The sequence below is a fragment of the Mixophyes fleayi genome, chromosome 2, assembly GCF_038048845.1.
Source record: "Mixophyes fleayi isolate aMixFle1 chromosome 2, aMixFle1.hap1, whole genome shotgun sequence".
Classification (NCBI taxonomy): domain Eukaryota; kingdom Metazoa; phylum Chordata; class Amphibia; order Anura; family Limnodynastidae; genus Mixophyes; species Mixophyes fleayi.
Genome location: NC_134403.1, coordinates 269,271,579 through 269,559,936, shown reverse-complemented (window position 1 = coordinate 269,559,936; position 288,358 = coordinate 269,271,579). Strand labels below are relative to the sequence as shown.

Here is a 288,358-nt window from a genome sequence, read left to right as displayed (position 1 = left end):
ATTCATTTCATCATTCATCATTCATCATTCATTTCATCATTCATCATGCATCATTCATTTCCTCATTCTTTATTCATTTCACCATTCCTAATTCCTAATTCCTAATTCATCATTCATCATTCCTCACTCATCATTCATTTCATCATTCATCATTCATTCATCATTCATTTCATCATTCATCATGCATCATTTATTTCCTCATTTATTATTCATTTCACTATATATAAATCCTAATTCATAATTCCTAATTCATCATTCATCATTCATTTCATCATTCATCATTCATTTCATCATTCATCATTCTTTGTATCATTCATCAATCATTCCATCATTCATCATTCATCAATCCTTTCATCATTCATCATTCATTGTATCATTCATCATTCATCTCATCATTCCTCATTCATCATTCATTTTGTAATTCATCATTCATCATTCATATCATCATTCATCATTCATTTCATCATTTATCAATCATCATTCATTTCAATATTCTGCATTTTTATTTATTTCATCATTCATTTCATTATTCATCTTTCATTTCATGATTCATCACTCTTCATCCATTTCATCATTCATCATTCATTTCATCATTCAGCTTTCATCATTCATTTCATCATTTATCATTCATTTCATCATTCATCATTCAATTCATCATTAATCATTCATCATTCATTTCATCATTCATCATTCATCATTCATTTCAACATTCATCATTCATTTAATCATTCATCATTCATTTCATTATTCATCATTCATTTCATCATTCATCATTCGTCATTCATTTCATCATTCATCATTCAATTCATCATTAATCATTCATCATTCATTTCATCATTCATCATTCATCATTCATTTCAACATTCATCATTCATTTAATCATTCATCATTAATTTCATTATTCATCATTCATTTCATCATTCATCATTCGTCATTCATTTCATCATTCATCATTACATGCATCATTCATTTCATCATTCGTCATTCATTTCATCATTCATCATTCATTTCATCATTCATCATTCATCACTCATCATTCATTTTATCATTCATCACTCGTCATTCACATCATCATTTATCATATCATTCATCATTCATTTCATCATTCATCATTCATGTCATCATTCATCATTCATTTCATCATTCATCTCTCTTTCATCATTAATCATTCATCATTCATTTCATCATTCATTTTATTATTCATAATTCATTTCATCATTCATCATTCATCATTCATCTTATCATTCTTCAATCATCATTCATTTCATTATTCATCATTCATTTCATCATTCATCATTCATTTCATCATTCATCATTCATCTTATCTTTCATCATATCATTCATTTTATAATTCATCATTCATTTCATCATTCATCATTCATCTTATCATTCTTCAATCATCATTCATTTCATCATTCATTTCATTATTCATCATTCATTTCATCATTCATCATTCGTCATTCATTTCATCATTCATCATATCATTCATTTCATCATTCATCATTCATTTCATCATTCATCTTATCTTTCATCATATCATTCATTTCATCATTCATCATTCATCTTATCATTCATAAATCATCATTCATTTCATCATTCATCATTCATTTTATCATTCATTTCATTATTCATCATTCATTTCATCATTCATCATTCATCACTCATCATTCATTTTATCATTCATCATTCATTCATCTCTCTTTCATCATTAATCATTAATCATTCATTTTATCATTCATCATTCATTTCATCATTCATTTTATCATTCATCATTCATTTCATCATTCATCATTCATCTTATCTTTCATCATATCATTCATTTTATCATTCATCATTCATTTCATTATTCATCATTCATTTCATCATTCATCATTCATTTCATCATTCATCATTCATCTTATCTTTCATCATATCATTCATTTTATCATTCATCATTCATTTCATCATTCATCATTCATCTTATCATTCTTCAATCATCATTCATTTCATTATTCATCATTCATTTCATCATTCATCATTCGTCATTCATTTCATCATTCATCATATCATTCATTTCATCATTCATCATTCATTTCATCATTCATCTTATCTTTCATCATATCATTCATTTCATCATTCATCATTCATCTTATCATTCATAAATCATCATTCATTTCATCATTCATCATTCATTTTATCATTCATTTCATTATTCATCATTCATTTCATCATTCATCATTCATCACTCATCATTCATTTTATCATTCATCATTCATTCATCTCTCTTTCATCATTAATCATACATCATTCATCTTATCATTCATCAATCATCATTCATTTCATCATTCATCATTCATCATTCCTTTCATCATTCATCATTCCTTTCATCATTCATCATTCATTTCATCATTTATCATTCATCATTCATTCATCATTCATTTCATCATTCATCATTCATTTCATCATTCTTCAATCATCAATCATCATTCATCATTTATTTCATCATTCATCATTCATCACTCATCATTCATTTCATCATTTATCATATCATTTATCATCCATCATTCATCATTTATCATTCATTATTCATTTCATCATTCATTTCATCATTCATCATTCCTTTCATCATTCATCATTCATTTCATCATTCATCATTCATTTCATCATTCATTTCATCATTCATCATTCATTTCATCATTCATCATTCATTACTCATCATTCATTTCATCATTCATTTCATCATTCTTCAAACATCAATCATCATTCATCATTCATTTCATCATTTATCATTCATTTCATCATTCATCAATCATCACTCATCATTAATTTCATCATTAATTTCATCATTCATCACCCATTATTCATTTCATCATTCATCATTTGTCATTCATTTCATCAATCCTCATATCATTCATTATTCATCATTCATTTCATCATCCATTTCATCATTCATCATTCATTTCATCATTCATCACTCATCATTCATTTCATCATTCATCATTCGTCATTCATTTCATCATTCATCATATCATTTATCATTCATCATTCATTTCATCATTCATTTTATAATTCATCATTCATTTCATCATTCATCATTCATCTTATTATTCATCAATCATCATTCATTTCATCAGTCATCATTTATTTCATTATTCATCTTTCATTTCATCATTCTTCACTCATCATTCATTTTATCATTCATCACTCGTCATTCATTTCATCATTCATCATACTATTCATTATTCATCATTCATTTCATCATTCATCATTCATTTCATCATTCATCACTCTTTCATCATTAATCATCCATCATTTATTTAATCATTCATTTTATCATTCATCATTCATTTCATCATTCATCATTCATCTTATAATTCATTAATCATTCATTTCATCATTCATCATTAATTTCATTATTCGTCATTCATTTCATCATTCATCATTTGTCATTCATTTCATCATTCATCATATCATTCATCATTCATCATTCATTTCATCATTCATCATTCGTCATTCATTTCATCATTCATTTCATCATTCATCATTCATTTCATCATTCATCACTCATCATTCATTTTATCATTCATCACTCGTCATTCATTTCATCATTCATCATATCATGCATCATTCATCATTCATTTCATCATTCATCATTCATTTCATCATTCATCTCTCTTTCATCATTAATCATTCATCATTCATTTCATCATTCATTTTATCATTCATCATTCATTTCAACATTCATCATTCATCATTCATCTTATTATTCTTCAATCATCATTCATTTCATCATTCATCATTTATTTCATCATTCATTATTCATTTCATCATTCATCACTCATCATTTATTTCATCATTCATTATTCGTCATTCATTTCATCATTCATCATACCATTCATCATTCATTTCATCATTCATTTTATCATTCATCATTCATTTTATCATTCATCATTCATCTTATCATTCATAAATCATCATTCATTTCATCATTCATCATTCATTTCATTATTCATCATTTATTTCATCATTCATCACTCATCATTCATTTTATCATTCATCACTCATCATTCACATCATCATTTATCATATCATTCATCATTCATAATTCATTTCATCATTCATCATTCATTTCATCATTCATCATTCATTTCATTATTCATCATTCATTTCATCATTCATTTCATCATTAATCATTCATCATTCATTTTATCATTCATTTTATCATTCATCATTCATTTCATCATTCATCATTCATCATTCATCTTATTCTTCAATCATCATTCATTTCATCATTCATCATTCATTTCATCATTCATCATTCATTTCATCATTCATCATATCATTCATCATTAATCATTTATCATTCATCATTCATTTCATCATTCATCTCTCTTTCATCATTAATCATTCATCATTCATTTCATCATTCATTTTATCATTCATCATTCATCTTATCATTCATCAATCATCATTCATTTCATCATTCATCATTCATTTCATTATTCATCATTCATTTCATCATACATCATTCATCATTCATTTCATTATTCATCATTCATCATTCATTTCATCATTCATCATTCATTCATCATTCATCATATCATTCATCATCCATCATTTATCATTCATCATTCATTATTCATTTCATCATTCATTTCATCATTCATCATTCATTATTCATCATTCATTTCATCATTTATCATTCATCATTCATCATTCATCATTCATTTCATCAATCATTTCATCATTCTTCAATCATCAATCATCATTCATCATTCATTTCATCATTCATTTCATCATTCATCATATAATTCATCATCCATCATTCATCATTCATCATTCATTATTCATTTCATCATTCATCATTCATTTCATCATTCATCATTCATCATTCCTTTCATCATTCATCATTCATTTCATCATTCATCATTCATTTCATCATTCATTTCATCATTCATCATTCATCACTCATCATTCATTTCATCATTCATCATTCATTTCATCATTCATTTTATAATTCATCATTCATTTCATCATTCATCATTCATCTTATTATTCATCAATCATCATTCATTTCATCAGTCATCATTTATTTCATTATTCATCTTTCATTTCATCATTCTTCACTCATCATTCATTTTATCATTCATCACTCGTCATTCATTTCATCATTCATCATACTATTCATTATTCATCATTCATTTCATCATTCATCATTCATTTCATCATTCATCACTCATTCATCATTAATCATCCATCATTTATTTAATCATTCATTTTATCATTCATCATTCATTTCATCATTCATCATTCATCATTCATCTTATAATTCATTAATCATTCATTTCATCATTCATCATTAATTTCATTATTCGTCATTCATTTCATCATTCATCATTTGTCATTCATTTCATCATTCATCATATCATTCATCATTCATCATTCATTTCATCATTCATCATTCGTCATTCATTTCATCATTCATTTCATCATTCATCATTCATTTCATCATTCATCACTCATCATTCATTTTATCATTCATCACTCGTCATTCATTTCATCATTCATCATATCATGCATCATTCATCATTCATTTCATCATTCATCATTCATTTCATCATTCATCTCTCTTTCATCATTAATCATTCATCATTCATTTCATCATTCATTTTATCATTCATCATTCATTTCAACATTCATCATTCATCATTCATCTTATTATTCTTCAATCATCATTCATTTCATCATTCATCATTTATTTCATCATTCATTATTCATTTCATCATTCATCACTCATCATTTATTTCATCATTCATTATTCGTCATTCATTTCATCATTCATCATACCATTCATCATTCATTTCATCATTCATTTTATCATTCATCATTCATTTCATCATTCATCATTCATCTTATCATTCATAAATCATCATTCATTTCATCATTCATCATTCATTTCATTATTCATCATTTATTTCATCATTCATCACTCATCATTCATTTTATCATTCATCACTCATCATTCACATCATCATTTATCATATCATTCATCATTCATAATTCATTTCATCATTCATCATTCATTTCATCATTCATCATTCATTTCATTATTCATCATTCATTTCATCATTCATTTCATCATTAATCATTCATCATTCATTTTATCATTCATTTTATCATTCATCATTCATTTCATCATTCATCATTCATCATTCATCTTATTCTTCAATCATCATTCATTTCATCATTCATCATTCATTTCATCATTCATCATTCATTTCATCATTCATCATATCATTCATCATCCATCATTTATCATTCATCATTCATTTCATCATTCATCTCTCTTTCATCATTAATCATTCATCATTCATTTCATCATTCATTTTATCATTCATCATTCATCTTATCATTCATCAATCATCATTCATTTCATCATTCATCATTCATTTCATTATTCATCATTCATTTCATCATACATCATTCATCATTCATTTCATTATTCATCATTCATCATTCATTTCATCATTCATCATTCATTTCATCATTCATCATATCATTCATCATCCATCATTTATCATTCATCATTCATTATTCATTTCATCATTCATTTCATCATTCATCATTCATTATTCATCATTCATTTCATCATTTATCATTCATCATTCATCATTCATCATTCATTTCATCAATCATTTCATCATTCTTCAATCATCAATCATCATTCATCATTCATTTCATCATTCATTTCATCATTCATCATATAATTCATCATCCATCATTCATCATTCATCATTCATTATTCATTTCATCATTCATCATTCATTTCATCATTCATCATTCATCATTCATTTCATCATTCATCATTCATTTCATCATTCATTTCATCATTCATCATTCATCACTCATCATTCATTTCATCATTCATCATTCATTTCATCATTCTTCAATCATCAATCATCATTCATCATTCATTTCATCATTCATCATTCATTTCATCATTCATCAATCATCACTCATCATTAATTTCATCATTCATTTCATCATTCATCACTCATCATTCATTTCATCATTCATTATTCGTCATTCATTTCATCATTCATCATATCATTCATCATTCATTTCATCATTCATTTCATCATTCACCATTCATTTCATCATTCATCATTCATTTCATCATTCATCATTCATTTTATCATTCATCACTCGTCATTTATTTCATCATTCATCATATTATTCATCATTCATCATTGATTTCATCATTCATCATTCATTTCATCATTAATCATTCATCATTCATTTCATCATTCATTTTATCATTCATCATTCATTTCATCATTCATCATATCATTCATCATCCATCATTTATCATTCATCATTCATTATTCATTTCATCATTCATTTCATCATTCAGCATTCATTTCATCATTCATCATTCATCATTCCTTTCATCATTCATCATTCATCATTCATTTCATCATTTATCATTCATCATTCAGCATTCATTTCATCATTCATCAATCATTTAATCATTCTTCAATCATCAATCATCATTCATCATTCATTTCATCATTCATCATTCATTTCATCATTCATCATATCATTCATCATCCATCATTCATTTCATCATTCATTTCATCATTCATCATTTATCATTCCTTTCATCATTCATCATTCATTTCATCATTCATCATTCATTTCATCATTCATCATTCATCACTCATCATTCATTTCATCATTCATCATTCATTTCATCATTCTTCAATCATCAATCATCATTCATCATTCATTTCATCATTCATCATTCATTTCATCATTCATCAATCATCACTCATCATTAATTTCATAATTCATTTCATCATTCATCACTCATCATTAATTTCATCATTCATTATTCGTCATTCATTTCATCATTCATCATATCATTCATCATTCATTTCATCATTCATTTCATCATTCACCATTCATTTCATCATTCATCATTCATTTCATCATTCATCATTCATTTTATCATTCATCACTCGTCATTTATTTCATCATTCATCATATTATTCATCATTCATCATTGATTTCATCATTCATCATTCATTTCATCATTAATCATTCATCATTCATTTCATCATTCATTTTATCATTCATAATTCATTTCATCATTCATCATTCATCTTATCATTCATGAATCATCATTCATTTCATCATTCATCATTCATTTCATTATTCATCATTCATTTCATCATTCATCATTCGTCATTCATTTTATCATTTATCATATCATTCATCATTCATCCTTCATTTCATCATTCATCATTCATCACTTATCATTCATTTTATCATTCATCACTCGACATTCATTTCATCATTCATCATATCATGCATCATTCATCATTCATTTCATCATTCATCATTCATTTCATCATTCATTTCTCTTTCATCATTAATCATTCATCATTCATTTCATCATTCATTTTATCATTCATCATTCATCATTCATCTTATCATTCTTCAATCATCATTCATCATTCATTTCATTATTCATCATTCATTTCTTCATTCATCACTCATCATTAATTTCATCATTCATCATTCATCATTCATTTCATCATTCATCATACCATTCATCATTCATCATTCATTTCATCATTCATTTTATCATTTATCATTCATTTCATCATTCATCATTCATCATTCATCTTATCATTCATAAATCATCATTCATTTCATCATTCATCATTCATTTCATTATTCATCATTCATTTCATCATTCATCATTCATCACTCATCATTCATTTTATCATTCATCACTTGTCATTCACATCATCATTTATCATATCATTCATCATTCATCATTCATTTCATCATTCATCATTCATTTCATCATTCATCATTTATTTCATCATTCATCATTCATTTCATCATTCATCTCTCTTTCATCATTAATCATTCATCATTCATTTTATCATTCATTTTATCATTCATCATTCATTTCATTATTCATCTTTTATTTCATCATTCATCATTTGTCATTCATTTCATCATTCATCATATCATTCATCATTCATCGTTAATTTCATTATTCATCATTTATTTCATTATTCATCATTCATCACTCATCATTCTTTTCATCATTCATCATTCGTCATTCATTTCAGCGTTCATCATTCTTTTTATCATTCATTTTATCTTACATCATTCATTTCATCATTCATAAATCTTCATTCATCTTATCATTCATAAATCATCATTCATTTCATCATTCATTCCATTATTCATCATTCATCACTCATCATTCATTTTATCATTCATCACTCGTCATTCACATCATCATTTATTATATCATTCATCATTCATAATTCATTTCATCATTCATTATTCATTTCATCATTCATCTCTCTTTCATCATTATTCATTCATCATTCATTTCATCATTCATTTTATCATTCATTTTATCATTCATCATTCATCATTCATCTTATCATTCATCAATCATCATTTATTTCATCATTTATCATTCATTTCATTATTCATCATTCATTTCATCATACATCATTCATCATTCATTTCATTATTCATCATTCATCATTCATCATTCATTTCCTCATTTATCATATCATTCATCATCCATCATTCATTATTCATTATTCATTTCATCATTCATTTCATCATTCATCATTCATTTCATCATTCATCATTCATCATTCCTTTCATCATTCATCATTCATTTAATCATTCATCATTCATTTCATCATTTATCATTCATCACTCATCATTCATTTCATCATTCATCATTCATTTCATCATTCTTCAATCATCAATCATCATTCATCATTCATTTCATCATTCATTTTATCATTCATCATTCATTTCATCATTCATCATTCATCTTATCATTCATCAATCATCATTCATTTCATCATTCATCATTCATTTCATTATTCATTTCATCATACATCATTCATCACTCATCATTCATTTCATCATTCATCATTCATCATTCATTTCATCATTCATCATTCATCATTCATTTCATCATTCATCATATCATTCATCATCCATCATTCATTATCCATCATTCATTATTCATCATTCATTTCATCATTCATCATTCCTTTCATCATTCATCATTCCTTTCATCATTCATCATTCATTTCATCATTCATCATTCATCATTCATTCATCATTCATCAATCATCATTCATTTCATCATTCATCATTCATTTCATCATTCTTCAAACATCATTCATCATTTATTTCATCATTCATCATTCATTTCATCATTCTTCAATCATCATTCATCATTTATCATCCATCATTCATCATTTATCATTCATTATTCATTTCATCATTCATTTCATCATTCATCATTCATCGTTCATTTCATCATTCATCATTCATTTCATCATTCATCATTCATTACTCATCATTCATTTCATCATTCATTTCATCATTCTTCAATCATCAATCATCAATCATCATTCATTTTATCATTCATCATTCATTTCATCATTCATCAATCATCACTTATCATTAATTTCATCATTAATTTCATCATTCATCACCCATCATTCATTTCATCATTCATCATTCGTCATTCACTTCATCATTCGTCATATCATTCATTATTCATCATTCATTTCATCATCCATTTCATCATTCATCATTCATTTCATCATTCATCATTCATCACTCATCATTTATTTCATCATTCATCATTCGTCATTCATTTCATCATTCATCATATCATTCATCATTCATTTAATCATTCATTTTATCATTCATCATTCATTTCATCATTCATCATTCATCTTATCATTCATCAATCATCATTCATTTCATCATTCATCATTTATTTCATTATTCATCTTTCATTTCATCATTCATCATTCATCACTCATCATTCATTTTATCATTCATCACTCGTCATTCACATCATCATTTATTATATCATTCATCATTCATAATTCATTTCATCATTCCTTATTCATCTCTCTTTCATCATTATTCATTCATGATTCATTTCATCATTCATTTTATCATTCATTTTATCATTCATTTTATCATTCATCATTCATCATTCATCTTATCATTCATCAATCATCATTTATTTTATCATTCATTTCATTATTTATCATTCATTTCATCATACATCATTCATCATTCATTTCATTATTCATCATTCATCATTCATCATTCATTTCCTCATTTATCATATCATTCATCATCCATCATTCATCATTCATTATTCATTTCATCATTCATTTCATCATTCATCATTCATTTCATCATTCATCATTCATCATTCCTTTCATCATTCATCATTCATTTAATCATTCATCATTCATTTCATCATTTATCATTCATTTCATCATTCATCATTCATTTCATCATTCATCATTCATTTCATCATTCATCATTCATCATTCATTTCATCATTCATCATACATTTCATCATTCATCATTCATTCCATCATTCATCATTCATCACTCATCATTCATTTCATCATTCATTATTCATTTCATCATTCTTCAATCATCAATCATCATTCATCATTCATTTCATCATTCATTTCATCATTCATCATTTATTTCATTATTCATTTCATCATACATCATTCATCACTCATCATTCATTTCATCATTCATCATTCATTTCATCATTCATCATTCATTTCATCATTCATCATTCATTTCATCATCCATCATTCATTATCCATCATTCATTATTCATCATTCATTTCATCATTCATCATTCCTTTCATCATTCATCATTCCTTTCATCATTCATCATTCATTTCATCATTCATCATTCATCATTCATTCATCATTCATCAATCATCATTCATTTCATCATTCATCATTCATTTCATCATTCTTCAATCATCATTCATCATTTATTTCATCATTCATCATTCATCACTCATCATTCATTTCATCATTTATCATTTCATTTATCATCCATCATTCATCATTTATCATTCATTATTCATTTCATCATTCATTTCATCATTCATCATTCATTTCATCATTCATCATTCATTTCATCATTCATTTCATCATTCATCATTCATTACTCATCATTCATTTCATCATTCATTTCATCATTCTTCAATCATCAATCATCATTCATCATTCATTTCATCATTCATCATTCATTTCATCATTCATCAATCATCACTTATCATTAATTTCATCATTCATTTCATCATTCATCACCCATCATTCATTTCATCATTCATCATTCGTCATTCATTTCATCATTCATCATATCATTCATTATTCATCATTCATTTCATCATCCATTTCATCATTCATCATTCATTTCATCATTCATCATTCATCACTCATCATTTATTTCATCATTCATCATTCGTCATTCATTTCATCATTCATCATATCATTCATCATTCATCATTCATTTAATCATTCATTTTATCATTCATCATTCATTTCATCACTCATCATTCATCTTATCATTCATCAATCATCATTCATTTCATCATTCATCATTTATTTCATTATTTATCTTTCATTTCATCATTCATCACTCATCATTCATTTTATCATTCATCACTCTTCATTCATTTCATCATTCATCATACTATTCATTATTCATCATTCATTTCATCATTCATCATTCATTTCATCATTCATCTCTCTTTCATCATTAATCATTCATCATTTATTTCATCATTCATTTTATTATTCATCATTCATTTCATCATTCATCATTCATCTTATCATTCATCAATCATTCATTTCATCATTCATCATTCATTTCATTATTCATCATTCATTTCATCATTCATCATTCGTCATTCATTTCATCATTCATCATATCATTCATCATTCATCATTCATTTCATCATTTATTTTATCATTCATCACTCGTCATTCATTTTATCATTCATCATATCATTCATCATTCATCATTCATTTCATCATTCATCATTTGTCATTCATTTCATCATTTATCATATCATTCATCATTCATCATTCATTTCATCATTCATTTCATCATTCATCATTCATTTCATCATTCATCATTCATCACTCATCATTCATTCATCATTCATCACTCATCATTCATTCATCATTCATCACTCATCATTCATTTCCTCATTCATCATTCATTTCATCATTCTTCAATCATCAATCATCATTCATTTCATCATTCATCATTCTTCACTCATTTCATCATTTATCATATCATTTATCATCCATCATTCATCATTTATGATTCATTATTCATTTCATCATTCATTTCATCATTCATCATTCCTTTCATCATTCATCATTCATTTCATCATTCATCATTCATTTCATCATTCATTTCATCATTCATCATTCATTACTCATCATTCATTTCATCATTCATTTCATCATTCTTCAATCATCAATCATCATTCATTTCATCATTCATCATTTATTTCATCATTCATCAATTATCACTCATCATTCATTTCATCATTTATCATATCATTTATCATCCATCATTCACCATTTATCATTCATTATTCATTTCATCATTCATTTCATCATTCATCATTCATCATTCATTTCATCATTCATCATTCATTTCATCATTTATTTTTCGTCATTCATTTCATCATTCATCATATCATTCATTATTCATCATTCATTTCATCATCCATTTCATCATTCATCATTCATTTCATCATTCATCATTCATCACTCATCATTCATTTCATCATTCATCATTCGTCATTCATTTCATCATTCATCATATCATTCATCATTCATCATTCATTTAATCATTCATTTTATCATTCATCATTTATTTCATCATTCATTATTCATCATTCATCTTATCATTCATCAATCATCATTCATTTCATCATTCATCATTTATTTCATTATTCATCTTTCATTTCATCATTCATCATTCATTTCATCATTCATCTCTCAATCATCATTAATCATTCATCATTTATTTCATCATTCATTTTATCATTCATCATTCATTTCATCATTCATCATTCATCTTATCATTCATCAATCATCATTCATTTCATCATTCATCATTTATTTCATTATTCATCTTTCATTTCATCATTCATCATTCATTTCATCATTCATCTCTCAATCATCATTAATCATTCATCATTTATTTCATCATTCATTTCATCATTCATCATTCATTTCATTATTCATCATTCATTTCATCATTCATCATATCATTCATCATTCATTTCATCATTCATCATTTATTTTATCATTCATCACTCGTCATTCATTTTATCATTCATCATATCATTCATCATTCATTTCATCATTCATCATTTGTCATTCATTTCATCATTTATCATATCATTCATCATTCATCATTCATTTCATCATTCATTTCATCATTCATCATTCATTTCATCATTCATCATTCATCACTCATCATTCATTTTATCATTCATCACTCGTCATTCATTTCATCATTCATCATATCATGCATCATTCATTTCATCATTCATCATTCATTTCATCATTCATCTCTCTTTCATCATTACTTATTCATCATTCATTTCATCATTCATTTTATCATTCATCATTCATTTCATCATTCATCTTATCATTCTTCAATCATCATTCATTTCATCATTCATCATTTATTTTATTATTCATCATTCATTCATCATTCATTTCATCATTCATCATTCATTTCATCATTCATCATTCATTTCATCATTCATTTCTCTTTCATCATTAATCATTCATCATTCATTTCATCATTCATCATTCATTTCATCATTCATCTCTCTTTCATCATTAATCATTCATCATTCATTTCATCATTCATTTTATCATTCATCATTCATTTCATCATTCATCATTCATCTTATCATTCATAAATCATCATTCATTTCATCATTCATCTTTCTTTTCATTATTCATCATTCATTTCATCATTCATCACTCATCATTCATTTTAACATTCATCACTCGTCATTCACATCATCATTTATCATATCATTCATCATTCATAATTCATTTCATCATTCATTTCATCATTCATCATTCATTTCATCATTCATTTCATCATTAATCATTCATCATTCATTTTATCATTCATTTTATCATTCATCATTCATTTCAAAATTCATCATTCATCATATCATTCTTCAATCATCATTCATTTAATCATTAATTATGCATTTCAATATTCATCATTCATCACTCATCATTCTTTTCATCATTCAGCATATCATTCATCATTCATCATTAATTTCATCATTCATCATTCATTTCATTATTCATCATTCATCACTCATCATTCTTTTCATCATTCAGCATTCGTCATTCATTTCATCATTCGTCATATCATTCATCATTCATCATTCTTTTTATAATTCATTTTATCATTCATCATTCATTTCATCATTCATCATTCATCTTATAATTCATAAATCATCATTCATTTCATCATTCATCATTCATTTCATTATTCATCATTCATTTCATCATTCATCATTCATCACTCATCATTCATTTTATCATTCATCACTCGTCATTCACATCATCATTTATTATATCTTTCATCGTTCATAATTTATTTCATCATTCATCATTCATTTTATCATTCATCTCTCTTTCATCATTAATCATTCATCATTCATTTCATCATTCATCATTCATTTCATTATTCATCATTCATTTCATCATTCATCATTCATCATTCATTTCATTATTCATCATTCATCATTCATTTCATCATTCATCATTCATTTCATCATTCATCATATCATTCATCATTCATCATTTATCATTCATCATTCATTATTCATTTCATCATTCATTCATCATTCATCATTCATTTCATCATTCATCATTCATCATTCCTTTCATCATTCATCATTCATTTCATCATTCATTTCATCATTTATCATTCATCACTCATCATTCATTTCATCATTCATCATTCATTTCATCATTCTTCAATCATCAATCATCATTCATCATTCATTTCATCATTCATCATTCATTTCATCATTCATCATATCATTCATCATCCATCATTCATTATTCATTTCATCATTCATCATTCATTTCATCATTCATCATTCATCATTCCTTTCATCATTTATCATTCATTTCATCATTCATCATTCATTTCATCATTCATCATTCATTTCATCATTCATCATTCATCACTCATCATTCATTTCATCATTCATCATTCATTTCATCATTCTTCAATCATCAATCATCATTCATCATTCATTTCATCATTCAACATTCATTTCATCATTCATCAATCATCACTCATCATTAATTTCATCATTCATTTCATCATTCATCACTCATCATTCATTTCATCATTCATCATTCGTCATTCATTTCATCATTCATCATATCATTCATCATTCATCATTCATTTCATCATTCATTTCATCATTCATTTCATCATTCATCATTCATTTCATCGTTCATCATTCATTTTATCATTAATCATTCATCATTCATTTCATCATTCATTTTATCATTCATCACTCGTCATTCATTTCATCATTCATCATATCATGCATCATTCATCATTCATTTCATCATTCATCATTCATTTCATCATTCATTTCTCTTTCATCATTAATCATTCATCATTCATTTCATCATTCATTTTATCATTCATCATTCATTTCATCATTCATCATTCATCTTATCATTCTTCAAACATCATTCATTTCATCATTCATCTTATCATTCTTCAATCATCATTCATTTCATCATTCATCATTTATTTTATTATTCATCATTCATTTCATCATTCATTTCATCATTCATCATACCATTCATCATTCATCATTCATTTCATCATTCATTTCATCATTCATCATTCATTTTATCATTCATCATTCATCTTATCATTCATAAATCATTATTCATTTCATCATTCATCATTCATTTTATTATTCATCATTCATTTCATCATTCATCACTCATCATTCATTTTATCATTCATCACTCGTCATTCACATCATCATTTATCATATCATTCATCATTCATAATTCATTTCATCATTCATCATTCATTTCCTCATTCATCATTCATTTCCTCATTCATCATTCATTTCATCATTCATTTCATCATTCATCATTCGTCATTCATTTCATCATTTATCATATCATTCATCATTCATCATTGATTTCATCATTCATTTCATCATTCATTTCATCATTCATCACTCATCATTCATTTTATCATTCATCACTCGTCATTCATTTCATCATTCATCATATCATGCATCATTCATCATTCATTTCATCATTCATCATTCATTTCATCATTCATTTCTCTTTCATCATTAATCATTCATCATTCATTTCATCATTCATCATTCATTTCATCATTCATCTCTCTTTCATCATTAATCATTCATCATTCATTTCATCATTCATTTTATCATTCATCATTCATTTCATCATTCATCATTCATCTTATCATTCATAAATCATCATTCATTTCATCATTCATCTTTCTTTTCATTATTCATCATTCATTTCATCATTCATCACTCATCATTCATTTTAACATTCATCACTCGTCATTCACATCATCATTTATCATATCATTCATCATTCATAATTCATTTCATCATTCATTTCATCATTCATCATTCATTTCATCATTCATTTCATCATTAATCATTCTTCATTCATTTTATCATTCATTTTATCATTCATCATTCATTTCATAATTCATCATTCATCATTCATCTTATCATTCTTCAATCATCATTCATTTAATCATTAATTATGCATTTCAATATTCATCATTCATCACTCATCATTCTTTTCATCATTCAGCATATCATTCATCATTCATCATTAATTTCATCATTCATCATTCATTTCATTATTCATCATTCATCACTCATCATTCTTTTCATCATTCAGCATTCGTCATTCATTTCATCATTCGTCATATCATTCATCATTCATCATTCTTTTTATCATTCATTTTATCATTCATCATTCATTTCATCATTCATCATTCATCTTATCATTCATAAATCATCATTCATTTCATCATTCATCATTCATTTCATTATTCATCATTCATTTCATCATTCATCATTCATCACTCATCATTCATTTTATCATTCATCACTCGTCATTCACATCATCATTTATTATATCTTTCATCGTTCATAATTTATTTCATCATTCATCATTCATTTTATCATTCATCTCTCTTTCATCATTAATCATTCATCATTCATTTCATCATTCATCATTCATTTCATTATTCATCATTCATTTCATCATACATCATTCATCATTCATTTCATTATTCATCATTCATCATTCATTTCATCATTCATCATTCATTTCATCATTCATCATATCATTCATCATCCATCATTTATCATTCATCATTCATTATTCATTTCATCATTCATTTCATCATTCATCATTCATTTCATCATTCATCATTCATCATTCCTTTCATCATTCATCATTCATTTCATCATTCATTTCATCATTTATCATTCATCACTCATCATTCATTTCATCATTCATCATTCATTTCATCATTCTTCAATCATCAATCATCATTCATCATTCATTTCATCATTCATCATTCATTTCATCATTCATCATATCATTCATCATCCATCATTCATTATTCATTTCATCATTCATCATTTATTTCATCATTCATCATTCCTTTCATCATTTATCATTCATTTCATCATTCATCATTCATTTCATCATTCATCATTCATTTCATCATTCATCATTCATCACTCATCATTCATTTCATCATTCATCATTCATTTCATCATTCTTCAATCATCAATCATCATTCATCATTCATTTCATCATTCAACATTCATTTCATCATTCATCAATCATCACTCATCATTAATTTCATCATTCATTTCATCATTCATCACTCATCATTCATTTCATCATTCATCATTCGTCATTCATTTCATCATTCATCATATCATTCATCATTCATCATTCATTTCATCATTCATTTCATCATTCATCATTCATTTCATCATTCATCATTCATTTCATCGTTCATCATTCATTTTATTATTAATCATTCATCATTCATTTCATCATTCATTTTATCATTCATCACTCGTCATTCATTTCATCATTCATCATATCATGCATCATTCATCATTCATTTCATCATTCATCATTCATTTCATCATTCATTTCTCTTTCATCATTAATCATTCATCATTCATTTATCATTCATCATTCATTTCATCATTCATCATTCATCTTATCATTCTTCAATCATCATTCATTTCATCATTCATCATTCATTTCATCATTCATCATTCATTTCATTATTCATCATTCATTTCATCATTCATCACTCATCATTCATTTCATCATTCATCATTCGTCATTCATTTCATCATTAATCATTCATCATTCATTTCATCATTCATTTTATCATTCATCATTCATTTCATCATTCATCATTCATCTTATCATTCTTCAATCATCATTCATTTCATCATTCATCATTCATTTCATCATTCATCATTCATTTCATTATTCATCATTCATTTCATCATTCATCACTCATCATTCATTTCATCATTCATCATTCATCATTCATTTCATCATTAATCATTCATCATTCATTTCATCATTCATTTTATCATTCATCATTCATTTCATCATTCATCATTCATCTTATCATTCATCAATCATCATTCATTTCATCATTCATTTCATTATTCATTATTCATTTCATCATTCATCATTCGTCATTCATTTCATCATTTATCATATCATTCATCATTCATTTCATCATTCATTTCATCATTCATCATTCATTTCATCATTCATCATTCATCACTCATCATTCATTTTATCATTCATCACTCGTCATTCATTTCATCATTCATCATATCATGCATCATTCATCATTCATTTCATCATTCATCATTCATCTCATCATTCATTTCTCTTTCATCATTAATCATTCATCATTCATTTCATCATTCATTTTATCATTCATCATTCATTTCATCATTCATCATTCATCTTATCATTCTTCAATCATCATTCATTTCATCATTCATCATTCATTTCATCATTCATCATTCATTTCATTTTTCATCATTCATTTCATCATTCATCACTCATCATTCATTTCATCATTCATCATTCGTCATTCATTTCATCATTCATCATACCATTCATCATTCATCATTCATTTCATCATTCATTTTATCATTCATCATTCATTTCATCATTCATCATTCATCTTATCATTCATAAATCATCATTCATATAATCATTCATCATTCATTTCATTATTTATCATTCATTTCATCATTCATCATTCATCACTCATCATTCATCACTCGTCATTCACATCATCATCATTTATCATATCATTCATCATTCATAATTCATTTCATCATTCATCTCTCTTTCATCATTAATCATTCATCATTCATTTTATCATTCATTTTATCACTCATCATTCATTTCATCATTCATCATTCATTTCATCATTCATCATTCATCTTATCATTCTTCAGTCATCATTCATTTCATCATTCATCATTCATTTCATTATTCATCTTTTATTTCATCATTCATCATTTGTCATTCATTTCATCATTCATCATATCATTCATCATTCATCATTAATTTCATCATTCATCATTCATTTCATTATTCATTATTCATCACTCATCATTCTTTTCATCATTCATCATTCATTTCAGCATTCATCATATTTTTCATCATTCTTTTTATCATTCATTTTATCATTCATCATTCATTTCATCATTCATCATTCATCATTCATAAATCATCATTCATTTCATCATTCATTTCATTATTCATCATTCATTTCATCATTCATCATTCATCACTCATCATTCATTTTATCATTCATCACTCGTCATTCACATCATCATTTATTATATCATTCATCATTCATAATTCATTTCATCATTCATTTTATTATTCATTTTATCATTCATTTTATCATTCATCATTCATCTTATCATTCATCAATCATCATTCATTTCATCATTTATCATTCATTTCATTATTCATCATTCATTTCATCATACATCATTCATCATTCATTTCATTATTCATCATTCATCATTCATTTCATCATACATCATTCAGTTCATCAATTATCATATCATTCATCATCCATCATTCATCATTCATCATTCATTATTCATTTCATCATTCATTTCATCATTCATCATTCATTTCATCATTTATCATTCCTTTCATCATTCATCATTCATTTCATCATTCATTATTCATTTCATCATTTATCATTCATCACTCATCATTGATCATTCATCATTCATTTCATCATTCATCATATTATTCATCATCCATCATTCATTATTCATTTAATCATTCATCATTCATTTCATCATTCATCATTCATCAATCCTTTCATCATTCATAATTCATATCATCATTCATCATTCATTTCATCATTCATCATTCATCACTCATCATTCATTTCATCATTCATCATTCTTCAATCATCGATCATCATTCATCATTCATTTCATCATTCATCATTCATTTCATCATTCATCAATCATCACTCATCATTCATTTCATCATTCATCAATCATCACTCATCATTAATTTCATCATTCATTTCATCATTCATCACTCATCATTCATTTCATCATTCATCATTCGTCATTCATTTCATCATTCATCATATCATTCATCATTCATCATTCATTTCATCATTCATTTCATCATTCATCATTCATTTCATCATTCATCACTCATCATTCATTTCATCATTCATCATTCGTCATTCATTTCATCATTCATCATATCATTCATCATTCATCATTCATTTCATCATTCATTTTATCATTCATCATTCATTTCATCATTCATCATTCATCATTCATCTTATCATTCATCAATCATCATTCATTTCATCATTCATCATTTATTTCATTATTCATCTTTCATTTCATTATTCATCATTCATCACTCATCATTCATTTTATCATTCATCACTCGTCATTCATTTCATCATTCATCATATCATTCATTATTCATCATTCATTTCATCATTCATCATTCATTTCATCATTTTCTCTCTTCATCATTAATCATTCATCATTCATTTCATCATTCATTTTATTATTTATCATTCATTTCATCATTCATCATCCATCATTCATCTTATCATTCATCAATCATTCATTTCATCATTCATCATTCATTTCATTATTCATCATTCATTTCATCATTCATCATTCGTCATTCATTTCATCATTCATCATTTATCACTCATCTTATCATTAATCAATCATTCCTTTCATCATTCATCATTCATTTCATCATTCATCATTCATCATTCATTTCATCATTCATCATTCATCACTCATCATTCATTTTATCATTCATCACTCTTCATTCATTTCATCATTCATCATATCATTCATCATTCATCATTCATTTCATCATTCATCATTCATTTCATCATTATTCTTTCATCATTTATTTCATCATTCATTTTATCATTCATCATTCATTTCATGATTCATCATTCATCATTCATCTTATCATTCATCAATCATCATTCATTTCATCATTTATCATTCATTTCATTATTCATCATTCATTTCATCATACATTATTCATCATTCATTTCATTATTCATCATTCATCATTCATCTCATCATTCATCATTCATTTCATCATTTATCATATCATTCATCATCCATCATTCATCATTCATCATTCATTATTCATTTCATCATTCATTTCATCATTCATCATTCATTTCATCATTCATCATTCCTTTCATCATTCATCATTCATTGCATCATTCATTATTCATTTCATCATTTATCATTCATCACTCATCATTTATTTCATCATTCATCATTCATTTCATCATTCTTCAATCATCAATCATCATTCATCATTCATCATTCATCATATTATTCATCATCCATCATTCATTATTCATTTCATCATTCATCATTCATTTCATCATTCATCATTCATCATTCCTTTCATCATTCATCATTCATTTCATCATTCATCATTCATTTCATCATTCATCATTCATTTCATCATTCATCATTCATCACTCATCATTCATTTCATCATTCATCATTAATTTCATCATTCTTCAATCATCAATCATCATTCATCATTCATTTCATCATTCATCATTCATTTCATCATTCATCAATCATCACTCATCATTAATTTCATCATTCATTTCATCATTCATCACTCATCATTCATTTTATCATTCATCACTCGTCATTCATTTCATCATTCATCATATCATTCATTATTGATCATTCATTTCATCATTCATCATTCATTTCATCATTTATCTCTCTTTCATCATTAATCATTCATCATTCATTTCATCATTCATTTTATTATTTATCATTCATTTCATCATTCATCAATCATCACTCATCATTCATTTCATCATTCATCATTAATTTCATCATTCTTCAATCATCAATCATCATTCATCATTCATTTCATCATTCATCATTCATTTCATCATTCATCAATCATCACTCATCATTAATTTCATCATTCATTTCATCATACATCATTCATCATTCATTTCATTATTCATCATCATTCATCATTCATTTCATTATTCATCATTCATCATTCATTTCATCATTCATCATTCATTTCATCATTCATCATTCCTTTCATCATTCATCATTCATTGCATCATTCATTATTCATTTCATCATTTATCATTCATCACTCATCATTTATTTCATCATTCATCATTCATTTCATCATTCTTCAATCATCAATCATCATTCATCATATTATTCATCATCCATCATTCATTATTCATTTCATCATTCATCATTCATTTCATCATTCATCATTCCTTTCATCATTCATCATTCCTTTCATCATTCATCATTCATTTCATCATTCATCATTCATTTCATCATTCATCATTCATTTCATCATTCTTCAATCATCAATCATCATTCATCATTCATCATTCATCATATTATTCATCATCCATCATTCATTATTCACTTCATCATTCATCATTAATTTCATCATTCATCACTCATCATTCATCATTCATCATTCATCATTCTTCATTCATCATTCATCATTCATCTTCATTCATCATCAATCATCAATTCATCATTCATTTCATCATTCATTCATCATCATCACTCATCATTCATTTTATCATTCATCACTCGTCATTCATTTCATCATTCATCATATCATTCATTATTGATCATTCATTTCATCATTCATCATTCATTTCATCATTTATCTCTCTTTCATCATTAATCATTCATCATTCATTTCATCATTCATTTTATTATTTATCATTCATTTCATCATTCATCATCCATCATTCATCTTATCATTCATCAATCATTCATTTCATCATTCATCATTCATTTCATCATTCATCATTCATTTCATCATGCATCATTCGTCATTCATTTCATCATTCATCATTCATCACTCATCTTATCATTAATCAATCATTTGTTTTATCATTCATCATTCATTTCATCATTCATCATATCATTCATCATTCATCATTCATTTCATCATTCATCATTCATTTCATCATTCATTTTATCATTCATCATTCATTTCATGATTCATCATTCATCATTCATCTTATCATTCATCAATCATCATTCATTTCATCATTTATCATTCATTTCATTATTCATCATTCATTTCATCATACATCATTCATCATTCATTTCATTATTCATCATTCATCATTCATTTCATCATTCATCATTCATTTCATCATTTATCATATCATTCATCATCCATCATTCATCATTCATCATTCATTATTCATTTCATCATTCATTTCATCAATCATTTCATCATTCATCATTCCTTTCATCATTCATCATTCATTTCATCATTCATTATTCATTTTATCATTTATCATTCATCACTCATCATTTATTTCATCATTCATCATTCATTTCATCATTCTTCAATCATCAATCATCATTTCATTATTCATCATTCATCATTCATTTCATCATTCATCATTCATTTCATCATTTATCATATCATTCATCATCCATCATTCATCATTCATCATTCATTATTCATTTCATCATTCATTTCATCATTCATTTCATCATTCATCATTCCTTTCATCATTCATCATTCATTTCATCATTCATCATTCATTTCATCATTTATCATTCCTTTCATCATTCATCATTCATTTCATCATTCATTATTCATTTCATCATTTATCATTCATCACTCATCATTCATCATTCATCATTCATTTCATCATTCATCATATTATTCATCATCCATCATTCATTATTCATTTAATCATTCATCATTCATTTCATCATTCATCATTCATCAATCCTTTCATCATTCATAATTCATTTCATCATTCATTTCATCATTCATCATTCATCACTCATCATTCATTTCATCATTCATCATTCATTTCATCATTCTTCAATCATCGATCATCATTCATCATTCATTTCATCATTCATCATTCATTTCATCATTCATCAATCATCACTCATCATTCATTTCATCATTCATCAATCATCACTCATCATTAATTTCATCATTAATTTCATCATTCATCACTCATCATTCATTTCATCATTCATCATTCGTCATTCATTTCATCATTCATCATATCATTCATTTCATTATTCATCATTCATCATTCATTTCATCATTCATCATTCATTTCATCAATTATCATATCATTCATCATCCATCATTCATCATTCATCATTCATTATTCATTTCATCATTCATTTCATCATTCATCATTCATTTCATCATTTATCATTCCTTTCATCATTCATCATTCATTTCATCATTCATTATTCATTTCATCATTTTTCATTCATCACTCATCATTCATCATTCATCATTCATTTCATCATTCATCATATTATTCATCATCCATCATTCATTATTCATTTAATCATTCATCATTCATTTCATCATTCATCATTCATCAATCCTTTCATCATTCATAATTCATTTCATCATTCATCATTCATTTCATCATTCATCATTCATCACTCATCATTCATTTCATCATTCATCATTCATTTCATCATTCTTCAATCATCGATCATCATTCATCATTCATTTATCATTCATTTCATTATTCATCATTCATTTCATCATACATCATTCATCATTCATTTCATTATTCATCATTCATCATTCATTTCATCATTCATCATTCATTTCATCAATTATCATATCATTCATCATCCATCATTCATTATTCATTTCATCATTCATTTCATCATTCATCATTCATTTCATCATTTATCATTCCTTTCATCATTCATCATTCATTTCATCATTCATCATTCATTTCATCAATTATCATATCATTCATCATCCATCATTCATCATTCATCATTCATTATTCATTTCATCATTCATTTCATCATTCATCATCCATCATTCATCATTCATCATTCATTATTCATTTCATCATTCATTTCATCATTCATCATTCATTTCATCATTTATCATTCCTTTCATCATTCATCATTCATTTCATCATTCATTATTCATTTCATCATTTATCATTCCTTTCATCATTCATCATTCATTTCATCATTCATTATTCATTTCATCATTTATCATTCATCACTCATCATTCATCATTCATTTCATCATTCATCATATTATTCATCATCCATCATTCATTATTCATTTAATTCATTTTTATCATTCATCATTCATTTCATCATTCTTCAATCATCAATCATCATTCATCATTCATCATTCATCATATTAATCATCATCCATCATTCATTATTCATTTTATCATTCATCATTCATTTCATCATTCATCATTCATCATTCCTTTCATCATTCATCATTCATTTAATCATTCATCATTCATTTCATCATTCATCATTCATTTCATCATTCATCATTCATCACTCATCATTCATTTCATCATTCATCATTAATTTCATCAATCTTCAATCATCAATCATCATTCATCATTCATTTCATCATTCATCATTCATTTCATCATTCATCAATCATCACTCATCATTAATTTCATCATTCATTTCATCATTCATCACTCATCATTCATTTCATCATTCATCATTCGTCATTCATTTCATCATTCATCATATCATTCATCATTCATCATTCATTTCATAATTCATCATTCATTTCATCATTCATCACTCATCATTCATTTCATCATTCATCATTCGTCATTCATTTCATCATTCATCATATCATTCATCATTCATTTCATCATTCATTTTATCATTCATCATTCATTTCATCATTCATCATTCATCATTTATCTTATCATTCATCAATCATCATTCATTTCATCATTCATCATTTATTTCATTATTCATCTTTCATTTCATCATTCATCACTCATCATTCAATTTATCATTCATCACTCGTCATTCATTTCATCATTCATCATATCATTCATTATTCATCATTCATTTCATCATTTATCATTCCTTTCATCATTCATCATTCATTTCATCATTCATTATTCATTTCATCATTTATCATTCATCACTCATCATTCATCATTCATCATTCATTTCATCATTCATCATATTATTCATCATCCATCATTCATTATTCATTTAATCATTCATCATTCATTTCATCATTCATCATTCATCAATCCTTTCATCATTCATAATTCATTTCATCATTCATCATTCATTTCATCATTCATCATTCATCACTCATCATTCATTTCATCATTCATCATTCATTTCATCATTCTTCAATCATCGATCATCATTCATCATTCATTTCATCATTCATCATTCATTTCATCATTCATCAATCATCACTCATCATTCATTTCATCATTCATCAATCATCACTCATCATTAATTTCATCATTAATTTCATCATTCATCACTCATCATTCATTTCATCATTCATCATTCGTCATTCATTTCATCATTCATCATATCATTCATTTCATTATTCATCATTCATCATTCATTTCATCATTCATCATTCATTTCATCAATTATCATATCATTCATCATCCATCATTCATCATTCATCATTCATTATTCATTTCATCATTCATTTCATCATTCATCATTCATTTCATCATTTATCATTCCTTTCATCATTCATCATTCATTTCATCATTCATTATTCATTTCATCATTTTTCATTCATCACTCATCATTCATCATTCATCATTCATTTCATCATTCATCATATTATTCATCATCCATCATTCATTATTCATTTAATCATTCATCATTCATTTCATCATTCATCATTCATCAATCCTTTCATCATTCATAATTCATTTCATCATTCATCATTCATTTCATCACTCATCATTCATCACTCATCATTCATTTCATCATTCATCATTCATTTCATCATTCTTCAATCATCGATCATCATTCATCATTCATTTATCATTCATTTCATTATTCATCATTCATTTCATCATACATCATTCGTCATTCATTTCATTATTCATCATTCATTTCATCATTCATCATTCATTTCATCAATTATCATATCATTCATCATCCATCATTCATCATTCATTATTCATTTCATCATTCATTTCATCATTCATCATTCATTTCATCATTTATCATTCCTTTCATCATTCATCATTCATTTCATCATTCATCATTCATTTCATCAATTATCATATCATTCATCATCCATCATTCATCATTCATCATTCATTATTCATTTCATCATTCATTTCATCATTCATCATCCATCATTCATCATTCATCATTCATTATTCATTTCATCATTCATTTCATCATTCATTTCATCATTTATCATTCCTTTCATCATTCATCATTCATTTCATCATTCATTATTCATTTCATCATTTATCTTTCCCTTCATCATTCATCATTCATTTCATCATTCATTATTCATTTCATCATTTATCATTCATCACTCATCATTCATCATTCATTTCATGATTCATCATATTATTCATCATCCATCATTCATTATTCATTTAATTCATTTCATCATTCATCATTCATTTCATCATTCTTCAATCATCAATCATCATTCATCATTCATCATTCATCATATTATTCATCATCCATCATTCATTATTCATTTTATCATTCATCATTCATTTCATCATTCATCATTCATCATTCCTTTCATCATTCATCATTCATTTAATCATTCATCATTCATTTCATCATTCATCATTCATTTCATCATTCATCATTCATCACTCATCATTCATTTCATCATTCATCATTAATTTCATCAATCTTCAATCATCAATCATCATTCATCATTCATTTCATCATTCATCATTCATTTCATCATTCATCAATCATCACTCATCATTAATTTCATCATTCATTTCATCATTCATCACTCATCATTCATTTCATCATTCATCATTCGTCATTCATTTCATCATTCATCATATCATTCATCATTCATCATTCATTTCAGAATTCATCATTCATTTCATCATTCATCACTCATCATTCATTTCATCATTCATCATTCGTCATTCATTTCATCATTCATCATATCATTCATCATTCATCATTCATTTCATCATTCATTTTATCATTCATCATTCATTTCATCATTCATCATTCATCATTCATCTTATCATTCATCAATCATCATTCATTTCATCATTCATCATTTATTTCATTATTCATCTTTCATTTCATCATTCATCACTCATCATTCAATTTATCATTCATCACTCGTCATTCATTTCATCATTCATCATATCATTCATTATTCGTCATTCATTTCATCATTCATCATTCATTTCATCATTTATCTCTCTTTCATCATTAATCATTCATCATTCATTTCATCATTCATTTTATTATTTATCATTCATTTCATCATTCATTTCATCATTCATCATTCATTTCATCATTCATCATTCATCACTCATCATTCATTTTATCATTCATCACTCGTCATTCATTTCATCATTCATCACTCGTCATTCATTTCATCATTCATCATATCATTCATCATTCATCATTCATTTCATCATTCATCATTCATTTCATCATTCATCATTCATTTCATCATTATTCATTCATCATTCATTTCATCATTCATTTTATCATTCATCATTCATTTCATGATTCATCATTCATCATATCATTCATCAATCATCATTCATTTCATCATTCATCATTCATTTCATTATTCATCATTCATTTCATCATTCATCATATCATTCATCATTCATCATTCATTTCATCATTCATTATTCATTTCATCATTTATCATTCATCACTCATCATTCATTTTATCATTCATCACTCGTCATTCATTTCATCATTCATCATATCATTCATCATTCATCATTCATTTCATCATTCATCATTCATTTCATCATTCATCATATCATTCATCATTCATCATTCATTTCATCATTCATCATTCATTTCATCATTCATCTCTCTTTCATCATTAATCATTCATCATTCATTTCATCATTCATTTTATCATTCATCATTCATTTCATCATTCATCATTCATCTTATCATTCTTAAATCATCATTCATTTCATCATTCATCATTCATTTCATTATTCATCATTCATTTCATCATTCATCATTCGTCATTCATTTCATCATTCATCATATTATGCATCATTCATTTCATCATTCATCATTCATTTCATCATTCATCATCCGTCATTCATTTCGTCATTCATTTCATCATTCATTTTATCATTCATCATTCATTTCATCATTCATCATTCATTTTATCATTCATCAATTATTTCATCATTCATCATTCATCTTATCATTCATAAATCATCATTCATTTCATCATTCATCATTCATTTTATTATTCATCATTCATTTCATCAATCATCATTCATCACTTATCATTCATTTTATCATTCATCACTCGTCATTCACATCATCATTTATCATATCATTCATCATTCATAATTAATTTCATCATTAATCATTCATTTCATCATTCATCATTCTTTTCATCATTCATCTCTCTTTCATCATTAATCATTCATCATTCATTTCATTATTCATTTTATCATTCATCATTCATTTCATCATTCATCATTCATCATTCATCTTATCATTCATCAATCATCATTCATTTCATCATTCATCATTCATTTCATTATTCATCATTAATTTCATCATTCATCATTCGTCATTCATTTCATCATTTATCATATCATTCATCATTCATCATTCATTTCATCATTCATCAATCATCATGCATTTCATCATTCATCATTTGTCATTCATTTCATCATTCATCAGATTATTCATTTTATCATTCATCATTCATTTCATCATTCATCATTCATCATTCATCTTATCATTCATAAATCATCATTCATTTCATCATTCATCATTCATTTCATTATTCATCATTCATTTCATCATTCATCACTCATCATTCATTTTATCATTCATCACTCGTCATTCACATCATCATTTATTATATCATTCATCATTCATAATTCATTTCATCATTTATCATTCATTTCATCATTCATCTCTCTTTCATCATTAATCATTCATCATTCATTTCATCATTCATTTTATCATTCATTTCATCATTCATTTTATCATTCATCATTCATCTTATCATTCATCAATCATCATTCATTTTATCATTTATCATTCATTTTATTATTCATCATTCATTTCATCATACATCATTCATCATTCATTTCATTATTCATCATTCATCATTCATTTCATCATTCATCATTCATTTCATCATTTATCATATCATTCATCATCCATCATTCATCATTCATCATTCATTATTCATTTCATCATTCATTTCATCATTCATCATTCATTTCATCATTCATCATTCCTTTCATCATTCATCATTCCTTTCATCATTCATCATTCATTTCATCATTCATCATTCATTTCATCATTTATCATTCATCACTCATCATTCATTTCATCATTCATCATTCATTTCTTCATTCTTCAATCATCAATCATCATTCATCCTTCATCATTCATTTCATCATTCATCATATCATTCATCATCCATCATTCATTATTCATTTCATCATTCATCATTCATCATTCATCATTCCTTTCATCATTCATCATTCATTTCATCATTCATCATTCATTTCATCATTCATTTCATCATTCATCATTCATCACTAATCATTCATTTCATCATTCATCATTCATTTCATCATTCTTCAATCATCAATCATCATTCATCATTCATTTCATCATTCATCATTCATTTCTTCATTCATCAATCATCACTCATCATTAATTTCATCATTCATTTCATCATTCATCACTCATCATTCATTTCATCATTCATCATTCGTCATTCATTTCATCATTCATCATATCATTCATCATTCATTTCATCATTCATTTTATCATTCATCATTCATTTCATCATTCATCATTCTTCATTCATCTTATCATTCATCAATCATCATTGATTTCATCATTCATCATTTATTTCATTATTCATCTTTCATTTCATCATTCATCATTCATCACTCATCATTCATTTTATCATTCATCACTCCTCATTCATTTCATCATTCATCATATCATTCATTTCATCATTCATCATTCATTTCATCATTCATTTTATTATTTATCATTCATTTCATCATTCATCATCCATCATTCATCTTATCATTCATCAATCATTCATTTCATCATTCATCATTCATTTCTTTATTCATCATTCATTTCATCATTCATCATTCGTCATTCATTTCATCATTCATCATTCATCACTCATCTTATCATTAATCAATCATTCATTTCATCATTCATCATTCATTTCATCATTCATCATTCATTTCATCATTCATTTCATCATTCATCATATCATTCATCATTCATCATTCATTTCATTATTCATTATTGATTTCATCATTCATCATTCATCACTCATCATTCATTTTATCATTCATCACTCGTCATTCATTTCATCATTCATCATATCATTCATCATTCATCATTCATTTCATCATTCATTATTCATTCATTATTCATTTCATCATTCATCTCTCTTTCATCATTAATCATTCATCATTTATTTCATCATTCATTTCATCATTAATCATTCATTTCATCATTCATCATTCTTTTCATCATTCATCTCTCTTTCATCATTAATCATTCATCATTTATTTCATTATTCATTTTATCATTCATCATTCATTTCATCATTCATCATTCATCATTCATCTTATCATTCATCAATCATCATTCATTTCATCATTCATCATGCATTTCATTATTCATCATTCATTTCATCATTCATCATTCGTCATTCATTTCATCATTTATCATATCATTCATCATTCATCATTCATTTCATCATTCATCAATCATCATGCATTTCATCATTCATCATTTGTCATTCATTTCATCATTCATCATATTATTCATTTTATCATTCATCATTCATTTCATCATTCATCATTCATCTTATCATTCATAAATCATCATTCATTTCATCATTCATCATTCATTTCATTATTCATCATTCATTTCATCATTCATCACTCATCATTCATTTTATCATTCATCACTCGTCATTCACATCATCATTTATTATATCATTCATCATTCATAATTCATTTCATCATTCATCATTCATTTCATCATTCATCTCTCTTTCATCATTAATCATTCATCATTCATTTCATCATTCATTTTATCATTCATTTCATCATTCATTTTATCATTCATCATTCATCCTTCATCTTATCATTCATCAATCATCATTCATTTTATCATTTATCATTCATTTTATTATTCATCATTCATTTCATCATACATCATTCATCATTCATTTCATTATTCATCATTCATCATTCATTTCATCATTCATCATTCATTTCATCATTTATCATATCATTCATCATCCATCATTCATCATTCATCATTCATTATTCATTTCATCATTCATTTCATCATTCATCATTCCTTTCATCATTCATCATTCATTTCATCATTTATCATTCATCACTCATCATTCATTTCATCATTCATCATTCATTTCTTCATTCTTCAATCATCAATCATCATTCATCCTTCATCATTCATTTCATCATTCATCATATCATTCATCATCCATCATTCATTATTCATTTCATCATTCATCATTCCTTTCATCATTCATCATTCATTTCATCATTCATCATTCATTTCATCATTCATCATTCATCACTCATCATTCATTTCATCATTCATCATTCATTTCATCATTCTTCAATCATCAATCATCATTCATTTCATCATTCATCATTCATTTCATCATTCATCAATCATCACTCATCATTAATTTCATCATTCATTTCATCATTCATCACTCATCATTCATTTCATCATTCATCATTCGTCATTCATGATATCATTCATCATTCATTTCATCATTCATTTCATCATTCATCATTCATTTCATCATTCATTTCATCTTTCATTTCATCATTCATCATTCGTCATTCATTTCATCATTCATCATATCATTCATCATTCATTTCATCATTCATTTTATCATTCATCATTCATTTCATCATTCATCATTCTTCATTCATCTTATCATTCATCAATCATCATTAATTTCATCATTCATCATTTATTTCATTATTCATCTTTCATTTCATCATTCATCATTCATCACTCATCATTCATTTTATCATTCATCACTCGTCATTCATTTCATCATTCATCATATCATTCATTATTCATCATTCATTTCATCATTCATCATTCATTTCATCATTCATTTAATTATTTATCATTCATTTCATCATTCATCATCCATCATTCATCTTATCATTCATCAATCATTCATTTCATCATTCATCATTCATTTCATTATTCATCATTCATTTCATCATTCGTCATTCATTTCATCATTCATCATTCATCACTCATCTTATCATTAATCAATCATTCATTTCATCATTCATCATTCATTTCATCATTCATCATTCATTTCATCATTCATTTCATCATTCATCATATCATTCATCATTCATCATTCATTTCATTATTCATTATTGATTTCATCATTCATCATTCATCACTCATCATTCATTTTATCATTCATCACTCGTCATTCATTTCATCATTCATCATATCATTCATCATTCATCTCATCATTCATTATTCATTTCATCATTCATCTCTCTTTCATCATTAATCATTCATCATTTATTTCTTCATTCATTTTATCATTCATCATTCATTTAATCATTCATCATTCATCTTATCATTCTTAAATCATCATTCATTTCATCATTCGTCATTCATTTCATCATTCATCATATCATGCATCATTAATTTCATCATTCATCATTCATTTCATCATTCATCATTCATTTCATCATTCATTTTATCATTCATCATTCATTTTATCATTCATCATTCATTTCATCAATCATCATTCATTTTATCATTCATCATTCATCCTTCATCTTATCATTCATCAATCATCATTCATTTTATCATTTATCATTCATTTTATTATTCATCATTCATTTCATCATACATCATTCATCATTCATTTCATTATTCATCATTCATCATTCATTTCATCATTCATCATTCATTTCATCATTTATCATATCATTCATCATCCATCATTCATCATTCATCATTCATTATTCATTTCATCATTCATTTCATCATTCATCATTCCTTTCATCATTCATCATTCATTTCATCATTCATCATTCATTTCATCATTTATCATTCATCACTCATCATTCATTTCATCATTCATCATTCATTTCTTCAATCATCAATCATCATTCATCCTTCATCATTCATTTCATCATTCATCATATCATTCATCATCCATCATTCATTATTCATTTCATCATTCATCATTCATCATTCCTTTCATCATTCATCATTCATTTCATCATTCATCATTCATTTCATCATTCATTTCATCATTCATCATTCATCACTCATCATTCATTTCATCATTCACCATTCATTTCATCATTCTTCAATCATCAATCATCATTCATCATTCATTTCATCATTCATCATTCATTTCATCATTCATCAATCATCACTCATCATTAATTTCATCATTCATTTCATCATTCATCACTCATCATTCATTTCATCATTCATCATTCGTCATTCATGATATCATTCATCATTCATTTCATCATTCATCATTCATTTCATCATTCATTTCATCTTTCATTTCATCATTCATCATTCGTCATTCATTTCATCATTCATCATATCATTCATCATTCATTTCATCATTCATTTTATCATTCATCATTCATTTCATTATTCATCATTCTTCATTCATCTTATCATTCATCAATCATCATTAATTTCATCATTCATCATTTATTTCATTATTCATCTTTCATTTCATCATTCATCATTCATCACTCATCATTCATTTTATCATTCATCACTCGTCATTCATTTCATCATTCATCATATCATTCATTATTCATCATTCATTTCATCATTCATCATTCATTTCATCATTCATTTTATTATTTATCATTCATTTCATCATTCATCATCCATCATTCATCTTATCATTCATCAATCATTCATTTCATCATTCATCATTCATTTCATTATTCATCATTCATTTCATCATTCATCATTCGTCATTCATTTCATCATTCATCATTCATCACTCATCTTATCATTAATCAATCATTCATTTCATCATTCATCATTCATTTCATCATTCATCATTCATTTCATCATTCATCATATCATTCATCATTCATCATTCATTTCATTATTCATTATTGATTTCATCATTCATCATTCATTACTCATCATTCATTTTATCATTCATCACTCGTCATTCATTTCATCATTCATCATATCATTCATCATTCATCATTCATTTCATCATTCATTATTCATTTCATCATTCATCTCTCTTTCATCATTAATCATTCATCATTTATTTCATCATTCATTTTATCATTCATCATTCATTTAATCATTCATCATTCATCTTATCATTCTTAAATCATCATTCATTTCATCATTCGTCATTCATTTCATCATTCATCATATCATGCATCATTAATTTCATCATTCATCATTCATTTCATCATTCATCATTCATCATTCATTTCATCATTCATTTTATCATTCATCATTCATTTCATCATTCATCATTCATTTTATCATTCATCATTCATTTCATCATTCATCATTCATCTTATTATTCATAAATCATCATTCATTTCATCATTCATCATTCATTTTATTATTCATCATTCATTTCATTATTCAGCACTCATCATTCATTTTATCATTTATCATATCATTCATCATTCATCATTCATTTCATAATTCATCAATCATCATTCATTTCATCATTCATCATTCATTTTATCATTCATCATTCATTTCATCATTCATCTCTCTTTCATCATTAATCATTCATTTCATCATTCATTTTATCATTCATCATTCATTTCATCATTCATCATTCATCCTATCATTCATCAATCATCATTCATTTCATCATTCATCATTTATTTCATTATTCATCATTCATTTCATCATTCATCATTTGTCATTCATTTCATCATTTATCATATCATTCATCATTCATCATTCATTTCATAATTCATCAATCATCATTCATTTCATCATTCATCATTTGTCATTCATTTCATCATTCATCATATCATTCATCATATCATTCATTTTATCATTCATTTCATCATTCATCATTCATCTTATCATTCATAAATCATCATTCATTTCATCATTCATCATTCATTTCATTATTCATCATTCATTTCATCATTCATCATTCATCACTCATCATTCATTTTATCATTCATCACTCGTCATTCACATCATCACATATTATATCATTCATCATTCATAATTCATTTCATCATTCATCATTCATAATTCATTCATCTCTCTTTCATCATTAATCATTCATCATTCATTTCATCCTTCATTTTATCATTCATCATTCATTTCATCATTCATCAATCATCTTATCATTCATCAATCATCATTCATTTCATCATTCATCATTCATTTTATTATTCATCATTCATTTCATCATTCATCATTCATCATTCATTTCAATATTCATCATTCATCATTCATTTCATCATTCATCATTCATTTCATCATTCATCATTCATCTTATCATTCTTAAATCATCATTCATTTCATCAATCGTCATTCATTTCATCATTCATCATATCATGCATCATTAATTTCATCATTCATCATTCATTTCATCATTCATCATTCATCATTCATTTCATCATTCATTTTATCATTCATCATTCATTTCATCATTCATCATTCATTTTATCATTCATCATTCATTTCATCATTCATCATTCATCTTATTATTCATAAATCATCATTCATTTCATCATTCATCATTCATTTTATTATTCATCATTCATTTCATTATTCAGCACTCATCATTCATTTTATCATTCATCACTCGTCATTCACATCATCATTTATCATATCATTCATCATTCATAATTCATTTCATCATTCATCATTCATTTTATCATTCATCATTCATTTCATCATTCATCTCTCTTTCATCATTAATCATTCATTTCATCATTCATTTTATCATTCATCATTCATTTCATCATTCATCATTCATCCTATCATTCATCAATCATCATTCATTTCATCATTCATCATTTATTTCATTATTCATCATTCATTTCATCATTCATCATTTGTCATTCATTTCATCATTTATCATATCATTCATCATTCATCATTCATTTCATAATTCATCAATCATCATTCATTTCATCATTCATCATTTGTCATTCATTTCATCATTCATCATTCATCTTATCATTCATAAATCATCATTCATTTCATCATTCATCATTCATTTCATTATTCATCATTCATTTCATCATTCATCATTCATCACTCATCATTCATTTTATCATTCATCACTCGTCATTCACATCATCACATATTATATCATTCATCATTCATAATTCATTTCATCATTCATCATTCATAATTCATTCATCTCTCTTTCATCATTAATCATTCATCATTCATTTCATCATTCATTTTATCATTCATCATTCATTTCATCATTCATCAATCATCTTATCATTCATCAATCATCATTCATTTCATCATTCATCATTCATTTTATTATTCATCATTCATTTCATCATTCATCATTCATCATTCATTTCAATATTCATCATTCATCATTCATTTCATCATTCATCATTCATTTCATCATTCATCATCCATCATTCATTATTTATTTCATCATTCATCATTCATTTCATCATTCATTATTCATCATTCCTTTCATCATTCATCATTCATTTCATCATTCATCATTTATTTCATCATTCATCATTCATTTCATCATTCATCATTCATTTCATCATTCATCACTCATCATTCATTTCATCTTTCATCATTTATTTCATCATTCTTCAATCATCAATCATCATTTATCATTCATTTCATCATTCATCATTCATTTCATCATTCATCAATCATCAATCATCATTCATTTCATCATTCATCATATCATTCATCATTCATTTCATCATTCATCATTCATTTCATCATTCATCATTCATCACATTATCATTCATTTCATCATTTATCATTCGTCATTCATTTCATCATTCATCATATCATTCATCATATCATTCATCATTCATCATTCATTTCATTATTCATTTTATCATTCATCATTCATTTCATCATTCATCTTGCCATTCATCAATCATCCTTCATTTCATCATTCATCATTTATTTCATTATTCATCTTTCATTTCATCATTCATCACTCATCATTCATTTTATCATTCATCAGTCGTCATTCATTTTATCATTCATCATATCATTCATTATTCATTTCATCATTCATTTCATCATTCATCTCTCTTTCATCATTAATCATTCATCATTCATTTCATCATTCATTTTATCATTCATCATTCATTTCATCATTCACCATTCATCTTATCATTCAACAATCATTCTTTTCATCATTCATCATTCATTTCATTATCCATCAATCATTTCATCATTTATCATTTGTCATTCATTTCATCATTTATCATATCATTCATCATCCATCATTCATTTCATCATTAATTTCATCATTCATCATTCATTTCATCATTCATCATTCATTTTATCATTCATCACTTGTCATTCATTTCATCATTCATCATATCATTCATCATTCATCATTCATTTCATCATTCATCATTCATTTCATCATTCATTTCTCTTTAATCATTAATCATTCATCATTCATTTCATCATTCATTTTATCATTCATCATTCATTTCATCATTCATCAATCATCATTCATTTCATCATTCATCATTCATTTCATTATTCATCATTCATTTCATTATTCATCATTCATTTCATCATTCATCATTCGTCATTCATTTCATCATTCATCATATCATTCATCATTCATTTCATCATTCATCATTCATTTCATCATTCATCATTCATTTCATCATTCATCATTCATCACTCATCATTCTTTTTATCATTCATCATTCGTCATTCATTTCATCATTCATCATATCATTCATCATTCATCATTCATTTCATCATTCATTTTATCATTCATCATTCATCATTCATCTTATCATTCATAAATCATCATTCATTTCATCATTCATTTCATTATTCGTCATTCATTTCATCATTCATCACTCATCATTCATTTTATCATTCATCACTCATCATTCACATCATCATTTATCATATCATTCATCATTCATAATTCATTTCATCATTCATCATTCATTTCATCATTCATCTCTTTTTCATCATTAATCATTCATCATTGATTTCATCATTCATTTTATCATTCAACATTCATTTCATCATTCATCATTCATCTTATCATTCATCAATCATCATTCATTTCATCATTCATCATTCATTTCATTATTCATCATTCATTTCATCATTCATCTTATCATTCATCATTCATCATTCATTTCATCATTTATTATTCATTTCATCATTTATCATTCATCACTCATCATTCATTTTATCATTCATCACTCGTCATTCATTTCATCATTCATCATATCATTCATCATTCATCATTCATTTCATCATTCATTTCATCATTCATCATATCATTCATCATTCATTTCATCATTCATCTCTCTTTCATCATTAATCATTCATCATTCATTTCATCATTCATTTTATCATTCATCATTCATTTCATCATTCATCATTCATCTTATCATTCTTAAATCATCATTCATTTCATCATTCATCATTCATTTCATTATTCATCATTCATTTCATCATTCATCATTCGTCATTCATTTCATCATTCAACATATTATGCATCATTCATTTCATCATTCATCATTCATTTCATCATTCATCATCCGTCATTCATTTCGTCATTCATTTCATCATTCATTTTATCATTCATCATTCATTTCATCATTCATCATTCATTTTATCATTCATCAATTATTTCATCATTCATCATTCATCTTATCATTCATAAATCATCATTCATTTCATCATTCATCATTCATTTTATTATTCATCATTCATTTCATCAATCATCATTCATCACTTATCATTCATTTTATCATTCATCACTCGTCATTCACATCATCATTTATCATATCATTCATCATTCATAATTCATTTCATCATTAATCATTCATTTCATCATTCATCATTCTTTTCATCATTCATCTCTCTTTCATCATTAATCATTCATCATTCATTTCATTATTCATTTTATCATTCATCATTCATTTCATCATTCATCATTCATCATTCATCTTATCATTCATCAATCATCATTCATTTCATCATTCATCATTCATTTCATTATTCATCATTCATTTCATCATTCATCATTCGTCATTCATTTCATCATTTATCATATCATTCATCATTCATTTCATCATTCATCATTCATTTCATCATTCATCATTCATCACTCATCATTCTCTTTATCATTCATCATTCGTCATTCATTTCATCATTCATCATATCATTCATCATTCATCATTCATTTCATCATTCATTTTATCATTCATCATTCATCATTCATCTTATCATTCATAAATCATCATTCATTTCATTATTCGTCATTCATTTCATCATTCATCATTCATCACTCATCATTCATTTTATCATTCATCACTCATCATTCACATCATCATTTATCATATCATTCATCATTCATAATTCATTTCATCATTCATCATTCATTTCATCATTCATCTCTTTTTCATCATTAATCATTCATCATTGATTTCATCATTCATTTTATCATTCAACATTCATTTCATCATTCATCATTCATCATTCATCTTATCATTCATCAATCATCATTCATTTCATCATTCATCATTCATTTCATTATTCATCATTCATTTCATCATACATCATTCATCACTCATTATTCATTTCATTATTCATCAATTATTTCATTATTTATCATTCATCATTCATTTCATCATTCATCATTCATCACTCTTCATTCATTTCATCATTCATCATATCATTCATCATCCATCATTCATTTCATCATTTATCATTCATTTCATCATTCATCATTCATCATTCCTTTCATCATTCATCATTTATTTCATCATTCATCATTCATTTTATCATTCATCATTCATTTCATCATTCATCATTCATCATTCATTTCATCATTCATCATTTATCATTCATCATTCTGTCAGGCGCCGCTCAGCGGCCGCCTGTTCTTCCGCACAAGCAACCAGACGCGTCACTTCCGCCTTCGTTCGGCCGCCCGGCTACAGGTTAGAAAGCATTCCCGTTGCAAGTAGGTAGCGCTATGGCGCTAATGTATGACAAGCGCTACGGCGCTAGGACTATGACAGCACTACAGGCACTGAGGCTCATTGGCTAGCAGCACTATTTAAGCCTCTCTGGATCCCCCCTTCTGCGCCAGAGTTTCAGGTCCTTTCCTGTCCTCCAGCGTACCAGTGTTCCTGTGATTGTTGTCTCCCGACCTTTTGCCTGTCTCCAGATTATTTGCCGTTTTGCCTGCGACCCTTGTGACCCGGATTGCCTTGACTACCCTTTTGTATTTCCCTTCTGTACTACGCTACCAGATCGCTACTGACCCGGCTTGCATCACTACCCCCTTGGATTCTCCTCGTTTACCTGCCTTGCCCGCACCGTTGCCAAACCGGCCTGTATGACAACTCCTCTCGTGCCTCGCTATCTGACTCGTGGAAGGTCCGCGACCTGCGTGTTCCTGCAGCTAAGTCCATACCTCCTTGCGGGGGTCCCTGGTGAACACCAGGGGCACATTTTACTCCGCGCCTTTCTTCGGGTAGTGCCAACGATAGCAGGTACGCTATACTCAGTCGTGACACATTCATTTCATCATTTATCATTCATTTCATCATTCGTCATTCATCATCATCATCATCATCATTTATTAATATAGTGCCAACATATTCTGTAGCGCTTTACAATTGGGGACAAACATAGTAAACTAATAAACAAACTGGGTAAAACAGACAAAGAGGTGAGAAGGCTCTGCTCGCAAGCTTTCAATCTATTGGACAATGGTAGTTTGACACATGAGGTTAGGTCTACAATTGCAGTCGGCCCAGCCGGACTGCAAAGGTAAAAGTGACTCATAAGCTAAATGATCCTGTCACACAACAATGTTGGTCAAGGGGTAGTTGTATAACAGGTGGTAATAGGTAATGTAGTGAGGTTAAGAGGGGTGTTGAGGAATATTATAAGCTAGTCTGAAGAGGTGGGTTTTCAGAGAACACTTGAAAGCTTGTAGACTAGAGGAGAATCTTATTGTGCAAGGGAGATAATTCCAGATTGGGTGCTGCCCGGAAAAAGTCCTGTAATCGGGAATGGGAGGATGTAATGAGTGTGGATGAGAGACGCATATCTTGTGCAGAACTGAGTTTGCCGAGTTGGGAGATATTTTGTGACAAGAGAGGAGATGTATATTGGTGCAGCTTTGTTGATGGCCTTGTAGGTTAGTAAGAGTATTTTATAATGGATTTGTTAGAAAACAGGCAACCAGTATAGAGACATACAGAGTGATTCAACAGAAGAATACCGATTTGCAAGGAAAATCAATCTTGCTGCAGCGTGCAAAATAGATTGTAGGGGTTTGAATCTGTTCTTGGGAAGGCCAGTAAGGAGGGAATTGCAATAGTCAATGCGGGAGATGATAAGTGCATGAATTAAGGTTTTTGCAGCGTCTTGCGTGAGATATATGTGAGTATAATGTTTGTAAGCCACACTTATAAATCCCCTGAGCACAGTGCTATGAGAGCAATGGCCTCATATTCTTAGGGAAGACGCACGCTGCCCAATGTAGTCACCAACACTGCAGTTTTGCACTGAGGGGTGGAGAAGACGGCATTTGTTGGGAGGCAGAACCTGTATCAACTTCTATAATTTAGTTAGGTGTGTCATTTAAATAAACCCTGCATTAGCTGCTTAATGTTATCTACATATATCAGCCTTACATTATCAGGCCCCGTAGAACAATATGGAAAGAAGTGCCTGACAATACAGTATGTCTGCTTGCGGTCCCTGCTCTGCTCTTTTGAGCATTAATGGGGGTATGTTTCAGCCCTGTACTTTGTTTTAACAGGTCTATATAGTCTATAGGCTGCCATTTATGTTATTAAAGTGGCACACAAAGTCCCCTCAACTGTGAGTCAGTGTCAGGTACAAGACGCCAGTAAAGAAATAAATAAGGTCCTCAATATTTAATGGCTTATGTCCATATTTTTCTTTTTACTTACAATCCACTAAAAAAAGGATGCCAATTGTATCTTAAAGAGGGCACCATCCACCAAACAAACAGTTATCCATGCATCTCATGTAGTTATTATGCATAAATACCAAGTATTAAAGTAATATTGCATATTTTTTTTCAATTAAAAAATTAATTCCTGTGATAACTGACATTAGTTTGAAGCAGGCTCCACTATGTTGTTATTTAGGAAAAGCTGTAGTGAACGTAGGTTCCAATAATGGAAGTTAATTTGCAGATGACAGGTTCAAAGATGGTCTCTTCAGACGTATCACACGACTGGTCCCTGGCTTTTTGGGAGCTGAAGCTCTAGCATTACATTGGCTTTCATTTTTACTATTGTTCAGGTCTGCTTTGCGGGCTGCAAGAGATTTTTCCATCTGAGGGTCAGAAGTCAAGAGTTTACATTCAGTTTTTTCTGATAAAAGCTCACTGACACTTGACCTCTTTAGTGTGGTAGTTTTTGCAGCCTTTGGTTTGGAGTGGTTAGCACTTCTGCCCTTCAGCACTGGGGTCATGAGTTCAATTCCCAACCATGACCTTATCTGTGTGGAGTTTGTATGTTCTCACCGTGTTTGCGTGGCTTTCCTACGGGTGCTCCGGTTTCCTCCCACACTCCAAAAACATACTAATAGGTTAATTGGCTGCTATCTAAATTGACCCTAGTCTGTGTGTGTGTCTATTAGGGAATTTAGACTGTAAGCTCCAATGGGGCAGGGACTGATTTGAGCGAGTTCTCTGTACAGCGCTGCGGAATTAGTGGCGCTATATAAATAAATGGTGATGATGATGGTGATGATATATATGTATGTAGATAGATGGATAGATAGATAGATAGAAAGATAGATAGACATACAGACAGACAGACAGACAGACAGATAGATATAAAAATACCTCTTCAGCACAAATTGGCCTGCATAATCTCCAAATATTCCAAACACTAGCAGAACTTTCGAATACACAGGGGGGCTGGGTATATATAGGTCATGCACTGCATACTAATGTGAATGGTTTAAATTGTAATTGCAGTAAAATGTATGCTCATACATTTATACTATAGCAATCTACCACATTTTCAATGCTTCTCTGTAATAAAATGTTATGTACCTGTTGAATAGTTTATCTCCTGCTTGGGTACATTGGCATTGCTTTTTTTGGTGCATATCTAGCCAAGGCTTGCCTACATATTCTACTATTGTATACCAATATATTAACATGCATACTGTTCCCGGATGGAAACTGTGAGTTCGTGGGTACAAAGGATCAGTAACACGTGATACTCAAGTTGTCTAACAGGTATATAGTTTATTTAATGCAAAGAATTAATATAAAATAGTAAATATAATACCAAAAGAAGATTAAATTAGTACAAAAAGTAAATATAAGAAAATACTTATCTGTTGAAAATAGATTGTTCAGTAGATATGTTTAATCACATATTTTTATAGTACCCCGCCTTTCTCCATACAGCAAATGGCACGTAAACTCGAAATCTAGGAATAACAACTGGTAATAACAGGTGCTTGACAATTCTGCAGCATTCCAAGCAGAAGTAATGCTATGTCGCAGCATCTTTGCTTTTATTGACGAGGACCCTAAAATCATTTGCGTATAATTTATAAACATGATCTTGGACTTTCTATTGGTTTGTTACTGATAAGAAAGCTTGAGCATGTGCAAGAGGCCCAAAGCCACTTCCCTAAGAAAATATGTGTAGAACGTTCTAGAAAGGCCTTGGTTATATAAGCCTTAAAGTAAAACACACATGAAAATATAAACAACAAAATGGGGTTTCAGCAGGCATTTTGTCACACCTGTCATACATAAACATTATTTTTTGTTTCTTTTTAACAAATGTTTTAAAAAAAAGTTTTATGTGAACATTTGAGGTACTGTTTTTTTGTATTTTTTCCAACCCAGATATATAATGACCCTGGCTATGCCACTAGTAGGTCTAAGTATGTTTTAACTCTTTAATGTACACGCAGACTACAAAGGTTGTATTTATATGCACCCTTTATCTATCTTTCTCACATATAGCCACTCATGGACATGGAAAAGGTGCTAGAAGAGGAGGGCAACAGACGTCAACCCTCCAAAACAAGCAACCGGGTCCACCGTCGCTGACCCAGGGAGCGTGTCAACCTCTTTGAGATGTCAGATGCTGAGGTAGTCCTTTGCTATTGGCTTCTGCCTCATGTCATCATGGACAACCCTGCGCATTGTGGGCAGCAGAGAGTGATGGTGTGAGAGACAATGTAGGTGCTGAAATGGCTGGGGGGTGTGCTGAAGGGGCTTGGGAGAAAGATGTGGCTGCGGGAAGGAAGTGGGAGCTGGGGTGTATACAGAAGTGGCTGGGGGGAAGGCAGATATTGCTGGGAGGTAGGAAGAGGGGACTGGGGAGTAGGCAGATGTGGCTGGGGGGGTAGGCAGAAGTGTCTGGGGTTAAAAAGAAGTTGCTGGGGGTAGGCAGAGAATCTGAGGGTAAGCAGAAGGGGCTAGGTGGTAGGCAGCAGGGGGTTGGAAGAATTACTTGCCTGGGGTTTAGGCAGAGGGTGGTGGGTAATAGGCTGAGGGGGCTCTGGTGTGGGCTGACATGGTTTGAAAATAAAAGGCTGGTAGTGCGAAATTATGTTTTTGCAAAAATGGGATTTGGGTTGTACAGGGCATTGGGTCAGCATTGCAAAAGTGGGTATTATAACCAGGGGAAAATAGTACTCAATGATGTGGCAGAGATTCTTGTGTGGGTAAGTTAGGACGATGGATAGGAGTGAGGTATTGTGCTAATGGGGAAGGTGAGGCAACATGTGTCATTTGGCTAGGAAGGTTGGAAGTTACATATTGGAAACCAAGGTCAGTGAGACAGGAACAGATATTCCGGATGTCTGTGAAAGTGGAATTCATTGTGGTGAGGAAAGTGTCCAACTTTTGCTCATTATGGGTGAGGGTAGTGCCCATCTCCTGGTTAGTGTTTTGAAGTTTTGCATTTGATTGGTGAAGGTCGTGATAGAATTGAACGAGGGCCTTCTGCCAAATGACCCCTGCTTTTTCCTCCATCGGAGCTTTCTCCACATTACGGGCCTCCTCCACCAGTTCCTCCTCAATGTCCTCATCACCCTTTTCACATGTAAAAAGAGACAAAAGACAAATTTATGGTTATTCACAAACACGTTCCCCAATCTGCTGTGTACCAAGGGTCAAATATTACCTTCAAGTTTGGGGTTACAAAAGTAAACATCACTGTATCAAACAGCATATATGATGGGCGGACTATTAACTATGCATCATTTGGAGCTTGATATATGATTTGGACAGAATGTATTCCTTCATCTTAAACACTGTGGTTTGATTGTACACTAGGATAACTATGTTGTAGGAGAAGTGGCAAGGATTTGTTATTTGTATGTAGCATCCCCTTTCCTGTAGATGAGCTGGGTGTTTATGTAAAGTGCTTTGTCATATGTGGTGTTTCCTTTACTTGTATTCTCAGTTAGCGCAGTGCCTCCACCTTGGTCTGAGTGCAGTAGGCTCTTCGTTGGGTAGTGTTCTTGACAAGCAACTCCGGATGGAGACCAAGAAACCCCTACCCCCTTCTAACAAAACAATAGGCACACACAGAAAGAGACAACAGAAGGCAAATTAGTCTTTGAAAGCCACTCCGGCACTTTTATTGATTAGGCCTGTGCTCTCAATGGATTTTCATGTCTAATTAGACTTTATATATACCAACATAGAATATCTCCTATATAAACTGTATTTTAAAAGTATCCTTTTAAAATATAGTGAATGTACAATACAATGCAATAACTTAACCTTTCTTACCCTAGCCAAGAGGTACCTCTACCTTAAATGCTTACTTGCAATTCTTCTCCAACTGTAATAATGTCTAGAAAAAGTACATTTTAAACTCAACATATTTTCACTAACTTAACATGTTATACATCAATATATGCATATTTAGCAATAAAATGCAGTTCAGTGGTTTTATGAGGAAATTAATGACAAGCAAATGTCTTTCCACTTCTCTACCCCAGAAACAGTAGACTATGGTAGAGGCTCCAGATTAAAGTCACTAGTGTCAGTTTTCCTTAGCTTTGTCACCATTAAAAGAGATTTATGTTTGACAAACTGTAGTATCCCTCACTTTTCTAATAAGCATAATCTCTAGTCTGTCTATATGCTGGCGGAGAATGACTTGAAGAAATTAGCCGTGTGCACCCTTTCCTCCTTGTCTCGTCCTATTACCCTGTACCGGTCCTGCAGTGAGCTATCTCTCCCCTGTACTTCATTGTAACAAATGTCAGTTGTCTGAGGTAAATTTTGTTGTTTAGTGCAGATTTTCACATGTTTTAAAAACACTATTAACGGGGGCATGGCTTGGACTCCATGCTGGCAAGCCGTGCCTCGCATAAGCTCCGCTGCTGTATTCCCTAAAACTCAGGTAGCTAGTGTAATTTCAGCCAGCTTTTAAAGCCAACTGGGCTGGTGGCACCCTGAGAACCTCCAGCTCCAGAGAATCTAGACCCGGGCACGTCAGCTGGTCTTACGACCGAGACCCCGGAGTGAGGCTAACTCCCCGTGGCAGGCCAGCGGCTTGGCCGCCTCTATAACATTTAAAATTTGGGGCCGATAACCGACAACTGCCGCTTATTAAAGTTCCCCACAAGGCACTTCTAAACACTCACCTCGTGGAGCCAGACCGTCTTGGGCAGACCGTTCCACAGGAGACTGTGACAGGCAAAGGCTCGGCAGCGTGCTAAGGCCCTCTGCTGGGTGGGTAGCGCCCTGCAGACATCTATGGCTTGTAAAGCTAAGCCAGGCCGCAGGAGTTGGACTGGAGACCGCAAGTCCGGAAAGTGACCTGACATCTTGCTGTGAGTTGCCCGCACGGTCACATCTACAATAACTCCGGTCCCGTCAGCCACTGCCTACTGAAGCACCGCAGGGCATTTTGGATCGCAGTACCCTCTGAGCTGGTTCGATATAATCGGACCACCAGACAAAAGTCCATAACTAACTCCGTTGCTGGTCCAGGCTCAACCGTGAGTAACAGTTGTGCTGGGTCCCCACCACTATAAGAACCCACGGATTTAACCCCTTTTTGCCCTCCCTGGCAACACATTTATCAGGCCTGAAGTGAAGGAAGTATAGTGGGCTGCACAATTTCCACCACAAACGCGGCATTGCAGCGACGAAACTAACAAGCCAACCTACCAAATTCACCTGGCTAGGTGCCTCTAAGCTCCCACCCAGACGCCTCATTGGCACGGGTTGCTCTCCAAAGGCCGGCTCTGGCATCAGCGTTTTCACCACCAGATCTGAACCAGCTTCTTGACTGAGGGATATCGTTGATTTTTTACAGCCACCAGCTTCTCTCCCTAGATTTGTGGATAACCACTCTGGTTTACTCCATTGATTCACGACCGGGGAACCTAAACTCCATTCTTCAAAACTGCAAGTATGTTATACCCACACACAATTGTATACAGGAGTACCTGGAGCTACATAAGAGTCATCAGAGTTCCCAGAGAGGAAACCTGTTGCTGGACACTAGAGTAGTTATTGTCCTTTTCTGCCTTTCTACTTAACTTTCCCTCAACTAATTATGGCTACCTAACCCATGTGGGTTTGTCCCCCATCTGTCTGCTCCATACTCAAACACCAGCAAACGGCTCCCCAGAGAGCCTGCCCCCAACATGAATAAACCCGCAGGAAAACGTCGTAGGGGCGCGACTGGAGAAATTACAGCATTTCTCCCGTCAAGGCAAAGCATCCACTTCTTCTCCTCCTCGCTCGCCTCAGGGGGCTCACAGCAATAAAGACCCTCCAATTACTACAACCGTGGAGCTTACTAATGCTTTCTCCGTTGATGTTCAGAAGGCTATAGGAGATTTTAAATCAGAAATGGTCATAATCTCCAAAAGAACCTCGGTTCTGGAAAACAAGATGGAGTCATTACTCACATTTCAAAATGAAGCTTCAAAGGACTTGGATGTCCTATTAAAAGAAAATGACTTCCTGAGAGATAAGCTAGGGGACGTGGAGACAGGGAACCTGGTAACAGTCTTAGACTACGTAACATCCCTGAATCAGTTGAACCTAAAGATCTAAAAGAATATGTGAGCAAATTCTTCTCCTCACTGGACTCCACATTATCCAACCACCTGATACAGATTGAACGGATACATAGGGCCCTGAAACCTCACCCAAAGGACACCGAACCTCCTCATGATGTGATTTTGCATCTACTATCCTTCAATATATAGAAATGCCCTAAGTCCCTTTACTCTTTGGGGCAAGTTTTAAAAAGATGTTATCATCATCATTTTTAGCTTCATCCTCACCCTCATCAGTGTGTACGTCATCATCACAGACTATCAATTCATCGCCACTTGAATCCGCCATTAGAGAACTGTCAGTGCTTGGATGTCTTTGATGGTGAAGGCCCTCCTCGTGGAAGATGTAGTTCATTTTTATAAACATCATTTTCTCCACATTTTTGGGAAGTAACCTTCTACGGCGATCACTGACTAAGTTCCTGGATGTACTGAAAACTTGTTCAGAGTACACACTGGAGGGTGGGCAGCTTAGGTATTGCAAAGCAAGTTTGAACATGGGTTTCCAAATGGCCTGCTTTTCTCCCCAGTAAGGAAAGGGACTGTCTGACATTTCAGACAGAAAAATTATTGTTTCACACTGGGGAATATGGGATACCCCAAAGCACTTGTAGTGCAAAAAATTGTATAGATACTGCTGATAAATATCACTTTTGGCAGCCAGAAAAATTATTGTTTCACACTGGGGAATATGGGACACCCCAAAGCACTTGTAGTTCAAAATATTGTATAAATACTGCTGCTAAATATGACTTTTGACAGCCAGAAAAATTATTGTTTCACACTGGGGAGTATGGCACACCCCAAAGCAATTGTAGTGCAAAAAATTGTATAGATACTGTTGATAAATAAGACTTTTGACAGCCAGAAAAATTAGTGTTTCACACTGGGGAATATGGGACACCCCAAAGCACTTGTGGTGCAAAATATTGAAGAAAAAGCCTCCTCTATCCTCCTCTCTTCCTGCTCTAACAATTGCTAATAGAAATTTATAATAATAGAATTGAATAGATTAGAATTGAAATAATAGTACAAAGAATAAGGTGTACAATTATTGCTTTGTCCCTGCTCTAATACAGCCTGTGACCTAACCCTGCTGTCACGGGCACTAGGAGTCTTTACCCAGGGATCACCAGGTGATAGGCTTACCAGAGCAGTATAGGTGGTAATATGGTACTCTGGTAGCAGGGTGATCACGGAACAGGAAATAGCAGATGATGAGATGCTCAGGAAAGTCTATGACTAGCAGCACTGGCAATATGGAGGTAGTAATACACGAGGAACTGTATGGACAAAGGACACGTGAAGGTAGTCAGTGGTCTGCGGTAGCAAGTTGTACCACTGCTATAGTGAGGAGGAATGTCCAACAGAAACGAGGGGGTGATGAGAGTCAGCGGTCTGCGGATAGCAAGTTGTACCGCTGTCTGAGTGAAGGAATAGAATCCAAGTGGAGGTATCCGGGGAGTCAGTGGTCTGCGTTAGCAAGTTGTACCACTGCTATGTGAGAGGATACTGGAACAGATGAAACTGGAAACAGGGGTCAGTGGTCTGCCACCAGCAAGTTGTACCACTGAATATATATGTGAGGAGGTGCACGGGGAGAGACTGCAACACAAGATATACACGGGCACCTTGACTTTGATCCACAGTAATATGCACAATATAAATGTATAGATGACTGAACAACACTGCCAATATAGAAAGTCTCTTGAAGTAGTCCAGCACGAGATAACACAGTCAATGATGGCAATAGACTCAGCGGATAGCACACTCCAGAGGAGAACCAACACAGTCCAGCAAGGTATGCAATACACAGCAAAGTCAATGAGAAGTATGCATACCGTGGTTCAGGAGAAGGCAGTCAGACAGGAGTACAGAGATACCTGAACGGCAGGAGGCCGGCAGGATGCGAAGTCCCTGGATGGGTGAAGCGGTGGTCTAGTAGGTGCAGCGCACAGGTAGGTAGACCAGCAGGGAACACAGGAAAGCGTGGAGAGCGGATCGGCAGTAGATGGATGAGTAGCGCTGAGGAGTAGCAGCAGCGGGTCTCTGCGGGAACACGGAGGTAGCCAATAGCAACCAGCAGGTGCAGTAACGATGGGACACGGGAGAGCAGAGTTGAACTGGAACTGTTGATCACGGAGAATAGCGGGTAGCAATAGTGGCAGCAGACTCAAGGAAACACGGGAGAGTTGACAAGGACTGAAGACTGAAGCGCACAGAGGCAGCGGATAGGAATCAGCCAAACAGTCACGATGAAACACAGACGGGTTGCAGGTTGAAGACTGTAGTGCACGGAGGCAGCGGATAGGAATCAGCTAACAGTCACGATGATGAAACACAGACGAGTTGCAGGTTGAAGACTGTAGTGCACGGAGGCAGCGGATAGGAATCAGCTAGCAGTCACGATGATGAAACACAGACGAGTTGCAGGTTGAAGACTGTAGTGCACGGAGGCAGCGGATAGGAATCAGCTAGCAGTCACGATGATGAAACACAGACGAGTTGCAGGTTGAAGACTGTAGTGCACGGAGGCAGCGGATAGGAATCAGCTGGCAGTCACAATCATGAACAGGTGAGTGGAAGTGAATGAAAGACTGTAGTGCACGGAGGCAGCGGATAGGCATCAGCTAACAGTCCCAATAATACATGGTAGAGTTGAAGTGGTTAGAAGACTGTAGTGCACGGAGGCAGCGGATAGGAATCAGCTCACAGTCACGATGATACAGTAGATGGTAGAAGTGGTATGGGAACCACAGTAGTAGAAGTGGTTAGGAAACCACAGAGGTAGAAGTGGTTTGGAAACCACAGGAATCAGCTGGGCTGAATAAACGAGGAAACACAGGAACACCTTCAGAGACTCATGGGGAATGAGACTCCAAGATCAGGCAACGTGGTGTTGACCACAGGTGCTTAATATAGGGAGGTTGCCTGATCTGCCAATTAAGTTAAAGGAACATACACTGAAGGTTTAGAAAGGGCTGCGCATGCGCAGTCCCTCAGGATGGAGGACGACCACGGTTCCTAAATGTCCGGGAAGAAGCACTCACAGTCCGGTGAGTGACAGTACCCCCCCTTTTAAAGGTGGGCACAGAACGCCTGGAACCGGGCTTGTCCGGATTTTTGGAATAAAACTTCTTCAGAAGGGCAGGAGCATTAAGATCTTCAGCTTTGATCCATGAACGCTCTTCAGGACCAAAGCCCTTCCAATGAACGAGGAAACGGAGGACTCCTCGCGAAATTTTTGCATCCAATACCTCAGTAATCTCGAAATCCTCCTCCTGATGAACTTGAACTGGCTGCGGTGCTGAGGGAGGAGTCGAGAAACGGTTGATGATGAGAGGTTTGAGCAAGGACACATGGAAGGCATTGGAAATCCGAAGATTCTTAGGAAGAAGAAGTTTAACACATACTGGATTGATAACTTGAATGATCCTATATGGACCAATAAAACGAGGGGCGAATTTCATAGATGGAACCTTCAAACGAATATTTTTGGTAGATAACCAGACACGATCTCCAATTTTTAGTGGTGGAATAGCCCGCCTCTTCTTATCTGCGAAAGACTTATATTTGTTAGATGTCTTCTTTAAACAGGTTTTGACCTGAGACCAGATGTTTTTGAAGGTCTGACAAGCAGTCTCCACAGCAGGAACTTGGGTGGGCGGGAGGGCAGGAAATTCCGGAAAAGACGGATGGTGACCGTAGACCACAAAGAATGGAGTTTTGGATGATGACTCATGGTACATGTTGTTATGGGCGAATTCAGCCCAAGGGAGCAATTCTACCAAGTTGTCTTGGTTGGCTGAAGAGAACATCCTAATAAAAGTCTCAAGATCTTGATTGACTCGTTCCGTTTGTCCGTTAGATTGCGGATGGTAAGACGATGAGAGTGCTAATCGTATGCCCAAGGTTTTACAAAGGGCCCGCCAGAATCTGGAAACGAATTGTACTCCTCTATCTGACACAATCTCAGACGGACATCCATGGATGCGGAAGATTTCTTTAATGAAATGTTCAGCCAGAGTAGACGAGGAAGGTAAACCGGACAGAGGGACGAAATGAGCCATCTTCGAAAATCTGTCTACCACTACCCAAATAGTATTGTGATTCTTACTTGGTGGAAAATCAGTAACGAAATCCATACTAATATGGGTCCAAGGCTTGGACGGAATGGGTAGTGGTCGCAGCAACCCTGCTGGAGTTCTGCGGGAGGATTTGAACTGAGAACATAAATCACAGGAAGCAATAAACTCTTTGACGTCTCTCCTCATTGAAGGCCACCAGTAACTTCGAGAGAGAATCTCAAAGGTCTTGTGTTCACCGGCGTGTCCAGAAAAACGAGAGGCATGGAACCACGAAAGGATTTTCCTCCTCAGAGTAGGAGGCACGAGGGTCTTCCCAAATGGTAGCATTTTGGTGGATGAAGCAGCCAGAGAAATACATTTGGGGTCTAGAATAGCATGGTTGGGAACCTCTTCTACATCAGAGGACGTCACAAAAGCTCGAGATAAAGCGTCAGCTTTCTTGTTCTTAGCGGCTGGTTTGAAGGTTATAATTAATTCAAAACGGGAAAAGAAAAGAGACCATCTTGCTTGACGAGGGTTCAAGCATTGAGCAGATTGCAAATATGACAAGTTCTTATGATCCGTGAAGATCGTCACCGGAACGGATTCTAATTAAATTGTAGGCACCACGAAGATCCAACTTAGTAAATATCCGGGCTCCCTTGATGCGATCAAATAGCTCAGTGATCAGCGGAATGGGATACCGATTCTTGATAGTAATGGCGTTGAGTCCACGAAAATCTATACAAGGGCGTAATGATCCATCCTTCTTTTTGACGAAGAAGAACCCAGCTCCAGCGGGAGAGGTGGAAGGTCGAATGAACCCACGCTGGAGATTCTCCTGTATGTACTCAGATGTGGCTTGAGTTTCAGGTAACGAGAGAGGATAGACCCGACCCCTGGGAGGAGTCTTGCCAGGTAGAAGGTCGATCGGACAATCCCAAGAACGATGAGGAGGAAGACGTTCAGACTGAGCTTTATCAAACACATCGGCAAATGAAGCATACTGAGGAGGGAGTCCCGGGGAGGAAGATGAGATGGAAGATTGCTGTACTTTAAGAGGAATAACTTGAGAAAGACAACGATGGTGACATTCAGACCCCCAAGACGTAACTTGAGGGGTGCGCCAGTCAATCTGGGGAGAGTGACACTGAAGCCATGGAAGGCCTAAGACAATCGGACTTGTCGTAACTGGAAGAATTAAAAACGAAATTTCTTCATGGTGTAGTACACCAATCTGAAGGGTTACTGGAGACGTACTCTGGGTGATGAGACCATTGATGAGACGTGATCCATCTATAGCCGTCACAGTAATGGGTGTTTTTAAAGTGATCACTGGTAGGGACCATTGATTCACTAGTGATTTAGAAATGAAATTTCCTGCTGCTCCGGAATCAATCAATGCCTGTGACTCAAAGGATTTGGTAGCAAAGGAGATCGTAACATCAAAAGCGCAGACTTTAGATTTCATAGACAATGGAGAGGACTCCAGGGACCCTAACTTCACCTCTCCAGAACTAGTTAGGGCCTGGCATTTCCCGATCTCTTAGGGCAAGAGCTGAGCATATGCGTGGAATCAGCACAATAGATACAGAGTCTATTCTTTACTCTTCGTTTCCTCTCCTCTGAAGATAATTTGGAACGTCCTATCTCCATGGGAATCACAGAGGATGGAGCTGGACGAAATTGAGGGTTTGAACGAAGAGGTGCTTTGACAGCCGTTGTTTTCTCAGACTCTCTTTCACGAAATCTCATATCCACACGATGGCAAAGAGAGATCAAATCTTCTAGTGACGAAGGAAGCTCTTGGGTAGTCAGTGCATCTTTAATTTTATCGGAGAGCCCCTGCCAGAAGGCGGCAACTAATGCTTCAGTGTTCCACTGAAGTTCAGAGGCTAAGATCCTAAATTGAATGACATACTGTCCTACTGTATGGGAGCCTTGTCGCAAACGAAGAATGCTGGAAGCAGCGGAGGTCACACGACCTGGTTCATCGAACACACTTCGGAACGTGGAAATGAATTTGGCACTATCTTGTAGAATTGGATCGTTTCTTTCCCACAGAGGGGAGGCCCAAGCCAGGGCTTGTCCAGAAAACAATGAGATAAGATAGGCCACTCTGGAACGATGGGTAGAAAAATTTTGAGGTTGGAGTTCAAAATGGACTGAACATTGGTTAAGGAAACCTCTACAAGTTTTGGGGTCCCCGTCATATTTTGACGGAGTAGGCAGGTGAAGCGTAGGAGCTGTAGACACCTGGGATGGCACTGGGGAAACGGAGGAAAGCACAGGAGCTTCAATATAAGCTGTAACAGTCTGTCCAGATGTTCCTTGGGAGGTTAACAATTGGTAACATTGAAGTAACAGCTGTTGGCGAGCATCCTGTTGCTCCACACGGCTGACCAGATGCTGCAGCATCTCTTTAGCGGTAGGTTCCGTATCTGGGTCTGTCATGGCCTGATCTTACTGTCACGGGCACTAGGAGTCTTTACCCAGGGATCACCAGGTGATAGGCTTACCAGAGCAGTATAGGTGGTAATATGGTACTCTGGTAGCAGGGTGATCACGGAACAGGAAATAGCAGATGATGAGATGCTCAGGAAAGTCTATGACTAGCAGCACTGGCAATATGGAGGTAGTAATACACGAGGAACTGTATGGACAAAGGACACGTGAAGGTAGTCAGTGGTCTGCGGTAGCAAGTTGTACCACTGCTATAGTGAGGAGGAATGTCCAACAGAAACGAGGGGGTGATGAGAGTCAGCGGTCTGCGGATAGCAAGTTGTACCGCTGTCTGAGTGAAGGAATAGAATCCAAGTGGAGGTATCCGGGGAGTCAGTGGTCTGCGTTAGCAAGTTGTACCACTGCTATGTGAAAGGATACTGGAACAGATGAAACTGGAAACAGGGGTCAGTGGTCTGCCACCAGCAAGTTGTACCACTGAATATATATGTGAGGAGGTGCACGGGGAGAGACTGCAACACAAGATATACACGGGCACCTTGACTTTGATCCACAGTAATATGCACAATATAAATGTATAGATGACTGAACAACACTGCCAATATAGAAAGTCTCTTGAAGTAGTCCAGCACAAGATAACACAGTCAATGATGGCAATAGACTCAGCGGATAGCACACTCCAGAGGAGAACCAACACAGTCCAGCAAGGTATGCAATACACAGCAAAGTCAATGAGAAGTATGCATACCGTGGTTCAGGAGAAGGCAGTCAGACAGGAGTACAGAGATACCTGAACGGCAGGAGGCCGGCAGGATGCGAAGTCCCTGGATGGGTGAAGCAGTGGTCTAGTAGGTGCAGCGCACAGGTAGGTAGACCAGCAGGGAACACAGGAAAGCGTGGAGAGCGGATCGGCAGTAGATGGATGAGTAGCGCTGAGGAGTAGCAGCAGCGGGTCTCTGCGGGAACACGGAGGTAGCCAATAGCAACCAGCAGGTGCAGTAACGATGGGACACGGGAGAGCAGAGTTGAACTGGAACTGTTGATCACGGAGAATAGCGGGTAGCAATAGTGGCAGCAGACTCAAGGAAACACGGGAGAGTTGACAAGGACTGAAGACTGAAGCGCACAGAGGCAGCGGATAGGAATCAGCCAAACAGTCACGATGAAACACAGACGGGTTGCAGGTTGAAGACTGTAGTGCACGGAGGCAGCGGATAGGAATCAGCTAACAGTCACGATGATGAAACACAGACGAGTTGCAGGTTGAAGACTGTAGTGCACGGAGGCAGCGGATAGGAATCAGCTAGCAGTCACGATGATGAAACACAGACGAGTTGCAGGTTGAAGACTGTAGTGCACGGAGGCAGCGGATAGGAATCAGCTAGCAGTCACGATGATGAAACACAGACGAGTTGCAGGTTGAAGACTGTAGTGCACGGAGGCAGCGGATAGGAATCAGCTGGCAGTCACAATCATGAACAGGTGAGTGGAAGTGAATGAAAGACTGTAGTGCACGGAGGCAGCGGATAGGCATCAGCTAACAGTCCCAATAATACATGGTAGAGTTGAAGTGGTTAGAAGACTGTAGTGCACGGAGGCAGCGGATAGGAATCAGCTCACAGTCACGATGATACAGTAGATGGTAGAAGTGGTATGGGAACCACAGTAGTAGAAGTGGTTTGGAAACCACAGAGGTAGAAGTGGTTTGGAAACCACAGGAATCAGCTGGGCTGAATAAACGAGGAAACACAGGAACACCTTCAGAGACTCATGGGGAATGAGACTCCAAGATCAGGCAACGTGGTGTTGACCACAGGTGCTTAATATAGGGAGGTTGCCTGATCTGCCAATTAAGTTAAAGGAACATACACTGAAGGTTTAGAAAGGGCTGCGCATGCGCAGTCCCTCAGGATGGAGGACGACCACGGTTCCTAAATGTCCGGGAAGAAGCACTCACAGTCCGGTGAGTGACACCTGCTCTCTCCCTCTGTCAAATGGCGATGGATTGCTGTGTAGGCGGGTATTTATGCTTTTCAAATATCGCGAGAACCGAGCTCCGACTACACCATGATGATATTTTGCCTTGATTTAGATTCCGAACGGACGGGAGAGTACCAAGCCTGCTAGGCTCGGTACTCGGCTAGGCGAAGTTCCGGTGGGTTCGGTTCTGGGGGAACCGAGCCCGCCCATCTCTAGTTTCTAGGCACTGATCTATATTGGGTTTTCCTCTTTAGAATACTGATCATGTCTATCACAACACTCGCCCTTAATGTTAAAGGGCTAAACGCTCCTCAAAAACCTTCTATGTTATTTCACACTTTACATAAACTTAATGGTGATATAATTTTTTTGCAGGAGACTCACTTCAGAGCTGGCTGTCATCATTCCTTGTCCTCAAGAAGATACTCCAATGTCTATTACTCCTCTCACTCTACGAAGAAAAATGGAGTTGCCATTCTTCTTCGCAACTCAGTTCCTTTTGTCTTGTCAGCAGTTAAGGACAACCCCAAAGGCCGGTTTCTCATCCTGACGGGAAAGATTGGTCATCTTGACATAACCTTCGCCAATATCTATGCTCCTAATACAGGTCAGATGGCTTTTTTCACACACTTTTTCTCAGAATTACACCAATCCCGTAAGGTCCCTAGGGTGTGACTTCAATACCGTTATGTCCTCTCATTTAGACAGATCAGCCTCTAGACATTCCTACCCCCCATCTGAGGCTGACTTATCTGATATATGGCGAGCTTTGTACCCCACATCTAGAGACTATATGTTTTATTCTTTTCCCCATAAATCTTACTCTCGGATAGATATGTTCATGGTTTGCGCAAATATCTTCCAACACATAAAAAAGGCAGATATTGTCTCTAATACTTGGTCAGACCATTCCATGCTATCAATCTCGGTTGACCTTCTTCAGAACCCCCGGGGCAGAACCTCTTGTTAATTGAATGAGACTCTCCTTAAACTCCCTGGGTTTAAAGATCTTATAGCCGACTATCACAAAGTATTTTGAAATTAACTCAAACTCAGAGTTACAGACCTCCACAATTTGGGAAGCTCATAAGGCAGTTATCCGGGGGAATATCATTTAGTTCGCCTCCCATTGAAAAAAAGAACGTAACGAAGCTCTTAATAAACTAACACTCCAACTTAAGAGTTTAGAAACATTGCATAAGGAGTCTAACTCCCACTCATTAATGCAAAAGATACAAAAGACTAGAGGCGAAAGCCAATCGATCCTTGCAGAAAAAAACGAACGCCAGCTTAGATGGCTTAACCAAACTTTCTTTGAGAGTGGTAACAAGGCCGATACACTCTTTGCCAGGAGATTAAGAGTCAAGCGGGCCTCTCAAATAATCAATACAATCAGAAACAAAAAAGGGGACTTGTCCTATGATCCTAGAATCATAAATGAAACTTCTCATAGCTACTATGAAAGCTTGTATAACCTCCATAAAGACCAAACCTCCCCAAAAGCGTCCCCCCAAGCTATCAACACCTACCTAGATAAATGCTCATTACCCACAATATATCCCCATCAGGCTTCTACCCTTAACAAAGCCATCTCCGGCGAAGAAGTAATATTGGCGTTAAAATCACAAATGAACTCTAAGGCCACTGGCCCCGATGGCTTTATGATGTTATACTATAAAACATTCTCCAAAGAGCTGGTGCCTCATCCGACCCAGTTGTTTAATTATATTTTGATGGGGGGTAAATTTCATGCTGATTACACTCGTTCTACTATAGTGGTGATCCCTAAACCAAACAAGGACCCAACATGCTGTTCCAGCTACCGCCCTATCTCACTAATTAATGCCGACATTAAACTTTTTGCTAAAATATTGGCAAATCGTTTAAACGCTTATATGCGAACTCTAGTTTTTCCTGACCAGGTGGGATGTGTCCCCTCTAGGCAGGCCCTAGATAATGAGAAAAGGGTTATATACCACCACACTAAGTGTTTTTGTTTACATATCCAGACTGATATTTTATTACATCAATCATATATCATATAGCTGGATTGCTGCACCTCTGCATGTAAAGTATTCAATTAAGAGACACGGGTGAAAGAGAGGAGCATGCTTAACAAGGGCACTCTGTAATGATTATTTTATTTAAAATGTACCTTTTATTAGTTAAATTAAAATATGATGTTCCCATCATGAACCTAAATGTCGTTGACAGCGAAATAATAAAAGGAAGAGAAGTGATGAAAAAAAAGATTAAAATAAAGATGTTAATGAAATTGCAAAAAATGCCAAGCCTCGCTATGTTTTGTTATTCCTCATATATTTGGCGGATGTATTACATTAATTATTCCCACGCTGTGTGAATCCTGAGTCAACCAGATATAATAACTAATCAACTAGATAGATATAGATAAGTCTGACCAAGAATGAAGCTTATTCCTCAATTTTTATAAATGGTGGCATAAGTTATATGCCTATATGTGTTACATGAGGTTAATCAAAAGATGCTTGTCTTAGGATGAATAGTACAATAGCTAATTCTCCTCTAGAGATAGTTTAGTTTTGATATCATTGCTTAATATAGACTGTTACTATGTATCTAAAAGCACTTGAAGCTAAAAGGCATAGTAATTTAGGGAAAGCTAGATCTCTCATATATCACTTGCCCTGTGTGAATACCATAATTATTAAGCACTTCAACTTCAGGTGATCTAGATCCCTTATTGTAGCTATCCCTAAGTTCTATTATGGAAGACAGGTCAGTAGAATTTGTGTCAGGTTGATTAGTGCAATAACACAGTCTCCCCTGGAGACAGTATCAGTGTGATATTACTTGTTCCGTATGAGTCATAATAGGTGACTATTTACACTTCAGACTCGAGGTTGTTATAGCCTGAGGGAAATTGCATTCCCCTTATATCACTTGTCTGGTGCTAAAGATTACTAGGTAAGTGCCATGACTAATTAACACACAGATATCAAGTGGTCTAAATCTTTCTTATAGCTATCCCTCGGCTGGTCAGTTTAACAATGCAATACACCTCTGTGAAGCGGGATTAGTATCCCTCTGGTAAGTGGATTATGGTTTATCAAAGTATCTCATAAAGACAGCGTAAGATCTTATAATAACATAGCGAGGTGAACGCCGATGCGCGTTTCGCTACTCGCTTTAGCTAGGCAAAAAAAAAAGGCTAAAATATTGGCAAATCATTTAAACGCTTATATGCCAACTCTAGTTTTTCCTGACCAGGTGGGATGTGTCCCCTCTAGGCAGGCCCTAGACAATACCAGATGCACAATAGACATTATCGCCCACGTCAATCAGAACAAGATCCCATCAGTTTTTCTGGCTTTAGACACCGAAAAGGCCTTTGATAGGCTCTCGTGACCCTTCATTTTTCGCACACTAAGCCACTTTGGGTTAAACGGGGCTTTTCTATTGGCCATTCAGGCCCTATACCATCATCCCTCCTCTTCGGTGTTGACAAATGGGCTTTTGTCCCAGGCTTTCTCCCTAGGCAACGGCACTAGACAGGGGTGCCCCCTGTCTCCCTTACTGTACGCCTTGTGCATTGAACCATTGGCTGCTGCTGTCAGATGAAATCCGGACATCACAGGGATTAGAAAGGACCCCGTCACTTTAAAATATCATTATTTGCTGATGACATTCTATTAACACTTTCCAACCCCCTTAACTTGCTTCCAAACCTACTTGAAGAATTTAAGGATTATGGGTCCTTGTCAGACTATAAAATAAATAATTCTAAATCGGAGGCCCTCTCACTTTAAGTTCCCAGCGTCACTAAAAACATACTTGAATCTTCGTTTAAATTCCAATGGCGCCCCAAGGTATTGCGTTGTTTAGGGATCCAGATTACGAAAGAATATAAACAGCTGTTTCACGCTAACTATACCCCTCTTCTTGACTCAATAAAAAGAGACCTTATAAAATGGGACTCGCTTTTTATCTCCTGATTCAGTAGGATTAGCGTAATAAAGATGAACGTTTTACCTAGAGTCTTATATCTGTTCCAGACACTACCCATATCAATCCCAGGCACTTTTTTAGCGAACTTGCAATCGTTATGTGGCAGATTTATTTGGCAAGGGAAAAAGTCGAGAAATAAAAGATCCTGCTTAGCTAAATACACCCACTTGGGAGGATGAGGGCTTCCACTCTTTGAACGTTACTACCATGCAGTTAATCTTAGCCGTATCACCTCCTGGCAGTCTGCCCCGGGGATTAAGAGGTGGGTCGATCTGGAGAACGCACACACACCGGACCATAACTTGAACTCGCTCCCCTGGCTTCCCAGAAGTCAAAGGCTGGCCTCAGTCTACTCGCATCCTTCCATACAATTTACACTTAACTTATGGGACAAACTACACAGAAGGTGGGAGCTTACCTCGTTCCCTTCTCCACTCACCCCGCTGTGGCCCCACCCAGACTTCCCGGAAGGAAACCTCAAGTCATACTCGCGTCCCTGGCAGGAAGCCAGGTATCACTCAGTTTACTCATATTCTCTGAGAATTTTCTCCCCAGACCTTTCCAGATATGAGAGAGAAAAAGGGCCTTCCTTCGTCCTTGCACTTTGCTTACATCCAAATCAGAGGCTTTATACAATCACTTTGTAGATCATCCAAATTGCGTAAGTCTTCACCTTTTGAGAGGAGTTGCATGGAGCGTAACGGAGCTCCAGGATTGATATCTCTGGTTTATCATGCTTTCCTGAGTCCAGAGTCTGATCTCATTGAATTGTTTGAGGAGGCCTGGCTTCGGGACACTAAAGTAATGGATCAGGAGGGATGGTCCCTGCTCAGACTTAGGATTTCCAAGATCTCCATTAACACCTCAATAAGAGAAAATACATTCAAAGTGTACACAAGATGGTACTTAGTGCCAACGAGACTACACATAATTTATCCTGGTACTTCAGACCTTTGTTGGAGAGGCTGCGGGGAGGTGGGCTCATTCTACCACATCTGGTGGACGTGTCCTAGTATCTTTAATTTATGGACCCAGGTCGCTGAATTCTAGAAATCAAGGTGTTGCCGGACCCAATGGTCATGCTGTTTTGTTCCAGAGTCTAATCCCTTAATAATCAGGGTGATAGACTCATGCAGCATATCTGTGCCACTACACGCTTACAGATAGCGAACGAATGGAAATCCCTTCACCCTCCAAGCCTTCAAAGTATACTTTCACATATCTGGTACATGGCCATAATGGAATATATCACCAGTCTTCTTCAAAACAAAATTCTAAGTTTTCATAAGGTGTGGGATCCTTGGTACTCCTTCCATCAAATATTAATGCCCGCCACTTAGAAAACTGCATTACAGATATATTTACCAGGTTGGAATACACACACTCTCCAGGGAGTTGATGTTACATCCCCCCGAAGGAGGACTGCTTTAACTTTCCCTCCCCATTCTATCCCTTCTTCACTTTTCCCTTCCCTTCTTGCCCTTCTCTCCATTTACCCTCTCCCTTTCCTACACCCCTTCCACTCTCTTATCTTTCAATCAAAATAGAAAAAGAAATAGCAACGACACAGTGTTTCATAACAGCAGAAACCTATACTGCTCATAGCTGGATCAGGTCAATTACTTTTATTTAGCATATTCATAGGTTAATTTACAGTGAACTCATAATAAAAATGTTTACAGTACTATGCTTTATGCTTGGTTTTTACTTCTTGTATCTTCATTGACATGTTTTAAGCCTACTGTCTCAGTATTCTCACTATGTATTGTTTGGAAGTCATGTTTTCGCAAAAAATAAAGAGTTTAAAAAAAACACAACAAACACTATTAACTTTAGCACTGCCAAACTTAATTGTGTTTTTAAAACAAACCCCTAAGTTTTTTATTTTACCTTTTGTAGCGACAGATCGACTTTATCCTGCTGCCGGGGCCTGGCATCGCCCACTTAAGAGCAGCAAACTGACTGTCGGGAACTTAGCTGTGTGTAGAATGACAGTGCCAGAATTCAGTGTTGTCACAAATGTTATAGAAAACCAAAAAGTATATAATATTCAAGGAGCTGAGACACTAAGTTCTCACAATAAAAATGGGTGAGTGTCCAAATGTCCTGCAGCTGAAGAGAACCTGTGGGTTCTAACAGAGAAGAGAATTAGACAAAAAACACAAAATCAGCACTGGAATATTGGATATCATCATTAATGATTGAATCTGCAATACTGATGTATAAAAAACAACAATATTTATTATAAACAATTTCGACAATTTCAAATCAGTGCACTGATGAATATTACCACATGAAATAAATGTATAATAAAAGCCTTCACGATATGTATCAGACTGACATCCGTATTAAAAAAGACAAAAAAAGTCTGTTCGTGTCGGCAATAGTATAAGAGAACATTCCCAACCAAAGATATAGCGTAAATTTGAGATGATAACAATCTGTAAATATAAATGTTTGTCCGAGATAGACTTATACTTATGAATAGGTTGAAAGAATAATATTTTCAACAGACACAAATCCTTCTTCTCACTCCGTGAAGTAAGGTTCAGCCCAGAAACTGAATGTTACGTGTCATATGGTGAACTAGACATATAGAATGTATCCAGTGACTTAGCATTAAAATTCCAATGCAACATAAGGTGACATAGCCAATGATACTTTCCTGATTCGTATGTTGAACCAGGGCGGTAATCCCCTTCTTTGTGCAACACTTGTAAATTGGTCAGTGTTCCTTGCCTAGTTCATATAAAAGGAACAGGTGATGGCATCAGGTTAACGCTCTATGTATCCTCGATCCTATGTCTGATACAGGGCTAGGCTGTTCCAACAGTGAGAATGTCTAGAGGACGTAGGACTGGTCTTTAGGCTTGGTCTGAATAGAATCTAGTGTGATCTGTCGCTGAGAGAACTTGTATCTCAATTATCCATTAAACAGCATGTAGTAAAATTTTCGTTCCTGTTCATTCCCGACGTGTTTCTTCACACACATGTGATTTCAGTAGATCATGATCATGTATGAGATCATGTTAGAGGTTGATCTTCTTTCAAATACTGGACATAGTGATCCGCTATTAATTAGGAAGCCAGATGTCTGCATATATTCAACTCAGTTAAATATTAATCGTAACTTCATCTTTATCTTTATTTTTATAACAAATATCCAATATCAGAAAATACTTACATATACATGTATACACAACGAACATACACGTAACCAATCACATATTTCAATATTCAGATATAACCAACCTTTAACTTTATATATCTTATTAATCAATATATGCAGATTCAGAAAAAAAAAAAAAAAATATATATATATATATATATATATATATATATAATTACATATAATTCCTAAGTATACTTGTTAATTAGAATTGTGTATTCTCCATACTATTTCCTTATTTTTTATTCTAATATATTTGTTTCAAATGAGAGATAACTATTTATGTTCAACATAATAATTAATATGAGTTTAACCAATATCAAAAAATAAAAACCTAACAACTAAAAATTCAGAAGCCAAATCGCTTACATAAAAAATTATTAGTCCCCTTAGGGGGTAAGTTCCTCGATTGAAAAAAGCAAGAAAAATAAAAATATAAAAACCTATATGCAACCACTGAATACCCAAAACTTTGTGCATTTAGTATACTACACACACCCAAAGGTGAACAGCAATATTTCGGAGTGGTACTAAAACAACAATTGGGACAAGTTGAAAATAAGTCCTTAGTGGACCATAGATTATAAACCAAATCAAAAAATTCTTGTTTTATGAAAGAATGTTATTTAATTCCACCACTTCATTTAATCCTACTGGATTCAATGTGTTTAACTGTTGAATCCAAAACACGTCCTGTGAACATAACCTTTTATACTGATCCCCAACTCTCAGAGTATATTTGATGTATTCTACTCCACAAACTGACAGATCTTTAATATCTCCATTATGAACCAGATTAAAATGTCTAGAAACACTGATTCATTTTCTTATTCAAAACATTTCTTCTGTGTTCTAAAAATCTGATTTTTAATGGTCTTTTCGTTCTCCCTGCACAAATCATATTACAACTACTTCTTAGTATATAATGACATAGCAGATAAAACAGTTGATAATCCCTTTAATCTTATATTTTCTGTCCATATGTACAAACTCTAATGATCTATTTACCAAACATGTGCATGTAGTACATGTATTTTTTCCACATTTATAACAACCTTCTATTTTACTAGGAATCCAATTCAACAACGTGGTATGTCCTGAGTTTTCTGATGGTCCTTTCTTAAGAAGACTCGGGGCTAATATATTCTTCAGATTAACATTTCTTTTAAATATCACTTTCGGATTATCTGGTAGTATTTTCCTTAGCACATTGTCCTGTTTCAGGATGGGATAGTTCTTTTTAATGATATTCTTAATTGCCATAGATTTTTTGCTATACTTTGAGAAAAAAGCAATTGAAGATAAACTTCTTTATTTTCTTTTTCTATACGCATTTGTTCCATTGGTGTTTTCCCTTTCATCATAGTATCTCTATCAATATCATTAACCTCCTTCAGGAATTTTTGAGTAGATCACCAGGGTAACCTCTCTCCCTAAAATCATCAAACATATCCTCTACTTGTGTATCAAAAATAATTCTTGAAGTACAATTCCTTTTAAGGCGCATTAGTTGCCCTTTGGTATATTATTCTTCCACCTGTTATAATGTGCACTTTTATAATGGAGATAGTTTGCCACGTCAACTCTTTTTTATAAGTGGGCGTTTCTAACTTATCTTCCCGAATTATGAACTGCAAATCTAAAAAATCAATGTCTGTCCTGTTAAACTGACTAACAAATTTCAAATTAAACTCATTGTCATTTAGAGCTTTAACAAAAGCCTGAGCTCTCGTGTCTCACCTACACCCCAAATAATAAACAAATCATTAATGTAACGGCCATAGAGGACCAGGTCAGTGCTGAACCCATCTCCCCAAACATCGGCCTCCTCGAAGGCTTCCATGTATAGGTTGGCGTAGCTTGGCCCCCATGGCCGTCCCCATAATCTGTAAATAATAACTATTATCAAACAAAAAATAATTGTGTGAAAGTATAAATTGAATTGAATCAACAATAAAGTGACTAAGTTCACTTGTTAGACTTGAATTTTTAGTCAAGACTTGTCTCCTCACCTCAATACCCTTTTCGTGTGGAATATTACAATAGAGTGACTCTACATCCAAAGTTAAAAAAGCATATTCCTTTTTCCACTCCAATCCTATCAACATCTCCATCAAATGCATGGAATCTCGAATGTATGATTTTAATTTAATAACTATTGGTTGTAAAAAATTGTCTACATAAAAAGTCAATGAGGAAGTAAGTGACCTTATCCCTGATATTATTGGTCTCCCCGGAGGTAAGTAGTATATTGCAGTTAATGGATACATTGGAAAAATAATCCTATGTTCATCTCTATTTATCACATCCAAGTCCAAAGCTAAGTCCAATAGAGTTTTCAAATCCTTTTGAAACTCCATTGTAGGATTTTCACTAAATTGTTCATAAAAAAATATATAATTAATTTGTCTGTATGCTTCTCTCAAATAATCTAATAATAAAATAATCTAATTAGTCTTGAATAACCATCCCACCACCTTTGTCTGCTGAATTGTACTTCTGTATGTATAACTAAAGAGGGGCCATCCTTTAGTTCTTTCAGAGCTCAAATTTGAATATTTATCTTTTGGTTTCTCACATTGTTTTAAAATTCTCTAAAGTAATTTGATAAAAACATTCAATATGCAGTCCTTTAGCTGAAACTGGATAGAATTCAGACATATATTTAAATTGGTTCCTCTGAGGATATTTTACTTCCTCCTTCGTAACATCAAAGAGTAATATCTCTTCTTCTAAATTAGCCTCACTATTTTCCTTTTTTAAATCTTTCAATATTTGTAAACAGTCAAAATCTGCTTTATCTAAAATGATAGGTTTCAATTCAGCATCAATTTTAGTCAGTGATTTATTAGCAAAATACTTCTTTCTACATAATGTACTAACAAAATAGTTTAATTCAACAAATAATTCAAACATATTAGGTTTGGCTGATGGAGCAAAATTAAGCCCTTTCGCTAAAAGTGATAATTTTGAGTCAGCTAATTTTTTTAGATGATAGATTGAATCTCCCTTTAGCTATTATTTTGATCTTATTTTTCTGCCCTGATCTTTTTCCTCCTCTCTTACCTCTAGTGTTTCCCTTAAATGTTTTGGAGTTTTCTCCATCAGAGGCTGGTACTGATTCTGGTGGAAAAACTTCCTGGGATCTACATGATGTTTCTTTCCTAAAAAACTTCCTCATCCGTGTCTTGATTTTCGGAGACTCTACAAAATCTCTTGGGTCTAGCTCCCAATTGATTTCTAGTGGGGGATTTAATTGACAATTTTGTATCATTAAGATTAAGACCTCTTTTCTGTTCCTTTTCTACCTCTCCCCTACAATTCCACATTTCTTTAGAATTAGTATATTTCCTTTGTCTCATAGTTTTTTGCCCATATTTATTCCGTGATAGAGATTAGTTTCTATTTATGGTATAATTATATCTATTTCTATAGAGACGTTGAAATGTTCTCACTCTGTTGGATTAATAATCTTCTTTATCTCTATTGAGCTTTATCATTTTTATTGTAACAATGTCCTTTTCATATTCCTCCACTCTTTTATTAATTATTTTATCCTTTTCTTTAAATATTTCATCATCTGTAAATGGTTCAAATTCTATTTTTACTTTATCTATCTTTTTTAACTTTCTTATCTCTGTATCTCACTAAAATCTTCATGAGAGCCAGAGAACAATTATCTAGTGTTTGGTTCCACTCCTCCAACAACCCTTGATCTTCTGCAAAAACAAAAGTTTAAAATAATCTTAGTCCTCTAGGGACGATTTTAGCATCTATATATTTTTGTAAACTTACACTGTCCCACCAGTGTCTAGTTTCTGCTTTTAACAATTGTTCTAACTTTGAGAAATATTGATGAATAATTTTATCTTCCATTATAGGCTCTATATGGTTAAACTCTTCTTCTTTATTAAAGTATAATTGTCATCTACAAAATCTCTCCTCACAACTTTTAAAAAACATAGTGTTCGCTACCAAGAACCACAGAAAAAGTTATAGAAAAACAAAAATATATAATATTCCAGGCACTGAGACACTAAGTTCTCACAATACAAATGGGTGAGTGTCCAAATATCCTGCAGCTGAAGAGAACCTGTGGGTTCTAACAGAGAATTAGACAAAAAACACAAAATCAGCGCTGGAATATTGGATATCATCCATTAATGACTGAATCCACAATACTGATATATAAAAAACAACAATATTTATTATAAACAATTCGACATTTTCAAATCTGGGAATCACACATCGTGTCTGATCATCCCCAGCACATTCGCCTTTGCTGGGGCCTGGCCTTTGATTCCTACAAGGGAAAATACTAAAGAGAGACAGATTACATACAAACAACAATGAACAATTCGGTGTGTTATCTGCCAGTGACCACCTAACAAATAGTCACCTTTTGCTGCTTTGGGAACGGACCGATCCTGCTAAGTCTTACCTGCCCTGGGCCACCAGAATCTGCCAGTAGCAAGCTACACCGCAGGCCTCCGCCTGCTTCCTGGAACCCTGACTTCTAAGCCTGTCACTTTGGGAACTCAGGTCACTCTATCTGGTGCTCTTTCGGACCAGATAGAGTGGCCTCGTTTACCACTCTCAGCCTACAACTACACTACTTAAAAGGGATCCAATGCCCCCCTAGATTAAGTGCCTAGTACCCTCCTATGCCATTAAGGGCCTAGCTCCCTCCTATACTACATAGGGCCTAGTGCCCTCCTCAACAAAGAAAGCCTAGCGCCCTGCCTATCAAGGACCTTGCGTCCTACTTACCAGGGCCTTGTGCCCTGCAACACCATTAGGTCTGGTGCCAAGCTAACTACCTATTGGGGTTTGTGCCCAAGGACTACCTATTGGGCCTTGTGCCCAATAACTCCATGGCCTGTGTCCCTGCTGAATTAAAGGGCCTAGGCCCTACTGAACTAAAGGGCCTGGAGTCCACCTAAGGGCCCAGCTAACTATGGGGTTTGCTGCACAGTAACTCTATTTTCCTTAGTGCCCCAATAAACCTAACTTACTCCCTAATTGAGCCGGGCCTTGTGCCCACTACTTGACACGGGCCTAGTGCCTGAATTGCCCATTGACCTTGTGCCTGAACTAACCAGGAGCAATTATACTTACCTGCTCCACACAGGACGCTCAGATTGTGACCGGCGTCTTCGGGTTTTCTAGACCATCCCATTACATTTTTGTACTGCCATTTTTACATTTTCATACGACCACTTTGAAATTTCCACTTCAACCACTCCATCAGACCCACAATCCTGCAAAAGGGCATTGTGGACCAATAGGCTCATTTGTGCAAATAGGTAGGCTAGGTGTGATTTTGTGTATTCGTAAATGACATCTGGGTAAGCTGTTTAAGCTTTTGGCTTGAGGTTACAGTTATATGTGATTCTCTTTGAATCGTTTATGTAGTACTAGGCTTGTATATCATAGTCTGTATCTGATGTGTATGTCTAGGCAAAGGCATCTTTAAGGGAGGTTTTTATGTAACTGGAACCTATTTTATTTTGTGACAGAGAAACACTAAAACATTTTAATGTATCCATAATATATTTGGAGAGAAAGAAGATGCTCCAGGTGCTGCTGAGATATGAAGTGAAATCTTTTTTATTCCTGATGGATCCCCTTTTCAAAAAGAAGATTACACTGTCTGTACTGCAACGTTCCAGAACAAAGTTTGCGCAAAACAGGTTGCTATGTCAGATCATTGGCATAATCTCATTATAAATGTCATAGTAGAAATATATATATATTATTAAAACAGTATCACTTGAGACTTATACATAATATCCCACATAGACATATAACCAGGTTCAAAGAACCTTCAAAAACTGCTGAATGTCATCAGCATCATAGAATAGGCTATTATGAGGTTAATATTGTAATTAGCGTTATACAGATGGTTTTAGACCTCACAAAAAAGCAACTATTATCCAATTGACCGCATGCAATAGACAATGAAGATATGCAGGTAATTCCGAGTGATAAAGCACACTTAGATAGCCTCCAGTTAGAACATCAGTTGAAGTGTAAGTTCAAGGAAACCGCAAAGGGCTTCCACTTGAATATCAGTCTCGTTAGAATAATTTCCAGACTGATTTAGATGTGCACTTCAATTTAGTCAATCTCCTTAGAGTGTCATATAACATAGATAAATCCAAGTAAATAGAAAAAGTGTAACATACTAAAAAGGAGCCATATGAAATTGATTAGTGAGCAAATTCAGCAGCTGTTCCCGGCTCTAGATGCTCCTAAGAGTAAAGTTGTAATCAGCAAAAATGAATAATGTGGGTGAAGGTATAAACATCAAACCTGCACGTCGGGCTCAGTGTCCTCCAGCCGCGGTTTAGGTTGTATCAACGTCCATTGGAATGGATCACAGAGAATGGTATGTATAAGTGAGGTTCAGTGTCCTCCGCCTGCAAATGATGCCGTATCGGCATCCGTTTTCAGATTAATCACAAAAAAAAGAAAAAAACTTTATCCAACCCCGGGGTATGAGTGAAGAGATGCCACGTCTCCAAGTCTCCAATAGATATGATGAACTCCGCCTGACGCGTTTCTCGGCACTAGCTTGCCGTTTCCTCAGAGGCAATAATGAAGCAGCCACAAGCAGGAGGGTTGTCAAATACCTGTATCGTTCGGTCACGTGACAGGAACTATCCAATCTGAAACAGAGTGTTCGTGTAGCTTTGATTGAACTCATGCAGTCCTGCTCAGGTGTCCCAAGCTGATAGTGGAGTAGGTTGCAGTCACTGCCTGAGAATCACTAGGCTGAAAATAATGAGATTATGCCAATGATCTAGTCTCTTGATTGTTAAGTCTCCTTTGATATTTTATCTATTTAACCAGAATTTACTGAAACAATTGCCTATCATATCTATTGTTGATACACATGTATTTGTAATAAATTTTATATCGATTTGAGTTTTGCGCTATCTTATCATATTACAGTAGTTTTTATATTATTGACGGGTCCAGATCCCGTCTAGACAGCTGCATCTCGATCGATTGATATAGGATAACTAGCGCCCCATATATGCGTGTTTGTTTTGATATTGCTATGTCAGATATCGGTGTCCTCAAAGAGGCCCAACAATAGATTTGCATAACTCAGCATATTGGATCTTATAGTACTTTTGGCCACAAAAAAACCCCAAGTGCATCTGTCTGCCAAGCAAGTGCTAATTCGCTTACTAGTCTTTGGAACCACAAGTAAAAAAAGATGTACCTACGTATGAAGGACTATGGTGGAAATAGTAAAAATTTCACATCAAATGCAGACCTAAATTAATTTTGAGACCACCACCTTCACTGATTTAAACGTCTATTTTAAAATACTGAGCTGTTTAATATACAGAGCTCTGGAGGCAGAAAGTTGACTTGGCCCTTCCACTCTGATAATGAATAAACAACGTGACCTGCTGTAGAATATACCTTTATTGTATAACGTGCATAAGCTTTACATATTATATATTACACAGTATTATTTTACTGTATCGAAAGGTTTAAAAAAAGCAAATATAAGACAAGAACTTGAATAACTTTTTTGTTAGCTAGAAAAACATAAAAAAAAAATGTGTCAATCATGGAAAATGAAATACTGTGATTTATATGATTTCCAATTCTTTCTTCTTAATCAAAATGTCCAGCTTCAGGTTTTCTATCTGAAGGTAGAGGTACTGCACCTGCAGGTACTTTATCCATTCATCTGGAGTTGATGTACATGTCCGAGCTTCTTCTTGCAATTCCCATATTTTATCACACACAGACTCTGTGAATGGTAATATCAATGTCAATTTATATTCTACATTTATGGCTACACTCCATAGCAGTAATGCACTGTGGTTCTGTAAATGTTATTCTGATTCTGTGCAGTGGCCACTGCTGCCTACATCATTCACTGCTAGCAGTTATGGATTAACATGTATTTTCAGGTGTGTGAATATATTGTACATTTGTTCTGATGTCAAAGTGCTAACAATAGTGAAGTTGTGTATTGTGGTTCTTTTACACTTTGCCACTTCTGAATGTAATGTGGTCTATTAGCACCTTGTAAAAACTGCATTGCACTTCAAGAGGGGCAAAATTAAAATGTACAGGTTTAGCTTTGGGAGGGGGCACGTTCTTCTTAAACGCTAATATCACATTTTACAAACAAAGGTGCTCAGTAATTGTGTGCTGCATGCAAAAGCAGATATTAAATCCCTTGCATACAAAACAAATGCTCTTGTATTGCATTATGGTTTGTCCAGGGCTTGCTCCTAACTCTAAATGAAGCCTATTGCTTCTTACAGCAGCAATTCCATGTAAAAATGAGGTGTGGTTTTGTGGCAGGCTACAAGGAAAATGTTGGTATTTTTCCTTGGTTTGTTTCTTCAGACTGGTATTAATTATTTATAATTCTGCACAGTATCATGGACTACCATGCCAACCACATTTACATGACACTTGATGTAGCGAGCAGAGAGAATTTGGAACACTCCTCTGAGCTCTGTCTGTGTACTGTTGAAACCTCCACTTCCTACCCCCACCCCCTGCCAGCACATTGACATGCTGGGAGCTATGAGTCTTTGTCTGTGTAATTGGTAGCCATACTGAATGGCTCTACAGAGAGATTTTGAAAAGGAGATAATGATTTATAGAAAGACAGCTAAGAAAAATAGGCATGTCCTTAAAAGGTAGTGAACTTGCTACTTAATGAAAAATACATAAACCTTCTATGTGGGATTGCAGCTTTAATTGATGCAAATTGTAACAGAAAATTATTCGATCCGTGAGAGCACCTGTCTGTTGAATGAACCACAACTATTTACATTTATTTATTCTGGAATATTTTAAAGTGTAAAGCTTGGCACAGTACAAATTTTCACATAACCATCAATAGGATGGAAGCAGTTTCCTTGTCATATCTCAATAAAAAAAAATAATTGACCGAAACAGTTATTTGTGCAGAGGATACCTATAGTAATCAACCTCTCAAACATCCTCTTATCTTTATTTCGCTTCCAATAATAGGATATACAGCAAACAAGTAAAGGAGGAAATTAATTGACTTTCAATTAAGTGTATTAGCTCATATACAAGCCTAAAATAGGTTATAAGTCTGGTGAGCTTTTACCAGGCACAACATGTGCTCCTAATGCATGTAATCTTGTATATAAAATAACAAGATGCTTAAATATTATTGAGTATAAAATAACAATATAAGAGCTACTTATCCTTTATGTGTTGTATTTTATTACATTTACATATTTTCCTATGATTTCTACTTTTTTACTTAACCTGTGTTGTTACCCTACCTTTGCATACTGGGGCTGTACCACTCCAAGTTCCATCTGCTTGGCATTCTCTATAATTTCTTCTTGATATCATAGTATATCTGGAATATATGAACATATAATAATCACTTACCGCTGTGCAAATGATCAAGTAAAGAAATCTTGATCAGTAATTAAGTTAGCTTATGAAGACTAAACTTGGTCACTGATTTAACGCTAGTGTGATGATACTGGGTTTAATGTAACCCTCTTCACCACACAGCTGGCCTACCTGGTACCTATCCAAGGTTCAAAATCACCCAGGCAAATATCCGAAATAAAATAAATAAGTTTATTTAACAAAATGCAAGCACCAAACAGCAATAAACATATTTAAATAATAACCTGCAGCAAATAACACTACAGTCTGGCACAGACAACATACAGGGTGTAATGAAAACACCTCACCAGTATCCTAGTCACTCTCGGGGACTGCTGTCATCCATCCAAGCTTCTCTTCCTCTCTCCTTTGTGGCTACCAGTAAGAGAGTGGTCCTGAGTTACTGTCACTCCGCTTTTGGCGGACACACAGCTTCCCAAGACCTGGAGAAGTAGATCAAGGCAAAGTCAGTACTCCAGGGACTGATTGTCCCTTTCCTGTCAGGGGCAGAGATCTAGATCTCAATGCCAGCCTGACTTCAGCTATCACTTGGTAGTGAATGCCTATTTGCTGTCCTCTGGAGATCTCTTTTAAGCCCACAAATGACCTCCTCAGCAATTTCAGGACATGCCTGTTTGGTCCTTTTCTGTGTTTACCTTTTCACAGGTAAACATACAGACAAAGGGATAGCAAATGAGCCACCCTTGATATAAGAATAGTTATTGTTCTGTGGCTATACAGCTGAGTTTGTTTAAACAGGAGAGATCACAATCCAGACACATTACATTTAAATACACAATGCAGTCCTCTGTAATTAAATATAGAGCTCTGCTTGTGGACCTTTTCCCTATTAATACATGAGACCTCCTGGTGTGGTGTACATTCATGCAGGACTGATGGACAATAATCCTTTTGCCTAGACTGAAACAATGTACTAGTCTGCAAGACAAGAAAAACACACTGGCAGACATTTATAACTACTTTCAAATAGAATATATACAAGTTTAAATATGATTGACAAATATGGGGAACCAGAGGGCTAGAAAAACTATATGTTTTTTTGGTCCACAGTTTGTGAGAAACGAGGTGCAGACTGGTTGAGGGGATATTAATACCTTGTCTCCCCACAGCCAGATTGGCACCTTTGTTTAGGAGCTGAATAGTGTTTAGGCTTTAGGCTTATTGATGGAAAGTAGCCTTAAAGGCGAAATTCACCTTTAGAGATTTCTAATGCCAACCAGCTGGTATCTAGACAACCAAATTGCTGTGGATTGTATTTGTGTGATTTTTTGGGTTGTTGCCTTTTTTGGTGGTAATCTTCAGCAAATGTGATACTGAGCATATTAATCTGCATTAAAGTTTAAGACTAACGTTATTTCCATGGAAAATATATATTGCTATTGTTCATGTCAGTATCTTACCTAAATGGCTAATTCACAGCAATTAGGCTTCATTATCTACATCAGGTTAACTTTTAGGTGCATGCATTTAACACAATATTGAAAGCCACTACCCACACATATACCCTATTGTGATACACTTACCCTGGAACACACGTATAGTTGACTGTTGAACCAAAGAAAAAGTTTTTATATTCCATCTTTCCATGATCAATTTCTCTTGGCTCCCCGCATGATATGGCTGTATTAACAGTGGAAGCAAAGATATACGTAGATTTTATTTATGACTTTTACAAATTTTGTATACAAAAAATATGGTTAAGGCACATCCTTAACCACACTGGAAACATTCAGAAATTGCACCACGAGTTAGGTTAGAAAAAAGGTGCCGAAAAAGTTTTGATTAATATGTTTATAATAACAGTGGTATTTATTTTTATATCCTTAATTCAATACTCTGTGGGCTTGAACATTACATTGTATGTTTATACAACGGATTAACGGCTTAATAGATTAAAACAAAGTTAATAGTCCCTCTCCCCCTTCTACCTTTAATCTGGATCCCATCCTCTCTCACCTCCTTCGCTCCCTCTCCCTTACTGCCTGCTCCTACCTTGCTCACCTTTTCAATCTGTCACTCTCCAATGGCATCGTCCCCTCTTCCTTCACACATGCCCTTATGTCTCCCATCCTCAAAAAAAACTTGACCGCTTTTCTCTCGCTAACTACCTATCTCACTTCTCCCCCTTGTCTCTAAACTACTCGAGAGGGTTGTGTGCAACCGCCCACTAAACACCTCTCAGACAATTCCCTCCTTGACCCTCTCCAATCTGGCTTCCGCCACCTCCACTCCACTGAAACCACCCTGGCTAAAGTTACTAACGACCTTCTCAGCCAAATCTAAGGGTCACTTCTCCTTGCTCATCCTCCTGGACCTCTCCACGGCCTTTGACACTGTCGACCATCCCTTTCTGTTGCAAACTCTCCTTTCTCTCGGTCTCTCTGGCCATGTCCTCGTCTGGTTCTCTTTTTACCTTGCCAAAAGCTTCTTCTCTGTATCCATCTCTGGTTCATCCTCCCCTCCCACTGCCCCCCTGTATGAGTTCCTCAGGACTCGGTTCTTGGCCCTCTACTGTTCTCGCTGTACACTACCTCCCTGGGTGATCTCATCACCTCCTTCGGTCTCCAATATCATCTGTACGCTGACGATATTCAACTCTACATCTCCTTTTCCGATCTCTCCCCCTCCCTTCTCTCTCGTGTATCTAACTACCGTTCTGCCATATCCTCTTGGATGTTTTCTCAAAATTAACATCGCCAAAACTGAACTCATTGTCTTCCCCCCATCTAGATCTTCAACCTATCTTGATCTCTCTATCACTGTCAACAACACCACCATCTCATCTGTTCCCCAACTCTGGTGCCTGGGCATCACCCTCGACTGCTCCCTCTCTTTTACCATCCACATTCAATCTCTCGCCCAATCCTGTCGCTTTCAACTCCGTAATATCGCCTGCATTCGGCCCTTCCCAGGATGCCACCAAAACCATCATCCATGCTCTCATCGTCTCCTATATTGACTACTGTAACCTTCTTCTCGCTGGCCTTCCCCCCTCAGGTCTATACTCAACGCGGCTGCAAGACTCATCGTTCTTTCTCGCCTCTCCTCTTCTGCCTCACCTCTCTGCCTCGCCCTTCACTGGCTCCCATTCCAGTACAGAATCAGTTTTCAAACTCCTCACACTCACCTACAAGGCCTTGTCCCCCTCCACTGCCCCTTATCCATTCCCACTCCAATGAAATGCAGGCGGCGTGATGTCATCTGCCGCTGCCGGCAATTCGAGTAGCGTCCCGTTGTTTGTGGAGCTGGCAATGGAGCCAGAAGTCTTGCATCTGGTTGTCTGGCAATAAAGATGCAGCAGAGGAAACAGACGCCGGCCTTCCCAAAGGAGCGGAGGGACGGCGCCTGACAATATACATCTCTTCTCAATCCATTGTCTACAAAATTCCTTGAGTAATCGAGAAGCGTGTAAGTCTGTTTTATCCACCCAGAACCTCTCCTCGGGTCCAAAAACCTTCCAGTGAACTAGAAATTGTTGACGACCATGCAGTATGCGAGAATACAATATCCGACTGACCTCATACTCTTCATCTGAGGAAGATTGAATGGGATTAGGATGAGAAGGCTGGAAAAATTTGTTGAGCACCAGTGGTCGTAACAAAGAGACGTGAAAGATGTTATGGCACTTGAGATAGGGAGGTAGACAAAATTTACAACATACAGGATTGATAATCTGTGAAATGGAGTTAGGTACAATCAAACGGGTGCCAACTTCATTGAAGTTACCTTGAGTTTTAGATTTTTGGTTGATAACCACACCTGGTCCCCTACCGAAAGAATGGGCACGGGTCGATCAGCAAACGTCTTTTGATGTTGAGGGACTTTAAGCAATTTTGTTGTCGTCTGAGACCAAATGAGAGAAAACTTCCGAAGGAAAGAATCGGCCGCGGGAAAAGATGAACCAGAGGAGACAAACGGATCTGGAAAAATAGGATGGGTCCCGAACACAATGAAGAAAGGAGAAAATCCTGTAGACTCGTGGACATGCTGATTATGAGAGAATTCAGCCCATGGAAGGAGTTGGGACCAGTTGTTCTGAATCTTTGAGTCGCCTTAAGGCCCTGGGGCTGAGGCCAATCCAGAATAGCAGAGATTTTAGCAGGATCCATCTGTAAACCTTTGCCAGATACAATAAATCCAAGGAAGGGAACTTGACACACTTCGAACATGCATTTCTCTAATTAACTATGGTTGCGTAGTCTGGATAGGATCTCCTTAACATTAGCACAATGGGATCTTTGGAAAACACTAGAATATCATCCAGATAAACCACTACCAAGGTGTACAATAAGTCTTGAAAGATCTCGTTAATGAAGGATTGAAAGACTGCGGAGGCATTGTTGAGGCCAAAAGGCATCACAAGATATTCGAAATGCCCATCTCTAGTGTTGAAAGCCATCTTCCATTTATCACCCTCCTTTATTCTAATCAAATTAGAGACACCTCAAAGATCACGTTTTGTAAAGATTTGGGATCCACTGATTCTATCGATTGTGTCAGAAATAAGAGGCAAAGGGTATGGGTTTTTAAACATAATATGATTGTGTGGACGATAATCAATGCAGGGTCGCAAAGAACCATGCTTCTTCTTGACAATGAAGAACCCTGCCCTGGCCGGGGAGGACGATTTTCTGATGAATCCACGTAAGAAGTTCTCAACAATATACTGGGACATAGCTTGAAAGAGGATAAACCTGGCCTTTAAGAATCTGTTTACCAGGAATTAACTGGAAAGAACAGTCCCAGGGACGATGAAGAGGAAGGGTCTCAGCCTCAGTTTTGCTGAAAGCGTCTTGAAAGGAAACATAGACAGAAGGAAGAGTAGTGTCAGTGGAAATAGAGTGATAGGTGATCCAAGCGGCTGGAGGAGAAATCAAGGGTAAACATCTGTGCGAACACTCAGGACCCCAGGCAGTGACCTGGGCACGACCCCAGTCGAATTGAGGAGCATGCATACGAGCCACAATAAATCCAATATAAATGGATTAATAGACTTGGGTAGTACTAGAAACTGGATCGACTCTCTATGTAAAGCTTCTACCGTAAGCCAAACAGGTGAAGTAACGTAGGAGATGGAACTGTTATTGACACGATTACCATCTACTGCCATAAGGGAGAGTGGCTGAGGCAAAGATGGTAATCTGGAGCCAGAAAGCGAGAGCCGCCGAAATTATGTTTCCAGAGGAGCCGGAATCCACAAAAGCTGTAGTAGGATGAGATCCTTTAGGGGTATCCAGAGTGACAGCCATAAGAGGCTTGGACATGTTCTTGAAATAGACAGCAGATATAGAACCTTCTAAAGCGGCCTCCCCTCCACCGTCTAGGAGGGGGAGTTTCCCGGTATCTTAGGGCATGCATTAAGAAGATGACCAGGATCACCACAATACAGGCAGAGTCGCTGCTTGATTCGCTGAATGAGGGGTACCTGCTAACGTTGACACAGCTCAGGTAAAGGGTGCAGAGTCTAATGCATCACCTGGTCTTCTCCAGGAACCCCTGCAAGGAGGTATGGGTTTCACTGCTGGGGACGCGCAGGTTGCGATCCCTTACGGAGCCATATAGCGAGGTACAAGGACGGTAGTCAGGTAAGCTGACAGTGGATAATGCAAGGGAAATCCAGAAGAATGGTCAATCTAGCCAGGCTGTGGAGCTGGCAATGGAGCCTGGCAACCAGACGCGACGGAGGAAACAGAAGGCGGCCGTCCTGCAGGAGCGGAGGGACGGTGCCTGATACAGGGCCCCCTTCCCTCTTGTTTCTCTACCTATTCTTCAGCTCCTAGTCACAATGGAAGCTATGTTTGGAGTGTTTGAAGTCCTGGTAGTTTTTGTTTAATGTTTGGTATTGTATCTACCCTACCCTATGGTCTTTTGTCTGTCTCTGTAGGAAAGTGTGGAAATTTTGTGGCACCCAATAAATAAAGGCTAATAATAATAATGTCAGCCACAGGCCACAAAAACATTGCAATCTTTTTTTAATTAAAACTACTTTCTGTATAGTAGGCAATAGACTTTTTAGAAAAATAAATCCCATCCTTGTTTATTAAAGTTCAATAAATCATCCACATTGTGAATTGTCAACATGTTTAGAAACTGCCTGCAGATTTCCAGTCTATATCGCATTCTATTAGAGGGGAACAGTGAAAAGATTCTTCACTGACTGGTTAGTTTAGTGTTTTCAAGATAGGTAAATAGATTTACAGGTTTCTCAACATGTAGTAAAAATATAGTCATTCATACACTGTATTACAATAGGGTAATTAGACAATGAGTGGCAAGTTACTCTGGTCCTCAAAGAGAAAGCAAAAGGTGGAAATGGACCGTGGTCATTACCATTCAAAGCTGCAATTTGTTTTAACTAGGGGTATGAATTATTTGACTAAAACTGTAGGCTTAAATATGGAAGATGTACATGCCAATATATTGTAATTTGTCCTTGATAAATTGACATTATAGAACAACTGAGTAGGAATTTAGGATTAGAAGATGCATGGAAAAAACACTAGCTAATGTGGTAAGAAATAGATTACAAGAGACTATCCTGAGTACAAGTCAGTATCAATTTATGAAGCAGATAAGAGTCAATTTATCTTTATTTATTGTCAACATTTCAGACCTGATTCACTAAGTAACGTAAATACCGATACATGCCTTATTTTGTGTAAAATTGCTCTGCACATGCCCAGAAATGAAATATACACGAATGAACGCAAGTCTATGGAATTCATCTTTGAACGCAAAGGACACTTCTGTCAACCTACGATTTCAAGTGTGGAATGGGGAGGGAAGAAGCGTATGCACATAAGTAATGTTCAATAAGGGCGTGACAAGGACTTCCATCCGATCGAAGCCATTAGCAGCTCTAAGTGATGTGATTTTCAGCTGTATCACTTGCACCATCTACAGGGCAAGTGTAAGTACTGAGTGATAGTAATGACGGTCATGAAAGCATGCTATAACATGTGTTTGCAATCAAGAGCAACTGTAAAATGCAGTAAATGTACAATAGCCATTACAAACATCCTAATAGATAATATAATGTATTTCTATATATAATGTAATATATATATATATATATATATATATCTACTATATAAATGCCTAGTGGCGTGTGTGGAAAAAAAAACCAAGCTGCAGCGCCACCTGCTGGGCAGAGTTATACACTGACCTATATATTTCTTGAAGGAGAAGTGACAGTAGGGAGTGGTTGGTGGTTGCCGGGGGTGACAGTGGGGAGTTTTTAACACCTTAAGTGGCTTGATGAAGGATGTGGCGATGAAGATGAAGGATGAGGTGATGGAGAAAAATGATGAGGTGGTGACATGTGGACAAAACCACGTTAAAAAAGGGCGCTTGCGTCGGGAAGTAACGCTCTTCCCCTGAGGAGGCCTGGGCTAGGCCCAAATGCATGACAAGAACCTTTATATATATATATATATATATATATATATATATATATATATATATATATATATAATATTGCATTTAATGTTTTTTTTTTACTATATTATTAACAAGTGTTAATGAGTTTAATAATTTAATCTTTTTTCTGTGCATTCTGATGGGACATTATATATGCATAAGCATTGTATGTATCCTGCAGTGTGTTATGACAGCACTTGCTTGCCGTATAGGCAGTGTCCTTAGACCTGTATTAAACTACAAACGTTTCTTTAGATCCTCTTCTTGATGAATACGAGCGCCCCTGTTTGCATTTTTCGTTCGTTTTTAAAAACACATATTGCGTTCACTTTGTGTTTCGTAATGAATCAGGCCCTGTATGTTTTAATAAAGGAAAGAAAATAAAAACTTACGTGCACAAAATATATCAGGTTCTGACCACCTAAGGTCATCAAGACAAGTAATTGTACTGTTTAGGTCACTGAGAGGAACAAATCCTGGTCGACATTTGTATTGCACTTGTGTATGAATGTTGAAGAACTTCTGGTGAGTAAACACTTCATCCAGTACTCCATATTTAAGTTCAGGAGGAGACTTGCAGACAGCTGTCAAAGAAGCATCAGTATTTGGTTACAGTGCAAATCATTGTTATTGAAACTCATCATTCCTGTTCACACAAACTCATGTTATTCAATACTTCCAATATAGCAGCTTTACATTCTGCTGTTAAATTATCAGTATTTAAAGTTGCTATGCAAAAAGTTTCATGGGTATAATTTGAATGTTACTAACAATTGTTGTTGGGTCCCATAGGAATGTGTAAGTACTGTAGTGTATAAAATATTTTATAATCACCCTTTACCTTTTAAATCCAACTTCTACCCAGTCATTTTCAACATATTTATTTTCTTGTGACTCCTGAAATTCTGTGTTTTTCAACATGTAAAACTTGGATCATTCCTTTATAAATATCCCAATGTGTATTAAAAGCTATCAACTGAAAAGCAGGATACCTATGAGGTGAAATTTTCTGACACGCTAAACATGGCTTGGTATATAACTAATAGAATTGTAGTATTCAAGTTTTGGCATAGGATCCAACAATTCAAAATGACAGGGGAGCTGAAATGAATAAAATGATCTCCACTCCACGCACCCCACCACCTCTCAATACTCAATCAAGGGTGGAAAACAGCATCCCCAGGCCCTGGAGCAAAATTTTGAGGAGTGCCCAGTGATGCCTGTGCACCCCTCTCGAGTCTCTGCTTTTGTGAGCATGCACAGGGGTCATTCACAATAAAGCTTCACAATGCATACCCCATAAGAACAGCACACACTGAAATGGCAGTAGTTCTGCATCAGTTGTCATCTGAATATGTTTATTTTAATTAATTACATTTATTCAATATCGACTATATAAATATTTGTTTTGCTAATATGATCTGCATATCTATTAGAGAGGAGTGGTTCGGATTACTTTAATACAACATTGTGGAGTCGTGGCTCAGATTCTCCTATCAAAGTCAGGTCTCAAAACGAGGCAGAACATTATTTCCGACAATTTTCTTGCGAGTTTTGGATCACCCTCTTTTCTTTATATATATATATATATATATATATATATATATATATATATATATATATAGTTCTCCCTCGTTCTATCAAGTGCCATTTTAGAGTAGACAGCGTGTAGGGAGGAGGATCGCTGCGGTGTTCTACTCATAAAATAGTGTTCAGGGTGAACCAGGGCCATAGGAAAGCCATAGAATCCTTTCATTATTGTAAAGCAGTTCTGTAGAGAATAGTCAACTACAATAGTTTGCTGATCAATTGCTTTTAATTTCAATCTTAAATAGACTTTACACAGAATTAGTGGCGCGATATATATAAATAAATAGATTATGATGATGATAGATATCATTCTGAACTAACTAGTATATTTATTACTTGGAGGAAAACAGTGTGCTTTTGCTGTCTGACTTATTAGCTGCAAAATGCAAACACTAAACAGATTTCTTTCTTTTAAAATTGAAAGTTTTTCTATTGAAAGTAATCTCGAGTGGGGCAGTAGCAACTGAACTAATTTTGAAAAAGACGGTGTGTTTCCGTATGAGATTCAGTAGCAGTTGCACACCCCAAAAAAAGACTATAGATATTTATTATGTTCTAATATTTTCAAGTATTTTTCAATACTTGGCAGTTTTGTAAGGCTCATTCAGTAACATACAAAATATGTGATATGTGATTCAGTGTAATCTATATTTAAAAATGGTGTTTGTGTGTGAGGGTCAGCTCAGCTGCACACCCTAAAAACATGCTATGTATTCTAGTCTTTTCTATTTTTCAATACTTGTCGATTTTTGAAGGGTCATTCAGTGACATCCATATTAAAAAAAGGGTGTTTGCATGTGAGGGTCAGTAGCAGCTACAAACCCAACAAAGAAAAGAGGGTGTTCTTGTCTTTGACTGAGAGTAGCACAATAAAATATAAAATTTGTTTGTTAGAAGTATATTGTGGAGCAGTGTCATAAGAAATGTAAACATTCTTTCCTTTCCCTAAATTATTGGGCATTCCCCTGGTGTGCTGACAGGCATCTACAAGTAGCTTCAACCTGTTCAAGTAGCATTAGTGGCAACGATAGATCACTGTACAGATCAGGAGCAGCCCAGTACCAGTACTGGTAGTAGTACTACTGTTACAACCTCTACAGGTAAAAAAGGTAATGTGGGAAGAAAGTTGACAAAAGCATCCTCAAAATCCAAATAATATTTGTCAAGTTCAATCTCAAAGAAAACATCAGCTCTTGATGAAAGAAGGAGGATTAAGAAGGAATTTTCTGATGAATGTGGTACCCAGGCGCGGGCTTGCGGATTACAGCCCGGGGGGCGCCCAGACGGCCGCATCACATGACACGCGATGCGGCCGCATCCAATGACGCGGGCGCATTGCGTGTCATGTGATGCGGCCGCCTGTGCGCTGATGCGGCCGCATCCCATGTCATGGGATGCGGGCGCCGGGAAAAACCAGTCGAAATTGCCTCAGAGGACCCCATGTCATGGGATGCGGGCGCCGGGAAAAACCAGTCGAAATTGCCTCAGAGGACCCCCCGGCCCTAACAACGGTGAGAATGAGTGGCCCGGGGGACCGTTGCCCCCCTGCCCCCCCGGGCCAGCCCACCCCTGGTGGTACCTTGTCCAAAAAAAAAGGAAAATACCTAACATTCCATACACTACTTGCAGTGGCAAGACAAGGCTCAGACTATGTCTACTTTTTACTATTGGGGATCCTGTTACTGCTGGTACTGGTATACGCACTAGAATGTCCATTCCAAAACAGAGTGCTCAACACATGAAAGGTGTGGCAAATAACCCTCTTTGCCACAATACGTACTAGTCCAGCACTCAATTATCAAATTCCAAATAACTCCCCTAATGCAATCCATGATTCCCAAGGCACATCCTTGCACGCTACAGCTGAGGGGGAGAAATCTATACGGAAATGGAGCAAGACAAGTAAGCATTTTACACAACTGCAAGCATTTGCAAGAGGAAACAATTACGACAGTCAACATCCTGTTGCACAGAAGATAACTAAAGCCATGACAGCTATGTTAGCATCGGATGTGCGTCCAATTTCCACCATCAATGCATCAGGTGTTAGACGATTAGTTGAGGTCATGTGTCCTCGCTTTCAAATTCCATCTTGTTTCCATTTATTCAGAATATCAACTCCTCAACTGTACTGTGAGGTTAAGCAAAAAGTTATTCAGTCCCTAGAAAATGCCATTGTACTGATAGTCCACTTATCTATGGATATGTGGACAAGAAGTACTGGTCAAAACAAAGACTATATGACTGTGACAGCCCACTGGGTAAGTGTAGCGCCATCAGCAGCAGCAGAGCCGATAGCTTCACCATCATTCTTTTTGCATAGTAGACTTAGCACTCAATGGCAGGTCATTTACAGGCAAGCTACTCTCACTGGTTTCCAACATGCTGGTGTCAAATTTTTGGAAATACTCATGCATATGATAGCAAATGGCTCACTCTGCTAAGACTCTTCTTAGGATTCCTCATTGCCGTTAACGAAGCCAACATTGTGTGTGCATTACCACTTAGTGAATGTCAACATGTACAGTGCTTTGAACACACAATAAACTTGGTGGTGCAGAATTTCTTAAAAAATGAGCGGTTAGAGCAGGAGATGCTGTTCATGGGCCGTAAAATTTCTGCCAAATTTAGACATTCTGCGACCGCATGGAGAACATTGCAGGGACTACAAAAAAATTGTCATCTGCTATTCCACCAACTGAAGCAAGAGGTAGTAACAAGGTGGAATTCCACACTTTTTATATGCTTCAGCGACTAGAGGAACAGCAACAAGTCATCAAAACCTACATAGCAAACCATGAGATGGGGAGAAGGGGAACATGTTAACTTATGCCAGCACATTGGTGAATGCTTACTGTTTTATGCAAACTACTGAAACCCTTTAAAATTGTAAAATATAAAGTGGGCTCAGACACCTAATCAAACTACTGGAAAAGCAGATGAAGAAGCTGAAGGAGAAGATGAAGCTTAGCAATTCGGCAAAGTGTGTCGGCCTTGTGGATCAAGTTCTTTATTCGCTACGCCAGGACCCAAGGATTTGCAGCATCTTGAAATTGGATTACTACATTTTGGAAACCATGCTTGATCCTAGGTTTACGTTATATGTCACATCTTTATTTCAAAATGACACAAATCTTCACAGATGTAAACAGCTCTTTGTGAACAATTTGTAAGCTCAAGTCGCACGTGACACGTTCCATGCTTCAGCTTCTCCTCTGCTACTGTCAGGAAAAACGTCCCTTTTTTGATAGTCACACTGATTATGTGACAACAACACAGCAGCACACCAAAGTGAAAGTTTATGACATCTGGTCAGGCTAAAGGAATTGTCCAAATGTGTTACTGACACCTCTGGTGGGTCTCAAATGGACACGTTGTCTTAGTAGAATGATGGATGATTACTTTAATGATAAAGTAGAACTTAGAACCTCAGAAAGTCCCTTTGAATCTGGAAGGGTAAAAGAAAATTTGGAGCCTTTTTTACAAACTAGCTATGGTGTACTTAATTTGCCCACACTCCAGTGTGTACTCGGAAAGAGCATTTAGCACAGCTGGGAACGTTGTGAGTGTTCGTTGGAGGAGACTACTTCCCAAAAGTAGTAAAAATGAACTAGAAATTGTATGAAGAATACCATTCTTGACACCAATTAACAACAGAATGTGTAGATTCCAGTGGGGATGAATTAATAATGTGTGATGATGATGATGACATCAGTGATGAGGATGGTGATGAGGGTGATTATATGGTCATCAACATAGTGGAAGATGACGACTGTTAGCTAAATGACCATTAGTAATTTGTAAAAAAAAAAATAAACTGCTCTCTATTCTGTACAGTTCATCGACAAACAACCAAAATGTTCACTTTTGTGGGGGCCCAAACAAATCAAGCACTTCAGCCACAAAAATGGCAGCCCCTATCACTGAAGTGCTTGGTTTGTTAAACTATGTGTATGTGTTTTTTAACATATGGGTGAGTGGTTAGCACTTCTGCCTTACAACACTGGGGTCATGAGTTCAATTCCCGACCATGGCCTAATCTGTGAGGAGTTTGTATGTTCTCCCAGTGTGCAGGGGTTTCCTGCAGGGGTTCTCTGTACAGCGCTGTGGAATTAGTGGTGCAATATAAATAAATGGTTATGATGATGATGATATGGGTGGGTGGATTGGCCCAAGGACAATTCTATCTTGCACTATTTTACATTTTGTCCTTGGTCTATTCACTTGTCAGGTGTCAACAGTGTTATTAGGTCACCAATTTACTTTATATTATTAGTATAGGGTTAGGGACAGGGCTAAGGACATGGATAGGGACAGGGACAGCTCTAGGAACAGGGATAGGTCTAGGGATAGGGAGAGGTCTAGCAATAGGGATAGGACGGGGTTAGAGTTAGGAATAATACTGTCTACATTTGAATTATCAACCTAATAAATACTGTCTACATTTTAATTGTTGTCCTAATATTACTGTCAATGTCATTATATTGTCCACCATATCATATTATCTCAATCCTGTAGCAGTTGAACCCATGTATGTATCACAACTGGGTGGGTGACCCTAAGTACAATGCCATCTTGCACCATTTAACATTGAGCCCTTATTGTCCCAACATCTGTAAAATAATGTCTACTTATACAGATGCTGTCCATCAAATGAGCTCTGATACTGCCACTGCTGTCCCCTCTCCAATGTATTGCAACTGAACCTCTCCAATGTATTTGCTGTAGTGCTGACCCTCTTCAATGTATTTGCTACTGACCCTCTTCAATGTGTCACACATGCTGCCTGGCGGGTACCTACTTGGTGTATATTCTATATTTAATTGATGTAGACACGTTCAATGAGGATGATGATGAGGGTGATGATTGATTGCCATTGAAGAAGATTAACACTGTTATCCAAATGCCCATGATTCATTTGTTAACATCCCTTTCTAACATTCAGTTGAAAAAACAACAACCAAAATGTTGGCTTTTGTGGAGACCCAAACAAAATAAGCACTTAAGCCACAAAAGGGTCAGTGCCTGCGGCTAGAGTTCTTGGTTTGTTAATCTTTGTGCATGTTCTTTTAAACATACGGGTGGGTGGTCCGAAGGACATTACCATCTTGAACGATTTTGACTCCTCCACTTTTCCCCAAGAATCTTCTGAAGCCTTCGTTGTAGTGCATTATTGCACCAAAATTCCTTTTTGGAGACTTTTTGTAACTCGTTGCAATGCCTAACTGTTTTCAGCATGTCACTAGTACTGCCAACTGCCAATTGACTGTTGGTTGGGTGACCAATATGCCAAATTCTGTCTCTTAATTTCTCAGAATATGGACTTTCAAATTCAATTGCATTGTCTTGTCAAGATAGATGTTTGGCAACCAAATCTGCATCAATGTGAGTTATACATATTTACTTGTGTGGGAAGGCCAACTATTGCCCAATCTGAACTGTCGGGTTTACATATTTTTTACACTTCACTAATGTAACATATATGTATTATTTATATATTGCATATTTTATACATGACATTATTTAAATACTTGCAAATATATATATGAGTGACGAGTCCCCTTGTTTTATTCACAAGGGCAGCATTACAGCATATACTTATTTCCTTTCAGTCAGATCTACCTTACTTATAACATAAGAAGCACTTATAGTAAAACAAGATGTTTGAAAGCTCTGCACTTGGATCCTGATGTATACTCTACCCAATTATAAGTGGTTATTAAATAAACAGATAAAGAAAGGTGCAGGCCACCTTTATCTAACTGTATTAATTCTACCACTGTCCATCCAATGAAATTTGCCTGTTTCTGTATAAGTGTCTATGATGGATGCTCTGTTGTGTTCCAGATTTATTGTATGCCTACTATTTGTGCACTCCACCTTCGTCATCAAACTACACAACACTTAGCCTTTTTTTGCAAGGCTGCCGGATCATCTATTGTGTCCAATATTTGCTCATCTTTATGACTATTTTTTTCTTTGCACTTGCAATTTCAGCTTTGTTAGTAAATGTGGGGTGTCTATGTTTATTTAATTTGTGAACTATGTCCCTGCAACAGCATTACTTAGACAGTCAACAATTATTTACCAACTCAAAGTAATGTTGAAGTTAGACAGAAGCAATATAAAGGTAGTATTTGTATATTCTTATGCATATTGTAATGTTTGTTGTATAAGCAATATATGACAGCAAATGCTTACAGTGTAAAAGCCCATATTGCATAAGCATTATTTTTAATGTAAGGAAAAGGATTACATAAGGATGACATTGTTCAGACCTTCTTGAGACCTCGCTGGTGAGTTATGTAGGCTATGCCACATCTCCCTTAAAGTATTGCTCAATGCATGATTCAACTGAGTGCTGCTCATTGAATATGGAGTCTCCATGTACTGAATACAATGAAGTATGCGTTTGTCTAACATTATTTAAGCTAAGTGATTTTAATTGTGATATTAATTATTAATTAAATCCTTTTTGCATACCTGGTTTATGAGTGTATCATTCTTTCTTTGTGCTAGTACCTTGGTAACCTGATACCTGATAGATTTTTAATTAAATCAGTAACTCCCTAATTGGCTGGTGGGTTATGGCCACAGCATAAATCGCATAGGGAATCATACAGTACACCAGTAATTCCTAATTGGTTAATTATACGGTACCATAAGAAAAAATGCTTATCAGGTGACAGCACCCACAGAGTTGGTGCACATGCTTAAGGGTATTCTCATGTGCTAGAATCAGACATCAGAATTAAACTACTCTTAGGGGCATATTCAACTGTGTGCAGGATTGCCGAAAATCCCGCGGACCGCGCAGCATTACCATTATTACGTAATCCTGCGCGGAAAAACGTTAATACGGTAATTTACTCGTATTAACGGTATTAGTTTTTCCGCGCTCGATCCCGCGGACAATTGAATACCCCCCTAAAAATATAAAGGTGAATGAAAAAGAGTTGATCTAGTGTCAAGGATGTAAATGACATGAAATTATTCTGGTGCATTATATAATAAGGAAATGCAAATTCTACTACTCATTAAGGGATGAATAATGGATGAGAGCTAAAATTGTAAGTGTGTATTGTATTTAAAAAATATATATATATTTATTTTTCACTCATCATATTTCCTAATCCAAAAACTAATTTGAAAGCAAGAGAATTGGATTTCACATTGGGTGAGCACAGTATTTGCTGAGAGCATCACTCTCTAGTGGACTGTAATACACTCTAGAGAAGCTACATGATTGTCTTATTAGATATTTCCATTAATGGGCAGGTGTACCTAATAAAGTGGCCATTGTGAGTATATCCTAATTAAAGCTGCAATCCCACATATGTGTTTTTTCTTTGCATAGCAAGTTAAATACCTTTTAAGCATGCATCTAATCTTCGTCTCAAAATCTCTCTGCAGGAAAAACAAGTATGGCTTCCAGACACAAACACAGTCAGTCTGCTACATTGACAGAGGCTCTCAGCATGCCATGCAAATATGTGGGAGGATTAGGGAGAGATTTTTACAGTGAATATCCATCAGTAATTCTCTGTGGCAGAAAAATGTTTGCGATGGAGAAACTGGAAGTTCTCTTCTTGAAAGTAGTGACCATCTACCAATTACTGCCACCTCTGATATGGTGGTAAAATTGTGGCATTAAATAAACTCTGAAGACTGTTACTACTCTGTAAACACTCCATTCCATCTAGCTCCTTAGAAAATCTTTTTTTTTTATTTATGTACAGACACATAATAATGGATAGCCTGTACATATCAATCAATCAATTAATCCAGGTGAACGACATTGAACAAGCTAATTAACAAGACAACATATGCCATCTTTCTGTAATGGTACACCCTGTTTCATTCACCATCTTGTGCAATTGTACATAATTTTGTTGCAACAACGGAAAAAAAACAGGCATGTAAAGCTAGATACATGGTGTAACAAAGCAGAAAGAAACAGTGCCAGCGCTATGTACTCGTATTTCTGAACAGTGATATTTGAAAAAACCAAAGCGCTATCTAGAAACTAAAACTTCCACAATATTTTGTGATTTTTCGGCTGAACATTTAAAATACATAATCCATAGTATTTTCCACATTCATCTCCCCTTATATAATTTTTACCGGACTAGTATGTATTATGTAAAATGTATTCCTAACCTTTACACTCTGGTGCACCAGAAGTCCATTCTCCATCCTCTGTGCAGGTTACTGAATGTTCTCCCACAAGATTTAATTTGTTACACTCATAAGTCACAGACTCCTTGTAATTATACTTTTCTTTTTCAGGGCCATAAGATCCATTCATAAGTCTCTCGGGTGGTGGACAGGTTTCAACTGGGAAGACAAACCAAGATAATCATGTTATGGCCATTTAAAAGAACAAAGGATGGAATAAACATATATCCTTAATTCAGAATCACTGTGTAAAATGTTCACATTTGTGTGTGTATATATAAAAATAAATACGTAATAAACAATGGCACTCAAATCAGAATTGTGAGAAAATCATCCAAAATCATATACACTTCCTCCACAAGAGGTGGCAGCCTTCCTCCAAAATCCCGGATGATTCTCCGGTCAAAGAATCATCTAATACAACAAAAAAGGAGGAGTACTGGCGCCAAATAGTGCAATGTTCTGTTAGGAACCCCTCCAGCCAGTACTTCAAAACCCGAAGTCTGCTCTAAAGTCTGGTGTTCACTGGAGCCCCTAGTGGTGGGGACAAACTTGGCCGCAGACAAACAGAGGGTCGTGAGATGAGCACTGACTGGGGAGAACCCAGCTATAGAGAGTAGAAGCGAACAGCAGAGTGAAATCCAGGCAAGGGTCGAGGGCCGGCAGCAGACAACGAATCCAAGAACAAACCAAGGTCAGAGGTCACAGGCAATACAACAGGGTCCAGAAACAAGCCAGGCGTCATACACGGGAGATCAGGTCTAGCAAAAACAATCAAGGAGCAGGAACAGGAACAGGGAGCCTAGCTACACTGGGAGCTATAACTGGCAGTGAGACTCTGTCCACACTGCCTTAAGTAGTGAGGGGGGCCAATAGGAGACAGTGCTAGCGAAACCCCTCCTTACTGTACTAATACCCAAGAAATAGTGGCCACAATAATAATAATAATAAACAGTACTCACTACTGCATAGAGCAACACCGATATGTTCACCATGATCCGTTTTCCACGATACCATTGTTTTCCAGGCAGTTTCACAGAACGGGTGAGCAAAAAAATCTGATGTCAGTGCCATCTTCCTCTGTGCGCATGCGCCCGGCTGCAAGACCGCTGGCCGGGCGCTGCGGCAGTAGTGTTAGAGCGTCCCGGTTGTTGCCCGGGCAACCGTGACGTAGGAGGCGGAAGTGACGCCCTGGTTGTCATAGAGACGGCCGGGACGCCTGGGACCGCCGGAAGTGAGTCACGGTGGCCCTTCGGGGAGCCGCGACTCATACAATGTTCTTTGGGAGATGTTCCCAAATCACCAATATTGTGATATATGTGTACCAGAGGTGAAGACTTTAAAGCTCATCATATGATGCTGGGTTGATCAATGCCGTACAGCTTCCATTGCCTCTAACCATATGCCAATATACAGACAGAAAAAAAAAACAAATATAGAGTAGTAAATTCAAAACACCAGTGACAGTTCAATATAAAGCACCGAGTGGCAGTGTACAAAAAGAAATAAGGAAAATAGCTTATCTGTATCTCGGCCTCATGGAAACCGTCTCAGCTCATCCTGGTATGTCAAAGGTGGATGTGAAGACAGCTTATCTGTGTAAATTACTTCATGGTCACACTCAGCAGTCCCAATAGGGTAACAGCATGAAAGGCCAGGCAACATGGCAACAGAGTGCAGCATGCCGTGTCCTTGTGCGGCCTCTTTTCTAGCAGCTGCTGAGTGGCGGTGCAGGACAGGGGACAAATAGCACGGTACTTCAGCGCACACACAGGCCTGTGTACCCAGACTCGTTATTTGTTTTGATGTATGCAGTGCATTCTGGGAGAAGATGGAGGTGAACAGCTGAGAGGATGTAAACAGTGTAGCAACGTGACCGGCTATTTTGTACAGCGCTGTGGAATTAGTGGCTCTATATAAATAAATGGTAATGATATATATATATATATATATATATATATATATATATATATACACTTCTGTTTCTATACTTGTGGAAATATTGCCCTGTTTACACAACAACACTGTGATGACCTTACCAGGGTCCTCAGTGCACCAGAAGAAAGGGGGGTTGCAGCTTTACCTCCTTTTTACACATAATGGGAGTCAGAGACGAAGACTATCACAGCCTTCTCCGGCCAAAAAGAAGGTAGGAACAGTGGGGTAAGACACAGCCCCGAGGTCTAAATATGAATATTCTTGGGGGCGGCACTGATTGAGCAGTGGAGATGAGTATGTACCTTACCCTTCTGAGCAGAGTGGTGCAAATGCCAGCAAGAGCAGTAAAATTGTACCATTGCGGGGAAGCAAAACAAAAAGAAATAACGCATAGACAGTTCTACACACAATGATACTCTACCTGATGCAGCAGTGTTTTAAACACAGAAATCCAAAAATCTGATGTGGTGTCCATCCAAACACGTTCCAAATAAAGTGATGGGTCCAGAGCACATAATAAAAAGCAGTACTGCCTGTACTGTTAGAAACCTGTCTCAAAAATATCCCAACATATCAAGCATGTTCACTGTAATGAGACCGAAGTCTGGGCACTTGAATTTCTCAAACACTCGAAGGAAAGGCGCATGCAATTTGAACATCTTCAGAAGAGCGGCAACTTTGCAAACAACTCCAAGGTATTAGCAACAGGACACGGTGTCTGATTTCATGCAAACAACCAGAAAAATACATTGTTCCTGAAGGTTTCATACACTGTGCTACTTGCCAAGCCTTGTTTGCAAGAAAGTAACTTGTGTTAAGACATGAAGAAATGTAAGCTAAAGCATGGGTACAACAAACCTAAACTTGGCTAAAAGGTTTGTCCGATCTTTGTGCGTCTTTGCTCAGCCTGTTCCACCTGACATCAATGGTTTTGGAATCTTTTGAGCAACATGACCCAAAATTAAATACTATTCACAATTAAAAAAAACAGATGCATCATGCAGATGGGCAGCATCTCTACAACTGCATCAGTGTCAGCAAATATGAGAACAGCTCTCAGGAACTTCAGAAATGGGAAGGCTATGGTTACCTGCCAGAGAGCTAATGCTTTATATAATATGGAAGACTTTACCATTTCATCAAACTTTCTGCATGTAGCAAATGCTGTGAAGCTGGTAACTGGCTACGACAATGAAACCAGTACATTCAAGACCCCCTCATTGGCACTGAAGGTCGGCCATTGGTTGCAAAAGATTTCAAACATTGTGGAATGCAGACCAATGATGGACGGCTGCACTGCTATAGTCGACAATGGATGCAACTTCTGGAAGATCTATGAGGCAAGATGGAATGAGCTGATCTCATTGGCTGCCTTAAAATCTGTGAAGGAGTCAAATGGAACTTGCCTCAGCTTTTACCTGTCACTGAAAAAAATGCACTTGTATCTAGATGACAAATAGCAGGAGTACCATAGCAAGTTTTCCATTAAGCCTTCACTAAAAAACTGTGTATTGGCTTTTCCTGGTCTAAAGAGACCTGATTAATGCAATCCCCCTCTATCCTTTTCCACAGACAAATTCTGATAATGACTGCACAGATAACTCTTCAAGGGACACTTGAGTGTGGCTTTCTCAGCTGACAACCGTCAGATTGTGTTTGGATCCTGTGACAAAACCATCAAGTTGTAGAACACACTGGGATTGTGTAGATGCACACTGGAGGAAAAATCTCATTCAGAATGAGTCCTGTGTCTGTTTCTCACCTAACATCAGCAATCCCATCATTGTATCCTCTGGATGGAACAAGATGGTGAGGGTTTGGAATATGGCCAACTGCAAACTAAAGACCAACCACATTGGTCATGGTGGCTTCCTGAACACTGTGACTGTGTCACCTGATGGGTCGTTGGGTGTCTTTGTGAGCAAGGACGGACAAACTATGCACTGGAATTTGAATGAAGGGAAACACTTGTACACCCTTAATAGTGGAGATATCAATGTCCTGTGTTTCAGCCCTAACAGTTACTGGCTGTGTGCTGCCATTGGACCAAGAATCAAAATCTGGGATCTTGAGGGTAAGATCATTGTAGATAAACTGAATCAGGAAGTGATCATTACAAGTAGCAAAGCTGAACCACCTCAATGTACTTTTCTTGCCTGGTCAGCTGATGGACAGATTCTTTTCGCTGGCTACACCAACAACTTGATCAGATTGTGGCAAGTGACTATTGGAAACTGCTAAGACCTATCTGATGACAACAACAAGTTGACACTTTTGTATTAACAGTACCAGCTTTTACTGTCTTTGTAGTATGCAGTCTTCTCTTGTAATATCAACTTGTGACTCTAATAAAAAACTGGATGTTGCTTGCAAAGATCACACTGGTACAGATGATCTTATTCATTAGAAGGGAAGGAGACATTTCCAAGATACTGTTTTCTTCAAGAGATACTTCAGATCTTCATGAAGATGTTGCCTTAGTGCTCTCTAAACCTAAGAAAAAAACTCCAGTCCTGCTAATGCTAGCAATGCAAAGTTCATTTACACTTCTTGCAGAGAAGCATGAAGAATGTGTAGTGTCCACTGAAAATGTCTAATTGTTTGCAAGTTGTGGAGCTAAAAATTTACAGTGTCTTCCACTAATCATCAAACCATGCTGCTACTCTATCAAAAGCTCTTAACTTAAAAGACACAGAATTGGATCAATTATCAGACTTCCTTGGACACAACATTAGGATGCACGACAATATTGCCACGTCCCAAACGGTATCCAGCTACTTGCCAAGATCATCAAACTTTTAATGGCTCTTGAAGGGGGAACACTGGCTGAATTTGAAGTAAAAAATTAACAGATTAACATTTTTTTTCTTACAACCAGTTCATGTACAGAGTGACGAGCCAGAGGATGAGCAATCCCCTGAACTAGAGAGACAAGCAGGCATGGATTGTGCCTTTTCTTTCACAAGGGCGATGATGTAAGAATCCAGCAATGCTACCAATGTTGTTTTATTTTATACTAATATAAAGTATTCCAATGACTTAATAGCTCTTGAGGTGTTTTTGGAATTTACTAATATTATTGATGACTTTATTATTTTTTATTGGTATGTCTAAATCGAAATAAATAAAACTTTAATCACTGATGGGAAATTGTATTTCACAAAAGATCGGAGTTTCCATCAGGAACCCTATAATTAAAATATGGGCAAGATATATTGATTATATATATGGGATAATGATAAAAGATTTTGAAATGTTTATTCAGTAGATTAATAACAATAACAACAATATGTCTTATCTTCCATTTTGGCAAATCAGTGTTTGATTTTCTTGATTTATAAATGCATTAAGAATGATGTATTGGGGCGGGGCCTGCTTTAAACCCGTGGTGCCAGGCAGCTGATTCATTTTATTCTGCCATTAAAGGTCCAGGAACGAGTTTGTAATATTACTGTGGAGAGGGAGAGCAGATAAACAGATTTTCCAGCTGCTTATTACGGGAGCTCCATTTTGGCGCAAAATTTTCCCGGGCTCTTTATCTCCTGTTGTTTGAACTGCCTTTTCCCTACATAGGATTCCTAGTGCCCCTCTACCGAGATATCTGTGACTTACCTGCCTGGCTTCCAGACGTTCATCCGCTCAATCACTCACAGAGCTGTGTATCTTTGTGTCGGATCTACTCTGCGATATCAGAGGAGTGATATTTTAGTGCCGCTCTTCTAATACAGAGTGGCTAGGATTCGTGACTCTGACAGCTTAATCACTATTTCAGTGTTGCAATTGAGTTTGACTGAAGTCCTGCTGTTGTTGACTGCTGTGTACAGCTTGGTTGATAACTGAAAGCTAGAATCGGCACACAGCTGCAGTGGGCACTGAACACCCTGAAGTTATATCTGTCAATCAGACCTAAATGTCTTAGCAATAATGGAGTATATATCAGCATTGGGCATTTGATCGCAGCAACTGTTCTGACTTATCATTAAAGCTGGGTACGCACTACAGAAATTTCGAACAACTTTTTATGCCGAGAGATTTTACATGCGATCGATGGTCCGATCGCTCGGTCCATGGACTGCATACACACTAGCCTTGTTTAGGACGATAAAGGGAAGAGCGGACGTCCCTTTAGCGACTTTTTACAGCCATGTTGTCGTGAGCAATGATTTTAATTTCGTACACACTGCAGCGACATTTGCAGGAAATGTAACGAGATACCAAAGACAGTAGCATAATGCTTTCGCTATAGTTAACACCCAAAGCTGCATAAAAAGAGAAGGCAACACTGTCTCTTCATTCATTCATATAAAATCGAAGTTTAGTAACATACATAAAATTTAGAAAAACATTAAACTGCTAAAGTGCAATGCAATGAATATTCCCTAATAATAAAATCCCTTCGTATGTAATGGAATGCTCCATTCTTGGCGTGCATCATCGCTGATTGGTCCACAGCAGAAACAAACGCCCATGTCTGAGTGTATAAAATGACAGAGGAACCTGTTTGGCGCCGAGGAGCGTCAGAAGATGGCGAGGGCGCAAGTGTCAGTGGGTGTTAAGGTTGAGGAAAAGGTGTCAGTGGGGGTTGCGGGTGAGGAAAAGGTGTCAGTGGGGGTTGCAGCTATGGAGACGGAGACAGAGTCAGAGATGGTGCTGGAAGGGCCAAAAAATGTTGGAAAAGTTAAGGTGGGGGATGGAGATACTCAAGAAGAGCAAAGAGCAAATCCAATGAGCCCAAGAGAGGTGGAGATGATGGTCAAAGTACTGGACCAGGACGACAATGACATTAAAAAAGGTCAGTAGCACATGTAGTATACCTGTTAGAAGGACTTTATTTCATTCTAGTGTCACATAATGCAATGTAAACTAATTTGTAACCTAATTTTTTTTATGTCAGAACGAAGAATTAACGGTGAGAAGGCCTGTTAAGATACCACTGATACCACTAATGTTACACCTGTTATCAAACAAGAAAAAATTGAAAAAGAAAAATATACTAAGGAAGTTCTACACAAAGGTATTTCAGTGAACATGTGTAGGCAACTAAATGCTTTGGGCACATACCTGTACCGTTACAATAACCAACATGGCGCCTGTTTTCCAGAATGTATGGAGGTCAAGCCCGCTATTATTGCGATTTTGCCACAGGGACCAAAATATAAACTGATCTCGAGCATTGTGCAAGGTGAGAAAATGAGAGTATTTATGTCGTTGAATATAAATTACAGATATAAAAGTTAAATGGTAAACATTTTTTATTTCCTTGTTTCGTAGATAAAGAAATCAAGGGGAATAGAAACCCAAACGACATCAAGACCTGTTCTGCCACAAACCAGTAGGACCTTTAAAAATACTAAATACTAAAAATAATACTCTGCAGTACTCTGTGCTCTGATTGGTATGGGCGCGCTCACGTCTCATGTGGATCTTTCAGACAGCTATGTGTGTAAACATTTTTGTACCTTTTTTTCCTGCAATAAAAATGTTGCATGAACACTGTGTGGTTTATTCTGGGTACTTCACAATTATAAGTTAATAAAGGTTAATATAACTTTAATAGGTTATAAAGGTTAAAGTTTATAAAGAGTAAATATGAATACATTGCCAACATAGACGCAAAGGGTAATAACACACGTGCTTTATACAAGTGTAATGGTCTGCAGCCAGACATGTGCAATATACATCGATACAAAACACAAGTCAGTGATGTGCGGATTCCGCACCACGTGGGACTGGGGCAGACATCAAAAAATTTACATACACACGCCCCCCAGGTCGAGGAAGTATCGGAGGATTGTCGTGGATTGGTCGGAAGTTTATACACACTGCACAACGGAAACGAGTTTGGAACGAAGATATTAAATGGTACGACTAACCAAATGAGGCGACAATCGTCCATTTGGGCAGACTTTCGACCATCGTGTCACTGCACACATTGACCCGACTTTTGAACGAGCAGTCGTATGTCGGCTGATTGAGCCGATTATTGGACGAAAACCGTGTAGTGTGTACCCAGCTTTACATTCAGAATACTCAAGGTGAGAAAGGGCAGCATTTTATTACCCCCTAAAGCTGTAATCATATATTTGAGACTGACAAACAAATATAATCAGCAATTGGATTGTTAATACTTAGATAACATTGCTGATCCTATGTTCTCAATTATCATCACTTGCTAAACAATTCCATAACCTTAGATCTGCTTGAGTTAGATTTGCAGTTCTGAAACTCACAAGTGCCATCTTGTGGATCTCATCCTTATTGCATATTTGGATAATACAAAGTGAACTCTATCATCATCTAGAGGTCAACTTTATATACAATCTCTAAACTTACTTGTATATTATCAGAGACCTATTACAGCAGAGAATTACTCCTATTCAATCTTTCTATCGCAAATATTCCCCAAGTTTTTGTGCACAGGATACATTGCCTAACAGATAAGACTCATGGAATTTAGCCTTATAGTGTCACAATCTGTGGCTTTGTTGGCTTTTTGCTATTCATACCGTTCCCCCAAATATTTGATTGGTGAAAGGGAATTGGTAAGACTTTATTGTGTCATATTTACCATATTTACCCTGTTTAAACAAGCTCAGAGTTATGTATACCTAACTCAGTAATAAGTGTAATGGGACCCTTTGTTATGTAGTTGTTTTTTTTTTACCAATATTCAATTCCACCTATTATCACAAACAACTGAAAACTCAATGGAGAAATATGTCAACTCTCAAACCACTAGCAAACCTCAATGAACAAAAGGTGAAAAAGCCAAAAAAGAAACACCCTTGACTAACGTGGAGAAAGTCCGTCCTAATGATCAAAATGACAGCTCTTCAAATTCACCAACATCTAATCGTCATGCTACTCCTGTTTCATATCTGGATGTTGTTATAGCTATAAAAGAAATGATGGAACCTTTATTGCAAGAACAAGCTTCCAAATTTACTTCTGCAATATAAGATCTGAAGGCTCAACTGTTACAAACATCGCAGCAAGTTAAACTGAATGAATCAGTGAAAATTTTCTTGAGGTGACACAGTTGAAGTTAAATTCATCTACATCTGATAAAATGCAGAAGCAATTGTGGAACAGAGTTGATGATCTTGAAAACAGGTTACGCCAAAATAACCTGCGTTTTATTGGATTACCTGAATTGGTGAAAAACTCAACTGTAAGTTCTTATCTACCACTTTACCAGCACTGCTGCAAATGCCAACTGACAGGCTTTCAGTTATCATCGAATGCGCTCATAGATTGGGCCCATACAAAGATTCTGACTTGGGAAGACCTCGAAAAGTGATTTTTTGGTGTCTCAATTATGCCCAAAAAGTAGACATCTGGACGCCTTCAAAAAAAGATCAACAATCTAGTATGGGACACACATCTCCTTAGTTTATTCCAAGAGTAATCCACAGAAGTTACCAAAGCACAACGTGATTTCTCTCCGATCTGCACTAATTTGATCAAAGCCAAATGGAAGTTTTTACTACTTTACCCAGCTTGCCTGAAATTGTTTTACGGTTCTGATTTCAAGGACTTTTTATCTGCTGATGACGCACTTAATTACCTAAAAGAAGAGGAAGCTGAAAAATCTGATATGAATTCTCAAGATTAAACTAATCGTCATGTATTGCTTCTATTCGGGTAGAAAAAGAAACCCTTACTAAGCACTTGAAGAAGTTTGCTAAACAAAAGCATAAGTATCTGTATGTCAATACAAGCTATTATCAATCCTGCTTGTGTGTGTTTTGTTTTAGTTTTTTTGCTTTATTTTGTTTTTTGTTTTGTTTATTTCAAGTCAGTGGAGTTCATCATCTGGTTCATTGCTATTTGATTTTCATGAAAGCGACAATGAGTTGATGAGACACGTCAAGCCTGAAATATCAGGTTTCTCTCTCGTATATTAATAATCACATTGATACAACATGCTATATGTTTATAGGTTGTGTGACATTTAATTGGTAATATCTTTCTCATATGTTATATTTTACTTGGGGTCCCCTTTGGGATTTACTCACAAGGGATATTAATTATTTACATAATTAATTACTTTATGTTATAGTCTGTAATATTTAACAGTCCAGACCATTTCCTGACTGGTAATGCCTAGTTGCATAGGGCTATGTTGCCCATGGTTTGATTTGTTTATGAGTTTTTACACCTGTTTTCTGTGTCCTTTTTTGACTAATCTTTTGCAGAGAGATGGAGGTGCAAATGTTATATCTGCCCTACGATGAGGGCTCCCTTAAAAATTGCGTAATCCCCTTTGCATCATATATAAGTAATTTTTATTCAGACCTTTAGTCTCAGAATTCCTTGAATTTTGCTAATAATCAAAAATTTTGGGAAGGTATTTCATTACCTCAAATCACAGAGCAACAGGAAGACTCACTTACAGCCCCATTCACTTTGGTTGAGGTACAACAAGCCATTAAATCCCTAAAAGCGTTAAAAGCTCCCGGACCTGATGGTATGTCTGGGGAATTTTACAAAGTCCTACAAGGCCCTATTGACGAATGTGTACGAGATTATTTTAACGACATAGTAGAGCGAGGTCTCTTGCCTAACCATTTTAATTCAGCTCTGATAAAACTATTACCCAAGCCAGGGCGAGACCAGGGTTGGATTGGGCCACCCGGGGGCCGGGATATCCCCCGGTAGACCCTGACCTTGATTGCTCCCCTCTTCGTTGGTGGGGGGAGCAGGTACCTTTAAAACAAAAAAAATTGCGAAAAAAAAATACTCATGTGACTGCGGCGCTCCCGACTCCTCTTTGCTCCGTTCGCACTGAATGTCGAGCGTAATATCATCACGCCCGACGTTCAGTGAGGAGTGGCGCAGAGAGGAGTCGGCAAGAAGAGAGAAGACAGAAGATGATAGAAAAGGTAAGTGTAAGAACGGAAGCAAGGGGATGATAGACAGCATGGCAGAGAGTGAAGGGGGAGCACAGACAGCATGGCAGAGAGTGAAGGGGAGCACAAAAAGCATGGCAGTGAGTGAAGGGGCAAAGGCAGCATGGCAGAGAGTGAGAAGGGGCCAAAGCAGCATGGCAGAGAGTGAGAAGGGGCCAAAGCAGCATGGCAGAGAGTGAGAAGGGGCCAAAGCAGCATGGCAGAGAGTGAGAAAGGGCCAAAGCAGCATGACAGAGAGTGAAGGGGGGTCAAAGCAACATGGCAAAGTGTGAAGGGGGGCCAAAGCAGCATGGCAGAGTGTGAATGGGGGCCAAAGCAGCATGGCACAGGGTGATAAAGGGGGGCCAGGAGAAGGGGGAGAAAAAGCAGCATGGAGGGCACAGTGTGATCATAAGGAGGCACAGCATGGTGATGAAGGGGCACAGTAATGTGTGTGTGATGGCACAGCGGGCTTGTGGCAATGGAATGTGTGTGTTGTAGGTGGTGACTAATGGGGTACTGGTGAGGCAATTTAATTTTATAGTGGGGACTATTAATTTAAGATGGGGTGATTTGGGCGCTATTAATTGAATGCATGGCTGAGTTTGAGGAGCATGATGTCAATTTATTAAATGTGAATATGAATTATTTAATGGCAGTGACGGTTGCATTTTTTTCAGCAAATATCTATTTGCTGGGTTCCCCCTAGGGTCCTGATTAATCAAGGCACGCTTTCTGATCGCTATGTGTGTTTGTTTAAAAACGCACATAAATCATCACTGCACACTCCCGAATTCAACAAGGAATGGCTCTGAAGATACGTGTGCTGATGAATTCGGGTGTAGGTCTGCTCTGCTCTACTACACAAGGCACTGCAGGATACATCCTATACCTATGTGGTATGTAAATTCGCAAAAGAATGCACAGAAAAAATAAATATTGACTTAATGTCACCATTTAATAATATAGGCATTAATGATAAAAAGTGTTTTTTGTTATTTATATTTTAAATACATTTATTAGGATGATCTTAATGTCTACTGAACATAAAATATTTTTTACAGTTGCTCCTGATTGCAAACACATGTTATAGCATGCATACGAGAATGTCATCACTAGTAATCAGGGCTTAGACTAGAACTGTAGCTGGAGCACAAGATACGGCAGTAACATTGCGATGCCCAGAGCTTGATTCGGATGTGACTGCATGCGCTTGAGTTTGGCATGCCCTTATTTTAAATTGACTATGGCCAAAAAGCCCCTTTCCCGCCTCGTTCCCTCCCTGAAATTGTAGGCTGAAGTAAGTGTCCTTTGTGCACGAACACGGATCTGATTCGGTTCTGGGCATGCGCAAAGTGAGTTTGCGTGCGATACGCTCAAAATCAGCAGATACGAAGACATAAGATTTCTTGAACAGATCAGCATTAACAATTAGATTCCTAGTACAAAGCTTTACAAGAACACAACTAGATCATGCTCTAAAGTGAAACTTCTAATAAATGTAAATTGCAAATAAATAATAAAATACTGCTTCAATGTTTTGTTTTATTTTCCGTCTGGTTATCTTGTTTATTCCTAGTACCAGTGGTGCAAAATTTTTCAACTATTATTTTTCACTAAATCAACATATAGCACCATATTTTAATTTCTTACCTTCGCAAACAGGGATTTTACCAATCCAAATTCCATTTTCTCCACATTTCCTAGAATTTTCATGAGATATCATTTTGTACCTAAACATGAAGGGAAAAAGACAATTTCAGAATGTTAATTAATTAATCTTGAGATGTCACTTGTGAAATACTTATTAGCATGACAATTAGCAATGCAATCAGTGCTGGATTGTCATTGGGAAGTGCAAAGTTTAAAAATCTTCAGTGGCAATAAGCATACAAATTTTATAAAAAAAACTTTAATTTTGATTATATTATCAATAATTGTGGCTAACAAATGAAAACAACTTTTACTAAATTCAGGTCTGTTATACCTTATTTATTTAATAATTTTAATGATGAAAGACTTTGATTATGGTCTGTAGGCAGTTTGAGGGAATACATTATACTCACCCTTTTTTACATTTATAAATTGCTTCAGATCCAAATAAAAAGTCTTTAGCTTCAAATTCAGCATTCTCAGAGTTTCCAGGATGTCCACATGGTACTCCTGTAAGTGACAAAAACATTGTCACCGACGAATGTTGAATGAATATATATTTGCTTTTAAATCTGTACTCTCAAGATCTTTGGTTTTAAATAAATGTTTTTTTTTTTTATTTATTTTAAATAGCATGTTAAATATACCATTCCTTATGGATCTTTTGATGTGATTGACTGAAAGGATGCTTGCAATCCGTCCTTCTGATTGAAGGAACTGGAGAGTTCCTTGCAAAATGCAGACTAGGTGCAGGAATCAGGGTGCAGATATTGAAATCAGATGCAAGGGGTGAAGACTGCACATTTACGAGGCATTTCTGGTTTAGCAGAGCCTCTTAGACACCACAAAAATACTTTTTTTTTAACATCTTATACAGTATTTATTAGACAAAAGGAAAAGTTGTAATTATTGAAGGGGATTGTCCAAAAACAATAGTATGCTGGACTTTGAAGCGATGGTTTAAGTGGTTCTTCTATGCCCATTTTCACCTGGGTCCACAATTCTAAAAATATTAATCAGAGTGTCTGCATTGAAGTACTTCCCAAAAACTACCATATGTATGCATAAGGTAGTTCTTTAGAAACATTATTTGTCCAAATCTAAATTTGTCCAGATCTAAATGCCCTGTACATCTGTATACAAGTGATATTTGATGTCTTTACTTTCCTTAGTTGTTCTTAGCAATGCTATTCACTATTGTATTCTACTTTTTTTTATAATTGGTATGCATGGTATGGCAGATTTTAATTGATGCAATAATTACAATGATTGAACCATTGGTTAACTATTTGCATATGTCTGTCTGCTTTAAAAAATGTCATTCACTCAGGCACTGAATTAACCATATAATTAGTTTGTACCTTCACATACAGGAATGGGCAAAGTCCAAGTTCCATTCGAAGTACATTTTCTAAAAGTAGCAGATCTCATTCTGTACCTAAATGATATAGGTTAAATAAACACTTAAGACTGACCATCATTTTCCTAAAGCAGAGTTAACAGTAAGAAGCAAGATTATTTAATAATAAATATGTTATAATGTTTTAATGAATATATGTTTCATTATGTTTTATGTTAATTTACAATGTGGTTGACCTGTTCAAATCAAATCTCACCACTATACAGATGTGACACAATAATGCAAGATTGATAGATAGTGTTAAAGATAGGTTGCCAAAGTAGTTCAGAAGAATGAAAAAGATGGGGAGTGCAGATAAACATGTTTGTTGTCACTTGAACCTGTAACTTTATAAAAATAAATATGTCACTAAAAGCAAAACAGTTCTATTTGAATAGCACAGTGGCACTGTGGTTAGCATAGCTGCTGCTTCAAAGCTCTGGGGTCAGGAGGTTTGTTTTCAACCAAGGCTATCTTTGAGGAGTTTGGGTCAGGGACTGATACTAATTATTAAATATTGTAAAGTGCTGCACAATCTGTAGGCACTATATAAAGGTTAACAATATTTTATACATTGGGAGACAATTGTAAATTCCTAGAAGTTAGGCAAATGTCTCCCAGTTCCCTTATAATGTTCATTGTTTTGTGTTTACATATTGTTAAATTAGATTTCATTTGACTAATAGAGGGAAAATGAGAACAATCTAATTCCAAAGGAGATTTTCTCAATTGTGGAAGCTGCCTCGTGTGAAACCACACTTGATCCCTTGTTGCAGGGCCAGATTTACTGCTAGGCAACCTAGGCACTTGCCGAGGGCCCAGTAGTCCCCAGGGGGCCTGGCAGGTGGTGGGGGCGCCAGCAGAGGAAAAAAAAATAGTGTGTACGAGGGAGGAAACAAAAAAAATCAAAAATAAATCACATGATTGCAGCGGCCCCCGGCAGCCTCCTCTCCTCCTTCCTTGCCTAGTTGCATTCCCCTGAATATGACAGCATATTCACTGTAGGAGGAGAGGAGCAGCACGCGCGACGGGGCAAGAAAGAAAACAGAACAGAAGATGAGAAAACAGAAAGAAGAAAACAGAAGAGAAGAAAGCAATAGAAAGGTAAGCAAACTAACGGAGGCACAATGGCACACTATGAAAAAGGGGAAACAAATTTTTTCAAAAAAATTATAAAGTGGGACAGAGTTGATGTGAAGGGGCACAGACGTGATATGAAGAGGAACAGAGTTGATGTGAAGGGGTACAGAGGTGAGGTGAAAGGGCACATGTGATATTGTGAAGGAGCAAAAATAACAATGAAGGGGCATAGTGTGATGATTGAGGGACAAAAGTAACAATGAAGGGGCACATGTGATATTGTGAAGGCGCATAGTGTTAATGTGAAGGGACACATGTGATGATGTAGGGACAAAAGTGACAACTGCTACATTGTTACTAGGTACGTTGGTTGTTGCTGCGCTAGGTTGTTGTTGCTAAGTACGCCCCAACGAAGCAAGCCACGACCCCAATGATATGGCCACACCTCCTTTGACGGCGCGCAGCTTTCCTTCTACTCAGCTATAGGGATATATGGTATTCTAAAAACATAGTGCTATGGACTGATCCAGGGAGAGAGGCCCTCAACCAGTATCTTGCCTAGGGCCCCATGAGGTCTAAATCCGGCTCTGTTTTGTTGTCTTCTTAATTCTACAGGAAAAGGTTCAGATCCAGGGACAGGCGATAGGTCAAGGTCACAGGCAAAGGTTCAAGATCCAGGGATAGGCAAAAGGTTATACACGGAAAATCTAATCAAACGTACACAGCAGCAAGGTACAGGAGCAGGCTATAAACTGGAACACAGAACTATTACCGGCAGGGAAGCTAAGCCCTCCCTGCCTTATAAACAGGCACTGGCCAATGGGGCAAAGAACTAATCAGCCCTAAGGGCTGTCATAATGGAACACACAAGAGAGAAGCGCGCGCCGGCTGCACATAATGCCGGGACGCGGCGCTATTAACTGCAGCGTCCCGGCCGTTGCCTAGGCACAGGCCTAGGCAACGGCCGGGACGAGACCCGGAAGTGATGTTCCGGTCGTCATAGCGACGGCCGGGACACAGGTGAGTGAGTCGCGGCAGCTGGGCACCTCCGCGGCTCGTAACAGTACCCCCCCTTGAGTAGGGGTCAAGGAACCCCGACATCCAGGTTTTCCCGGGAACCGTTTAAAGAATTTCTTGAGGAGTCTGTCAGCGTGAAGGCAACTCTGGGGGACCCAAGAGCGTTCTTCTGGGCCATAGCCCTTCCAATGGACCAGAAAATGGGTTTGTCCCTGAACCCTCTTGGAGTCGAGAATCTTCTCCACAAAAAATTCATGAGAACCATGCAATTTTACTGGTTGAGGTTTCGATGGTTTATGAGTTTGAAATCTGGATGACGAGACAACAGGTTGCAAGAGGGAACAGTAGAATGTATTAGGGATTCTTAACGAAGGTGGAAGCTGGAGCCTGAAAGCAACCGGGTATAATAGAGAAGGGTCCAATGAACCTAGGTCCCAATTTCTTGCATGGTTGTTTGATCCTTATATTACGGGTGAAGAGCCAGACTTTGTCTCCTACTTTAAAAGAACATCTCCTGCAATGACGGTCTGCAAAAAATTTTGCTCGAGCGGAGGCCTGAAGCAGAGCGGATGGAAAAATGGCAGGAATTATTGTAAGCAAATTCAGCCCACGGGAGTAACGAAGACCAGTTGCTATGGAATTTGGAAATGTATAGTCGAAGGAATTGTTCCAGAGACTGGTTGACTCTTTCAATCTGACCGTTTGACTGTGGATGATAGGCAGATGATAGACTGATGTTGATGCCCAGGTGGGTGCAGAAGGATCTCCAAAATTGAGCAATGAATTGAGACCCATGGTCCGAAACAATATCCCCTGGCAACTCGTGGAGACGAAAGACATGGTGGATGAGCAATGATGCCAGGTTCTGGGCATTAGGTAGCCCTGCCAACGGAATAAAGTGGGCCATTTTGCTAAACCGATCGACCACCACCCAAATAGTACTGTGACCAGATGAGCAGGGTAGATCCACAATAAAATCCATTTAGAGATGTGACCAAGGCTTAGTTGGAGTAGGCAAAGGCATGAGTTGACCCGATGGACAATTTCTGGCAGACTTGTTCCTGGCACAATCCCTGCAGGAGAGGACAAATTATCTGATGACAGAAGATAAGGTGGGCCACCAAACAGAATGCAGAAGAATTTCAGTGGTCTTGAAAATGCGTGGATGGCCAGCACTTTAATTTTCATGAGCTTCAGACAACACATCTTTTCTGAGGTGAATAGGCACAAACAACTTGCCCAACGGTGTCTCAGGAGGAGCAATTTTCTGAAACTTGTGGAGAGCAGTCCCTAGATCAGGGGTAGGCAAACCAGTCCTCAAGGGCCATAAACAGTTCATGTTTTTTGGATTTCTGTCTGTAGAAACAGCTGGGATAATTACTGACCCAGCCAAATAGATTAACTCAGCTGTGCATGATTAAAGAAATCCAAAAAACATGAACTGTTTATGGCCCTTGAGGACTGGTTTGCCCACCCCTGCCCTAGATCCTGAGTCAGCCCTTCATGGATAGAAGCTGGAGGAATGATAGGAAGCGGAAGATGCAGGCGGAGCGTGAGAAGAACTGAAACTTAGGGAAAGAGCGTCCGCTTTAATATTCTTGGAGCCCGGTCTGTATGAGATCACAAACTTAAAGCGAGTAAAAAACAATGCCCATCGTGCTTGCCTAGAATTTAAGCATTTAGCAGATTCAATAAATAGTAGATTTTTGTGATCTGTGAGTACAGAGATGACATGGACTGCCCCTTCTAGCCAGTGTTGCCATTCCTCAAATGCCCATTTCATGGCTAAGAGTTCATGATTGACCACGTTGTAATTAATCTCAGCAGAAGAGAATTTCCGTGAAAAGTAGGCACACGGATATAATTTGTGGTCTCGAGGATCCTTCTGGGACAGAACAGCACCTGCGCCGATATCAGAGGCGTCTACTTCAATGACGAAAGGTAATTCAGGATTGGGGTGTCTCAAGACTGGAGCGAGGCAAAAGCTGATTTTAAGGCTTCAAAAGAGGTTATGGCATCAGGGGTCCAATTGGTGGAGTCAGCCCCTTTCCGGGTTAAAGCAGTAATAGGAGCGACTAGATCTGAAAAGGAATGAATGAATCTCCGGTAATAATTTGCGAAGCGCAAAAATCTCTGGATGGCCTTCAGATTACTTGGGCGCAACCATTCCAAGATTGCTTGAACCTTGCTAGGATCCATTAAGAACCCATCCGGAGAGATAATGTATCCGAGGAAAGAGACTTTCTGGACCTCAAATTCACACTTCTCTAGCTTGGTGAATAACTGATGCTGCCGAAGCTTGAGAAGGACCTGTTTCACATGATGGCGGTTTTGAGCCAAGGACTGAGAAAAGATCAAGATGTCATCCAGGTATACCACAACGAAGTGGCCAAGGAATTTCCTGAGAACATCATTAATTAGGTCCTGGAAAACCGGGTGCATTGCATAAACCGAAAGGCATGACCAAATATTCGTAGTGACCTGAATGAGTGTTGAATGCGGTCTTCCATTCGTACCCATCTCTGATACAAATAAGGCTATATGCACCACGTAAGTCGATCTTGGTAAATACTGAAGCACTTCTAAGCTGATCGAAGAGGACTGATATGAGTGGGAGCGGGTACGTGTATTTTAATGGTGATTTTATTCAACCCGCGGTAGTCTATGCATGGTTGAAGCATCCCATCTTTTTTGGAGACGAAAAAGAATCCGGCAACGATAGGAGATTTCGAAGGCCTGATAAAGCCTCTTTTGAGATTCTCCTTTATACATTCTTCCATGGCTTGCATTTCTGGTACAGAGAGAGAGTATAATCGTCCCTTAGGGAGCTTAAAGCCTGGAACTAGGTCGATGGCGCAGTCGTAACTGCAATGTGGAGGCAAAGTGTCAGCTGCCTGCTTGGAGAATACATCTCGAAATTCATGATATGGTAGAGGCAGCTGGTCTAACGGAACCTGGAGCAACCAAACAGGCAGAGATAAACAGGATGAGGAGCAGAAGGGACTCCAGTGAATGATATTGCCCTTGTTCCAATCGATGGTAGGACTATGGAGCTGCAGCAAGGGATGCCCTAGGATTACAGGAACAGAAGGAGAGTTAATAATAAAAAATTACAGGTTTCTTAGTATGTAGTGCCCCTACGGTGAGCTGCAACAGAGGTGTCTGTGAACACATTTTCCCACCTGGTAAATGACCACCATCTAGACCACAGACAGTGATGGGTGACTTGAGCTTAACAGTAGGAATTCCTAGGGAACGGGCAAAGTCCAAATCCAAGAAATTTCCAGCTGCACCACTGTCTAAGAAGGCAGCGGCAGGAGTAGATTTAGCACCAAAGGAAATCTCCGCAGGAATCAGAAGTGCATTTTTTGAAGAAATAATTTGCAGACATAGACGAACCTCTTCCATATTCTCTAGGCCTGTGCTTTTCCCAACTTATCTGATTTATTGGGACAGCTTCGGAGGAGGTGACCCCTGTTGCCACAGTATAGGCAGAGGCCTAATGTACGTCTCTGGGTTTTTCTTCTGACGTGAGCCGATAAGCACCTAGCTGCATGGGTTCAGTGGCTTCAAATGGTGCTGCAGGAGGAGTAGGAAAAGAGCACAAAGAAACAGAGGTATCCCTCTCGGCCTTTCTTTCTTTAAACCTGCGGTCAATCTTGATGACAGTTGCATCAGATTCTCCAGTGTAGTTGGTACAGGGTATTGCACCAGAGAGTATTTTATCTGTTCAGAAAGGCCCAAACGGAACTGGCTCCGGAGTGCTGGGTCATTCCACTCGCTGTCTGTGGACCAGCATCTAAACTCCGCACAGTATTACTCAGCAGTGCAACGACCCTGTTTCAGGGCTATGAGATGTGATTCAGCCGAGGCAACTCGGTCCGGATCATCATAGAGCAGTCCTGGGGCATCAAAGAAGGCATCAACAGACTGTAACTGAGGACTTGTAGGGGCAAGGCTGAATGCCCAGGACTGAGGTTCTCCCTGTAGAAGGGATATGATTATGCCTACCTTTTGAAGCTCCGATCCAGACGAGTGAGGCCTAAGGCGGAAGTACAGCTTGCATCTTTCCTTAAAATTGCGAAATAGGGTTCTATCTCTGGAGAACCGATCTGGCAGATTCAATTTAGGTTCTGCAGAAAAGGCGAAGGGAGCTTGCTGGGCTTGTGAGGCTCTGGCAGTTTCCTCTTGCGCAGACAACCGCTGCGACAGGCCTTGGACTATCTGGGATAGTGTTTGAATTTGGCCTACCAAAACTTGAGCAGGAGAAAGATTTGTCCCGCTTGCACCCATAGGAGCAGTACCACTCTTCACTGGCCGATTATAATGTTACGACAATTAGTGTGGCATAAACTTATAGAACAGGTGACGAGGTCTTCACCTATAGCAGCCGCCTTTCCCGTAGAGACTGGTTACGCTCACAGGTACTCAAATGACCCCAGGTCTTAAACTCTAAGTAGTATAGGTTTATATTCACAAGGCTGCGCACAGGTACATGGAATGGAGGCAGGCCAGCAATCTTGCAAACTGGACGGAGTACCAGAGGCGATGTCAGGTTCCAGCAGGCTCATGGTCACAGGAAAAGGTTTAGATCCAGGGACAGGCAATAGGTCATACACGGAAAATCCAATCAAAGGTACACAGCAGCAAGGTACAGGAGCAGGCTATAAACTGGAACACAGAACTATAACCGGCAGGGTGGCTAAGCCCTCCCTGCCTTATAAACAGGCACTGGCCAATGGGGCAAAGAATTAATCAGCCCTAAGGGCTGTCATAATGGAACACACGAGAGTAGCGCGCGCGCCCGGCTGCACCTAATGCCGGGATGCGGCGCTATCAACTGCAGCGTCCCGTAAGTGATGTACCAGTCATAGCTATGGCCGGGACCCAAGTGAGTGAGTCACGGTGGCTGGGCACCGCCGCGGCTCGTAACATAGTATCAGATATATACCTTAAGAAATAATGCATCTCCTCTAGAAAGGTTAAACAAGAAACAAACTTCTTCCGCTGCTCTCAGAAATTAAAGAAAATTAAAGATTTCCCTTAAGAAAATATACACAATATCAAAAATAAGTGCATGTGCAATTATATAAATAAGCGCCCTATTTCCTTTAAATAAATTTATACCAGAAGTTATTTATCAGTGATCCAATCACAATCCTTCCCCCTTGTCCATGCAGCAACCAGCGTGCCATGTCCAAATGATTTGGGTTCTGGTCCGCAATCTCCTAGGGTTACCGGTGGTGACCCGGAGGATCCGGCTCTGCCTGCCGAGACAGCCTATCCGCATTGCTGTGAGCCTCTCCTTGCTTGTGAATTATGTCAAAGTCATAAATTTGAAATGCAAGGCTCCGGCGCAACAAACAGCCATTTTCCCCTGAGGTGTGTTGTAGCCACTTTAAAGGATTATGATCAGTCACTACAGTAAAATGTCGTCCATACCAATAAGGTTAAAGTTATTTCACTGCCCACACAATGGGCATACATTCTTTCCCACCTCCCAATTTAGCAGTTATCTGCTCAAATAGGCCACAGGGTACTCCTGCCCATCTGACTCCACCTGGCTAAGTACTGCTCCCAGTCCATGCTGTGACGCGTCAGTTTGCACAATAAAGTCCTTGTCATAGTTAGGCACTGCCAGTACTGGAGCATGAACTGGAGGGTTTCCTTTAACGACTGAAATGCCAGCTCACAAGCGGGTGTCCAGTCAACTACTTTGAGGAGTTTATTCTTAGTGAGATCTGTCAGGGGCTTTGCTACAGTGCTAAAGTCTGGGACAGAACATCTGTAGTCCCCTGCAGTCGTTAAGAATGCCAGTACATGTAACTGGGTCGTGGGCTGGGGCAGTCTCGAATTGTCTCTACCAGAGCTGGTTCTGACCAAACCCTTTCTCCCCCCATACGATCACCCAGGTAGTGTACCTCTGACATCTCCATGTAGCACTTCTCTGCCCTAACAGTCAAACATGCTCACCCAATCTTCCCTAACACCAGCCCTATTTGCTCCAGATTGTCTACCCAAATCTTATTGAAAATATAAATGTCTTGATAACCCCGAACTCTGTCCAACTCATCTACAAAAGCGTAAATACAGGGCAAAGGGTAGGTATCAGATATGATCACAGGCAGGGGAACTCCTATGTCCACAGCCACTCGCTGAAAAGGTTCCCCAATTATTGGCAAGGGAGTACAAACACTGGGGTGCCTGAGATGCTGACACTCATCACAGGACTTACAGTAGGCCCGGACGTCATCCGACATTCCCGGACAGAAAAAGTTCTGTGTCAGGCGCTTCAATGTTTGGTTTCTGTCCTGGTGTCCCGCCATAGGGATTTCATGGGCAAATGATATTAGTTGTCCCGTGGTACCACCAGTTGAACTTGTTCCCGGACTGGTCTAGCCCCATCTACCTTCATAGCTACACGGAACAACAACCCTTTACGGCAGGTCACATTCCCCACCTCCATCGCTGGAAGGCTGCCGCCAGCCTGGCGCCTCATGCCTTCCAGTGAGGGATCAGAGAGGTGTGCTGCCCTGAACTCTTCCCTGCGGCCCTCACTATCTTCTAAGTCAGGATATGCTGCAGGGGGGGTCTATGTTTGAGTGACTAGGGTCAGTCAAAGGGAGGTCACTGTGGTTAGCTATATTCACCACCAGAGCTGGCATACTACTAGGGACAGGAGCATCACCGGGCACCCACACAATATCAGGTTGGCAAGAGACAACATCCTCTGCATTGCTAGGGGATGTAGTCTTTCCAGAGGCAAACAGGTGGCTGTTTCCTAAAGAAATAGCAGATGTGGTCTTTTTCTCTGGGCTGGCTGAAGCTGTGATTGCTGTTGATGGCTGTTTTCTAGCAGCTGTGGTCTTTTTGGGCTGGGTTGTGCAGGTGTAGATCCTGAAGACTGTAGCTTAGCAGCTTGGCTCCGGGTAATAGAGTTGGGAAATGCGGTTACAGTTCCATCCCCAACATCGTTGCCCAAAATCACATCAGTTGGGAGGCCATCCATAACGCTAACATCTTGCAACTCATGGCCATCTCCCCAGTCTAGATACACCCTTGCTACAGGCACTTCTTTCTCCAGTACATCTGCCACAGTAACTTTGGCAGTGCAATCCTGCAATACTGCAGCAGGATCAATAAGATGGGGACTCACAACAGTAATTGATGCCCCTGAGTTTCTCAGTTCTTCACTCTGCAGGGGTCACACTTGGACCGGCTGCAGGTTCCTCCACATGTTTTTGGGGGGTCTTTTGGACACACAGGTGACTCTCTCCGATGAATCACCTTCAGACAGGCCAAACTCCATTGGGCAGGCAGGGGTGGAAACAGTCTCTAATGGCTCACCTTTGAGAGTTAAGCAAGTCAGTCTGGCCCCAGGACTCTGATTAGGGGCACGAGTCTGAGGTGGTGGGGCTGTGGGACAGTCATCCTTAAATTACCATTTTTTCTGCTGCTGTAGCACTTCTTCTCCAGCCTGGTTTCTCTGATAATTTCCAGGGACAGGGCGGGGCGGTGGCTGGTGAGTAGTACCCGGAGGGTTAGGTACTTGCTTTTGGGGATGAGTAGCAGAGGGGTGTCCCCCTGATTGTACCGTCCTTTGGGGTTGGCTGTTAACCTGGCGCTTCTGCCAGCATGGCTTCACTACCATATTCTTATCCGCCAACTGGGCCGCTTTTTCCAGGGTTGCTGGGCTATGGTCCAGTACCCACTCCTTCACCTCCGGTGCGCACGGCAGTGAAACTGCTCTCTGCAAATTAAGTTCACCAATTCTTCCCAGGACTTAGCATCAGATCCATTAATCCATCTTATTGCCAACTGCCGCATCTGGTTGGCAAATTCTTCATGGCTGATATGAGTGCTTTTAGCCAAGTCCCGAAACCTCTGCCGGTAAGTCTCTGGGATAATAACATAGCGCTTAAGGAGGACTCGTTTTACCACATCATAGTCTGCACAGTCCTCTGGGGCCACTCCGCGATAAGCTTCCACTGCACGACCTGCAAATATCCATCAATATCTCCAACAGTGTCATCAAATTTGGTAAAGTGAAGGGATCCCAATCTGGACGCAGCAGATGACGTTCACGGGCTGCTGCAGGAGGCAGTGTCCACCAATTGCCCCACAACTGGATGATAAGCAACTGCTCTTCCTCAGTTGTTTTGTCTCCAAGGGACCCCAGCTGCTGCATTAGTACAGAGAAGTTACCCTATTCATGCTGTTGAACTTGCATCACTGGTTCACTCTGTGGGAGGGGACTGTTGCTGGAAACAGGTGCTGTGTTCTGGGATGTTACTGCAGGTACCTCTAGGTGTGAAGTTAATGTCTCCTCCAGGTCACTGTCAGCTTTCTCACCTGCTGACCCGTACTGCGCATTCCAGGCTCTCAGCGCCTTTTTCATTTCGCTCCTTGTCGCTGTTTAAGGAATTTCTATCTCTTTGTTTGGCACAGTATTTCAAGGTTCGCCTTGGACATTTTACTGTACTTCGACATTCCTGTGCATTCTCCTGGCTGCAGTTATTCCTCTCCGGAATAACTCGGCTCTCCTGACTGGTGCACGAAAAGCCGCCTGCAGTTATCCCGCCGCTTGACACCAGAAATGAGACGATGGACCGCCTACGCCACTCTGTCTGATGCTGCTCGGAACCGGCTGGGCTTACTTTGCCACTGGTCCCTTTCATTATCCCAAATGCGCCCTCTTGCCGCAGTAGGAGGGGCTTACAAATGCTGCCACCACTAGACTCCTTACCGGCATCCAGTACCGGGGTTCTTCTTGGTAACTGATGCTGCGAGTGTACCCTGTTACTGGCGCACCTGGGCTTTAGATTTAGAGTCTAATCTGGAGGTCACAGAAATACAGCAATATTGAAGATGTTTTCAAGCAGGTCTTTGAAGCAAGTGATGTTTATTTGCTCTCACACTGGTTGAAGGTACCAGTGATCAGGTCAGATGAAACAAGAAGAACATTTCACTGTACAAGACAGTGCTTTTTATACTGATTTGGATATTTTTAGAATCAGGATACAATGTGTTTACACAAACATGGATTTACATGCATTGCAAAGTCAACAATATTTACACTTATCTATGAAATTCTAGAAATGCTGTGATGTCCTGCATCTGGTTTTCAGGTGCAGAGAATCTAGGAGCCAGTCGTAATTAAAAGTTCCTGCTTTCAATGTTGGACCTTCACACATCAAAAGATCTAATTAGCATGGGGCCCCTCTTCAGATAGCCCTGAATACACATTCCCAAAGAAAGGTAAAAACCCCAAACAAGCCACTTCCCTACACCACAACACACAAATGACTTCCATCCACAAAGGCTTATTGTATCAGATATATACCTTAAGAAATAATGAATCTCCTCTAGCAAGGTTAAACAAGAAACAAATTTCTCCCCCTGGTTTCAGAAATTAAACATTGCCCTTACTAAAATATACACAATATCAAAAATAAGTGTGCAACTATATAAATAAGTGCCCTACGATATTTTCTTTAAATAAATTTATACCAGAAGTTATTTATCAGTGATCCAGTCACAGGGAGTAATAGTAAGGGTTAAAGAGAACAACAGCAGTGGAGAAGTTAAGGCAGAGTAATGGGAGAGCACAAGCTGCGCAAGAGTTCCTAGGAGTTTGTATGTGTACATAAATATTCATTATATAGCAGGTGATATTAAATGATCTGTCAGGCAACCCTACTAGAAATGTATTTTTTTCTTTAAAAGTTTTGCCGAATTCAATGCAATAAAAATAAAAATACAGCTTTTGATCATAGTCACCTACTCTCCATAAAGTGAGTCTGCACATAGCTTTTATTACAAGTAAAAAAAATACATTGTTCATATAAATTTAGTTGAAATCCAAAATGTATTTGTTAAAATGTAAGAATTTAGGAGCAATTTATCTACGCAATAAAATGTTTATCACAGTGATAGGGCTTTTTTTGCTTTGCTCTATTTATTCCCCCCCAAGTTATCTCGAGCGATTAGGCCCCCAAGTTTCTAAATGGAAATCCTTACTATCTATCAAATATTGCCGCAGTAAATTCATTGCTGTGCTCCTTGGTTATCGCCAGCTTTGCCATAACAATTACCGTAAAATTAAAAAATATCTTCCCTTCAGCCCTGCTACACTTAGCCCCAGGTGATGTGTAACCCATACACAAACCCCCTCTGGCGATAGGCTGCGCACAGTACTATAGGTTCCAGATTTGCCCATGAAAGGAGCTAGACACCGCTTTGGCAATGCAGGACACCCCACTTCAACGGCGCGCCACGTAGGTTTATATTGGGGAATCTACCTGAAATGATTTTTCAAAAGTTGGCAAGTATGACTTATAAACCATCAGTAAGTAAATTATTTTAAATCGTACAGACTTTCAGTATAATGGTTTTTATCTAAAGAGTTAGTTATACTCACCCTGAATTACATGTATAGTATATGGTAGAACCGAATAAGAAATTTCCAATTCTCATATTTCCATTAGGGATAGATCCTGGATTCCCACATGATATAGCTGCATAAGACAAAGTGGCAAAGAACTGAAGTTAAGAAATATCTTGAAGATAGAGCACAGGGTCAAATACAATGCATCTCTTGAGAAGGATCTCCAAAATGTTGAGGTCTTTTTTCCCTTTCTCCTTGTACCACTATTGTAAACTGTGAGCCTCATGTAGAGTTTGACATGCATTTCCATACTGCGCATTTGCAGCAAAGAAGTGCATGAGCTTGCAAATTCAGTAGCATCTTCACTTACAGCTCCTTAAGCTAAAAGAGGTTGAAAGGGCAAGTACAGTAAGGGCATGTTCACGTAATTGTGATGAAATTAGAGTTGCTATCAACAGGCTTATCTCTTGTGATCTGAGGCTTGTGTGCTGCTGCTCAGCCATGAAAACCCAATCCAAGAAACTCCACATGAACAGTTCTTGTACTGAGATTGCTTCTAGAGGCAGTTTGGAACTCGGTAGTGAGTGTTGCAGCAGAGGACCGATGATTTTTAAACGCTATGTGCTTTAGCACTCGGCAACCCCATTCTGCAATCTTGTGTGATCTATCCCTTCAGCACTGAGCGGTTGTTGCTCCTAAACATTTCCACTTCACAATAATAGCACTTGCTCTAGGAGGGCAGAAATTTCAAACCTGACTTGTTGGAAAGGTGACATCTTACTGCGACAATAATATAAACTCAAACCCTGCGCTGAATATTTAATCAATAGATGCAAGATGAATATTTAATCAATAGATGCAACATGGAAGAGAAGGCAATAACAAATGCATTTATTATAAACATATACAGGTAATAAATGTAAATATAATCCCACATGAGTTAGTGCAGTTAACAAACAGCTAGAGGGTTCACTGCACATGGAGCTCACTAGACAACTCTACCCTAAAGGGGCTATAGTAAATGGAATCATTGGAGCACTATCCCAGTCCCATGAAATTCTATCTCAGTCATGGAGCCACATTGTTCGCTCTTCTGTCAGCTGGGCAGGGACCAGACAAGATCCGCAGAGACTTGAAGATCTACACATAGGCACAATCCTGGACCAGTCCAACAGGAGCCTTAACTCATAGTCAGTCTGTCTTGAAGTAGAAGACCGAGAAATTACCTGATTTTCCCCTTCTAAACACAACTTGGTTCCAACAGTTGTGTGGTGTTGGTTAGGCTGGGTTCAGATAAGATTTCTGTGCTGGATTGGGTACCTGCTTATGAGAGGATGAGCCACCCATTGTTCTCGGGTTGCAGCAGACACCATGTGGAGAGTGGCTCCATGAAGTCTAGCTGCGATAGTAGTCATTTAAACGACTACATAAATTCCGACCTGACTGCACAATAACGATGCCGATGAGCTCTAAAATAATAAAATGACTACTTTGCATATAAGAGACAAGAAATTTTGCTGAACCTTGAAATGATCGTTTACTTTCTAATCCGAATATGGGAAAAACCTACAGAGCAAAATTAGGTAATTTAGTAAGGACCTGCTGAAAATGACGGTTTTAAAGCAGCAATACCCGGACCCCACGCCATGTATAGTGCAATACAAACGTGGGGTCCGAGTATTGCCGCTTTAAAACCGGCATTTTCAGCAGGTCCTTACTAAATTACCTCATTTTGCTCTGTAGGCGTTTCCCTTATTCGGATTTGACAGTACACGATCATTTCAAGGTTCGTAAAAACGTCTTGTCTCTTATATGCTAAGTAGTCATTTTATTATTGTAGGAATTATAGGCATTGTTATTGTGCAGTCGTTCAAAAGTAGGTCGGAATTCTCGTCTCCGTTCTCCCATACCTCACCCGTCTAGCTGAGCCCGGTGGAGAACAATTGACACCCATTTATCAGGCGTTAAAGGGTAACTCAAGTAATTGATCCAACCTTCAGTTAACCCATAATTGTCTTTTTGGGCAAAAGTGTTCCTACAGCTAACAAGCACTTCTGACACAATATGGCCAACTTCTCATGGTTTCTCTGACTTGGTGCCTGATAACCCCCAGGTTACAATATCTCTCTTAGGGGACATGTTAGAAACCAAGGTGTATCTAAAGAATCCACCTTGTGACATTTAAAAACAAGTTAAGTAACAAACAACAGCACAAAACAACAAAAAAATATATACATATATAATCAATGTTACAGTATCAGCTGAGAGGGGATGCCAGACGGGCTTAACTTTTATTAGTGATGCATGGCACTGTGCTTTCAATATAGCTGGGACTTGTAGAACTACAAGTGCCTGCATACCCGTGGCTGCCAGCGCTTACTGGAGCTTGTGGAGCTACAAACACCAGCATGTCCTGGCATCCAGGGTCCATTGGGACCTGTAATCACACATAGAAAACACTGTAAAAAAACAACCCTCAGGCACAGTAGAAAAAATCTTTTAAGAAAATAAAAACTCCCCCAATCATTCACATTGAAATGTCAAATTCTTGCCCACTGACCCATTTGTCACACAAATGTAAAATTCAACCCACAATAAAAACACTTAATCAGAATGATTTAGTGATGTACATAGGCTAGTATTTCTTTGGTGTGGTGCATGTACACTATATGGACAAAAGTATTTGGCAATACCTGTTAAATATTGAATTGAGGTGTTTCAATTAAACCCGTTGTCAGATGTGTATAAAATGAAGCACCTAGCCATGCAGTCTCCATTTGCAAACATTTGTGATTCAAAATGTGTTATTCTGAAGAGTTCAGTGACTTCAAGTGTGGTATGGTGTTAGGATGCCACCTTTGCAATAAAACGGTTCAGAAATTTTCATCCTTGCTGGAAGCATTTAGGAACAATATTGACTCTGCCACGAAGCGGAAGATTACGTAAAATCACAGAGCGGGATCAAATACTGCTAAGGTGTATGGTGCGTAAAAGTCACCAACGCTCTGCTGATTCCATAGCTGAAGAGTTCTGAACTTCCACTGGCATTAATGTAAGCCCAAAAACTGTGCTGTGGGAACATAATGGAATGGGTTTCCATGGCTGAGCAGCTGCATGCAAGCCTCACATCACCAAGACCAATGGCAAGCGTCAGATGGGGTGGTGTAAAGCACATTGACACTGGACTGTGGAGCAGTGGAAACATGTTCTGTGGAGAGACAAATCACGCTTCTCTGTTTGGAAGTCAGATGAGCGAGTCTGGGTTTGGCGAATGCTGGGAGAACGTTACCTGCCTGACTGCATTATGCCAACTGTGAAATTTGGTGGAGGAGGGATAATGGTATGGGGCTGTTTTTCAGGGTTTGGGCTAGGCCCCTTATCTCCAGTGAAGGGCAATCTTAATGCTTCAGCATACCAAGTCATTTTGAACAATGCTATACTTCCAACTTTGTGGCAACAGTTTGGGGAAAGCCCTTTTCTATTCCAACATAACTGTGCCCCAGTGCACAAAGCAAGCACTACAAAGACATGGTTTGATGAGTTCGGTGTGGAATAACTTGACTGGCCTGCACAGAGCCCTGACCTCAACCCCATCGAACACTTTTGGGATGAACTAGAAAGGAGATTGCAAGCAAGGCCATCTTATCCAACATCAGTGCCTGACCTCATAAATGCTCTACAGAATGAATGGGCACAAATTCCCACAGCAACACTCCAACATCTTGTGGAAAGCCTTCCATGAAGAGTGAAAACTGTTATCACTGCAAAAGGGGGACTAACTCCATATTTAAGTATATGTATTTGAATACAATGTTGTTACAGTCGCTGTTGGTGTAATTGCTAAGCGTCCGAATACTTTTGTCCATATAGTGTATGTTCATTGCTGTACACAGAATTGTTAAGTTTACCTACTCAAACAAACTTTTTTCATTGGCCAGTTACATAAGGAGGTAAAGTTACTCATTAAAAGTGCTAGTCTCAAATCAGGGTCTCCAGAAAGATTTCCAGTCATATAAATTTGAACATGAACAGTCATTATGCAAACTGCATTATTCACATCAGAGACAGATTATTTATTAGTCGCTAGGTGTTAGTTGGGGTCAGAGGTTCTGGCTGTCATCAGGTTCCAGTATAATTTTACTGCTATTGTTGACGGCACTGCAACTTATAAAGCAGCAAACATTGTTGCATTTAAACTACATAGGCATCTGCCTATGTAGTTTAAATGTGATGGAAAACATATGACATGCATGACTAAACGACAATTGCTCAAGTTCAAATCAGTGGACGCTCTGATCAATCACTTTAGAAACAAAGGCCCTTATTTAATAATGACTGCATTTTAAACACGAACCCTCGCAATGATAAGGATTGATAGATCGTGTGTATTTATTAAAAATCTTCAACAGGAACAGCAGTCCCGAAAAACTGCGGTTCCTACGAAAATCCCTCTCCTATCTTTCCTATGGTCACTATCGCAAAGTGACCACCTTTGTCACAATGACCGGAGAGCTGTAAATGTTCTCACCATAGAAGCAGAGCTGAACTATTACACATACGGTAATGTACGCTAGCTTGAACTGCAGTACATTACCATATGTGTAATTGCATTTTCAGTACATTTATGGGGACTGCTCTGGATTCTGAAGCAAAATGCACTGATCATACGTTTGCAGGATACTTATAATTAGAGATGGGCGGGCTCAGTTTCCTTGAAACCGAACCCACCCGAACTTCGGGGTTCCGATTACCGAGCCGAGTCGGCCCTGTACTCTTGCGCCTATTCGGATTCCAAAACGAGACAAAACGTCATTGTGATGTCGTCGGTTCTCGGATCTTGTGAATTTTGGAATCAATAAATTCTCGCCTCCACGGCAATCTAGCGCTATTTGAGAGAGGGACAGAGAAGGGTTAGGTCACAGTATAGAGCAGGCAAAGTGATAGAGTAGAAAGAGGAGGGTGGTAATTTTTTCTGAATTTGCACTACAAAGTGTTTGGGGTCTCCTATACACCCTTATAAAAGAGCTGATTTTACTGAGTGCTGAAATCCTAATATAGCACTGTATTTTTCTGAGTAGAATTACTGTAATAACCTGTTTACTTTTTCCGCGGCGGAAAAAGTAAACAATTGAATGTGCCCCACAGAGTAGCCTGCCTCTGAAAAATGCAACGTCCTTGGGTACATGCTGCTGCTGTCCCTGCTGGTGAAGGCAAATCACCAACCCAGTGGGCTGTCACAATCATTTAATGTTTAATCTACCCAGTTCCGCTTGTCCACATATCTGTGGTTAAGTGTACAGTGGATAGAATGGCATTTTGTAGTCCAATAATTACATTTTTACGAACCTTCTGGTAGAGGTGAAGAAAAGCTTTTCTAGTAAAGTGGTATCGGGATGGAATTTGGTAACAGAGACAGAAGACCTCAAGTAACTGTCTAAAACCAGCTGCATCAATAGTGGATATTGGACGCAGATCTAATACTAGCATAGTCGCCATGGCGTCTGTGATCCCTCTTGCGACTGGGTGACAGCTTTCATACTTGCTTCCTCTTGCAAAGGATTGTTTAACAGTCAATTGTTGTAAACTACTAGTAGTCTTCTTCTTGGTCTGCTTCTGGGTTGAAGATCTACCCCTAGCAGCAGCAGCAGCAGCAGCAGTGGGCCTAACACTCAAGGATTCTTCAGAGGAGTCCTCAATATGGGGAGGAGTCATCTCGCCTTAGAAACTTGGATGCAGGACTAACTCCGATCACTTGTGAGGATATTGATGATGAAGGTGTTGGGGGTGTAGATTGTAGGTGCTGGGATCTAGCTGAGAGAAGGGAGGTAGCTGAATCTGGACTGCTTGTTGTTATTTTTTAGCATACGTTTCTGATTTTCACAAAAGTTTTCCATGAACTGGCTTCAAATTGCGTAACATAGATGAGGTTCCTAGACGGTTAAGTTCCCTACCTCTACTTACTGTGGCTTTACAATGCTATAAATGGCTAGACAACTGTTGTCAGGGTTTGGGTAAAAATAATTCCATACATAAGAGGTGGATTTTTTGGTCTTATGCCCAAGCATGACAATGGCCTTCTTCTTATCACTGGCAAGAACTCCTGCAGTTTTTGTTTGAAAGTTTAGGAAAATAATATTGTGACCTGTGAGGTGGTCAAAATTGACTGCAAATGACTTGAAATTAGTGTTATTGAGGTGAATAATAATGTAGGGGGGGAAAAAAGCATAATTATGTGATTTAGCAAAAAAAAATAGGGATTTTAGAAAAAAAATAGGGATCTAAAACCAAAACACGCAAGGGCGGTTTTGCCAAAACCAAAACACGACGTTAATCCAGATCTAAAACCAAAAACAAAACCAGAACACGGGGGTCAGTGAACATCTCTAGAGAAAACCAATTAAATATGCTGCGGAGCTCCATTTTTTTTAAGGGTTCATTCATTTAAAAGGGGTTTCTGCTTGTAACACACAAGCTGGAAACTCCATTGAAAAGAATGGGAAAAGATCACAAATAAATAAATGCCCCCCCTCTCCCTAAATCCTCAACCAGCCCCAGTGACAGACATTATATTGACAACCAACACAGACTGATGCCTTATGAATGTGCAGGGGGCACACAAAAAAATTGCCCAGCATTCCTCCTACAGACTACCAGGCCATAGCTGAAATGTGCTGACACTCTTACTGACTTTCTTGGGCTGTGAGGGACAGGGTGTTAAAGAGCCACTCCAATAGTTCCCAGTATAATAAAATGGGGTCCCTAAAACCACAATCCATTACACAAATATAGTGAAAAAAATACAAACACGCAGAAACAATTTTAAATTAAAGTTAAATTTAACAAATCATTCCCCAAAGCTCCATTCACGCTGTATAAAAATAAAATATTGATTCTTGATCTGTATGTAGTACTAGTACAATAGGAAATGAATTGCTTTCTTCTTTCTTTATCTGCCATAGTGTAAAGGGAATTAAAATCCTTTCTTCTTTCTTGATCCGTCATAGTCTAATGTAGAAAAAAATCCAGGACAAATCAAGATAAAAAAATGACACCATAGCTTAATAAGAGTATCCACTGCTAAATGACTGTGACTTAGGGGTGAATTAAATTGCCGGCCATCACTACAATGGCCGGCTGCGAAAATTGCCGTCCATTACGATACAGAATCTTTGCTCATTTTCTCCTCATATTTCTATGGGATGTAAAGGAAAATGAGCGGAGATTTTAGAAAACAAAATTCCGGAGACTCTTTGTGGCATCGAGTTGAAATCCCCACTTAGAGAGGCTGGGCTGAGACAATCACAAACAGACAGCGTGAGAAAATGGTTTGGATTGACTGGTGGCTAACAAGGAGTCCCAGGGACTCACTGCTTCGCGAGGGAAATCATTCTGAAATGCCATCAATGTGTTAGGAACCCCTCCAGACGGTACAGCACAACCCGGAGTCTGCTCTGCCAGTCAGGTGTTCACTGGAGCCCCTAGTGGTGGGGACAGACTTGGCTACAGACTAGCAGAGGGTCGTGAAGTGCGTACCGGTTGGGGAGAACCCAGGATAGCGGAGTGAAGTCCAGGCAAGGGTCAAGGGCTGGCAGCAGACATTGAATACAATAGACAAGCCAAGGTCAGTGGTCACAGGCATGGTAGCAAGGTCAGGATACAGGCAAGAAAGGTCAGGGTCACGAGCAAACAGGCAGGGTCCAAATCCAGGCAAGGGGGTCATACACGGGAAATCCAATAGAGTGTCCACCGAACAGGAACAGGAACATAGGCAGGTATAAGGAACAAACAGGTCAGCAGGACTGTGGCAGAAAAGCTATAACCGGCAGTGAGGCTGCAGACCTCACTGCCTTAAATACTGGTAGCCACCAATCAGAGCTTAGCTCTGCAAATGCCCATAGGAGGCACCAATCAAAGGACCAAGCCCCCTTAGTTAGTTAGCCCACAGGCTGCTTATTTGCGCGCATGCGCCCGGCTTGCAGCACTGCCCGGACGCAGCGCTACATAGGAGGTGTCCTCGCCGATGCCTGGGCAGGAAGCGGAAATGACGTCCCAGTCATCAAGATGATGGCCGGGACGCCCGGGGGAGCCAGAAGCGAGACGCGGCGGGTGTGAGTACCGCCGCGGCTCGTGACAGTACCCCCCTTGAGGAGGGGTTAAGGAACCCCGACACCCTGGTTTCCTAGGGATTTTTTTGAAAAATTCTCTTAAATGTTTGGCAGCATGAAGCCGTCTTCGTGGAATCCACGACCACTCTTCTAAACCACGATTCCTCCATTGAACTAGGAAGTGCACCTGCCCCTGCACTCTCTTAAAATCGAGGATCTTATGAATGATGTATTTGTTCGTGTTCCGTACAGGAGAACTCGAAGACTGGAACTGATTCGGGTATAACATAGGCTTAAGCAGAGAGCAATGGAATGTGTTAGGGATCCTCAAGGAATCAGGGACTTTCAATCTGAAGGCTACCAAATTAATCTTCTTGATAATGAGGAAAGGGCCGATGAATTTAGGCCCCAGTTTTTTGCAAGGCTGTCTGAGCCTAATATTGTGTGTAGACAGCCACACTTTCTGGCCACTTTGAGGGAGCAGGTGGTACGGTGGCGGTCCGAAATTTTTTTTGCAAAAAATGAGACTTGTCTCAATGATGACTGCACTTTTTTCCAGATGACTTTGAGATCCCTGGCAGTGGAGCGAATCTCCGGAATACTAGCAGACTTGAGCGAGTACAAGGAATTAGATCTGGGGTGAAAACCAAAATTGCAGTAAAATGGAGAGGTTTTGGTAGATGAGTGACATGAATTATTATAAGCAAAATCTGCCCAGTGTTACAAGGAGGACCAGTTATCATGCAATTCCGGAGTGTAGCATCGTAAGAATTGTTCTAAGGACTGGTTAACCCTTTCAGTTTGCCCATTTGACTGAGGGTGGTATGCAGACGAGAGGCTAATCTTGATCCCAAGAAAGGTACAAAAAGATTTCCAGAATTGTGCTATGAATTGGGAGCCACGATCGGAAATCGGAGATGGAATATATGCTGGACGAACAAAATGGCCAGATCTCGAGTACCAGGGAACCTGGGTAGTTGTATGAAGTGTGACATCTTGTTGAAGCGGTCAACTACCACCCAGATGGTGTTGTGTCCTGCAGAGAGTAGCAGATCGACTATAAAGTCCATAGACAAGTGTGTCCAGGGTTTTGCGGGAATGGGCAATGGAAGCAGCCTGGCCTACAGGACGAGTCCTGGGGACCTTACTCCTGGCACAACCCTCACAAGAGAGGACAAATTTCTTGACGTCAGCAGACAAAGATGGCCACCAGACAGTACGGGAGAGAATCTCCAAAGTCTTCTGTATTCCAGGATGTCCAGCAGTCTTACTATCATGCGCTTCTGCAAGCGCCGCCTTCCTTAAATTAACTGGAATGAATAAACATCCCTCCGGAGAATTGTCAGGAGCTAATTTTTGAAACCTTTGCAGTGTGCAGCTCAGGTCTTGGGTTAGCCCAGCATGGATCATGGAAGAGGGAACGATAGGCTCAGGACTAGTAACTTGAACATGGTGTGCCAAGAAGCTTCTGGACAGAGCGTCTGCTCAGACATTTTTAGAAACTGGACGGTAGGTGATCACAAAGTTAAAACGGATGAAGAATAGCGACCAACGGGCCTGTCTGGGGTTCAAGCGTTTGGCCGACTGTATGTATTGTAAATTCTTGTGATCAGTTATAACAGAGATCAGATGTGTAGCGCCTTCTAGCCAATGTCTCCACTCCTCAAAGGCCCATTTGATTGCCAAAAGTTCCCGGTTACCCACATAATAGTTGGCTTTTGCTGAGGAGAACTGACGGGAAAAGTAGGCACATGGGTGTAGGCGGTGAGTATAGGGATCCTTTCGAGATAAGATGGCCCCAGCACCGACGTCGGAGGCATCAACTTCAAGAACAAACGGTACTTCAGGATCTGGGTGTCTAAGGACCTGAGCAGATACAAACGCTTTCTTTAAGGTCTCAAATGTGGTTACTGCCTGGTGTGACCAGTTAGTTGGATCCATTCCTTTGCGAGTCAGGGTGACAATAGGAGCCACAATATCAGCAAAGCCGCGAATGAATCTTCTATAATAATTGGCAAAGCCCAGGAACCTCTGTAACGCCTTGAGATTATTCAGTTGTACCCAATCCAGGATAGCTTGGACCTTGGTTGGATTCATGGAGAATCCCTTAGAAGAGATTACATAACCCAGGAAGGATACCTTCTGCACCTTAAACTCTCATTTTTCTAATTTAGCGTAGAGGTGGTGTTCTCGTAATTTCTGTAGAACTTGTCTGACATGACCCCGATGTACAGATAATGATTTAGAATATATAAGGATATCGTCTAAATAGACGACCACGAAATGATCAAGGAACTCCCGTAGCACTTCATTAATCAAATCTTGGAACACCGCAGGCGCGTTACTAAGACCAAACAACATGACCAGATACTCGTAGTGGCCAGAATGCGTATTGAATGCCGTCTTCCATTCATCTCCTTCTCGGATACGGATGAGGTTATATGCACCACGAAGATCGATTTTGGTGAAGACTGTAGCACCTCTTAATTGATCGAATAATACGGAGATGAGAGGAAGGGGATAAGTGTTCTTAACTGTAATGAAATTCAATCCTCTGTAGTCAATACAGGGTCTTAGACCTCCGTCTTTTTTTGATACAAAAAAGCATCCAGCACCCACTGGAGATTTAGATGGCCTGATGAAGCCTTTCTCCAAATTCTCGTCAATATATTCCTGCATGGATTTGGTCTCAGGAGGAGAACACATCCCAGAACTCATGATATTGTGAGGGAAGTTGCTCCGGAATAGACTGGATGAATCGCAGAGGCATGGTTAAACAGGACTGTGAACAGAAAGAGCTCCACTGGATAATCTCTCCTTTCAACCAATCCACAACAGGGTTATGACGGGAAAGCCACGGATGACCCAGAATCAGCGGGACTGATGGACAGTCGATAAGGAGTAGGGTTATGGACTCTGAATGGAGAGCTCCTATGTTCAGTTGTAGTGATGGAGTCTCCCAAACAATTTTGCCTCCAGGCAAAGGACTCCCATCTAGGCCACAAACTGTAACTGCAGAATGATGCTTCACCATAGGAATCCCAGCAGAACGGGCAAACCCGATGTCGAGGAAGTTGTCTGCAGCTCCACTATCAATGAAGGCTGACAGGGCCACCAAATTGGCACCGAAAGTGACTTGTGCGGGAATCAGGACAGCATTCTTTTGGGAAACAATCTGCAAACCTAAGTGGACCTTTCCCAGACATGCTCCTTTTTCAGATTTGTATGGACAAGAAGAAGAAGTGGCCTTTATTACCACAATAAAGACATAGGCCTTGTGACCGTCTCTTGTCTCTTTCCTCAGGAGGGAGGCGGAATGCCCCTGACTGCGTAGGCTTCTCAACATCCATGGAAGCTGGAATAAATGCAGACGAAAAAGAAGATGCCTCTTTCTCTGTCCTCCTCTCCTTGATCCTCCTGTCCATTTTAATAGCGAGTTGCATAAGGCTCTCCAACAAGGTGGGGGAAGGATACTGCACAAGTGAATCCTTAATCTCCTCTGACAGCCCTAAGTGAAACTGGCTGCGTAACACTGGACCATTCTATTCACTGTCAGGCGACCATCTGCATAATTCAGCGCAGTATTCTTATGCCGAACACTGGCCTTGCTTTAAGGCCCGTGGATGAGCCTCAGCGGAGGCAACTCGATCTAGGTCATCGTAGAGGAGACCCAATGCGTTAAAGAAAGCTTCCAATGATTGCATGATAGGACTCGACTGCGGCAGGGTGAAAGCCCAAGACTGGGGGTCACCCTGCAAGAGGGAGATGACAATTCAAATTCTCTGCTGTTCTGAACCAGAAGACCGAGGTTTCAGCCAAAAGTAGAGTTTGCAGCTTTCTTTAAAGTTCCAGAACAGGGCTCTATTTCCAGAGAACCGGTCCGGCAAATTTAACTTGGGTTCATCAGTGGAACCGGAAATGGCTGGAGTAGTCCGGGAGTCCTCCTCTTGAGCGGATAAATGTTGGGACAATCCCCGAACCATCTGATACAAGGTCTCAACATGACCCGCCAGGGCTTGGAAAGGAGACAATTTGGTTCCGTTTTTATCCATCCCAACTTCGTCTCCTTTCTTCTGTTGGGGCCGGTTATAATGTTAGGAACCCCTCCAGCCGGTACAACACACCCCAGAGTCTGCTCTGCCAGTTAGGTGTTCACTGGAGCCCCTAGTGGTGGGGACAGACTTGGCCGCAGACTAGCAGAGGGTCGTGAAGTGCGTACCGGTTGGGCAGAACCCAGGATAGCGGAGTGAAGTCCAGGCAAGGGTCAAGGGCCGGCAGTAGACAGTGAATCCAATAGACAAGCCAAGGTCAGAGGTCACAGGCACGGTAGCAAGGTCAGGATACAGGCAAGAAAGGTCAGGGTCACGAGCAATCAGGCAGGGTCCAAATCCAGGCAAGGGGGTCATACACAGGAAAATCCAATAGAGTGTCCACCGAACAGGAACAGGAACATAGGCAGGTACAAGGAACAAGCAGGTCAGCAGGACTGTGGCAGAAAAGCTATAACCGGCAGTGAGGCTGCAGACCTCATTGCCTTAAATACTGGTAGCCACCAATCAGAGCCTAGCTCTGCAAATGCCCATAGGAGGCACCAATCAAAGGACCAAGCCCCCTTAGTTAATTAGCCCACAGGCTGCCTATTTGCGCGCATGCGCCCGGCTTGCAGCACTGCCGGGACGCAGGAGGCGTCCGGCCGCTGCCTGGACAACGGCCGGGCAGGAAGCGGAAATGACATCCCGTCGTCAAGGTGACGGCCAGGACGCCCGGGGGAGCCAGAAGCGGCTTGTGACACAATGCCAGGTTTCTTGTTTTGGTTGAGCGAATGTAAGAAAAGACTAATTTAAAGCTAAACACTCCTCACTTCTTGAATGAAATAGCCCTTCATGCTTCAGAAAGTACACTTGGTTAAAGCATTTTATACTAATGGAACATACATTAGTTATCAACTAACAAAGGGATTGCCTTTTAGAATATCAACTTTACTTCTGCAATGATTTTTTTTTCAGGATGAAAATTTTCTAACAATAAATAATTGTGTCTGAAAAAATAGTTTATTAAGTTAAATAAAGATAATGATGTACGTACGTGTGCAGGATTTATCGGTAGACCACTTGATCCCTTCACAAGTAATAGTGTCCTTTGCATCAGGATTACGTTCATAGCCTACTTTACATTCAAATTTCAATGCCGTGCCTTCAATGAAACGTGTTTCATTAGTTAACACTTCCAGCTCAGGAAACAAATATGGAGCAAATACACAGAAACCTGTAAAACAAATAATAACCATCATTTTAATATAATAGAAAATAAAAATCAATGGCACCAAATTGGGTGAAATTCAGTAATCACTTGGATCAGGACACCATCAACCTTTCTTTGAATGCTGTCAATAATATTTTTATGTTATTAATCTATTACAGCTAAAATATAAATATCCTTGGACATAAGAGCTATTAATGCCATTCACAAAGATATATGCTCCCATATAAATGTCCATACAATAGTGCATGAATTTACACAGATTATGCAAAAATAAGTAAATGTTAGAACCAGAAACTGGAGCAGAAAATGATTTGGCCATATTTACCAGAATAGTTGCAAGATTTACAGGGCCATAAATACTCTTTTAAAAACATCACTTAAGTCATGCAGTTGTAAAGTTTAAAACTATAATCACTGTGACAAAATGTAGTTTATCTAATGACTGATGGCTATTTTCTGTTGAATTTATGTATAACACTGTGAATATTTTATGTAACCTTTCAAAGTCTATTTGGTTAACTGACCTGAGGCTGACCTAGGCAAGTGTCAATGGTCTTTTGAAAGTAGCCAGGCCCAGAGACAGATAAGATATCTGAGTAGTTTGTGTATGCAGAGGAGTCAGATGAATGAGCAGAGGTGAGGTTTTGTGAAATGCCAGGTCTCAGAACATCCATAATTTACTTTGAAAGCCCTGTGTTATTTTGGGCATCCATCTAACTTAGGTGAAAATAAAATTCTTAAGGTGGGGGGTGAAGAGCCAACAAGAAATGGTTTAAAAATCTCTTGTATCAGTAGTATAGTGTTCATTTTCATGAGGGAGTCTATCAAGACTGAAATGTCCTATGCTTCTCAATTGTGTTCCCTCACACACCAGGGGGTAAATGTATGAAAGTCCGTTTTTGTTTCAACTCGCCGAAAAAATTTAAAGTATGCCTTTACAAGCCAGCGCCGATTTAAATTTTAGCTGGAAACTCGTCGATTTCCGGCGAGTTGAAAAAAAACGGACTTTCATACATTTACCCCCAGGTCTTAACTAGTAAGTAGTAACTCTGATTTGATTTTCTATTTTATTTTCTGAAACTTATTTGTGTAACTTATCCTATGTCTTGTTATTAGTTTTGTAAATAAGCCATGGGAACATTTTTCAGATTAAATAAATTTAATCTAGTGTAATCTCCGTGATTCTTTGTGAATTTACAGAGCCAGGGAGGCTCATGCTACATGTGTATGTGATTTAAGTGTGAAACATTAATTAGTAGTTCTGGTGAATTTAAGGACACCATAATTAATCCTTAATGGTGGCAGAAAAGGTATATTCATTGTTTATTAACTAAGGTAACACCAGTCATGACCAGCTGTTCAGAATGCTGTATCTGAGACAGGCTGGGGTGTTCGTGACAAATTGGTTTCAGCGGTGGGATTGATAATATTTTTCTTTTTATCATAAGAAGTTAAGTGAATTAGTGGTGTGTGATTCTAGAGAGAGTCAGCATCCTAACTGACCGGAGATTACGCTCAAGGCTTACAAAATTTTAAAGTACATACTGCACATATAGTTTCTGTCTGTCCCCCTCCTTTTTCTTGTTTTTCTTTTCTAGTTTTTATTTGGTGGAAGTGTGAGGTCCAGGGTGGCCACTTACTATAAGCAGATGAAAAAGCATGAGCTTTTGGCTTTGTGTGTCGAAAGAGGAATTGCTGTCGTCCCTGTCAGGAACCAAGAGCAACTGATTCAAGCGCTTGTGGACGCTGATCAGAAGCTAAGTATTGGAGGAGGCAGTGGATAAAATCCCTCTGCGTCAGGAGAGCAGTTAGCGCTGAACATTATCACAAATACCTTTGTTCAATGAAGTGAGGCGTTTACTCTGGACAGTTACCTTCACACTGCTTTCAAACTGCAGAAGGATGCTGACCATGCAACATCGCAGTATCTGATCCAACAACTCCAAGAGGCTGCTGAATGCCGCTCCGCTGCAGAGAAGGAGGCTCCTGAATGTCAAGCCGAATGTGAATACTGGTTATAGCTAGCCAGGCTCAATGGCCAGTCGGCGGACCGTGGTCCGGGTCGAAAAAATCCAGGTACAACCAATTCTCTGTGTTGAAAAAAAGACAACGATCTTGGGGATTTTAAAGGACTTGCTTACAGTTTGAGCTGGACCCCAGTGAGTGGACCAGCTAGTTAACCCCTGGACTGAGAGGGAAAGCTTTGGAAGCGTTTGCAGACCTTCCCCAGGAACTGGACGGCGATTATGTCGCAATTAAGAAAGTCTTGTTAGTTCGTTTCAACATAACTCCTGAGGCTTACCGGCCTAGACTCAAGGCACATCCCTCTGAAACTTATGCCGGACTGTTAGCGCAATTATCATCCATGATACATCAATGGATTGAGGGATTGCAGGTACTGGACTATGATAAGCTAAAGGATCTGATTCTCCAGGAGCAGTTCCTCACACTGTGCCCAGCTGAGGTGAGGGAATGGGTTGTGGATCATGACCCTAAGACAGCGCAAGTGGCTGGTAGCCTGGCCGACAATTACACAGTTACCAGAGCTCCTGTAACAAAGAAGAGTTGGGGAGCACCAGGGCAAACTATGTGTAAAGAGAGGCAACCTGGTGGAAAACCCCTGAGTTCCCAGTCAACCAAACCAGCTGTTGCTGCACCTTTTAGTGGAGGGTGGGGGAAACCTGTTTTGGCAACTGGCTGTAGGTGTTTTACATGTGATGAAGTGGGGCACATCAGTGTCAATTGCCCCAAAAAGAAGAAAACAACTGCTTCTCATGTGGGGGGCCCAACAGGAGAGCCAGTGTCAGCCATCCTGTGTGCAGGAGGACCCTAAGAACACCCCAGAAACAATCTTCAAGCAGTTAAAGTAGGACACCAGGTCGCACTTGGGTTGTTAAACTCTGGCGCAGACCTGACTCTTGTACATACAGCTCTAGTGAGCCCAGAGAACATTATTCCCTGGAAAGACTATTGATGTGTGAGGAGTGGGGGTGCTACATTCTGCAGTACCCCTAGCCAGTTTGTACGTAGATTGGGGATCTGGCAGAGGAATATGAGATGTTGGAATACTAGATAAACTGCCTGCCTCGGTATTGTTGGGGATTAATTTGGGAGGGATGCACGCTGCTTATATAAATGAAATTGATGTAATTTCTGAAGCACTGATTCAAGCTAACCTTAATCTTTCCCAGGTGAACTCTGCTGACCCGCATAGAACAAGTGCAAAAATATGTAATGAAAAATCATGTGCTGCTGAGAATACTCATGCAGATTTGCAGCTACCTGTGATGCAGAGGGAGAGATTATGTGTCAAAGTGTTTGATGCTCTTGTTGGAGAGACTGATTCGTTAAATCGCCTAGGTAATGAATTTGATCAGGGCAAAATGTGTGAGATTGTGCCTAAATGTGATACCATGTCTACTAATGTTTTAGGTAAGCAGGTCAATTTACATGTACCCAATTCTGAAGGTGTCCCAAAGTGTGGGGATGTATCAAATGTATTAGCAGTAGTGACCCAGAGAGCAGCAGAGAGCAGTGATTTGAATGAGCTACCTCCTGCTTTGAGCAACATGGAGCTCAGAAGTGACACTTTCAAATCAGAACAAAACACTGATCCCAGTTTATCAACAGTAAGGGGGAGGGTCAGTCAAGACTGTTTCGGAAGTAAGGAAGATAGAATTTTTGGGGAAAATGGCCTTTTGAACAGAGAGAAAAATGTCACGAGTATACATCCAGATGTAATTGCTGAAAGTCAGCTAGTTGTACCTCAAACCTATAGCAAAGAGTTGCTGAAAGTAGCCCATGAGATACCCCTAGCAGGACATTTGGGTGTTGCGAAAACTAAAACTTGTTTGGTACATACTATTTACTAGTCTGGCATGCTGATTGACATAGCCAAGTACTATCGCTTGTCACTCACCGGACTGTGAGTGCTTCTTCCCGGACATTTAGGAACCGTGGCCGTCCTCCATCCTGAGGGACTGCGCATGCGCAGCCCTTTCTATACCTCCAGTGTATGTTCCTTTAACTTAATTGGCAGATCAGGCAACCTCCCTATATTAAGCACCTGTGGTCATCACCACATTGCCTGATCTTGGAGTCTCATTCCCCATGAGTCTCTGAAGGTGTTCCTGTGTTTCCTGTTTATTCAGCCCTGCTGATTCTGTGGTTTCCAAACCACTTCTACCTCTGTGGTTTCCAAACCACTTCTGCTACTGTGGTTCCCATACCACTTCTACCATCTACTGTATCATCGTGACTGTGAGCTGATTCCTATCCGCTGCCTCCGTGCACTACAGTCTTCTAATCACTTCAACTCTACCAGGTATCATTGGGACTGTTAGCTGATGCCTATCCGCTGCCTCCGTGCATTACAGGCTTCAACCACATCCACTCACCTGTTCATGATTGTGACTGCCAGCTGATTCCTATCCGCTGCCTCCGTGCACTACAGGCTTCAACCTGCTACTCGTCTGTGTTTCATCATCGTGACTGTTTGGCTGATTCCTATCCGCTGCCTCCGTGCACTACAGTCTTCAACCTGCAACTCGTCTGTGTTTCATCGTGACTGTTTAGCTGATTCCTATCCGCTGCCTCTGTGCGCTTCAGTCTTCAGTCCTTGTCTACTCTACCGTGTTTCCTTGAGTCTGCTGCCACTATTGCTACCCGCTACTCTCCGTGATCATCTGTTCCAGTTCAACTCTGCTCCGGTGTCCCATCGTTACTGCACCTGCTGGTTGCTATTGGTTACCTCCGTGTTCCCGCAGAAACCCGCTGCTGTTACTTCTCAGCGCTACTCATCCATCTACTGCTGATCCGCTCTCCACGCCTTCCTGTGTTCCCTGCTGGTCTACCTACCTGTGCGCTGCACCTGCTAGACCCCTGCTTCACCCATCCAGGGACTTGTATCCTGCTGGCCTCCTGCCCTTCAGGTATCTCTGCACTCCTGTCTGACTGCCTTCTCCTGAACCACGGTATGCATACTTCCCATTGACTGTGCTGTGTATTGCATACCTTGCTGGACTGTGTTGGTTCTCCTCTGGAGTGTACTATCCGCTGAGTCTATTGCCATCATTGACTGTGTTATCTTATGCCGGATTACTTCAAGAGACTTTCTATATTGGCAGTGTTGTTCAGTCATTTATACATTTATATTGTGCATATTACTGTGGATCAAAGTCTAGGTGCCCGTGTATATATTGTGTTGCAGTCTCTCCCCGTGCACCTCCTCACATATATATTCAGTAGTACAACTTGCTAGTGGCAGACCACTGACTCCTGTTTTCAGTTTCACCTGTTCCAGTATCCTCTCACATAGCAGTGGTACAACTTGCTAACGCAGACCACTGACTCCCCGGATACCTCCACTTGGATTCCATTCCTTCACTCTGACAGCGGTACAACTTGCTATCCGCAGACCGCTGACTCTCATCACCTCCTCGTTTCTGTTGGACATTCCTCCTCACTATAGCAGTGGTACAACTTGCTACCGCAGACCACTGACTACCTTCACATGTCCTTTGTCCATACAGTTCCTCGTGTATTACTACCTCCATATTGCCAGTGCTGCTAGTCATAGACTTTCCTGAGCATCTCATCATCTGCTATTTCCTGTTCCGTGATCACCCTGCTACCAGAGTACCATATTACCACCTATACTGCTCTGGTAAGCCTATCACCTGGTGATCCCTGGGTAAAGACTCCTAGTGCCCGTGACAGTAAGATCAGGCCATGACAGACCCAGATACGGAACCTACTGCTAAAGAGATGCTGCAGCATCTGGTCAGCCGTGTGGAGCAACAGGATGCTCGCCAACAGCTGTTACTTCAATGTTACCAATCGTTAACCTCCCAAGGAACATCTGGACAGACTGTTACAGCTAGTATTGAAGCTCCTGTGCTTTCCTCCGTTTCCCCAGTGCCATCCCAGGTGTCTACAGCTCCTACGCTTCACCTGCCTACTCCGTCAAAATATGACGGGGACCCCAAAACTTGTAGAGGTTTCCTTAACCAATGTTCAGTCCATTTTGAACTCCAACCTCAAAATTTTTCTACCCATCGTTCCAGAGTGGCCTATCTTATCTCATTGTTTTCTGGACAAGCCCTGGCTTGGGCCTCCCCTCTGTGGGAAAGAAACGATCCAATTCTACAAGATAGTGCCAAATTCATTTCCACGTTCCGAAGTGTGTTCGATGAACCAGGTCGTGTGACCTCCGCTGCTTCCAGCATTCTTCGTTTGCGACAAGGCTCCCATACAGTAGGACAGTATGTCATTCAATTTAGGATCTTAGCCTCTGAACTTCAGTGGAACACTGAAGCATTAGTTGCCGCCTTCTGGCAGGGGCTCTCCGATAAAATTAAAGATGCACTGACTACCCAAGAGCTTCCTTCGTCACTAGAAGATTTGATCTCTCTTTGCCATCGTGTAGACATGAGATTTCGTGAAAGAGAATCTGAGAAAACAACTTCTGCTAAAGCACCTCTTCGTTTAAACCCTCAATTTCGTCCAGTTTCACCTTCTGTGATTCCCATGGAGATAGGACGTTCCAAATTATCTTTAGAAGAGAGGAAACGAAGAGTAAAGAATAGACTCTGTATCTATTGTGCTGATTCCACACATATGCTCAGTTCTTGCCCTAAGAAATCGGGAAATGCCAGGCCCTAACTAGTTCTGGAGAGGTGAAGTTAGGGTCCCTGGAGTCCTCTCCATTGTCTATGAAATCTAAAGTCTGCGCTTTCGATGTTACGATTTCCTTTGCTACCAAATCCTTTGAGTCACAGGCATTGATTGATTCCGGAGCAGCAGGAAATTTCATTTCTAAATCACTAGTGAATCAATGGTCCCTACCAGTGATCACTTTAAAAATACCCATTACTGTGACGGCTATAGATGGATCACGTCTCATCAATGGTCTCATCACCCAGAGTACGTCTCCAGTAACCCTTCAGATTGGTGTACTACACCATGAAGAAATTTCGTTTTTAATTCTTCCTGTTACGACAAGTCCGATTGTCTTAGGCCTTCCATGGCTTCAATGTCACTCTCCCCAGATTGACTGGCGCACCCCTCAAGTTACGTCTTGGGGGCCTGAATGTCACCATCGTTGTCTCTCTCAAGTTATTCCTCTTAAAGTACAGCAATCTTCCATCTCATCTTCCTCCCCGGGACTCCCTCCTCAGTATGCTTCATTTGCCGATGTGTTTGATAAAGCTCAGTCTGAACGTCTTCCTCCTCATCGTTCTTGGGATTGTCCGATCGACCTTCTACCTGGCAAGACTCCTCCCAGGGGTCGGGTCTATCCTCTCTCGTTACCTGAAACTCAAGCCACATCTGAGTACATACAGGAGAATCTCCAGCGTGGGTTCATTCGACCTTCCACCTCTCCCGCTGGAGCTGGGTTCTTCTTCGTCAAAAAGAAGGATGGATCATTACGCCCTTGTATAGATTTTCGTGGACTCAACGCCATTACTATCAAGAATCGGTATCCCATTCCGCTGATCACTGAGCTATTTGATCGCATCAAGGGAGCTCGGATATTTACTAAGTTGGATCTTCGTGGTGCCTACAATTTAATTAGAATCCGTTCCGGTGACGAATGGAAGACCGCGTTTAACACCAGAGATGGGCATTACGAATATTTAGTAATGCCCTTCGGGCTGTGTAATGCCCCCGCGGTTTTCCAGGGTTTCATCAATGAGATCTTTCGGGACTTATTATATGTATGTGTCGTTGTCTACCTGGACGACATATTGATCTTCTCACAGGACCTGCCTTCTCATCACCAACATGTGGCAGAGGTCCTCTCCAGACTACGGAAAAACTCATTGTTCTGTAAATTGGAAAAATGTTCATTCGAGTTACCCCAGATTCCATTCTTGGGGTATATAGTTTCCGGAGTTGGCCTGAAGATGGATCCAGACAAAGTAAATGCTGTACTACATTGGCCTCAGCCAACTACTCTTCGTGCCATCCAGCGTTTTTTAGGTTTTGCCAATTACTATAGACGCTTCATTCAAGACTTCTCATCCATTGCATCTCCCATTGTGGCCTTAACTCGGAAAGGGGCTAATACTAAGCAATGGTCATCTGAGGCTCTCCAAGCCTTTCAAATCCTCAAAGAGTCCTTCTCGTCTGCTCCCATTCTGCGACAACCTGATGTGACACTCCCCTTCTTCCTAGAAGTAGATGCCTCTAATGTGGGCTTAGGAGCTATTCTCTCCCAACGCTCGGAGCAACAAAAATTACATCCTTGTGCCTTCTACTCTCGGGGTCTTCTGCCCGCAGAGAAAAACTATACTATCGGGGACAAGGAGTTGCTGGCCATCAAAGCTGCATTAGAGGAATGGAGATACTTGTTGGAAGGAGCTCGCCATCCGGTGACGATCTTCACGGATCATAAGAACTTGTCATATTTGCAATCTGCTCAATGCTTGAACCCTCGTCAAGCAAGATGGTCTCTTTTCTTTTCCCGTTTTGAATTAATTATAACCTTCAAACCAGCTGCTAAGAACAAGAAAGCTGACGCTCTATCTCGAGCTTTTGTGACGTCCTCTGATGTAGAAGAGGTTCCCAACCATGCTATTCTAGACCCCAAATGTATTTCTCTGGCTGCTTCATCCACCAAAATGCTACCATTTGGGAAGACCCTCGTGCCTCCTACTCTGAGGAGGAAAATCCTTTCGTGGTTTCATGCCTCTCGTTTTTCTGGACACGCCGGTGAACATAAGACCTTTGAGATTCTCTCTCGTAGTTACTGGTGGCCTTCAATGAGGAGAGACGTCAAAGAGTTTATTGCTTCCTGTGATTTATGTTCTCAGTTCAAATCCTCCCGCAGAACTCCAGCAGGGTTGCTGCGACCACTACCCATTCCGTCCAAGCCTTGGACCCATATTAGTATGGATTTCGTTACTGATTTGCCACCAAGTAAGAATCACAATACTATTTGGGTAGTGGTAGACAGATTTTCGAAGATGGCTCATTTCGTCCCTCTGTCCGGTTTACCTTCCTCGTCTACTCTGGCTGAACATTTCATTAAAGAAATCTTCCGCATCCATGGATGTCCGTCTGAGATTGTGTCAGATAGAGGAGTACAATTCGTTTCCAGATTCTGGCGGGCCCTTTGTAAAACCTTGGGCATACGATTAGCACTCTCATCGTCTTACCATCCGCAATATAACGGACAAACGGAACGAGTCAATCAAGATCTTGAGACTTTTATTAGGATGTTCTCTTCAGCCAACCAAGACAACTGGGTAGAATTGCTCCCTTGGGCTGAATTCGCCCATAACAACATGTACCATGAGTCATCATCAAAAACTCCATTCTTTGTGGTCTACGGTCACCATCCGTCTTTTCCGGAATTTCCTGCCCTCCCGCCCACCCAAGTTCCTGCTGTGGAGACTGCTTGTCAGACCTTCAAAAATATCTGGTCTCAGGTCAAAACCTGTTTAAAGAAGACATCTAACAAATATAAGTCTTTCGCAGATAAGAAGAGGCGGGCTATTCCACCACTAAAAATTGGAGATCGTGTCTGGTTATCTACCAAAAATATTCGTTTGAAGGTTCCATCTATGAAATTCGCCCCTCGTTTTATTGGTCCATATAGGATCATTCAAGTTATCAATCCAGTATGTGTTAAACTTCTTCTTCCTAAGAATCTTCGGATCTCCAATGCCTTCCATGTGTCCTTGCTCAAACCTCTCATCATCAACCGTTTCTCGACTCCTTCCTCAGCACCGCAGCCAGTTCAAGTTCATCAGGAGGAGGATTTCGAGATTACTGAGGTATTGGATGCAAAAATTTCGCGAGGAGTCCTCCGTTTCCTCGTTCATTGGAAGGGCTTTGGTCCTGAGGAGCGTTCATGGATCAAAGCTGAAGATCTTAATGCTCCTGCCCTTCTGAAGAAGTTTTATTCCAAAAATCCGGACAAGCCCGGTTCCAGGCGTTCTGTGCCCACCTTTAAAAGGGGGGGTACTGTCACTCACCGGACTGTGAGTGCTTCTTCCCGGACATTTAGGAACCGTGGCCGTCCTCCATCCTGAGGGACTGCGCATGCGCAGCCCTTTCTATACCTCCAGTGTATGTTCCTTTAACTTAATTGGCAGATCAGGCAACCTCCCTATATTAAGCACCTGTGGTCATCACCACATTGCCTGATCTTGGAGTCTCATTCCCCATGAGTCTCTGAAGGTGTTCCTGTGTTTCCTGTTTATTCAGCCCTGCTGATTCTGTGGTTTCCAAACCACTTCTACCTCTGTGGTTTCCAAACCACTTCTGCTACTGTGGTTCCCATACCACTTCTACCATCTACTGTATCATCGTGACTGTGAGCTGATTCCTATCCGCTGCCTCCGTGCACTACAGTCTTCTAATCACTTCAACTCTACCAGGTATCATTGGGACTGTTAGCTGATGCCTATCCGCTGCCTCCGTGCATTACAGGCTTCAACCACATCCACTCACCTGTTCATGATTGTGACTGCCAGCTGATTCCTATCCGCTGCCTCCGTGCACTACAGGCTTCAACCTGCTACTCGTCTGTGTTTCATCATCGTGACTGTTTGGCTGATTCCTATCCGCTGCCTCCGTGCACTACAGTCTTCAACCTGCAACTCGTCTGTGTTTCATCGTGACTGTTTAGCTGATTCCTATCCGCTGCCTCTGTGCGCTTCAGTCTTCAGTCCTTGTCTACTCTACCGTGTTTCCTTGAGTCTGCTGCCACTATTGCTACCCGCTACTCTCCGTGATCATCTGTTCCAGTTCAACTCTGCTCCGGTGTCCCATCGTTACTGCACCTGCTGGTTGCTATTGGTTACCTCCGTGTTCCCGCAGAAACCCGCTGCTGTTACTTCTCAGCGCTACTCATCCATCTACTGCTGATCCGCTCTCCACGCCTTCCTGTGTTCCCTGCTGGTCTACCTACCTGTGCGCTGCACCTGCTAGACCCCTGCTTCACCCATCCAGGGACTTGTATCCTGCTGGCCTCCTGCCCTTCAGGTATCTCTGCACTCCTGTCTGACTGCCTTCTCCTGAACCACGGTATGCATACTTCCCATTGACTGTGCTGTGTATTGCATACCTTGCTGGACTGTGTTGGTTCTCCTCTGGAGTGTACTATCCGCTGAGTCTATTGCCATCATTGACTGTGTTATCTTATGCCGGATTACTTCAAGAGACTTTCTATATTGGCAGTGTTGTTCAGTCATTTATACATTTATATTGTGCATATTACTGTGGATCAAAGTCTAGGTGCCCGTGTATATATTGTGTTGCAGTCTCTCCCCGTGCACCTCCTCACATATATATTCAGTAGTACAACTTGCTAGTGGCAGACCACTGACTCCTGTTTTCAGTTTCACCTGTTCCAGTATCCTCTCACATAGCAGTGGTACAACTTGCTAACGCAGACCACTGACTCCCCGGATACCTCCACTTGGATTCCATTCCTTCACTCTGACAGCGGTACAACTTGCTATCCGCAGACCGCTGACTCTCATCACCTCCTCGTTTCTGTTGGACATTCCTCCTCACTATAGCAGTGGTACAACTTGCTACCGCAGACCACTGACTACCTTCACATGTCCTTTGTCCATACAGTTCCTCGTGTATTACTACCTCCATATTGCCAGTGCTGCTAGTCATAGACTTTCCTGAGCATCTCATCATCTGCTATTTCCTGTTCCGTGATCACCCTGCTACCAGAGTACCATATTACCACCTATACTGCTCTGGTAAGCCTATCACCTGGTGATCCCTGGGTAAAGACTCCTAGTGCCCGTGACATCGCTCGTGCCATGTGTGCCAGGTCATTGGGAAGTCTAGTGATGTGGGGAGGGCCCCTCTTGTTCCCCTGTCGGTCATATCCAAACCCTTCGAGCTGGTTGCTGTGGGTCCCCTTGCCATTCCTAGTAGCTCAGGGAAAGAGTACATTCTGACTATAGTGGCTTATGCTACTAGGTAGCCAGAAGCAGTAGCACTTTCCTTATAACTATTTTCTCCAGGGTTGGGTTCTCAAAAGAAATGTCAACTGATCAAGGTACCCAGTTTATGTCTAACCTCATGCAGAGTCTGTGTAAAAAGATGCAGGTGAATCATTTAATTACTTCCCCATACCACCTGCAGGCCACCAGGCTGTGCGAATGCCTTAATGACACCCTAAAACAAATGCTTAGGACTTTTGTAGAGTCGCAGGAAAGAGACTAAAAGAGGTTCCTGCCGCACCCCCTCTTTGCATACTGCTAGGTACCGCAGGAATCCATTGGCTTCTCATCCTTTGAACATCTGTATGGGCACCAGGTGCCCAACCAGTTAGATTTGATTAGCGAAGATTGAGAAGGGAAATTGAACACCCCTGAAACGTCAGTGGTACACTAAGTAGTGCAGTTTAGGAAAAAATTGCAGTTCTTAATGGGGATAGCACTGAGCAACCTGAAAGCTGCGCAGGCAAAACAGAAGCTGTGGTATGACCACAATGAGAGACAACGTATATTTGAGGTGGGGCAAAAGGTTCCGGTTCTGATCCCTATGCAGCAGAACAAGTTGCAGGCTGCCTGGGAGGGCCCCTACACCATAGTACAGCGTATTAATTATGTCAATTATGTAGTGGAAAAAGATGAGGGCAAAAGAGGCAGAAGGTATATTACATCAACATGCTCAAAGCTTATCATGACAGGTAAGCTTGTGTATTAGCTGGGTGTAGCTTATCTGAAAATGATCAGGAGTCTGACCTCTTGGTGGATTTAGCAGCTGTTGTTATAGAGGGGGGGTCTCTAGCAGATGCTCACTGCAGTGTAGAGCTATCTGAAGATCAGTTAGAGCAGCTCACAGTCACACTAAGGCCTTATCAGTCTCATTTCACAGGAAAACCTGGAAAAACACATCATGTAAACACAGGCAACCAGACCTCCCTCAGACAGCCAGCATATCGTACTTCCCTAGAAGTGCTTCAAGCCATTAAAAGGGAGATAGATGAGATGCTGCAGCTAGGGCTAATTCAAAAGTTTCACAGTTCTTGGGCTACCTTTGACACCGTTGACCACCCCCTCCTGCTTCACACCCTTCAGTCCATTGGCCTCTCCGGTACCGTCCTCTCCTGGTTCACCTCTTACCTTGCCGACCGTTCCTTCTCTGTTTCCACCTCTGATTCTCTCTCCCCTTCTTCCTCCCTTCCAGTCGGGGTCCCTCAGGGCTCTGTCCTTGGACCCTTACTATTCTCACTATACACCTCTTCTCTGGGTGCACTCATCAGCTCCTTCGGCCTCAAGAACCACCTTTATGCTGATGACACTCAACTCTACCTTTCCTCTCCTGATCTCTCTCCCTCCCTTCTTTCCAGGGTATCCGCATGCCTCTCTGCCATCTCCTCCTGGATGTCCTCTAGATTTCTTAAACTCAATCTTGCTAAAACTGAACTCATTGTCTTTCCTCCCTCTCGTACCTCCTTCCCCTCTGACCTCTCCATCACTGTTGACAACTCATCTATCTCCCCTGTTCCCCAACTCCGCTGCCTAGGTGTCATCCTCGACTCCTCTCTCTCCTTTGCCCCTCACATTCACTCTCTCGCCAAATCCTGCCGTTTCCAGCTTCGCAACATTGCCCGCATTCGGCCCTTCCTCTCCCAGAATGCCACCAAATCTCTCGTCCACACTCTGATTATCTCCCGCTTGGACTACTGCAACCTTCTCCTTATCGGCCTCCCCCTCTCTCATCTCGCTCCCCTTAGATCTGTACTTAACGCCGCTGCTAGGCTTATTTTCCTCTCTCGCCGTTCCACCTCTGTATCCCCACTCTACCAAGCCCTTCACTGGCTCCCCTTCCCCTACAGAATCCTTTTCAAGCTCCTCACTCTGACTTACAAGGCCCTCGCCAACTCCACTGCTCCCTACATCTCTAACCTTATCTCTATTCACACTCCCTCCCGCTCACTGCGATCGTCCAATGATCGTCGCCTCTCTTCCCCTCTGATTACCTCCTCTCACGCACGTATCCAAGACTTCTCCCGCGCCGCTCCCCTCCATTGGAACAAGCTCCCCTGCTCCATCAGAACTTCCCCTAATCTGTCCTCTTTCAAACGAACATTAAAAACCCACCTTTTCCTTAAAGCCTTCCAGTCTCATGCCTAAACTCCCACCGGTCGGCTACCACTCTTTCTCATCCCTTCTTCCCTTCTCCCCCTTCCTCGACTCCGTCTCTGTTTCTCCCGTCTCGCCGTCTCATCCATGTGTCTGTCTGTCTTCCCCTCCCTTTAGATTGTTCGCTCCTTTGAGCAGGGCTCTCCTACCTTCTGTTTCCATCACTTTTAACTGCACTCTCCAGCTACTCAGCTCACCTCCTCTCAGTCCCTCTGCCCTCTGTCTCCTCTCGCTTCTCTCCGCTCCCCTCAGTGATTCTCAACCTGTCATCCATGCCCACCCTCTTGGGCCATAGTTACCTGCCTATACTCACTTTTCCCCTCCCTCCCTCTCTTTCATGCTGTGCCTGAGCCCCCAGAGTTATAGTGCTTACTGTTACTTGTACTGTGCTTTTTCACCTTGTACTGTGCCATTGTTTGTCCTTGTACGGCGCTACGGATACTTTGTGGCGCCTTATAAATAAAAATTAATAATAATAATAATAATACCTCGGTGGTATATATGGTAAACCCGGTTCTGTGTAGACTACAGGAGGTTAAATGACACCACAGTGTTTGATGCTTATCGTATGCCTAGGATAGATGAACTAGTAGATCAGCTTGCCCAGACATGCTATATCACTATCATGGATCTCAGTAGAGAGTACTGGCAGATTCCATTGTCACCCGAGGCACGTGCGAGGTCCGTATTTATCACCCCATATAGGCTGTTTGAGTTTTTGGTCATGCCCTTTGGAATGAAAAATGCCCCTGTCTCCTTCCAGCGCCTGGTCAATGACCTGCTAGTGGGCCAGGAGGGACATGCAGTTGCCTACCTGGATGACATTGCAGTGTTCAGCCAGACCTGGAAGGAGCACCTGATCCATCTGAATAGTGTGTTAGGCCGAATTACTGAGGCAGGTCTGACTAGCAAGACAGAGGTGTGCCAGCTTGGCATGCGTTAAGTGCAGTACTTGGGGCCCCGTGTAGGGGGAGGTACCCTCCACCCAGAGCCGGGCAAGGTAGAGGCGTGGCAAACCCCTACCACGAAAAAGCAAGTCATGTCTTTTTTAGGTACAGCTGGGTATTATCGAAAATTCGTGTCCCATTATAGTACCCTAGCCAAACCTCTGACTGACTTATCAAAAAAGAAATTACCACAGGTGACTAATTGGACAGAGAACTGTGATAATGCAATTACAGCTTTGAAATCTGCTTTGGCCCAGTCCCCGTTCTACAGGCCCCATATTTCAAATGGAGGTTTATAGTACAGACCGACACGTCTAAATATGGAATAGGAGCTGTTCTTAGCCAGGTGACAGAGCAGGGGGAGGAGCACTCTATAATTTTCCTAAGTAGAAAACCACTCCCCTGGAAGTGGCGTATGCTACCATTGAACGGGAGTGCTTCGCCATTGTATGGGCACTGTAAAAGCTACAGCCTTACTTGTATGGACGGAATTTCACCATTATTACAGACCATAATCCTCTAAGCAATTTGAATAGAGTTTCTGGTAGAGATGGTCACTGGTCCCCGTGTTTTGGTTTTGTTTTTGGTTTTGGATCTGGATTACCGTCGTGTTTTGGTTTTGGTTTTGCAAAACCGCCATTGCGTGTTTTGGTTATGGTTTTGGTTTTGTTTGTTTTTGTTTTGCTATTTTGTTGGAAAATCAATGTTTTTGGGCCTAAAATCCCCAAATTTATTGTACCACCTGTTTCTTGGATAAGTAATGTAATTGTAAAGCTAATAAATTATCAAAAAAACAGTTTAATTCCTGGTAGGTAGGCCTTCATTAATTCTATACACAACCAGATTGTCTTCCTCTCCATCTATGCATATTGGCAATGCAGCCATCGTCTTTGGGTGTATATTACAACCTACACTTATAGTTAAATATGTAAAGAAATGGACAAAGGCAGTTTGGTTTCTGTCTCTATAGCCCCCCCCCCCCCCCGCCCTCCACTTGTAGTTGAATAGAAAAAAAGCAGCCTGGATAGACTGAACAATATAAACAATAAATGGACCAAGGTAGTTTGGTATCTGTCTGCATCAGATCCCCTCCACTAGGAGTAAAATAGAAAAAAAGCAGCCTGGATAGACTGAACAATATAACAAATAAATGGACGAAGGTAGTTTGGTATCTGTCTGCATCAGATCCCCTCCACTAGGAGTAAAATAGAAAAAAAGCAGCCTGGATAGACTGAACAATATAACAAATAAATGGACCAAGGTAGTTTGGTATCTGTCTGCATCAGATCCCCTCTCCACTAGGAGTAAAATAGAAAAAATGCTGCCTGGATAGACTGAACAATATAAAAAATAAATGGACCAAGGTAGTTTGGTGGCTGTCTATGACCCCCCGACCTCCACTTGTAGTTGAATAGAAAAAAAGCAGCCTGCATAGACTGTAGAATTAGAATATTAAAAGAAATGGACAAAGGCAGTTTGGTATCTGTCTGCATCAGACCCCCCCCATCCACTTGTATTAAAATAGAAAAGAAGCAGCCTGCAAAGACTGTAGAATTAGAATATTAAAAGAAATGGACAAAGGCAGTTTGGTATCTGTCTGCATCATAATCATCAACATCATCATTAGTGCCCTCTTCGCTGTTAGGAACCCCTCCAGCCAGTACAGCAAAACCCGGAGTCTGCTCTGAAGTCTGGTGTTCACTGGAGCCCCTAGTGGTGGGGACAGACTTGGCTGCAGACAAACAGAGGGTCGTGAGATGTGTACTGGCCAAGGAGAACCCAGGTAGAGAATGCTATGGCAGACAGCAGACAACGTATCCAAGGAACGAACCAAGGTCAGGGGTCACAGGCACAGGTTCTGAGTCCAGAGACAGGCATAAGATCGGGGTCACAAGTTGAGGTTCAAGGTCCAGAAACAGGCAAAGGTCATACACAGTAGTTCAATCCAGAAGGCTACAACAAATAGCACAGGAGCAGGTAAGCAGACAGGGAACTGGAAGCTATAACCGGCAGTGAAGCTCAGACCTCACTGCCTAAAATAGTACTGAGAGCCAATCAGGACAGAGGAGAACAGGGCTGACAAGCAGCCTCAGGAGGCTGATAATTAATCACTAGCTAGAACTGGCATAGGTAATAACATAACCAGGAAGCATGTATAAAAATATAAATGAACCAGTTTAAATAATAAGAGAGCTCCCCCTGGTGTTGGAGGACGTCACTACACCCTCCTGCATCTATGCAACAAGGATAAGACCAAAGAATAAAAACAGAGCATAGAAATAGAGCACGCGCCCGGCTGCTAGATCACGCCAGGATGTGGCATACCACCGTGGCTTGTGACAGTACCCCCCCCTTCTTGAGGAGGGGTTAAGGAACCCCTTAATCTAGGCTTATCTGGAAATGAAAAGGTCTTCTTAACTCATTGGCATGCACGTTCCTGGCAGGTATCCATGATCTTTCTTCAGGGCTGTGAGGACACCGGGGTTAGAACCAAAGCTCACTAGATACCCTGTCCTCTAGGTTCACAGGTCACACAGGTAAGGAGACAGGAAAGAAATAATAATCCCTTTTATTAAACAAAGTGTACACACTTAGTAAAATACAACAGTGCTCCCCAAGGAGAAACTTGTTCCCCCAACAAATATAGCAAGTGTCAGAAAATCACCAGTGCAAGTTAAAACTCCCCAACAAAGTCCCCAGCAGGTTACCTCCAAGCACAGAGTCCTAGCAGGCCCAAACTCCTGGTAATAAAATCCACAGCTGACAATCCAAGTGGGCCACGGTTTCTGATCCTTAAGGGGGGTCTGTGTATCTTGCTGATCCCAGCCGCTCGGCCAACTCTCCACCAGCTTGGTGGGACCCTGGGTATAGACTCCCTACCGATGTAGGCTCACTAATTCCCCAGAATCTGCGAGTGTCTCCCGATGGAGTGGTAACAGAATCAGTCCTAGAGGTACACTGTCCGATCTCTGTCAAGAAGCTCCTGCCTTAAGCATTCCTTTAAGGCCCTGCGAGAATACGGTTACTCTCCAACAGTCCAAGTCCTCACTGTCTCAAGATTCTCCAACAACTCCCCCCTCCCCCAGACAGCTCCCCTTTTGTCCCTTCCACAACCCCCCACTCATTGTCCTCTTCTGATTGGTGGTGTGGAGAGTTTGGGTGGCAACAGGGGTGGAAATAGTGCATGACATCAGTGGTCTCCCCCCTGCGGTGATGGTGCCATTCGGACTGTGTTGCAGACTTGCTAGAACAATAGTTAGCAAACAGGGAGAGACCCCCTCCTGATTTTAGATAAGGTCCTGACCCTCCTCTTTTTAACCCGTTCCACTACTTTTTGATGTCACAGGGTCCACAGCTGATTCCCATTTCCTGTGAGCTGCCTCTCCCCTCCCTCTCTGGACACCACAGCAATAACAGATCTGGCCACCGGGCGGCATTTAATAACAGAGTGGGCCATGGTTGTTCAGTTGGCCTACTGAGGACAGACCGGGTTGGCAGGATATTCTCAATATAAGGCCCGGGTCTGTCACAAGGGCCATAGCCCTTCTAGTGAACCAAATAGTGGAGTTGGCGTTGTACCCATTTGGAATCAAGAATCTTTTCGATCACAAATTCCGTGTGACATCCACTATCACTGGGGCAGGTTTGCTTGGCTGTTTCCTGGGAAACCTCCGGGAAGTAAGAGCTGGCTTCAATAAGGATGCATGGAATGTACGGGGTATCCTTGAAGAGTTGGGCAGTTCCAACTGAAAAGCAACAGGGTTAATATTCCTGATGATCATAAATGGACCAATGTATCTTGGTCCGAACTTAAAAGAAGGTTGGTGGAGCTTGATGTTCTTAGTGGAGAGCCATACTCTATCCCCCTCCTTGAACTTACAAGGACGTCTGAAGCGATCCTTAAATAACTTGGCTCGAGACGCAGCTTGCTTCAAAGATAAGTTTATCTTTTTCCAAATTCTCTTCAGAGAATGAGCAATGTGTCCGATCTCAGGGTGGGTGGGTGGTATGATGTCAGAAAATGAAACAGACTTGGGATGTCTCCCATAAATGCAGAAAAATGGGGCATAACCAGAGGAAGAGTGTGGTGAATTATTGTAGGCAAATTCCACCCATGGCAGGTATTCTACCCAGTTGTCATGTAATTCAGAAATGTAGCATCTTAAATACTGTTCCAAAGACTGGTTTACCCTTTCCGTCTGTCCATTAGTTTGTGGGTGATAGGCTGATGAAAAACTTAGTAGAATGTCAAGCAAGGCACAACATGATTTCCAGAACTGGGCCACAAATTGAGTACCTCTATCTGATACAATATTAGTGGGTATTCCATGTAGTCTGAAAACATTTTGAATGAACAGAGGAGCCAAAGACTTAGCAGATAGTAGCTTAGGTAAAGGAACAAAATGAGCCATCTTACTAAAGCGATCGACTATCACCCAAATGCAATTACACCCTTTAGACAAAGGCAAATCCGTAATAAAATCCATGGAGATGTGGGTCCATGGAACACTGGGCATGGGTAAAGGCATCATCTGTCCCATGGGCAAATCTCTGGGTGTTTTCACCCTGGAACAAATCTCGCAGGACTGTACAAAGTCTCTAACATCTTTCTTCATAGAAGGCCACCAAACAGAACGAGAGAGTAATTTGATAGTCTTGGTGATACCTGGATGTCTAAATATTTTGCTGTCATGGACCTCAGACAAGACAGACTGTCTCAGACCAACTGGCACAAAGAACAAATTGGGAGACATGGAAGCTGGTGCCTGATCCTGAACCGCCTGTAACTGGGTTGCCAAACCTTGAGTTATCCCTGAAACAATGGTTTGAGAAGGTATGATAGGAGTGTAATAAAGGGGATCCTCATGTTTCTGTAAAAAACTTCTGGATAAGGCATTCGCCTTCAAACTCTTAGAACCAGGGCGATATGTGATCACAAAATTAATTTGAGAGAAGCAAAGAGCCCAGCGCGCTTGTCTGGGATTCAACCTCTTAGCAGTCTCGATGTATTGGAGATTTTTGTGATCCGTGTACACCGTGATGTTATGCTTAGCGCCCTCCAGCCAATGTCTCCATTCTTTGAATGCCCATTTAATGGCCAGTAACTCCCGATTTCCCACATTATAATTTATCTCTGCTGCTGAGAATTTCTTAGAAAAGAATGCGTATGGGTGTAACTTTTCATCAGAACTGGACACTTGTGATAGAACTGCCCCCACCCGAACCTCAGAAGCATCCACTTTAACAATGAAAGGTAGCTCTGTATCAAGATATTTGAGGATAGGAGCAGAAACTAAGGCCTTTTTTAGGGTATCAAATGCTTTGACAGCTTCTGGCGGCCATACTGCTGGATCATCTCCTTTCTTAGTTAATTGAGTGATAGGTGCCACAATTACTGAGAAATTGCGAATGAATCTTCTGTAGTAATTAGCAAACCCAAGAAACCTTTGGATGGCTTTTAGGTTACTGGGAAGGCTCCAATCAGTGATGGCTCGGACTTTGGCTGGATCCATCGTAAATCCGTTGGCAGAAATGAAATACCCCAAGAATGCCACAGTGGAGACTTCAAACTCGCATTTACCTAATTTGGCAAATAGATGATAGTCTCTAAGTTTCTGTAGTACCAAACGGACTTGTTCCCGGTGTTGGGGCAAAGGTGAGGAATAGATCAAGATGTCAGCCAGATACACAATGACAAATTTACCCAGATAATCTCGTAGTACACCATTGATCAAATCCTGGAACACGGCTTGCGCATTAGAAAGACCAAACAGCATAACACAATACTCGTAATGTCCAGAATGAGTGTTAAAAGCGATCTTCCATTCATCGCCCTTCCGTATGCGTATCAGATTGTACGCTCCACGTAAATCAATTTTAGAAAATACCGAAGCACCTCTTAATTGGTCTAACAACTGAGAAATCAGTGGCAGAGGATATTTGTTTTTAATGGTGATCTGATTCAGACCTCTTTAATCAATGCAAGGTCGTAAATCTCTTTCTTTCTTTTTTACAAAGAAAAATCCGGCACCCAGGGGTGAACGAGAAGGTCTAATGAACCTTTTTTTCATGTCCTCAGAAATATAATTCTCCATGGCTTTGGTCTCTTCCACGGAAAGAGAATATAAACGAGTCTTAGGAAATTTACTCCCAGGCTGAATATCAATAGTGCAATCATACGGGCGATGTGGTGGTAATGTATCTGCAGCTTGCTTGGAGAAAACATCAGCAAAATCTTGATATTGCAGCGGGAGTGTGAGACCTGATTTGACTGAAGCAGTAGCAACCTTAACGGGTGTTGCTAGGCATGTCCCTTGGCAGTTTTTCCCCCATGCCACCAGTTCTCCTGCGAACCAATCAAGGACTGGGTTGTGCTTGCTAAGCCAAGGGTACCCCAGAACCACAGGGTATGTGGGCGAATGGATAAGGTAGAATGACAGCATTTCCTTATGTAGTGCTCCCACTGTCAGGGTAAGAGAGCTGGTACTCTCTAGCACGCTTCCGCCCTTAATTAGGTGGCCATCCAAACCACAAACAGATACTGGAACTTTTAATTTAACTGTCCATGAAAGCTAGGACATCAACACTCCCAGAGACCAGGGAAATCTGGGCAGGTAACTGGAGGGAATTTTTATTCTGCACAAGGTAAATGCCTAAATTAACTTTTCTAGTATCCCCGGTATTAACGGAGTTGGAGATAAGGAAAAAGGTCTGCGGATGAAATTCCTTTTCCAGTCTTCTTTCATTTATTCGCCGATCAATGCGAATTGCCACACACATAAAGGACTCCAGAGAATCAAGAGCTGGATATTGCACCAATATGTCCTTTATTAGTTCTGTAAGTCCCAAACGAAACTGACTGCAGAGAGCTGGATTATTCCATTCGCAATCTGAGGCCCACCTGCGAAATTCAGTACAATATTCTTCAGCAGAATGACGCCCCTGTTTCAAAGATCTAAGTTTAGACTCAGCAGTAGCGACTTTGTCAGGATTGTCATACAGGAGACCCAAGGCTTGGAAAAAGGAATCTACAGATAACAATTCAGGACTGTCAGGGCACAATCCAAATGCCCAGGTTTGTGGATCTCCTTGCAACAGTGATATAACAATACCCACTCGCTGCTGTGCCGAACCAGAAGACAGTGGACGTAGCTTGATATATAATTTGCAACTTTCCCTGAAGTTGTGGAAATCCCTTCGGTTGCCAGAAAATCTGTCGCTTGTTCCGGTACAGACAATCTGGTAGAAATGTCTTGAACAATCTGAAATTGAGCCTGCAGTTGATTAGCCAGCACTTGTGCAAGGGAAGGAGGAGTAGAATCCATGGAAGTAAATCCCAAGTATGTCGGCCGGTTATAATGTTAGGAACCCCTCCAGCCAGTACAGCAAAACCCGGAGTCTGCTCTGAAGTCTGGTGTTCACTGGAGCCCCTAGTGGTGGGGACAGACTTGGCTGCAGACAAACAGAGGGTCATGAGATGTGTACTGGCCAAGGAGAACCCAGGTAGAGAATGCTATGGCAGACAACAGACAACGTATCCAAGGAACGAACCAAGGTCAGGGGTCACAGGCACAGGTTCTGAGTCCAGAGACAGGCGTAAGATCGGGGTAACAAGTTGAGGTTCAAGGTCCAGAAACAGGCAAAGGTCATACACAGTAGTTCAATCCAGAAGGCTACACCAAATAGCACAGGAGCAGGTAAGCCGACAGGGAACTGGAAGCTATAACCGGCAGTGAAGCTCAGACCTCACTGCCTAAAATAGTACTGAGAGCCAATCAGGACAGAGGAGAACAGGGCTGACAATCAGCCTCAGGAGGCTGATAATTAATCACTAGCTAGAACTGGCATAGGTAATAACATAACTAGGAAGCATGTATAAAAATATAAATTAACCAGTTTAAATAATAAGAGAGCTCCCCCTGGTGTTGGAGGATGTCACTACACCCTCCTGCATCTATGCAACAAGGATAATCCCAAAGAATAAAAACAGAGCATAGAAATAGAGCACGCGCCCGGCTGCTAGATCATGCCAGGATGTGGCGTACCGCCGCGGCTCGTGACAGTCGCTTACACAAATCTCTCCCTCATCCTCTTCTAATTCCAAAGTGGCATCCTCAATTTGTGTATCAGCGGCTACTCTCGGGCTGTTCAGGCACACATCAGCAGAACTGCTGAAAGGGCCCTTCTTTATGGGTACACTAATAGAATGCTCACGATTAGACATACCACTGTTGGATGGACTCTCCACAGGGATTGGTGTCATTTCTTATTCAGAGCAAACATTATCCTCTAATGCCGAACTGTTATCTTGCAGCTTGGCTTTGTGCACCACTTGTAGGCTCGGTAACATTTTTGGGTCTGCCACTAATAGAGAAAGGCGAAGGCCTCATTCTCTCTTTGCCACTGCATTGTTGGCAATTTTTTTTTTATCGGCAGCTAACTTTCCCTCAGTTACACTTCTTTTTCGCTTCAACACCGTAGATTTTTTTTTGGTGTGTGTTTTTTTGCCTGATTTCAAAAGACGGTGTAGTTTGACATCACCTTTCCCAGATGACGTACTAGGAACACTACCATCAGGACTGGTGACAGAACCTGGTTGCTCATTTTGCTCATATGTGGACTGCTTTGAATCCATTCTGAGCCCAAAGCACTTGTAGTGTAGTGCTACAAATTGTTTTTGACACTGCTGCAAAATAGGATTTTTTTCACAGCCAGATAAATTTCTGCAAAAGGATGGGGGACACCCCAAAAACAAATGGGAGTGCTAAATATATTTTTTTTTACACTGCTGCAAAATAGGACTTTTTTCACAGCCAGATAAATTTCTGCAAAAGAATGGGGGACACCCCAAAAGCACTTGGAGTGCCAGAAACTGAACAAAAACCCTCCTCTCTTCTCCTCTTACTGCTGTAACAAATGGTATTAAGCTTTCAATGGTATTGAATACAATCAATCACTGTCCCTGCGCTGATATAGCCAGTGTGACCTAACCCCGATTTCTCCCTCTGTCAAATGGCGATAGATTGCTGTGGAGGCTGGTATTTATGCTTTTCAAATCTCGCGAGATCCGAGCTCAGAAAAATGAATACTGCTTGGCTCGGTACTCGGATACCCTAAATTCGGTAGGATTTGGATCTCGGGGAACTGAGCCCGCCCATCTCTAGTTTCTGGGAATAATGGAAAGCTGCTAAGATGGAGTCTAATTCTGCAGCAACACAGCTTCACCATTCAGCACCGGAAGGGCGCAGGACATGGAAACCCAGATGGCCTTTCGCGTCAAGGGGCAGAAGTGGTGAATGGGCAAGAGAGACAGTAACAGTTCACAGTTCTCCATGCCCTAGGTTAGGAGCAAGTGTGACGAAATGTAGTTTATCTAATCACTGATTGTTATTTTCTGTTGAATTTATGTATAACACTGTGAATATTTTATGTAACCTTTCAAAGTGTATTTGGTTAACTGACCTGAGTCTAACCTAGGCAATTGTCAATGGTCTTTTGAAAGTAACCAGGCCCAGAGACAGATAAGATCTCTGAGTAGTTTGTGTATGCAGAGGAGTTAGACTTAGCCAGGCTGAATGAGCAGAGAACTTCGGAAAATGCCAGGTCTCAGAACATCCATAATTTACTTCGAAAGCCCTGTGTCATTTTGGGCATCCATCTAACTTAGGTGAAAATAAAATTCTTAAGGTGGGGGGTAAAGAGCCAACAAGAAATGGTTTAAAAATCCCTTGTATCAGTAGTACAGTGTTCATTTTCTTGAGGGAGTTTATCAAGACTGAAATGTTCTATACTTCTAAATTGTGTTCCCCTACACGCCAGGTTTTAACTAGTAAGTAGTAACCCTGATTTTATTTCCTATTTTATTTTCTGAAACTTATTTGTGTAACATATTCTGTCTTGTTATTATTTTTTGTGAATAAGCCTTGGGAACATTTTTCAGATTAAATAAATTTAATCTAGTGTGTTCTCCATGATTCTTTTGGTGGTAGTGGTGTCATCGGCTCTGACAAAGCCGACACACTTAAGCACTACAAATTAAGCCCGAAAGCAATACCATCGGTAGTATGAGAATGTAGACTTGCCATATAGCAGGCAGTCATTCTGTCTGGCAGCTGTAACGAACTACAGATGTAAAATTTGACTGTGAGAATAAACTAAATAAAGAAATGACGTAATTTGTAATAGACTGAGTGCAAATGCCGCTTTTAAAGTGGCAATGGCCGACCCCACCACCTGTATAATACAATACAGGCAGTGTATTACATTATACAACACCCGATTCTTTGTGAACTTACGAAGCCCAGGGAGGCTCATGCTAAATGTGTATGTGATTTAAGTGTGAAACATTAATAAGTGGTTCTGGTGAACGTAAGGACACCAAAATAAATTATTTGTGGTGGCAGAAAAGGTGTATTCATTGTTAATTAAAGATAACACCAGTCATGACCAGCTGTTCAGATTGCTGTATCTTAGACATGCTGGGGTGTTTGTGACAGTCACTACATGTTTATCAATATTACAGTAAATTCAGTTATGTTAAAATTATGTTCGCTAATAAAATAAATTAAATATTAGGGTAAAGTGGGTGTGAAAACACATTGAACACCATTAAAGCTGCACTACCACCTAGGAAAATAATAATGTGCCCCATCCCCCTAGCTGCAGTAATGAAGAGATTGCAGCTCATGATTAGTCTTCCTGCTTACAATCCCCCTGCCGCCATTTAAAGTTGGCAAGCTTAACTTAAATGTATCCGTTCTGTATTAAATGCTTCATCAGCCATTTCCTGGAGCTCCTGCTAGGGGAGTTGATAGGTTAGTAAAACATTTTCTTAGGTGGTAGTGCAGTGTTAAAGGCTGTTACCAGATAATTCCATCTGTATATTACATATGTAATAAAGTTAATATTTGCCCACAAAATATGCCTGTGCTTTTTTATTATTGAGAACCAGAAATACCTTTTGAAGTTGCTTCTGTGAATCCCAGTAACAGTTTTCAAAATGCAGTGGGGAATGGGCAGTTTATGTGACAGATCAGTACCATGTGCAATGATTGCGACAATAAACCAAAACTCACATAATTTATTGCATACCCCCCAACATTTAGAATCCGGCAGGACAAAATATGCCCCTCCCCCGTTACCCACCCTGACCCCTCCTCCAGGACCAGCCACCATTCATCATGCGGACACGGATCGTATGATCCGTTTCTTCCTACCTCCCTTCCACTATGCCTGTGCATTCCTCCTCTTCTCTATGGCCGCCTCCTCCTATCTTCCAACCTGACCCATGTACATTGGACGTGCACCACCTGACTTGCGTGTCGTCCCATGTGTGCATATACTGCAAAAGAGGCATTCAGAAGACAGTCTGCCTCTACAACACAGCAGGAATGGAAGAATGTAAGTGTGAGACAACGGACGGGGGCTATTGTAATTTAATGTGTGTTGGGGTGTACTATTAATTTAACGGTGGAGTGTGGGTGGGGTTAAATATTTAATGATGTGTGCTATTAGTTTATGTGTGGGGTGATGGTGGGGCTATTTAACTTAATTGTGGGGCCTATTAATTTAAGTTGAGGTGATTGGAACTTTAACTGAATTCTGGGTTGATTGTGGGAAATAGATATATTTATTAAATGTAAATATTATTAAAGCATTGTCCGGGCTGTTTTTTTTCGGTGGGGAATGGGATAGGTTTGTTTATGAAATGGGAATACTATTAACTTAATTTTGAGGCAGTTTGGGGGGAAATGGGTCTATTTACTAATTGTATATGCTATTAATTTACTGGTTTGGGGAAATAGTTCTATTATTACATAAAAAACGATTAATTTGATATTGAGGATGGTTGAAGCGAGGGCAGAATAATTATGAAATGTGGGTGCTATTGATTTGACGCCAGGGCTAGTTAGGGCTTCTAAATTTCATGTACCTATCCTTTTTTCAAATAGCACCCCAACAATACAGGATACAGACATTTAAAATAAAGTTGCCCAGTATTTGTTTGCAACATACACAAGCAGGCAGTATCTTCCCTACATGCAATAATAAACTGAATTTATATCCCTTGCTTCACAACGTGATTTGTGCAGGTGCAACTTTGCACCCGTTAGCTGCAATTTTGCTTCTAACTCCAATGAGCCCCTGTCTTTTCTCTGTGACATCATCACCAAACAGTCTTTAATGGAGGATCATATCAGATAGTGTTTCCCTTTTTAATTTGCACCAATGATTGTTGCAATCAGGGTCACTTTAATAAAGGGGTAAAAGGCTAATATGACTTTCACCTACCAAGGGGTAAATGTATGAATCTCCGGAATTCTTCATCTCCGACGTGTTCAGCCTCTTCAGCGCTTAAATTTAAAGCAGCGCTGCATTATAAAGTGAAACTTCCCTTTACAATGCAGCGCCGCTTTAAATTTAAGCGCTGAAGAGGCTGAACACGCCGGAGATGAAGAATCCGGAGATTCATACATTTACCCTCAAGACTTCCCAATATTAGAGGCTGGACTGAAAAAACCATAAGAGTGCTTTTTAGTCCAATTCTGTCCTAGGAAGACACAAGACTCCTTGTTTCAAAATAAAGGTATGTTTGATATAACAGAACAGTATTAATATCAACCCTATAAATAGCACAAATCCTAAATCTGCACATACCAGAATGTCAATCCTAGACCCTACACCCAACATTAGCCTGAGGTCTAATCCAAGTCCTACTGATAAACATTACTCAAAGCTGTAGAACTACTCTAGCTCTTTTCTTACTCTAATTTTATTTGGCCAATGGGATATAAAGACCGACTGATGTGAGAGTTGTACACCTACTAACACTCACAAATTGTGGTGGCCGAAAAGGTCCTGACCTCCTAGTTGGGCTGGGTTTTTGTGGATCAGTTGTGATTTAGGTTGACTGGGGATGTGCGCTAATGTGTCCAGAGGTTGGTAGCTAAGGATTTGCTCTAGGCCCACTAAAGTCTTAGAGTGGCCTTGGATGCAGTTTTGCAAGCACAGTCATTTTGGGAATAGTTTTTAGATTATCCCACAATAAGTATTTTCACCTTTATTCATATGTAACATATGTCATTCATTAAACTGCATACTGTTAAATTTAACATATATTCTTTTTTTGGTCTTTGCATAGGTTCCTCATATACCATGTAACAAATATATAGGATTGGAGTCAGTTGGGTACTAAAAACATTGATCATTTAGGATATTTTTTCATTCTTGATAAACGTTTCTATAATATCCTCTTAAGAATGTTAACAAACACACCTCCACATTTGTTTTAATTTGGATATAACATACTTAAAAGGAAAAAAAAAAATAGAACAAAATGTTTCAGTTGTTGCTTAACCATATTGTTGGTAGTTATTGAGCCCAATTCATTAGTGCACATAATCTGAGGGTAACCCGTGTTGAGTATTTCCCGCACGGATTTCAACTTTCAACTCTCTCGAAACTCTCCTCTCTCCCCTTTCCACCCTGTCCTGCCCTAATCAGGCGGCCTCCCTCTATAACCAAACCCTCTCCTCCGACCATGATGCGGTCGCCCCTGCCCAGCCCATCCGCCTTCGCTGCTCCAATTCCCAACCCTGGCACTCCATACTTACCCGCTTCATCCAAAAATGCTCTTGTACTGCCGAACGCCACTGGAGAAAATCTCGCTCCCTGGCTGATTTCCTCCACTTCACGTTTATCCTCTCCTCCTACAGCTCTGCCCTCTCGCTCGCTAAGCAATCCTTCTTTAAATCCCTCATCTCCTCCCAGTCGTCCAACCCCCGCCGCCTCTTCGCTACCTTTAACACTCTCCTGTCTCCCTCCCCTCCCCCCCTCCCTTCCTCCTTATCTGCCACTGACTTCACCACCTTTTTCTCCTCTAAAATCGCGGCCATCAGACTTGAAATCTCCTCCTCCACCCACTCTTCCGCCACCCCCCCTCTCGCCCTTCCTCCACTCTCCCCCCCTCTCCCCCCAGCCACCAACTCCTTCTCTCCTTCCGCCCCACCTCGGGTGAGGAAGTCCACTCTCTCATTTCTTCTTCCCCCCCTTCTACCTGCCCCCAGGACCCTATCCCTTCTCACCTTCTTCGCTCCCTTTCCGCCTCCACCTGCTCCCACCTCGCTCACCTCTTTAATCTGTCCTTCTCCACCGGCATCTTCCCCTCCGCCTTTAAACATGCTCTCGTCTCACCCATTCTCAAGAAACCCAACCATGACCCCACCTCACTCTCTAATTACCGCCCCATTTCCCTTCTCCCATTTGCCTCCAAAATACTCGAGAGACTTGTCTGCAACCGTCTCTCCACCTACCTCTCTGAACACTCCCTCCTTGACCCTCTCCAATCAGGCTTCTGCCCCCTCCATTCCACTGAAACTGCCCTGGCTCAAGTTACGAACGATCTCCTCTCGGCTAAAGCCCTGGGCCACTACTCCCTCCTGATTCTCCTCGAACTCTCAGCGGCCTTTGACACCGTTGACCATCCCCTCCTGCTTCACACCCTTCAGTCCATTGGCCTCTCCGGTACCGTCCTCTCCTGGTTCACCTCTTACCTTGCCGACCGTTCCTTCTCTGTTTCCAGCTCTGATTCTCTCTCCCCATCTTCCTCCCTTCCAGTCGGGGTCCCTCAGGGCTCTGTCCTTGGACCCTTACTATTCTCACTATACACCTCTTCTCTGGGTGCACTCATCAGCTCCTTCGGCCTCAAGTACCACCTTTATGCTGATGACACTCAACTCTACCTTTCCTCTCCTGATCTCTCTCCCTCCCTTCTCTCCAGGGTATCCGCATGCCTCTCTGCCATCTCCTCCTAGATGTCCTCTAGATTTCTTAAACTCAATCTTGCTAAAACTGAACTCATTGTCTTTCCTCCCTCTCGTACCTCCTTCCCCTCTGACCTCTCCATCACTGTTGACAACTCATCTATCTCCCCTGTTCCCCAACTCCGCTGCCTAGGTGTCATCCTCGACTCCTCTCTCTCCTTTGCCCCTCACATTCATTCTCTCGCCAAATCCTGCCGTTTCCAGCTTCGCAACATTGCCCGCATTCGGCCCTTCCTCTCCCAGGATGCCACCAAATCTCTCGTCCACTCTCTGATCATCTCCCGCTTGGACTACTGCAACCTTCTCCTTATCGGCCTCCCCCTCTCTAATCTCGCTCCCCTTAGATCTGTACTTAACGCCGCTGCTAGGCTTATTTTCCTCTCTCGCCGTTCCACCTCTGTCTCCCCACTCTACCAAGCCCTTCACTGGCTCCCCTTCCCCTACAGAATCCTTTTCAAGCTCCTCACTCTGACTTACAAGGCCCTCACCAACTCCACTGCTCCCTACATCTCTAACCTTATCTCTATTCACACTCCCTCCCGCTCACTGCGATCGTCCAATGATCGTCGCCTCTCTTCCCCTCTGATTACCTCCTCTCACGCACGTATCCAAGACTTCTCCCGCGCCTCTCCTCTCCAATGGAACAAGCTCCCCCGCTCCATCAGAACTTCCCCATATCTGTCCTCTTTCAAACGAACCTTAAAAACCCACCTTTTCCTTAAAGATTTCCAGTCTCATGCCTAAACTCCCACCGGTCGGCTACCTCTCTTTCTCATCCCTTCTTCCCTTCTCCCCCTTCCTCGACTCCGTCTCCGTTTCTCCCGTCTCTCCGTCTCATCCATGTGTCTGTCGGTCTTCCCCTCCCTTTAGATTGTTCGCTCCTTTGAGCAGGGCTCTCCTACCTCCTGTTTCCATCACTTTTAACTGCGCTCTCTAGCTACTCTGCTCACCTCCTCTCGGTCCCTCTGCCCTATGTCTCCTCTCGCTTCTCTCCGCTCCCCTCAGTGACTCTCAACCTGTCATCTGTGCCCACCCTCTTGGGCCATAGTTACCTGCCTATACTCACTTTTCCCCTCACTCCCTCTCTTTCATGCTGTGCCTGAGCCCCCAGAGTTATAGTGCTTACTGTTACTTGTACTGTGCTGTTTTCACCTTGTACTGTGCCATTGTTTGTCCCTGTACGGCGCTACGGATAATTTGTGGTGCCCTATAAATAAAAATTAATAATAATAATAATAATAACTTTGCGTGCGCTGAATTCATCAAGCCACGGATCTGAAGATCTGTTGCCTGTTGAATTCGGGAGCAGGGCCGCTCTGTCTTTCCTCTACTACACAGCCACTTTAATATAGGATTTAAAAATAAAAAAAAATGCGTGGGGTCCTCCCTGTAAACAGTTTTAACCCTAGTGCTACCAGGTTAGTACTGGTCGCTGCAAAATCCGGGTGAAATAAAGCGTTGTTTTTTTTTAAACATTAACTTTTTTTTACACTGTATAGAGCTGGCAGGTCACCGGCCAACCCTTCGGCTCACGTTAGATTAACCCAGTAGCTGGAGCAAGAGATACGGCAGAAATGGAAGCTTACTTTCATGGCCGTAGAGCTTGCTGTGCACACTAGACTTTGGCACGCCCCTAATGTACACCGACTAGGGGAGAACAGCCCTTGTCCGCCCAGGACACCCCCCTAAAACATAGCCTTTAGTATGTGCCCTTTCCGTGCGCTATCATGGTATCTGCCGGTTCTGAGTATGCACAGAGTGATTTTGCACACTATGGGCTCAAAATCAGCAGATACTTGCCCTAATGAATCAGGCCCATTCTGTTTATCCACCTGTACAACGTATTGTCAGCTATCAAGTCCACCCTACCATATTGCAGAAGACAGTGTGCTGCTTTACAGCAATTAGAAGGTATTTGTAAAATGTCCTTGACATCGTGGAATTATACACGCTACTTTTTTGTGGATTGATATACTTTTGAAGTAATTACTTACCAATACATTTTGGCAGCTCAGGTTCCCACTGTTTATTTTGATTACATTTTACAATGTCAGATCCATTCAATACATAGCCTGCAGCACATACAAATCTCACAACAGAATTGAAAAAGTACGGTCCAACACTTCTAGGCATTTTCCTTGCGCGGGGTACATTTGGTTCCGGACATTCAACAGCTGTGTAGAACAAACACATACATATCAATAACAAGGAACTTGCTGGCGCTATATAAATAAATGTTGATGAAGATTAAATGAATATTTTTTTGTAACCAATTCATACCTCCCAACTTTTAAACTTGTGGAATCCAAGGATGTAGAGGGTGTTCAGAAGGGCTCATTCATTACAGGGATGAAAAGCCCTATTGCTGGCAAAAACTCTAGAGAGCTTTTTCTTACATCGCCCTCTAAATCAATTGATTGCCACAAACAATAACATGGCTATCACCGGCAGTAACTTCGGCTGCGGCAATATACCATGGCTATCAATAGCAGTAACCCTACCCATTCACCGCTGCTTTGCTATGCATGGGACATATCTCCCGAAATGACAACCCAATCTGGACAAAGCTGTTCAACTTGGGACAGTGGGACATAACCCTTTAATCGCGATTGCCCTGCCGAAATCGTGACAGTTTGGAGGTATGTCAATATAATGTTTTTTTGTGCTCTGTATTTACTTATTTTATGTTTTATGTATTAATTTTACTAATTAAGTCAAAGTCCTAGAAGCACATTTTTTCAACTTAAAATATATTGGTATTTGAGAACCCCCAGAAAAAAAGAAAGAAAGCCATAGGGAGCTTGAATGCCACAGTATGTGAGACCAGAAGCCAATGTAAATGAGTAAGTCAGAAGTTAACCCCTTTTTAACACTGAATGTTTGGAACTGCAGAACTGCACAGGAGGATGAGACTTCATTCTTTAGTTAATTTTATCTAAGTTCTGTGCTGGAGAGAGAAGAAGATGTTTAAATAAAGCTCTCTTTATTTTTACAACATAGAGAGATCCTTCCCTTTCCTTTTGTCAACTGTCATTTCACTGCGCTAACATGTTTGTACCAACTAATACTTGCCTACTCTCTTGGAGAGTAGGCAGAGTGACATGTAAGAGGGACAGGGGAGAAGAAGTGCAGGGAGACATGTGAGAGAGACAGGGGAGAAGATGGTACTGAGGGATGTGTGAGAGAGACAGGGTAGAAGAAGGTGCAGGGGGATGTGTGAGAAACACAGGGGAGAATTTGGTACAGGGGAATAGGTAATAGGAACAAGGCAAAAGATGGTGCAGGGGCATAGGTAAAGGGTAAAGTGTGAAGGCAGAGACAGCTTAAGAATGGGAATGTCAAGGATGCAGCCACCATAAAACACAAGTAGTAATGAAAGTTGGGAATGCACAGACACATATTATTATTTTTTTTGGGGGGGGTGGAATTATTTGGGCACAGATGGGACAAGTGTTTTTTTTTAAAAAAAAAAAAAAAGATCATGCTAGCACACTTCATTCACTTATATTTTCCATACCCAACTTCTAAATTTCCACTGTGACCACTGATAAGGATTGTATCTTTTATTAAACTGTCATGTACTTGTGCTGCTGCTCTGCCACTAATTAAAGCCATCCAGCTTACTGCAGCCTTTGTCCAAAATTGTTGAAAACTTGGATGTTTGTGAAGAGATCATTATAAAATAAACTGTTAATGACTGTAAATTAATGTTAATGCTATAAATAGTAATATAGGAGCAAAACAGCTCAGAATCACAAAATTTTACACAATTTTTCATTAAATTCAGATTGAAAACCAAAGTCTTTCAGGATTTTTGGGCAAAACCAGAATCAAAACCAAAACACAGGGTTTGGTCAGATCTCTAATATATAGAGATACGTACATACATGTCATTGACCCGCCTGCTCAATACAGAGCCGCCAGCTCAATATAGTATAAAAATAAATAATAATTAAAAAAAGCGTGACACCCCTCCTCCCAGCGATATTAACCCTTGTTCTGCCAGACTACTGCTGGTAGGGGCAAAATAAGGGGGGGGAAGCGTGGGGTCCATCCAATTTTACTTCAACTAGCACTAGGCAAGCTGTTGGCACTATAGCAGGGGAAACAGCAGCATGGGGTACCCCCTGCCATAATGACAAACCAGCCCCAGGCTGGTCAGCACGGGGCTGGATTCCCTAGGAAATTGGGGTCCGCAAAAAAAAGAGGTACAGATCCCCCCCCCCTAGTGGTACCCTGTGAAAAGTAGATTGACATATTGATTGGTGATTCTATATGGCCAAATATACTCCATTTTGTATGCTTAGTTTAAAAGATACATTTGATGCTTAAAATATATTCTACAAATATGTAACAGCTTTTTGCAAAAGCAATACCTGACATTTACAAAAATGTTATGATGTTGATAACAAAGGAAGTACCTTTTTACGCCTAGGACTTGCGGTTAAGCAATTTCTTAGAATTTAGCAGAGAAGATGCAGGTGTTTCCATCTGCCCATATAGCTTGCGGTTAGCGGGGGCTGATGTTTGTGACAATTTATGCATTATAGGCAGTTCAGTAATATAACAGCTGAAATATAAATGTAATTGTACTTTGTGGAATAAACCAGAACTCATCTTGATAACACCAAGACTTGAGTGTTCTCTTCCTGACTTCCCCAGCTAGCTGTCAATTCATAAGTTACAAAACTAGTCACTGAGAATCAAGGACATGCTATTGACGAGGTCCTCACATAGGATCAAGGGTGGGGATAACACCTCTAACAACCCAGCCCCGTCAGAGCTGGATTACGGCTTTGGGGGGCCCGGGGCACTTAAGACAGGGGGGCCCCTAAGATCTAAAATTAATGCAGTGGTTCCCAAACTTTTGCAGTTTGCGGCACCCTTATAGAGTCTCCATAATTTTTTCAAGGCATCCCTCTAAAATAATTACCGAGCAGTCCCGTTTTTTATAATTAGTTGGGTCAAAATAACGTAATAAGTATTTAGGTCAGGACGGACATACTTAGTAAGTTGTTGGCAAAAATAATACACATAAATCCAAGGGAAAATAATCTTTTTATATATTTTTTTCTATTCTATTTCTGTCAAAGAATAATTTACAGCTAACTCACTCTGTGCCCCTGCATCATCTCCACACACTCTGTGCCCCTGCATCATCTCCACACACACTGTGCCCCTGCATCATCTCCACACACTCTGTGCCCCTGCATCATCTCCACACACACTGTGCCCCTGCATCATCTCCACACACACTGTGCCCCTGCATCATCTCCACACACTCTGTGCCCCTGCATCATCTCCACACACTCTGTGCCCCTGCATCATCTCCACACACTCTGTGCCCCTGCATCATCTCCACACACTCTGTGCCCCTGCATCATCCCCACACACTCTGTGCCCCTGCATCATCTCCACACACTCTGTGCCCCTGCATCATCTCCACACACTCTGTGCCCCTGCATCATCTCCACACACTCTGTGCCACCGTATCATCTCCACACACTCTGTGCCCCTCTGCATCCACACACTCTGTGCCCCTCTGCGTCATCTCCACACACTCTGTGCCCCTCTGCGTCATCTCCACACACTCTGTGCCCCTCTGCGTCATCTCCACACACTCTGTGCCCCTCTGCGTCATCTCCACACACTCTGTGCCCCTCTGCGTCATCTCCACACACTCTGTGCCCGTGCATCATCTCCACACACTCTGTGCCCGTGCATCATCTCCACACACTCTGTGCCCGTGCATCATCTCCACACACTCTGTGCCCCTCTGCATCCACACACTCTGTGTCCCTCTGTATAAAACGCATGTAAAATAACGACATTGGGTATAAGGCTATAAGCCGGCGGTTCCCAAACTAAATACTAAATACTTATTACAATTTTTTGACCCAACTACTTCTAAAACAGGACTGCTCTGTAATTATTTTGGAGGGGTGCCTTAAAAAAAATTATGGAGACTCTAAGGGTGCCGCGAACTGCAAAAGTTTGGGAAACACTGCTATAAGCATTGACACATCTACATCATCTACAGCCCACAGTATGACACTTACAGCTCTCCCAGAGGGGCTCGCCTAAGTTGTCTGCATAAGACAAATCATTACTTACACAAACTAAAATACTGTACATTAAAGCAATCATCAAAAGCCCACATTAAAAATACCATTGATAACGTACACTAAAACTAACAATTACACCGCACGCTAAAACTAGCACTGATACCGCACGCTAAAACTAGAACTGATACCGCACGCTAAAACTAGCACTGATACCGCACGCTAAAACTAGCACTGATTCCGCACGCTAAAACTAGCACTGATACCGCACGCTAAAAATACAATTTATAATGCACATTAAAAATAACAATGATACCGCAAATTAAAAATACCATTGACAATGCACATTAAAACTAGCAATGATACCGCACATTTAAACATAAAAAATAAACATTGATAACGTAACACCAATTTTGACTATATATGTGTGTGTGTAGCTATGTATATCTGTGCATATTTATGTGTCATATATATATATATATATATATATATATATATATATATATTGTAATAATCATGCAGGACCCTCTATTTTATTAATCATTATTAAAGTTATTATCGAAGCCTGCCACTTATATTAAAGCTTTAATTAGACTACATAAATGTGTATATAAATAAATATAAATATAAATTATACATAATGTATTACAATTGTATTCGAACTTTAATATAACTAGACGGCTTCAGTAATTACTTTACTAATAATTAATAAAATATAATCTGCAACTCAATTTGCTCTACCAGCCTAATATTAATGTTTAATGTATATTTATTAAAACACTACTGATAAAATAAATAATCATATTTAAGAAGACCCCTCATAGCATGATTATTGCTTGATTAAATATGTAAAATGTAGCCAGAAGATAGATTTTATATATATATATATATATATATATATATATATATATATATATATATATATATAATGTACTCATACTATTATAGGTGGCAACATTTTACATATTTAATCAAGAAATACCCATGTTATTAAGGGTTTTGTATATATATTTAGTTTTAGACTAGTATAATTTTTTTTCACTCACCTACTGTCTCTGGAGTCTTCATGTCGAGGAGGAGCTGCTGCATCTGCACATGCGCAGCAGCTCCATTTCGGCCATTTTAGATATTACAGCAGCCACGGTGCTGCTAACATAGAGTGGGCGCACATCGCGCAATTGTCAGCTGTCAGATGGCCGCGGTTGCTGTCAGTTGCTGTCAGACAGCAACTGACAGCTAATTATCGACAGGAGAGGTAATGTGGGCGGCGAGGGGGGGGCCAGCCGCGGAGAGAGGGGGGCCTGGTGCGATTGCTGTCAGTATATTACTGACAGCAGATGAAGTCATACGGGCGGCAGGGGGCCCTCAGAGAGAGGGGGGCCCGAGGCACGTGCCCCCTGTGCCCCCCCCTTAATCCGGCTATGAGCCCCGTGCTGAAAGCACTAGGGCTCTTCCCACACCTCTGGGCGGTGGGTGTGGGGTAATAAAGTGAATAGTTTAGGTGTAAACACTATTTTTGTTTAACTACAGGTGCCAGCAAGCCCAGGCTGCAAATAACATTCTGAGCATGCTGGTGCTTGTAGAACTACAAGCACCAGCATACCCATGGCAGCTAGGGCATGCTGGCACTTGAAGAACCACAAGTGCAAGGATGCGCTGACACCCTGAGCCATGTAGTGCCAGAAAATAATATTTAAATAAACCACACTGCTCATGCATACCACATCATTTTATTAAAAAAAACAAAAAAAACAAAGCACAGATATACTTACCAACATCTGTGTTCTTCATCTGTAAGGGATCCAATTTTGTAAGCTTTTAATCCAATAGGCTTGTGTCCATAATACAACCCCAAACATTTCAGGTTCTGTAGCTGTTCAAAAGAAATCGTATCCAAGGTCCTGAAGTTGTCCATGAAAATTAAACCGAAAAAAATATTCCACAAGTGAAGGAAAAGAATCTTCTGCTCTTGAATCTTGAAGAACCCCAAATATTTCACTGGATCCGGCTCAGAAAAAAAATAAACCCCTCACTGATAACAAGAACTTAGTTTCTGTATTCAGGAACAACCGCCGCATAATAAAATATGAAAGACCTGAGTTGTATTTATAACCTAGGGGCTTTCCCACTGACAGCGTTGGAAAGCCCCTAGATTACAGATAGTCCATGCAGTCAGACCCCTTGCTGGTGAAGGAGATATGGGTGAAATGTATCTTGCACGGAAACACACATACTGTACACTGTCTATGTTCATACACCCATTCGCCACCACGTTCACTCCCCTGAAACATATGCTGTAGTAAGCCTTTTTTTTAACAAAAAATCAGCCGTATCTGCACATGCGCAGAACAATATTGTAGAGGATACGCTCAAAACAGGCAGATACATGTCTTAATGGCTTGGGCTCACAGTGATCAAAGTAAAGATTTAGAAGTGGCAGTTTAGACATTTAGAAGTGGAGAAATCTAATGCCCTTTAGTATTCTTTCAATGAAACACATACATTAAACATTTTATCTGGAAAGATTATAATTATATTAATTCTACAATCTACTATTATATAATTGATTAACTTCATTACTTTATTCAAATATAACTTTCTTTAACATAGCCTATCCATTCACTCAACCAGTGACATAACGAGGAAAAGGGTCTGAATAATATTTGTGAGGCCTGACTAATATTCTTGATGTACTGGTTTCTAATCTACATTCTCATGACTATTATTTTAGACCACAAAATGTCTGCCACCACTTTGTGTTTGTGTCAAGTCCAGTTATGTTAAACAAATACACAAATGATACTCATATTTATAGCCAAAGAAAAGCTAACCACAATAACTGGGCCAAATATGACCTGGCTGTTTAATCAAGGCATAAGATTGTCAAAAATGGACACACACATTTGGGACCAAATTACTATTAAACTGATGTTATATTTTGACAGCATGTAGCATTACATTTCTTTTAGTAAGATTATTTCAGGAAAATGAACAACCACATGAGTTTTACACAATTAGTCCTATTCCACAAAGAGAAGACAATGCGTGCCCCAGTTATATTGTCCAAAAACAAAGATAATCACACTAAAAGCAATTGCTTGAAGATGGTGATATTGACCGTTCTTTTATGTAGAAATAAATGAAGGCATGCTTACTTCATACGTCCCTACTTTTAATATATGTCCCCTGGGAGTTACAGAGGGCAAGTATAAAAAGAACTGGCCTATGTAACGTGACAACGTCATTCGCTTTTTCAAGGATAAATGTGTAAGATTACGATAATTGCATTATAATGTCTCTGCCCTCTCTGTGTAATGTCCCCACTCACCTTACGGTAGAATTGCCTGCTCTCCCAGGAGTCTGAAAATTCTCCCTTTAATTCTGGCGTGTCCTGGACATTCTGGGAGACTAGGCAATTATATGTGAACCCTAGACCCTGTGCGCATATGTCCAGGGAGTGTAGAGATAGGAGAGGAGGAGCTACTGGCTACATGCAGTCCAATGCTTCCTTGGGAACTGAAAACTACACATCTCAGTATGCCCAAGGAGCAGAGAAACCGGAAGTGACATTAACATTCCCATAGAAACAGTAGGTTTCTAAATGTGATTAACTGAAGTTCATTTTGCACGTTAAATTTGCATGGGCTCTGACGTCGGAACCCCCCACTTGTGAAGTTTTGCGCCAGAGAAGGGAAAGTGTGGGAGTACATATTTATACACACAGAGCGCAGCTAACAGTACTGCGTCCGTTTTTTTTTTACTGGTCTGACAAGAAGTGTCCCCCACTTCCTGTTTCCTCACTAGATCACTGGGGATCATGCTGCAGTTGCCATAGCAAGCAGCAGAGAAGACGAAGCGAAAGCCAGGGGCGGATCTAGGAAATGACTATACCCCTGGTGATGTAGGGGGGGCGATTTAGGCCCCGCCCCCTTTCCGACTTCTAAGGCTGCCGGCGGCTGCACACTATGTGCAGGTCCGTTCAGCAATGACAGTGTGCTGTCCCGCTGCTCTGATTGTGTTTAAAACACAATCAGAGTCGCCGGGCAGCACACTGTCACTGCTGAACGGACCTGCACAGTGTGTAGCTGTCGGAAGAAAGCCCCCCCCCCCCCCCCCCCTGGATCCACCACTGGCGAAAGCACTCCTATATACTAACACAATATGCCTCTAGAACCAGCGGAATTGTCATAAAGTACATGCTTACGAAGAATGAACCACTGGGTATTCACTTTATCGAAGAGAAGCAAACTGCTATTTGACTTATGCTTTGGATTGATGATGGGGAAGCCCCCAGACTGCCCCATTCCTCAAATATGACCAACAGTTAAAAGAGTTATTGGGAGAGACCTATCACCTAACTGAAGAGGCTTTGGGAAGACGAAATAAAGGATTGCTATTTTTTTAATAAAATAGCCCTCTAGGCCTAACAAAGTTGATTAAAGTATTTTATAGTACTGGAACATACAATAGCTATCAAATAGCAATGGTAGAGGGTACCTTGCCTAAATGTCTGCTTTACTTCAATGATTTTTTTTTCAGGACTAAAACCGTCTATCAACAAATTGTGTCTTGAAAAACAGTTTAATAAGTTAAATAAAGAGAATACATATGTACGTACGTGTACAGGGTTTATTAGTAGACCACTTGGTCCCCTCACAAGTAATAGTGTCCTTTACACCAGGTTCTAGTTTATAGCCTTCTTTACATTCAAATTTCAATGTTGTGCCGTCAATGAAACGTGTTTCTTTAGTAAGCACTTCCAGCTCAGGAAACAAATAAGGAGAAAAACGACAGAAACCTGTAAAACAAATAATAACCATCATTTTAATATAATAGAAAATAACAATCAATGGAACCAAATTGGGTGAATTTCAGTAACCACTTAGATTAGGGCACCAGCAACTTTATCTATAAATGCTATTAATAATATTTTTATGCTGTTAGATAAAATACAAGAGCTATTAATGCCATTCAGAAAGGTATTTGCTCCCCTATAAATGTCCATACAGTAATCCATAATGTTTAATATAATGAAACACTAATTTACACAAATTGTAATAAATCCATAGAAAAGGTTTCAGGGCTCATTATACTCGAAGGTGATATCAGGGCCTAACTTTCTTTTGAAACAACATATTTGGAAAAATAAACAGAGATCAGAACCAGAAACTGGAGCAGAATATCATTTGGTCCTATTTATCAGAATAGTTGCCAGATTTACAGGGACATAGATATTCATTTAAAACACATCACTTAACAAGTCATGCAGTTGTAAAGCTAGAGTTTAAAACTATAGTCACTATGGGCCTGAATCATCAAGCACGTATCTCCCGATTTTGAGCGTATCACCGCAAAATCACTCTGCGTATGCGCTGAACCAGGACATACGGCCATAAACACAGCCCTGTCCGCTGCGTCTTTCAACGCAAAGGACACTTAGTACAGTCTACGATTTTGAGGAGTGAACTGGGCAGGGAAGGGGCGTTTTGCCATAGTTAATTTACAGTAAGGGCTCCGAGGACAGTGGCAGGTGGGGAGTTTGACTGGGGCGGTACAAACTGTAACACAGGTTTCCTAAGGCAAGCTCAGGGAGGACAGAAACCTCCCCTGAAGCAGAATGCCAAACTCAAGCACACGCAGCCACATCCGAATCCAGCTCTAAGCATCTAAAAGTTACTTGTTTTTCTGCTGTATCTATTTCCCCAGCTAGGGCTAGTTTAAGTCCTGATCATTAGTGTTGACAGTCTTGTATGCATGCTACAACATGTGCTTGCAATCCGGAGCAACTGTAAAAATTTATTTTTTGCTCAGTAGACGTTCTAATAAATGTATTTCATGAGAAAAGAAAAAAAACAAAAAACTTTCTTTAACCTGATTAATGCCTATGTTAATAACAAGTGACTTTAATTCAGTGGGTTTTTTTTCCTGTGCATTCTTTAGCAAATTTATAATCCATATAAGTATTGGACGTATCCTACAGTGTCTTATGCAGTAGAGCACAGTAGACCTGACCCCAATTTTAAAAACATACGTATCTTGAGAACCATGCCTTGATTAATTTGGGAGTATACAAAGTCTAAATACGTGTGTATGATACTAAACGAGGGATGCGCACAGAATATGTGCCTTGATGAATCAGACCCTCATTGTTTGATAATATGTCAAAAGTCTTTTTTGTAATAAAATAAAATAAATTAAATATTTGTATACATATAAATAAAGTGGTGGATGTGAAAGGATACAAAATGAACACCATTAAACTGCACTAACACCTAGGAAATGTTTTTACTACTGTGTCCTCTCCCCCTAGCTGGGATTTTATGAATCCCAGTAACAGTTTTTTGGCTTTGTAAACTTCAAAAAAGCAATTGTATTGGGGGAAGAACAATTTGTTTGACATTACAACATCATGTGCAATGTTTATGGCAGTAACCTGAAACTCACATAATTTATGGCAAAAATGCATCTAATATTAGCAGTGAACACTAAAGCTGTCATTTAGAGTAAACCCAGTTAGAAGGTGAAGAATTTGGCACCGCAGTAAAACTATGTTGATTTCCAATTTTGTTGGACACCCCGATCTGTGGGCTAAAAAAGAGACGGGGCTTTATAAAAGTGGGAAGAGTTTTCCAGAATTTGAGGGCGGAATATGGTTGAAATTGAACGTGACTTATTTTGCCCCAATTTTGTGACTCTAAATGATGGAAGGTATGCATGACCTTATCTATGTGGAGTTTGTATGTTTTCCCCGAGTTTGCATGGGTTTCCTCTGGGTGCTCCGGTTTCCTCCCATACTCCAAAAACATATTGGTAGGTTAATTGGCTACTATTAAATTGCCCTTAGATTGTAAGCTCCAATGGGGCAGGGACTGATGTGTATGAGTTCTCTGTACAGGGCTGCGGAATTAGTGGCGCTATATAAATAAATAGATGATGATGATGCCCATGTAAAACAAGGGGAAGCCTATTTATTAAGGACAGAGGTACCAACTCTGCCCATAGGTAGTAATGCCTATCCAAGACCTAATAATAAACATTACCCAAAGCTCTAAAACTAATCAAGGTGTAGGATTGGAGTTAGTTAATAACTATAACCATTGGTTATTTAGGATATTATTTAATTTTTGCTAACAATTCTGTAATACCCTCTTAAAATGTTAACTAACACACAGCCTCCTTTTACAGGGAGCTTTTATATTTGTTTTTTGGGGGGGGATTTTATATACTTAAAAAAGAAAGCTCAATGGGTCTGCTTGACCATATTGCAAGTAGTTTCTCTGTTTATCCATCTGTACAACATCTTGTCAGCTATCAAGTCCCACCTACCATAACAATCTGCATAAATTATGGTATGAGAAAATGTGCTGCTTTTACAGCAATGAGAAGGAAATTGTAAAACTGCTGTATAATTCCATATTGTTTTGACTTTTCCTTTTTGTGCATTCATATACTTACCAATGCAGTTTGGCAGCTCAGGTTCCCACTGACTGTTTAGATTACATTTTACGATGTCAGACCCATTCAACAAATAGCCTGAAGAACACTCAAATCTCACAGCAGAATTCAAATAGTAGGGGCCTGTAATTCCAGACAATTTCCTTGCACGTTGTACAAACGGGTCCAGACAGACAACTTCTGTATAGAAAAAATATATACACATTCAATTGTAAAAAAATAAATGCATACTTTTATGTAGCCAATATAATGCAACTAAGCAAAAAACAACTGTTTGGAGGATGGATAACAGAGGGCAGGAATTGGCCCGAAGTAGCATAAACGCTGAGGTTGTCTAAACAGAGAAAAATATTGAGCTCAGCAAGAGTCAACTTAGCATGGGAAGTTCGGGTGAGGGTCAGCCAATCAGTGATAGGGCTTAGGGAGGGGTTATTGCTAGGGAAGTATTATAAGGATAGTGGTTACAGTTAGCTTTTTCTTGCTGTCTGGAATGTTTCTGATGAGTGTAGCCGTGACTGACCTGGTTGGTAAGTATTTTATTGTGCTTTTCTCTGTGCTGCTGATTGCAGAATCTCTCTCTATCTTTCACCTCATTTGTTTCCTTGTTTTCCCCCTTTAGTTTTAAGGTCCTTTGCCTGAAATTAGATTTTATTTTTTGCTATTTTCTTATTTTTCCCCACTTTCCCCTTTTTCTTTTTCTTTCTGCTTTAGCACTTATTTTGAAGGTGTCCTCTTATTTCCCCTCTTTCTCCCCTTCTTTTGATAAGTATCCCCACTTGTCTACTTTATCTACCACTACTGGTAGGCAGACGTCGCCCCACATTGCCTCATTGAGTCTTCCCGGGGTCTCTCTGTGGCTGGGCAACGAGTCCAGGCACAGGACTCGCCGCAACTTTTCCCCAACCCCCCCCCTCGCTTGTCGAGAGCTGGTCAAGCGAGGAGGGTCCGCTTCACACATCGCCGCAAAGAAGGTGTCTGCACGTGTGGCGGTGCGCACGCACGCAGGTGAGGGATCAGGTCGTCGCGCATGCGATCCCCACGGTGGCTATAACAGCGGAGTGCCCACGGCTGGTCCCACTGCCACCAATGAGAGCCAGGTTGTTTCTTCTCTCCCCCTGTGCGGCTAGCGAAGAGAGGCATCAGGAGGGGCAATGCCATTGCTCCCCCTGTTAACCCCTCATGGTGCCCTTCATGACACTGGCATGTGTGGGGGGGGGACATGCTGATTCATCTCACAGTAAACCTGTCTCTTGTTCCTTAAATTACATTCCTGACAGCAGTGGTGGCCATGCTGTTGGTGTTCCACCATCCAACCCCCTAATTTAGTGCCCTTAAATTCTGATAATAGTGTTTCCTCCCCTGTATCTGCTGTACATACAGCTGACACGGTTCTGTTAAATTCAGCGCATATTCCTTCTGTATCCATGGCTACTGTTGCACAACCTTTTCAACAAGTCTTTGGGAACTCCCTGCCCGCAATTATCCCCCCTCCTTTGGCCGCAGCACAAAATCTCTTTTCTCCCCAGTGTGGGAACCCCCCACCTCCCGTCATCGTCTCATCTTTCAAGTTTTTCTTCTCTCTCCCCCCCTTATGCACCCTAATCAATCATCAGCTACAATTTTTGGTGCATCCGACCGGATTGTTCCCTCTTCTACCCCCCAGGTTCTTCCCTCTACGCTAGCTAGCAAGCCTATTCAGCAGCAGAGCACTGCTTTTCATACATCCCCATCAGTTACGTCGTGGGACCCTCTTTCTCGTGGCATTACACCCTGGTCTACAGGCCAGGCTTTTAGTGGAGCAACTTATCCCTCGTTTTCACAGCCCGCTTTTCCCTGGCAGAGTGTTAGTTCGGGTTGGTTGCCATTTAATCAAGGTGCCAACTCTTTACCTTGCCCATTTACCTTACCTTTTGTTTTTCCTCCTTGCTATCCCCTCTCTCTCTGCCTATGGCCCCTATTTTGATGTTCCTACATGTCAAAGCAATAGGTTATATAACTCGAATGCTACTTCTTCAACAGCTATATCCCCTTTAGGGTCAGATGTAACGCAGGCAGCTGCTTTTACCCCATCAGTATCATGGGCCAATAGCACTGTGCAGTTGGCTGCTGGCAGTGTAGGTCCTGGACTGGGTTATGAGTCCATCCTGGTGGCTCCGCTGTTTACTTTCTGCCCGGTTGCGTCAAATTTAACTAGTATGGTTCAGCAAATGGCTCAGCCTGCAGCTAACTCAACACGGCCAGTTGTTTCTTGGAGTGCTGCTCCTGATCCTGGGAGCTCTGTTTCTGTGTACTCCTCTGCAGGTTCGACCGGGCAGATGGCATTAAGACATGGGAGCAGGCGTGCTTTTAATGCGGAAGCCGCATCCACATCTGCTCAAGGGTCATTGTTGCAAGTGGTTGGTGATGGTCACCGAGGGCCCACTGCAGTCGGTGAGCATAGCAGAAATGTTTCTGGTGGTAGCTCGGAGCCAGGCTCTTCTTGCTCTGACAGCGAGGTTCCCAGAATATTCAGAAGTTGGTACGAGAAGTTAATGAGACTGCTGGAAAAGAAGTTGGGCTGTGCCCGCCGCTGTGCTAGGGATGCAAGTTAAAGCTCCCTAGGCAAAATAGCGGGTGATGATGTGGTGCGCTGTTCTAATACAGACGTTCTTAGGTATATTAGAAGTAAGGTGCATGGTGAGATTCGCACTGGGCATTTTGTGGATATGTTTGCCATCACAAATAAGGCAAAGAACGCTCTGGCCACAGCAAAGTCACGCTCTGGTATCAGTGATTGGAGGGTATTGTCTTTGCTGCGTGTTATCTAGAGAGCAGGCCGATGGAACGTATGAATGTCATAAAATACATTTACTTGATTCAAGGGATGCACACTCGCTCTAGAAGTAACATGTGGAGGAGTTATGACAAGGCATTCCACATAAAGCAGGATGGGCTGTTTTTTTATGGATCTTGGATGTAAGGATGTGGAAGTGTGGCTTGAGGTAACGCAACCTAGTACAGGAGTGCAAGATGTGGGTTCGACGAGACAGAGGCAAAATCCAAATCATACGTTTAAGACTGATCCGCTTGGTAAAGGACAGAGGATCACGTTACAATGCAGTCAGGATCTTGAAGTTTGCCCTGTGCGATTAGCTATGTTGTATCAGGATATGGGTTCATCCCCTGGTAGTGGATCAAGCACTCTGATGGTTATCCTTTGATGAAGTTTCATGTCACAACGCTGATACAATAAGTACCTGCTAACATTGATGCAGCTCAAGTAGAAGGTGCGGAGTCTAACACGCCCCCAGTCTTTATTAGGAACCCTTGCAGTGAGGTATGGGTTTTGCCACGGGAGAGGCGCAGGTCGCGGCCCTTTATTGAGCCGAATAGCGAGGTATGAGAGAGACTAGTCAGGTAAGCCGGTTCTGTAACGTCTCTCTGCACTTTTTAGGATCTCCATCAAACTTTTCTGGTGCCAGAATACACATACTGGTGGAGGAGGAAGTGGAGGCTATGGACACACTAGGCGAAGCAGAAGTGGTAGAAACTACTGGAGTCGTGACTGTCAGGGAACTTTGTAAGGCGTCTAGATGAGTAACAACCCCTTCAACACACTGAAGCAGGCGGGCTTGATCCGTCTCTTGCTGCTCCATTCGTTGTGCTAGGTGAAGAAGTAGATCACAAGCAGATGGTTCACCTGTACCCTCAGTAGTCATGGCCAGAGTATAGTGTCACAACTCTGATACAATAGGTACCTGCTAAAGTTGATGCAGCTGAAGTAGAAAGTGCGGATTCTAAGGCACCCCTAGTCTTCTTCAGGTAACCACACAAGGCGGGTTGGTAACTTCCAGTAGTGGTCAATACACAGGGAGAATCCAATAGAGTGGTCAGACAAGCCAGGTCAAAAAGGAAACACTGGAGGGCAAGGAAAAGTCATAACAAGCCAAATAATACACAGGAACGCTGAAGCAGGATGACCCAATACTCAAATGTTCTCAGGGAATTCCTAGGCCACTTTGTTGTGGTATACCTGGATGACATCTTGTTCTTTTCTCCGTCCTTGGCTCAACACCGCCATCATGTGAAACAGATCCTCCTCAAGCTTCGGCAGCATCAATTATTCGCCAAGCTAGAGAAGTGTGAATTTGAGGTCCAGAAAGTCTCTTTCCTCGGATACGTTATCTCTCCGGATGGGTTCTTAATGGATCCTAGCAAGGTTCAAGCAATCTTGGAATGGGTGTGGCCAACTAATCTGAAGGCCATCCGGAGATTTATTCATTCCTTTTCAGACCTAGTCTCTCCTATTACTGCTTTAACCCGGAAAGGGGCTGAGGCCACCAATTGGACCCCTGATGCCATAACCTCTTTTGAAGCCTTAAAATCAGCTTTTGCCTCCGCTCCAGTCTTGAGACACCCCAATCCAGAATTACCTTTTGTCATTGAAGTAGACGCCTCTGATATCGGCGCAGGTGCCATTCTATCCCAGAAGGATCCTCGAGACCATAAGTTACATCCGTGTGCCTACTTTTCATGGAAATTCTCTTCTGCAGAGTTTAATTACGGGCACTTAAGGAGTGGCGATACTGGCTAGAAGGTGCAGTCCATGTCATCTCCGTACTCACGGATCACTCACGTACTCACGGATCACAAAAATCTACTATTCATTGAATCTGCTAAGCACTTAAATTCTAGGCAAGCACGATGGGCATTGTTTTTTACTCGCTTTAAGTTTGTGATCTCATACAGACCAGGCTCCAAGAATATTAAAGCGGACGCTCTCTCCCGAAGTTTCATTTCTTCTCACGCTCCGCCTGCTGTTCTGCTTCCTATCATTCCTTCAGCTTCTATCCATGCAGGGCTGACTCAGGATCTAGGGGCTGCTCTCCGCCAGTTCCAGAGAATTGCTCCTCCCGACACACCGTTGGGCAAATTGTTTGTGCCTATTCACCTCAGAAAAGCTGTGTTGTCTGAAGCCCATGAAAATAAAAGTGCTGGTCATCCAGGCATTTTCAAGACCACTGAAGGTCTTCTGTTTGGTGGCTCACCTTATCTTCTGACGTCAAAGAGTTTGTCCTCTCCTGCAGCAATTGTGCCAGGAACAAGTCTGCCAGAAGTTGTCCATCAGGTCAACTCATGCCGTTGCCAATTCCCACTAAGCCTTGGTCACATCTCTCTATGGATTTTATTGTGGATCTACCCTGCTCATCTGGTCATACTACTATTTGGGTGGTGGTCGATCGATTTAGCAAAATGGCCCACTTCATTCCGTTGGCAGGGCTACCTAATGCCCAGAACCTGGCATCATTGTTCATCCACCATGTCTTTCGTCTCCAGGGGTTGCCAGAGGATATTGTTTCGGACCACGGGTCTCAATTCATTGCCCAATTTTGGAGATCCTTCTGCAATCACCTGGCCATCAACATCAGTTTATCATCCGCCTATCATCCACAATCTAACGGCCAAATGAAAGAGTCAGCCAGTCCCTGGAACAATTCCTCCGATTATACATTTCCAAATTTCATAGCAACTGGTCTTCATTACTCCCATGGGCTGAATTTGCTTTCAATAATTCCTGTCATTTTTTCACCCGCATGTCTCCATTTTACTGGAATTTTGGCTTTCACCCTAGGGCTAATTCCCTTTCTGAGGTCAAGTCATCTGGCTCCTCTGGTATACGTCCCACTGTTTCTCGTCTAAGAGTTATTTGGAAGAAGGTTCATTCCGCTCTGCTTCAAGCCTCCTCTCGACCAAATATTTTTGAAGATCATCATCGCAGGAGATGTTCTTTTAAGGTAGGAGACAAAGTCTGTCTCTCCACATGCAACATAAGGATCAAACAACCCTGCAAAAAATTGGGACCTAGGTTCATTGGACCCTTCTCCATTATTAAGAAAATCAACCCGGTTGCCTTCAGGCTCAAGCTTCCGCCCTCGTTAAGAATCCCTAATACATTCCACTGTTCTCTCCTAAAACCGGTTGTCTCATCATCCAGATTCCAAACTCATAAACCATCAAAACCTCAACCAGTAAAATTGCATGGTTCCCATGAATATTTTGTGGAGAAGATTCTCGACTCCAAGAGAGTTCAGGGACAGGTCCATTTCCTGGTCCATTGGAAGGGCTACGGCCCAGAAGAATGCTCTTTGGTCTCCCAGAGATGCCTGCACGCTGACAGACTCCTCAAGGAGTTCTTTAAACGGTTCCCAGGAAAACCTGGATGCCAGGGTTCCTTGACCCCTCCTCAAGGGGGGGGTACTGTTACGAGCCGCGGCGGTGCCCAGCCGCCGCAACTCACTCACCTGCGTCCCGGCCATCGCTATGACCGGGACGTCACTTCCGGTTCCTGTTCCGGCCATTGCCTAGGTAACGGTCGGGACGCTGCAGTTCATAGCGCCGTGTCCCGGCATTAGGTGCAGCCGGGCGCGTGTGCTACTCCTCAGGTGTGTTGATTATGACAGCCTTTAGGGCAGATTTGTTCCTTGCCCCCATTGGCCAGTGCCTGTTTATAAGGGCTTAGCCTCCCTGCTGGTTATAGTTCTGTGTTGCACTTCATAGCCTGCTCCTGTACCTTGCTGCTGTGTACCTTTTTGATTGGATTCTCCGTGTATGACCTTTTGCCTGTCCCTGGATCTCGAACCTTTGCCTGTGACCTTGACCTATTTGCCTATACCTGGATCTGTACCTTTTCCTGTGACCCCGACCCAGCTGTAATCTGACATCGCCTCTGGTTCTCCGCAGTCAGTACCCATCTCCCGACCCTCAGCTGTCTGCGGCCAAGTCTGTCCCCACCACTAGGGGCTCCAGTGAAAGCCAGACTTCTGAGTAGACTCCGGGTTTTGTGGTGCTGGCTGCTGGGGTTCCTAACAGGTTCTTAACAGTTATATGATTTTGTGGATGATAGCCAACACAGGGACGTAAGGAACCGTCTTTCTTCTTGAAAAAGAAAAACCCTGCTCTGGTCAGGGAGGAGGATTTTCTGATGAATCCACGTTGTAGACATTCGGCGATGTATTGAGACATGGCCTGAGTCTCTAGCTGGGAAAGTGGGCAAACCCGACCTTTAGGAACTTGTTTGCCAGGAATCAACTTGATAGGCAGTCCCAGGGATGATGTGGAGGGAGGGTCTCAGCTTCAATCTTACTAAATACATCCCGAAAGAAGGAGAAAGAACAGAGTCTGCGGAAATGGAGTGGCAGACAAGCTGAGCATCTGGAGGAGAAACCGAGGGTAGACATCTCAGAGGACACTCGGGACCCCAGGCAGTGACCTGGGCATGACCCCAGTCAAACTGATGGGAATGCATTCGAAGCCACGGCAATCCTAATATTAGCGGGTTAAAGGATTTGGGCAGCACCAGAAACTGGATCGTCTCTCTCTATGTAGAGCTCCTACCGTCAGCCTAACAGGTGAAGTAACGTAGGAGATAGAACCATTACTGACACGATTACCATCTACTGCCGTAAGAGAGAGCGGCTGAGGCACTGGTTGCAGAGGAATTTGGAGCCATGAAACGAGAGCTGCCGAGATGAAGTTTCCGGAGGAACCGGAGTCCACAAAAGCCGTGATAGGATGAGATCCTTTGAGGGTATCCAGAGTGACAGCCATGAGAAGCTTGGAAGTATCCATGGAATAGGGAGCAGATGCAGAATCTCCTAAGGCTGCCTCCCCTCTACCGTCTAGGAGGAAGAGTTTCCAGGGCACAAGGCCCTAGCAGGAGCATTTGGGCACTAGGCCCCATAGGTAGTATTGAGAGGGCACAACTCCCTAGCAAGAGTATTTGGGCACTAGGCCTCATAGGTAGTATCAAGAGGACAAAAGGCCCTAGCAGGAGTATTTGGGCACAAGGCCCAATAGGTAGCAGCGAGAGGGCACAAGGCCCTAGCAGCAGTCTTTGTATTAAGGCCCAAAATGTAGAGTTCCAAGGGCGTAAGGCCCTTGCAGCAGCTTTGGGCACTAGGCCCCTTAGTGGTAAGAGGGCACAAGGCCCCTTAGCGGGGGTAGGGAACTAGCCTGGCATCGGTTACGAGCAGTAGTCGCCTGGTATGGTGTGACATATATAGTTCGTTAGGGAGACGTTACCAGCTACGATTATTTTGGGGTCATTGTAGCCAGAGGCATTGAACTGCTGTGCCATATATGGTTTAGTATTGTGTGTGGCTGTGCTTCGTGTGTCATTCGCAGGTGCAGGACGTCAGGCCCCCATTAAAGGTAGGCTCTTGTTCCTGTGTTTTCCCCCTCCCCACCTTCTCTGTTTTGTGTTGTCCCTCTGGGAATTATTTAGCCACCCCTCACATACAGTCAGGGGTAAGACACGTAGTAGTTTCCCTTCCTGCCAGTCCGTGGGGTCCCGGCAGAGTTGGTGAGGCCATGGTTCCCCAATGGTCGCGCAGCACACCCCTCGTGAGTTCCGATAGGCCTTGCCTTCGGTTACACTTGGGTGTCTGATGCTGAGTTCCGGCAGGCCTTCCTGACCGTTCCAGTTAAGGCGGTGTGACCACTGGGCGAGGCGGGTCTAGTCTGAGTGCGTCAGCGGCCGCTGATGGTTCCAGGCGGAGGCGCCTGATCAGGGGGGCGCATGGTTTCTGTGGGTTCCACCACTGTGTCTTCGTGCTGTGCATGGTCCCCTAGATAAGAGACTTTTCCTTTTGGTAAGCCCCCAGGAGATGGGTTCTAGTGTGTTCGGGGTTAGATCCCCAGTGAATCCTCCGGTGTCAGCGTAAGCGTTCCCCATTGTAGTCTCATGATTAGAGGTGGTGGGAGGCGGGGTTGTGTAGTTGCAGGTGACGGAAGGATGCACGGAGGAAAGGGCTAAGAGGGGGAGTGAGTTGGTCAGTATAACACGGAGTTCCCTTGTCCTGAACGGGCTCCCACCTGTAGGTGGGTGGAGCACTGGGGCGGGATTGTTCCTAGGCCCCCATACTCGTAGCTCCGAAGTAGTATGCCAAAGCAAGACGAGGTGTCTGTGGCCGGGATAGAGTGGGTGTCTCTGCCTCATAGCCGTCATCTCACGTTTGTTTCCCCCCGCAGGAGTCATACTGGTGACATGTCGGAAGAGGGGGAACAAGGCGAGTGTCTGATCAGGGGGTCCACAGATGGGGAAGGTGGTGTTCCATAGTGCTCCCTCGGGATCAGGTGAGTAGCAGGGGTGTGCGACAGGGGATTGTCTGTGTGCTGTGTACCCCTTTTACCACCCTTTACACAGGCCAGCACTCAGTATAGAATTTTTTTTTGGCATGTGCGCCTTAATTAAGATCCTTTATGGATCGAAATGGCAGCAGTTGGCTTTTTGTAACAGCTGTTACAATTTAGATTAACTTGTTGCTTAATGGATGTCAGCAACCAAGTAAATGGAGAAGTCATCCCCAGAGAGGAGTGAGTTGCTGCTGAGAGAGATGGATGTGTGCTGAGGCACCATTTTAACTGTCACTGTCCTATAAACATATCAGTGTTAATAGTTTAAGGTGGCAGTAGTTACACAAAATTGTTTTCAGTTTGCAACCCATGTATTGTGCTGAAATGGAGAAGGTATGTAAAACAGAGTTTCTATTTTGCAATATGCTTTAAAACCCACATTTGCGGGGACCCACTGGTCACTTATGCCCACGCCCTAGAGCTAACCAGGGTAGAGAAGAAAGTGCAAGTGAGGAGTTGCCCTCCTATGCACCCCTGGACCACACACACAGTACACAGTGAAAGGGGTTTATATATATATATATATATATATATATATATATATATATATATATATATATATATATATATATATAAAACTAGCTGGCATCGGTTGCCCCGTCCCCAAGAACAGACAGTGTTTTATCCTCCATCCAAGCACTATAATGTGTGTGTGTGTGTGTGTGTGTGTGTGTATGTATATATATATATATTAGGGATGTGCACCGGCGACTTTTGAGGTCTCGTGTTTTGTGTTTTGGATCCGGATTTTCGTTATTTTTGAGGTTCGGATTTGTCTCGCAAAACACTTGACGAAAGGTCTCGGTTCGGATTTAAGGTATTGGATTCGGATTTTTTTTGAAAAAAACATAAAAAGTTTAAAAATCAAGTTTTTGGGCTTATTTTCACTCCTAGGCTATTATTAACCTCAATAACATTCAATAACAAGCATTTCCACTAATTTACAGTGTATTCTGAACACCTCACAATATAGTTATTAGTCCAAAACGTTGCAAAAAGGTATCTTTCTGGACTGCGTAGAGGAGTGGGTCACCACAATATATATTAAAAACCCTGAACTTTTATGATTCGCACCAATAATTGTACCTGGACTGCGTAGAGGAGTGGGTCACCACAATATCTTAAAAACCCTGAACTTTTATGATTCGCACCAATAATTGTACCTGGACTGCGTAGAGGAGTGGGTCACCACAATATATTAAAAACCCTGAACTTTTATGATTCGCACCAATAATTGTACCTGGACTGCGTAGAGGAGTGGGTCACCACAATATATTAAAAACCCTGAACTTTTATGATTCGCACCAATAATTGTACCTGGACTGCGTAGAGGAGTGGGTCACCACAATATATTAAAAACCCTGAACTTTTATGATTCGCACCAATAATTGTACCTGGACTGCGTAGAGGAGTGGGTCACCACAATATATTAAAAACCCTGAACTTTTATGATTCGCACCAATAATTGTACCTGGACTGCGTAGAGGAGTGGGTCACCACAATATCTTAAAAACCCTGAACTTTTATGATTCGCACCAATAATTGTACCTGGACTGCGTAGAGGAGTGGGTCACCACAATATCTTAAAAACCCTGAACTTTTATGATTCGCACCAATAATTGTACCTGGACTGCGTAGAGGAGTGGGTCACCACAATATCTTAAAAACCCTGAACTTTTATGATTCGCACCAATAATTGTACCTGGACTGCGTAGAGGAGTGGGTCACCACAATATATTAAAAACCCTGAACTTTTATGAATCGCACCAATAAATGTACCTGGACTGCGTAGAGGAGTGGGTCACCACAATATATATAATAAGAAAACCACCAACTTGTTTGATTCGCACCAATAAATGTACCTGGACTGCGTAGAGGAGTGGGTCACCACAATATATTAAAAACCCTGAACTTTTATGAATCGCACCAATAAATGTACCTGGACTGCGTAGAGGAGTGGGTCACCACAATATATATAATAAGAAAACCATCAACTTGTTTGATTCGCACCAATAAATGTACCTGGACTGCGTAGAGGAGTGGGTCACCAGAATATATTAAAAACCCTGAACTTTTATGAATCGCACCAATAAATGTACCTGGACTGCGTAGAGGAGTGGGTCACCACAATATATATAATAAGAAAACCATCAACTTGTTTGATTCGCACCAATAAATGTACCTGGACTGCGTAGAGGAGTGGGTCACCACAATATATATAATAAGAAAACCACCAACTTGTTTGATTCGCACCAATAAATGTACCTGGACTGCGTAGAGGAGTGGGTCACCACAATATCTTAAAAACCCTGAACTTTTATGATTCGCACCAATAATTGTACCTGGACTGCGTAGAGGAGTGGGTCACCACAATATATTGAAAACCCTGAACTTTTATGAATCGCACCAATAAATGTACCTGGACTGCGTAGAGGAGTGGGTCACCACAATATATATAATAAGAAAACCATCAACTTGTTTGATTCGCACCAATAAATGTACCTGGACTGCGTAGAGGAGTGGGTCACCACAATATATTAAAAACCCTGAACTTTTATGAATCGCACCAATAAATGTACCTGGACTGCCTAGAGGAGTGGGTCACCACAAGATATATTAAAAACCCTGAACTTTTATGAATCGCACCAATAAATGTACCTGGACTGCCTAGAGGAGTGGGCACTGGGCACCACAATAAAATATATAAAAAACCTTCAACAGGTCTGCATTACACTACACATACGGCTGCTCCTCCATCCTCTCCATCATATACATGTTGGAGTTTTAGCGTGTGACAACCTCTTGTTTTTGATAATGTCAGTGCATTTTGAATATTTTTCAATTTGCCCCACACCACTGAATGTACTTTATCTATGATACGCATCTATCTATCTTGACTGCGTAGTGTGGTGGCCCCGGTACACAATTTGGTACCGAGGCCACAATATAATTAAAAAACCCTCCACGTGTCAGAATTCCACCAAACAAGTATCTGGACTGCGTAGTGGGGTGGCCCCGGTACCCAATTTGATACCGGGGCCACAATAAAATAAATACACCCTCCACGTGTCAGAATTCCACCAAACAAGTATCTGGACTGCGTAGTGGGGTGGCCCCGGTACCCAATTTGATACCGGGGCCACAATAAAATAAATACACCCTCCACGTGTCAGAATTCCACCAAACAAGTATCTTGACTGCGTAGTGTGGTGGCCCCGGTACACAATTTGGTACCGAGGCCACAATATAATTAAAAAACCCTCCACGTGTCGGAATTCCACCAAACAAGTATCTGGACTGCGTAGTGGGGTGGCCCCGGTACCCAATTTGATACCGGGGCCACAATAAAATAAATACACCCTCCACGTGTCAGAATTCCACCAAACAAGTATCTGGACTGCGTAGTGGGGTGGCCCCGGTACCCAATTTGATACCGGGGCCACAATAAAATAAATACACCCTCCACGTGTCAGAATTCCACCAAACAAGTATCTGGACTGCGTAGTGGGGTGGCCCCGGTACCCAACTTGATACCGGGGCCACAATACCTCCTCCAAACATGCTACAGACAATTCGTCATTGAGATCCCATCAAGTATGTTAAAGACAGACAGGGTCCAAGTGTTATTAGTTGACTTTGTAAAGAAAAAAACTGTCCCTGTTGCACATAGTCGTGCAATGAAGACTTACTTTTTCATTTAAAGGCACGATCTTTCAAGTGTAGTGTTTGTAAGTCTAAGTCATATTATACTTTTGGTAAAATTGGTTTTTTTTGTTCCTCTTTATGTTAATTAATTAGTAATAGAATTAAAGTAGGAAATAGAATTAAATAGAATTAAAGTAGGAAATAGAGTGGTATAGAGTTGTAGTGTGGTATAGATAGAGTGGTCCACACAATATAATAATAAAACCCTCAACTGGTCTGAATTCCACCAAACAAGTATCTTGACTGCGTAGTGTGGTGGCCCCGGTACACAATTTGGTACCGAGGCCACAATATAATTGAAAAACCCTCCACGTGTCGGAATTCCACCAAACAAGTATCTGGACTGCATAGTGGGGTGGCCCCGGTACCCAATTTGATACCGGGGCCACAATACCTCCTCAAAACATGCTCCAGACAATTCGTCATTGACAGACCCCAGACAGACAGGGTCGTAGTGTTATTGTTTGACTTTGTAAACCCAAAAAAATGTCCCTGTTGCACTTGCACATAGTCGTGCAATGAAGACTGACTTTTTCATTTAAAGGCACGATCTTTAAAGTGTCAGAAAGAGAGAGAAGACACAGGAGAGGAGAGTTGTAGCTGGGGACCTGGGGTGGAAGCTCCCAGGCTCCCCCAGCATTGCCTGGAAGTCTGAGCGTGGTGACTGAGCCAGGGCAAGGAATGTGTGCCCTGGATGAGGGGGAGAACTCCATGCCACTATAGTGAACCCAAGAGAGAGGGGGACACTGCACATGGAAGAGGCCCTGGAGTGAGGGCTGCTACAAGAGGCATGGTAGCTGTAGTGTCAGATCCTGAGGCTGAGAGTACACAGAGTGACGTGTCAGAGCACAGGAGACATTATCCCCGCAGAGGAGGGATGAGCTGCAGTTGAGAGGTCTGTTGTTGAAATAGGACATGCACACTTTAACAAACCAATCATTTCAGCGACAGGGCCTACCAAACAACTTTGACTGAAATGATTGGTTTGTTTGGGCCCCCACACCAAAAAAGCTATTCATCTCTCCCTGTACAGACTAAACAGGCTCTACTGAGGCAAGATGTCGTCCTCATCCTCAACCTCTGATTCCTCTCCCCCTACAGTGTGTACTTCCTCCTCATCACACATTATCAATTCGTCCCCGCTGGACTCCACAACCACAGGTCCCTCTGTAGTATCTGGAGGGCAGTGCTGTACTTCATTGAGGAATTGATTATTCATTTTTATAAACATCATTTTTTCAACGTTGTGAGGAAGCAACCTCTTTCGCCGCTCACTGACCAGGTTCCCCGCTGCACTAAAAACTCTTTCCGAGTACACACTGGAGGGGGGACAACTCAGGTAAAATAGAGCCAGTTTGTACAGGGGCTTCCAAACTGCCTTTTTTTCCTGCCAGTAACAATATGGACTGTCTGACATGTCTACTTGGATGGTGTCAGCAAAGTAATCATCCACAATTTTTTCTATTGTCACAGCATCCAATGCAGCGAGAGTAGACATGTCTGCAATGGTTGGCAGGTCCTTCAGTCCGGACCAGATGTTATCAGCATCCCCGCCAGTGCCTCTTTTGGGAAAACTGAGCTTTTTCCTCGCAGCCATAGATGTGGAAGAAAATGAGGGTGGAGCTGTTGGCATGTCACGGTCCTCTTCAGAGGACAATCTCCTGACCAGCAGGTCTTTGCACCGCTGTAGATTTGTGTCCGCCGGAAACAGAGACACAACATACGCTTTAAACCGAGGATCGAGCACGGTGGCCAGAATGTATTCCTCTGACTTTAAAAGAGTGACCACCCTCGGATCCTGGCAAAGCATACGAAGGGCTACATCCACAAGAGCTACATGCTTGCTGTAATCGCAATGGCTTACCAGCTCCTCCCTCACTTTCTCCAGCTGCTTCTGCAACAGCCTGATCAGGGGAATGACCTGACTCAAGCTGGCAGTGTCGGAACTGACTTCTCGTGTGGCAAGTTCAAATGGCTGCAGAACCTTGCACAACACGGAAATCAGTCTCCACTGCGCTTGACTCAGGCGCATCCCCACTCCTTTGCCTATGTCGTAGGTGGCTGTGTAGGCCTGAATGGCCTTTTGCTGCTCCTCCATCCTCTGCAGCATATAGAGGGTGGAGTTCCAGCGCGTCACAACCTCTTGTTTGAGGTGATGGCAGGGCAGGTTCAAGCTTTTTTGATGTGCCTCTAGTCTGCGGTAGGCACTGGCTGAATGCCGAAAGTGTCCAGCAATTTTGCGGGCCACCGCAAGCATCTCCTGCACACCCCTGTCACTCTTGAGGTAATGCTGCACCACCAAATTAATGGTGTGGGCAAAACATGGGACGTGCTGGAAATTGCCCATATTTAATGCCCGCACAATGTTACTGGCATTGTCTGACACCACAAATCCCCATGAGAGTCTAAGTGGGGTAAGCCACTGGGAGATAATTTCCCTCATTTTCTCTAATATGTTGTCAGCGTTGTGCCTCTTATTAAAGCCTGTAATGCACAATGTTGCCTGCCTTTGCATGAGCAGCCATTTTGTAGATGCTGCTACTGATGCAGCTGTTGCTGTTGCTGCGGAAGGGGATGCATCTACCCAGTGGGCTGTCACAGTCATATAGTCCTTCGTTTGCCCAGAACCACTTGTCCACATGTCCGTGGTTAAGTGGACAGTGGGTACAACCGCATTTTTAAGAGCACTGAGGACACTTGATCGTACTTCTCTGTACATTTTTGGTATCGCCTGCCTAGTGAAGTGGAATCTCGAGGGGATTTGGTACCGGGGACACAATACCTCCATCAACCCTCTAAATCCCACTCCACTGATGGCGGACACCGGGCGCACGTCTAACACCAACATTGCAGTTACAGCCGCAGTTATACGCTTTGCAATAGGGTGACTACTATCGTATTTGGTGGTCATGGCAAACGACTGTTGGACGGTCAATTGTTTGGTGAAAGACTTAGCGGTCTTACGACTTCCCCTCTGGGAAGATGACCGACTAACAGCAGCAACAGCAGCAGTGGCAGTAGTAGGCGTACCGCTGCAGGATTCCTCGGATGAATCCCGTATTGAGGAGGACTCAGTCTGGCTGGTGACTTGGGCTGCAGGACTGAATCTGATGGAGATTGTGGAGGAAGTTGACGAGGAGGGTGTTGCTGGTGTGTATCCAACTGGACCACGGGATTTAGGTGTCCCTGTACCGATGAGGGTCCTAGCCCCAGTTCCTGAACTAACCACTGAACTATGAAGGTTATTCAGGTGACGTATAAGGGAGGATGTTCCTAGGTGGGCAAGATCCTTACCCCTGCTTATTTGAGCTTTACATAAGCTACATATTGCCATACATTGGTTGTCTGGATTTGGATAAAAATAACTCCAGACCGAAGAGGTGCATTTTTTGGTCTTCTGACCAGGCATGACGATGGGCTTTTTCATCCCATGGACATCAACTGTTTCCCCCCCTGGTGCCTCATTTACAATAACCACATCACCATCCTCATCATCAAGTTCCTCCACAGCGCCAGCTACATCATCAATAGCCTCCTCCCGAGCCACCTCTTCCCGTACAGTGATGGGAAGGTCAGGCTTGACAACCACCAACACCCTTGGACTCGCCTTGGGGATTTGTGATAATTTCTCTTTAGAAGGCAGAGTTGTTTGCTGTTTTGTTGCTGACAGCATAACTCTCTTCAATTTTTTGTAGGGGGGGGGAGGAGGAGGAGGGCTAAGATCCGTGGGTGAAGCTGAACCACTAGTCATGAACACGGGCCAGGGCCTAAGCCGTTCCTTGCCACTCCGTGTCGTAAATGGCATATTGGCAACTTTACGTTTCTCCTCAGATGATTTTAAGTTTCTCTTTTTGCTACTTTTTCTTAACTTGGGCTTTTTGGATTTTACATGCCCGGTACTACGAGATTGGGCATCGGGCTTGGAAGACGACGTTGATGGCATTTCATCGTCTATGTCATGACTAGTGGCAGCAGCTTCAGCATTAGGAGGAAGTGGGTCTTGATCTTTCCCTACTTTATCCTCCAAATTTTTGGTCTCCATTATATGTAGCACAAGATACTGCAGAATGTGTGAACTTGGTAATATTGCAGTACCAATGGACTTATACTGCTGGATTGGTTTTGCAAATTTGGTTATAATTATTATATATTTTTTTATTTTTTATTTTTTTTTACTTTTTTTTTATTTTTAAAAAACTTGGGAATAGTGGGGAAATAACTATGCCCTTAGAAGCACAGAGCACAGGACACAGCACCACTGGACTGAACAGGACACGGCACAGGACCCAGCAGCACTACGGAACTCAGCAGGACAGAGCACAGGACACAGCACCACTGGACTGATACTGCAGAATGTGTGAACTTGGTAATATTGCAGTACCAATGGACTTATAATGCTGGATTGGTTTTGCAAATTTGGTTATAATTATTATATATTTTTTTTTTTTTAAATTTTTTATTATTGTTTACTTTTTTTTTATTTTTTAAAAACTTGGGAATAATGGGGAAATAACTATGCCCTTAGAAGCACAGAGCACAGGACACAGCACCACTGGACTGAACAGGACACGGCACAGGACCCAGCAGCACTACGGAACTCAGCAGGACAGAGCACAGGACACAGCACCACTGGACTGATACTGCAGAATGTGTAAACTTTGTAATATTGCAGTACCACTGGACTTTTACTGCTGAATGTGTGAACTTGGTAATATTGCAGTACCAATGGGCTTATACTGCAGGATTGGTTGTGAAAATTTTGTGGTAATTAAAAAATATTAAAGTAGTTTTTGGTATTTTTTAAAAAAACTTTTTTTTATTTTTTTAAACACAGGGGAATATTGGGGAAATAACTATGCCCTTAGAAGCACAGAGCACAGGACACAGCACCACTGGACTGAACAGGACACAGCACAGGACCCAGCAGCACCACTGACCTCAGAAGGACAGAGCACAGCACACAGCACCACTGGACTGATACTGCAGAACACAGCACAGCACAGCACAGCACAGCACAGCACAGCACAGCACTAAACAGCACAGCACAGCACAGCACTAAACAGCACAGAACTAAACAGCACAGAACTAAACAGCACAGAACTAAACAGCACAGAACTAAACAGCACAGAGGACCACCTAACACACCCTCCCTCTACCCTGATCAATGCCCGAGTGAAGATGGCGGCGACTAGCGGGGAATTTATAGGATCCGAGTATCGCGAGATCCGACAACGGGATTATGAGTCAGAGCCTCAGTTTCACTTTTGAATTTGGCGCCAATACCCGGATCTGTCTCGGATCCGACTCGGATCCGCAACGTTCGGGTGGGCTCGGATTTCAGAAATCCGAGCGCGCTCATCCCTAATATATATATAAATATATATATATATATATATATATATATATATATATATATATATGGTTGGAAGGGCAGTATTAAACATTTCTCTAAACTATATCTAAATCAGTGCTGGATTAAAGCCTGTGAAATAATACCATTTACAGAAATAATTTTAAAATAGATACGTAAATGATAAAAACATTACTAACCTCTGCATTCAGGAGCATTCGAGCTCCATTCTCCATTTTCATTGCAGGACAGAAATTCTTCACCGATACGTGCTAACCTTTTGTTGCACTGGTAAGTTACAGAGTCAAGGTAGTAATACTCATCTTTTTCAGGATTAAAATATCCGTTTGTAATACTAGGAGGAGGGGGACAGGATAAAACTGGAAGAAAATAAGTAAATATATGTATTAATTTTATCAATTGTCTGTTTCATTTTACAGAGCAGCCATAATCTACACTAAATCACAGCCAGATGCGTTGCAAATGCACCTACACTGAGCATTGACTGCTAATATGGAGAAGCAGCAGTCACCAGCTGGTTACCTGTGAAGTTGCCGGCTGCTGCTAATTCATGTCAGTAATATGCTTGGAGTGTGGTGCTGGTATATTAAGTCACATCCGAGCTACACACTTCCAGTCTGACAGAGGAGAAGAAGATGCAGAGGCAGGAGAGCATGAGGAAGAGGGGGAAGGGAGAGTTGGGGGCACCCAGGATGCTTGTGCCGGCCCTAAGCACAGGGCTCCAGGCACACAATCAGAAGTGGTAATGTAAGCCTAACTCTATATAGTACCAAATACCATCTCTAGATAGCAACAGACCAATATAAATCTGTATTATTGAATGGATTTGCAGGAATGTTGGGACACATGTCAGCAGGTGCAAGGGTATTTTTAAGAAAGTTGTGGGAGGCCTATAAATTTGGAAATGCTGGACACGCACCACTACAAGCATAACTACTCAATTGTAAAAGCTCAAAGTTTTTGAGGTATGCCATTCTTAAACATTTGTAAAGACTGCCACTGTAACAGCCAACATTTAATTAACCCTCTGCTGCTATTTGTTTATTACATTATGATACATTAGGGACTTTATTGAATAATATACCACTTTTCTGAATATAATAAAATATATATATTTATATATGTCCTAAATGCCTATTTAAAAATGCCTAATTAAATTGGCTATTGTGGCTTTTCTTGCTGGATATCAAACCACCTATTTTCTAAAACATGTAGACCAGCTGATGGTTTTTACTAGGGAGAAAAATAGATGTCATTAATGTATTTAATAGTTTCTCTGGCTAACCGCTTGTTATATTGATCCATTTAAAAACAGTTATTCTGGGTGACCATATTTTTTAATCGCCATTTATAAACAGCCATTAAAGATGATGGCCTTGCTCCATTGATGGGAGGAAAGCATATGAAAATGCAAGTGGATGCGGGTTAAATAATAGTGCTATATTGTGAAAATTGTTTATAAATTGGTTTTAAATTGGTTTAGTCAGATTAGTATATGTAAAATAAAAGAGGAAATAAAATGTAATGTAGACATTCTGGGGTTTTCGCAGGATAAGTAGAGTGGCATGTTTTTGGAACCTAGGCTTCGTTGCTGGCTGCCATGAAATGACATTCTAGAGGTGCACCACCAGTATGAGGTGGTGCATGTATGGCCCTACCCAAAGCTGATTTGAGACAGATCACCAACGATTTATCCCTACCTACAACAATATGTCACTTTGAGAATATTTTACATCACCACTTTAAGTTCAGAAATCAGCCCCTGACACCCGTTCTTACCCGGTAGCTGTGTCTGGTGGAGAAGGGGTCTATTGTTGCTCAAAGGTGTGGGCAGTCTGGGGATATTGGGGACGACGACACACCAGCACTCTACACATAGTTCCTTCTTACATGCAGCAATAGTGGTAGGATTTGTTGTGAAGAAGGTCAGAAACTTCTTCTACTACTGTCCACAGAAGGTTGTAATCTGTGGGGTGGGAGCGTGTGTCGGTCACTGCTTGGGGCACACATGACAATGGGAGGCAAGGTGGAGGTCATATGTAACAATTGGCTGGAAGGTGAGGGACTAGTGTGACAAGGGGAGAGTGGGGGAGGGTGGCATATTTGATAATAATAAGGTGGGGAGTAGCAAGTGACCCAGGACCACAGTTAATTTGCGTGTAGTAGGAGTGGGGGCCTTAACTACATATCAACTGCATGGCTTGCTGCCCAGTGTACGTTTACCATGTATTTGAGACTGACGAGTGGGGTGTTCCCCAATGGCATATACACAACGCAGGGCACCAGATTATTTTAATTCATCAAAGACTGTAGAGTGCCTGTGTGGCATGGAGAATCTGCACCCTGTGCCACTGTTTAAAACATAGAACAACTACATAATTCCTTATAAATGGCTGAGATACAGGGAATGGAATGGTATAAGATGTGAGAGAATTCATGGGCCCAAAAATACTTCCGTATCCAGATTTGCCTCTTAGGAGGCGTATCTTTTGCAAGTAGTTACCACATTAGCAGTGGCTTCATTATACCATGCTGCAGAGATCTATTTACATTACTTATTTTTCATTTCCATTCGGACTACTGCAGGAAAGAAGATTCCCATTTAATTTTTGAAAGAGTAAACAACAGATGTGGACATGTTTATATTTAATTATTTTTACTATGGCTAGTGTGACATTCACATTTATTAATATCTGCCAAGACATTCTCAATTGTGTATGTGAAATTACATTACATTAGTATGTTGTGTACAAATAGGTTAATGTGAGTTTTGTATTTACTACTAACACTGTCAAGTCATACCTCAATTCTATGATTATGCGTACGTAAACACATTTGTACACCTGGCGCAAATACTTCTTTTAATGCCTTAGATTTTAATCAACAAACACATGTATGCAGTTATTTCTGCCAAAAACTGTACGCCTATGCGTACATTTTTCCAGTGCATTTTTAAAAATTAAAATAATTCTTAAATTGATTGTTAAATAGAACCCTCCTTTTTACTTTGCATCAGTTTTCTTAAATACCCCCCAATATGTATCCTGTACTAACAAATGAACTTCACCTACAGTTTTCATTGATTTTTAGTACCTTCACATTTAGGAAGAAAATTACTCCATTTTCCATCTGCTAGGCATTCTCTGTAGTTTCTCTTTGATATCATCCTGTACCTAAAAAAACACAACACGAAAACAAATCTTGGATCATGTTAAAAACAATAAAATCATAAAAATGCAGAAACAAGGGCATCCTCCACACTTACTTTCACTGAGAAAATGGATGTGGCACACTAATATCCAATGAAAATTGCACTTTTTTATGGACTCATTTAATTAGTTACATTACATCTTTAGTGTACAGTTTGCTACATGTTTTGATGTGATAAATAGTGCCAATAAATTGTATGATGTCAGAATACACACAAAACAACATTATCAATGACTATACTCCAGCAAAAGTGTTCTAAGCCATTTACATAACAGGAACACATTAGGGGGTTGTGACAGGATGGCTACCCTGTCTGTTGCTGCAGGGAACCGGCTAGGCTTACTTTGGCACCGTTCCCTTTCATTATCCCAAATGCACCTTCTTGCCGCAGTAAGAGGAGCTTATAAATTCTGCCACCACTGGACTCCTTACCGGCATCTAGTACCGGGTTTCTTCTGGGTAACTGATGCTGTGAGTGTACCCCGTTACTGGTGTACCTGGGATGGTACTCCTGACCTCTTACTATAGATCAGGATTGCTGCGGATGGATCCCCCCGGGCCTATCACACCTGCCAGAGCTGCAGGCCAGCAGGCAGAGCAGTGGTACCAGAAAAGCTGGGTTCAAACCTCAGAAACAGCCGGGAATGGATTCGATTTTGGGTCTAATCTGTAGGTCACAGGATTTTCAGCATGGAAGTTATTTTCAAGCAGGTTTTTGAATCAAGTGATGTTTATTTGCAGTCACACTGATTGGAGGTACCAGTGCTAATGTCAGATGAAATCAGAAGAACAACTTTTAATACAAAACAGTGCTGTTTTTATACACATTTGAGCGCAGCCTCACTAGATAAGCCAGCACTCTTGAGGTCGGAGTTATTTTTAGAATCAGGATGCAGTTTGTTTATTCAAACATGGCTTTACATGCAATTCAAAGCTACCAATATTTACAGTTACCTGTGATATCCTATAACTTGCTGTGATTTCCTGCATCACATGGTGTTTACAATGTTTCAGAAAGGTTTGAACACTCTGGACAAAAGGCCACACAGTAACGATCCCCCTGCTGGGTCTTTGGCCAGAGCAGGCATTTGACACTATATCAAAAAACTTAGCTAGCATTTCCTGCTATCAGACTCCCCCCCACCCCCATATATGCCTAATTGGAGATTTCCTCTAGCAACCTTTCAAACCCAAACAATGACACTTCCATACAAAACACATCCCAATGTAACATAAGTGCATTACAAATTATACATTGGTGCCTGCACCTCTGATTGAAATGCATTTCTGCAATAAATTATTTCCACATGATCCAGCCACAAATAAGTTATTTATCAGTTATCCAGTCCCGCTCCTCCCCCCCCCTTCTCCATGCGGACAACCAGGGTGCCATGTCCCAACAATTTGGCTCCTGGTCTGCAGTTCTTAGGGTTACCGGGGGTTACCCGGAGGTTCCGGATTTTCCTGCCTAGACAGTCCATCCACATTGCTGTGAGCCTTTCCTTGCTTGTGAATTAGGTCAGTCATAAATTTGAAGTGCAAGTCTCTAGTACAACAGTCTGCCATTTTCCCCTGAGGTGTGTTGTAGCCACTTTAAAGGATTATGATCAGTCACCACAGTAAAATGTTGTCCATACAAATAAGGTTAAGTTTTTTCACTGCCCAAACTAGGGCCAAACATTCCTTCTCAATTTAGCATACCCCAACTCGCGGTTGTAACAATCCTGACCAGGTTTTGTTACTTTCCCTGTCTGCTCTGTTTTTCTGTGCATCACATGACTCACCCTCAGGGCGTGGTCACTTTACCTGCTCTATTTAAACTCAGCACTGACATCTGCTCACTGTCAGTGCAACTTGTTGCTAGCCTGATTCCTTGGACTCCCGTGTATCCTCTGTCTTCCTGTGTATGAGTTTCAGTTCTCTACCTAGTGCTGGAGCACTTCTACTGGGATTTCCCTGATGCAAGTATCATCTTGTGCATATTACCAAGACTTGGTTTTCTCTCTATTGTGCCTCTACTGATTCACAGCCTGCTGCAAGTCTGTTCATGTGCATATAACAAGACTGTTATTGTGTTTATCCTTGTCACGCTCCGCCATGGCTATTGGACACCTGCATATTATTATCTGTGCTGTGAATAGACTGCTATTGTGTTTACCACCTTGTCACGCTCCGCCGTGGCTAATTGACATCTGCATAATATCATCTGCATATTTTTTTATATATATATATATATATATATATATATATATATATGTTTTTCATTGAAGTATTGAAGAACTACATTGTGTCTTGCGTCCTTATTCTGAACCTAGTAGTCTCAGCATCTGGTCATGTACAGGCCTGCTCTGACTATCAGACCTGTAACTACCAGCACCGTAACAGCGGTTTAGCAGTTTTCTGCTCAAATAGGCCACAGGGTGCTTCTGCCCATCTGGCCCCACCTGGCTAAGTACTGCTTCTGTTCCATACTGTGACAAATCAGTTTGCACTAAAAAAGTCCTTGCCATAATTGGGTGCCAACAATATTGGAGCATGAACCAGGGCTTCCTTTAATGACTGAAATGCCAGCTCACAAGTGGGTGTCCAGTCAATTGCTTTGGGAAGTTTCTTCTTAGTCAGATCTGTCAGGGGCTTCGCTACAGTGCTAAAGTCTGGGACGAAACATCTGTAGGAGCCTGAGGTCCCTAAGAAGGCCAATACTTGTCCTTGGCTTGTGGGCCGGGGCCAGTCTCGGATTGCCTCTACCTTAGCTGGTTCTGGCTTAACCCTACCTCCCCCCACATGATGACCCAGGTACTGCACCTCTAACATCCCCATTTGACATTTGTCTGCTCTGACGGTCAGACCTGCCCACTGAATTTTCTCCACCACTTGCCTTACATATTTCAGATGATCTTCCCAGGATTTACTGAAAATGGCAATGTTATCCAAGTACGCCTGAGCAAAGCCTTTACACCCTTCCACTAGTAATCAACCAAACGTTGGAAGATGTCTGGCGCATTATTCATCCCAAATGGCATGGACTTAAACTCGAACAGGCCGAATAGGGTGATGAATGCCGATCGTTCCTGAGCCTCGGGGGTCAGCGGTATCTGAGCCCCGACCCTCTGACCCCTTGCTCAAGTCAAAGGTGAAAATATACTTTGCTCCAGCTAACTTGTCTAACAGAGCGTCAGTTTGGGGCATGGGATAGGCATCAGACATGGTCACCTCGTTCAACCAGCGGTAGTCTACATAAAACCACGTTGTTTTGTCCTTCTTGGAAACCAATACAACGGAGGATGCCCATGGACTATGCGATGGCTGGATCACCTCTAGCTCAAGCATTTCCTGTGCCTCCTTGTAAATACTTTCTTTAGCCTCTGGTGAGACCCAATAAGCGGGTTGCCTAACTGGCCTATGCTCACCAGTGTCCACATGGTGCATCACCAAGGAAATCCGACCAGGTTCTCTACTGAACTGAGTCACTGCCTCAATCTGCTCCCTCTTGCGGGTACTCAACTGCTCATCCCAGCCTACTTCCTCTACACCACCTTCTTCTATGGCATCCGCAAGGAGGTCAGGTAGTGGGTCACTTCCTGGTTCCTCAGTCGGTAAGCAGCCAACCGCTGCTACCGACTCCACATGCTTGATGTATGCCTTCAACATAATTATGTGGTAGGTCCACTGCCGCCTACCGTCACTATCAAATGACACCACGTAAGTGATGTCACTCAGGCAAAATGAGACCATATACGGTCCAGCCCAGGCAGCCTGGAGCTTGTTCTGGCATGTGGGCATCAGAACAAGGACCTTTTTCCCTACCTCAAACACTTTGGCACGCACACACTGATCATACCAAGTCTTCTGTTTTGCTTGTGCTTCCGCTAGATTAGCCTACGCGAGCCCCATGAGATTCTCTAACCGATCTCTGAGCTTAAACACATACTCCACCACAGAGACATCCTTGGTGGGTAGCTCCCTTTTCCAAGACTCCCGGAACAGGTCAAGAAGTCCAAGGACCTTGCGGCCAGATAGTAGTTCAAAGGGAGAGAAAGCAGTAGACTTCTGATAAGCAAACAGGAGGTGCGGCAGGTAGCGTTCCCAGTCACTCCCCTCCGAAGTTACAAATGCCCGTTGCATGTGCTTCAGAGTGCCATTGAACTGCTCGCACATTCCGTTAGTCTGGTGATGGTAGGAGGCAGTACGGAATTGCCGCACTCCGCACTTGGCCCAGAGACACTGGACTAGTTCACTCATGAACTGTGTAACTTGATCGGTTAAGATTCCACTAGGGAACCCTACTCTGCTAAATACTCCTAGCAGCGCATCCGCTACCTATTCTGCAGTTATGGAGGACAGAGCTACAGCCACTGGATACCGGGTAGTGTAGTACACCACGGTGAGGATGTTCCTCTTCCCCGATCTACTGGGAACAGGCAAGGGATCTACTATGTCCACAGCCACTTGCGGAAAAGGTTCCCCAACTATTGGAAGGGACCTGCGGGGAGCACAAGTACTGTGGCGTCCGAGACTCTGAAACACATCACAGGACTTACAGTAGGCCCGGACGTCATTCGACATTCCTGGCCAGAAAAAGTTCTGTGCCAGGCGCTACAGTGTTCAGTCTCTTCTCTGGTGTCCTGCCATAGGGATTTTGTTGGCAACTGACATCACTGACCACCAGTTGAACTTGTTCCCAGACTGGTCATCATCATAAACATCATCATCATCAACATTTATTTATAAAGCGACAACAAATTCCGTAGCGCTTTACAATTGGGAACAAGCATTAATAAACCAATACTGGGTAATACATACAGACAGAGAGGTAAGAGAACCCTGCTCGCAAGCTTACAATCTATAGGACAATGGGAGTTAGAGACACAAGGACATGTGCTACATCATATTGCACACTGGACCAGCTAGGACGCAAAGGTAAAAGCATTGAGTGGGCTGTGTGTGTTACAATGTTGGTCAGAGGGTTGTTGTCTTGCGTTAGAAGTGTAGAGGATGGTAATAGTGTAATCTAGGGAAATTAAGAGTGGTTGAGGAATATCATAACCTTGTCTAAAGAGGTGGGTTTTCAGTGAACGCTTGAAGGTTTGAAGACTAGAGGAAAGTCATATTGTGCGTGGGAGGGAATTCCACAAAGTGGGTGCAGCCCGGAAAAAATCCTGTAACCGAGAATGGGAGGATGTGATGAGAGTGGAGGAGAGACGTAGATCTTGTGCAGAACGGAGGTGTCGAGTAGGGAGATAATTCGAGACAAGTGAGGAAATGTATGTCGGTGCAATTTTGTTGATGGCCTTGTATGTTAGTAGAAGAATTTTATATTGGATTCGTTGATATACAGGCAGCCAATGTAGAGACTGACAGAGTGGCTCAGCAGAGGAATAACGGTTAGTAAAGAAAATCAATCTAGCCGATGCGTGCAAAATAGATTGTAGGGGTTCAAGTCTGACTTTGGGAAGACCAGTAAGGAGGGAATTGCAATAGTCGATGCGGGAGATGATGAGTGCATGAATTAATGTTTTTGCGGTGTCTTGTGTCAGATATGTGCGTATTCTGGAAATGTTCTTTAGGTGTATGTAACATGATTTAGATATAAAGTTGATGTGGGGAATAAACGACAGTTGTGAATCAAGGATTACACCTAGGCAACGAGCTTGCGGGGTGGGATTTATGGTCATGTTATCAACAGAAATAGAAATGTCAGGCAGGAAGCTTCTGTTTTTGGGTGGGAATATTATTAATTCAGTTTTTGAAAGATTGAGTTTGAGTTGGCGAGAAGACATCCAAGATGAAATGGCAGAAAGACAGTCAGTAACAACACAGATGGTGAAAGATCAGGAGAGGATAGATAAATTTGTGTATCATCCGCATAGAGATGATACTGAAATCCAAAGGAGCTTATTAGTTTTCCAAGAGAAATGTTGTAGATAGAGAATAGCAGAGGACCTAGGACTGAGCCTTGTGGTACTCCAACTGATAAAGGAAGCGGAGCAGAGGTGGATCCAGAGAAATTAACACTGAAAGAGCAATTAGATAGGTAGGATGAGAACCAGGATAGGACAGTGCCTTCAAGACCTAGGGATTGTAGCATGAGGAGAGACTGGTCAACAGTGTCAAATGCAGCAGAGAGATCCAGGAGAATTAGAAGAAAGTAATGGTTATTATTTTTTGCTGTGATCAAATCATTGACAACCTTGGTCAGCGCAGTCTCTGTGGAGTGTTGAGAGCAAAAGCCTGACTGAATAGGATCCAATAGGTTGTTTGCTGTAAGAAAGTGTGTGAGGCGAGTGTAGGCAATTCTCTCGAGAAGCTTGGAGGAGCATGGGAGTTGGGAGATAGGGCAGTAATTTACGAGAGAGTTAGGGTCAGATTTCTGTTTTTTTGAAATGGTAGTAATCACTGCATGCTTGAATAGTGATGGAAAAATACCAGTAGAAAGAGATAGATTACAGATTTTAGTTAGAGGGGGAATGAGCACAGGAGACAGGGGCATACCAATTTGTGAGGGAATGGGATCAAGAGGACAGGAGGTAGAGTAGAAAGATGAGAAGAGAGTAGAAATTTCCTCTTCATTTGTGGGATCAAATGAAGAGAGAGTGTCAGAGGGTGCTACAAAGGAATTGAGCAGATTGCTTGTCAAGGGAGATGATACCATTTCAAGCCTGATCTTATCAATTTTGTCCTTGAAAGGAAGCAAGATCCTGTGCACTGATGTTAGTTGGAGGATTTGGAGCAGGAGGATTCAGAAGAGAGTTAAGAGAGTTAAATGTGTTAAAAAGGCATTTGGGGTTAGAAGCCTGAGCATAGATGAGAGATTGGAAGTATGCTTGTTTAGCAGTATCCAGAGCATTTCTATAGGAGTGGTAGATATCAGTATATGTGATTAAATCATTAGAGGCACAAGATTTACGCCAGTGACGTTCTGCTTTATGAGAGTTTTTGTAGCGTTCATGTTACTGTAGTGTGCCACGGTTGGCAACGAATTCTACGCAAAGTATGTAGTGTCGCTGGAGCCACTTGATCCAGGGCAGTTGCTAGGGTTTGATGAAAATGGGGTACTGCCCGAGAATGTAGAAATTGGGGAGAGAAGGTGTTGGAGAGAGGTGGAAAGCTGTTGAAAATCAATAGAGTTGAAACTCCTGCGGTTGTTAGGGAGGCTTGGAAGAGTTTGACACAAGGGAGAGGAAAGAAGTGGGGGTGAGCGAGTAGCTAATAAGGTGATGATCCGAGAGGGGGAAAGGAGTGTTAAGGAAGTGAGAAACTGAGCATAGTCTAGAGAAAACAAGATCAAAACAGTGGCCATCCTGATGAGTAGCGGATTCAATCCACTGGGAGAGGTCAAGTGTAGAGGTTAGAGAGAGTAGTTTGGAAGCAGCATTGGAACGTGGATTAGAAATAGGGATGTTGAAATCACCCATGATAATGGTGGGGATATCGGTAGATAAGAAGTGAGGGAGCCATGCAGAGAAGTGTTCAAGAAATTGTTGGTGTGGACCAGGGGTGCGATAAATGACAGCAACCCGCATAGAGAACGGGTTAAAAATCCTAACAGCATGTACTTCAAAAGATGTGAACGTGAGTGATGGGACACTTGGTAGAACTGTGAATGTGCACTGTGGGGAGAGAAGTAGTCCAACCCCCCCCTCCTTGTCTGCCTTCAGGTCTGGGGGTGTGGGTGAAATGGAGACCACCATGTGAAAAGGCTGCAGGTGAGGCAGTGTCTGATTGCGTGAGACATGTTTCTGTTATTGCCAGAAGGTTGAGATAGTTTGAGAGGAAGAGATCATGAATGGAGGTAAGTTTGTTACAAACAGAACGTGCATTCCAAAGGACTTTGGAAGAGAGGGGAGACAGGTGATGCGTTTGAGGTTTGCCGGATTTCTGTAGTGTTCAGATATATGCGTGTGGGAGAATTGAGGGGGACCTGGATTAGGTGATATATCACCAGCTAATAGAAGCAGGGAGGAAGAAAGGTAGGAAAGAGGATTGTAAGATGTGTGTCTTTTTAGTTTCTGGTGGCAGGGTGAGGCTGTTTAAGTTATTGAATTTAAATAGGAAAAGAGTTAATGAGTGTTGACTAGAGGTGAGTGAAGTAATGAAGGGGCAATGTGGACAGAGGTGTGTGTTGCAGGATGGGTGAGGGATGATATAGTCCTAAAGATAATGCCTTGAAAAGAGAGAAAGAAAAATATTTTGGCAAGCATTGGGATTTATGAGTCAAATAGCAAAAATGAGGGAATTAAGGAATTACCTAATTACAATGTCCAGTGTAATCAGATAAGTAGTGCAGAGCTATGCTGAAGCAAATGTAGTTTATCCATGGATGTCTGGATAGTATAGAGCAGGGGTAGGGAACCTGTGGCTCTCCAGGTGTTGTGAAACTACAAATCCCAGCATGCCTTGCCACCTCTCTGCTGGTTATCTACTGGCAAAGCATGCTGGGACTTGTAGTTTCACAACACCTGGAGAGCCGCAGGTTGCCTACCCCTGGTATAGAGTAATGATGTGGGAGCCATGTGGGGGAATGGGTGGAAGTGTTGAATGGAGAGTAATAAAGAGCAGGTGATTGAATAGCTGAGTTTTTGCAGAGTCATGAGATAGGAGAGTGATTCAAAATCAGTATCATTTCTTTCTACTTGTGATGGCAGACAAAGCGTAAGTAGAACTGAAAGCACAGTGATGAGCTAGGGGACTGAAATAACTGTAGCATGGGTAGGGAGTGGTTGAGCAAGTAGTAAAGCAGGCTGATTAAACATAGTGGATTTTGCAGTGAAAACAGACTAACAGATAAAACAAACTTTCATGAGATGAAATGAAAATAAGATCAGAGTCCAAAACAGTCCTCATGCTGCATGAAGCTTGTAGCCAGGGTGAGTTGGAGACATCAGAGGTAGAATATGTAGTTTCAAGTGAATACTGACTGTAGTCCTTGCGTAGCTGAGTTAATAGGCAGAATGTTCTTCTCCTGTTTCCTCCTGTATAACTCCGGTATAACCCAGAATTATGCTGTTTAAATTTTTTGTTTTACACTTGTATCTATACACTTAGAGCTATACACACTTACTATACAGCGATCACTGGCTTTGCAGCCATTCTACACTATATATAACTGGTTAACAGACACATGGTCTATCCCCATCTACCTTCCTAGCTACATGGTACAACAACCATTTGCACCAAGTCACACACACTACCTCCATTACTAGAAGGCTGATACCAGCCTGGCACCTCATGCCTTCCACTGAGGGATCAGAGAGCAGTGTTGCCCTGAACTCTTCCATGCGCCCCTCACTATCGTCTAACTCCGGATATGCTGTAAGGGGGGGTCTATGTTGGGGTGACTAGGGTCAGTCAAAGGGAGATCACTCTGGTCAGCTATACTCACCGCCGGAGCTAACGTACTGCTAGGGAGCATCACCGGGTACCCCTACAAGATCAAATTGGCATAGAGACAACATCCTCTGCGTTGCTAGGGGACGTAGTCTTTCCAAAGTCAAAGGGCTGGCTGTTTCCTGAAAAAATAGCAGATGTGGTCTTTTCCTCTGTGGTGGGCTGTGCATGTCTAGATTCTGAAGACTCAAATTTAGCAGCTTGGCTCCAGGTAATAGAGTTGAGAAATGCGGTCACAATTAAATCCCCAACATCGTTGCCTAAGATCACGTTATTGGGAGGCCATCCATAGCGGCAACTCATGGCCATCTCCCAGGTCCAGATACATCCTTGCAACAGGCACTTCCATCTCCAGTCCATCTGCCATGATAACTTTGGCAGTGCGAACCTTTAATACTGCAGCAGGATCAATAAGATGGGGGTTCACTACAGTTATGGATGCCCCTGAGTCTCTCAGTCCTTTTCCATGCTGGGGTCCCAATTAGACCGGCTGCAGGTTCCTCCAGATGTTTTTGGGGGTCTTTTGGACAAACGAGTGACTCTCTCTGCTGAGTCAACTGTAAACACACCACACTCCATTGGGCTGCAGGGGTTGGAAACAGTCTCTACTGGCTTACCATCGCCAGTTAAGCAAGTCAGCCGGGCCCCAGGACTTGTATTAGGGGCAAGAGTTTGGGGTGCTGTTGCTGTGGGACACTCCATCCTTAAATGACTGGTGTTCCCATAGCTGTAGCACTTCCTCTCCATTCTGGGCTCTGATGGTCTCTGGTAATTTCCAGGGACAGGGCGGGCGGTGCTACCGAGTGGTACCCGAAGGGTTAGGTACTTGCTTTTGGGGGTGAATAGAAGAGAGGTGTCCCCCTGTTTGTACAGTCCTTTGGGGTTGGCTGTTAACCTGACTCTTCTGCCAGTGTGCCTCACTGCCACATACTGATCCGCCAACTGGGCCTCTTTTTCCAGGGTTGCTGGGCTACGTTCCAGTTCCTATTCCACCTCCAGTACACACCAGCGGTGAAATTGTTCTCTGCAAATTAAGTCCACTAATTCCTCCCAGGACTTGGCGTCAGATCCATATATCCATCTTATTGTGAACTGCCGCAACTGGTTGGCAAATTCATCATGGCTGATATAAGTGCTTTTAGCCAAGTCCCGAAACTTCTGCCGGTAGGTCTCCAAGGTAATAACATAACACTTAAGGAGAGCCCATTTTACCACGTCGTGGTCCGCACAGTCCTCTGAGGCCACTCCACGATAAGCTTCCACTGCACTTCCTTGTAGTGTTGGAACCAGATACTTTACCCACTCCTGTTTGAGCAAGTCCATCAATATCTCCAACAGTGTCATCAAATTTGGTAAAGTCAAGAGATCCCAATCTGGGCGCAGCAGGTGACTGTTCAAGGGCCACTGCAGGAGGTGGTGCTCACCGATTTCCCCACAACTTGATGAGAAGCAACCGCTCTGCCTCAGTTGCTTTGTCTCCCAGGGACCTCAGCTGCTGCATTAGTACAGAAAAGTTACCCTCATCACGCTGTTGCACTTGCACCACTGGTTCACTCTGTAGGGGGTGACTGTTGCTGGTAACAGGTTCACTCTGTGAGGGGTGACTGTCGCTGGGAACAGGTGCTGTGTTCTGGGATGTTACTGCAGGTACCTCTAGGTTTGAAGTTAACGTCTCCTCCTAGTCACTGTCAGCCTCCTCCTCTGCTGACCCGTACTGCACCTCCCAGGCTCTCAGCACCTTTTTATTTAGCTTTTTGTCGCTGTGTAAGAAATTTCCAACTTCTTTGCTTGGCACAGTATCTCAAGGTCCACCTTGGACATTTTACTGGATTAAGACATCCTGTGCGTTCTCCTGGCTGCAGTTATTTCTCTCCTGACTGGTGCATGAAACGCCGCCCGGGGTTATCCCGCTGCTTGCCACCAGAAATCTGTGACAGGATAGACCTCCTATGCCACCCTGTCTGTTGCTGCTGGGAAGCGGCTGGGCTTACTTTGCCACTGTTCCCTTTTGTTAACCCAAATGCTATGAATGAATATCCTGTGACCTACAGATTAGGCCCAAAATCTAATCAGCTCCCGGCTGTTTCTGAAGTTTGGACCCAGCTTTTCCGGTACCACCGCTCTGCCTGCGACCCTGCAGTTCTGGTCAGTGTGATAGCCCAGGGGGATCCATCCACAGCAACCCTGATCCATAGTAAGAGGTCAGGAGTACCAGCCCAGGTACACCAGTAACAGGGTACACTCGCAGCATCAGTTACCCAGAAGAAACTCGGTATTGGATGCCGGTAAGTAGTCCAGTGGAGGCAGCATTTGTAAGACCCTCCTACTGCGGCAAGAGGACGCATGTGGGATAATGAAAGGGAACGGTGGCAAAGTAAGCCCAGCCAGTTCCCAGCAGCAACAGAGAGGGTGGCATAGGCAGTCCATCCTGTCACAGGGGTCTATGCATCAAGCATTTGTGACACTTTTAAGGCTATTTATTAACTGCCTAATGGAGGAGATTTCAAAGAAATGGGGACTGCGATGTTCTGCAATGCATGAAGCTTTGATAAGCTTCGCATTGCACTGACAAATAACGCCATCTCAGGATGGCGTTATCTGTAATTTCCTCCTCTTCGGCTTCGCAGAACCCGGTACTTTGCAAGTTGTGCATAGTACTTTCTCCTGTCACCGGCAGCGCTAAGCTGCTGGTAAGCAGGAAAATACTTTGCTACAGAGGGGTCACTTCGCCAAGGCTCCCAGAGTAGCCCCGGCATGGTGCATCTCAACGGTACATAAATATGCATTACTGCATTGTGCAGCGATGCATAGTTGTACCGCAGTCAGTTGATGCATAGACCCCTAGGTGCAGTACAATAATGCTCATTGATGGTAGTGAATATAGAAAGTATATTAAGAAAGACTCGGTCATCCAGTTCCTACAGATAATTTCAGTAGATGACAAAATCTTGGATTTTGACCAAAAATATAATTTGTCTGCTAAACCAACAGCTGAGTTGCAATTTTACTCTATATTAAGTTAATCAATTAAATTTTTAGACTCTGGCCACCATAGCACTTCATCAGTTGCAGACTAAAACTACAACTGGTCCTTGGCTATGCTCAAGCCATTGATTTCCACGCCATATGTGTTTTTCTTGTCTAACCAGCCACTTTACAAATTCTTCCTCTCCAGACCATTGATTAGGTTACATTATTATTTTTATACCACAACATAAGTTGCATAGTTAAGAATTTTGAGTAAACCATCAAGAATCTCTCTCCAAATTCACTAGAATATATAACATGCCCTCATTACAAGAACATCTAGGTTTCAGTCATGCCAAAGCACTTCAGTGAGCTGGTCATGTAATGTAAATTTGCCAAGGTCAGACTGCATTGACCACATGCACATCACACTTGACATACAGCACACCTCCATGGTTCACATAGTAACACGGTCAAACCACACTGTGTGCACTGTGAACTGAAGCGATGTGGTGTGAACAAATCCTTAATATCTTGTTAAAAAAATTGAATGTGACGTTATGGGCCCAGGGTTATTATTTCAAATGACACCACATGTCAACATTATTATGGTTCAGCCACTTAATAGCAACTTTCCAAGGCAAAGTTGTTATTTATTCTTATTATTAAGTTTAGCACAACAGAAGTAAGAAACCTTCAATAAAAGTTTTCCATCTAAGGATGCCTTCCTTTAACTAGCAGTCATTTGGCTTGTGCTTCCCCACATACCACATTCCTCTTCACTGCAACAGCCACAAACACTGCCATATTCAGAGCCCTACAGGCACTTTAGAAGTGGAACCGACTTCATATGTTTCAAATGGTTGTCAGGGGAGGGGTGATGTGCACCGAGAGATCCGCCTGACACTCACCATTGCCAACCATTTTAATTTTAATATATGTGGTTCCAGTCCAACACTGTAGTATTTACTTTAAGTTGTGATTGTGGGGTTATGAGACAGTGACCACAGGGAGATGTGTCCACCTGGCTGCCCTAATATGGTAAGGCTTCCTATGGGGAAAAACATTTTTTGACTGAAGGTAATTTTCAAAAATATTATATTAAGCAACATTTAACCAATTTTATATCAACATGAGTTTACTCACCCTTGAAAACAAACATATGTTACTTTTGAGCCAAATAAAAAGTTCTCTGCCTGCATATCTGCATTTTCCACTTCTCCAGGATTACCACATGATTTACCTGAATTAAACAGTAGACATTTGTGCTTAAAATTACATTTACACTTGATTATTTAAATTGCACATCAAATAAGGAGAATTTAAGTAATTATCAATATTTTCAAACATATTAAGCCAAATGAAGAGTCACATGGAGGAAATTAATGGTAGCGATTTCCATTAAAGTAGCATTGAATGCTTTTACACAACAGATAATATAACCTTCATCATCATCATCATCATCACCATTTATTTATATAGCGCCACTGATTCCGCAGCGCTGTACAGAGAACTCATTCACATCAGTCCCTGCATTGGAGCTTACAGTCTAAATTCCCTAACACAGACAGACAGACAGAGAGAGAAAGACAGACTAGGGGCAATTTAATAGCAGCCAATTAACCTACCAGTATGTTTTTTTGTTGGAGTGTGGGAGGAATCCGGAGGAAACGGAGAAAACCCACGCAAACACGTGGAGAACATACAAACTCCACACAGATAAGGCCATGGTCGGGAATTAAACTCATGACCCCAGTGCTGTAAGGCAGAAGTGCTAACCACTTAGCCACCGTGCTGCCCAACCTTATAGTAAAGCGTTATTCCTTATATCCCATAAGCAGTGGGTTTTGACAAATAAATTTAAACATTTTTGTATTTTTATCACCATTACTCTCAGTTAAGTAAAACTTACGTGTGCAAAATATCTCGAGAGAAGACCAGGTGTTATCATCCAAGCATGTTATAGTTGGTTTAGTACCAGGAACTCGTATATAACCAGGTTGGCACATGTAAGTAACTTTTGAATTAGTAGTAAATTCATTTATTCTCAAAAATTCATCTTTCAGTTGTCCAAAGGGAATTTGTGGGGGGTCTTTGCAGAGATTTGCTAAAACAATGTGAAATATCAATGAATTACTGATATATTAATATACCCCATATGGTCTATTGTTTAAAAATTGAATACCAACATTTTACAAACAATTGTTCTTAATGTGCATACATCACAGTGGAGGTAATCATTTTTCTGACTGAATCAATATTCACTCTTCCTAGGAACAACTGACATCACTTTTCCATTCATTCAACAGGATAAAGTTATTAATTCTTCAGCAACACATTCCTAGTGATTAGTGACCAGATTATTACTAGCGGATCTTTGAACATTTTGAACCGGTTTCAAATTCAATTGAAGTTCATTGGTTTGATAGAGACAAACATGTTTGGCTTATAAAATTCAATAGACTTTAATATGAAATATTAGTTTGAAGTATTACAAGTTTACTCTCACCCTGTTCATTCACGGTTTGCTGTTCATGTTCCAGGTTCACATCTATGATTCAAGTAATAATTAGTTTTAAGTATTTTTATTTTGAAACTCTATTTAAATTATTTTTCTAAATAATACAGAAAACTCATTAAACTTTTCTAAATACTAACTTGGAGCCGAATGAATAAATGTGAAATGACAGTGAGTAGCCCAAATGGCGCTTAGTGAAATAAAGTGTCAAAACGTGCACAATATAGAATAAACAACACATACAGTAGGCAGCTTCACGTCTAATAGCACTAGAAAGAATAGAAAAGATTTGATTCCATTCATTACCTAATATAAAGCAGATGTAAGTAAGATTAAGCATACTTTTAATAAGCAATGAGGAATTATTAAAAGGGATCTTATACTAGGTACTCTTATACCTGACAAACCTGATATCATTTTTAAGAAAATGAGAAACCTTAAGACTATGTTAGCACAGAGAAGAAAATAAGACTGGAAAAGAGACTTCTTTTGTCTAAACTCACTACTGCTTCTTTCCATTGTTCGAGCTGTAATGTATGTAGACTGGTTGATTCTTCCATGGTGGTAGTCATAACCCCGATGATGTAACTTTCAAGGTGCACACTATGTTTCCTGTTGTTAACCTGGTAAGGTCTATGTTCCAAGCTGCCAGTATTAGCAGCCTCTTGGGGAATACACCTACAGTGTATTCCTGTCAGGGGATCCGTTGTCTGGGTTACCATCATCATTAAAAGATACCCAACCCATTCGTCCAATAGAACCTTTTTCAATTCTTTGAATATGAATGAGTTTAATATAAATGGTCTGAAGAATTGTCAGACTAATCCCACGTTTCCCAAAGTGTGTGGGGAAGACTATTTGTCAAGTATTGTGGCAGAACTTGTAATGCTGTGATACCTGTTCTGTTATTGAAATGTTAAAATGGCCATAACAGACCAAAAGCATTTTTTTGAATGCAGTAATGTTTAGAAATATTTCTTTCAATTTCTTAAAAATAAATTATTTTTTTAAACTTCATTTATTCACTAAGCGTTATTTTGATGTTGGATATAAGAGTGCATTCCTTCTGTTGCTCTGCGCATGCTTAGAAGCGGACAATACACCAGTGAATGCAAGTGCATGCCATTCATCTTCGAGTGCAAATAACCCTGCCGACAGCCTACGACTTGAAAGTCAGAACGGGGGATGGGAGGACTTTATTCACGTAGGCAATGTACCATGGCCTGCTGAGGTTGAGCGCCTGCACATTCGTCTGATTCAAGCTTTGGGCATCTCTGAGGTACGTGATTTTTAGCTGTATCACTTGCACTAGCTACAGGGCAGGTGTAGGTGCCGGCTGATGGTGATGCCACAACATGTTTTTGCAATTAAAAACATCTCTATAAAAGCATTTTATGTACAGTAGGCATTAATAACATCCTGATAAATGTATTTCATTTCCCCCAAAAAAAATTGAGAAAAAAAAGCAAATTTTTTTCTTTTTTTCAATGTCTTTTTATTAATGACTATATTAACATGTGTTAATGTATTTATTTAATATTTTTACTGTGCATTCTGATGGGATTTTATATTGTACATATATTGTGAATATTCTACAGTCTGTCTGCATAGTACCGTAGTGCCGTATAGGCAGAGTATACCTACACCCGTTTTTTTTAACTAGAATGGTTTCTTCAGATCCGCTTGCTCTTGAATACGGGTGTGCGAATTGTGCTCACTTTGCGGTCCTTTGTGAATCAGGTCCATAATGTATATAAAATATATGTTTGACGTATTTCATTTCCAAGACTGTTTGTATTTATTATGGGAACAGTTAATATCCCTACATCATACCTGTATTTGGTGTTGTGCTTTCCATTAAGGGATCTGGTACAGTGATGGTGGCCATTAACATGAAATCCGGAGCTGCTGGTGCTGCATGAAATATAAAATTGTGAAATTTCGATAGACATGAGCAAAACAATATATATATAAAAGGTGAGGCAAAACATATAATTGAAGATATATAAAACATACATATAATATACAATTATATAAATATCTTATAAAATACAAAGTTATACCTAACTTCGGTGCAGCATTACACCTATCTGACAGGTCTCCCAAAAGGCTTCAATGACCCAGTTCTGCTATACTTTCTCCTACTACAGTTGGCCTGATTCACACAGGCAGCTGCATGTGTTGATGCTCCTCACCCATTCACTCGTGCATCAACAATACCACTGTTTGTAGCTTGCAACTTGCCAAATTAGTATTAGAAAGGATTACAGCATTGGATCAGGTTCTGCTTCTAAGAATATAATTGTTTTATTTGATGTAGTAGTGCCACTGGCCACAAATCCATTTGCCTCTATAGTATCTTTAAAATGTCATTGTTGTTTCTCCTGTACAATCAAGGAATTCAACCTGAATTGGTTAAGGAGGATGTGGATTGGTTCACCCAGTCCCAGCTCCGTTTGTACAACTGTATAAACAAGTGGTCAGAAACTTGTGTTGTGTATGCACCCAAAGGAACAGTTCCTCTAAGAGTTATTTGAGCGAACAAACACCATTACCTGTGAGCTTCAGACTAAAGCAATAGAAACCAGCAAAAAGGGGCTGCAGCAGATACATTAATATACATGGAGATACAGCCACAATCATGGAACACCACTGTCAGACACAACTATTCATTTTTTAACACCTCAATAAAAAAAAATTCTTTTTTGAAATATACTGTGCTTCTGTATGTCTTTGCATATGATTATCAGCGGTGTGGAGCAGTAGTTACAGGAGGCCACCAAAGGCATGAGATAAGTGTATGCTGTAGGCTGTTTCAGGGTTTCATAGTACTGCAGCAACATTTGTAACATTGCCCGAAACTGAGAAGAACTTTGAGCTGAGGCTTCTTTTCAGCATAAGGTACTGAGTAGCTATGCATTGTCAAAGAAGCATGAGCATTAGCAGGTGCCAGTGAAGAAGCATGGAGGTGGCAGCGATACCCACCTGTAACTGGAGACTCAATGCTGGTTTGTTGTTGGCATTCACAGTTGAAAAGCTGACTTTGCTTAGCAGCACCATTAAGAATAGTCAGTGGTGACTTGTCGCTGACAACCAGCGAAACTCCATAAAATGTGGTACTGCAGGTATGCAGAGCAAGCCATTCCATACACATTTTAACATGTATTTTTGCATTTCTAAAGGGAAAGTCCATCTTGCTGCAGAATTCTCTAACTTTCTGGTAAATGCTCCTTTGCTACAAGAACATACTTCAATTACTTTGATCTGCATCCTAAAATGTATGTCCTAGCATATACTGTTTTTCTGTTAGTAAAGGCTATACAAATGCAGTAAAATACATATATAACCATAGAAACAGACCCATGCTTTAGCTAATGAATCTTTTAGTAGTTTAAAAATTTTTAATCTTCACTGTAAAGGTGATTTTACTAAATGTCTGTCTTAATGACTGCTCTTACTTAACACATAGAAGTAGCAAGAACTTACCACGGATTGTAGTAGTAAATGTTGCCAGACAAAACAGCAGTAGGAGTGTACAACGTGTCAGTTCAGACATCATTATGAAATCTAAAAGAGTATGTTCAGCATAAGGGTAGAAGAAAAAAAAAATATTGTATGTCAAAGTTATAGCATATATACTGAATTCTATTTGAGTTCATGCAACATATTTTATGTGGCAAGTGTTAATTGTACTGTGTTGTGTTTTCTGCTGCGATTCACATATATATATATATATATATATATATATATATATATATATATATATATATATATATATATAATTTTTTATTTTTTTTTTCATACAGGACACAGCTACTTCCATCAAAGACAAAACAAATTTGGAACCCTAGCACTGACTAACACAGAAATACTGTCTAGTCATTGGTCCACTAGTTAGATGTCAGTCGCTTTGCCCCCAACAAAATGCACACTCTTAAATACCTGCCCACGCACTAATCTAATTACCCATTAATCATAGGCCTTCCACCTGTGTTTAATATCTGTGTTTTAATACTATTCACATATGGTTTGATTTTGGTTGGTCATTTTGTTAAAATTGACCATCGCTTTACATGATGATAATCTGATTCTGTAGGATCAGATTTGTTTGGTCATGGCCAATAACCTGGTTTAATTATGACTCCCTTTGTCACAAGTGTGCGATATATACTGGACTAAGAAGTTACATGCTGCAAAGTAGATCATTTAAAACTTGCTGTTTAAGTGACATCCACTTGCATTGCTAAATTGCTTACTGATCTGAAAATTCACTAAAGGATCAGAATGTTGCTACAAGGGGCTGGTAAAGAATCTCCAACAGAAGAAATACTGACACTTATCCTGCCGACAGTGAAAATGCCGACATTAAAACGGCAATGCCAGTGGGTCCAGCGGCTATAAAGCAGTAAACAGTGTTAAAAATAAATAAATGGGGAAAAAAATGCTCCCCACCCCCTTCCTCAGTCATATTGACACTAGTGCTGGCTGGAAGAATATAAGGGGACAAACAGTTTGGGTTCTTCCTGATTCTCCTTCAACCAGCCCTAGATTTAGCCAGCCAGGGCCGATGCACCATAGTAGGTGAACCCGCAGCAGGGGGTCCGCCTGCCATGATGCCAACCAGCCAAAGGCTGGTCAGCACGGGGCTAGATTTCTTAGGGAGTTGGGATTCATCAAAAAATGCCTAGGTAACCCAGCGCCACGCTGAGAGCACTATGGCTCTTCCCACAACCTGTTTTGTGTATGTGTGGTAATAAATCAGCATTTTCACTGTCGGTAATCACAATGCTGTTATTTTATCTGTTTTGGGGAAATTGAATTAACGGCATTTAGCCTGTCTGCATTTTAAAGTTGGCAGGATAAGTGTCGATATTTCTTTCATTGGAAATATGGCTAGCACTGCCTACTACATTGTGCGACAAACACTAGAAGCACCCAGAACTAAGCCAAGAGATAATTTAGTGAGCTGTACCTCAACACAACTGATTGTCAGGTGTAAATTTTGATAGACCAGATTTCGAGCCTTTAATAGCAGGTTTGGGCAAATTACTTTTATTACTACTGCACCATAGGTTTTTGGCATGTTCTATGTCGGTCAGGTGAGCGAGTTAATAAACCCCTGTAAAGTAGCAGGATCACGGACTATCCCATTAGCCAAACACAAATCTACAATGTATGTTGAGTTAGAGATCCCAGCACTAGGCAGGGGACTAATTCTTTTTTATTTAAGCCTTTTTTTAAATCATGCTTTTACAATATTTTGAGCTTTCTGGAGACCCTAATTTTGAATCCCAGTGTAATGGTAGTCACTTTATCTCAGGCACCAAAAAGTAGATTATATTCACGTTTGGCTTGTTTACTGGACCTCACTTGTTTTTTTATTGCCCCTGACCTTATACTCTGGACCACTCTGGCCTGCTAACTTTTGACCTGTTTGTGACTACCCTTGCTTGCTTCTGACCCACAATCTGTGGCTTGCCCTGGTTACTCTGTGCACTTTTGATTAGAGTTGCCTCTCCAACCTCCTATTATGCCCTACCAGTCTTCGATATAAGCTTTTGCAGCTCTGAGATTAGGTCCTGGAGGCATCCAAGTATTTGTGAGTACATTCAACTTTGCAGGAAAGGCATCTGCTATAGCTGAAGATCTTTTCTGCCTGTTCTAAAAGCTTATGACAATTTCTAGTTAGCCGTAACATTTACTTACATAGTATCAGTAAAATGAAAGAGCAGTGATAGCCATCAAGGAAAAAATGCCCAACTGAACAAACTTGTCATGAAAATTGCACTTGCTTTCCAAAGAAAAATTTTTAACTTTTGAACCAAGTATCACAAGCGCACTTGATTTATTCAACAAGTGAACCAATACATTTAAAAAAAGAAACAGACACGTATCTATAATAACATATCAGCAGGCATTTTCAATGTAAGGTAAGCTATTAAAAACAAATCTGACATCAACGCAGGAAGGAGCTGGGGGCTTCAGGTAAAGGCCCAGAGGGTAGCCTGTTGCCCTTCACTGGTTTACATACTGCACTTTTTAAATAACAATCAGAGAACAATTTTATCACCAGATATTTGTCATTGCTCTCACCATATACACCACAATAACAGCTACCTTAAAGGATCACAAACATGGGTCAATTTCCCAGAGCTCATGGAATGTGTGTTTTGTGGTGCTTTCACTAATCAAATCCAGCACAACCTACAGTGCCAGTGGAGTGCATTCAAACTTGCAAATAAAGTGCTAACAGTACACACTAAAATAAAAAGGAAGATGTGGACACAAGACATTTATATATGCTGCATCCATGTCAGCTTAAGTGAAAGTGCCTGTTTGCTTGGGCTCTTTGCAAGGTCATTGCGACAGCTCCCAGTAAACAAAGGCCATTTATCACCTTCACATTGATGAAGAGTTAAAAAGTGTTTTCATATTTGAGTTTAAATTCCAGCTTATCATCCATATAAATGCACTGCTTACATAGCAAAGCCCGTAAATCAACTAAAACAGATCTGTCATCAACAACTGAACTTGGTGAGAAACATCCTTTGTACAGTCTGTATGTGTCAATGATTCCAGCTATATTCATATTATATTCACAGACCGCAACATAATAAATAGAAATGGCACCATTATAGAACATTAAATATATGCAATTCTGTATATTTATTTTCAATAAAATAAGTTGAAATATACTGTATACCTATTTTGTATAGTGCACAACACATTAAAATCTATATACAATTTTTCATTAACTGCACTAGTTTTTACATTTTACATTATTTGTAGTTTCTTTATCATACAACTCACTGTGTTTGTGCTCCAAAGATGTCAGGACACCTCTTTCCTAATACTCTCCTTAGCACTTGCTCTTCACTGTATTGACGTCTTCTGTATCATGGCAACCATGTAATTCACAAGCTATAACTTTGATTTGTTTTGGAAGATAAAATATAGAATAAAGAAATAAAAATTAACACTTGACAGCACAATATTTAGTGGTTTAAAAATGTTAGTATAAAGGCAAAAAAACCTGTGTTCTTGAGACTGTAAATGGACTCTTACAATACCTAGTGTAACTGCAGCGTTTATATATTTAGGCAAGAGTATACAAAAAAAGGTTGGGTTACAGTTAAACCACATGTAAACAAGAGGATTGTGAAATGCACATATTTCGGGAAATCTTATACAAACATGGCACAATACACTCACACAGATTTATCTTGCCACCAAATTTCTACAGAAGTTCATAATTCATTAACTAATTTAAACTGTGCTGTTCATATCTGGACATTCATTACTTGCTTACTTAGTAATAATTAGTAACAATAGCAGTCAGATAGCCTGGTGAAAATAAAAAGTACTACATCCCACAAATAATAATTCTGCTAAATTATTTCAGTTTTAAAGATATATTTTATTACTTGACAGTGGAACATTATATTTGCATAAATAAAGTTCACAGTTCTCCTTAAAATCAACTCTGTATTAAAAAAAAACTTCCTGCACAAGATCATGTGTCAAATCACAGTATAATTTTACAAAACACAATGTTTTTACCCAAGAGGTGAAATTTTATGCTTTAGGGATTATTTTGTGTTATGTACTGTCCTCTATAGCACTTTAAAACCTCATTTTAATGTCCCTTGTTCCATATTCTCTTCACTCATCGATGTTGCACGCAGGGGCGGATTGGGCATAAGCCTTTCGAGGCTGCCTAATGTATCACTTTTTAGTTTACTTATTTTTTTTATTATTATTTTATTTTTTCCCCACGCGGCGCATGAAGGGGGGGATGGGGGTTAACGATAAAGGAATTTGTGTTCAGTGGAAAGCAACAGGCAGCAAATTGTGAGGCTGCCTGTTGCTGAATGGCCCAAGGTTGCCTATGGGCTCAGACAGGAAGTATTCACTTCACTTCCTACTATGTGGTCTGAGGAGTGATGCTGCAGAACAGCGCCAGCCACTGCACCTAAAGGTAAGTGAGGGTGCTGCACATCAAAGGAAGAGGCTGTACAAGGAAGAAGTGGGCTGCAGATGGAAAAATATAGGGAGGGGACTACCATGCAAAACTATAGGAAGTGGCTGCGCTTGCAAAACTATAGGGAGGGGGCTGTACATAAAAAGCTATATGGGAGGGGGCTGCACATAGAAAACTATATGGGAGGGGGCTGCACATAGAAAACTATATGGGAGGGGGCTGCACATAGAAAACTATATGGGAGGGGGTTGCACATAGAAAACTATATGGGAGGGGGCTGTACATTGAAAACTATATGGGAGAAGGCTGCTTGTGGAATACTATATAGGGGGCTGCAATTAGAGCTAGATGGCAGCAATGAGACATGGAGGGAGGCAAGGGTGAGACAAAAGGAAATGGGGGGCTGCTATATTACTTCAATGTTTGAGGGAATGGGGTAGGCTGCTATATTACTACAATGTATGATGTAATGGGGGGGCTGCTATATTACTACAATGTATGAGGGATTGAGTGGGCTGCTATATTGCTACAATGTGTGGGAATTGGGAGCTGCTATATTACTGCAATGTATAAAGGGTTTGGGGGGGCTGCAATATAACTACAATGTGTGAGGGAATGGAATAGGCTGCTATATTACTAAAATGTATGAGGGAATGGGGGTTTGCTATATTATACTGTGTGTGAGGGAATTGGGGGGTGATATATTACTCTTATTAGTTAGGGAATGGAGTCTGCTACATTACTATAATGTGCGAGGGAATGGGGGGCTATGTTGCTAAGATGTGTAAGGAAAGGAGGGGGATCTTAATATAATGTGGGTGTGAGGTAGGCTATACATTTAATGGTGGAGTGTAGGTGGGGGCTAAGTATTTAATGGGTGATATTTTATTTGTGGTGTGATGGGGCTATTTAATTTAATATTGGGGACTATTAATTAAAGATGAGGTGATGGAACCTTTCATTTAATCCTGGAGTGCTATGGAAGCTATTAATTGAATTGGAGGCTGTTTAGGGAGAAGAGCTAATTATTTAGTGGTGGTGCTATTAATTTATTTGTGGGGTGATGGTGGGAGTATTTAACTTAATAGTGGGCCTTATTTCTTTAAGGTGAGGTGACATGACATTTAATGCTGGGGTGGTATAGGGCTATTAAATAAATTTGGGGCTGAGGTTGGGTATAGGGCTATTTATAAAATGTGAATATGAATTTTTTAATACAAGGGATGGTTGTGGAAAATGGTTATATTTATTAAACGTAAATGCTATTTAATTTATTGCTGGGGCTGTTTGGAAGAAGGAAAATAGGTGTATTTATTAAATGGTAATACTATTAATTTAATATTGGGGCTGGTTGGAGGGAAACAGGCCTATTTATCAAATGTGAGTACTATTATTTTAATGTTTGGGCTAGAAGGAGGCCTAATTATTGAATGTGGAAGCTATTGATTAATTGCCGGGGCTGGTTGGAGTTTTCTACATTTCTTGTACCCATTTTCTTTACCAAATAGAGTCTCCAACATTCCAGGATCCAGACAAGCAGCAACTGATCTAAAGAAACCATCAGCCACAGGTGGTGAGAGTGACAAGAACAGGTAGGAGAGAGCAGGACAGTCTGCCAACTGTCATGAATCTGGCAGGGCAGTCCAGAATTTGGGTGATGCTTAGTCAGGATTTGGTCCGACTGCAAGGACAGTTGGGAAATATCTCCCGATTCACACTGTACTGCTTGTAAAGGCAGAGCTGCATGCACCTAACACTGTATTGCCTGTGTATTTATCTAAAATTATAACCCCCCCTGTCTTAAGTGCCTGTGGCCTCCTGAGCCTTAATCCAGCCCTGGTGACACTTTAGTGGTTTTGCATTTATCCCATTGCCTGACTTCTACCTTGCACTGGTCCCATTGTCAGATCACTTTGTTGAACATGTAGTCATTTCCGATTGCACTGATAATATTACCAACCCTACCTTCTTTGCACTTACTATATCAAAGCAAACTCTTGGAATAGCTCTCCCCTTCACTGATGCTATTGTCAGCCCCCATTGTACTGATATCATTGCTAACCCTTCCTGCACTGTTATTAGTTCAAACCACCCAAATCACTGGGCACATTTAGAGCTCATACACAATTGTTACAAAACAAGTGTTTTGTTTCAGATGCTTAAAGCTTTTCACCTTGATCGCACCTGGAAAGCCATTTATTAAGAATTAAAGGGCAAGTGAAGTTAAGGGCAGGGCACCCTTATCTGCTATAACCACTTTGTGAGATGTTCATATTTTGCAGCACTCTTTCCAAGGACCTTGCTACATTTCACAGTACTCAGTTGTCCCCAGGCCTTAAACAGTAGTAGCAGTTGCTGAACTAACATTTGCTTGGTGGAGTGGAAAACACACTGTAGCAGGTAGTGAGCAACTAGGATGTTACTGGTAGAAATTAGAGCCAGACAGGCAGGGGTTAATGTGCAATGACCTGCCACTTGCCTGGTGGAATGGACAGCACACGGTGGTAGGTTGTCAGCAACCAGGATGCAAATAGCAGAACTCAGGGCCAGACAGGCAAGGGACAAAGCAGAGTAACAGACAGGTCTAGGCCAGGAGCAGGAGAAATCAGCAGTTCTTTTAGGCAGAGATATAAGAGCAAATCAATTTTACTAGCCGAGGTTAGAATACAGGAGAAGACAGCAGTTCCCTTAAACACTCTAGAGGTCAGGGAAGGCAGAGATATAAAAGCAAATCCATTTAACAAGTTTGTTGGATGATTAGCTACATGGCTGCAGTAGTAATTGTACAGCTGATGCTTACAGAGAGTAGAAACAATGCTGGTTGCTATAAACATAGCAATCAGTGAACTGCAGAAATGATGCTACACCTGGTTGCAGCAGTAATTCCACAACTAATGTACTTATTTCTTAACAGGTGATTAAAGAAAGCATATTGGACTTAAAAGAAAAAAAAACTGGGTTGGAGACTTCATTCAGGAGCTTGTTTGAGCAACTTCAATTTCAACCTGTCAGATTCTCAGCTTCTTTAAATAACTGTCGCTGGTCAATGGGTTTTGAGTTCTGAACCCGAAGATTTAAAGCAAAGACGTTTGAGAGGTCTGACAGTTTCAATCAGTCAAAGAAGTTCCTGCCAATTTGCTGTAGCCACAATAATGAGGTTAGATTGATTTCTTCCCGTCACACATGACTTCCACCAGCCATTCATAAATCTCGTAAAAGTATGAGCTTATATCTAGATACAGAGCCCGAGAGTGGTTGGCTTTCGTCAATACAGTCCTCTGCACACATTGTTTGTACAAATATCCACACATCCACTCTTCTTTCTGGTTATTAACTAGTCAGCCAGATTTATTCTGTAGCAACTATCAACCTTAGTACTTCCCCCTCTGATCCACCCACAATTATGACTCAAACTATAGTAACATTGACCAAACATTTCTTGGAAGGTTTTAGTGGTGTCCTCTGTCAATTTTCCCTCCCCCCAGCAGTAAATGTTTGGAGGGCATTAAATAATTCTATACCCTTCTTCCACTTCTGCATTTTGCCAACCTGTGAATGATGCAAAAGGACAACATCTTGGCCTTAGACGGGGACTCTCTCAGTATTAGTGGTATCATTCACACTGCATCTGAATTGACTGGTCATCCTCCTCTTTTCTCCAGTACTTCACTGTGTCTGAGGGGAGTGGGTGGCACTCAAAGTTCTCTATCTCACTTTGGCTCTGGGCTCCTTCTTCTGGGGAAGCCAGAGTTTCTGAAAAACAGACCACAGTCCATATTCTCCATTCTAGGCTGCCTACATTTGCCCCACCTCCTGACTTCTGTGCAAGAAGAATGTACAGTCCATCTCAGCATAGTGAGCAGCTTTCTGTGGCCCCCTGTTTTACTCTTAGTTGATGATATAATGACCCACGTTCACCATACAGTTCTCCTCTAGTGCACATGCCCCAAAAAATAGGGTCGAAGTGGCATCACAATTTCCTCTTTCATACTCTGCTGCTTGCAAAGTCCACATACTGAGTTTATAGGGCTCTCTCTTGGCAGCAGGTCTGTGCTGGCACACTTCTTGAGAGCTAAGAGTTTAGATGAGCTCTCACCTCTCCACAGTGCATTACCCTTAGTTGACCCTAATAAGCACATTGCGTGGGTTAATGCGCTGTTCTTAATGAAGTTAATTATGCAACTTTTATCAATTGCATATGTATGCGTTTTTTGAAAGACCTGAATAAAAAAAATATTAAACAGAAATGAATAGCACACTTAGGAGCTGAAATAAATACTTTTGTATCTGTCTGTGTACTACAGGTGGTTGGAGCTATCTTGCATGCATTTCATGATAACAGGATTTAATTACAATTTCATGTTCATTTTCGGATTAGGATTTGGATGCTTTATTCCAGTTTGAATTGGTGGTTACAGTTAGGACTTTGTCTTGGGGTTAGGGTTAATTTAGGATTCATTTTGGGGCCACATTTCTCTTTTTGTAAGTTAAATCCTACCCCTAACTATAATACTGTTATTTCAAAATAGCATTTCATGGAAAAAAAATCCATATTAGTTGGTATCAAAGGATTTCCACAAACAGGACAGATGTGTAGTGTGAAAGTCAGCTGAGTAATTGTGAATTGAAAGTCCTTTCTCCCTCTTGTGTAAGAATATGAGCTTTATCTGAACACATGGTTGAGAGGTGACAATGTTACTAGAAAATGTACCAGCGATGCAATAAAATATGTGACAAAACATGATTGAATTTGTAAATGTGACCATAACACTTATAAAAACAATTATCTTACACTACAGAATTTCAGTTCTTTTTTATTTTTTAATTCCCTGGCTTTGATATCTGTATTAAACATTTTTTGCAATTAAAATAAAAGATCTCTTGCAATTGCTAGGTCTCAAGTACTACTGAATTATCTTATGCTTTTGTTAACTGTCTAAACAAGAACACTTATAATCTTAAATTTACTCATCAATTTAATTATCACATGATTCAATTCCTAGATATCACCATCTTGGTATCTGGTGAGATGAAAATTTCAACTACTTACAACAAACAAGTGGTATCTAGTTCATACCATTATTACAATAGAGCACCCACGGACAGACAACATGCGCAAGAGCCAAATGGGTAAGTTGAGACAAAATTGGATCTTTCTCAGACAGAGAGAATGCAAGAGAATTTCATCCAGACACTAACTTTGTCATTCAGTAAATATAAGAATGTGCATTAAAACTAGAGATGGGCGGGCTCGGTTCCCCGAAAACCGAACCCACCAGAACTTTGCCTATCAGAGTACCGAGCCGAGCAAGCTCGGTACTCTCCCGCCCGCTCGGATTTCAAATCGAGGCCGAACGTCATTGTGACGTCGTCGGATCTCGGGGCTCGGTTCTTGCGATATTTGAAAATTATAAATATCTGCCTCCACAGCAATCCATCGCCATTTGACAGAGGGAGAGAGCAGGGTGCAGTCACAGGCTGATTAGAGCAGGAACAGAGAATACAATTCTGATTACAATTCTGATAATAATTGATAGAGAAGAGAGGAGGATAGAGGAGTCTTTTTTTTCAATATTTGGCACTACAAGTGCTTTTGGGGTGTTCCCCATTCTTTTGCATTAATATTTCTGGCTGTCAAAAGTCCTATTTGTCAGTAGACTAAAAATATAATATTTAGCACTCCCAAGTGCTTTTGGGGTGTCCCCCATTCTTTTGCATTCATTTTTGTGGCTGTCAAAAGTAATATTTGTCAGCAGTATCTTAAACAATTTGTAGCACAACAAGTGCATTGGGCTCATAATGGATTCTAAACAGTCCACATATTAGCAGAATCAGCAACCAGGTTCTGTCACCAGTCCTGATGGTAGTGTCCCCAGTACGTCATCTGGGAAAGGCGATGTCAAACTACACAGTCTTTTGAAATCAGTCAAAAAAACACACACAAAACAAAATTTACTGTGTTGAAGCGCAAAAGAAGTGTAACTGAGGAAAAGTTAAGTGCCGGAAAAAAAAAAATTGCCAACATGCCATTCTATAAACGCAGTGGCAAAGAGAGAATGAGGCCTTCACCTTTGTCTATTAGTGGCAGATCAAAAAATGTTACCGAGCCTACAAGTGGTGCACAACTACTGTTACGCGTCAAAACCGAGCTGCAAGATAACAGTAAGGCATTAGAGGATAATGTTTGCTCTGAATCACAAATGACACCAATCCCTGTGGAGAGTCCATCCAACAGTGGGATGTCTAATTGTGAGCATTCTGTTAGTGTACCCATAAAGAGGGACCCTTTCAGCAGTCCTGCTGATGTGTGCCTAAACAGCCTGAGTGTAGCCGGTTATACACAAATTGAGGATGCCACTTTGGAAATAGAAGAGGATGAGGGGGTGATTTGTGGAGGTGACGAGGGCGCTAATGAGGATGTTGATGAGGATGAGGTTGTTTATGTCAGTCCTGCTCCAGTGGCAGCAGTTCTGGCACGTGACAAGAAAAAGGCCATTGTCATGCCAGGCCATAAAACCAAAAAATCCACTTCTTATGTGTGGAATTATTTCTACCCCAATCTAGACAACAACTGTATAGCCATTTGTAGTGTATGTCAAGCCACAGTCAGTCGAGGGAGGGACCTTAACCATCTTGGAACCTCGTCTATGTTACGCCATTTGACAAGCGTTCATGGCAAAGTGTTGGGAAAATCTGAAAGCTGAAAGTTCTTCCAAAAAAATTACAAGCACTCCTTCATCAGCTAGGACCCTCCGCTCACCGACATCCCGACGGCTACAAAATACACCCACCACACCATCCTCATCAATATCCTCAGTAGCGCTCGGAGTTAGCCCTGCATCCCAATTATTAAGGCTGGATGACTCCTGCACTATTATTGATTCCTCTGAAGAAAGCGTTAGTCCCACTGGTGCTGCTGTTGCTGCTGCTGGGGGTGAATTGTCAGCCCAGAGGAAGGCCAAGAAAAAGAGCAGTCCTACATTTCAACAATTAACTGTGAAACAATCATTTGCTAGGGGAAGCAAATATGACAGCAGTCACCCAGTCGCCAAGCGAATCACAGACGCCATGGCTGCAATGTTAGTGTTAGATCTGCGTCCAATCTCCACAATAAACGCAGCTGGTTTTTCACAGTTAATTGAGGTTTTGTGTCCGTGTTACAGAATTCCATATCGACACCATTTTTCCCGTAAAGCTATTCCACAACTATACCAAAAAGTGTGTACAAATGTAGAGATTGCGCTGAAAAATGCCATTCTGCCCACTGTCCACTTAACCACAGATATGTGGACAAGTGGAAGCGGTCAAACCAATGACTATATGACTGTGACAGCCCACTGGGTTGGTCATTCACCTTCACCAGCAGGAACAGCAGCAGCATGTACACCACTACGTAACATTTGTCACAGGCAGGCCACTCTTTGTATCACCGGCTTCACTAACAGGCATACAGCTGACAATTTGTTACGCAAACTAAAAGGTGTTATTGATACATGGCTTATGCCACTTGGACTCTCCCCAGGATATGTCATTTCTGATAATGTCAACAATATAGTGCGAGCATTAAAGCTGAGTGATTTCCAGCACATTCCCTGTTTTGCTCACACCATCAACTTGGTGGTGTAGAGCTTCCTACAAAATAACCATGAGGTGCAGGAGATGCTTTCGGTGGCCCGTAAGATTTCAGGCCATTTCAGGCATTCGGCCACAGCATGTAGGAGATTGCAGCAGCTCCAAGAGCAGTTTAACTTGCCCTGCCACCAACTTAAGCAGGAGCTGGTAACTAGGTGGAATTCCACCCTGCACATGCTGCAGAGGATGGAGGAACAGCGCAAAGCCATCCAAGCGTATTGCACAAGCCATGACATTGGGAAAGGAGGGGGCATGTATTTCACTCTTGCACAGTGGGGAATCCTTTCAGTGCTGTGCAAGGTGCTGAAACCATTTGAAGTTGTGATGTGTGAGGTGAGTGCAGATTCTGCTAGTTTGAGCCAAGTCATTCCTTTAATTAGACTATTGGAAAAGCAGCTTGAGAAACTGAGGGAGGAGATGAAAGCAAGCAATTCCGCAAAGTATGTTGGCCTTGTCGATCAAGTACTTCATTCGCTTCACAATGATCCTCGAGTTATTAAGCTCTTGAGCTCGGATCAGTACGTTTTGGCCACTGTGCTTGATCCAAGATTTAAAGACCTACATTGAGTCTTTGCTTCAAAATGAACGAGATGTGAACTTTTGCAAGGAGCCATTGCTCAGCAAGTTGTCCGCTGAACTGGGCCTTGGCTTGACGACGTGTCCTCCTTCAGTTTCTCAAGCAGCTGCTGCTCGTAAAAAATGTAATTTTCCTAAAAAAAGCAGGGAGGATGCAGAGGGCAGACCAGAACAGTTTATCATCTGGGCTGGTTTCAAGGATTTTTCCAAAAAATGTGTTACCTTGCCCATAACTCCATCCAATATGAGTATAAACATGCAAAGGATGGTGGAGGATTACGTTCAAGAGGTAATTGATATGGAAGTGTCAGACAGTCCCCTTCCTTACTGGGAAGAAAAGCAGGCCATTTGGAAACCCATGTACAAACTTGCTTTGCAATACTTAAGCTGCCCACCCTCCAGTGTGTACTCTGAACGAGTGTTCAGCACAGCAGGGAACTTAGTCAGTGATCGCCGTAGAAGGTTACTTCCCAAAAATGTGGAGAAAATGATGTTTATAAAATTGAACTACATCTTCTACGAGGAAGGCCTTTATCATCCAAGACATCCAAGCACTGACTGTTCTCTAATGGCGGATTCAAGCGGCGATGAATTGATAGTCTGTGATGATGACGTACACACTGATGAGGGTGAGGATGAAGCTGAAGATGATGACGATAACATCTTTTTAAAACTTTCAATGTAAGTGTAGGGTGCAATCTACCCCCAAAGAGGAAAGGGACTTGGGGCATTTCCTTATCTCTGCTGTTTGGGCAATTTCTCCTTAAGGGTAGGGTGTCATACACAGAGTGACCCCAAACTGGCTTTGTCCATTTCTCTTAATATTGTACAGTCTATAATGGCTGAATTTTTTGGTATTTTTAACAACTGGAGGGGGGCCTAAAGAGACATAAACCAAACTGCTTTTGTCCATTTCTTTACATATTTAAGTACAAGTGTAGTGTGTAATATACATCCAAAGATGATGGCTGCATTGCCAATATTCATAGATGGAGAGGAAGACAATCTGGTTTGTGTGTAGAATTAATGAAGGGCTACCAGGAATAAAACATTTTTTTGGATAATTTATTAGCTTTACAATTACATTACTTATCCAAGAAACAGGTGGAGCACTAAATTTGGTTATTTTATTCCCCAAAACATTGATTTTTAATCAAAATAGCAAAACAAAACCAAACAAACCAAAACCAAAACACGCAATGAGGGTTTGGCAAAACCAAAACCAAAACCAAAACACAACTGTAATCCAGATCCAAAACCAAAACCAAAACCAAAACACGGGGGTCAGTGAGCATCTCTAATTAAAACAAGATAGACAAGCTTTGTTGGTCACTAGAAATAGAGCTAAAGTTGAAATATCTATGAAAATTAACCAGGGATGGGGGCTCTTTATACATCTATAAATTCAATAATAAGTCTGGTCAAATTAGAAATATTATATTGAACTATTAGAGAATTCTCAAGCAGAGATATTTTTGAAGAAAAACCATAGGTTGTCTTTAAAAGAAATAAGAACCTGAAGAACCTTCTTGCCCCGGGCTATGAAGCCAAAACAACACCACTAAAGGTCTTAGATGTCATCCATCATATCTTGTCCCAAATTCGAAGCATTTTGGCAAACAGTGTTTAGTCTCTTAAAGGGGATAACGGAGACAGAGGTGCCTATAGACCCACAGCTACTATCTCTCCCAAATTCATTCCTTTCTAATTACAAGTAGTCCCTTCTGAAACATTCAAGTAATGTAGCTAAGGCATTTATTCCAGTACATTGGAAATGCCCCTCACCTTCTTCCATTAAAGAATGGTTTAGCCTTTATAGATTTTTTTTTTCTGTCTATAGATGAAATCACCAAGGCAGCCATAGATAGGTTTCACAAATTCTCTGCCATCTGGTTTCAATGGCTAGACTTGAAATATACACCCACTCAAGTTTGTTCATTAATTGACTCTACTATTTCTGATGAAAAGTAAATAGCGCTCCACCAGACTGTGTAACTTGATGCTTATCCCTCATGTCCTCAACCACCCTAAAATAATTCTCTGTGGGAACAATAGGTGTATTTTAAACAAACAATATGGTGTACATAGTATCATATCCAAGTAAAGCCCTGAAGTTCTGTGAATTAATCTTGCACAGAAGTGAGGATGTTTCTTATCATCTGTTGAAGGAGGAACTATTTTTTTTCTTGTGAATTTTAAAACATGTCAATGTATACATCTTACTTTATGTTTTAATAAGTTACATATAATCTAACTCACCTATTTGCATAAAATTATGTAGTGTCAGTTACCTTATGAAAGACATGTACTGATACAATTCAGTGCTCTGAACATATACAGCTGCTGTAAATTGTTTTTTTTACATAGACAGGTTCATTTTACTTATATGAAATGCAAACCTGCTTTTAATATAAATTCTCTTCAATAATGAGTGAATCACGTTATATATCTTGTAGGGATATCTTTAAAACTGCTAACCGTTGACAATTCTTCATCAATTACATAATCCAACTACATGTTGTGAAGATTCTGTGTTGCAAAAGCAACAAATTGTGAAAACAACAAATGAGAGGAAGTGCAAAAGACTTTCCATTTTGATCTATATTTTTAGAATGCACTTCCCCATACAATGACCTAATTCCTTGGAAAAATGTTTCAGAAACTCATTTGCTTCTGTTTTTAAAAATATCTGCTGTCGATGCATTTTATTTAAGTTGGCTCTCCTAAAGAGCACAGTATTTCAAGATGGTATTATATATGCTGAACTTAAGTGTAATTAAGTTTCATTAACTAAAATGCACTGTGCTAATGTTGTGGCTATGATGAGGCCTTACATATATGAAAAACGCAACACTTTTCCTAGGTGAGGTGAGTGGTGTCAAACTCAGGGAAGGAAAGTCATGAGTTTAACATCTGTCTATCAAGATAGGGCTGGAGAAGAGCTTAGTGTTTGAAAGGCTTGTGTTCCCTGTGGTTGGGGCAATCGATGCTCGTACAGATGGGCAATCTAATAAACAGATGGTTTGTATTAGATTAATGCTAGGGGTAACCAAGAGGAAAATGGATGTTTTGCCATTCTATAAAATCAAAAGGTGGAGAAGTCTGCGCTTTCCTCTAGAATGATTATGTATTGTGCTGACGATGGGAGGAGAGTGGGTGGAGGTGGGCCCCTACCCTCAAGGTAAATGCAAAAAGGTATTCTCCCTGGCGCAGTAAATATAGTGGTTGCAGAGGTAAGTACAAGGTGTAATCATAGGTATGGCAAAAAACAATGTTTATTCACAGTATATGATAAAATATTAACAACCTCAATAACAGGTCCGGACCAAATATATCAAAAACAATGGATATATAAAATGTAACCTGCTGGATTATAGCTAGGATGTGTCAACAGCAACAATAGTCTCGAGTGAAAACCATTATGTATCAGATGACAGCATAATATTTCAAAATAATGTACCAATAAAAAACTGCAGTCTCTCAATTCTATTTCATAGTCCTGTTAGGCAAATAATCTGTTTTGTGCAATGCGCACATTTCCTTATTTATGCTTTTACAGTCTTTATGCTTACAGAGGCAAAACTGGGGGGATGAAAGGGGCATGGAATTGTAGGGCAAATACAGTAAGGGAGTGTTCTCGTAAATGTAACTGAGTAAGATGTAGATGCATATACACCAATACACTTGCCTTTAAAGCCATTGCTGTTTTAAATTTCCTATGCAAAGTCGGCGAATATCGGCGACTTGCAGAATCCGCTGCTTAATACATTTACTCCCTTTACTCTCCTGACCCTGTATTTTAACACATAAACAATCATATCTCCTCATTTTGTTTGTGACTGGGCAACGCTCCAAATTACTTCGCTCAAGATATTACTTTTCAATCATTGGGTATTTCTTTCTTCCACGACTACCACTAACCCTTGATTAGCCACTATTATACTAGACTAAAAATCCTCATTAAACCTTCCTGATATGGCTAAAGAATCTGAGGATTTACTTCCACAGGTTGTTACATCAGGGCGTTTAGAGTACCATGTGACAACTGATAAATCCTACATGGGAGATCGACTCAGATTAACTACACTTCCCTTTTTTGTTTTACGTGGAAGGCCTAAGCAAATAGTGGTGCAAGATGTGAGGGATTACCTCAAACATCAGAAAATGTTCACATATTTTTCTTACACATAAGGATGGATTTATCCAAAAATAAAATGTGGAGGTGTTGCCCATAGCAAACAATCAGATTCTAACTAGCATTTATTTAGTGAATTTAAAAAATGATAGCTAGAACATTTACTTACTTATATGTACTCTGTACCCCTTTGCCGCTGAGCCTATTTTGGAATTTTTGGGGCTGGTCACATTTCATCAACAATATCAGTACTTTGCTTGTGCTGTACCCATACAAATTATACCTAATCAGATCGCCTTTGTAGTTACATTGATATTAGATAGCCTATAAGTGTAATACTAACAATTCAGTGTGGTAACTATATCCAGACTTGACTAGTGATGGGCAACTCTGTCTTCTTGGAGGGCCTCCAACCTTCCAAATGGCCACACTGTGGAAGAAGTGAGGGTATACTGAACTTCCTCCTCCTCCGTTCTGCTGCTTGAGCTCCCTGCGTCACTGGACGTCACGTGATGTGAAAGTTGGCTGTCCCTGGTCTGCCTTATTGTCTGCTTTAGCGGACAATAAGACTGGGAGTATCAAGCTTGGTAGTCGCAGGTGAATTCCTGGAGGGCCCCGTTGCTCAACACTGAAGTAGACTATACTGACACAACATATCTATTAAATAAGAGGATAACAAAGTGTGCAATTTTAAGTAGCATAATAACTTATAGATAGTCTGATTTGACGAAAAACGCTGTGAAAATGATTTGTTTATATCAATACAATTTGAGGTTAAGATACCTAATAAAATTTATCAACATTGAAATAAAATTAGATTATAACTTCAAGGGTTAGGGCAAATATTTGAATAATAGGGCAAAAAAAAACCTAGCACATATTACAAAAAATGGAAATTGGTAAAATAAACAGGTGACAATACTGTATTTTATTAATATTTTATTTATACACTGCTATCTAGTACTTGCTATACTTTTGTTAATCTTCTTTTAAATATGAATGATCTCACAAAAAATTATTTTAAAACATACAAATAAATATTGAAGTTTTAAAACTATACCCAAGCGCACAACAATAAAATCACCACAACTTTTTTTATGCACAAACCACATGATTACTTGGTGGTTGTAGTGCCGGCAGAGCATTATTAATATTACGTAATATACCCTTTCATGCACCTGATATAGCCTATAAATTGATTTGAGCAACTTCCATTTTCTTTATTTGTCTGAGAGGCATGTTGGTGTCAGTAGCTGAGGGGGAGTACTGACATTGGATTGCTATTTGGAGGTCTCTGGGGGTACCTCTTTGGTAAGTTAGCTCTCAATTTAAAAACACATATGTATGGCCCAAATATATGGGACTCTCATTGTTTAGAGTAGGACCACCCTATTAGCAAAAGCACCTTGGCGTGGTGGGTGGCTTCAACATACATTTGCAAATGTGTGCAACTGAGACTTTTGCATTTTTATCTACAGTAGAAATAGCAGATCTGTTGCTGGCTATAGCAGTGTGCTGGGGGTATTTGTCTGTGTTTGTTCCTTTTAGGATAACCCCACCCTTTCATGCACCTGATATAGCCTATAAATTGATTTGAGCAACTTCCATTTTCTTTAGTAATATACGTGATATCTGAAGGAATAAGGAAATAAGGAGTTAGGGTTCAAATAATTGATATAAAATAAAAGCCAGTGCGAATGGTATTTTTCTAACCAAGTAAACAGTCCCTGATACAGCATTTGCATTTCCTTATTTGTCTACTAGTCAGCTCTGTTTACAAAAGCATTGATTTTGTAAGACGTTACAGAGAATTTGGTTTATATCCAAATGCTAACAGGTGAAGAATGAAAAATAAAGAATACCACATGTTTATATAACACATAGTTTTTAGAGACTCTTTTAATCTGAAATGCCTTGTAAAAACGTATTCTCTCACTTTGATATTATTTTTTTAAACATAAGTACACTAACACATTTTATGTATGCAAATCTGGTAGCATGACCCAATTCTACAATGTGATCACGTCCTAGCTTACTTATTCAGTTCAATGACCAAGGCAGAACTAAATTCAATAGCCAAGGATGAATTATTAATGTAAGTCCTTAAAAAAAAGATGTAATATACATTTTGAATACTGTATATCCCCACAGCATCTGCAATGTTCTGGGATTCGCCCTTGTCACAACCAGGAGAACCATAGTACCCTGAAATTCAGTACAGTCATGGCCAAAAGATTTGAGAAAAGTACACAAGTATTGGTTTTCACAAAGTTTGCTGCTTTTTGTCTAATGTTGTTATGGTATACTGAAGTAAAAATACAAGCAATTCATAATTGTCAAAGGCTTTTATTGACAATTACATTAAGTTTATGCAAAGAGTCAATATCTGCAGTGTTGACCCTTCTTTTTGAAGACCTCTGCAATTTGTCCTGGCATGCTGTCAATCAACTTCTGGACCACATACGGACTGATGGCCACTCATTCTTGCCTAATCAATGCTTGGAATTTGTCAGAATTTGTGGGTTTTTTCTTTGTCCACCCACCACTTGAGGCTTGACCCCAAGATCTCAATTTGATTAAGGTCTGGGGAATTTCCTGGCCATGGACCCAAAAATTCAATGTTTTGATCTCCGAGCCACTTAGTTATCACTTTTGCCTTATGGCAAGGTGCTCCATCATGCTGTAAAAGCCATTGTTCATCACCAAACTGTTCTTGGATGGTTCGGAGAAGTTGCTCTTGGAGGATGTTTTGATACCATTCTTAATTCATGGCTGTGTTCTTAGGCAAAAATGGGAGTGAGCCCATTCCATTGGCTGAGAAGCAACCCTACACATGAATGGTCTCAGGATGCTTTACTGTGGGCATGACGCAGGACTGATGGAAGCGCTCACCTTTCCTTCTTCGGACAAGCAGTTTTCCAGATGCCCCCAAACAATCTGAAAGGGGATTCATCAGAGAAAATTACTTTAACCTAATCCTCAGCAGTTCAATCCCTGTATCTTTTGCAGAATATCAGTCTGTCCCTGATGTTTTTCCTGGAGACATGTGGCTTCTTGGCTAGCTTTCTTACACTAGGCCATCCTCCAAAAGTCTTTGCCTCACAGTGCATGCAGACCATGCACTCACACCTGCCTGCTGCCATTCCTGAGCAAGCTCTGCCCTGGTGGTGCCCCGATCCATCAGCTTAATCAACTTTAAGAGACGGTCCTGGCAGTTGCTGGACATTCTTGGGCGCCCTGAAGCCTTCTTCAAAACTATTAAACCTCTCTCCTTGAATTTCTTGATGATCCAATAAATGGTTGATTTAGGTGCAATCTTACTAGCAGCAATATCCTTGCCTGTGAAGCCCTTTTTGTGCAATGCAATGCTGACTGTTTCTTTGCAGATATCCATGGTTAACAGAGGAAGAACAATGATTTCAAGCACCACCCTCCCTTTTAAAGCTTCCAGTCTGTTATTCTAACTCAATCAGCATGACATAGTGATCTCCAGCCTTGTCCTTGTCAACACTCTCACTTGTGTTAACGAGAGAATTACTAACCTGATGCCAGTTGGTCCTTTTGTGGCAGGGCTGAAATGCAGTGGAAATGTTGTTTTTGGGATAATATTCATTGTCATGGCAAAGAGGGACTTTGAAATTATTGCAATCTGTTCACTCTTCATGACTTTCTGGAGAATATGCAAATTGCCATCATAAAAACTGAGGCAGTAGACTTTGTGAAATATAATATTTGTGCCATTCTCAATCTTTTGACTGTAGATATTCTGCCATGAAAGCATTCTGTCTGTGTATCTCTGTATATCCTGAACTGTGTCTGCCCCATGTAATTCTGCTAGTTGTGGATAAGAACCGTCTCTTTAGAAAGTGACACTCTGTGGTCATCTCCTTTAATACCTCCTATTTATTTAGCTATAATTTCCTGCGAGTTTCATATCAACTCAGTCTATTCTCCATTGATCTGCATGGTAAGCTGTTTAAGTCTTTCTTGGTAAGTTTTGGTTTGTAACCCATACATTACTCTTACTCATTTCAGTGTCTCATTTCTGAGTTAATGTCTTTGTAGAGATAGGACATCCAATCTGTACAAAATACTCAGATGAAGTGATCTTTAAAATAGTAATGTTACCACATTAAATTCCTGTTGCTCTTTTTGTATAAACAACAGAATTCTACTGGACTTACTCTATGTTTTACTACCGAGCTTGATTAGCTTAATGTAATTTGAAATTAATAGTCCTGGAAAATTTCCTCTGTAATTTGTGGTTTAGTATCTATTAGAATTAAAACTTTTAAACGACAAACAGATTGTGGTATTTTCACTAACATTTTTAAATGTTCCTCATTGATTCTGTATTACAAATTCTTCCCTATTATAAAAAGATGTAAGTATTCCAGCTAAAATACTGTAATTGTTGACATTGGGATTTACTTACCTGCAAAATGAGAAGTAATCGCAAATGATAAGATTTTACTGGCAACAATGTTTCATCTGTTAAAATAAGTTCTGTGTGGAGGAAGAAAGCAGAAGCTACATCCCAAAAAATGGCTGTGACATCTGTAGAGAGCTAGTGTGGAAGCCTTCCCATTTAAGAGCAGTATCAATAGACAAGCAGCTGTACAGTGTAATGGTTTCAGGAACTTATTGCAATTAAAGATACTTGAGATAAAGTTGTGATCATGCAGGCAGAATTTAACCTATACATAGCAGCAGACTTCCTGTCATTATTCCCATTGAAATACATTTTAGGCTGCCATTTTTAATTTGTCCACATACACAGTGATTGGCCTTATACTGACCTATATATTTATCTGACCTCAAAAAAAGCACTTTGCTCAATATTTACAAAAATGATTATTAATTGGCAAACAACCAGATCTCAATTTTTCCACTCACATTTGGCCAAATTGAGAAAATGCCAGTTCAGTCTTTGCCAAGGCCTCCATCAGGAGAGTACGGGGGATGTCACTATATGGGTCTGGAAGGATGAAGGGGCTCACCATAATCTGCCTACAGGGCCTACTTAAGTCTAGATAGCACACACAATGAGGATCAGAGGCTCAGCAAGGCTCAAAGGGTGGCGGCACCCATACTAACTCAAGCCATGCCCCAGGCCTCCCTCTCCCAAGCACAGACCTGTGCCAAATGGCGGCACCTGTGTCCGGCTCTCTGCGCTCTGCCCTGAAGTTTTGCCCATGTGACCTCATGACAGCACATCACTGTGGGGAGCAGATGACAGCAGAGAGAATGGAAGAAGTGCAAGAAGACAAGAAGAGAAAAAAAGAAGCAGAGGAAGCTGTAAGTAAAGGAACGGAGTGGTGGTGGTGGTTGGGGAGGGGTTGGGTGCGACAAGACCAGGCACATAACACTCACAAGACCATACACATAACACTCAGAAATGTATGCCACTCTAGGGCATTAGCACTGTGTAAGGTACAGAGCTGGAGCAAAGATTGGGACACCAGCATAAGCAGGAGAACCAATTACTATGTAGTAGTCATGTGTACAGTCAGAGAGAGACAACAGAATGAGAAGACTGTGGACAGGGGTGACATGCCTTATGGATCTAATCTATTAATAAAAACTGTTGACATTGCTATTCAAGTGAGCAATCTATTACAAATATAAGGAGGTGACAGGGCTATTCTGACTATAGGGGGGTTTGATATGACCATTCTGGCTCCCAATCTATAAATAATATAATGGGGTTTTGATATAAATATTCTCGTGCCCAGTCTATAGAAGAAAGGATAGGGTTATCAAAACATTTATAGTGCCTAATCTGTAAAAAAAATGGGAGATAGAGCCTTTTTTTTTTACATGTAAATGACATTGATTTAATGCTGGGGTTGAGGGGGGGGCTACATGTACATATTAGAAGAGAATGATTTTAACACTGGAGTTGGTTAATGGGATGGAGGCCTAGCTTTTAAATGTGGGTAATTTAATGTTTGTTTTACTTTAGGGTGGCCTAGTGTTTAGTCATTGCTCTGCTTTCCACAAGTTGAATAATAACTCTCTTTCAAACAGTGCCCCAACATTCTAGGATCTGGCCAAGCAGCATGTCATGAACAATGGATTGGATGGGATCACTTGCTGGTATTAGCGCAACTGAACAAGGATGCACAGAGTCTAATGCATCCCTGGGACTCCCGCAAGGGAGTATGGACTTGGCTGCAAAAGATGCGCAGGTCACGGTTCTCTGAGAAAGTCACCAGCGAAGCAGTAGGTGAAGTTGGAGTAGTCAAACAATCTGGGTCAGTACCAGCCGGGCTGCGAGGTACAAAGGAATGTCCAGAGAATGGTCAGGGTAAGCCAGGAGTCAAAACCAGAGAGATCAGTTTGAGCCAAAATTGCAATCCAAAGTGAAGGTCAGGAGACAAACCGGGTCTGGAGGTAAACTGGAGCAATGGAGTAGGATATGGGTGAGTGGAACAGGCAGGGAGAACGCTGGAACTAGGGTTTGACCTAATGCTCTGGAACCCTAGTGGTGCCAGAGCCCCCTATAAGTAGGTAGGAGAAAGGCCTGATAGGCCAGTGGAAGATTTTGGTGGGTCAGGCATCACTGACCACCGACGTAAGACCTAAGAAGCGGCCCGTCGCCAGGACTTCTGCGTATGTGTCTGCAAGTGTCGGGCGGGGAGAGAAGGAAGGCATTCCATTGCTAGACTATGGGATGCTTCCAGTGGAAGTGGCAGGCGGCAGTCCCCGACATAGGGGAAGTGTGGGGACTGCGCCTGACACAGCCACTGATGTGAAGACAAGATCAGCAGCACCAGGAAGATAAAGCTGCAGCAACAGCACATTGTTTGTTAGGGGCTAGGCACTGTTGCTGGGAGGCAACATCTATTCACACCAAGGTGTTGGGGGGTGGGCAGAAAAGACAAAGGCATGGAGTGTGCAGCAGTGAGAAACATGGGGGAGCTGTTGTTCTTCTAAAGACTATTGATTAAGAATGGACATTATAATTATAGACTACCCACTATGAAACATTTTTGGGAAGTGATATTTTCTGTAATATTTTTGGATTGGTTTTGTTTTGTTTTTATCTATTTATTTATTTGCTGAAGTTCACAAATAAAATTGTGTTTGTTAACTGGAAAATTCATGTTCTGGATGTGGGAATCCTTTTGCATTGGCTGCAACTCTATTTAGGAGCTATTGTTTAGGTTTGAAGTGCTGAGCACACAGTGATTTTATCCACTGGGTATTTTACTAGGCAGCATAGAGAGAATGTCACAGGGAGGTCAGGCTCTAAAAATCAGCGAAAGGTTTTGGTTTTGGATATGGATTTAATTAGCATTTTGAAAAAAATGGTAAAATAATGACATTTTGAGCTGTTTTTTGCTCCAATATTACTATTTAAGCATTAACATTCATTTCCAGTTTATTTTCTAATGATCCCTTCACAACTGTCCCAATTTTCACCAATTTTGGCCAAAGTCTGCAGCTAACTGTCTTAATGTAGAACTTTGTAACTGTTCCATCATTGCATTTGCTTTCTCTAATTCAGTTCAAACAATAATTAAACTGCATAGTGTTGATATATATGTAAAAAAAAAAATAACTGTGTTGCAATAAAAGCAAAATAGTGTAACACTGTATGTTCAAGATATATTATATAATATAAGTGCACAGGTGATAGGATGGGGAATACTGATGAGTTATAATATAACCGTAAATATCATTAATAAATAAACCTAAATCCACAGTGGTATAATAATAATAATAATAATAATAATAAGTGATTAATAACAGTAAACTAATTCTTCACTAGTCTATCCCTCAAGTTAGAAGTACGCCTCCAACTGAATTGGACTCTATCTTTTAGGATATTTTTTAGATCTACATTAGATAGAAGAATAGACCAATTCTTTTGAATTATGTATTGAATTTGTCTCCATTCCTTACAAAAATCTCCAATGAATCTAATTGTATGAGTGGTATTCTGCTGCTTAGATGAAAAGATTAGATTAGTCCGATCCCAGATGTATATAACTTTACAATAATCGGAATGGTATTCTATATCAGTTCATATCAATACAAAACAGGTTAGATCAACTTTTACCACTTCAAAAAGTTAATTGGAGATATATCAGGTCAATCAAAAATCAGATTCATGATTGGTGTGAAGCAGTTTAAAAGGAATCTCTGTTAAACAATCGGTTTATCCCTTGACAAAGCAAATGGCGAAATGTACATTGGGACCAAGGGGGTGAACAAAGCTTCCCCCGGGGGAATGATACTTCACCCCTTCCTCCCCTTAAATATGTATGAGTCCCCTGGTTTGATTCAGAAGGGCAGCATTACAGATTTTGTAATGCTGCTATCGGTGCATTTGCTTTCTCCCATTCAATTCCAAAAATAATTAGCCAATCTATAGGGTTCTCTACCCCAATTACATAGAGTAAATAATTAGCCATCACATCTCCATCTCTACATGTATTCTTTGCCAGTGCTAAAATCTGTCCTTTTAATTTCCCAGAATGTTTTTTGCAATCAAATCTGCATCAATGTCAGTTATACACACTGTGTAGGAAGGCCAACTATTGGCCTATCTGACCTGACTGTTTTACATATTTCTTACATGTCACTAGTTGAACATATAAATATTATTTATATATATATATATATATATATTCCGTGGTTATATAAATTGGTTTTGGGGACCATATCCGCTGCAAGTGTCAGGCAGTCCACTTTACCCCAGGATTAGACAAAGCTTCCAACGGGGGAATGGTTCTTCAGCCCTCCCTCCCCATAAATATATACAAGTCTCCTGGTTTCATTCAGAAGGGCAGCATTACTGCACAGAGCATATAAGTAAAACATGGTGTAATGGGATTAACTGCCTATACCACCCTGTCTGTTGTTGCTGGGAATCCACTGGGCTTGCTTTGCCACAGTCCCCTTTCACTATTCCGAATAGGCCCCTCCTGTCGCAGTAGGAGGAGCCTGCTGCCACCACTGGACTCCTTTATGGCTTCCAGAACCATGTTCCTTCTGGGTAACTGTAGCTGCTAGTGTACTGCCGTGCTGGTACACTTGGGCTGACCACTTACTATGGATCAGGGTGTTGTGGATGCATGCCCCCTGGCCTATCACACTGGCCAGAGCTGCTGGGTAGCGGCAGAGCAGTGTTACTGGAGAGCTGGTTCCAAACCTCAGAGACAGCCGGAGGACGGATTAGATTTGGGGTCAAATCTGTAGGTCACAGGATTACAGCAATATTGAAGAAGTTGTCAAGCAGGGTCTTAAAGCAAAGAGTTATGTTTATTTCGCTCAACTGTCCTGACAAGGACAGTTCCTCTGATTAAAGGTATCAGTGGTCAGGTCAGATGGAACATCAGATTGATACATTTCAGTTAACAAGGGCTCTCATTTTATACAGTTTTAGACACAGCCTCACAGGCTATTTTTAGAATCAGGATGAAGTTTGTTACCCAAACATGGATTTACTTGCAATGCAAAGCTAACAATATTTCCGCTTATCTGTGATATCCTAAAAACTCTTATCTTGGACACAGTGGACATATAAAAGCATGTCTAATTACCCCTTCCTTTCCCTTAAAGGGTATTGGACACTCACATCAAAAGGTCTAATTATCATCAGATTGGCATGGGTGCTTTCTTCTAACATTTGCAGAATACACATTTCCTCCAAAGCAGAATTCTCCAAGAAAAGTTGCAAACCCCAAACAAGGCATATTCTTGCACTAAGATGTACAAAAGACTTTCTAAAGGAAGGCTTATTGTATGAGATATATGCATCAGAAATAATGCATTTCCTCTAGCAAGGATAAAATTTTCTCCCCTGGTCTCAGAAATAAAGATTTCCTATATCAAAATATACGCAATAAAAAAATAAGTGCATTTGCAATTATATAAATAAACGCCCTGCACTATTTCCTTTAAATAAATTTATACCATATACTTATAAGTTATTCAGTCACACTTCTCCCCCCTTGTCCATGTGGGCAACCAGCGTGCCATATCCCAATGATTTGCCTCCCGGTCCGCAGTCTCCTAGGGTTACCGGAGGTGACCCCGAGGATCCAGCTCCTCCTGCTGAGACAGTCCATCCGCATTGCTGTGAGCCTTTCCCTGCTTGTGAATTATGTGAAAGTCATAAATTTGAAGTACAAGGCTCCGCTGCAACAATCTGCCATTTTCCCCTGAGGTGTGTTGTAGCCACTTTAAACGATTATGATTAGTCACCACAGTAAAATATCATTCATACAAATAAGGTTGAAGTTTTTTCACTGCCCACACAATGGTCAAACATTCCGTCTCAATTATGGCATACCCCACCTAACGGTTTAGCAGTTTTCTGCTCAAATAGGCCACACGGTGCTCCTGCCCATCTGGCCCCACTTGGCTAAGTACTGCTCCCAGTCCATACTGGGATGCGTCAGTTTGCACAATAAAGTCCTTGTCATAATTGGACACCAACAGTACTGGAGCATGAACCAGGGCTTCCTATAACGACTGAAATGCCAGCTCACAAGTGGGTGTCCAGTCAACTACTTTAGGGGGTTTATTTTTAGTGAGATCTGTCAAAGGCTTCGCTACAGTACTAAAGTCCAGGACAGAACATCTGTAGTACCCTGCAGTCGTTAAGAATGCCAGTACATATAACTGCGTCGTGGGCTGTGGCTGAGATTGTCTCTACATTAGCTGGTTCTGACCTAGCCCTACCTCCCCCCACACAATGACCTCTGACATCCCCATCTGGCACTTCTCTGTCCTAACAGTCAGACATGCCCCCTCAATCTTCCCTAACGCCAGCCCTTTTTGCTCCAGATTATCTTCCCAAATCTTAATGAAAATGGAAATGTCTTCTAGGTAACCCTGAACTCTGTCCAACTCATCTACAAAAGCGTTAATACAGAGCAAGGGGTAGGTGTCAGAGGACATGAGCACATTATTCAAGTGATGGTAGTATACACAAAACCACTTTGCCTTATTATTCGTGGGAACCAATACACTGGAATAAGTAGATGGACTGCGCAATGGCTGGATCACACCTAGCTCAAGCAGTCCCCACATCTCCCTGTATAGACTCTCCTTGGCCGCTGGTGCGACCCAATACGAGGGTTGCCTAACTGGCCTATGCTCACCAGTGTCCACGTGGTGCAGCACCATAGAAGTCCGACAGGGCTTTCTATTGAACTGAGTAGCAATGGGCCACAGCACTACCTCAAGCTGATCCCTCTTGCGGGCACTCAACTGCTCGTCCCAGCCCCCTTCCTCTACACCACCTTCACCTCTGGCATCAGCGAGGAGGTCAAGTAGTCAGTCACTTCCTGGTTCCCCAGTTGGTAAGCAGCAAACCACTGCTAACGACTCCACATGCTCGTGCTATGAGTTCAACATTTCGATGTGGTAGGTTCGCTGCCGCCTACCGTTGCTAAATAATGCCACGTAAGTAATGTCATTCAGGCATTTTAGGACCATCTACGGTCCAGCCCAGGCAGTCTTCAGTTTCTTCTGGCTCGTGGGCATCAGAACAAGGACCATCAACCCTTCCTCAAAAACTGTGGCATGCGCACCCTAATCGTACCAAGTCTTCTGTTTCGCTTGCGCTTTCACTATATTTTCCGCAGTTATGGAGGACAGAGCTACAGCCTTTGGATACCGGGTAGTGTAGTCTACCATGGTGAGGATGTACCTCTTCTCCGATCGATTGGGCACAGGCAGGGGACCTTCTATGTCCACAGCCACGCACTGAAAAGGTTCCCCAAAAATTGGCAAGGACCTGAAGGGGAGCCCGAGCACTGGGGCACCCGAGACGCTGACACTTATGACAGGACTTACAGTAGGTCCTGATGTCATCCGACATTCCAGGCCAGGAAAAGTTTTGTGTCAGGCACTTCAGTGTTTGGCCTCTTCCCTGGTGTCCCGTCATAGGGATTCTATGGGTAACTGACATTAGTTGCGTGCGAAATCCACGTGGTACCACCAGTTGAACTTGTTCCCGGACTAGTCTATCCATCTACCTTTCTAGCTACACGGTACAAAAACCCTTTACAGAAGGTAACACTCCCCACCTCCATCGCTGGAAAGCTAATGCCTGGTGCTTCATGCATTCCAGTGAGGGATCACAGAGCTGCACTGCCCTAAACTCTTCCCTGTTGCCCTCACTATCATCAAAGTCAAGATACGCTGCAGGGGGGTCAATGTTGGGGTGAGTAGGGTAAGTCAAAGTGAGGTCAGTAAAAGGGGGGTCACTGTGGTCTGCTATACTCACCGCTGGAGCTGGCATACTGCTAGGGACAGGAGCATCAACGGGCACCACGAGCTCAGCAAGAGACAACATTATCTGCATTGCTAGGGGAAGTAGTCTTTCCAGAGGCAAAGGGCTGGCTGTGTCCTGAAGATTTAGCAGATGTGGTCTTTTCCTCTGGGCTGGCTGAAGCTGTGGATGCTGGTGATGGCTGTTGTCTAGCAGCCGTGGTCTTTTCCTCTGGCCTGGGTTGTGCAGGTGTAGATCCTGAAGACTGTAGTTTAGCAGATTGGCTCTGGGTAATAGAGTTGAGAAATATGGTCACAATTCCACCCCCAGCATTGGTGCCCAAAGTCACATCAGCTGGGAGGCCATCCATAACAGCAACATCTCGCAACTCCTGGCCATCTCCCCAGTCCAGATACACCCTTGCTACAGGCACTTCCTTCTCCAGTCCATCTGCCACACTAACTTTGGCAGTGCAATCCTGCAATATTGCAGCACGATCAATAAGATGGGGACTTACAACAGTAATTGAGGCCCCTGAGTCTCTCAGTCCTATACCCTGCAGGGGTCTCACTTGGACCGGCTGCAGGTTCCTCCACATGTTTTTGGTGGGTCTTTTGGATACACAGGTGACTCTCTCTGCTGAGTCACCTTCACACTTCATTGGGCTGACAGGGGTGGCAACAGTCTCTAATGGCTCACCTTCGCCAGTTTTGCAAGTCAGCCGGGTCCCAGGACTCGGATTAGGGGCACGAATCTGGGTTGCTGGGGCTGTGGGACAGTCCATCCTTAAATTACTGGTTTTCCCTCAGTTGTAGCACTTCTTCTCCAGCCTGGCCTCCGGTGGTCTCTGATAACTCCCAAGAACAGGACAGGGCGGTGGCTGGCGAATGGTACCCGAAGGGTTAGGTACTTGCTTTTGGGGGTGAGTAGAAGAGGGGTTTTCGCCTGATTGTACAGTCCATTGGCGCTGGCTGTGAGCCTGGTGCTTCTGCCAGTGTGGCCTCACTGTCATATACTAATCCGCCAACTGGGCAAGGTATGGAATGCCCTGCTCTTGGCTACCGATAAATGCTCTTGCAATCTATAGAATGCATAGTCTTTGAAGTCTATCAGCATCATCATCATTTTATTATAATGACAACAAATTACTACTTAGCTCTTTATAATTGGCTATCATCTTGTCTAAATATCTACTAATGCCTCTATCCATCTAATGACATTTGACTGTTATTGTCTATTCACTCTCCATGATGCATGCTGTGTAAATTTTCAAATGTAGTGCATGCGTAGTGTTTCAAAATTTTTATCTCTTACACCTTTTATTATTTTTTGTTGTTGTTTAATTTATGTAATGTGCTTGCTTCAGTTGGTGGCATGGCAGATAACATTTTTTTTTTGCAGCCATTGCAATGTTCTACATTCGGTCGCTGAAAGTCAAAAATGCCCATTTAAAGCCCTTAGGCGCAAACACCATTTTTTAAATATAGATGTTTTTAAATGACCCTTTAAAAATTGACAGGAATTGAAAAATACAAAAGATTAGAATAGATATATAGCTTTTTTTGGGATATGCAGTTGCGTTGACCCTCACACGCAAAACTCTTTTTTAAATATAGATGTGACTGAATGACCCCTTCAAAATTGACAAGTATTTAAAAATTGAAAAGATTGGAATATATATATCGCTTTTTAGGGGTCTGCAGAGCGCGTTGTCCATCACACGCAAACACTCGATTTTAAATATAGATGTCACAGAATGACCCTTTGAAAATTGGCAAGTATTGAAAAATAAAAAAGATTAGAATATATATAGCATTTTTTGGGGTGTGCAGCTGCGTTGCCCTCACATGCAAAGATCATTTTTTAAATTCTAGATGCAATCCATGGCGTTGCCCGGGTTTAAATCCTCAAGTTTTTGAGTTATCAATGAGTTGGATGTAACTGTCAACATTTTAAAAATAATGTTAATAAAATAATAAAATAATAAAAATAATAACCCATGAGGTGGCTGCCCACTGTCATTTTTGCTTTTATATTAAATGTTATTCAAATCCATCAAGTGGAAAGCCCAGAACAGTCTCTCCGGGTCAAAGTTCTGGCCAGTGGACACCAACGGGAAGTCCGACCAACTCTCAACCCCCTAGTATGCCTTTTGGGTTACAATGTTACCAGTCTGTGAAATTTTCATCTAAATCCATCCAGTGGACGTCTCAGAACAGGCTCCCTAAGTCAAAGTTCTGTCCAGCATACACCAATGAGAGGTCCGACCTGGCACCCCTATCCCAATCGGGGATGGGTGTCCGAATGCATAACTGGACAAACAAACCAATTCCATCCAGTGGAAGGCCCAGAACAGGCTCCCCAGGTCAAAATTCTGGCCAGTGTACACCAATGTGAGGTCCGACCGGGACCTCAATGCCCTAGTATGTCTTCTGGGATCCAATGTTACCAGTCTGTGACATTTTTGTCCAAATCCATCCAGTGGAAGGCTCAGTACAGGCTCCCCAGTTCAAAGTTCTTTCCAGCGTAAACCAACCGGAATTCCAACCAGGAACTAAAACCTCCTAAAACCTGGCCAGGATTCAACTGAACCAGCTTGCATTGGTTTCATCCTAATCAGTGCAGGGGTGTCGAAGATTTTCACCTACAAACAAACTTCTTCTTTTGTATATATTATATTATTTTATATTATATTTTTAATAATAATATTCATCTTGAGATGCAAATGATAGAACATAGCTCATTTGGCGTGTATGCCAAAAAATACCCAACGGCTGTCCAAGTGCTCTTCTAGCACCTTTCTCAAGAGCAGCCAGGGAACAAGGCACTGGTTAAATGCACTGTGTAAGTTAGCATTAGGGTCACAAGGAGGTGTAGGCAACGTAATGTTGTTTACTGGTGTCATCCTGATGAACGTTTGCTTTTATTGTGATGTGAACAATAAAGCACCATTATAATGTTAGGTCGAAGTATTAATTATCAATACCACACATGGACCATTACTCCAATGTTGCACAAATAAATACACCTCTACACCACTTGCATATGGACTTGACCTAAGAGGTTTATGAAAACTTCAGTATCCTTAAAAAAATCACTTTCTGATACTGAAGCATAAAATCACATAGCAGGCCTTGTCCAATGAAGGGTGTTACAAGCCACTCACTTGTCCTCAATCAAGCATCTGTCATTCAATCACAATAGTGAGGCATAACCAGGCAATAAGGGGAGTTGCAACGCCTACATATTCACACACAACCAAGGAGACACAGCAGCTGCATACACTATATAAAGCTGGAGAGACAATATACATTCACCAAGTTATTTGACCTGGCAAGCTCTGTCCTCCATGGTGCTGACCACGCCCACACACAACTCACCACTCCCACACATCACTGGAACTTCTCATAATAGGCCCTTAATAGTTTGTGGCCTTAAATCTGGCCCTGCGCCTTGATTTGCTTAATTCCTTTTATTGTAATACCACTTATGTCACCCCCCATGCACTGAAGAAACAAGCTTAGATATATTGGGTCTGATTCATCAGGGAATGCAAAACAAATGCGTTTTTTTTATTTTTTTAAATGCCCTTTCATCAGGCACAAGCACATTTGTATTCAAGGTCGAGTATATGGAGGCAATACGTTCCTTGATGAATATGGGAGCAACTCACTTTCGTGATGTAAAACCCAGCGCATATAGCAGTGCGCTTTTATTTGCTCCTCTATCTGATTCACCGGCAGACGTATCTTTGTGTACGACATGCATTTGTATTATCTATTGACAGAGGAACAAGCGTGCAATTCCTTCCTTATTCACATTCACCTTATTATACACGTTTCATGACATAATTGTCATACTAACCGTGCATATTAACCATTTGCCACATGCATTATTACATCAACCTGTACTGTTGCAAGGTGTGATTGCTTAATATAAAAAACCCATATAGAACAAGTAACTTTTATATACACTATAAGGACAAAAGTATTCAGACACTTGACCATTGCACCAACAGGGACTGTAATGACATTGTATTCAAATGGATATACTTTAATATGGAGTTGGTCCCCCTTTTCCAGCAATACCAGCTTCCATTCTTCTTGGAAGGTTTCCACAAGACATTGGAGTGTTTCTGTGGGAATATGTGCCCATTCATTCTGTACAGCATTTATGAGGTCAGGCTCTGATGTTGGATGAGAAGGCCTGGCTCGCAATCTCCGCTGCAGTACATCCCAAAGGTGTTCAATGGGGTTGAGGTCAAGGCTCTGTGCGAGCCAGTCAAGCTCTTCCACACTGAACTCATTAAACCATGTCTTTGTAATCCTTGCTTTGTGCACTGGGACAGTTGATTTTGGGTCTATACAGACCCGTCTTTAATGCTTTTCTCTGTTCAACCATTTACCTTCAGCCTCCAGACTTTTTAAGGCATCTGTTCTGGCAATATGGAGCCAGATTTTCTTGTCCTGTAGCCTGCTAAGCTGCTGAGTTGTTCGGATCCTGTGTATTCCTGGTATTCCTATTCTGCAGATCCTGGTATCCAGCACTATATACTTCCCAGCTAATACTGGTATTGTGTATTCGTTTCTATTCTGCAGATCTGCAGATCTTGGTATCCAGTGCTATATGCTTCTCAGCTAATCCTGGTATTGTGTATCTGTTTCTATTCTGCAGCTCTTGGGTGCTATATGCTTCTCAGCTAATCCTGGTATGCTGGTATCCTGTGTCCATTCCTATTCATCAGATCCTGGTATCCATCATTATTAGGTTCTCAGCTAATCCTGGTATCGTGTATCCGTTCCTATTCTGCACATCCTGGTATCATGTGCTATATATTTCTCAGCTAATCCTGGTGTTAAAGTTGAATTTTTAACAAATCAATATGACTGTATCTTTAGTCGACAGACCATTGTAGTTAACTATTACACTATATTTGTCCTTAATAAAAAGGATGAAAAACAACAACACTCCTATATTGAATAAATTACCTTTCATTCAAACACTCTGCCTCAGTATTAAAACTATTTACTTTGGGGGGCGTGGCTTGTAAGCCGACATGGCTGGACGCTTGTGAGAGAGCTCCGGCGATTACACACAGAAAAGGCCTGGTTTGAGCGGACGGAGAGTGCAGAAAAGCACAGAAAACATCCTCGCAGCGCCTCAGGGTTCTGTGAGTCCAATTGTAGACTGCTACAACGAACTGCCCGAATATCGGAGGCCAGCTCTTCCCCCGGAGAACGCTTGGGCGCCATTGCGGTGCCCGCATAGGAGCTTCAATCAGCAGAAGGGATCATTACTGCCAGTGCAGCAACCCTGATATCACAAGAATCACAAAATCATGGAAGGTATTACGATTTTGAACAGCCTGAATCCGCTACCAACTGCTGCAGAAAACAGCTATCTGCACCTGGGGCCAGACAAGAGAAAAAAGTTTTGGCGCGAAAACACCAGTCGGTGGAAGAAGGAGAGAAAAATAAAAAGGACAAAAGTTTATTTACAATAAATAAAAGTATAGAGGAAAGAGATACAACCTTATACATTTGCTCTTAATCTATCTGGATATCCCAGGAGCATAGTGCATCAATAACATAGCAATTTTTTACAAAGAGAACTTATATTCTTGCAATCCTAGACACTTTTGCAAAGATATTCGACAGCAGTGGAGGTGATAATACTCCCTCTAGTGGTTTGAAAGTCCATTGCAGTATAGCCTATACTTTAATACATAAAGTTGCTCTTAAAGTTGTTCTTAGCTGAAAACACAGCAGCATAAGCAGAACTTATAACATAACATTTTGGAACAACAGTCCTTGAAATAATCTTTTTCCTATAAAACAAATAAGAAAGTATTCCTTATATATTCATGAATCCTCTGAGATGTAATACTCAAATGTAATTGGGAGGGAGCACTGCCCACTCTATCTAAAGTTGAAGGGGACTACTCTAAAATCTAATGTTATTCATCTGGTGAACTGTCTTTTGATCTATACCATTTATAATGGATAAGTATGTTAATCCTTCCACGGGTGGTAAACAGCAACGCACTGAATCTAAACGTAAGAGAGGAGCGAGGAATGTTGGGCAAGGCAACAAAATGAGTGACAAGGATGTGAGCGACAACTCAAATGCCAGTTCTTCATCTCCACTTCGTGCCAATCACTTGACACCGGATACATCACCTCTCTCCTATGAATCAGTAGTTCGGGCCATCAAAGAGACTATGGAACCATTAATGCAACAGCAAATGAGCACTCTTACAGCTGCTATGCAAGAGCTTAAGGACCAGGTCTCACAGATTACTAAACAAGTCCAGGTAAACGAGTTACGCATTGGAGAAAATATGCGTGATATCGGAAACCAGAAGGCCCTCACAGCCTCACCACTTAAAACTCAAAAACAGATGCTAAATAAGCTGGATAACTTGGAGAATAGATCCAGGAGAAGTAACTTACGGCTGGTAGGTCTGCCAGAAACAATTAAAGGCCCAGCCCTTCTAACATTTGTATCGAAAGAGTTACCAAAACTTCTGGGGATAAGCAAGGATTTCGCCAATATGGAGATTGAACGTGCACATAGATTGGGGCCACCAAGAGAAAATATGAAGGAAAGGCCTTGCACGGTCATCTTTAAATGTCTCAATTATACGCACAAAAATGCTCTCTGGATGGCCTCGAAATCATCGGGCCCGATAAAATGGGAATGTTTCCGCTTGCTGCTCTTCCAGGATTACTCGGCAGAAGTTTCTAGGGCAAGGAAGCAATTCTCTATGGTCTGTTCTATGATTATTATTATTATTAATTTTTATTTATAGGGCGCCACAAAGTATCCGTAGCGCCGTACAAGGACAAACAATGGCACAGTACAAGGTGAAACAGCACAGTACAAGTAACAGTAAGCACTATAACTCTGGGGGCTCAGGCACAGCATGAAAGAGAGGGAGGGAGGGGAAAAGTGAGTACAGGCAGGTAACTATGGCCCAAGAGGGTGGGCATGGATGACAGGTTGAGAGTCACTGAGGGGAGCAGAGAGAAGCAAGAGGAGACAGAGGGCAGAGGGACTGAGAGGAGGTGAGCTGAGTAGCTGGAGAGCGCAGTTAAAAGTGATGGAAACAGAAGGTAGGAGAGCCCTGCTCAAAGGAGCGAACAATCTAAAGGGAGGGGAAGACAGACATACACATGGATGAGACGGAGAAACGGGAGGAAGGGGGAGAAGGGAAGAAGGGATGAGAAAGAGAGGTAGCCGACCGGTGGGAATTTAGGCATGAGACTGGAAGGCTTTAAGGAAAAGGTGGGTTTTTAATGTTCGTTTGAAAGAGGACAGATTAGGGGAAGTTCTGATGGAGCGGGGGAGCTTGTTCCAATGGAGGGGAGCGGCGCGGGAGAAGTCTTGGATACGTGCGTGAGAGGAGGTAATCAGAGGGGAAGAGAGGCGACGATCATTGGACGATCGCAGTGAGCGGGAGGGAGTGTGAATAGAGATAAGGTTAGAGATGTAGGGAGCAGTGGAGTTGGCGAGGGCCTTGTAAGTCAGAGTGAGGAGCTTGAAAAGGATTCTGTAGGGGAAGGGGAGCCAGTGAAGGGCTTGGTAGAGTGGGGATACAGAGGTGGAACGGCGAGAGAGGAAAATAAGCCTAGCAGCGGCGTTAAGTACAGATCTAAGGGGAGCGAGATGAGAGAGGGGGAGGCCGATAAGGAGAAGGTTGCAGTAGTCCAAGCGGAAGATAATCAGAGAGTGGACGAGAGATTTGGTGGCATCCTGGGAGAGGAAGGGCCAAATGCGGGCAATGTTGCGAAGCTGGAAACGGCAGGATTTGGCGAGAGAGTGAATGTGAGGGGCAAAGGAGAGAGAGGAGTCGAGGATGACACCTAGGCAGCGGAGTTGGGGAACAGGGGAGATAGATGAGTTGTCAACAGTGATGGAGAGGTCAGAGGGGAAGGAGGTACGAGAGGGAGGAAAGACAATGAGTTCAGTTTTAGCAAGATTGAGTTTAAGAAATCTAGAGGACATCCAGGAGAAGATGGCAGAGAGGCATGTGGATACCCTGGAAAGAAGGGAGGGAGAGAGATCAGGAGAGGAAAGGTAGAGTTGAGCGTCATCAGCATAAAGGTGGTACTTGAGGCCGAAGGAGCTGATGAGTGCACCCAGAGAAGAGGTGTATAGTGAGATGAGTAAGGGTCCAAGGACAGAGCCCTGAGGGACCCCGACTGGAAGGGAGGAAGAAGGGGAGAGAGAATCAGAGGTGGAAACAGAGAAGGAACGGTCGGCAAGGTAAGAGGTGAACCAGGAGAGGACGGTACCGGAGAGGCCAATGGACTGAAGGGTGTGAAGCAGGAGGGGGTGGTCAACGGTGTCAAAGGCTGCTGAGAGGTCAAGGAGAATCAGGAGGGAGTAGTGGCCTATGGTAAAGAAAGAAAAAAAGTTTGCTCTCTTGTACCCAGCACGTCTGAGGATCTTTGAAGGCCAAGATTATAAGGACTTTATGACTGCGGGCGACGCGCAAGCCTATTTACAAGAACTGGAAACTGAATCCACAAGTCAAAGAGACTAATTAGGTTCTGGACTTATTAGAAACATGTTCCAGCTTATCATGATATTTGAGCTGTCGTGGGAGATGGTTTCGTTCTCGTGGTCACGTAAATATGCCTTTCTAATCTTAATGTGTTTATTTGTTTAATTCATACTTATATTCCTAGAATATAAGCTGTATAGACTTTATGTGGCAGAAAGCTTTATGAGTATGAACTGATTTACTTAAGGAGACTCAACATTAGATAAGCTTGAGATTATTAAAACTCTAATGTCTAAAAAAGTCTCAAGATTGTATTATACTAATCAAGGCCGCAACGATAACTAAGAATATGTATAATGTTATAGTATCACTCAGCTAAACTATTCTGATCTGATGTTGTTTTTACGCTTTCGCCCTACCTGTTAGATCTAGATTTAATGCATATGTAAACTTTAATACAGAGTTATCCCCGTTATGTTATATTGTATTGTATTGTACTACATTAATTAATATGTAATGATGATGGTAATTGTGGGTTCTTACCGCCAAATGAGTGGGCTCCCCCTCCCTCCTTTTATCTTAAATTCTCTATCCAATTATGCTTGGGTTAGTATTTCTCATTCAATTTACATTTAATTTGTCAAGATGGTGGGCTGGTCTCCAGCACACTAAAATAATTGGAGTTCACAGTGTCTATGCTGTGCCGCACCTATTTTTTTCACACCCAATGTTTATGTTCCCACCTCTACCTTACCTTAACAGTAGTTGCTCTTCTTTAAAGCTTAGACAAAACAAGAAACAAAACAAAAAAAAAAAAAAAATCAGATCAAACGTCAAACTACAGTATGGGGGAAGAAAGACCAACACACAAAATTATTTTTATTTATTCTTTTTGTTATTTCTGTGGTCAGGTCAGAGGTATTCATTTTTAACTCATATTTGTAGTCTAAAGATTATTGACATTGTCCGAGAATTTATAAATATGAAAGTTAGATGTCTGCGTTAAAAATTTGCTCATGGAATGTTGGAGGTATCAATTCGCCTATTAAACGGAAAAAAACTGCTGACGTATTTGAACAAGTCTAAAGCAGATATAACCTTACTTCAGGAGACTCATCTAACTGACACAGAGCATGACAAACTCTCTATGTTAGGACATAAAATTTTGGTATATGCCTCATACAATAAGAAGTCAAGAGGAGTGGCAATCCTATTTAGAAAGAACCTTCAGGTGGATATACACCATAGATAATTGATAAAGAAGGGAGATTTGTTATATTAGAGGCTACTATTGAGGGCTCCAAATATGTACTTTGTAACGTTTATGCCCCTAATACGCAGTCTAAACCATTTTTTCTACATCTGATTAATAAACTCTATATTCACTCAAATTCATCTCTCATAATTGGGGGAGACTTTAATATGGTGGCCTCCAGACACATAGATAGATCAGCTCCCTTAAGACAGAAGAGATCTGGCGGTCAAATTGGCATAAAGTATATAAGCGAACAGTTGGGGTTGTGTGATATATGGAGAGCTAGACATCCGGTCGATTTAGAGTTCACATGTTTATCTGCAGCTCACAACACACTCTCCCGTGTAGACTATTTTCTGATCTCACACACTTTAGGCAATAAAATCCTATCAACTGTTATTGAACCAATAGGTCTCTCTGACCATGCTATGATTTGGATCAAAATAGAAAGACAGACCCCATTAGGTAAACATAGGCAATGGAGATTCCCAGCCAAACTCTCTAATTCCAATAAATTTAAAGATATGTTAAAACTAGCATGGGAAGAATATGTGCATAATAATCAACAACATGCCGATGACCCTTTACTGTTCTGGCAGACTGCCAAAGCAGTCCTGAGAATGGAGATCATTTTATATGTGACAAAATATAATAAAGATCAGCAGAAGACTTATTTGGAGGCTCAGCGTGAACTGACAAAGTCCTTTGAGTTATATAAAGATCAGCCCACCACAGAAAATAAAAACAAATATAAGCAAAAACAAGTCCACTTTGATCAGGTAGTACAACAGCAATGCACACGTCGAGATATGGCGAGTAAGTTTAATTTCTATAAGTTTGGCAATAAATCCAGTAGAATTCTTTCAAATTTACTAAATGGCACCAGGCTAAACAGTAATATTCCATCATTACAATCGCATGATGGATCTGTAAAATATAGAGGGACAGAAATTATTGAGATCCTAAGATCATTCTATTCTAAACTTTATTCCCAGGACACAATTGATACAAACGCACAATCCCTGTTTTGGGGTAAAAACGCTCTGCCGCAACTGGCAAAAACGCAGGCAGATTCCTTAATTCAGCCCATCTCCTCTGAGGAGGTATTGCATGCGACTAAGCAATTGAAGTCTTTTAAGTCACCGGGCCCAGACGGGTTTAGCGGGGAATTTTACAAACTCTTACAAGACAGAGTTGTAGCTCTGCTGACAGATCTCTTCAATTCGATACTCTTGGAAAACAGAATCCCAATTTATTTTAATAGCGCTATTGTCAAGGTGCTCCCTAAACCGGGATGGCATAACGGGCTACCTAGATCTTATTATTAAAGTAATTTTATCGTTTTCAAATAAGCATTGCCCAATCAATTGTATGTGTTTCCAAAGCACAAAGTTATTTATTTTAGCAGATGTAAATAGTCAACAATTCAATACATTATTATATTATGATAAAGTACAGTACAGCCAATACCAAAAGTTACATACATACATACCGCGCTCTTATCGCATTGCGCTCGCTGCGCAACCACGGGACCCAATGGACAGTATATCTGCTTAGAATACTGTGTCAGAAGTGACTGAGGCTGGTGGGGGATGCAGCTATTATATATACAGTCAGTGTTTCATTGTGAACAATAGAGATGACGTAGCTTGCTTCTATAGGTCCAGACGTTGGGTGGGTTCAGGGTAAACAGATCATAGGCTGATTCAATCTAAGGAATCCAAAGGAGGGGGTCGTCTCTCCAGGGGGTCTGCTCCTTTCATAGCCAGCATCATACAAAGGTTTATTCTCTAATATCAATAACTAAAGTATGCAATGTGCGATCTCTTCGCCGACTGCACCGGACAGCTGCTGATGAATAGGGCTTTAATATGACACCAGGCGTGGTACCTTTCCTATAACCTGAACCTATAATAACACTAAAATGTACATATAATCATACTATATATATATATATATATATATATATATATATACTAATAATAAACCAAATATTATCTGCTCATAAATTACAGTATAACGAAACCAATATGAATATGAATTATATAAATAACTAAATGTTGTAATGTGAGTGTGTGCATGCGTATTTTACCGTGCGATAGCATCACGCCACGTGTTACGTGGCGTACGCTTCGCAATCGCACGGCAAACCAATATTAAACCAATATACTTTCGTTCATCCAATTATACGACTTCGACACTTATAGACCCATATCACTACTTGATGTTGATTATAAACTATTCACGAAAATAATGGCAGAATGCCTCAATATCCTGCTGCCAACTATTATTCACAATGACCAAACAGGTTTTATATGGGGGCGACATTCAGTAACCAATGTTAGAAAAATCCTAACGGTCCTCCAGGCTTTGGAGGGTTTAGGGAAAGAAGACCCAGCCTTACTACTCTCCCTAGATGCCGAAAAGGCATTTGACCTGGTAATATGGGAACATTTATTCACTACCCTTCACAAATTCGGTTTCCCTGCACAATACATTAATACCCTGAAAACATTGTATCATTCACCTAGTACACAAATCCCGTCCAATGGTTATTTATCAGCTCCATTTACAGTAGAAAGAGGTACCAGGCAGGGGTGCCCACTATCCCCGTTATTATTTGCGTTGGCACTAGAGCCCCTTGCAGTGGCTTTAAGAAAAAACTCAGATTACATAGGCATAAAAGTTTGCAATCAAGAAGTTAAGTTAGCCCTCTTCGCAGATGACATGTTATTGATGGTGTCTAACCCGGAAAAATCAATCCTGGCTATCCTGAGCACAATTCAGGAATTTAGTTCCTTTGCAGGATATAAGATAAACTTTGATAAATCAGAAATGCTCCCATTGATAGGTACCCAAGCTATAATGAATAACTCATTCCTCACATCTCACTTCACGCTGAGCCATACCAAAATCAAATATTTAGGAATTCATATCCCAGCTAAGCTTCAAAACCTGTATGGAGCCAATTACCCAGCTATTATAAAACAAATCTCAATGCTCTTAACCAAATGGCATGATCTCCCACTTTCTCTCCTAGGGCGTAATGAGGTCATAAAAAGTGTCGTTTTTCCAAAGCTATCTTATCCAATTCAAATGCTTCCTATAGGATTAAACAAGCTGGACACACATGTTTGCACAAAATTATTTTCCAAATTTATTTGGCACTCTAAAAAACCTCGTATACCAGGAAGCAAACTGATTCTTAGAAAATCACAAGGAGGAATAGGCTTGCCTGATATAAATTTATTCACACGAGCAGCATTATTCAGATATATCTCTGACTGGCTTTTTCAACGTAATTGCTATACTGATAAAAAACTTGAAAACGCTCTATTTCACCCATACTCCCCGGCAGCACTTTTACATTTGCCTAAAGCCTTTATACCGCCACAATTTGATAAAAATATATTTTTTAAGGATACACACAAAGCTTAGATCCATATTAACAAAAAATATAATAGAGACTTCAAAACCACTACTTTTCTCCCAACCTGGGGTAATCCTGCATTTCAACCCAGTTTAGAAAATATTAACTTTCTCGCATGGCGTGATAAAGGAATAATGGCAATAAGGGACATTTTTGACCCGGGTGGCAGGATTTATTCCTTTGAGCAATTAAGAGAAAAACTAGGGATCCCTAACTCTCAGTTTTTTATGTATCTCCAACTTTGGCATTACGCAAACTCAAACCTAGATCCGAGGAAATCTATAAAAAACCCAGATAGTTTGGAAAGTCTGCTCTCCTTTTTGAAAAACATTAAATTTAAAATTAGGTATATTTATGCAGATCTATTATCTACACAAAATATAACCCCCTGGAACCGAACAGTGAAGGCGTGGCAAAAAGACATCTCTAGTATAAGTGAACCAATCATCTTAACTCGGCACTTTGAATTTATTTGGAAATCCTTATCTACTGCTCACCTCCAGGAAATACACTTGAAGGTGATTCATAGAGCATATATACCACAGTCAAGACGTAGGTTTATGGTTGAGGGAGAGACAGGTCTTTGCCCAAAATGCAAATCTCAAAAAGCAGACTGGTTACATAACTTCTGGAACTGCAGGAAGATTAGGACATTTTGGTATAAAGTTGTTGATTTTATTAACAACACATTTAAATCAGGGGTGGCATTAGCCGCAGAACCCCCTTGTTGGCTGACTTCAACAGTTGGAAGGAATGCCTACCCGTCTATGGGATATTACCTGCTCTGACTGTATTGGTTACGGTAGCAAAGAAACTGATTCTGCGATTTTGGGCATCGCCAGTGCCTCCTTCTCTAGAGATGCTTAAAATGGAAATTTTGAATATTATTTATTTGGACAGAAGAGCCACTCTTCCAGACATAGAAAAAGGTGGAGAGAGATTTCAGAAGAAATGGAGCACTTATATTGAGTCACTAGAACCCTCGGTCCAACAAAATATCTATAAATTATTTGAATATACCACTTGGTATTTACTTAAACAATTAAGCTAATTCTCGACCCGCCTGATGAGAAAAATCTATTCTGGTCAAAAGATACTGCTTATTCTCTCGAATTTTGAGGATTTGAGTTCACTCTGAATACAGAGAAAAATTACAAAAATAATCTCCAGACTTATTCCCTCTATACTCCCTAAAAGACACAGGCAACTAGTAGGTTGGAAAAATATTGATCTGTACTGTTTGGCTGACTTCTGCTCGCTAAAGTGGCAACTACTCCCCCCCCCTTTTTTCTTTTTTTTATTCTCTTGCCCTCCCCCTAAATCTAGGTTTCCTTAAAACCGTGTTTTTCTTGTTTTCTTCAATATAGATTTTAAATTGATATAAGCATAGAGTTATACATAATGTTGATGTATAATTTAAGCAAATTCAGTCACTGGACTAAAATTTTGATTGTATATGAACGCATCTAAATAAGTAATTGTTATGTATACTTTGTGTTTGTTACTGTTATTGTCATTTTTTTTCTGACTTCTGAGAAAAACGAATAAAAAGATTTTTTAAAAAAAACAAAACTATTTACTTTGAATGTTAATTAGGGAATAACATGTGAAACTAATCTATATGTTAAACCCATATACGCACATGTTATTAGTATAAACACAAGTAAGGTACAAATACAATACTGAATAGATTTCCGTATTCAGCGAATACCCACAAGTAAGCAATACATTCAGTGATAAGCGGCAAGAGAGAGGAGGATGCTGTGTTCCAGGCGCCGTGCGGATATGTAGGTTTTTTTTGTTTCTCTTCCAGCCCGCGGCACCCCTGGGAGTCGCGGCGCACACTTTGGAAACCGCTGCCCTACACATTTGCAAGATAATTATTATACAACTATATTGCAAAATTACTTGATACAATCAGGTATGTACTAAATAACTGCAACTTTAAATGTCAAGTAAAATCTTTCTTATAAGTTTTGCTATTGTTCTTTGTGTACATATGATAATCACATTATTATCTCAACTTTGAACCTCCAGGAGAAAGTAGGAATGATATTTACCAAAGACGGGTTACTAAGACTGCGTGTAATGTGTGGGATTTTCCCATAAACTCTGCTTCAAAGATATATAATATCCTCTCTGCTGTCTGAAGCACTGAGTATAGTGAGGAGAGCCTCTCATTCTGGTATTTCAAATTCAAGAGTAGTCAATGGTTGCATTGTGCTTGGTTCTTATCATAGCTGTAACATTGATAGATTTTGCATGTTTCTAAAATAAAATGTAATACTCAAAAGAATAAAATTTGATTGTTGTTTGAAATACAAATGGTTCGACTGAAGTTGGAGTGGAGGGAAAAAGTGAGAGACCAAAGTAAGTCATAATAAAGAGTTAATGGATGGAAAGAACACAAAAGAATGAAAAAGGATAAAATAGAATGAATAAAATAAATGTCATGGTAAGTTGAATAGGTAAACAAAGAAGGTAAGATTTGCAAAGATGTGAGGGACTTGTGCGAAAGATACGCAAATGTTAAGAGGATGAATAAAGGAGAAAAATCAGACAAAAGAAGAAAAGATAAAAAAGGCAAACTTCTTAATTTCTAGAAATTGCATAGAATCAGTAGATTACAGAACATTGAGCTCTATCTGTAAAGATTCTTCAGAAAAATGGGAATATGAAGAATGAAACATATTTCACATGCCAATATGATGTATAATATCACAACATTTTTCTGCAATTTCACAGATCCAAAGTTCATTTTTGCTTGTATATTTTTGGAACTATGTGCTTTTAAATCCCTTCAAATTACTAAGCGTTCTTAGCAGGTGTTGAAATGTGACATATTTTGTAACTGGCTCTTACACAACTGCTGTTTGACTTGAAAAGCTTGCATGTAATTAAGCATAACAGAGCTAGATGGTTTGTCTTTCAGAACTTAAGATAGAGCCCATTCAAATGTCCTATAATGTTAGTTTAAAATGTATTCTGAAGTTACTCCTCTTCTTTAAGTTCTGCCATTGTTTTTCAGTTTGAATCTCCTTTCATAAGAAGACATATTTCTTTAGCACTTTGTGCAAGTATTCTTCAGTATAGTAAGGCAGGCTGCCACACTAAACACTAAGCTCTTGAAACAGTCAAACTGTCTGTTGGTTAAGACGGATGATCTCAGAAGACACATCTTAATTTCCTTATGAAATCGTTGCACAAGTCTATTCAACAGAGGCGTATGTTCTGTAAGCCTAATCTTTCTGTTGACTGCCTGTTTACTCAGTATTTATCGGAGATGTTTCAATTATGGAATCTTTATTGAAAGGATTTGAATGACTTCCAGTCATTTGAGAGAGCACGTAGCTGCCTTAACCACAGAATCAGTTGTCTTTGCTACTTTATGAAACAAAAGCCTTTTATTCCATTTTTCTAGTAATCAAACTTTTGTTCTCAGATTTTTCCAAGATTTTTACTGTACATATGTTGGTTAATATTGTAATGATGATACAGATTATATTCCAAGGGTATTCCATGATGGGTTGCTTTCAGAATAAGTGCAATATATTCCTGTTTACTTTAGGACGGGTAAAAATGTATTTTTCTCCTTAATATGTACAGTTATCCTCCTGGATTTCTCTTTTCTTTTGTCACTTTGTTTTGCAGATATGGATATGTTTCCCAGTTTCTCCATTACTAAAATTATGGCCACAAAGAAAACAATAATTGCAAGATTCCCAACTACAAATGAATGCTCAGGAAAAGTAATAATTAGTTACCATCATTTAGATAATAACACAATGTAAAAATAATTTAGCTGTGAGAACAACAAATGCTGTAGCATACATATGTGTGACAGGATGGACTGACTATGCCACCCTCTCTGTTGTTGCTGGGAACTGGCTGGGCTTACATTGCCACCATTCCCTTTCGTTATCCCAATGCGCCCTCTCACCACAGTAGGAGGTGCTTACAAATACTGCAACCATTGGACTCATTTACTGGCATCCAGAACTGGGTTTGTTCTGGATAACTGACGATGCTAATGTACCCAATTACTGGTGTATCGGGGCTGGCACTCCTGACCTCTTCCTATAGGTCAGGGTTGCTCTGGATGGATCCCCCCTGGCCTATAAAAATGGCCAGAGCTGCTGGGTAGCGGGCAGAGCGGTGGTGCTGGGAAGCTGGGCCTGAACCTCAGACAACCGGAAATGTATTAGATTTTGAGTCTAATCTGTAGGTCACAAGATTTTCAGCATGGAGGACGTTTTCAAGCAGGTCTTTGTAGCAAGTGATGTTTATTTATCATGTCAGATGGAACAAGAAGAACAATTTTCAAAACACAACAGTGCTTTTTATGCAGATTTGAACACAGGCTCACAGGGTAAGCCAGCCCACTGAGGTATTTTTAGGATCAGGATACAATTTGTTTACTCAAACAAGGATTTACATGCAATGCATAGCTAACAATATTTAGACTTATCTGTGATATCCTCAAACTTGCGTTGAATTCCTGCATCTTATTTTGGACACAGGAAATCTATTAGCAGTCTAATTAAACCTTCCTGTGCCTTCAGGTGCTGGACCCTCACACATCAAAATGTCTGATTAACAGGAGATTAACAACTTTCTTCAGACAGTCGCAGTATACACATTCCCAAAAAAAGTTACAAAAATCCCAAGCAAGTCATTTCCCCACATCACGATGCACAAAAGATTTCCTCCACAAAGGCTTATCGTATCAGATATATACCTCAGAAATTATGCATTTCCTCTAACAAGCTTTAAAACAAACAAATTGGTCCCGCAGTCTCTTAGGGTTACCGGAGGTGACCCGGTTCTTCCTGCCGAGACAGTCCATCTGCATTGCTGTGAGCCTTTCCTTGCTTGGGATTTATGTGAAAGTCATAAATTTGAATAGCAAGGCTTCAGCGCAACAATCTGCCATTTTCCCCTGAGGTGTGTTGTAGCCACTTTAAAGGATTATGATCAGTCACCAAAGTAAAATGTCATCCATACAAATAAGGTTGAAGTTTTTTCACTGCCCACAGAATGGCCAAACATTCCTTCTGAACTGTGGCATACCACACCTACCGGTTTACTGCTCCCAGTCCATACTGTGACGCGTCAGTTTGCACAATAAAGTCCTTGTCATAATTTGGCGCCAACAATACTGGCGCATGATCCAGGGCTTCCTTTAATGACTGAAATGCCAGCTCACAAGCGAGTGTCCAGTCAACTACTTTGGGGAGTTTCTTCTTGGTGATATCTGTCAGGGGCTTCTATAGAGTGCTAAAGTCTGGGACGAAACGTCTGTAGTAGCCCAAGATCCTTAAGAAGGCCAGTACTTGCCTTTGGGTTGTGGGCCGGGGCCAGTTTTGGATTGCCTCTACCTCAGATGGTTCTGGCTTAACCCTACCTCCGCCCACACGATGACCCTATTACTGCACCTCTCACATCCCCATTTGACACTTGTCTGCTCTGATGGTCAGACCTGCCCACTGAATTCTCTCCAACACTTGCCCTAAATGTTTCAGATGATCCTCTCAGGATTTAATGAAAATGGCAATGTCATCCAAGTATGCCTGAGCAAAGCCTTTACACCCATCCAGCAGGTAATCAACCACACGCTGGAAGGTGGCTGGCGCATTCTTCATTCCAAATGGCATGGACTTAAACTCGAACAGGCGAAATGGGTTGATGAATGCGGTATCTGCCAATATCCCTTGCTCAAGTCAAATGTGGAAATGTACTCTGCTCCAGCTAACTCGTCTAACAGCGTCAATTTGGGCCAGGGGTATAGGCATCAGACATGGTCACCTTGTTCAACCGGCGGTAGTCTATGCAAAACCGCATTGCCTTGTCCTTCTTGGGAACCAGTACAACAGAGAACACCCACGGACTATGCGATGGCTGGAAATGTTGGTTATTTAAAACTTGCAACCTAACATATCCAACTAACACAAGATGCGGCACCCAAAATTAAAAGAACATAAATATTATGGGAAATGTCCCGTAAAGTCCAACATAAGTCAATAATAAATAACAGGATAAAAGCACAACATAAAATCAGAAGGGTGTCCACATAAAATAAACCAAAACAAAACAAATATAATACATTATTTCAAGCCACATCAAATACTACCCAAAGAATCACTTCAAATCACCCCCAACCACCAAAAATCACAACAAACCATCAAAATATTCTTAAGCAAACAAGAAATAAACTGAAAAATTAGATGTATGTAGCCATAATAAAAATACCGGTAATTATTTACTCAAAATCTAAGGGAGGTGAAAAGATAGGCAGCCACAAATGGGAAGACATACTGGACCTTAGCCCCCCTACGTAGGCCTCAGACCCCGCCAGAGCCTGACCCAGTTTGCATTGGTCACCCGGTGCTTCTCCATATCCCTTAATTTCCACACCTCGTGGAGAATGTCACCCACCACCACTTCACAGGGAAGGACCTTTTGTCTAATGGAAACCTGACACCTAGCGTTCCAAGTGAAGTATCTAATAACTAAACTAACTAAAAAATCAAAAAACCGCCACCTATCCTTGAATGCACCATAGATTCATTCAGGGTAACTGAACCCCGAAAGATACGAGATGCCCAAAGACCTGGAAACTTTCCTGTAAATTTCTATGTTAAAGGGGCACTCAAGCAAGAAGTGGTCCATGGTCTCCTCCTTCCCCTAACACTCCTTCCATGGGCAAACATGATCATCGGCACTTCTATACTTCAGATTCCCTCTTACATAGAGTCTCCCATGGAAAGAGAGCCAGGCAATGTCCCAAAACCTCAGAGGAATTCTCCCGGAATTAACCAGGGAAAGACCATCTGAGCATACATAACCTGGGCAGTCTCTCAGTGACAGCTGAGTCCAGAAGTGAGAGTGCAGGACTCTCCTCTCCAACTCCCTTCTACAGAAGTTCCTAACTTCCCCCGCCTCCAGGTCCCAACGTCTTGTCACTTTCAATCCCAGAGATGCATAGGTCGGGAGATACCCAGGATGGACCCGGAAGGTCCTCACTCTGCCACCTTCCATCCAAACATTAAGGAAAAGATGTACCCAGACCCTTAAGCCACCTACCCATTGAGAAGGAGTCTCAAGAAAGAGACTACTGAGGTGCAACCTTACTATTGGCCGGGGGAAGGCTGTCTGGAAGGTCGAACTGACCACCTTCCTCCCCCATCCAGAAAACTTCACTCTTTTCCTGGTTTACTTTCGAGCCACCGGCCTTGGAGTACCTGCAGACCAGAGTTGCTACCTCCATTGCTTCCGCAGGACTCGACAAGACGACAGTGACATCGTCCACGTAGGCTACCACCTTCAAAGGACAGTCCGGACCCAACAGCATCCCTCCTATTGAGCCGCCTTCAATCCTTGGAATAAAAGGATCTATTGCAAATACATACAAGAGGGGGCTCAGGGGGCAACCCTGCCTTACTCCAGAGTTGACCACAAAGGATAGACCTACCCAACCATTCACAAGAGGCAGCTCTCGGCCTGCTTGTAAATAGTATGAAGCCAATTCACCACCGCCACTGGAAGACCATACCTCAGAAGTAGAGCCCACAGGTACTCATGATCCACCCTGTCAAAGGCCTTCGACTGATCCAGAGCTAAAGGATACTTTCCCCACTTCTCAGCCCGACACCACTCAATGGCCGCCTGGACCCCAGGACAGCACTGAAGGTACTTCGGCCTTTCACAGTGCAATGCTATGAGGGGGAAAGCATTTGACCGGAGATCTGCATCAGTCTATTAAAAAGTACCTTTGCCAAAATCTTTCTGTCGGTATTGAGAAGGGCTATGGGGCGCCAGTTCTCAATAGGCGATTGAACCTTCCCTTTGGACAGCAAAATAAGTGCGGAAACCCTCATGGAGGGAGGTAATAAACCTCTCTCCAGGCTCTCATTAAAAACCTCCACGAGGCGTGCAGTCAGAATGTCCACAAAGATCTTAAAGAACTCGGAGGTTAAGCCATCTGAGCCTGGAGATTTCTTTTTAGACATCTCGTCTATGGCCATTCTGACTTCATCCACCGTTAACTCGCTGCCCAAAGACTCAAGTGAACTGCTGAGATCCTCAAGACCAGGTGTCTCCCTCAGGAAATGGTTCATCTTCTCTCTTTCTAGTGATTTCTCAGACAAGAGATCAGAGTAGAAAGACTGCACAACACCAAGGATACCCTCCCTGTTTTCTCTGCAGACACCCCCAGCATCGTACAGGCCCTCACCTCTTTCATATCTACCGACTTCCTACAGTTCAAGTAAGGATCGGGTGAGTGGTACTTCCCGTAATCCCTCTCCAGAACCAAGGAAGCATACTGGTCATATTGTATCTCCCTCATCCGAGCCTTCATTCGGGAGATTTCCCCACCATCTCCCTTTTCAGAGATCAGGAATCCAAGTTTCTTTCTTAATGCTGAATAGGTATTTTCTCTTAGCAAGTTATTTCTAGCTACCAGGTCTCGAAAGAAACCCCGGGTCCTCTTTTTAAATATCTCCCACCACTCTGACCTACTCCACCCTGCCTCCGAAAGTGTCACTTAGGATTCAAAGAAGTCTCTATACGACTTTCTTATCTCCTCTTCCTCTAGGAGCTGAGAATTCAGGCACCAAAGGCCCCTACCTTTCTGAAGAGTCTCTGAGGCATTCAAGGATACACTGCGGTGAATGTGGTCAGAGAACTCTACTGGCTTTAGCTCAGGAGCCAAAGTTTTCGAGCTCTCCTTAACAAAAAACCTATCTATTCTAGACCTCCAGCTACCTGTACAATAAGTGAAACCCGTGAGGTCTGTAAAATGGCGAACAAGCACATCCACCAGACCGGCCTGTCTTACCATACTAACTAGAAAAATGGAATCATAGCCCAGAGAAGCCCTTGAACCTTCCCTGTCTTTGGTCCTAATAATGGTGTTAAAATCACCACCAAAGACTATCTGCCGGGCTGAAAAAAGATATGGCTTTATGTCCCTGAAAAGACACTTCCTTTCCCATTTGGTTTGTGGACCATAGATGTTGATCAATCTCAGGTCGTATTCTCTCAGGTTGACATCCAAAACCATACATCTACCTGCTTGGAGCTCTATAACTCGTTGGACAGTTATGTCGGTAAAAAGAACCACCACCCCACCGTACGGCTCGGCCGCAAGAGACCAGTATGAAGGCCCACACCCCCACTCCCTCTTGGCTTTATGTAGGTCAGCTAACCGACCTATTCTGGTCTCTTGCAAAACTAAAAAATCAGCCTCAACCGTGCTGAAAAAATTAAAGGCCATGTAACGAGCATGTTCGGACAGAATGGATGCCACATTAATGGTGGTAAATCTTATGGGCTGGGAAGCCATCCTTCAGAGTTATACAAGTAGGACCCTGATTACTTCTTCTTCACTTGCCTGGTGGAGTCCTCATCAGATAACCCCCACCTTTTTACACTGACCCCAACTGGGATGGACTACTCATCTGAAAGCAGAGCTTCCTCACCAACAAGGTTAGCCTCCTCTGATGCTGGGGCAGATTTTACCTTCCCTTTGGAAGAAAGGTTGATACTTTTACCCAAATCTAAACCAGATGAATCTATAACTTTCTTACCCCCAGGGAGAGAACTTAAATCACCAACTGATGGACAAAATGGGACTTGACCTGAAGAAACAAGAGGCCATAGGACTAGAGTACCAGAGGTTGGATCCAGTGCTGATGGGGGAGGGATTAGAGGCGGGTCAAGAGTGGAAACAGATGCATCCAAAGGAAGGAAGACTCGAAGATACGAGAGGGGAAGAGGTTACAGGGAGGGGCGGGGACAACTCTTCTATATATAAGGAGCTAGAACGAGAATCTGGCAGGACTTTAAGAAAGTCTTTCCCTGAAACTACCTGCGATGACTCCTTACTCTTCTTAACCTTCTTATCCCTAGGCTTCTTGTATGTTATTTGTGGCTCACCGGGAACGAACGATTTTGATCTTTTTCTGCTTCTCTCACTCCTAGACCTTAAGACCAAGTTGCCCACATCATCCCTTACAACATCCCCCGCCATCTCCACATCATTTGAACATCCCAAAAAACGATTAACCGACCGTAGCTCATCATTTTCCTCTTTCCTCATGCCACCCTTCTTATGCTTTCTCTTCTGAAATTCAAAATTTTCCTCACTTGCCTGACCTAATGGAATAGCTGTTGTGAGGTCTGGCTGAGCCAATTCCAAGGCAGGACCAGGTACTGAAGGAAGAGGGGGAGCGGCTATTGGTACACTATTCTCTGCTTCCATCTGATCTGCCAACTGAACAAGTTCCCTATCCGATAGTTCAGAACTGTTGTGAAATGTCTGGGGGCACTGACTGAATGGATGGCCCTCCAATCCACACAGGTTACACCGTATGATCGTACAGGACTTAGCCTCGTGTCCCAGCCCCCTGCAGTGCCCACACTTAATGGTGGGGCAGTTCATGCTGAGGTAACGGAAGTCAACGCAGCAATGGCACATCCTCGGCTGGCCAAGGTAAAAGCATTGAATATGATCACGACCTGTAAAGGCCGCAGATGGAATGTGCCTTGGGCCAGCCTCCGTGCATCGCAGATGGACCACGGCTGACCACCGGCCTCCCCAGACATGGCAGCTGGGGTCTGGAACCTTCTTTAAAGGAGATATATCTGCATAACGATGCAGCCAATATGTCAGATCCGCCACTGGAATAGACTCATTGCAAAGCAATATTGTGATCTTAGCCCTCTCTTGCCGGGTTACTGGGATGGCTTTAAAGCTTAACAATGGGGTGATATCCTTTAGTCCGGGCCATTTTGTCCAGAAGCTCTGAAGTCCCTGATATGACATAAAACTTATATCATACTCTGGGGTATTTGCAGGGTGGATACATGCAAATAAGTCTATTGCTTTGAAACCAAAATGCGAGAATAGCAGACTTAAGAAATCTGTGCGACTTGGGGAGGATTCTTTTCCAATGCATTTCATTTGCACTACATTCCTATTCTTTAAGGGTTGCCCAGTTACTGGCGGTTGAGTCTGAGTTAAAATTTGTGGTGTGCTTACTTTATTATTTTTGCCTCAAGATACTACTTTTTCATAAGATATGCTACCTGACACAGGAGCCACTACTGCTGAACCTTTTACCCCTACTGTAGATGTCATGGGGACCTGTTCTGAACACTGGGCAGCAGGCTTAAGAGTACCATTCTGTCCCACCACTCCACTGACTGACTTTGAACTGCCAGTCCCATTCGGCTAGGAAAAGATCCCTGGCATTCTAACTGCTGCAGCTTCTACAGCTTTTGACGCTGCTCTAGTGCCCTCTGCTACTTTTAGAGGGCCATACATTGATTCAACCACTGTAAATTGTATTGATGATAAAGTACTTCTATCCAGACCTGGTTTGTTTTGGGAGTAATATCCACAGCTATAGGAGCAGGGACATGCACATCACTCTGCAACATGGGGTTAACTTTTACAGCTGCAGAGTCACTAATTACATTCTCCACTCTATCACATGTCTTAGTTTGCAGCCCAGACACAGACAGCTTATCAGACTTACACTTCTCCCTAACCATGAAAACCACATTAGACACTGACATATTCACAGGCACATTTGTAGACACAGAATCAGAAACAAGTACATCACCTTGCAACTTGGGGTTAATTTTCATGACCATGGGGTTAATAGTGCTGCTCCCCACACTACCGCCCGCTTTATTATGCAGCCCAGAGACAGACTGCTGATCGGGCTTGGTCCTCCCACTGACCGGGATAACAGCATTAGGTACAGAATTTGAAAGAACAACATTACATTGCAACACAGGGTTACCTCTGCCGACATCAGCCATTGCCTCACGTCCAGGAGTATGCTGAACAGAGCCGCTCTCCCCACTGACCAAGACACCTGGAAGTGCCGTGACCATGACTTCCGCCCTCAGGGTATCACACAACGCCGGTTGCATATCCGCAATCGATGCTGGGGAAGAGGATGCTGGCCCCGCTGAATTATCTGCCACCAAGCCCACGACTCCCCCCCCCCCCCCTGCATCGGCCATCCATGACCCCATCACTGGTGGTTCCTCTGCCAGGGACCTGATGGTGTCATGTAAAGGGATAAGCGGATTGCTATCAGCACTAGAGCCAGGCATGTTTGCAGACAACTGCATACCTTCAGATAGCTGCACATTCTTAGATAATAGCACATTTGTAGGTGGTGACACATTTGCAGATCCAGACACACTACCAGGCATTGGCAAAGAGTCTGCTAGGCACTGGTCACTGCTTAGTTTGCTCTTCTGAGCTTGCCGTTCCTTTAAAATGTTAATTTTACTAATTTCTTCTCCCAGGACTGACTCCATTGCCACTATTTCTCTATTGTATCCAGCACGATCTGAACTATAAGCGGAGTTCCGCCTTTTCTTCTTCAGGGTAATCTGGCGACGTAGCTTTACAATTACTCCTTCCAAAAGACGAATCCGCTCCAGCAGAGACATCTCATCATCCTCGCTATGTTCAGAATCCTTCAGGCCGTCACATGCAGCAACCTCCTCCAGCTGAGTCCCTAGTTTCATACTAATTTTAGCAGTTACCCCTTCCACCTCGGGGAGTGACTTGGGTATTGGGGGTTCCACTTCACCCTCTATAGGGCCAACTGCAGTTGAAATCCCTTTTCCTTCAATACTTATAGGTTGACTCATTAATTCAGCATCAGCCAAACCAATATCAGACACTGCACCATTTGCATTGCTGCCAGGCTGTATATCACAGTCCATTAACTCTTTCATTTCCAAAGGCAGATGAGACAGAGGAGGTAAGCATACAGCCAATAAGCCAGGTATCATGCTCGTACCTGGCTTATTGGTAGTGAGATCCTCTCTCTCCACTAACCGGCCATCACTGCATCCCTGTTTCATCTCTTCTGATGCCCCAGCTAGATCCTTCTCTTCTGGGCTCAGGCCAGGCTTGATTGCTGAAGCCTGGGGAACATCCTTTGTGTCTCTGGGAGATTTTAAAGCCAAATCAGCACTCCATTCCTTGTTGGGAGGGACCCCATAATTTACAAGCTGAACACCAACACATTCCTGCTTCACCCCAGCTGAAGGCCCAGCATGGTCTTGCTTTGCTGGGCTTGGGCCTGGACTAGGCCCTGAAGCCTGAGGAGTTTCCTCCACTCCTCCCCCAGGATCATCCATGCTTCCCTGGGCTTATCCCAGGTATCACTGGTTCTCAGGAGCTCTACAAAATGCTTCTGCACACCACAGATTCTGAATCCAGAATGAGGCTGGACCAACCCTAGCTCAAGCATTTTCTGTACCTCCTTGTATGTACTTTCCTTGGCCTCTGGTGAGACCAGAAAGGCGGCTTGCCTAACTGGCCTATGCTCGCCAGTGTCCACATGGTGCACCAGCAAGGAAGGCTGACCGGGATTTCTACTGAACTGAGTCGCAAAGGGCCACAGCACTGCCTCAAGCTGCTCCCTCTTGCGGGCCTCAAGTGCTCATCCCAGCCCACTTCCTCTACACCACCTTCACCACTGGCAACCGCAAGGAGATCAGGTAGTGGGTCCCTACCCGACTTCTCAGTCGGTAAGCAGCAAATCGCTGCTACTGACTCCACACACTTGTGGCATGCCTTCAACATTTTTATGTGGTAGGTTTGCTGCCACCTACCGTCGCTATCAAATTACACCACGTAAGTGATGTCACTCAGGCGTTTTGAGACCATGTACAGTCCAGCCAAGCATGGAGCTTGTTCTGGCACGTGGGCATCAGAACAAGGACCTAGTGCCTTACCTGAAACACTGTGGCACACGCGCCCTGATCATACAAAGTCTTCTGTTTGACCTACGCGAGCTCCATGAAATTCTCTAACCGATCTCTGAGCTTCAACACATTTTCCATGACAGAGACATCCTCCCCTTCCCAAGACTCCTGGAACAGGTCAAAAGGCCCACGGACTCTGCGGCCATATAGTAGTTCAAAGGGGGACAAACCGGTAGACTCTTGCGTCACCTCTGAATAAACAAACAGGAGGTGCAGCAGGTAGCGTTCCCAGTCCCTCCTCTCCAAAGTTACAAATGCTCATAGCATGTGCTTCAGAGTGCCATTGAACTGTTCGCACAATCCGTTAGTCTGGGGATGGTAGGGGGAAGTATGGAGTTGCCGCACTCCGCACTTTACCCAGAGACACTGGACCAGTTCACTCATGAACTGTGTCCCTTGATCAGTTAGGATCTTACTAGGGAACCCTACACTGCTAAATACTCATAGCAGCGTGTCCGCTATCTTCTCTGCTGTTATGGAGGAGAGAGCTACAGCCTCTGGAGAGCGGGTAGTGTAGTCCACCATGGTGAGGATGTACCTCTTCCCTGATCTACTGGCACAGGCAGGGGACCTACTATTCCACAGCCACTCACTGAAAAGGTTCCCCAATTATTAGCAAGCATCTGAGGGGAGCCCACGCACTGGGGCGCCCGAGACGCTGACACACATGACAGGACTTACAGTAGGCCGGGACGTCATTCGACATTCTAGGCCAGAAAAGGTTCTGTATCAGACGCTTCAGTGTTCGGTTTCTTCCCTGGTGTCCCGCAATAGGGATTTCATGGGCAACTGACAGTAGTTGCTCGCGAAAGCCCCGTGGTACCACCAGTTGAACTTGTTCCCGGACTGGTCTATCACCATCTACCTTCCTAGCTACATGGTTCAACAACCCTTTACGCGAGGTTGCACTCCCCACCTCCATCGCTGGAAGGCTATCGCAAGCCTGGCGCCTCATGCCTTCCAGTGAGGGATCAGAGAGCTGCGCTGCCCTGAACTCTTCCCTGCTGCCCTCACTATCATCTAAGTCGGGATACGCTGCAGGGGGGTCTATGTTGGTGTGACTAGGGTCAGTCAAAGTGGGGTCAGTCAAAGGGAGGTCACTGTGGTCAGCTATACTCACCGTCGGAGCTGGCATACTGCTAGTGAGAGAGCAACCCCACAATATCAGGTTGGCAAGAGACAACATCCTCTGCGTTGCTTGGGAATGTTGTCTTTCCAGAAGCAAATAGCTGGCTGTTTCCTGAATAGTTGTCTAAGATCACGTCAGTTTGGAGGCCATCTATAACGGCAACATCTCGCATTTACCGGCCATCTCCCCAGTCCAGTCCAGATACACCCTTGCGACAGGGACTTCCTTCTCCAGTCCATCGTCCACAGTAACTTTGGCAGTGCGACCCTGTAATACTGCAGCAGGATTAATAAGATGGGGACTCACAACAGTAATTGAGGCCCTTGAGTCTCAAAGTCCTTCACCCTGCAGGGGTCAAACTTGGACCGACTGCAGGTTCCTCCTAATGTTTGTTGGGGGTCTTTTGGACAAACAAGGGACTCTCTCCGCTGAGTCAACTTCAGACACGCCCCACTCCGTTGGGCTGGCAGGGGTGGAAACAGTCTCTACTGGCTCACCTTCGCCAGGTAAGCAAGTCAGCCGGGCCCCAGGACTCGGATTAGGGGCACGAGTCTGGGGTGCTGGGGGCGTGGACAGTCCATCCTTAAATGACCGGTTTTCCCATAGCTGTAGCACTTTTTCTCCAGCCTGGGCTCCTGTGGTCTCTGATAACTCCCAGGGACAGGACAGGGAGGTGGCTGGCAAATCGTACCCGAAAGGTTATGTGCTTGCTTAAAGATGCTGCCACCATTGGACTCCTCTACAGGCATCAGGAACCCAGTTTCTTCTGGATAACTGATGCTTCTAATGTACCCCGATACTTGTGTACCTGGGCTGGTACTCCTGAGCTCTTCCTATAGATGGGTTTCTGTGAATGGATCCCCCCTGGCATATCACACTGGTATCAGTGATCAGGTCAGATGGAACAAGAAGAACAATTTTCAATACAATAAAGTGGTTTTTTTATACAGATTTGAACACAGCCTCACAGGGTAAGCCAGCCCACCGAGGTCTCTGCTATTTTTAGAATCAGGATGCAATTTGTTTACCCAAACATGGATTTACATGCAATGCAAAGCTAACAATATTAACACTTATCTGTGATACCCTAAAACTTACTGTGATTTCCTGCATCTTATTTTGGACACAGGAAATAACAGTCTAATTAAAACTTCTTGTGCCTTTGCGTGCTGGACCCTCACACATCAAAAGGTCTAATTAACATGAGATTAACATAGGTCCTTTCTTCAGACAGTCGCAGAATACACATTCACAAAGAAAGTTACCAAACCCCAAACAAGTCATTTCCCTACGTCACGATACACAAAAGACTTCCTCCACAAAGACTTATTGTATCAGATATATGCCTCAGAAATATGCATTTCCTCTAGCAAAGTTTAAAACAAACAAATTTCTTCCCCTGGTCTCAGAAATAAAGATATCTCCTTTACCAACATGCAACCAATATCAAAAATAAGTGCATTTGCAATTATATAAATAAGCACCCTGCGCTATTTCTTTTAAATAAATGTATACCATAAGTTACTTATAAGTGATCCAGTCACAATATGTGAATAGACAATAGGTATACATATGATTACAATATCATTCAATATGCAGAAGAAGAAGTTATATAGCATATTGGTATATACATACAGAAAAAGAAAAAAGCTTAAAAAACCAATTGTATCCAATCAGAGCCCAGACTTTAATCCTATTGAAACCCTGTATGATGACTTAAACAGAGCTTTGCATACGTGATCCCCTCGCAATTTGATGGACCTGAACTGAAGTTGATAGAGACTTATTCAAAATGACTCAGTGCTATAAAAAGGCAAAATGTGATTCCACATAATATTAGTTTATGGCTTGTGCACAATTATGCAACTAGGGTGTTATAGTATTTTATTTCCCCTTCCTTACCAAAAAATTGTTTATTATTTTTCATTTGAATTTTGTTGGTTTTAAGGTCACATTAAAGGTAGAAAAATGTCTGACATGAGTTATCTTGATTTCAAGCTATATCAAAACACTTGAAATTTCAATGATGCGCATATTTTTTATATTCAATGTATATACAGAAAGGAAACTATAGAAAATTGCTTTCAGTATAGAGAACAAGGAAATAGGTATTTCATAGTTATCCAAATAGAAAAAAATAACAGACCCTGATTATTACATTCAGCACACAGAACCAGAAATGGCACTACCCAGTGTAACCCCCTGTCTGTATGAGGGGTGGTACAGGGGCACTTGCTCAGACACCTGTCTCTGTCGATTCTCATATTTCCAATGTACAGGTAACCCACATGCTACAGTCATGGTTAGGAAAGTTCAATTACAGTTAACAAATAAGTAAGTGCCACATTATGTCTATGATGACATAAAGAGTGTTTTTGGTGGAAATCACAGTTGTATTTCATTACCCAATTGTCCACAATGCTGACATGGTCTATGATGAGGATTGTCATGCTCACTATTCATCCTCAGCACTATCAGAGTCTCTCTACAAACCCTGATCCCACTTCACCACAGGGTATCTCTTCTGCCTTTAGCTGCTCCGGATTTTGACCCACTTTTCATTTACAAGTGGACAGTCTTGAACATCCATGCTTCCGCACACTCGGTTCACTGATAAGTCAGATTGACAGCTCATGTCTTGGGTGCACTGACTTCTTTATCTGCTACATGTTGGGTATTGGAGTCTCCCACTCAGAACTGAGACTCTTTCTTTGACACTCAGGGGTAAATCTTTCAGCACAGCCAAGTCCAGGAGACTTCCTCACAATGGTAAACTCTTGTTACTTTGTGGGTGTCACTATATATAATCTTACTGCATATCTGAAGGACACTGGGATAGACTGGACTCTAAGACCTTATCACCAAATGAAAACTTTAAACCCAAAGGTAAGAATTTAAATTTAAACTGAGGAAAGGTCTGAAAGCTGGACGTTTCCCAAATGTTTAGCTAAAAGACAAAGGTGAGGTAGAAACTCAGAACAAAAAGTAAAATTGGCCCTCAAGCCGGGCACTAGAAGGGATATTTAACTGCTCTGATTGCGTCACTACATTACTAACTCACTCCAGAAGTGAGTCCATTCATCCCATATAATTTATGGATGCAAAAGGTGGAATACAACAGTTAACGACATCCAAAAAAAATAACTACTGAAGATACCATTTGGCAAAGAGATTGATATTGTATAACTATTTTACAATGAGATTATAAGCATAGAACAAGAATTGTAGCTCCCCCTTGCTGCTGGGTGAAATGATGCAGGACACAAGCTAGCTCTTGGACAGGTAGAGTAGAAACGAGTTAAGAATGAATAGCTGAGTGCGGGAACTTTCCCCTCAAAGAGAACATTGTGAGAGAGAGCTCTGGGCAGTATTTAAAAGAAGAAATTGGAGGCATTAGTGAGTCCTGCTGTATGGGGGCAAGGCATAAAGTTATGCTCTGGTACTCTATACTAGAGATGCTCACTGACCCCGTGTTTTGGTTTTGGATCTGGATTACCGTCGTGTTTTGGTTTTGGTTTTGCCAAACCGCCCTTGCGTGTTTTGGTTTTGGTTTTGTTTGGTTTTGTTTTGCAATGTGTTAAAAAAAAAAAAATTTTTTTGGGCTAATATAACATAATTTAGTTATTATTTTATACCTACATTATTAATAACCTTACTAAGACTAATTTCCAGTCATTTCCATTCAATTTTGACCACTTCCTAGGTCACATTATGATTTTCATATACTTACAAAGAAAAATTGCTGCAGTTCTTGCCAGTGATAAGAAAAAGGCCATTGTCATGCCTGGGCATAAGACCAAAAATCCACGTCTTAAGTGTGGAATTATTTTTAAAGAAATCCTGACAACAGTTGTCTAGCCATTTGTAGCGTTTTTAAAACCACACATTTAGTAGAGGTAGGGACCTTAACCATCTGGGATCCTCATCCATGTTACGTCATTTTTCAGCGAGTTCTTGGAAAGCTGTTAGGAAAATCAGAAACTTAGGTTAAAAAAAATAACAACAAGCAGTGCAGCATCATCTGCCTACCTTCTCTCATCTACATCCCAGCACTTGCAATCTACCCCCTGTTATGCACGTTTTGTCGCTATCCAATAACGACTGTCGAATCTCGATTTGTGTTTCCAGTGCACAAATATTTATTCTCAAACAGTAGCAGAATAATTCAAGCGAAATAATAATAAGTACAGCCGTTACTTATCGCAGGCGCTCTGGACCCAGTGAACAGTCATTCAGGTCTGAAGTCTGTTGTCAATATGACTGAACACTAGATAAAAGCTACTGCTTATATGCAAACAGAAATACAGTAAAACAATGCAGATGGTATGGCTTGCTTCTATTGGTCCAGGCTTCAGGAAGGTCCAGGAGGTTGCAGATCATAGGCTAGTTCAAACTAAAGAATCCAAAGGTGGGCGTCATCTCTCCAGGGGATGTGCTCCTTTGTTCTGGCCAAGACTCCAGTTACAACTAGTTTATTAGCATTTTATAGTCAGCGTCATATTAAAGGTTTATTCCCTAACATCAATAACTAGAGTATGCAATGTGCGATCTCTTCGCCTAATGCACCGGACAGCTGCTGATGTAAAGGGGATTAATATGATATCAAAAATGACACATTTCCTTTAACCTGAACCATATGTATCCCTAAAATGCATATAAGTTATGATATTACACATAAACACTACTATATTTCGACATAAATAACTGTATTGCAACTACGATTAATGTGTACTATTTACAAATGTGTGTGTTTGTGCGAATGTATACAAAAGTGTAAAAACTGTTATTGCCACGTGTTGCGGCTGGATAAGCCCTTCCACGCCGTAGCGTGCTCTACGCATAATTTCAGACAAAGAGAATCAAGTTTGCTCGATATTAATTGAAATGAATTTATCCAATTTGCTGACTTCGACAACGCCAACACCTTCATCATCAATATCCCCAGAACCAATAATTTATAGTTAAACAATCCTTTGCAAGAGGAAGCAAGTATGAAATCTATCACCCCGTCGCAAAGCGGATCACAGACGCCATAAGGACTATGCTAGTATTAGATCTGCGTCCAATGTCCATTATTAATGCAGCTGGTTTTAGACAGTTACTTGAGGTTTTGTATCCCTATTAACAAATTCCAAATACAGTTTAATCCCTGCTATGCCCTCCACCATCCTTTGCATGTTAATAGTAGGATTGGCTGGAGTTATGGGCAAGGTCACACATTTTTTTGTCAAATCCTTCAAACCAGCCCAGATGTCAAACTGTTGTGGTCTGCCACCTGCGTCCTCCCTGCTTGTGTTTGGAAAGTACAAATTGGTGCCAGAACCTCACGTGCCAGAACTGCTGCCACCCTGATGCCACTGGTGCAGGACTTACACAATCAACCGCATCCTCATCAGCGCCCTCGTCGGCTACCCAAATCACCCCCTCATCCTCTTCTAATTCCAAAGTGTCATCCTCACTTGGTGTATCACGGGCTACACTCGGGCTGTTCAGGCACACATCAGCAGAACTGCTGAAAGGGCCCTTCTTTATAGGTACATTATCAGAATGCTCATGATTAGACATACCACTGGTGGATGGACTCTCCACAGGGATTGTTGTCATTTCTGATTCAGAGCATACATTATCCTCTAATGCAATATATAAAGTACGTAGTAGTTGCCAATTATGGCATAGATTGGTGTTGTTAAGTGACTGACTAATTTAACAACACCACTCTATGCCATAATTGGCAAATACTACGTACTTTAGATATTGCATTTATTCCCTTAATGGCTCTATCATTAATTTCGTCTCCCATCATTATACCATATGACTGACACATCCCCATCATTTTGCAGTTTATTACCAATTATTAGGAATACATGTCCATTATCTGGTTTTCATATTATTCTAAACATCCAATATTCCACTACTTCACGTTATTCCAGCCCAGTTTGTTATAATATTAATGTCCCAATTTTTAAAGATCTATAATATAATTCATTTATGTCTGCATTGCTATATCACTATGAGTATACACATAAATCAGACAAAGATATGCAATAAGTTTTATTGTTTCAGATACATGTTATTATGCATTTATTCTCAGCTCGCAACAACTATGATGAGCCAAATTTTGTCCTCTGCACACTATTAATCATTTTATGTATATCACCGGGATTGCATCTAGAAAATCAGTTCATCGGTCTGTTACCATCTGGAACCGTAACATAACATCTGATACACGAGCTCTATTTAATCAGTTGCACCTCCGGACATACACAAACCACAGCCTTAAGAAAGTCACCTAGGTGACGAAACGTGTTGGCATTTCAGGGATCACTTCCTGTCCCGAACTTCTGGTTCGACTATACATGCTGCAAACACCAGCCTCCCCCTGCTCTCTCAAAATGCAGTCCTTATCCACACTCCTCCCAGGATTATTACAGCTGTCTCTCATAAAGAACTTCTATCTTTCATCTATCATCGGAATTCCGTGGTACACATATCCCGTGGACTCATCCAAGTGCAAGTATAGACTCTGACTCACATCGTTTGGACTGTTTCATTGAGGTTGTCGCTGGATGCGACCTACTCCATGGACATTGCTAATAGTACACTGCATTAGTCACAGTTGATTGCTCTCAATCCAGTCAAATAATTGGTCGCTGTACCACATGTTTTTATTTATGTTCATTTATTTGAATGTCAATTTTGATTGTTATTTTATATAAAGTTTGCAATTATTCCTCAACATCTATTCACCAATCATTTCTATCACACTCACAGGTCTAAGCGCAGAATTATATTTATATTTATATGTGCATTTGATCAGGTTGGACTTTCCTGTTAATTCAGCTGCTATAACTATACATAATTTCCGCTAGTGCACTCCCCCTTTTTTCTCTTCATTATCCTCTAATGCCTTACTGTTTCCTTGCAGCTCGGCTTTGACGCGTAACAGTAGTTGTGCACCACTTTTAGACTCCAAATTACTTGGTCTTGCTTGGTCACGAGTGACCGTACAAGAAGAAGGCTCGGTAATATTTTTGGATCTGCCGCTAATAGAGAAAGGCGAAGTTAGCAATTTTTTTTTTATCGGCACATAACTTTTCCTCAGTTACACTTCTTTTTCGCTTCAACACGGTAAAATTATTTGGGGTGTGTGTTTTTTTTCCTGCTTTAAAAAGACTATGTACTTTTACATCGCTATTCCCAGATGACGTACTGGGAATACTACCATCAGGACTGGTGACAGAACCTGGTTGCTGAATCTGCTCATATGTGGACTGCTTTGAATCCATTTTAATGAGCCCAAAGAACGTGTAGTGCCAAAAATTGTCTTATATAGATTCTGCTGACAAATATGATTTTTTTTTGACAGCCAGAAAAATTGGTGTTAAACACTGTGGAATATGGGAGACCCCAAAGCACTGGTAGTGCAAACAAATTGAAAAATAAGCCTCCTCTATCCTCCTGTCCTGCTGCTCTAACAATTGGAAATAGAATTTGATTTTATAATAGAATTGAATAGATTCTAAATGAAAGAATAATAGAAAGATGTACAATTATTGCTCTGTCCCTGCCCTAATACAGCCTCTGACCTAACCCTGCTCTCTCCCTCTGTCAAATGGCGATGGATTGCTGTGGAGGCTGATATTTATGCTTTTCAAATCTTGCGAGAACCGAGCTCAGAAATACAAATACGTCACAATGACGTTTTGCCTTGATTTAGATACAGTATTATGTGATTTCCCCAATAGCGTGGGAAAATAGCATAATACAGTAGTTAGCTCTTACGCAAACGGCCTAAGAGCATTGCGGCTAGGACTTCCTACTAGGTAGGAGGTGTTTGCGGGGCCTCAAGTTTATTTTTTTAAAGAACTTCAATCAAGCCTAAAGAGTCGGGATGTTACAAATGTGTGCCCCTTCTGGGCGAAGAGTTCCTGTTGGAAAAGATTCCCTTATGGAGGTATAAATGGCTGGGACAGGACCAAGCCATCAAGAAAGAAGACATCATTGGTAAGTTTTTGGGTTTTATTATTTTTAATAAATACTTGTGGTTTAAAAGAAGGTGGTTAGTGTCTTTATTGTGGGGTTTATTATTTTTAATAAATATGTGTGGTTTGTATGAGGGTGTTGTGGCTTTGTAAACTTTTTTCTTTGTGGAACTACAGGGCCCAGCAAGCCAGGGATGTCAGGGCATGTTGGCACTTGTGGTTCTCCAAGTGCCAACATGCCCTGGCTGCCGTGGGTATGCTGGTGCTTGTAGTTATACACAAGCACCAGCATGGCCACACTGTTTTTGGCAACCTGGCTGGCTGGGACTTGTAGTTCCACGAACAAAATTGGTGTCAGGTTTTTTTTTTACTACTTTACGCCGTATTACCCTACTACCCACAGCCCAGGGGTAGTAGGAAGAGCCCTAGTGCTATCAGCACTGGGCTGGTTCTTTCTAGGGGGGGGGGGGGGGGGCGCTCATTTTTTTCAGCGGACCCCACTCCCTAGGGAATCCAGCCCAGCGCTGAACAGTCTAGGGTTGGTTAGTCATTATGTCAGGGGGACCCCTGCCGCGCGTCCCCCTGCTATAGTGCCGCCAACCCTGGCTGGTTTGCAGCACTAGTCAGGCAGCACTAGGGTTAAGCATAAATAGCGGGGGGACCCCCACGCTTTTTTTTTTTTTTTTTAAAACTTTTATCTGTTCTTTAACATTTTAACACTGCCAGGGCAGTGTAACAGTGATGTGTTGATACAACACGCTGCTATCAAGCAGCGTGTTGTATCTGGCGTGTTTAGAAGCAAACTCTCCTGAGTTTGCTAACTCGCAGCTTCATACATTGTAGACTTGTATAGCTGCAGTGGCAAACAGTGGTGAATTTGATCTCTGGCGATTTTGCAAGTAGCGATTTTGACAGAAGCAGAACTCTGGCGATTTTGTATGAAAACTCAGCTTCATGCATCGGCTAGTTTCAACTCTCCTGAGAAAATCGCTGGAGTTGCAAACTCGCAGCTTGATATATTTACCCCCTGGTGTTCACCGTTGCCCCTAGTGATGGGGACAGACTTGGCTGCAGACAGACAGACAGAGAGTCATGTAATGTGCACAGGCTGAGGAGAATCCAGGAATAGAGTTACAGAGGCCGTAAAGTAGGAAGTGCAGGAAGGAGTCAGGTGAGACACAGAGTGGATTGTGTCAAGACTGATATATCACTCGTGGCCACTGGAATAAATATAGGAACAGCTGATAGAGAAGTCCCCTGCTACACAGCAACTTCTGTACCGGTGCTTGTCCGGAAAGGAACAGAACTTGCAGTGATAGGTAAAGATTATGAAACTGAACGTAGGGCAGTTGCCAAGGGTAACTACAACCCACAGTACTGGTGAGAGTCTGGAGATTTTAGGGAAACAGTTCTTAGGCGGTTGCCAGGGGTAACTGCAACCCACAGTACCGGTGAGAGACCGGAGATTTAGGGGTAACAGTTCTTAGGCAGTTGCCAGGAGTAACTACAGCCCACAGTACTGGTGAGAGTCCGGAGATTGAAGACCTTTGACACTCTTTTGATGCAATCAATTGTTTGACTTGTTATTTTATTAAGAACAGAGTTTCTGAAAACACTTACTCAGCCAATGGAACCTAGGGTTAGCTTAAACTTAGTAGCATTGTGTAACCTACGTACTACAGTGTCTTTGCAACCTACAGTACATAAGCAGAACTAAAATATGTCTAAAAGCATGCACACATAGAGAACATAGGCTCTAAATCATAAAGTGATTTAAGACGCATAGCAGTTGATGCAGAGTGAAACCTACACCTGTTTGTGTAGTGCAAAATACATAAGTTTGCACTCGTATGCCCATAAAGAGAATACACGCATGAATGAATGTGTGAATTTGACAGTTTCACCTTCTTATTACTGGAAATGCAGAAATGGAAAGGTTCCATCTATCATGGGCTAAGTATAGTAAAAGTGTGTTCACATAAAAGTGGCTGAGGCAAACCAGCACATATATACTCATTTATGCCTGTCAGAAAGTGTCTCTTGTGGCTGCTAAGGAGCAGGTTCAAATGCATACCGATGATGACAGGCACCATTAGCTAGTCATTTCTGATACAGTGATTGCAGAGTCACCTCTCCAGCTGATACCACTTCCTTCTTTGCTCACAGCTATATTACAGGAGTTAGGGCACCTTGTCTTTGTGACTTATGCAGACTGTAATAATTTTTGCTATTACACTGAGTAGTGAATGCATGTCGCACTAGCAAAGCAAATATCAGAAAACTTTTCAGCTTTGGACATTATATTACAAAAATGTTTGGCTATGCTTATGTGATTGTGTATGATTAATGTATTGTTACTGACAATTTAAAATTAGTACAGTAAAACACACTATGGGGTAAATGTATTATGATCCGTTTTTTTCAAATTTCCGGCGAGTTTACAGCTAAAATTTAAAGCGGCACTGGTTTACAAACCAGCGCCGCTTTAAATTTTAGCTGTAAACTCGCCGATTTCCGGTGAGTTGAAAAAACCGGACCATAATACATTTACCCCTATGTCTTTTTTCTCTAATTACAATAGCCATGAAAACCTTATGTAATTTTTGTTTAGCAAATCTGTCATATGAATTTTTATGATAACATACCTACATGTTTTGTTTTTAAGTTTTATTTAATATTAAGCAAATGTTGTTAATATTTTCAGCAATATTTTTTTAGTATTCTTTTTTGAATAATTGTTGCTTCTCCTTTTTCTGACATAAAGTACATTACTTCTCAACTCGCATGTCATGTCTCCTCCGCCTGCAGCAGCACCATCAACAACCATGGTCTGGTCTACAAGTCATGTTTAAGCCACTTTGGGATACCAAATACACTGGTTTTGGCCTTATGTCATATTGGAGACTCTGCAGATTGTGCAGGTTGACTTAAAATCTATGATTGTCATCCACAAAGTAATGTAACCGCTAACTAAATTGTTGACTGTTACATTTCTGTGAGGCTGGTTTATCCAAAACCATAGTAGCTGTGGCGCCAGGAATGTCCCAGACTGCTTTTAGTTGGGTACTCAAATGCGTACTACATGCATTCCTGTCACGCATCAAGCAGTTTATTCATTTCCCAATCCATAGCATTGTGCCAAATTTCTAGGAGGTGCTTTTATTCAAAAGTGTGTGTCACGGGCACTAGGAGTCTTTACCCAGGGATCACCAGATGATAGGCTTACCAGAGCAGTATAGTTGGTAATATGGTACTCTGGTAGCGGGGTGATCACGGAACAGGAGACAGCATGCGATAAGAGAATGCTCGAGGAAAGTCTATGACTAGCAGCACTGGTAAGATAACTGTACACGAGGAACTGGATGGACAAGGAAATGTGAGGGTAGTCAGTGGTCTGCGTATAGCAAGTTGTACCACTGCTATAGTGAGGAGGAATGTCCAGGAGTAACGAGGAGGTAATGAGAGTCAGCGGTCTGCGTATAGCAAGTTGTACCGCTGTCTGGGTGAAGGAATGGAATCCAGGTGAAGGTATCCGGGGAGTCAGTGGTCTGCGTTAGCAAGTTGTACCACTGCTATGTGAAAGGATACTGGAAACTGGTGACTCAGAAAACAGGGAACAGTGGTCTGCCTCTAGCAAGTTGTACCACTGAAATATATAAGTGAGGAGGAGCACGGGGAGATAAATGCAATGCAGAGTATACACAGGCACACTGAACTTGATCCCACGATGATATGCACACAATAATAATAACTGAGCAGCACTGCACAAATATACAAAGTCACTAGAAATATCCAGGCTAAAAAGTAACACAGTCAAATGATAGCAATAGTCCCAGTGGATAAGAAACTCCGGAGGAGAACAACTCAGCCCAGCTAGATATGCAATACACCAGCACAGTCAATGAGAAGTATGCATACTGTGGTTCAGGAGAGCAGGCTGTCAGAGAGAGGTGCAGGGATACCTGAACGGCTGGAGGCCGGCAGGATGCGAAGTCCCAGGAGGGTGGTAGCGGTAACCAAAGTAGGTGCAGCGCAGGGTAGGTAGACCAGCAAGGATGTAAACAATACTCAGGAAGCAGTAGTATATAGAACTGGACACCTGGAGAACACGGGAGAGTTGAGGCGGTCTAGCTGAGATGAAAGCAGTGGAGCGTTGATCCGATGCAGACAGGCGAGTTGACACAAGCAGGAACACTGTAGAAGCACGGAGACAGCGGATCGGCTGGCTGCAGACACGATGAGTACTGGAGGGTTGCGATGAGCAGGACACTGCAGATACACGGAGGCAGCGGATAGGAATCAGCTGGTGCAGTCACGATGAAACACAGGAGAGTTGAAGTGGTTTGGAAACTGTAGAAGCACAGAGGCAGCGGATAGGAATCAGCTGGTGCAGTCACGATGAAACACAGGAGAGTTGAAGTGGTTTGGAAACTGTAAAGCACGGAGGCAGCGGATAGGAATCAGCTGGTACAGTCACAATGAAACACAGGAGAGTTGAAGTGGTTTGGAAACTGTAAAGCACGGAGGCAGCGGATAGGAATCAGCTGGTACAGTCACGATGAAACACAGGAGAGTTGAAGTGGTTTGGAAACCACAAACGAACAACAGGAATCAGCAGGAGCTGAATACACGAGGAAACACAGGAACACCTTCAGAGGCTCATGGGGAATGAGACTCCAAGATCAGGCCACGAGGTATTGACCACAGGTGCTTTAAATAGGGAGTGTTGCCTGATCAGCCAATTAACTAAAAGGAACATGTACTGAAGGGTTGAAAGGGCTGCACATGCGCAGACCCTCAGGATGGTGGACGGCCACGGTTCCTAAACACACGAGAAGTAGCACTCACAGTCCGGTGAGTGACAGTGTGCATTTCTTCTTTTATTGCCATGACTGGGCTAGAGGAGCTCTTATGTATGCGCTGGACTTTATTGGTCTTGGTGGTATTTTTCATGAGATAGCAATTATGAGGGGAGTGCCTTTTGAAGAGGAGATTGACATTATTTGGCACGAAGCAGACAATCTGGAAGTGAAACCATTCTTGAGAGAAAATCGTTCCTCAAGATTGTTATTCAACAATACTTCAGTTTTGCTTGCAAACTAAAAATGCATATTTTGAGATACAAATAATGCATATAGTTCAATTTTTGCTTTGCACTTAAAAAATTTAATAATCTATTAACTAAACCATGATAATTTTAGATTATAATTTTACACAATTATGTATACATGGGCATATAATACATGTTACTTGTGAATTTGGCTAAGACGTGTTTCAAAAACATTTTGACACATTAATTTAAAAAAATCAGATTAACAGATGGACTCAACACAGATTTCATCATGCAGCATATATTTTTATACTCAACCAAATGTATTGCCCATATTTACTAAGGTAATAACATCTGCTTTAACATGAGAATGAGTTCAACATTTTCATTGTGTTTAAGTTTTTGTATTTCCTTTTTCAATGCTATTTCCCCCCAGCGCCTATGTTAGATGGAGCCCTCCACACTTGGCTTCTTGTGGCCTGAGGACCTGGGACTTGAGGAGCATATGCAGGTATGGAGAACTCTGCCCCCTCTGGCTGAGGCTCACTGGGGCCAGATGCGGGCCAGGCCTTTGGTCTGTGGGGACTGTACAATTAACAAGGGGTACCAGTGCTGTGGAAACTTCCCATATAGCTGCTACTATTCACTCAATAGTGTGCCTACTGGTCCATCATATACTGGAGGGTTCTAGAGTTTGTAGTTAGCAGCTGTTTCGTACCTTGGCCAACTTGTTGAACTACATCCAAGTGGTACTAGATATTCTGCACAAATTAGCATATGTCCCACTTTGCATCAGCCCTAAAGTGTACGAAATTCACAGTTATATGCAGTTGACAAACAGTGAACAACATCTGAGAACTACAAACAACACTCATTATCTGTTTTGACCAGAATCTTAATTTTTCATCTCTCTACCTGGACAATGAAATCTGTTAAGTGAATATCTTTCTACTTAATTTGCTTAGTTGCCTTACCACGTAAGTTTTCCCCTGGACAAAATCATGCAAGGGGTGCAAATTAGTTTATTATTTTGTACATAAGTTAAATACTGGCTGTTTTTTCATGTAGCACACAAATAATTCATAGCTTTAATTTTACCCTGAAATTTAAATTTCATCTAGGACATTCCCTACCCCAACTGTAAATCTGCCATCATATTTTAAATAGAGCTCCCCCTTCAATTTTGCAAAGTTACTCATTTTTTGCTTTACTTTTCTTAATGAATCAGGCCCCTATACTGTGACTGATATCAAAGCTCAAAGCTCTGTTTTACCAAGCTGTTTTTCTTATTATACTTACATGGCATTAGGGTTCAAATTAAAACCTCCTTTACACCACCTGCTTCATGTCCCTTTCTCTATACTACTCTCACTAATCAACTCCCTGCTAATTAACGTTCACAAACCTTTCTCCTATCTTAATTGCTTAATTGTAAAAACCTCAAACTGTCACCAGAAATAGCAATTACCTTTTTTACTTGAGGAACTCCATGGCAGCCCATATGGATGGATTAATCCTTTATCAGCGGAGTAAAGCAGGAAAAAAGTTAACATCTCAGAAGGTATATAATGTGACTCCTACTTTCCTTCTTTTTTTTTGAGTGACTTCACAAGTTGTTTCAAAAAACATATACAAAGACACATGGGGCTAGATTTACTAAGCTGCGGGTTTGAAAAAGAGGGGATGTTGCCTATAGCAACCAATCAGATTCTAGCTGTCATTTTTTAGAAGGTACTAAATAAATGAAAGCTGGAATCTGATTGGTTGCTATAGGCAACTTCCCCACTGTTTCAAACCCACAGCTTAGTAAATCTAGCCCATAGGAGGGAAATATTTGCGCTGCAAAGTAGTTCCTCAAAGAAAATAAATTATAAGGCAAATATAATTGTGCTTACTTTCTTTTCAGAATCC

General features: G+C 40.1%; 1 protein-coding gene, 1 long non-coding RNA gene and 1 pseudogene across 5 annotated transcripts; 2 read left to right on the top strand and 1 right to left on the bottom strand.

The window, feature by feature from the left end:
• Positions 1 to 74,042: 74,042 nt before the first annotated feature.
• Positions 74,043 to 219,851, bottom strand: LOC142138996 (zona pellucida sperm-binding protein 3 receptor-like). Of its 4 annotated transcripts, XM_075196206.1 has the most exons (22): positions 219,761 to 219,851; positions 219,538 to 219,654; positions 216,214 to 216,294; positions 214,561 to 214,641; positions 212,719 to 212,760; positions 212,122 to 212,316; positions 211,356 to 211,452; positions 197,739 to 197,818; positions 194,825 to 195,004; positions 176,396 to 176,575; positions 173,559 to 173,738; positions 164,873 to 165,052; positions 132,804 to 132,983; positions 119,647 to 119,743; positions 107,092 to 107,168; positions 106,144 to 106,240; positions 105,731 to 105,810; positions 93,231 to 93,407; positions 83,873 to 84,064; positions 77,585 to 77,681; positions 75,923 to 76,002; positions 74,043 to 74,394 (listed from the first exon to the last, which is right to left on the bottom strand). In XM_075196206.1, exons 3-22 carry the CDS (start codon positions 216,284 to 216,286, stop codon positions 74,231 to 74,233), a joined length of 2,529 nt encoding a protein of 842 aa, XP_075052307.1. In that variant the 5' UTR covers positions 216,287 to 216,294; positions 219,538 to 219,654; positions 219,761 to 219,851; the 3' UTR covers positions 74,043 to 74,230. The 4 variants fall into 4 exon arrangements, with proteins under 4 accessions (XP_075052307.1, XP_075052308.1, XP_075052306.1 ...); XM_075196207.1 differs by having other exon boundaries at positions 216,214 to 216,313; positions 219,538 to 219,791; XM_075196205.1 differs by having other exon boundaries at positions 219,538 to 219,791.
• Positions 94,787 to 97,437, top strand: LOC142140602 (small ribosomal subunit protein RACK1-like; annotated as a pseudogene).
• Positions 99,450 to 100,345, top strand: LOC142138997 (uncharacterized). Its single transcript, XR_012688144.1, has 3 exons — positions 99,450 to 99,978; positions 100,081 to 100,200; positions 100,288 to 100,345. It is a non-coding gene; the product is annotated as an uncharacterized LOC142138997 (long non-coding RNA).
• Positions 219,852 to 288,358: the final 68,507 nt, after the last annotated feature.

Excerpts from the sequence above, each read along its gene's own strand:
- LOC142138996 (XM_075196206.1), bottom strand. The coding sequence starts at position 216,286 with ATGATGTCTGAACTGACACGTTGTACACTCCTACTGCTGTTTTGTCTG. Across the intron at positions 214,642-216,213 it reads ATTTACTACTACAATCCGTG|CACCAGCAGCTCCGGATTTC; the intron begins GTAAGTTCTTGC and ends TATTTCATGCAG. Across the intron at positions 195,005-197,738 it reads TTTTCTTCCTAAATGTGAAG|TTTTATCCTGTCCCCCTCCT; the intron begins GTACTAAAAATC and ends ATTTTCTTCCAG.